The sequence below is a fragment of the Cajanus cajan genome, chromosome 5, assembly GCF_000230855.2.
Source record: "Cajanus cajan strain Asha chromosome 5, NIPB_CcT2T_4, whole genome shotgun sequence".
Classification (NCBI taxonomy): Eukaryota; Viridiplantae; Streptophyta; class Magnoliopsida; order Fabales; family Fabaceae; genus Cajanus; species Cajanus cajan.
The window spans coordinates 917,246-1,205,603 of record NC_138521.1 but is presented as its reverse complement, the minus strand read 5'-3'; the positions used below and the strand labels follow the sequence as shown (position 1 = coordinate 1,205,603).

The window sequence follows — 288,358 nt, the reverse complement described above, 5'->3', positions numbered from 1 at the left end:
ATTAATCGATAAACATTCGACTGGATAAGTAAATAATTCATCCATTCCCAATTCTAAATTGCTCCATTATTCTTGGCTACAATGTCAACATCATGTTGATATGATCGTATGCATATTATCAAGAGGATTTTAGAAGACATGGTTGTATACACTTTCAACATGGGTCGTAACTTAGCCAAAATATCTGTTCTTTCCAAATTGGAAAATGAGAGACATCATGAGTCCAACAATTTGGCCAAGTTTTCTTATGATTTTTTATATCGACGTTATATTATTATGTTTGTAAGAGCATTATTGGGGCAATGTAAGTGTTTTAAATCAAATATGGTTAGTATATAAATCAGAATAACAATAACAGAATGATGTTTTTAGGAAGGGATATATGACAATTTCATAAAGCCCTTTCGCCTTATTGGCTTGGGGCTGGTGGGCAACTATACCATCCTGAATAAATTCTAAGATCATTCTGTCGAGAGGTGTCAAGTGTCGTAACTGTCGCTCAAGCCCTTTCACCTTCTAGGCTTAGGACTGGGGGGCAAGTGTACCATCTCAAATAAATTTTGATATGGTTTTGCCAAGAGGTGTCAAGCATCGTAACTATTACTCAAGTCCTTTTGCCTTGTAGGCTTAGGATTGGGGAGCAAGTGTACCATCCTGGATAAATTTCGAGATGGTTTTATCAAGAAGCATCAGTCGAGAGCCAAACACATTGAAGGCTGAGTCGAGAGGGGATACCAAAGGATTGAGAGTAGGCTGACTTCCTAATGTAAACTACCTCCCTAAAAGGGTATCAGAATAAATTCATTATAGAGGATCGTATCTATAATAAAATTTTATCTTTAATAACCAAAGATTATAGTATTAAAACCATCTTAGAAAATCCGATATTTTTGGGACCTATTAGACCCACAAATAAGTAACTATAAAATCCAAAACCCTAGACCTAAGAAGACAGATTACACTCTTGAATGTTTTGGCTTTGGTGGCTCGCCTAGAATAAATCCTAGACATCCTCTAGACCGGAAAAGTTATGTATAAAAATTATATTTAAATAATTTTGAAAAGCAAATTACTAAGTTTGACCAAGTTGCTGAATATGTTAATTCTATAAGCAAAAGTTGAAATCACTAGTAATCGTCGGTCATCCATACAGTAGTGAATTCGTTCTTGGGCCTTGTACACACCACCTGTCACACTGTGGGAGTTGGTCATGGACGAAGTCGTTACCTTAACTGCAAAGAAGGGGATGCCGAAGGCAAGACTAGTGACTAGAGTGAAGTCATAACAAAGTAGCCATGCTAGAAGGTGCGACTAGATCACCTCCTTTTCAGGGAGAGCTAACGCTTGTTAATTAGGTTTTAATTATTAACTATGAGCATGAAAAATATTTTTAAAAAAGTTAATTTTAATAGTTTTCTTGAAAGCAAATAGTCGTTAGTTTTTTTTAAGGAAATCTCACAAAGTAACTTCTCTATGTGAAAAAATGTTTTAAAAAAATAAAATAAAATTTAATAGTTTTCTTGAAAGTAAATAGTCTTTGTTTTTTTAAGGAAATCTCAAAAAGTAACTTCTCTAAATGAAAGAAAAGTAACTCAAAACAAAAAGTATGCAGAAATAAATGAAAATAGGTTACGTTAAATCAGTGACGAATCCAAAAATTTCAAGTAGTAGGAATAATTCTTAAATATTGATCTTATAATATTAAATATATAATTTAAAATTTTATTTTTATTTTTTAATTTTCTAAAAATATTTTTTTAAATATAAATATCTATTATAATTACTCTCTAAGAAGTCTCATATTTCCAAAATATTGAATGATTTTTTCATTTTCAAAATTTCAAAAATATCTATGTAAATAATTAAACAATTAGTTAACCATTTATCTTTTGTATCAAAATTTTAATATTTTTTTTTATTTTAAAAAATAGTATAATATAAGTTTAGTTGGGTCAATCATCACTTCTTTACTTACTTAATAACTATAACTAATATTACATATATAAATATATTAGAAGAAAAAGAGATATAAAGTGTCTCTATTTTAAAATAAAAAGATAATGATTGTTATTTAAATGATAAGAGATTTAGAAATTAAATATTATTAAGGTAGAAAAAATAGAGAATAGATAAATAAAATATAATGAAAGAAAGTTATTTAAAAATTATTATAAGAATAAATTAATTCAAAATTTATATACAATAAGAAATAATATTCCTTTTATTAATAATATATACACTATACAAATACTTCAAAATATTAATTTATTGATTTTTTTTTTTTACATAATAAAGCACCAAGAGAGTAATGGAAACACTTAACTTTTTTTTTTTTAAAATAAGAAGTTAAAATATTTTATTAATATATATATATATATATATATATATATATATATATATATATGAGGAGGGTTCAAACGACACCGGTGTAACTTTAACTAAGTGTTACACCGCTCAATAACTTTATATTAAATGTGAATTTTGTAAATCCAACCGTTAGATTGAAAGGTCATATCTCTTAGATCATATATATCAAATTTTATATTAATCTAAGATGATTTGATACTTCATTCTCATAAAACAAAATTGACGTAATATATACATTTCAAAATATACTAAAATATGAACACTTTGATTACCTTCAAGTTGTTGTTCAATTTTAACAAAATTTGACATATATGATCTAAGATATATGAACTTTCCATCTAACGGTTGGATTTACAAAATTCACATTTAATATAAAGTTATTGAGCGGTGTAACACTTAGTAAAAATTACACCGGTGTCGTTTGAACCCTCCTCTATATATATATATATATATATATATGGAGGCTTATAATAATACCGATGAACTTTTACTAAGTATTACATTACTCAATAACTTTATATTAAATGTGAATTTTGTAAATCTATCCGTTAGATTTAAAGTTTTTTATTCTTATATCATATATATAAAGTTTTATATTAATTCAAAATGATTTGATACTTCATTTTTATAAAAAAAAAAAATTGACTTAATATATACATTTTAAAATATAATAAAATATGAACACTTTGATTACATTAAAGTTATTGGTCAATTTTAACAAAATTTGATATATACATCTAAAGTGATATGACTTTATAATTTAACGATTGAATTTACAAAATTCACATTTTAAAATATAACTTGTTTATATTGCATAAACATATTTTTAAAGATCTAAAGTGAAATATAAGTTGTTTATATTACATAAACTTATTTTTAAACATCTAAAGTGAAATTCATAATGCTAACTCATTTTAAAACTTATTTTGTAATAAAATATCTAAATATAATATAAATTTATAATTCAATAAACATGTATTTAATATATTTAATATATAAATTAAAAGCTAAATAAATGTATGTTTTTTTTATCAGTGATAAATATTATAATAACAACAATAAAATTTAAACTTGTAATTTTGTTTATATTTTTTCAATAGGTCAATTCTAATAGTTCAGATGTATAACTTTAATACAATATAATAAATTTTATATAATAATAATAATAAATATTTATTTGTTTTTATTAATTTATTTGAGTTCTAAAACCAGATAATAATAATAATAATTAATTTATTTATGTATATAAGCAATTTAAAACCAGATCGATCTAAAAAAATAAATCCCAAAGCAGATCTAAAAGGTTAAAATATTAAATTTTCCAAATGTAAATTGGAAAGATTCCTGTCTCTGAATCAATGGCTGCTTCCTTAATAAAATTTCATTTGTTTTTGTTTAAAAGAAAAGAAAATTATAGTTCCCTTGATTGAGAAGAATTATTAGTATTTAAATTGTTAGAAATGAAGAGAGTAAATATTACTTCAATCTCTACTGAATTTAAATTAATGAATTAATTATATAAGGTTGGTCGAAAAGGCGCGCGTGGTAGCTTTATAAAAGGCAAGGTTTGTGGCAGTCTCTCCAATCCATAAGCATCGACAACCAGAATCAATTCTTCGCTTTCCTTCTTTCTCATTCTTATTTCCTAACTAAGATGCCTGTTGACACGTCATCATTTTCCGGCCAAACCGTTTGCGTCACCGGCGCCGGCGGTTTCATAGCCTCTTGGCTCGTCAAGCTTCTACTGGAGAAAGGCTACACTGTCAGAGGAACCGTGCGAAACCCAGGCACGCACGCACGCACACGCAATACAAATTTCTTATAGCATGTGCTAATTAATTAATTTATTTATTTATTTATGTATGTTATGTTATGTTATGCATGCATGCGTGTTGCGTGTGTTTCAGATGATCCGAAGAATGTTCATTTGAAAGAGTTGGAAGGAGCGAAGGAGAGACTCACTCTGCACAAAGTCGATCTCTTCGATATTCACTCCATCAACGCTGCTCTTCACGGTTGCCACGGCGTTTTCCACACCGCGTCTCCGGTCACCGACAACCCTGTCAGTTTTCTCTTTCGCCTTTCCTTCGTTTTGCGTATCGTCGTTATGGTTTTCAAAATTAGCTGAGTTCATGGTTTTCTCAACGGTATCACTCTTTTTTAAAATCACTTGAGTTAAACTCAGCTGAAATTAAAAAAAAAATTAATTATATTTAATAAACTTTTATTTTTTCATCTAAACATATATTTTTCTAGACGTGATTTTAAATTTATATTTAAACATAATAATATTATTTAATTATTTAAATTTAATTTACTTAACATGTCTTCAAGTTTCGTTTAACAACTTTTACTTTCAAGCTGGATTTAACTTGTAACTTTCGTGAAAAGAAAAAGAAAGTGTTTCTAGAATATGCACTATTTCTACTAAAATCATCTCGTTTGACATATATAGTTAATTTTTCTTATGTTTAATATATTTTTTATCCGGTTTCTTATTTTTAATATATTAGGTGTATGAATTTTTCAAAATTTTTAATTAAGTCATTAGATTTTTTTTTTAAATTGTAACTAGGTCTTTAATTTTCTATAAATTTTATAATTAGGTCCATGAAATTATTAAATCATCACAAAATTGTTACTTTTGCGTCAACTTTAAGTTGATATAAATTATTTTAGAACTCAATTAACAAACTTATAAAAGATCCATAACTTAGTGATTACAATTTTTTTAAGTTAGAGATTTAAGTAAACAAATTCAAATCTATTAATGTATTAAACATTTTACTTATTTAAAATATTTAGATATAAAAAAAAACAGAAAACAATCAAATTAAAAAAATGTTAGTTAACATTATTGTTGGACGAAATTTATTGAAATTATATTTTTATGAGTCTTTTGATTTAACGAATCTCTCTATAGTTTGTGTTTTTTAATAAATTTAATTTAATTTTAAACTATGATAAAGTGTGTGCTACAAAGTGAAATACTATGATTCCTCTTACAAAAATTTAACTTACGGTGTAGAATTAAAGGAGAACTAAAAGTAGTTAGTCACGTTTACGCTTCTAATTTCCGGCCCGGTATAAGGTGATTTTTAATGGGGTGGTTCAGACTTGGCGAAGCCATTAGAACTGTCTGTTTCGGCAAATTTTTGTAAATCTTAGTTATGAATATGACATTAGGATTTAGGAGTGTTATACGTCCCAACCACCAATTAACATTTTTTTATCTTCTTAACAAGTGGTCACAATCACACCCGCTACGTATCTCTCCCACTCACTACACATATTTCAACCCAAAAGAATATTGCTTTCTTAATTCTTAGTAAATTTGATTATACGGTAAATTAATTGGTGATAATTGATGTAAACAGCACTTTTACTTTCTTAAGCATTTAATACCCTCTTGTGGACCGCAGGAAGAGATGGTGGAGCCAGCAGTGAACGGAACCAAGAATGTGATCATAGCAGCAGCAGAAGCCAAAGTGCGACGCGTGGTGTTTACTTCGTCAATTGGCACCGTCTATATGGACCCAAACACGAGTAGGGATGTGTTGGTTGACGAATCATTCTGGAGTGACTTGGATTATTGCAAGAACACAAAGGTCAACACGTGCTCCCTCTCTTGTTGCTTACCAGTTCAATGACTTTAACAATAGGCCAATAAATTTGTGTTACGTGACCCTTTAGGTAGAACTAAGGCTCTTACTTTCATTAAAATATAAATATAACCCTTACTTTTTAGTCTCGTATGTAGCTGTAGTGCTTGAAATGGGAATGAGAATTTAATAATATTGAGTAATAATAATTAATGCAGAATTGGTATTGCTATGGGAAGACCGTGGCTGAACAAGCAGCATGGGATGTAGCAAAAGAGAGAGGGGTGGACTTGGTTGTGATGAACCCAGTTTTGGTTATTGGACCATTATTGCAACCTACCATTAATGCCAGTACAATTCATATCCTCAAATATCTTACTGGCTCTGCTAAGACTTATGTGAATGCCACTCAGGCTTATGTACATGTCAGGGATGTGGCATTAGCACACGTTCTTGTTTATGAGACACCTTCTGCTTCTGGTCGATACATATGTGCGGAAAGTTCCCTGCATCGTGGTGAGCTAGTTGAAATTCTGGCCAAGTTTTTCCCCGAGTACCCAATTCCTACCAAGTAAGTGTTTAGTATGTTTTTCCATTAGTAGTATTTTTATTTATTTATTAGTGAACAGAATCTATCGAATGGAAGGCCTCTATAAATTAAGGAAAATGGTTAGTATACACCTCAGTTTTAGGTTTAGTTAAATTTTTCGATAAAAATTAATTATTAAGAAAGTATAAATAATATAAAAGATAAAGTAGATATGTTTTTTTCAAGAGTAAATATATTATTGACCTATTATTGGTTGGGTGTGATACGTTTTCTTGGGTCAATATGTAGAATACAAATATACTACTAAAAATGCAGACATTATGGAGACGCATACAGAAAGGTATTGGGTCGTAGCCTCGTAGGTATACCGACTTTGACTTCTTGGTGTATTCCATTTCCAAGGAGAGTCGAGTCAAATTGAAATCCAAGCCTCCGAGTCCCAACAATTCAAAGCTTTCATAAGGAAAAAACGACAAGAGATTACAACTTTAAGGTTCAACCACCAAAGACTCTGTCGTTGTATTAATTAAAAATGAATAAAAAATTGAATCAAGACTGGGTAAGTGTCCTGCTTTCATATTTTGCATAGAAGAACATATCGTATAATAGGAATTAGGAAACCTACAACCCAAGACCAATATAAACACATATTTATTATTACATTATTCAAATTGTCAATGTGATCTTTTTTTTCTCCAGTATAATTTGTTTTTTGAAAAGAGTAATGTAACGGTAAAGCATTTACTATTTGGTAGAGCGAGTAGAACCTAACACATGTTTGGCTAGTGCAGATGTTCAGATGAAAAGAACCCGAGACTAAAGCCCTACATATTTTCAAATCAAAAGCTGAAAGATATGGGAATGGAATTCACCCCAGTGAAGCAGTGTCTATACGAAACCGTTAAAAATCTGCAAGAGAATGGCCACCTTCCTGTCCCCCCAAAGCAAGAAGACTCATATTGATCCTCGTTAAATACTACCTACTACCTAGCTAGGTTGCAATATAACAGATTGATTAACTAGTTTAATTCTGATTTCTGATACAAAGAAGTAGTTGTTACATGATTTTATATCAAAATTATATAAAATCCTAAGTACTCGTACCTATTTTGAATTTGTAAGCCACACATCATGAAAATTATTGCCCTGTGTAAAACTGATAATATTAATGGATTTTTCGGCCTTTTATATTTTTGTTTACATCAAGTTGTTTTCCTTTTTCTCTAATCTTTACCTCCGAAGTCTAAGCAACTTTCCGTACAAGTTGATATTTGTAGAAATTGACATTCGATTGGTTATGTTCAATGAGATCCTGTATTTGGTAATGGAGATACATTTGCCTTCGTGAATTGGATCCGAGATATATAAAGACTGTATCCTCCAAATTAGAGGATAAATGTGTATATTAATTACAATCATTCATAACAGTGAGCCGTTGAATTTGTTATGACTTATTTAAACCAGATATATACTCATGTTATGTACGAATTATTTGATAATTCTTTTAGACAATGAAATTTAAACAAAAAATAAATTAATATTAAAAAATTAAGAAAAAACATTAAAAAAAAATGGATGTCATGTCATCGATAGATTTCTAAGGTACATTGTTATTTATGTTTTCATTATAATCAACTCAAAAATATATGAAGATGTGCAAATAACTAAAATATGAAGAATATTTATGTTTATTATAATTTTAATATCTTTTTATTATAATTAATTATAAAATTTCCTTTTAAAAGTTATTTAAATTGCTTCAAACATAGCTCACCTCAAATATAAATCCTTCAACCTTTTTTAAGAAATGTTTACTTGTTAAAGAAGAATTTTTGTATCTCTTATCTATGATTTAGATTTTATAGCATAGAAAATCATTAGAAAAATAATTCATAAAATTAATGTCATGTATATACTTAAAGCATAAAAAATTGTAGAATGAAGAAGAAGAAGAAAATAAAATATTGACTTGTACCCTTACTCATTTTCTAACTAAGTCGAAGAAGAAAAAAAATGATCAAAGAAAATTCAATTAACTTTCTCTTAAGAAATTTCTTGGGAATAGTCAATACAGTCATTTGACTCATATCTCATTGTCGATTCATCCTAATGTAAAGTTTACAACTCCAATAAAACATTAATAATGAGTAATGAAATATCATCAAACCTCCCTCATTTTGTATTTTAATACAATAAAGTCTTAATTTATGTGAGATGAAAAGAGTAATAAAAACAAATACTAAAGTGTCATTAAAACATGCTTTGCGTGTGTATATTTTAATATTACAGTAATATTTATGTTAAAAATTAATATTATTAATATTATTAATTTTATTAATACTTTTAATACTTTTAATAAATATTTCTTTATTAATTATTAATATTACTTTATAAATTTTTATGAAGAATTTTTTAATCAGTATTTTGTGAATTCAATTTTTTAATAATTTTAGTATTTTATATAAATATTTATTAATGTTACCTTATAAAAATTTCTGGAATATATATATATATATATATATATATATATATATATATATATATATTCAACTTTTTAACGTAAATTTTGCAGATTTTTTTACAATAATATTTTTATTTTTTAGTTGAAATATAATTTTTCAGAAAATATTTTTGTTTTATTTTATAGATTATATATATTTTTATGATAAATATTTTTAGAGAAAAGTAGTTTCAAAAAAGTTATCTCCTTTATATATTTATTACATCATATTTATATTTGAATTTTAAATGAATCTGTAATGAATTACATTAAAAAATATTTACGTATTTTTTTGTCCAAATTTTTATTATTAATATTACATTATATTTTTTAATTTTGCATAAAATTTTTATGTTGCCAATTTTTTAAATTTAATTTTTATTTGAATTTTAAACCAAATAGTATTAATAATTAACAATAAAATGTTAATTGGTTGTAATTAACAATAAAATGTTAATAGGTCCTCGTACTTTTAATTATCTCAACCCTCCCCACCCATCTATTAAACTAACCCTACTGATTTTAACATTCATTAATATTTAATCACATTAAAAATATTAAATATATATTTTGTTTAATTCCTTAATTATTTATCTTTTAGAATAATTTTTTTTATTTTTATATGTTTTAACGAGAAATTTTGGAGACAAAAAAAAATGTGACAAAAACGGTTCATTTTACATTTTTCTTAAAAATGATATTGAATATATATATTAAAAAAATTCGTGTAATTTTTGTGGAAATTATTTTACATTAATATTTTAATTTTAATTTGAAATATATTTTTCAAAAAATATTTTTATTTTATTTTATAGATTATATATATATATATATATATATATATATATATATATATATTATAAATCATTCAAATTAATTATCTTGGTTATAGGATTCATTTTTGTACAATAATGATATATATATATATATATATATATATATATATATATATGTGTGTGTGTGTAATCGAGTTAATATATAATAAGTTATTCATCAAACAATATTTGTATACCTATTACAGAATTTGAAAATGCTATACAGATTTTATTATAAAATTCTTATCATTTATAATTTAAATTTTGAAATAATACTAGATAAAGAAACCACACTAGAGTTAAATATATTCGTACAAAAAGTGATTTTTTTGGTACATCAAACCTATATATAACTAATATAGTACACCATAGAACCATCAATATATATATCAGAACTTGTTGATTTAGTGCAAATACAAAGGAAGATAACCTAATGTTTTGAAACGTCATTGAATTTCTAATAACATCTATCATCCAACTGGTACCAGGAAATACAGCCAAAATAACTGCGGTGAAAGACCCACGTATAACTGGTAGATCCATTTCTTTAAGATTTTGAAAGATACTTACATATGTTAAGAACAAATAAACAAGAAACAAAAAAAAAGGAGTGAGAACATTTATCAAATAAAATTAATTAATTAAGAATATATATATATATATATATATATATATATATTTGCATATCATTATTAATCACCAATTTAGATTTTTATTCTATGGAAGGATTTGAATTGCTTTTGTAGTAACTAGTGAAGATAAATGAGTTTAATCATGATACTAAATAATATAAGGATATTTCACCTTAAATATTTACTCATTTAAATCCTCAAGGTTGAACCTCCAATTAAAAATTAATTCAAACCCAATGATAATTTATTATAAAGAATTAAAATTTACATTTACTACTATTTAAAGATATATATATATATATATATATATATATATATATATATATAATCAATTAAATAATAGTAACTAGATAATAAAGTTAGAAATATATTTAAACCAAATAGATGATAATTAATATTAATAGAAATTAATTAAAAAATAAATTATAGACACGTCATTAATTAATTAAAGTTAAAATTAATACATTGAACAAGTACGATGAGCTTAGTATAACCTCACCAAATAAATATAAATAAGAATAACTTAAAGTAGACAACTAAAATAATGTAAAAGTTTAAAAGAGATAAAAGTCTCTTCCAACAACCTTATTAGAAAAGTGAAACCTGTGAGGACCTTATTTTCTTTCATTTCCCATTTTCACCCTTACATTTTTTTTTCTCTCTCAGCCTCACTCACCCTTCCCCGCACAACTCATTTTCTCTCCAAATACTCACTTCTCCTTTTCTCTCTTTTGCTGGTGGCGATTCTTGGCAGCTGAAGGTGCTTAGGGGGTGTGAACTGATTTCCTCTAGCTGATTTCTTCTCCGTTCACTTCCAAGCTTCTCTTCTCCTTCATTCTTTTCCACCCGAAGCTCGGAATCTTAGGCCGAGGTAAGGGAAGCTAGTAATTTTGTTTCTTTTTCGTTGTTCTTGACTGTGGACGAGTTCTATAAACTCGTTAGATGCTTGTTGGTGTCTGATTCATGGCTGGATTTGAAAGAAAGCTTGTCTTTTTTGGGGTTTCGGGGTTGTTGAGAAATTTTGGGGAAAATCCTTGATTTGTTGTTGCATGTTGAAAAAGGTGGTATTTTTGGACTCTTGGATGAAATTGTAGTGATTCGAACCGATTGCATGTGAAGTTTCTGGTTGTTTTGCAGATTGTTTGAAGAGTTTTTCGAAAATGGTTGGCCGCTGCTGAGCTTCGCGCTGAGCGCGGTTCTTCGCGCCTGGGCGCGTGGCCACCAGGAGACCCCATTTGGCCAAGCTCGTTGAGCGCAATGATGAGTGCGCTGAGCGCGCTTGAGAATGTGGGTCTCTGGCTAGCCCGCGCTGGGCGTGACTTGGACCGCGTTGGGCGCGATACCAGTTGTGGCAGGTTTTGGTTCTTCTTTTGGGCGCTGAGCGCGCCCCTTGTCGCGCTGGGCGTGAAACTCCTCAGGAGTCTCTGCCTTGTGGGCGCTGAGCGCAAATTTAAATTGCGCTGGGCGCGAGACCAAGGGAGGTCTCTGCCTTCCCCGCGCTGGGCGCGGGTTTTGGTGCGTCGGGCGCATGAGACTCCTTGAGTCTCTGCCCGGCCAGCGCTGGGCGCAAAGACTATTGCGCTAAGCGCGAGATAGTTTTGGGTTCTCTGGTTGAGTCCTGCTGGGCGCGGGCATACATGCGCTGGGCGCGCTGGCCCCCTGGTGCTCTCTGGTTGCGCTGCGCTGGGCGCAGCCAGGTGTGCGCCGGGCGCGGAGAAGGGATGTTCATGTATGAAATTTTGTGCTGAGTTGAATTGAAATAGAAGGTTATGAAATGATGTCTAGCAGATAAAGTTATTTTTGATATTAAATTATATCTGATGAATGTGTTGAGAAGTGAGGTTATGTTGTGGCTGAATTGTTGAACTGTGAGTTGATATGTTGAGATGTATAAGTTATGTTGTGCTGGAATATTGATGTGAGTTGTTGTAGGCCGCAAGGCTGAGTTGTTGTAGGCCGTAAGGCTGAGTTGTTGTAGGAGATCTCCGAGTTGATATGCGTGACGACGCATTGTATGCTTATTGATGATCATGTTGAAAAACCGATGGGATGTATGTTGATGAAGTGTTGATAGTTGTAATTGTTTATATTACTTAAATCTTTCTACATGCTGTTTCTTTTTATGCTAGCTTACCCTTCTGTTGTTTCCATGTGGTTGGACTGCAATGATCATACCATGTATGGGAGCAGAGCAGGGATAGGTGGTGGATAGTGGTGAGTCTGCAGCTGGTAGGCGGAGTTGACTCCTATGGATGTTTTGTTTTGTTTTGTTACGGCTACTTGATATAGTGGTTTTGGATGTATTTTGTACTCTACACTCTAACTCTAGTCGGATGTAGGACATTGTATATACTTATATTCTAGACACTATATTTATATACTCATTCTATCCTGTCTCGAGTTTCCGGTGTATTGTGATGGTGAGTGTAGTGACCTGCCGGGTCGTTACAAAACCGAGTAAAGAAATTTTCTCCCATTTTTTCTCTTATTCATTCATTCTTTCCCATAATCTAATGGTCCCCCACCCATACCTATTTATAGGCAATTTTGTAATAATTATCGTTAGTTGAATTCTAATGATATCTGTTTTAGTTACTTCATATTTACACGAGCTAGTTACTCTGCATTAAATACTTTGGATAAACATTATCTTATTCTTCTAAAATAATTTTGTAGCATAAATAGAAATTTATTATTATTATTATTATTATTGGTTTATATTTTAATAGTTATATATATGTTCTTATTTATTGATATATTTATAAAATAATATTAATGCTTCATAATGATTAATCATTATTGATATTCATTTATTTATTTATATATATTTTTACAAATAAAAATTTAAAATTATTAAAATAATATGATTAGATATTATTTAGATCCCTTTAATCTACTAAAATGTTATATAAAAATAAATTGAGAATATTTAAATTATCTAATAATATAATTAAACATTATATTGGAAATTTAGACTATTACAATATTTATTATGATAAAATAATTTTTTAAGGAAAAGTTTTTCAAAATTTATAATATTACAATATACATTAGTAATGAATTACATTAAAAAAATATTTACGTGTTTTCTGTACAAATTTTTATTATTAATATTTCATCATGTTTTATCGTTGATTTTGCATAAAGTTTTCTTATATTTCTAATTTTTTAAATTTAATTTTTATTTAAATTTTAAATCAAATAATATTAGTAATTAATAAATTTATATAATTAGTAATTAGTAATTAAACATTAATGTAGCATTTATTAATATTTAATTACATTAAAAATATTAAATATATATTTTTTATCTAATTCTTTAGTTATTTACTTTTTAGAATAAAATATTTATTTTTATATATTTTAACGGGAAGTTATGGAGAGAGAGAAAAAAAATTGAAAAAAACTTTGTTTTACATATTTTAAAAATGATATCGAATATAGTAAATATATTAATTTGTTGTATAAATTTATAATAATTTACATGTTAAAAATAGTAAATATAGTATTTTGTAATATAAATTCATAATAATTTACATATAAATATTTTTATTTACACTTTTGAAATCATATGTATTTTTAAAATAGATGTATAAAAATATAAATATTTTGGGGGATGATTTAATTAACATAAAATTCTAAAGGTAGTTTTTGAGAAAATATTTAAGGGAAGAAGTTGTTTAGTTTTAAGAAGGAAAAAATTGTTCTCTTTATATTAGAGGGAAGTTTTGAAGGAAAACAATTGCTATAACTTATTCCCTTTATATGTACCATAGATTTGTCATATATTAAATTTATCTTTTATCTTTTAAAACAAGATTAAAATATTTTTTTAATTTTTATATTTATCTTTTTCAATCTTTTTTAGTCTTTTGATAAGTGTAGATTTTACTTGAATTTCATGTTTAACTTAACACTTATTCATCATGATTTTAACAAAAAAAAAGTGAGGAATCGTTTATTAAGTTTGACTCCTTAGAATTTCTAAATTCAAGGAATTGATTTAAAATGAACTTAATGAATTCAATGGTATTGAATAACAGAATTTAGATATAAAGGAATTGTAGAAATGCATAAGAGTGAGATCGATGAAACTTAATCCCAACGATTTTATATATTGATATCTCTTTGTTTTAAGGATCTTTACTTGTTTGACTTACTTTTGTTGTATATAAAGTTTATGACTCAATTTATTGCAAATTTTACATCAACAAGTATTAGTAAGGATAAGAGAAATCATAGCTATCTTCCAAGTCCTTGAGGCTCGACAACCCGTACTTTTCCTATATTACAGAGACATGGTTCGCTTGTCTCAAAATATTAACAAGTTTCTTGGCACTATTGTCGGGGACTTGTGTCAACATAATTTGTGATTTTCATTATCCTTGTTATAGCTTGTTTGTGTATAGTTTTAGTTTTAGTTAAAATTCATTACTTACTGTACTGACTTCTCTATTTAAGTTTCTCTTTGTATGTAAGGTAAAGTTCTTGCTGAGTATTTGTTATTTAATCTTGAAAGCAAAAGAAACTTGAGTGATAAAGGTAAGAACAAAAGGGTACTTCCACTTCAGTTTCAGCTTAACACTCATCACCTGAATCCATGGTGAGGGAGGACCAGGTGTTGAAGGACCACACAACAATAATCCAAGGAGACTTCTGGGAGAATACAACCATCAAATGGGACCTCGACATTTTTCAAGCATAGTTAGGTCCACAAAAGGAGTAGAAATGAAATCAGCTCTACTTTCACTCATAACTTTCAATCAATTTGTAGGGATGGATCATGAGGACCCTTACACTCATATATCCACCTTCTATGAGCTAATTGGTACAATAGGAGTTTCTGGTGAGGATGAAGAAGTAGTGTATGTTAGATTATTTCCTTTCTCCTTGATAGGCAAAGCAAAAACATGGCTACAGTCTCACCCAAATCAAAGTTTGACTAGATGAGAGGATGTAGAAAGGAAGTTTTTGGTTAGATTGTTTCCTCTTTCCTGATATATAAGTGTCAAGTCAACTATTGCAACCTTCTCTCAAGGAGAAGATGAACCTTTATGTGAAGCTTAGGAGATATACAAGTCTTTATTGAGAAAATGTCCAAATCATAGGTTTGATGATGTTGCATAACTCAACATGTTTTGTAATGGGTTGAAACCACAAACAAAAATGTTACTAGGTGCTCCTGCGAGTGGTTCTATGATGATGAAAGATTCTAAAGAAGTTTTTACCATTATTGATGCTCTGGCAGCCAGTGATTACCAAGCTCACCATGGTAGGAGACAACCCACTAAAAAAAAGAATTCTAGAATTAGACACTTAGAATGCAATTCTAGCTCAAAATTAACTTCTTTCTCAACAAATGGAGGACTTGACGAAACAAATGTCTAAGCTTCAAGTAGGATCATTTTCATGTTCTTAACAAGTTATGGAATGTGATTTTTGTGCAAGTGATCACCCAAATGGATATTGTATAATGGCTGATCAGGAACATAAGGAAAAGGTTAACTATATGGATAATCCAAGGAGACAAGGAAATTTCTCTAGCAACTATAATCAGAATCAAGGTTAGAGAAGTAATCAAAATCAGTATTCTAGATGGAAGCAGGAAGTAGGACCATCATAGAGACAACCTCCTCAAAAATCATATTAAAATCAACAACCATATCAGGGTCAACAGTCATATCAGCCGAATAGACTAACAAAAATAGAGGAAGGACTTACTCAATTCATGCAAGTTTCCACAACTAATTAGAAGAATACTAAAGCATCCATCAGAAATCTAGAAGTGTATGTGGGTCAATTGGCAAAACAATTAACAGAACAATAAATTTTCAACTAATACATAGGTCAATCCTAAGGAACATTGTTAATCAATCACTACCAAGAGAGGTACTATGATACGAAGAGGGATAGTGATAATTTGCAAGAAAATATAATGATGTTGTGAGTGAAGAAAAAAATGAAGTTGAGCTTGAAAGTGACCAAGAGGTGGAGGTGAGTAAAGAGGGAGAAAAAAAAGTGAAAAGATTGAAGTGGGTGATGGAGATGTGAGGGAGAAAAATAAAAAGAAAGGAAAAGAACAAATAACAACAATTAAGTAAAAGCAAGATTGAATATCCTTATTCCCCTGTAAAAATAATAATAGGCTTTGAAAACAATAAGATAATTTCAACATGATGCACAAAATAGAAAAATAAAAATCAATGGACACCAAATTTTAATGTGGAAAAACTCTCAATATAAGGTAAAAAAACTACATGACTTATTCCAGAAAAATTTCACTAATAATAATCAATGAGTACACCACAAGTCTTCCTAAAATCACCGGGGATCACTAGAAATAACTCATCACCAATATTGTGAATAACAATACAAGAAAATCTCTAGATGAATATCTAACCAAACAATAGAGAAAGCCAAAATATATAGAAATTAATACTAAACACTTCTTCTCCAAGTTGCTTGTTCCTCTCCTTCTCACGGATTCTTCTTCTTTCTATTTCACAAAGAGGCACAAAGCACACAAACACACACCATTCTCATATTTCTCCATCTTTTGAAAAATTGATCTCACATACGAAGAATCATTACATCTGATGCTAATATAATTAGCATAGTAGAATTTTATTTTTATTTATTTTATTATTATTATTATTATTAATTATTATTATTATTGTTATTATTATTAAAGTTAATGTGAGTCCAAATAAAGTAGTGATCCACTTGACAATGGTTGCATATGGGTTTATTTTATTATGCATGTATCATGTAAGCAGATTCAACTCTTAAAGTGTTGGTTGTCCCTTAAATATAGCTTAGCTTGTGTTTGGTTTTGCATTTGAACCACAGAATATGATAATTTATCTGAATATTTTTTGGTTATACAACCATAACTCCTTTTTCAACATCTAGAAAAATTAATAAATTAAGTTCAATTATCTGTAAAATGAAAATTGTTGGAAATCATATTAGTCTTAGATTATGTTGTTATGACAATATGCAAAAGAAAGAGATCAAGAGAAAATAGACGACACACAAATTACGTGATCCAGTCAATGTGACCTACGTCCATGGATAGTTCAAGAGTTTCTTATTTCTTAATGAGGAGAGATATCTGATACAAATGTCTTTTAGCCTCATAACAAGGATAAAATATCACAGCCCCTTAATACCCCTATTACAACCCAAATAATAGATAAAATAGTAATAGACAATATACGAATTCAAGGCATCTCAACAATTCTCCACCTTGACTTGAATTTTCCCAAGTCACCAATAACCAAGAACAATTCTCCTGCCTATTCTTCCTGAAAGGTCTCAAGTTATGCAAACATTCACAAAGTCCAAGCTATGCTTAAACTTTTCAATTACATCTCGTATGAAATTCAATCTGACATCAACATGCTTTGATCTTTCATGATATACTAGAATTTTTGCCAAGCACAAAGCATTTTGACTATCACAATAAAGTATACGTCTTTACACATTCAAATCCAAGCTATCAATAAGACCTTGCAACCATATACCTTTTTTAACCCCTTCTGTCAAGAACATGTATTCTGCTTTAGTGATAGACAAAGTAACAATAGGTTGAAGTGTTGTTTTCCAACTAACAGCACAACTATAAAGAGTGAAGATATAACATGTCAAAGATCTTATCCTCACGAGATCTCCACCATAATCAAAATCTGCATAGCCAATAAGACCACACCCAATATCATTAGAAACATAAACCAAGCAGATATTACTAGTACCGTTCAAATATTGCATAATCCACTTCATAGTCTCCCAATGAGCCTTCCCATGATTACTCATAAATCTACTAACCACACTCATAGCATGATCTAAATCTGGTCTTGTACAAACCATGACATACATTAAGTTCCCAATAGCACTAGAGTAAGGAACCTCATTCATATACTCCTTCTCTTCATCGGTACTAGGAAGAGTGTTAGCATCAAATTTAAAATGTGCTGCCAAAGGAGTACTAACAGGCTTAGAATTCTCCATTTGAAAAGACTGCAACAACTTTTCAATGTATTTCTTTTGAGATACATAAAGTAGACCTATATTCCTATCTCTCCAAATCTTCATTCCTGAAATCTTCTTGGCCGCACCCAAATCCTTCATCCTAAACTCACTGCTCAACATAGCTTTAAAAGCATCAATATTAGTGTTGCTCTTAGCTACAATTAGCATGTCATCCATATACAACAACAAATATATATAAGAACCATCTGATAGCTTCCTACTATAAATACAATTATCAAACTCATTTCGAACAAAATTATAGGAAACCATAAAAGCACCAAACCTCTTGTACCACTACCTCGGGTTCTATTTTAAACCATACAACGATTTTTTTAGCAAACACACATGATTCTCTTTTCCAGCCTCAAGGAATCCATCTGGTTGTGACATGTAAATACGCTCTTCTAAATTTTCATGTAAGAATGAAGTTTTCACGTTAAGCTGCTCTAACTCCATATCCAAAGCACTCACCATAGCCAACAGAACACGAATAGTCTTATGTTTTACCATAGGAGAGAAAACTTCATGGTAGTCAATTCCCTCTTTTTGTGAAAAACTCTTTGCCACAAGTCTTGCCTTGAACCTTGATGGTTCAACAACAGGAATCCCTTCTTTCCTTTTTAACACCCATTTGCATCCACTAGCTTCACACCTCTAGGTAATGGTACTAACTCCTAGGTTTGATTTTTCTTAAGTGACTGCATCTCCTCATCCATGGCAATTAACCCTTTTGATGCTTTTTACTTTGAATTGCCTCCTTATAGGATTTAGGCTCATCTGAATCAAGATTTTCACCAAGTGCCAAGTCATACGCAAGTATCAATAACATTAGTAACATCTGCATATCTTGCAAGTTTTCTAATTTCCCTCCTTGTTCTCCTTGTTGCTATGCTTTGAAGCTCTTCTTGGACATTACTAGATTATTCCACAGGATTCAAATTTTCTTTATTTGAATCTTCAACCTCAAACTCCACATTCTGATGAACTCCCTTTTTGTACTTTTATTTCCTGCAAGATTTTCAACCTCCTCTTTCTAGCCAAACATAGTAGACTCATTAAAAGTAACATCTCTACTAATAACAAATTTCTTTGTTCTATTATTTTTAGTACACCATAATCTATACCTTTTGACACCCATAGGGTACCCAAGAAATACACATTTCATTGCTCTAGGCTCTAATTTACCATCATTAACATGAGCATAAGCAAGACAACCAAATATACTTAAGCCAAAAAATCAAAAGGTTTACCAGACCATGCCTCCTGAGGAGTCTTTAAATCAATTGCAGTAAATGAAGACCTGTTCACCAAATAGACAGCAGTATTAACTGCTTCAGCCTAGAATTCTTTTGAGAGACTAGCATTTAAACGCACGTACCGAGCTCGCTGAAGTAGTGTTTGATTCATCCGTTCAGCAATGCCATTCTATTGTGATGTATGTCTCACTGTGAGGTGCCTAACTATACATGCTTCTTTGCAGTAATCATCAAACAATGCATTGCAGAACTCCAGTCCATTATCTGTTCTTAGAGTCTTGACTAATTTCTCGATTCGTTTCTTAACCATAGTCTTTCACCCCTTAAAACGCCCAAACACTTCATCCTTGGACTTCAAAAAATACACCCAAACCTTTCTAGAGTAGTCATTAATAAATGTCACAAAATACTTGCTCCTTTCATAGGATTGAACTGGGGAAGGATCCCATAAATCAAATTGAACATATTACAATATTCCAGTTGAAGTGTGCTTACCATGACTGAATTTTAGCTTGCATTGTTTACCCATAACACAAGATTCACAAAACTCCAATTTCCCTGTCACCACTCCACCCAACAGTCCTTGTTTACTCAACACTACAAGTCTACACTCACTCATATGCCCCAACCTACAATGCTATAATTCTGTATTATCAACATGTTTCTCTAAGAAATGGGATATAGACACCATTCCCTAAAAAGAATTGTCAAGCATAACATGAATTCCATGTTGTAACATCCCTTTCATGACAACTAGAGAACTTTTAGAAACTGTAATATGTTCCATCATTTCCTGAAAAACTGTACCCTTATTTATCTAAGGTACCAATAGAAATCAGGTTCTTCTGCAAGCCAGGAACATACCAAGCATCAAATGTTCTGACCATGCCATCATACATTTTTATCTGCACAGCGCCACTACCTTTCACTCCAAGCTCCTCATCATCACCCAACTTTACACTACCATTTCATTCTTTAAATGAATTAAACAACTTCCTATTAAAAATCATATGATAAGAATCACTGGTATCCATGACCCATGTATTAGCAAAACCAATAGTACTGACCGTCAAAACATCTTTGCCAGCTCCTTCATCTGAACTCTCACCAAAGACAATTGCATAGCTACACTAACATTATTATTTCTGTCTTTCTTCAATTATGGACAATTCTTCCTTATGTGCCCTGCCTCTTTGCACTTGTAACATCTCACCTTCTTTGACTTTGAAAGTGAATTACTGCGTGTATGACCTTTGCTACTATTTCCTCTCTCCATGCTTCTGCCTTTGCTAACTATCAGACCTGCATCATCCCCATTAGAACTAGAGACTCTTCTCTTCAATTCTTTAGATTGCAAGTTGTCCTTCATGTTGTTGACAATAATATTATCCTACCATACAACATAGTATCAATAAAATTCTCATACGATTTTGGTAAAGAGCATAACAAAATAATAGCTAGATCCTCATCATCAACTTTAACTCCAATACTCTATAGGTCCAAGATAATTCGGTTAAAATTATCAAGATGATCTCTCACAGACATATTCTCAAAGATCTGCAAGGTATACTCCAACATTTTTCACACCCTACAGTTGTTGTCTCTTCACCCACCTCTCACAGAACCTCATCAGTCAAACTCAAAGGAATCAAATTGTGTGTTTTTTCCAACATCGCGTTCTTTACATCATCATTCATCGTCGTGGGTAATTTATCCACACCCTTCAGTGCTGCAACGCACCTCTAATGCACAAGAACCGCCTTCATCTTCAATTTTCACAAAGTGAAATCATTCGATCCATTGAATTTATCAATATCGAATTAGTACAAAGACACTGTGTTTCTCCATATCAGTTCCTAGTGTAACCTAGAGGTTTGATACCAATTGTTATGACAATATGTAAAAGAAAGAAGACCACATACAAATTACATTCGGTCAATGTGACCTACTTCCACAAATAGTTTTTATTTCTGAATGAAGAGAGATATCTAATACAAATGCTTTTTAACCTTATAACATGATAAAATATAATAATCTCTTAATACCCAATTACAATCCAAATAACAAATAAAATAGTAACAGACAAAATATGAATTCATTAGATTATGCAATAATTTTTCTTTCCTCTCTCTCTTGCATATCACCTTATTAATAAGTAGTTATAATGATTGAAAATATCTCCACTTGATATGACTTCACGTTAGATTTGCTCCATTTTCAATTATAAATGGATAATTTAGATGAATAATGTTTATTACGTTTTGCAAAATGATAACTTATCTTCAAAATTTAAACATTTTTTTAGAAGATAAAAAAAAACCTATTTTATTAAGTTATATCAAGAAATATATTAAAATAAATTAAAGAGGTGTAAGAGCAGCAAATTATTTTCACAAATTCTCCATAAACTCTTCTAAACACCGTCATAATAAACGAAGCATTACAAAGTTCCAATCACCCACATTTTCTCCCTTCTCTGATTACTGTTAGACTAACCAATAAATGGTTAAGATTTTGTAGAACAGTAATTGCAGAGAAATATGATTGGAGAGGATCCACGTGCCAAAGTTACAAGGATGATGGTACTTTTCTATTGATTATGAACAATGTGGTATAACTAGTGAGTAGTGACAAAAGCCTTCTCATATTTCGAGAGAAAGATTGTCTTAAGATAAGCATTAAATGTATAAATCAAAAGCTTTAGCAATTCTGGCCAAGTGACACCAGAAGCACTTCTCATCAATAGTCCAAAGAGATCCTTCTCTTCTACAGAATTATGTTATCCACACATAGATACACATCACCTCATAGTTGCATAGTTTTCACCATCTCATTACAATTGATCCCACCCCAATCCTATTTTCTATATTCACACACTGATTCTGTCACTTTATACATATTTGTAAGGTGATGTGCTTGGTACTTAATTTGCACCAGGCAATGTTAACTTTTACATATATTCAATTTCTATAAATTAACAAACATAAAATGGGATCTTATTTGTATCCTTGACTAGGACTCTATCTAGCTAATCTACCTTACTAAGATATTTCTCAATCAATTTCTGCAGCACTACTTTTTTCAGGCAATTGCATGCTTACTATGTCTTCTCTTGGGAGATGATACATTGATATATTGCCTTGTTCATTTTCTACATGCTGATCTTCTTGTGTACTAAATGCCAAAATGTGTGTAACCTTTTTATTTTTGCGAAACACTAGATATGCAATGCCTCCCATATATATTGCCACACCAGAAATTCCCAAAATCCCGAGAAACACCTTAGTAACAATTTTTAGGTGGACATGAAGAAGCAACTTGACAAAGCTAGTCAATAAATAGTATATGTTTATGCCCATGATGAGGGAACCAATGATCCAAGTAACAGCCGAAATCTGCAATTCAAGTATTTATAGAAAATCCTGTATGAGACAAACAGTTTTTTTGACATGCAACTTTGTAGCATGAAGCAACATGTGTCAGATGATGATTCTAAACATTTTGGCAACATTTGTGAAGTTGGTAACCAATTTAATGTGTTAACAGGTTTCAATTTTCATGTAACCAAAAAATTACCGTGATTGAGTTGACATGTTCTCCCATCTTGGTTTTGCTGCTAGTGAACTTGAGTAGCGGAATCAAAGCAAACGGAAGCTCAAATGATAAGATCATCTGATTAGCAGACATAGAAGGACTTCAGCACAAACTAAAGCATAGCCCAAAAGATAATCTCAGAAGGTCAATTGTATTATACATAAGATTTAATAATATACAATCTGACAGGAATTGCATAATGAAGTCATGTATACAAAATTGATCACAATAGCACAAGGTGGTGGATAACTGCATATGATGCACAATATGTATAAACAATACACAGTCCGACAGGAACTATTAATTGACGCCATGTATGGAAGATTGTTTTCAATAGCAAAAATGGTGCATTTCTGCACAGTAACCGTATGCAACGGCATGACTGGTCCTACAGTCCTACTTATATCCACCAATGCAGTTATGCTTAGTTGCTGACCAGAGTTGTTACATCTCTTAAATTTTGAGCATGTCCAAACACAATGTTTCCATTTTTCTACAATTGATCCATCTTGTGTATGATAGAAGTACTAGAAGTATATTTAACCCTTATACAAATATACGAGAATCTTCTAGGAACTTATGACAATTTGAACAACTTATTGATCCTAGTACCAGAAAAATTCTTGTGAAAAGCATAGATAATATATAAGATATGGTTAAAAAAGTAGAGAGAACCTAGTTGCAAGGTATTTCTTACTGATGCAATTATGATGAGCTTCCCAGCTCCAGCAGAGCCACCAATGAGTGCAACAATCAAACTAGGAACAATGGCTATACAACGAGTTAGTAGATTCCGAATCCATGACTTCAGTCGAAAATCAAGAAATCCCTGAAATAAGAATAAGATAGTAATTATAGGGAAATGCAAACTGCAGAGTAGAAATGACCTAAGATGAACAATACTGAGAGTGATCACAATCCAGGTGAATTAAAGAAATTTTTATTATTGTTTATCTCAAAGCTTGTTTGGGATATCCATCACTACCATTAAAGCTCTTAAACAATAAGATTGGTTCATAATTGAATATTAATATACAAATATGGTTGATTTCTTACTTTGCCACCATAATTTAGTTTAAAGAATCATAACTGCTCCCTCTTAAATAGAAAACTCAAATCACAAAATGTTATGCATGCAGTTATTGTGGGTTATCATATGGTTGGAATACTTCATATAAACTAAACAATGGATTCATTATAGTGAAAAAGATGGCCAAAAGTACTCCTTTTATGCAAAAAAAATATATATTAAATATTAAATAAATAAATAAGTATACCTGCATGACGTATTGCCCTGCATATGTTCCTGTTATAGTAGAACTTTGACCAGAGGCAAGTAAAGCAATTGCAAATAGTTTTGAATTCCATTTGCCCAAGACATTCTGAGTGTCACCCATATCAAATTTATCATCAATGATTTTATTAACTCACTTTCAAACAAAAATGATATTTGAAGTTCAAGAAATAGGCACATTCAATTTTGTCACATAGGAATAATAATAAGACATGGTAGTGTCACATACTCTTAATAAAAAGGAGGCTTTGTTCAAATCCAAATCCTGACAGTTATTCTGATCTTCAGCACTTAAGTTTGAAGAATTGCAAACTGCACCACTTACTGAAATAACAGAAATATTTATGAGGAAGGCCACCGCGAGAGCAAAGGCACTTTCTATCATGTAAAATCTGCAAGCTTCCTGTGAAAGCAAAAATAAAAAAAATTAAAAAGATTTAACAAGACCTTCCAAGAATAATTCAATTTCCAATAAGCTTACGCTTTCACAATACTCTCTTACCGAACAATGAAAAGGTAAAAACTATGGGTTTCACTATTCGAACAACATTTTTCCTTTAAAAACCAAATGCCATTATAAAGCTTAATGATGTATTCGTGAAGAAACTTGTTTTGAAAACAATAAAGAAAGGCTTGTGAGTAATTAACAAAATCATTATTTGAACATTTGGATTTTTGTGTCATTTTTTGTTTTGGTCACCGACTTTTATTATCTAACATGTCTTCTCTTGTTGTTTGGACTAAAGCTGCTGGGATGATGTAAGGGCATGTTATACTTTGGGCTCACATCGAAATTCTCATCAGAAGAACTCTACAACTCCAATAAAATGACAAAAATTAACCAGGCTAAAATCTCAAATTGCAAAGAGTGTTTCCCTTTTAAATGAATTTTTTTTATTCACGGATATCTTCTATATAATATTTTAAAATTGACAATTAATGATTAATTTACGATAAAATCAAGATGTGGGCTTCTATTTAGAATAGAGTCTTATATTATATTAAGAATGTAAATTTAAATTTAATTTAATATTACAAAATCAGCTTATAAGATGAAAGTTATGCCTTATTTATCTTAGAGACTTAGTTTTTTCCTTTGATTTAATATCAATATTTTAAATAGACCAACACCACTGGAATAAGATTATAACTAGAAACGAATTTTCGCACATGCATACAAGAGATAAAATGTTTACTTTGATTCCACTAGCTGATCGAGGTATTTTCCTGGAAAGCACCAATGCTGAGTGGAGGAAGAGATTGTGCCTGAAGCAAATGCATAAAGAAACATATATAGGATTAGATCACATTATTAAGGGACACAGAAAGAAATGGTTGGAGAAGACACGAGGAACCCACGGCATAACCATTGCCCCAAGGAGTGAAATTGCAAGACCAGTGGCACCATGTCCTTCAAGTTTTGGAACAAAAAGACCCGTCACAACTTCTTTGGCCACCGGTTTTGCGTATCCAAGCTCTACCATAAAGCAAGCAGCAATTGTAAATACTAGAAATGCAATGAAGAATTCGAGTTTCCTAACCTGTTTAATAACAACACAAAAAAAAAGTCATATAAATATTAACCTAATGAAACTTGCAATGTCAACCATTAATTTGTTCAGGATGTAATAATTTTTATGTATTATATTATATTATATCAAACCATAGTATGATTTCAATTAACTACTAGGAAGACAAAGACCGTCAAGTGTCCATAGTTTCAATCGATCATTATGCAGTCTAGGATCACGTAATAAACTTTCAATGAGAAGAGAGGTTGTATAGAATAAAGAAAACTACCCCATATTGTTGTAATGCTAAGAGGATCAATGTACTGAGTCCTGTCAGAAGAACACCTATCCAAACAGGTATGTTGAAGAGCATGTTCAATGCAAAGGCTGTCCCAATTACTGCATACGTACAACAGAGTCAAGATAAAAATAATTAAAAGTTAAAAAGGAACCCAAATAAAGGGAAACTTGTGGTTTGTATTTTAGAACTTATTATGTTGGGATGCAAGCAAAGTTTTATATCATTCACACAAAAAGATAAACATGAGTTTATATTCACACAGATGTCTCCATTGAAAAGAGGTATTTTAAATGATGTCCAAAAACAAAACCGTGAAGGTTTAGATCTAAAGTAGACAATATTTCTCTAATGTGAAGACATGTGTATATGTATGCGAATTCTTGGTACACAACATATGGTACATTATGTGTTGACTTTCATTGTTGTCGTCAACAGCCACTCATATTACTTATAACTTTGAACTGGTCAAATTTTTTTATTAAGTAGACTACTATATGCAGCTCGTAATGGGGGGAAAAAGAACTTGTTGAATTTATTCAATGTCATGGTTATTGTATATGTTTTCATTTGTCATGTTTGTTGTATATTCCAAAAGCATCCTTGGCAGCCAAATAAGATCAACATTAGAAACCAATGATTATGACATGTAACATTTACATGCATGTATAAATAAGTAGCAACAGTTCCAAAAAGCTAAATCCACCTCTATACCATACCTTCAGGGATGTCACAGGCTACTACGGCAATTTCAGCAATAACCCAAAGGATAAAGTTGGGCACCCGAGAATATTCATTTCTACAATGCTCTGCAAGGTGCATTCCTGAAAGCAGAAAATTGAATTTTGAAAACATTGATTGCAAAGAAGGACATAAAGTTAGCATCAAATTATTGAGTGAAGTACCTGTGACAACTCCAAGATTAGCAGCCATTGTTTGAATTAGAAGAGCAGCGCATGAGGCCACCAATATGATCCAAAGTAACTGAAAAATAGGTGTATAAGTATGATATTGCATGAAATATATATATATATATGTATACCATATTACATACCTCATATTTATATTGTGCCCCTGATTGAAGATCTGTCTCAACTGCAAGTCATTGTAAAAATACAATAAGCATATATATAATATATCTATATGTGTGTTAATGTCAGGAATTTATTTGAGAAGAAAGCGATGAATAATTGATCATACAGTTTCCTGGGTCGATATATGCAATGGAAACAAGAAATCCAGGCCCCACGTATGCAAATAAGTTTTTCCAGCTTTTACTCTGCAAAATACAAACATACATTATTTATAAATAATTAATACTAGGCAAACTTCAGTCAAATAAGCCAAAAGAAGATTTTGAGTTTTGAATAAGAAAGATATAGATCAAGTCTCTTTCTATGTACGTATGATGTCTTTTTGTCAATATATGTAATTTTTTTTACTTTATAAAAATTAAATATAAGTAACTTTTTCATTAATAAATCTAAAACATAAGTTTTAGTAGTCTTTGTCTTTAGATTTTTTCTGATAATTATTTGAGAGTTTACTAAGAGCATGTTTTCCTAACACAGTAGAGTGTTCGAAAAATTATTTGAAATGAAAATTCAAACATGTGTGTAGTTAGAACGGGTAGCTTCGAATAAGTAACCAAACATGTCTGTTGTGTTTTAAGATCCTTGGAAAGAGAAAATAAAAAAGATGGACGCTACTATATACAACACCAGGACCAAACAAAAACAGATAAATTTAAAGTACATTTTATGTCATATTATTTTATGCAAATTTTAGGGTCGCTTGGTCAGCTCATGTGTTCATTTTAATTTTAGTCCTACACGACACAATAATACAATAGTATTGTTTATTTTGGAAAAATGACCACATTCTTTTTATAGTTTTATGAGAAAATTAAAAGAAAATCATAATTAATTCTGCAAATTGACGGGTTCCTCTTAAATTAATTTTACGAAGTCAAATCAAATGCCTACTTTGTCTCTCCTTTATCTCTTTCCAATTACAATGTCATATTTTCAGCATCTTATGAGTACATGCAAATCAATAAAACTAAAAAATGAAGATTCACTTTATCATTAGCATATAAACAGAGAATAAAGCATCCCACTCCGAAATAATAAATCTTAATCTCAAACATAAAGTAAAATTCGTCCATGTCCCACACAATATTACAAATCCATAAAGCAAACAAGAACATCATGCAAAGTTAACCAATAACATTAGATTGAATATTGTAAAACCAAACTCACATCAGGTACAACAATTTGATCAGTATCTGAGTTTTCAATCAACGGCGCATTCGACAAACTCCGGTTACCGGTGCTGGCAATGAATTGAGGTTGCCCAGAAGATGAACTTGTCACAGTCATATTCTATCTGCACTCAAAACTGAGGAGAAAACAAAAAAAGAAAAATCTTGGATATGTTTTTTTAATAAGCCAAAAATTATTAAAACTAAGTGAGAGCATAAGAAATGCTCACTAGCATAAATAAGAGATGAAACTTGAAAAGGGTATTTATCAATAAAATATAATCTCAGGATGAGTCTTCAACATTAATAAAGTTTGTGAAGAAGAATATAAGACGAATGAAACATGAAGAGGTGAGAAGCAATAAGAGAATGTAGTTACTTACTTACTACGAAGTTTGGTCGGTGGAAATGGAAATTAATGGAAGAATGGGAATCACATGGAAACTGAAAGCGCAATGAATTGTATGCATAACGGAAAAGAGAGTGTGGTTAAAACGATAGAATGATTGCGTACACCGTCCACCTTTTGCAATACTAAACTCTTTCTTTATGACTAATTATCAACTTAGCAAATAGCAACAACCTCTTCTGGCTGCTACTTTGACACTGTCCACGAATGTACCAAGCATATTAGGGAATTCTAAATATTACTAATACATTAAGAATTGTGTAAAAACACTAATACTGATAAGTATTAACAACTGAAAGTCAATGCATTTGCTTGTTGCATTATTTATTTTAATTAACAATGTTATTGATGTGAAAGATTAACTAATTTTTACTTAATAAGGATTTAGTTGATTACTTTTAATATTTTTTTAATGATGTATTTTTTATCTATAAAATTTGAACTACCACTACTAGAATTTCTCTTATTACATGCGACTTTTCCTACAAATTTTTCATAAAAATTCGTAGGAAGCGTTGTTCCTGCAAATTTTTCATAAAAATTCGTAGGAAGCGTTTTTCCTGTAAAATTTTATCTGCATGTAATACCTTCGTGGATAATATTTTTTTGAGAATTTTAAAATTCGCAAGAAATTTTCTTGCGAATTTTTTTCGCAGGAAAGTTTCCTGCAAAAAAAATTTGCAGGAAATTTTCCTGCAAAAAAAAATTCGCAGGAAAGTTTCCTGCGAATTTTTCGCAAGAAATTTTGCAGGAATATTTTTTACCAAAAAAAATAAAGAAATTACTATAAATTCTATCAATAATTTTTCAACTTTCAAATGCTCACAATGAATTCATCCGAAACATTTGTTTCCATGCCTCCAACATGTGATACATAATCTTTTAAATTCTAGGATTGTAGATTATAAGCCTAACACTCAACCATATAAATCAACTTGTAAGGTAAGTGTTGTCCCAACTTATATACTCTTTAATTGCTTTATTTGCAAGAAAATCTGCAAGAAATAAAATAAAATTCTTATAATATTTTCTGCAAATTTTTATCATGGAAAAAAATTTCTATGATTATTAAAATTATAGCAAAATTTTAAGAAATATCTGTAAATTATTTTTCGCAAAAAATTTCTGCGAATATTTTTTTGCAAGAAAATTTGCAAAAAATTTCTGCGAATATTTTTTTGCAGGAAAATTTGCAAGAAAATGACACTTTTCTAGTAATGTACAAACTTATTATAAGAAAAATAATTCAATTAAGAAAAATAATTCAATTCCACATTTGAGTTGAGATGAATAATATGATTAATAAGTTATTAAGTATTGGATAAAATTTATATGCAATATCATATGTATTATTCTACGATATAATTAGAATTATAGTTTTATTTCAGTAATATATTTAATGAAATTTTTTATTATTTATATATCAAAATAAAATTTAAATTTAAATTAGAATAAAACTAATCACACTTATGATACTACATATAAGGTTTGTGCTCAAGGATCTTGTTGTCCCCTCTTTATAAATTTTACTAATAAAAAAATGTTTTATGAATTTTTTTTAAAAAAATTATACGGAAAACATACTAACCTCTAACTATCGGTGTAATTTTCACCCCAAAAAAAAACGGTTTAAAAATATTATCTGTGTGTATATATTGTCGCTATAACGTTGTTTTACTTGGATCATTAACATTGGAATGAATTAAATAATTTAAAATCATACTAGTGGCTCTTCAAGTGTGAGAAATATTGCTTGTTTATATAATTAAAGTAACAGCACCTAATAATATCTTACCTGTGCTGCTATTCTTTGTGGCGGTCTCCATCATCTCCTCTCTATTTTATTTCTTAATCTTCGCTTTTATTTATTTATTTTTTAAGTAAATTACACTTGTATTTTTTGTATTTTTTAAATTGTATTGAATATTCCCTCATAATTTAGACTTACAGTAAAACTCTTTAAAAATTGAATAGATATTATACCAATTTTTTCTAACCTCAGAAATGAGTATCATGTGACTTTTAATGAAATTCTCTTCCTAAAATGTCTTCATCTTCTCCAACTTCTCCAATTTTTGCATCATCTTCACCCACACCACCACTAATGCTAATCAACAATGAAGGATAAGAGTGTGGCAGTGTTTCTACCCAACATGGCTTGAGCAATGCGACCTCCTAGTCTCCCACACGACAAGTTCAAAGAAGTCACCACCATCCCTGAACTACTACAATACAAGAAAAACGCAAATTTTCGATGGACATAATCCGTTGATAAAAGGGAATATCTGTCAGAAAAATTCTTTATTTCCGACGAATGCAAATTCGTCGAAAAAAGAGACGTCAAAAAAAAATATATTAGAAACAATTTAATATGTTGGAAATTTCCGACGGCTACATCCGTCAAAAATTATTTGAACATCTTTATATGATTCAGACGGATAAATTCGTCGTAAAATTTTTATTTGATTTTAATAGATTTATTAATGTAACAGCTCTCATAAGTTAAGCATGCTTAACTATGAACTTCTAACGACGAGATAAGCTACCAAAAGGCAGGTGCATGTTATCACTATAGGTAGTACAAATTAATTCATTTAAGTCATTCTCAACTATACAATTTCGTACTTATATTATCTTTGGATCCTTCTCATTTTGGTGTGTCCGGACCGTTATAAAAATATAATAATATATGTAATAATTATCAATAATAATATTATATTTAATTAATCTTTATTTATATATATATACTTACTTTTATAATTAACAATCTACTTATTTCTATTTAAAATTAATATTATGATATAATTTAAATTACTTACTATAAATTTAAAAGTTTAAATAATAATTTATATATTTTAAAATGAGAAGGGTTATAATAACACCGGTGTAATTTTTACTAAGTATTACATCGATCAATAAATTTATATTAAATGTAAATTTTGTAAATTCAACAGTTAGATTGAAAGTTCATATCACTTTATATGTTTATATCAAATTTTGTTAAAATTGAACAATAACTTGAAGGTAATCAAAATATTCATATTTTAGTATATTTTGAAATGTATATATTACATCAATTTTGTTTTACATAATGAAGTATGAAATCATCTTGAATTAATATAAATTTTATATATATGATCTAAGAGTAAAAGTTACACCGGTGTTATCTTTTAAAATATTATTTTTATAAATTAAATTTTAACATTTTAAATAAACTATTAATTAACTTAATATTTTTATTCATCTTAAATCTAAGATATAAAATTTAAAAAATGTATTTATCCTTGTTTTATTTTTTAATTATCAACCATTAATAAAATACTAATTTAAAATATTATCTAATTATATCATAATATTTTCATATCAAATTTAAAACCAGATATTAGTTATACAAAAATATCAAGATCATATAGTAAATTGTCAATAAGATTCTAGTTAAATCATTTAAAATAATTAATTTTTCAACTATATTATTTACAAATAATTTATTCCAAAGCTAATCAATTTTTTTATATTAATTATTAGTAAAATTTAATAATTTTTAATTTAATAATTGGATCGATGAAATTCAACATATACCATAACTTATTGAGTGGAGTAACTTTACTAAGAGTTACTTTGTAAGTCATTTGATTCCTGTCTCTCTCTATACATATATATATATATATATATTTAAAATTTTATTGATGATCTTTTCTAATATATGATTGTTAATTTTCGTAAAAAATTCTTATATTTTCGACAAATATAAATTTGTTGGAAATATTTCATCAGTAATATAACTTTTCTTACGAATTTTATTTCCATCGAAAATATAATTTTTTCGAAAGATTTATATCTGTCAAAAATTACCGATAGATATACCCGTCAGAAAGTACCGATGGATATATCTGTCGAAAATTACTGACGGATATATACGTCAGAAATATAAATTTTTCGACAGATTTGTATCCGTAAAAAATTAACGATGGATATATTTGTCTGAAATATAAATTTTTTGACAGATTTGTATTGGTAAAAAATTATCCGTCGATAATATAACTTTCCTACAAATTTTTTTTCCATCAAAAATATAAATTTTTCAACAGATTTGTATGCATCAATAATTTACGGATTTGTATGCATCAACAAATTTTTCGACAGATTTGTATGCATCAATAAACTTTTTGCATGCATTTCTTACTTATATAAATAAACACAATTTACTTATTAATAAAAGGATTATCAATAAAGTGTTGGCGAAGGGGAAGCACATGGGGGTGAGGGTGGGGGTGAGGGTGGTGTGGTTTAGGAGGTAAAGGGTGAGAAGTTGGAGAGAAGAAAATATTTTAGGAAAAAATTTTCATTAAAAGTCATGTGAAAAGTCACAACACTTATATTTGGAGTTAAGGGAAATTAATTTAACATCTATTTAACTTTTAAGAGACCTTACGGTAGGTCTAAATTATAAAAGAATATTGAATGCAGTCTTAAAAAAAATACAGAGTGAGTGTAATTTACTTTTTTTCTTTCTATTTTCATTAAAGAAAACTAATGTTAGCGTGGGTTAAATTTAGATACTCTTTTGAGAACTTGTATTTGATTCCTAACATTAAGTGTGTGTTTGACATTTCTAATTCAAGTAACTATTCAATTTCACATTTAAAATAAAAATAAATAAATAAAAACAACGCCTATGTCAAATGATATGTTTGAATCTACATCTATGATTCACACCCAAGTAGAATCACATTGAGAAATTACTTTTATTACTTTTGTTAAATATAAAGAAAAGAATGTTCATCCACATTTTAAATTTGATTCTAAACACACACTTAACTACATTAACTTATTCACTTCCAAAAGTAATACATACACCAAACACATGGTAAAAATCATAAATTAAAAAGATAATGTTATATATAGGAATAAATTAATTGGATCATAATTATTTATAAAAATTAATTAAATGTATAACTTTATAAAATTTAACATCAATTATTAGTAGTTGATATTATTTCATGTGGACACACAAGAATACATATTTAAAGAATTTACTCGTAGAGACTCAGCGAATAAGATATTATTACTCCATACCAAATTGGCTTAGGTGAACTACCCTGCCCAGCACGTGCTTTGAAAACGTCATGTTTCATATTATCCCAAATCGGAAAACTATAAAACATATTTGTGATATGTAAAAGTACGGGTGAGCAACGGTTGGGTTTGGTTGGGTTCGGGTGAAAAATGTCCAACCCGTTGTAAACCGGCTTTGAAAAAATGTGACCCATATCCGACCGACTGAGCTTTCGATTTGAGGCGGTTCGGGTTGAAACGGATTCGGATTTAAGCGGGTGGGTATAATCGGGTTTGAATTTTTTTGTAGACCAATTTATCTTAACAAAGATGAAGCTTAAAACGATAAAAAATATTTTTAAAATAGTGTATAAAAATAGAATGAAGGTGACAATAGAAGGTGTAAATAGATTCGTAGTTGAAACATTTACAAACTAAAGAAGCAAAAATAAAAGATAACAAAATTCATAGTTGTTACATGGAAAAGAAATATAAAGTTAGATTACAAAACCATAAGAAATCACAGTCACACAAAATGTACTCAAAATGGAGATAAGAAGATGGAAAAGAAAGACAAAGAAAAAAGCAAAAAGATAACTCTAAAAATGGACTAGTGTGTTGAGAAGTTGAATGAGGAAGGAGAAGACAAAATAAATATCTAAGTTATGAGAAAAAGGAAAAAAAATAAGTTACAAATTGATGGCTATATTATACTTGAAATAAAGACTTTTAAATTTGGACCATTGTTGTTTAGTATACAAAAGTAATAAAAATTTAAACTTATCTCATTTTCGGTTGGATTCGGTTTTTAGCGGGTTTAAAAATTCAAAACCGAACCCGCCCAATATAACCCGTATAAAATCAAAATTTTAACCCGATTTACCCATAAGACCCGCCCGAACCCACCCAAAAGCAATATTTTTTTTCGGGTTTTTCGGGTTCGGTTCAGGTGTCGGTTTAATGCTCACCCCTATGTAAAAGTACCGTAAACATTATTTTATTTTATTTTAATAAAAATGTATAACGTTTTTTCAATGGATTAGTAAAGTTGTACATTCAATCCTGATTAATAATCAAAAGATTAAAATTTAATCTTTAACTAAAAGAATATAACTATTCAACTATTTGAATTCACAATTTTTTATTTAAATACTTTATTATTATATAATAATAGATGATAACAATTAAAATAAAACTTAAATAACATGTATAAGAATTAAAAGATAAAGCTATAAAACTATAAAATTTAAGGGGGGAAAAAAAAGACTTACACGACAATTTAAGAATTTTGGTTATATTTTTTAAAGAAATTTACACTATATTGTGTTAAATATATTATTATTAATATATTTTTTTACAGTAGTATATATAAGTATACGAATAATTGTCGAACTTTTGCATAACACATAAAACTAGAGTATTTAAAAATAATCTATCTCGATGAGTCAAGTTATTAATCGAGCTAAACTTTGAAAAATAATTGAAAGCGAATTCGATCAAATAGATTAAGTCAGCTTAATAATTTGGAGGGTCAATACCTACCAAATTCATTTGGTCCAATATTTTATTTTAAGAAAATAATTAAAATTGGTCATTACACTAGATCTTATCAAGAAATTAATGTGGTATTAAAAATTTGAACAAATTAAATTGTTTTACATGCATTAGTTCGTTGAGTCAAACGAGTCTAATCCATTTCACAACTCTATATAAAAGCTAAAATTCTTAATTATATAGCACAAACAACGATCTATGGCCAAGTTAAATCTACTACTAAAAACATACATACATAATGGGTCAATAATTATGAAAAATCAAATTATAATTTTTAGAGAGAGAGATTGATTTTTAAAAAAATCAAATTATAAAAATAATTTATAATTTAATTATACATGTATATTAATGAAAGAAATATTAAAAAACTTACTCGGACTACACAGATTACATAGTCTCTAGAATGAAGGCTAGCTTAATTTATTATTTACGAGTATAGATAGATCACATATTCTTTTTAAAAAATAACAAGACTAATTCCAGACTTGAGAATATTTTATTAAAATCATGTGGAATCTACTATGTAGCATGTACCAACTACCAGCTACCAAGGAAAGATAACATTAACACTGCGGCATAGTATATTAGCTTTGAATTTTGATCGCTAGCTTCATTTTTATTTTTTCTATGGCCTGCAATCAACAATTACAAATGGTTTTAGATTATTTGTTGGATTTTTATGACTTACTTCACTTTAGGCTTAAATTATGTATTATACTTAACAATAAAAAAAAATATTATACTTATTTACAAAATAAATTAAATCAAGATTATTGCAAAAATCTAATCTAGTAGTAATATCATGGATTAATTCATTAACCTATACATAAGTTTAAAGTTATTAATTTACTTGGAGTTTTTTTTTTTTATCTATTTAAGATTTCTCACTATAAATTAAACTTTTAATTTACTGAGCCTATATCCAGTTTAATCCAACCTTAATTTGGGCTCTATGTCCCTTCTGAAGCGTTCTCTAACTACAGTGCAATGCGGTAACTGATCCATCAGGTGGCCTAAAAGCAAGGCAGATGATAAACACACCTCCACTCTCGTATAAATACACCCCCTTTTTAAAAAAAAAATATATAAAATGTCTAAATTATCCTTAAAAAAGAAATTCTTAAATTTACACCTCCCTTCCCTGTACCCCGTTCCCCGCAACTCCCGTTTCCTGCACCCCCACACTCCACACCCCCTTATTTGTGGCAGTTATTTTAGCAGTTTCTGGGGGTTAAAAACTGCCACAAAGTGCATTACCTGCGTACCAAGAAAATTCAATCTCTTTGTGGCGGTTTGAAACCCCCCACAAAATGCATTTTTTTTGACATATTCTGACGGTCGGAAACCGCCACAAAATTGCTCACAACCGTCTTCTTCTCACTGTTCACGAACGACACGCCACTCTCAGCGTACTTTTCTACCTTGCTTTTCTTCTTCTTCACCTTCTTCGTCTTCTTCTTTTTCCTAATCTTGTTCGTACTCTTCTTGATCTTAATTACCGAAACGACGGGAGCCACAGCAACAGTAGGAGCAGGAGCAGCACTCGTTGAATCTCCACAGCCATAATCGGATTTCTCTTCATCTTCCTCAACCTGAACCGCCTTACTTTTACCGGCTTCAATCGGCGGCGCCACCGTGAGAATCTCCGCGATCGAGCGCTTTTTCGGCGCCTTAGGTTTGGGCTTCCAACCAGTCCTCCTCATCTGCCGCCGCTCCTCCCTAACGGCCTGCGCGAGGCAACCGTCGATGTGAGCGTTCACTGCCGTCACGGTGGCGGCGTTGAAATCTCGACAAACAGGACACACCATCTCCAGCTTCTCCTCCTCCTCAGCGGAATCTCTTCGGTCCGGTTTCGCCGACTCGCCGCCCTCGCGCGTAGATCTCAGCGCCTCGAGGTGCCGAGAGAGCCACTCGAACTTCGTAACGGTAATCGACACATCGTCCGCGTCGTCCTCGTGGAACAGCCAGTATTTCAACACGCTCTCCATTTGCGGCGACGACGACTGTAGTTGCGGTTGTGGTTGCGGCTGCGGCTGCTGCTCCTCCTCCACCTTGAAAATCTCGGCAATGGAGCGCTTCTTCGGCGCCTTGGCCTTGGACGCAGACGAGGAGGAGGAGGAGTTGAAATTGATTATCCTCATGTGGCGACGGTTCCCCCTGATGGTCTGCGCGAGGCAGGCGTTGACGTGCGCGTTGACCGCCGTGAGCGTGGCGGCGTTGAATTGGCGGGGAACGGGGTGCGGGGAACGGGGTACGGGAAAGGGAGTTGTAAGTTTAGAAATTTTTATTTAAAGGATAATTTAGATATTTTATATATATTTTTTAAAAAAGGGGGTGTATTTATACGAGAGAGTGGAGGTGTGTTAATCATCTGCCTAAAAGCAATGCTGGCAAACCAAATTTACTGAGCCCAAATCTGTGGCCCAAGTAATGATAGCAGGCGAAAATTTAGCGAGCCCAAATCCAAGTGATGAACTAGCTTAAATAGCATTATTAGTGATTTATAGGATGTGTTTTAGGTCCTTGGGATCAAGAATATTCCACATAGTTCTATGAATTTGATTTCCATTCCATACTTTCTTATTGGAAACATTGGGATAAAATATCTTTTAAATTTCTTTTTTTTTTTGGTCGAAATTAGGTATAATTCTTATATTTAAAATAGAAGAGAAATCAAATTATCCCCAAAAATAACCTTTAATAAAATTATTTCACCCAATAACTTATAATATATATTGAATTTTAATTATTCAATTGTTAAATTAAAAGTTCTTAATGTATAAATTAAGATTACAAAATTTTAATAAATTTAAAAGCAATATGATACTTTATTATAGAAATTCAAATCAAGATTTAAAACATTTATATGATTATTCGTCAATTTAAATTAATAAAATAAAATATTAAATAATTATATAATTTTTTTTAAATTACATATTTGATCATATATTAAGAACTTTAATGTAACAATTGAATAGTTGAAATTCAATACATATTATGAATTATTAAATAAAGTAACTTTATCAAAAATTACTCTTGAAGTAATTTGTCCCTCCTCTTTAAAATATTATTTTATTTTTATATTTTTTTATAATTAGTTAATTTTATCTTTCATTTTCTTTGATGGAATTTTTGTTTTCCATTTTAGTATCTTTAAGTTTTATAAAAAAAAATTATCAATTATAAAAAACACAATGATCAAAATCATTTGTTTTAAAGTATAAAAATTAAGATCAATTAATAACAATAGTGTCTAACAGAATCATAAATAATTGAGTTTCTTAAAGATGTTGACAAAAAGTTGTTTTCCTGACCATACATATAAATAAGAGTTAATCATCCATACATTGTCAGTGTAAAATTTTTTACACTAGCAACCAATCATATTTTTTAAAGTTACTTATTTTATTATTATTTTATTAAATAAGCAACTCACATGATACTATTAAAAGATATAATTGGTTGACAGTGTAAAAAAACATTACACTGACAGTGTATAAGTGATTAACTCTATAAATAAATAGACTTTATTAGAACAAACAAAACTCATTTTATGCGAGTTTTATGTCTTGAAAGGAATTGCTCCAAAATTATGTTGAGAAATATCCTTATAGTGATACTAAAAAAAATTAAAACCAATTCTTATATTTTTTAAAACAATTACAATTACTTGAATTATGGTGATGCATTTGGTAAACTACCTTGTACAAACACTTCAAAGCTATTAGAGTTTTACTTTGTATTTCTTTATTGACATTTATAATCATTTGTACTTGATCTTGCTCTTTTATCACGCATTAAATAAAATTTACACTCAACATCAACAATGAATGAATAAAATGAATGAAAATTATGGACAAATCATGTCCCGCGTGAATGAAATATGAAAATCAAGCAACCTTTAATATATATAGAGATAGAGATATTATACATATTTATAATAAATCGCATGTGAAGCAATATCATAATGATAAGGCTTCAACTTTTTAAGTGAGATATTCATAAAGACACTTTAATACTTAACGTTAAAAGTATAATAATATTGTAAGTATTAAACCATATGATATATTTTCTTTATCGTTGAGGACATTATTATATTTGTTAAAAAAAATAAGAATGAAATAATTGTAGGATAATTTCCGAGAAGGATAATATCCCAGATTTACCTTTCTATGTTTTTCACGTAACATGTTACCTTGTCTTATTATTCATTTATTTGCCGAGGTGTTCAAATTCAACCATATATAATGGACAATGGTCGAATAGTGATTTTCAACATTATCATTTACCACTCAGCAATGGCCAAAATAGCACTATATATATTCGGCTTATTTAGTACAAAATCATAATAATTAAAATGAAAATATAATATAAAATTTTAAAACTTATAGAATGACACGTCAAAAATTTATAAAATTAGACAATATAAAAATTATTATTTTTTCTTCTAAAGTTATATAGATTCTAATTTTATGTGGCTGATATATGATATCCAAAATAATATTATGAGGTTTAGCATTTAAAAATATGAACCAAACTTTACAATTTGGACACCTAATAAATACGTTTGTTGAATTTAGTTTGTTATTATATGCACCTAACTCATATCTAGTGATAGGAAAATATGGGGACAGGTGATATTATAGTCTCCTATGTATATCCCAAGTTATCTGGAGAAGTCGTGAGAGGTAGAAATGAATCAGAACAGATGCAGAAAATGTGGAAGGCTGCTAGCTACGTGGCAACATGTTGTTGTTTCAATGCTCCACCTTGCATTACAAGTTCCGGGCAATGTCAACATCTTGCATCGATCAAACGGCAATGCCTAGTTAACAGATTAAGAGAAGAAGAAGGAGGAGACAAAAATATATTTCCATCACTTTGAAAAATATATCAATTATTCATGACCATTCTAGGTTGTTTCTATTTCACATCACACCCAATTTTTTGTTTCCATCACGGCCTGCATCAAACAGTAATAATACCTTGCATATCCAATGCGTGTACGGCAACTAGAACGAGGCTATGTAGATAAAAACAATAATAATTAAATTACTTGTATAAAAATAAAACTTCTTATTAAATTAAAATTAATAAGCTAATTTAAAAAGGTTCTTTCATATTATTTTTTAAAAATATTTTTAACTTATTTACAAATTAATTTAAATTTAACCACAAACTTTTTTCCTCCTATAAATCTCACCTAATAATTTAACTTATGTAATGCATAGATTAAATATTTAGTATATAACTAGAATTTATGATAAATATATATATATAAATAAATGCCATATATTTAAATATAAAATATATTTAAAATTTATATAATTTTTTTTTAAATTATATATAATTTATATTTTAAATCTATGTTTAATAATTTATATTGTAGTATAAAGTTATTTATTTATTAATAATTTATTTTAAATATATTAAAATTTAATTTATAAATGATTATGATAAATAAAAATCGAATAAAATAAGAAGTTAAATGAATTTTTAAAAATTTACTATCAAAGAAAAACTTCATAAAATCTTAAACGATACACTTTGATCATTACACTTAAAAAATGAATCTACAATATGCAATGGGAACTTCTTTAAATATTTGAGATTAATATATTCACCTCACCAAAATATATGCACAAATATATATATATATATATATATATATATTGTGTACAATCATCCATAATTGTGAAAATAAAAATTTTAAGTAGTTAGTGTCAAGTGACATCTATACAAACCATCAAAAGTAATCATTAATTACATTGCAAACAACATGGTCCCACAATAATTTCAAAAGCTCACTCCACCTAACCCTATCCCACTCCCATAAAAATCATTATCTTCACAATCTAAACCACATGAAAAAACGTGCAAAAGTAAGTTGGATTTAAAAAACATACGAGTATAGAAAGAAAATATTTATACTACTATAACATCCACATGTAAACCATCTATCTATAAACACTACATGGTTCACAACATTCACCAATTCAACAAAATAACTAACATGCTTAAAAGTTAAACACCCAAGCAATTCAAACATTCACCACCATTATACCATACAACAAGGTATCCATCAAATGCATATGAACAACAATCAACTTGCACCACATCACATACACACACCACAACTAATGCGTTGTCACGCATTTACCTACAAAAATCTCTTAATACATATAAGTAGTTTAAATGAATTGACCTTATCGAACTAACCCGATCATTTTCACGTCTAATGCACTCACTATATCAATAGCAAAAATTAAATGGGATACAAATCCCTCATCTGACTCGTTGGATGTTGCCACTTACATTAGGAATGTCCAATTCCACCGTCAATACTAGTATAACTAGTTATAGGCATATCACAACCTTGACATGCATTACCAAGTTACTTATGAAATTAACCTACTTACTATCCTCAAGTAACCACACAGTCTTTCTAATAATTAGTTAAGAGTTGTAGTCCTTGATTTCATTCTTTACTTCACATTAACTAAAGACCTAGAGAAGAGTCAACAAAATTCACTCTAAGAGTTTCACACCTACTTAAGGAGAGTTTTCAACAACTAACCTCGTAGAGCGCCACAAAAAGATTTCGTACAATGGGATCTTCAACTTTCAAAACAACACTCTCTCTCCTAATGTTAAGCTAATCATCATCCTTTAATGCCTACAACATTCTCAAGATTAAGACCTTAACATACATCATCTATATAAATTATATACTCCAGGTCAATGTATATAGAGATCGAATTACACCATCATACACAACATACTGATGTTTAACATCTCAATCAAGTACAACATATCAATGCTTAACAACTTATTCAAGACAAGCATTCTAATGCCTACCGACAGTTCAACCATACAAGTATAATATATCAATCATACATAGCATATCAATGCTTACCATCATCTTATAACATACAATATGCAATAAACTCACATTTTGTTCATGTTCACTAATTCACCCATCAAATCACATGTTTCAACAAGATAACATGTGCCCGACACCATTGTGGCAGGGGATTCTCTGTCTCGCCCATGTCCGACGCCACTTAACCCACACCCAACATGGCTTAGGTAGGGGACCCCTAGAACCTCACGCCTAACATGACAAAATCCCTATATGTATGAACCTTGCAAACTTGAGATGATTCTCTCTTCTCACGCCTGACATCACTCCTTTGGTGCCTAGCGTTAATCTAGTAGAGGCAATTCTTTTGTCTCACATTTAGCGTCATTCAAACCATATTTAGCGTCACTTCAACTTGAGACAATTCTCTCTTCACGCTTGATGCCACCAACCCTACGCCCATTGTTTGAAGGCACACATGGTGCAACATTAGAAATCTACAACTACATATTTAAAAATTGCCTCAATCCATCTAAAAAACAACCAAACTAAAACATGCAACACCAAAATCCATCTCTACACACCACATACAATTCATTTTTTTATCCAAACAACAACATGCAACACTAAATGATTTAAATTCATCAAAATCACTTCATAGTTCAAAATGCCAAAAGCTCATTCCTTTCACCATTCAATTCGATCTCCAACCAAATAAAGACTCACATTTGATGAAAAACAACATCAAGCAATTCATCAAATTAGTCAACACAACAATCCTAGGTTCTCTTACCTCCTAAAACACCAAGAGGAAGAGAAGAGAAGCAAGGTAAAGAAAATTTGAGCTCCCCGACAAAATCTGTCTAATTCAGCAACTAGGATTCAAGGCTTTTGGAACCTGAATCATAACATACAAGTAGATCAACAATATTGGAAAAGGAAGTCTCTAATTAAGAGGTTTAGAGAAGAGAAGAAAACTTATGGACTCATAGCATCTCTTTCTAATTTATCTCTCTAAAATCTGAAAATTTTAACTTATGAGATTCAATCTTAACAAAAACTTTATATATCACTCATTCTTAGGGTCAATTAGACCTTTGGCTAGAGGACTCTTAGAACAAGTTAGACTCTTGAGAATTCTTCACTTCTCAAAATCCTCACAATACACCTCAAGTACCATTCACACAATTATTGTTAAAAGACAATATATTAAAGGTTACAGTATTACAAAAGTGCTCTCATATAAAATTTTCGTTCATATTTTATATATAGTGACTGATAGAAAAGTTTTTTTAAATAGATTTTATATAATTCATAAATTATAATATATTATTGTATTAATTAAATGAGATTTTGTCATGTCAGTTTATATTACTTATTGACTTTTTCATTATTGTTTTTATAAGCGTATTGACTTTTTCATTTAATAATTGACTATAATTAACTTTTATAATTGAATTTCTAAATTTTTCCGAAGTAAGAAAGCTCTTGGATTAAGTAATATAGGTCGCTTATTTCATCGAATGTTTGACAGATATATTAATTAAAATTTCTGAATATTTAGATTAATTAATTAATAATCTACGAAATGAATAATAAGACAAAATAATTAATAAATAATTCTCACAGCACAATTATAATTAATAATAATAAAGATAGTTTTATCTACCAGAATCTACCAGAATGTATCGACACAATTATAGTATGCATCAATCAAAATACATGATAGGTATTAATTAATCAACCACGATACTCTCGGTATATTATTATATTATATAAAGCAGATTTTGTCACGTAAGTTAATCCCACATGTCAACTATTGTTTATATCCGATGCTCCAGGCATTGCGATTGCGGTGCCCCGGGGCTGGTTTCTGGTTTATTTTGTTTTTATTCTTCTTGCTTTATGCTCTTTTTTTGCTCACTTGCAACCAAAAAAAATATATTATTAAATTGTTTCTATTGCCCTTTTTCTACTGCATAATGCAACCTTGTATTTCCTAATCTTTGATTTTACTTGATTTCTGAAATTATACTCAACTCTTCCTTCGAATTTGATACGCCCTTTGATTTTACTTCCAGCACTTCACTTTTCATGTTCTTGTTATGTACATTACACAAGAGGGGAAAGATTTCATTTTAATCCTCACATATATGTTGGTTTTGAATGTTCGTTTTTCTCTTCAACTTTGGAAGAGCATAGCGGGACAAACAATTTGTAATGATCACGATTAGGTTGGCGTGTAGGGATTGCCACACTGATTGAATTTCCCTTTTTTATATAAAAAAAATTGGTTCCTCAAACAAATTCATTCATTTGACTTAATAAATAATACATTCATCAATATACTTGATTGGCGTGTGGGATTGCCATTTGCCACACTGATTGAATTTCCAAGTTTGATGTTCTTTTCTTTGATTTTCTTTTGCCCAAAGAAATTCATTCATTTGACTTATTTGTCATTTCAATAGTATTCACCTTATTATCAGTGTGCTTACCTTCGACAGAAACCTCAAGATAAGACGTCTGTCTTATAATTTATTATATTTTTTAAACAACACAAGCTATATCAATATAGTCTTTCCATCCATTGTAGTAATCTAATTCAAAATATATAATCCAATTTTTTTCATTATTGATGGATAAAGGATTTTATACAAAAGTTATATGACGTGTTAAACATAAAGCTGGGGAAAATAATTAGTTGATATAATAATAAGTGAGCCATTCTTCCCCACGTAACCCTCTTGTGACTTGTGAGGCATGCACGTACGGATGGAAGTTCTTATTCTGTAAATAACGCAGTTAATTGACATAATTTGTAACTCAAGTATAAATTTGTGCACATTCAAGAATACAATTGTATTAGATACTTGAAAAGAAAAAAGAATTTTATTTATCTCTCACGGTGGACTTACGAATTCAAATAAAATTGTCATGAGATATTTTTTCAGCTTAAGCATGAGTTATGAAGTCACCTAACCATATGATGTGATTAAGTTGAGATAATTGATTTTTAAACTCTGTTGATGATATAATTGCAGTAGGGATTAGTTAGGTACTTAGGTGAGAGGCTTGTGTCTTGAAAAACTGCATCATAATATCTTCTTTTTTTTATGCCTATAAATAGGCAAGTTGGCAAGTTGAGTTTGAGAATGACATGAATGAATGACCTATCCAGTTGTACTATCCCTCTCGCAAAGCGCACACACACACACACAAAAAAAAAAAAAAAAAAAAAAAAGGAATCCTCTGTTGCAGAGCATTTGGAGCCTCATATGACAAAAGTGAGTATGATCCGAGTCAGCTGATGGTACGTTCTACGTTGTGGAGGGCCCATGAATCATGATTTTTTTTTTTTTCTTTCTGTGTAAGGTACAATTTAACACCATTTCTTCTCTCAAAAGGGACACTTCGCAATGCATCGTCCACTGCCACTGCCCAATACCCACTTTATTAACGAAAAAAGAAAAGATAAATAAAGTGGAAAAGGGAAGAATTTTTTCAATGTCCTTTGGGATTGGGAGGTTTTCAATTGGCACCACGGAAGATGGATAAAATAGACAGAAACTAACTACAGACAGGTTTACCCGTTCGATTATCTTTTGTTTGCTTTGGGTTAAAACCTGTACATCAGGGGACACAAATGCAAAAAGTGCACAACCAAGAGACTATGATAACAATAAGTAACAATCATGAAACCATAGAAAATTCAACTCTTCGCTGTCTTGCAATTTACTCTTTTGGTCCATCAAAATTTTCAACAAAACCCCGAATTCGGGATACACAACAGGAGACTTATATGATTCGACTAAACTAAATAGTCTTAAAGTTTGACTGCTGAAGGAATTATTTAAATTTGAATTTAGTTCAATTTAATTAAAATTTCCAAAGTCGGCTTGATTTATACATTATTTTTATTTAGTTAAAGTTTTGTTTATTAATTTAATATTTAACATATACTTCTGTGTTAAAAATAAAGTATAAGTAAAGATAACTCAAAATTGGAAATATTTATTTTATAATAAAAATAAGAGAAAGTAAGTATGACAGAAATATCATATTTTCTGACAGTTTGCAGAACTTGAAAAAAAACTACTACTTAACACGCCTAACTATTTTTTTTAGTGACCTAACTGTAATCTAATCGTAAATATGATAATAATTATTTTATAAAACATATCTGACATGACTTTTAATTGTACCAAAAAAAAACAAAAAAAAAACATTACTAGTTCATTAAATTCTAAAAATAATATCTATTAACACATTGTATTAAATTGATAAAAATCTGTTTTGTTTTAAAATTAAAATTAATAAAGTGATTATAAATTGTTATGTAGCCACTAAAATAACTATCTAAACCAAATGGCATGTCGTGCCAGTGACATGTTAAGAAAATGACTTTTGTATATCCTCCCTTGTACTGTGTCTGGCTCCCATCACCGCTCCACATTAAGGGTGTGAAAAAATCTAAATTGATCCGAACCGATCCATGACCGATCCGATCTATATTAAAAAATCTGATCTATTTTGAAAAAAAATCCGAACCGAACCATTTTATAAAATCGGTTCAGTTATCCGATCCATTTTTACAAAGTGGATCGGTTCGGTTCGGTTTGATTTTTTAAAAAAATTGATCCATATATGAGTAAAAAGTGGATAACTGCACCGCACCGAACCGATCTAATTTAAAAAAAACCAATCCATATTTTAAAAAAACCAAACCGATCCACTTTATAAAAAATGGATCGATTTTTTGAAAAAACCGATCCATGAACACCCTTACTCCACATGATAACTAATAAGCTCTTTAGTGTGCGTTTGGCATCCAATAGCGTGGCACGTTTCTTTATGTATTGTACTATCCACATAAGATATTGAGATCGAGCTCGAGCTCAGTTTCCGAATGCCGCACGACATCGACTAACACATAAGCTCATCATCTCGGAACAATCGATATACCGAACGAAAGAAGTTCATTAATCTTGCCCAGTCGTCCCCTGGACGGATCTCAAATAAAAACATGTATGAAAATGAAAGTGGTCCAAACAGCCACTTAATCGCATAAAGACTTGGATTAACGCTAACACGGTAACAGCAACACCCCAACTTTAATCTTTATGCTCCATAGGCCAATCCGGGGCCTTCCAAGTTCCAATTATCCTTTTCGAAATTAAATGGAAGCCTCCCCATCCCTACCCTCCCAAATCCACATCACCCCTTTTTCTAACATCAAGGGACCCAACCCATAGTCTCCACCAATCGATTTTCGTTTTCCTGTAACACTTGCTGCATGTTGGCACTTAAATGGAGCCAACAGAAACTCTAATGAAAACCAAAAATAATCCAAAAGTGATAGATAATTTGGGGATCATTTTTGCTCTATTAAATTCACACACCATGTCCATCAACACAAACTCCAAATTTACATGGTACCAAACCAAACTACCTAGAATCATAAGTAGAAACTGTAAATAAAATAAACAACTCTCAACTCTTGTTATTTTATGTTGCAAATGCAAGTGACACATAAACTCATACTAACTGTTGGAGTGGTGGTTGTTACTATTAGCATCCCCCTGCCAGCTCCAAACGATGTCGTTTAGCGACGGCCTCACTTGGTCCTCACAGAATTTAACATACTCCAGCGTGTCTCCGGCGGACTTGGAAAATTCCACGACGGCCACCTCCGGCGCCACCTCGAAAACCTCGACCGTCATGGCCAACCTCCCCTTGCGGCCCTCCTCCGCCCCCTGCATGGTCACCGCAAACTCCTTCTTGGCGGTGACCCTGAAGTTAATCTTGTTGGCGACGGCCTCAAGCTTGCCCAGCACGGCGGAAGCAGAAAACTTGCATATAAAGACGGAGGGCGAGCGCTTGCTGGTCTCGAACAAGCTCCTGAGATCAAAACCGTGGGAGAGCGACGAAATAATCTCAAACGCATTGTAAAACGGCCTGGGAGGTTTAGCCTCGTGGTGGTGGAAATGGAGGTTGTGGTTGAGTGCATCCTCCTTGATGGAAAACGCAATCGGGGTCATGAAAGCAATTTGAAACCAAGGATCCTTGACTATATCGGGAATGGAGAACCTCTTAGCAGGGTCGGCAAGGAGGAGGTTGGAAATGAGGGATTTGGCCTGGGGGGAAATCCAGTGAGGGAAAGCGTAATCAGCTTTGAAAGCCTTTCGGTAAATTCGCATGACGTTTTCGCCTTGGAAGGGTAAGTAGCCGGAGAGAAGGGCGTAGAGGATGACACCGCAGGACCAAATATCAGCCTTGGAGCCGTCGTAGCCTTTTTTTTTCAAGACCTCGGGTGCCACGTAAGCGGGGGTCCCACAGGGGGTCAGGAGCATGCCGTCCGCGCGCCGCTGGTCGGGGAGCGCCGAGAGTCCGAAGTCGGAGACTTTCAGGTCCTCGTTCTGGTCCAGGAGGAGATTCTCGGGCTTGAGGTCGCGGTGGGTGACGCCGCGGCTGTGGCACAAGTCAACGGCGCTTATCAGCTGCTGGAAGTACTTCCTGGCGAGGTCTTCCGAGAGCTTTCCCTTGGCCACCTTGGAGAAGAGTTCCCCGCCTTTCACGTACTCCATCACCAGGAATATTTTGCCCTTGGTGGCCATCACCTCCTTCAGCTGCACGATGTGGGGGTGGCGCACCAGCCTCATGACCGAGACCTCGCGCTTTATCTGCTTCACCAGACGCTCTTTTTTCAGCTTCTCTTTCTTTATCACCTTTATGGCCACGCTCTCGTTGGTCTCCAGGTTTCTCCCGTGGTACACTTTGGCGAAGTTTCCCTGCCCCAGGACCCGCCCCATCTCGTACTTGTTGAAGATTATGCTCCGTTCGCTTTCGCTTTGGCTTTCGCTTTGTGGATCCATGGGTTTTCTTACTGCTGTGTGTGTGTGTTTTGGATGTTGGGGTGTGCCGTGTGCCTAGTTGGGCCTAGAGAGGATGGACATTCTGAATTGGTGCAGATGGGAGGCACCCATGTGGGAAAGGTTGCTGCTTTTCACGAATATGGTGTCCCAGGGACATGCCGCTACCACGTTCCAGAGAAAGCATTCAGCGGGGTTGAAAATCTTCATGGTGCATGTATGAACAAGAGTGCAGTGGTGGATGGAGGGGATAAAGATGGTTTCTCTTATATTTTTCAAGGGAGTCAAGAGTCAAGAGTAAAGAGGATTAAGTTTAAGTTTGGTTTGTTGTCTAGAAAGGCGTAGAAGAGAAATTAGGGATTTAAGAGATGTGGTTGGTGACTGGTGTGGGTGAGCGGATAATAACAAAATATGGAGAATTTGGGTGGAGCTGACGTGGGGATAAACCACAATTTCTTTTCTTTTCAGCTTTTCTATTCTATTCACCACGCACGCAGTTTCTACTTTCTAGCGCCGTTAGCTTTTCTTCTTCCACCAATTGCATTACTTCAACATACCATATATCATATATCATATATTCATTCCCTTAATTCTATTTCTTTTATCTTTTTTAATTTCACCATTCAATTTTCAAATTTTTTTACTAGCTTAGCCCATTCTTCATTTGAGGTACTTCAAATGGTGGGATAGCTGATTCCAAGATTTAACGCGGCTGCATATACAAGACAGGATTCAAACCCCTGACCTTGTTTAAGCGTGGATCAACCCCTATCGCTGAACCACACGCTTGGGAAACGTATCAAAATATCTCACGTTAATAGCTAACATATTATTATTCATAAATAATTGAATTATCAATTATCAAATGATTAATTAACAAAATCATCAAATGTGTAACTCATAATTTAAATTTTAAAAAATTAAATAACAAAATTTAAAATGGTTTATGTACTATGCGTACTGCCATGCCGAGCTCGAGCTCGGTATCACAGCGTGGAATAACCTCGGGCACGCACTGGGAGATCTCGGCCTAAGCGAGATCCGCAATCTAATCAAATCATAACTGATCTCGGAGATCTCGCTCCAGATAAGATCCACAATCTAATCAGATCATAACTGATCTCGAAGATCTCGTTCAAGATGAGATCCGCAATCTAATCAGATCATAACTGATCTCGGGGATCTCGCTCCAGACGAGATCTACTATCTAATCAGATCATAACAGATCTCAGGCCCAAGGCCCAACACAACCCTAATTCACACAAAGGTACGTGCATTATTTATACGAGACTCATACTCCCACAAACACTAACTTTAGCATCGGAGTCTCTTTGGCAGGTACCACCCCCATCTTGGAGCACCAGCGTACCCGTGAAGGAGGCTTACCGATCTTAACTGGCAGATCAGCTCTACAGCAGATTTCCGGTAAGAACATTTGGCGCCCACCGTGGGGCCGATCAAGACAGCTCTTATCGACCACCTGTATGGTTTTCACCAGAAGCCACAGTAGACGCGCAACAGACGACCTGGATCACTCAACTACCATGGATAGTGACGCAGCAACGTTGAGGAGGCTGATCGACCAGGTCGAACAAATGCGGCAACAACACGCCGCCGACCTACAAAGCATGCGTGCCAAGCACGAAACTGATCTAGCAGCAATGCGCACCGCTAATGAAGTCGACCTAGCGGCACTACGCGCCGAGAACGAGCGCATTCGTGCCCAACTCCCTCGGCGTCCCTCAGATCAACCCCCTCTACAGAGTAACCTGAATGAGGACGAAGGGCATTCAGTTTCTAAACCCCGAACTGCGACCAGAGCACCGACTCCACAACCTGCCACGCATCGGTCTCATGCACCGACGCACAAGTCGACTCAGAATGTCAGCAGGGCCCCCACTCGTGTCACAGAGGGTCAAGAAACTTTCCGTCGTCATCCTTTTGTGGATGGCATCATGGAGACTCCACTCCCCTGCAGATGAAAGCCTCTCCACCTTGATCGCTATGATGGCACGACGGACCCCGATGAACATATTGACCTGTATACGACCCAGGTAAACCTCTACACTAACAATGATGCTATCTTGTGTAGGGTTTTCCCGACCTCGCTCAAAGGGGCCGCACTCAACTGGTATACCCAGCTACCTGCCGAGTCAATTGACAGCTTCGGCACTCTAGTCAGACGATTCACGGTGCAATATGCAACGAGTCGACCTCACCTCGTAACGTCGGCTGCTCTGGCCAGCCTCAGACAGGGCGACGATGAACCACTACGGACGTTCATGGAACGTTTTGTTGGCATCTTGGTGAAGATTCGCAACTTGAATCCCGAGGTCGCCCTACACGCCATGCTCATGGCGCTCAAGCCGGGACCTTTTGTGGACAGCCTGTGTCGCCGAGCTCCCGCTGATATGGACGAACTTCGTGCCCGAGCTACCGGGTACATACATGGAAGAGCACTCTGCTTTTCGTGACCAGGTTCGCAACAAACCACAAGGAAAGCAAGACCAAGGTCAGGCCACAAACATTTAAAGTTGGCGACCTTGTTTGGTGGGGTGAGAGAGGCAAGAATAGACCCCTCCGAAGGGAAATTCGGAACTTGGAATGTCACCCACCTTAATTTTATTTCTCTTAACTTTAAAATTCAGGTGACGTACTCTTTTTCCTCCTCAGCCTTTTTTCCCACTAAAGAAAAGGGTTTTTGGCCAAGGAAGGTTTTAACGAGGCACACCTCAAAAATAATCAACAAAACAACTCTATTCCCATACATTTTTGGTATTGGCACATTAATCGTGACGACTTGTCAAGGCCGAGTCCGAACCTCGAGATCCCATTTTAGTAACCGAGGTCGAGTCCGAACCTCGAGATCACATTTTCTTAACCAAGGTCGAGTTCGAACCTTGTTATGCCAAGGTCGAGTCCGAACCTTGAGATTACATTTTCTTAACCAAGGTCGAGTTCGAACCTTGTTATGCCGAGGTCGAGTCCGAACCTTGAGATTACATTTTCTTAACCAAGGTCGATTTCGAACCTTGTTATGCCAAGGTCGAGTCCGAACCTTGAGATTACATTTTCTTAACCAAGGTCGAATTCGAACCTTGTTATGCCGAGGTCGAGTCCGAACCTTGAGATTACGTTTTCTTAACCAAGGTCGAGTACGAACCTTGTTATGCCAAGGTCGAGTACGAACCTTGTTATGCCAAGGTCGAGTCCGAACCTTGAGATTACATTTTCTTAACCAAGGTCGAGTATGAACCTTGTTATGCCGAGGTCGAGTCCGAACCTCGAGATTGCATTTTCTTAACCAAGGTCGAGTTCGAACCTTGTTATGCCAAGGTCGAGTCCGAACCTTGAGATTACATTTTCTTAACCAAGGTCGAGTTCGAACCTTGTTATGCCGAGGTCGAGTCCGAACCTTGAGATTACATTTTCTTAACCAAGGTCGAGTTCGAACCTTGTTATGCCGAGGTCGACTCCGAACCTTGAGATTACATTTTCTTAACCAAGGTCGATTTCGAACCTTGTTATGCCAAGGTCGAGTCCGAACCTTGAGATTACATTTTCTTAACCAAGGTCGAGTACGAACCTTGTTATGCCAAGGTCGAGTCCGAACCTTGAGATTACATTTTCTTAACCAAGGTCGAGTTCAAACCTTGTTATGTCGAGGTCGAGTCCGAACATCGAGATTGCATTTTCTTAACCAAGGTCGAATTCGAACCTTGTTATGCCAAGGTCGAGTCCGAACCTTGAGATTACATTTTCTTAACCAAGATCGAGTACGAACCTTGTTATGCCGAGGTCGAGTCCGAACCTCGAGATTGTATTTTCTTAACCAAGGTCGATTTCGAACCTTGTTATGCCGAGGTCGAGTTCGAACCTTGAGATTACATTTTCTTAACCATGGTCGAGTACGAACCTTGTTATGCCGAGGTCGAGTCCGAACCTCGAGATTGCATTTTCTTAACCAAGGTCAAGTACGAACCTTGTTATGCCGAGGTCGAGTCCGAACCTTGAGATTACATTTTCTTAACCAAGGTCGAGTACGAACCTTGTTATGTCGAGGTCGATTCCGAACCTCGAGATTACATTTTCTTAACCAAGGTCGAGTACGAACCTTATTATGCCAAGGTCGAGTCCGAACCTTGAGATTGCATTTTCTTAACCAAGGTCGAATTCGAACCTTGTTATGCCAAGGTCGAGTCCGAACCTTGAGATTACATTTTCTTAACCAAGGTCGAGTACGAACCTTGTTATGCCAAGGTCGAGTCCAAACCTTGAGATTACATTTTCTTAACCAAGGTCGAGTACGAACCTTGTTATGCCGAGGTCGAGTCTGAACCTCGAGATTGCATTTTCTTAACCAAGGTCGATTTCGAACCTTGTTATGCCGAGGTCGAGTCCAAACCTTGAGATTACACTTTCTTAACCATGGTCGAGTACGAACCTTGTTATGCCGAGGTCGAGTCCGAACCTTGAGATTACATTTTCTTAACCAAGGTCGAGTATGAACCTTGTTATGCCAAGGTCGAGTCCAAACCTTGAGATTGCATTTTCTTAACCAAAGTCGAGTACGAACCTTGTTATGCCGAGGTCGAGTCCGAACCTCGAGATTGCATTTTCTTAACCAAGGTCGAATTCGAACCTTGTTATGCCGAGGTCGAGTCCAAACCTTGAGATTACATTTTCTTAACCAAGGTCGAATTCGAACCTTGTTATGCCGAGGTCGATTCCGAACCTTTAGATTACATTTGCTTAACCAAGGTCGAGTACGAACCTTATTATGCCAAGGTCGAGTCCGAACCTTGAGATTACATCTACTTAACAAGGTCGAATTTGAACCTTCAAACAACAAATTTGGAAACTCCTCAGAAGCCCCTTTGCTCTTACATCACTCGGTGCTTGGGGGGCAAGTGTACTGGAGCCGAGTTATCGACTTGTCCTTCTCCAAACTGCTGACTCGGTCAAAGGTTTACCAGCCTAACCAAGCAGTGAGCTCATTATTGCCGAGCTCCTCAGCTCGACCATGAAACATGGACATCGGAACACCACATCGGCCCAAAAAGGCCACGCCATCAAAACAAATAAAAATACAATCTTGTCGCCGCGCCACCCACGCGTTATGGGAACGAGGTGACGGCTATGACACATGGCATCTCGACAGGCAGATGTACGCGAAGGGCCACAGCCACTTGACGAGCTCGGACTTAACTCCTCGACCTACGATCTTCGGAGCTCGGGGGGCTAATGTACTATGCGTACTGCCATGCCGAGCTCGAGCTCGGTATCACAGCGTGGAATAACCTCGGGCACGCACTGGGAGATCTCGGCCTAAGCGAGATCCGCAATCTAATCAGATCATAGCTGATCTCGGAGATCTCGCTCCAGATGAGATCCGCAATCTAATCAGATCATAGCTGATCTCGAAGATCTCGTTCAAGATGAGATCCGCAATCTAATCAGATCATAACTGATCTCGGGGATCTCGCTCCAGACGAGATCTACTATCTAATCAGATCATAACAGATCTCAGGCTCAAGGCCCAACACAACCCTAATTCACACAAAGGTACGTGCATTATTTATACGAGACTCATACTCCCACAAACACTAACTTTAGCATTGGAGTCTCTTTGGCAGTTACCACCCCCATCTTGGAGCACCAGCGTACCCGTGAAGGAGGCTCACCGATCTTACCTGGCAGATCAGCTCTATAGCAGATTTCCGGTAAGAACAGTTTAAAAAAATAAATAGTAAAAAATTGTAATTAAACCTTTTTTATTTTACTCTCTTTATTATTATTATTATTATTATTATTTAAATTTTAAGAAATTAACTATTCGACACTTTTAAAACATTTGTGAAAGCATTAAATTTAAGACATACTTGTTTTCATACAAAAAAAAAAAAAAGAATTAGTATTTGTATCCCCATCGAAAGGAAATTTAGACGAATACATCAATGTTTTCAATGGCTGTTAGAGTGCTTTAAATGATTTAACAGATATCCAAACACACTTCTAGATGGTCTACCCTCTTTTCAAATAAAACTAAAGATGTGAATTAATATCAAGATATTTTCATTTTCATATCCATACATATTAAAGAAAAACATAGGTTAATGGTTTTCATTCGTATTTCTTATGAATGTCAAGATTTTCTCATATTTTAGTTAAATAAATTTTTCTTCTTCTTTACAATGTATCTTCTTAATTTTAACAATAGTAACATATTATATATATATATATATATATATATATATATATATATATATATATATATATATATATATAACTTTCTATCTTAATTATAAAATATAAAAAAATAAAAATAATTTAACTAAATTAATGAGTTGATAGCTAAGAAGATGATGTGTCTTAACCTAAAGAGATAAAAAAAATATTCATATTTTTCTCTTCGATTTTAAGAGTTATATATATTTAGTTTATTCGTAAAAATAGAATTCTCGCTGTTCACATATTTTATACAGTTCGTTATTTTATTATAGCATTATTATAAGTTTTTGGTGTATATATTAATAATTTATTTATTCGATTTTTTACATGTATAAGTTTATCAACAGAATATGTGTTATTTTAATGCGTTTTTTTTCTTCTTTTAAAAAAAAAAAGCCTGGTTAAGAATATAGATTTTAAAATCTTAATAACTTTTGAAGAAAAAAGAGAATAATAGTTCTTTGTCAAAAATCTTCTGCATGCCATCACTTATACTTTATTTGTTTAATTATTTTACCACGAAATTTAATTAAGTTGATTTAACAAAAGAGTGGGTAATTGTTATAAATTTCTCAATACTTAATCTGATTATAGTTGATAGAAAAAGGTACTTTATTTATTTTGATTAATTTAGGACAAAACTTTAATCCAAGAAAATTAAAAGAAAGAAAAATTAAGGAACACAAAACTGTATATATTGAATTGGATAGAAACACTAAAACAAAATTTATTTTTACCGACAATTATTTACCGGCAATAAATTAATTGTTTTTGTTTTATTATTTAATAAAAGTATTAGTGATTAATATATAATGGTCACTAAAAATATATTTATATCACATTAAAATTTATCATTAACAATAATTATTTATTACGAAAATTTTTAGTCCCACATCGACTAGAAATAAGATAATTAAAGAGTATATAAATGAATAATAACTTTTACCTTACAAGTTTGTTATGTAGGATTGAGTTAGACCTATAATTTATTATTCTAAATTAATATGAGATTACTCACTATTATTAAATTCAATAATCCTTAAATTTAAGGGGGTCGACTATTAATCAGAAAATGCCTGTAAAAGATTTGAAAATCTATTTTGTTTTAGTAAAATCGACGAAGGATATTATCATACCTTTTTCTTCTTCGGGAGAAGCAATATATAGACGGATAAGGGAGGAATTATTAAGAAACTGAAAACAACATTATTAATTACCGGTGAAAAAAATATTTTGCATCTATATGAATTCTGTTTAAAAATAATATAAAATAAAAATATATTAAATTGTATTTTTTTGTCTTTTATATTTTTAAAAAAATTATTTTAAATCTTATGTCAACTATCCTAAATTGGTAATATGTTAAAAACAATCTTATTTATATAATAAATTCTCATAAAAACCCTTTTTGAATAAAAAGCCGGTAAATATTGACTGTGTATGTTAATTTTTTGAACTAAAAGTTATCTATTGACATAATACATCATACTATTAACTTTTTTGGTTAAGATATCATACTGCTATATATAAACATTAAGTTTATATTAACAGTTTAATATTATTTAAATGAATTAAAGTGATACCAACTTATCAATCTAATGTCAAAATTATTAGCAAAACACATACAGATATAGTGGAAGTCGACACTTACCATTTAGTCCAACCATTATATATATCATAAAATCGCAAGTGTATATATTAAAAGAAGTCTTCTAAACAATTTGCACGAATCAATTCCTTTTTATCTTTTATTATGTCACGTATGGAATAAAACTAATGTTGATCATCTAATCTTATATGATCGCATTTAATTGGTTAGACAACCACAGAAGACATTAATGATTGATTAATGGGCGCCATAAAATGTTGATATAAATAAATCGAAAAATGATGGAAGAGAAGTGGAGGGTAGTTGGAAACGTAGGGGAAGGGAAGGAAAAAGTTAGTAAATGGTTTAAACTAACAAGTCTTTATAATCTCATTTAATGTATACATTTAAGTTTTTAATTTATGGAAAAAAAATTAACAATACTTAATTACATATTATATTAAAACTAATTAGAGATGGCATGATGATCTTTCTACGACCTCCTAATAATTTGTTTTGAAGGGAAGAGAGAAGCGTGGGATTCATGCTGACGTGCGTTTGAGTCGATTACAGCTAAGGCTTAAAGCTAAATCCAATGAGTGCTGTTTGGATTCTTGTTCAAGTTTAATTCCAATACCAATGCCCACAACATTGCAATGTTCTTTTGATATCAATACAAATGAATTAATGGCTGTGGAGAATTCGCATCAATCCTTCATCTCTGTCAACCTTGTCTTCTGTCTGCAATATCACTTTCAATTTTCAATGCTCACGCCAACAATATTATTCATATATACAAAATAGTAAAAACAAATTATATATACAAACCCATGCACCCATTAATTAACAATGATTTTGTCACTTACGTTATCACTACTTATTACTATAAATAGTTTGATTTTTCCTTTCTTCATTCCCACGATCAATGCTGCTATCATTCAGTCACCTCAACCAAACCACGCTTTCTTTGTTTTTCAATGTAAGACAAATATATCAAACATAACACCGATTACTTCATGTCCCTTTCTAGTTGCCAATTTATACCACCCATCAAAATATTTAAATTAATAAAATCTCGATTGTTAATTCAACTCATTTAAAATAAACCAACTGTGAGGATAAGAAAAAAAGTTAAACGCTAAAAATTTAATTTTTTTAATGTGTATTTGAGTTAATTTTTATAAAAGCAAATTAGTATTTTCAAGTTTCAATTATGATTTTACGTTTAAAATGAAAATCGTACTTCAATCGAGTTAACAACTTTTATGTAAAAACTTTGATAAAAAAAACATATATCCTCGGTTTTTTTTATTATTTTTGTAAATATCGTCTAAGATTTTCTGTAAGAACTAATTAAGGAATATAATATATTTTCTAGGTATTGGTAAAAACAATTATAAGTCTTTTGCATTATTATTATTTTTATTTCACCATAAATACATATTTAATATTTTTTAAAAATATTAATAATCCTATAATTTATTTTTAAAAAGTTATGATATATATAATGTATATAAATTTGTTGTATTGATATGTGCTTATAATGTCAACATTATTATAATTTTGTATGTTTCAGCGATAACAAGACGATAATGGTACACGAATATCTGGCCAATTAAAAAAATAAATAAAATAAAGAGGTAGTGATACGAACATTGACAGAGAAGAGATAACATATTTCACTTTCATGAATGATAATCCAAGAAACAAGTTGGGGAGAACAAGTCTCAAATCCTAATAACGGATTAATTTATTGAAAATGGGTTTTAAGTTTTATTAATGTAAGCTTAGCTTCAAGGTAGATTGAAGATTAGGAATTGTATTAACATTAATTAAATATTTGGGATAAGATAAGCCGAACAAAATAGTAGTAATAAAATACGATGGTTGAACCTTTGGACCGGTGGAACTGACCGTTAGAGTAGACCATTTGTTGTTTCTTTACTGTTATCTCCCAAGCCCAACTAAAAAATATGTGGTTATTCATATTTCATAAAATAATTTCTTTGTCAATAACTATGGACATTAAAAAATTGGATGAATTTAACATTTCTAAGTTTGCATTTTTATAGTTATTAGAAAAAAGTTGTATTCTTATAATTTTTTTAACTAATAATTTTTCGATAGATAGTTAGAGATCATTTTTTCATGGTGTAAAGATAAAAAAAAAGGTGATATTTAGAAAATTAGCGTGAATGGTACAAGAAACTAATATAATCTAGAAAATCATATATAAGTACTTCTATTTAAATTAGTATTTTAGCATGTGAAATATGTAATATAATTTTTTGTTAATTATTGTCTAATTTTATGTCATGGTGTTTTGGATATTTATTGTAGAAAATCTTTGAGAATTTAGAAATTTTCATGAGATTGGGTGATTTAGAAGATTTTTCTAAACAAAGATCTAGTTTGACTTTAAGGAAAGAAGTATATAGGATTTCTTTTAAGAACTGAATTTCATAAATTCAATTCTTAATAACCTTAGAGAGATAAGTTAGAAAGAAATGCGCTCTACAGTCAATGAGTTTCTCTTCATCCTAAACCTTATTTTGGGAAGGTGATTCTTTCTCCTAAGTTCTAATTTGGTTGTATTTGTTGATTTAGGTAATATAACAGTGAATCAAGATTGTTGAGTCATGCAAAATTTCTTGGTGAAGCTTGAAACCCCTCTTCTCTTTTCCTCATAGATTTCAAGGTAGGGAGAGTTAGAAACTTGATTACGTTGAGTTGTATGAGTTGCATGTTAATTGATTGTCATCAAAATGTAAATGTGTATGTTGATTTTGGATGGTATGATGAAAGGGTTGGTTTTGGGTGCATTGAACATGTGAAGATGGATTTTGATGATTTGAGATTGTTGATGGTTGCATGATGTTAATATGATGAGTAATGGATTGTATGTGATGCATACTTGTGTTTGGTGTTGTTGCATGCTTGGTTCTTTTGATTTTTAGGTGGTTTGAGTCAACTTGACAATCTACAGAGTGCAAAACTCATTGTCTTATTGGCGCACCTTCATGACATTAGACGTGGCTCGAATCAAGGGGCTTTTGTCTCGTTCATGTTCGGCATAGGATTGGTAGCGTTGAGCGTGAGGAGAGAGAATAACCTCTAACTTGGTCACGTCGAGCATGAGATGAAAGAATTGACTCTGTTTGAACTGACGTTGGGCACCAATGGAGTAGCGTAGGGAAATTGGATAAAGAATTGTTTCTACTTGGAATGGGGTTGAGCATGGGGTTTTCCATGTCAAGCATGAGAGTTTAGAGGTTTTTTTACCTTATCCACACTGACGTGGGTGAAGTAGAGTGCTTCCTCTCTCAATGGCACTAAGTGTGGTTTTCATAGTGAAAACTTGATATTTAAATGATTATATGGTGAAATTGGATAGGTTATGTTGCTAGGTGTCGTTAGGATCTAAGTACATTGATTTGAAAAAATATATGTTGATGGTTATATAGTTGAACTGTTGAGGTGCATTTGTATTGTAAATTGATTAATGTTAGATTTATATCCATAAACCTAGGGTAATGCATATAGATGAATATTAATTGTTGAGGTGTGATGTTGAGAATGCTACAAGCATTTAGGCATGTTGATTAATTAAAGACTAGAGGAGAAGTTATTTTTGAAAGTTGAATATCTCATTGTCTGGATATTGTTATGGTGCTCTACAAGCCCAAATGTTGAAAAACCCTCATTGAGTATATATGTGTTATCTCGTATAGTGGATTATTAAATCTCCTTTAGAACCCTAGTTGATATAATATGTGGGTCAGGTCAAGGTATACCGAGTACAAGTAACCAATGTTGATTTGTATGTGTACAAGGTTGGGACAATACATGTATAAAGTAACCAACTGAGTAAACTACAAGGTCGAGTACTTAGTCCCTAATTGAGTATTAGAAAGACATAGTATTTGGAGGATAATCAGTGGGCTAACTTCATATGGGGCTTAGTGCTACAAGCTAATGTTGTGGTAAACTCACACCCAAGTTGTTTTACCCTGACAAGAATACTAGACTTCCCAGTTTAAGTGACCACATTTGAGAAACCATATTATTAGGGATTGGTATCCAAATTTGGCTATTGACCTAGTAGGTGTAAAAAGGTAAAGTTGGTTCGTTATAGTCAAACCATTTAAACTATTCACTTTGTTATAAGAAATCTTCGTAGGTAAATGTGTGACGACGCATTAGTTGAGGTGTTAAACATATGACGTGGTAGTTATTAATGTTATTCATATGTTGCTTATTTTGGTTGTTCAATGGCATGGTTGTTGGTGTATTGGTGAAATTGTTGTTTGCATTTGTAAGCTATTGGATGTCATGTTGAGGTGTTTTGTTGTGTTGATATGTTGTTGGTCATGAGGTGTTCTATTGTTGGTTTACATGTTTGTGTTGGTGAGTAGTATAATTGTATTTACTTTTATACCTTTTGCATGGATATTCTTTTAAATCTATCTTATCCTTGCATATTTCTTTGTAGTTGGACTGTGATAATCATGTTTACATAAAAGCATGACAATGTTAGTTGGAGACAAGTTGGGACTTTTGTGAGGCCATGCGCTGTTGATTTTGTCAAGTTACTCTCATGTAACCAATATATAAATGTTGTTTGACCGACAACTTAATATTTTTATTTCATAGTTATGAATTACTGTACTTATATATATATATATATATATATATATATATATATATATATATATATATATATATATATATATATATATTGGTACACAGATCCAAATGATGTGACTATATTGATCCAAAGTATGTATATCTTTATTACTAATAGTCGATTTTGTTAAATATAAGAATTATGGTGAATCATTACAAAATATTCATGTTAAATATTTATTTTATATACCTAAAATTTATAATAAATTATATATATATACATATATACATATACATATATATATATATATAAATATAAATTATATTAAATTTTGTATAAGAAAATATTTTTTAATATTTAAATTATATTTTAAACTTATGATAAATAATTTATACTATGATTTAGGATTAATGATAATTTATTTTAAAATATTAAAATATAATTTAAATAAATATAAAATTAAAATTAAAATAAATAAAAGGTTAAAAAAACTGAAAAGACTTTGGCAAGAAAAGTTTATAAAAATGCTCTCTCTCACACACATACACACACAAACTGATATAATATTTTTAGTGTCAAATGTATTTTAAATTCTGAATTTAATCTAAAATTAATTATAAAATTGAATTTTTTTTTCTTCAAAATTACGTGATTGTTACCGACAATTTAAAATGAGTGACTCTCCTACAGCAATTTAATTTGAAGAAAAAAAAACGTTTATATTTATATTTTGAAAATTTATATAAAGTAATATTTCTATTTTCACATTTTGTTTTATTTTATACAAACTTTAAAAAAAATCATAAAAATAGAAAAGATAAAAATTAAAAAATTCTCAAACACGATCATTCCTTAATTTTTCAATTTTAAAGTGCAAAAATAATATAAAATGAGTGAAAGGTGTATTGGTTTTAGGAAAATTGGGACTTGCACTCAAGAGATTTCCTCTGCTTTGATTTGAAGCTTTGTGTAATCAATGAATCCAAACAAATGAAAAGTGGTCCATCCACAACCACAACTTGCCTGGGGGCCTCTTGTGTTCATGAGGTGACTTTGCTACCCAAAATCTCTTATACATAAACTTTTATATATAATATATGGTTATCTTAATATATATATATATATCCCTAAATTATATTTTTTATTTTTTATCTTATTTTTTATATTTATTTTGGTCTTATATTTTTTAAAAATTTTAAATTGATCCTTTATTTTTTAAATTTAGGTTAATTTAATCATTTCTATTTTTTTTTGGACTTATTTAAGACTTAAACCTTTTATTCATGAGGTTTATTTATTTATATAAAAACTATTAAAAAGAATTGAAATTCAAATATGTATTATAAACATGGTAAAAATATTTTTAAAAAAAATATAATTTTATATTATTTTATAGTTATTCATAAGATATATTTTTACACAATTTTCATTATATTTATAATCCCTTTGAATTCAAATGTGAATTGCATTTTATAATTTTTATAAGGTGAATCTAATATTATAAGTTTTAAGTTTTAAATTTGTAAAAAACTTGATTCAAAATTATGTTATAAAATTTAATGATCATTGTTTTAAAAGAATCAAATTGATTTAACTATAAAAGAAAAAAAAATAAACATTTTAATAGGTAAAAGACCAAAATGAATATAAAAAAATAAGATAAAGGACTAAAAGTATAATTTAGTGCATATATATAATATATTTAATTTACAGAAAAAATATTTATTTTTATATAAATATAATTTATAATAAATAAATATTTTAAATTTATAATAAATAATTTATATTGTAATAAAAATATTTTTAATTTTTGATAATTTATAACAAAAATATTGAAATATAATTTAAAGATTTATATATTTTTATGGTCCAATAAAATAAGTAAGTTTTATTTAATTTTGGTCCCTATAATTTTATTTATTTATATTTCATCTTTATAAAATTTGAACTATTTTTTAATAGTTAATATTATATAATTATTTTTAACTAAGTATTTATTTATTAAAATATTAAGTGATATTTTACGGGTTTAGCTATAATTATTACTGATATTACATCTATGTGTGACATTTTTAAATTTTTTTATTATAAATTATTAAAATAAATATTATTTTACTCATCTTAAAAGGATCATTAGAAACCAAAATGATGAGTTTATATTTTAAAGAGATAAAAATTAAATAAAAATATTTTATAATAATCAAAATTAAAAATTTTTTCATTTTACAATGATAAAAATAATGTTACAAATTTTAGAAACTAAAAACAGATATCTCTATAAATTACAACGACTTTCACATTATCACCATGTGGAACGCTGCAGTTATTTTTGAGTTAAAAAAATAAAATAAAATAATAATAATGATAATAATAAAGTGGTAAGAATATTGTAATGTTGATTAAAGGCACTCTCGTCGATTACAAAACCGGTATTTATTTAAAAAACAATTCCACTTTAGAAATATATTTAAAAAAACAGTCTTCCTTTTGTAAAAAGCGTTATTTAGGGCCCTTCTCTATAGAACTTGGGCACAATGTATTGCTTCAATCAATAACTAAATCTATAACTTAAATATCTAAAAAAAATTATATTAAAATATGAATTAATTATTTATACATTATCAGTGTAAACTTTTTATATTGACAATTAATTATATCTTTTAATTGTGTTATATTATTATAAATAATTTTTTTTAAAGTAAATTAAGGATGAACCGCGATACAATTACAAAGCACTAATCATGACCCATAAATGGTTAGAGGCAACAATTCTTAGGGATTTGTATAGAGAGATACTTTCTATGTCATATCATTTAATGAACCCCAAAATAATTAAATCAAGAACTATATAAATACCCCGAAAAAGCCTAAGGTGTCTCTTTCTCTAATTTGTTATACTCTATTCATATCTGCATATTATAATTTGTATAAGTACAACATCAACTTGTAAAAACATATAGAAATTCCTTTCGAATATCCACACATTATATATGAAAGAATTGGAAAGCTTTTCAGAAGTGCATTTTGACCAAAATTGTAATAAGATACTTGTTTTGTGTTTATATATTTCCTTGTTATATGGGAAAACTTTGCATTCACATCTCAAGTGAACTTACGTTCAACGTGCAACACCATTTCCTCATTTGATATTGCAAAGTTAAAATGCCACGTGATTCCATGAAAATAATAGATTCGGTCGAAACCTTTTTGTTTTGGGGAAGTAAAAGTTGAGTTGCAGAGAGAAAAATTAAAATTAAAATATTTATGTGTGGTGGAAGAGAAAGAAAGGGACCCAATGAATATGTTATTTTATATATTCGCGATGTGCATGTGGCCTATAAACAAAGCTAGGGGTATGTATAAAAACAAAAAAACAAATGAAAGGAATTTTTGAAACAGAAAAATTCTTATTCTGAATTATTTAATGCATTTATAATTTCAACGTTGCAAATCAGAGGCTCATTTTTAAAAAGCTTTTAATTATTTGGTGACCACAATGAAAGGAATTTGTCTTAATGAGGATGCACATACTAAGAAATTATCATTCCATGAAAATGGCAATGGTTGGCTGGGGTTAGGAACTTGTTAACAATAGGGCTTATTGTCTCCTAAAATATAAAGGGCCTGTGATACGATGGGTCCAATCAAAACTTTCTTCGGCTATGCTAACAGAAAACAAACCATATAATGCATTTTTACATGCATTCATTTATTTATAGGCTTTGGTCCTTACAAATGGACAGTGGCTTCATTGTTTTCCTCTCTATTTGTGAGTCACTCCGTTATTGTGCCTCATCAATAATTTGATTTGTTCTTCCTAACTCACAAAATAAGACTGGGGAATTCTGGTTTGGGCCTGAAGTCAACTACCTCACGCCAGGTATCCAATATCTATAATCTATAATCTATAACAATTAAAAATTTAAGAGAACACAAATGGAATGTTTTGACATGTGTCAAATAGATAACAAACTACCACAAAAAAGCTTCAAATAAAAAATTATTTCTGTTTTTTTTTTTGCCAAATTCTAAACAAAAAAGGGAAGGTCATGTCATGGTCAACAAAATTGACCCCCAAAACTGAAAGAAAAAAAAAAATGCTTCTGAGTGACAGGGTAATTTTCTTGCTTTTAGGTCTGACAAAATAAATTTCCTTATCCATGCAAAATGGAGAGGTAGGAATACAACTTCTCAGTAAACCGGCGAGAGGGTCAAGAATTTTTGGCAATTTGTTAAAGAAGACTATATGAGGGAAAATAGAAGAGAACGTGACAAACTGACCTCGGCTCTTTTGCATCATGATAATGGAAATTTTTCAGTGGAAGAAATCATCTACACTGATTGGACCATTGTAAACCTAAGCATGAATGGGTGGTGCCCAACACATGAACAATAAGGGTGAGATTTAAAATTTGAATCTCAAATTTTAAATTGATTTTAGATTGTGGCAGGGAAATCCGCTATATATAGTTTAACCATTTTAGTTTAGGTGTTTCAAAAATCTTCTTGAGTGTGTTTATGGTTTGGTGAATAAATCTCTAATATTTCTGAGGTTACTCCCAAGAAGAAGAGTTGGAAGATTATTCATATTTGGCCGATATCTCAAGTTATATTTATTTACTTTTTTTTTTCCTACTATTAATCATTCTCTTTTAAAATGATTTTGCTGAATTCATATGTAAAGAGAATGACTTTGAACCCTTTTGTTAATATCTATTTTGCAGAAAAGTTATTTGTTAGGCATGAGAAGTGAGCAACCAAATCGTGCCCATTGTTGCCAAACCAAATACGATGTTCGATTTTCACAAGATTTGGACCCCGAACACGTTGTTAGTTCTTGGCTCGGTACAATTTCTTTCTCTTTTCAAGTTCCCATGACTTCCACCAGTTTCACTACTTTTGAATTGGCTAAAAAATAGTCTCATATGCAACTAAGTCTTAAAACTCCTAATCTTTTTTGTTACTTAAATCTACATGCAAAAATTATTATTATGACTCATATTTAGTTTACCTAAATGCTTGCAAATTTCTCAGATATTTAGCTAAATCTTTGATTGTTGGTGTGGTTTTTGACTACTAAATTTCACAATTTCTTATATATACAGGTTTCACATATCTGCATGATGGAAATGTCAATCCAAGTCAAAAAACATGGAGTATGACTTTTTACTAAGAGTGTATCTAAAGCATGTTTTGTTTATCAAGTGCAGTGGAAATAACATCCAAGATATAACCGAGGCAGTTCAGATATGATAAAACCTACAAAGGGTGGTGATGGAGAGGGTTTGACTGAGGCATTTGAGAAGGTGCAGTAGCTGAACTTAGCATCAATTTTCTCAGCAGAAATTTAATTGACTTGGCCTTTTACATATAAAAATACCTTTCTTTTTCTGTCTGAAAATAATCTCTATAGTTAAGATATACTATTAAATAATAGTAGGCGAATTGAAGGAAGTATTTAACAATTTCAATTTTCTATTATGCGTAGTTGTTATATAAGCTTTTAAAAATTGAAACTATATTCCTTTTCGAGTTGTTCTAATGCACAATTTTTTGTCTTCTTTCTTGAACTGTAGTCGAGCGGAAGTGGAAATGACAATGATAAATCAATGACTTACTTCCTTATGTCTTTCAATATCAGCTCTCATCTTGCCACAGGAAATGCTTACGAATTGACTATCTAATTATCACATTACTGCACCAACACTTGAACATGAATTCTCTATATTTTATTGGAGTTTTTCTTACATGTACGAATCAAAGGTTATACATTAAAAATATGAAACACGGGAAAGGTCAATTCTTGTAATGAAAGCACAGGAAAAAAGTTATACTTAATTCTGGGATAAACAACTTACCTAATATTACTTTAATATGTAATTTGTTACAAAAAAAAATAATACTTTTATTATTATTATTATTATTATTAATGATTTTAACATATTATTTCATGTTTTTTCTTATTATATTGTAACTTAACTAATTTAATAAATATCTTCTTATATACAATCAAATTTAAGTTTTATTTTACTAATTAGTTTAGATTTAATTAAATAATCAAATATCAATTATATATATATATATATATATTAATATTCACATGATATTTGAAATTTTAAATCTTAAAATAATATAGCTAAATTAAACCATCTCTCTTTTTATTTTTAAAATAATATAGCACAAACTAAAACAAAACATTAAACTAAGAGTAAAAAGCCAAAAAAAATAGGGAGCTTATAAACTGTTATTAAATTGCTTGATGTTATTAAAAATAAAAACTTAAAAATGCTTTTGACAAAATTTCTTTTTATAAAATATAATAGTGCAAGAATGATTAAAAATTACTTTCTTTCTCTCTTCAGAAAAAAATTACTTTATATTCTTTCAAAGAATATAAATTTGTAAAATAAATTCTCTATGCTCTTTTAATAATTTAAAATTGTTAAAATCAATGAACTAATAACTTAATTTATAAAGTCCTTTATCATCTTTCAATGCCTTAAAATTATTAATAATTGAAAAATAAATATTTTTAAAAACTTATGCATATGTATTTAATTTCTAAAAACGTTTTTGGTGAGAGGAGGTATAGCTCCCTATCTATCACTACATTGAGTTCCACACTGCATCCCCGTGCGATACACGGGTAAAATCTAGAGATTTCGATTTCATCACCTATTTCATATTATAGTCATACAAATATAGGAAACAAGTCAAGTGATAACTCTTATTATTAAGAAAAACGAGAACTATAAACCGAAACCATTAAATTATATTTAAATAATTAAGATTAAAAAAATCATTCCATAACTTTTTTAAATGGTTAAGTATCAACTACTAATTATCACCATCCATATATGGTTGTATATTCCAAATTTATAATTCTCATTTTTTACATCAACTTTTATATTTCTCATTTCTCCACAAGAAGTTGTGTGTTTTCTTGCCTCTAATCTCATTCAGACCTAATAAAAATAAGGGGGGGAAAAAGAAGCGGTGAAGGATTAGATTCTAAGAAAAAGAGAAGGCAATGTTCCTCGTATCATGGAAAGGTGAAAAAAGTATGGTTAAGCTAGCCTGTCATTGACACATGTATGATGTATCCACTAAGGCTACTTTAATAAGAAACTGGAATTGGATCTGATATAATATGATGTCTTATTCTTATTTTCAATCATTTCACTGAATTTCGTACAAAGTTCTTCATCTAGACACCAAGGTCCACACACAAACCTTACTTTTCTGTTCAGTTCAAATATTCCTCATGATCCACCTCTAGTGCCCTTCATTTTAATTTCTCTTTGATTACTTTTGATTATATATCTATTTCAAGAAAAATATAAACCGAGACCCAAAAGCAGTAGCTATAAATGTTTTCATTCTTGATCAGGCAACATTAAGCAAAAGGGTTATCTTGGCATACGCAGGAGATTTGGCATTGGCACAAAAACTAGTTCAACATTTAGAAGAGTGGTGCAAGCACAAAGGGGCCATGTATGCATATATGGCAACAGATTGTACTAATGAGCCTTCAGTGAATTTGTTCACAAAAAAAATGTGGCTACTCAAAATTCAGGACTCTAACCATACTAGTTCAACCTGTGCACGCTCACTACAAGCCAATTAGCTCTAGCATTGCTGTGCTTCGACTTCCACCACACCTAGCAGGGTTCATGTATAACCATATGTTTGTAAATTCAGAATTTTACCCTAAAGACGTTGATTTGATTTTGTCCAACTAGTTGAGTTCAGGCACATTCATGGCCATTCCCAAGAAGCACATGCCCAAGTGTGATCTAAAAAGGGGCATTCTCCCTCCAGCTTTGTGATATTAAGTGTGTGGAACACCAAAGATGTGTTCAAGTTGCAAGTGAAGGGTGTTTCAGCTTTGGCACATGCATGCTGTGTAGATACAAGGTTGTTGGATGAGTGGATGCCATGGCTAAGGCTACCTTCATTTCCAGATGATTTTAGGCCATTTGGGGTTTATTTTGTGTATAGACTACACATGGAGGGAAAGTGTGGCACACAGCTCATTAAGTTCCTATGTCGATTTGTGCATCACATGGCAAGAGATGATGGGGGTTGTGGGGCCATTGTGGCTGAACTGGGCCAAATGGACCCAGTAAGGGATGCAGTCCCACATCGGAGAAAGCCTTCCTGGGCAGAGGACATGTGGTGCATTAAGAATCTTGAGAACACTAAGCAGAATATCCCTGAAAAATCTGGTTGGTTCACTTCTAGATCCTCTTCACCTATAACACTTGACCTAGTCTTTTGAATTTTTATAGAGAAAGGGATGAAAATGTTGTTAACGCCTTTTGTTCTGCCACTGTAAGATGTAAATTAAGTAACTATTTCATCAAGTGTGGATGATTAATTAAGCTAGTGCTATACTATATCAGTATATATCTCTAATCATACTACATCTTAATCTGGTTAAAATTGAAGAACTTACTAAAAGTGAGGAATCTGAGAATTAAATAGTATTGTTATTACAAGAAGAAATATACTTTTTTACCAACTGGAAACAGCAAAAAAAATGGATTGAATGACATAAAGTTGAGCTTTTACTGGTTATAAGCAGTTGATTTGACAAAATCTAAGGGCAGCAATGATTCGAAGAGCCAAAACCTAACGCAGATTCACCTAAAGTACCACAGGTTTTGGTGGAACAGATGGCCACAACTTTGACCACCGATCCTAATTTCAGAGCAGCACTTGTTGCTGCCATCTCAGGAAGACTGGTGCATAAAAATTAAATGGAAATTTGAAGTGTAAATTGTTGAGCATTTACATAAAATAGATATTATTCTAAAGAGCATATCTTTAAACCTATTGTTCATCCCAAGCCAATAGTAAAAACATGATATAATATAGGCGAAATGCAACTGATAAGCTAAACCAACAATAACTACAGGTTCTATTGAGATGTAATATACTTGACAACAACTTAAAAAAATCCATAAGATCATCATATACGATAATAACGACGATCATCTGAACACCCCGGAACTCGAAAAAAAATTGACCATCTCAATAAACAAAGAGATAAATAAATATATACTAAGCACCATTATTGATGATACAGTAAATTGTGAGCTAAACAATAGTAGATAAGTCTGACTCACCAAGAATTCAGAAAATAATATCGTCGTCTTTGTCAGCCACAGCCAACAAGTTGTGAGAGGAATTGAAGGAAACCCCTATGTTGACAGGCAACTTGGAGGAGGACTGCATCTGCAACTGCAACTGCAACTGCAACTGCTTCTCGATCTCCCTCTTCTTGTAGCCCTGAATCTTCTTGAGCCTGAAGAAATCCTCCCTCTCCAACTCATCCAATTCGCCCTTGATGTAACTAATGGTATTCTCCAACCGAGGCTTAACCACGTTCTCCAGCGCGTTAACCCTACGATTGGTGGTCTTGATGGCCTCGTCCAGAGTGAGAAACGAGGTCTGGAGAGAGGCGAGCTCCACGAGGACCTCGATGGCCTTCACGTAGGCGGCGCGGCACTGCTGGACCTGCTGGCCGCCGCGGGCGAGGCCGGTGAGGTCGCTCTTGGCGGCGTCGGCGTCGGAGGTGTAGTCGAACTTGGGGAGCTTGACGCCGGCGACGTTCTCCTGGCGGGAGCGGACGCGGAGGGAGGCCTCGCGGACGTTCTCGAGGACGACGTGCTTGATGTTGTCGCCGGCGACGTACTTGGCCTCGGTGAGCGCGAACGACGACGTTTTCATTATGTCGCCCATGGACTCCTTGGTGGAGACGATCTTCTTGAGGATCTGGCGGAACTGCACGGTGAGCGCGTCGCTCTTCTTCTTGAGGAGCGCGTGGCCGCGCGTGGCCCCCACGAGACGCGCCTTCACCACTCCCAGCATGGTGACCGTGGGGACCACGTTCAGACGCTGCGTTTGCCCCGACATCGTGTCTTTTCGCCGGAAACGAGATCTGCTCGGAGACACGGAAGTTGGCGATGGAGATCGAGAGCAGAGAGAGAATGATCACGACTCACTGTCTGTTGAATTTGGATCATATGCTTTTTCTTTTCTTTCTTTTTTTTTTTTGGTGGGATTGGGCTTTCAATTCTTTCCTTTTTCATCATCACTATTGGGCTTCACTATTGAGCTCATTCTTCGGTTTTTTTTTTTTTTTTTTTTACCTATTCTCTCTCTCTCTTTTTGTCTAATAAAAGGGAATTCTTATTTTTGTGTATACATTTGTAAGTTTTTTTTTTTTAAGAAAAAAACCATTAACAGAGGAAGAATTAAGAGATGTAAAAGAGGAAAATTGTTTCAAAAGAAAATCCTTTTCAAGTGAATTTATTTAAACATAAAGAAGCGAGTAGGTTTTTCTGTTTTTTTTTACACCATGTGGGTTATTCTATTTAATTCATGACGTATTGTGGTTTTGGAATTTTAAATAAATTAAGGGTAAATATACTCTTATTACTCTTATATGTTTTTGCACTTTTTTTTTTAACTTTGTGACATATGTTTATTGACCAAATTATCTAAAACTTAAATCTTTATATTAGGTATGAAATATAACACATTACTAGATTTAAATTTATTTTGATAAGTAGGGTGATTTGATATTTAATTGATTATATAATTAAAAATTAATGATAATAATGAATATAAAATATAATAATATTAAGAATAAGTCAATAATAATGTTAAAAAATAAATATAGACTAACTTCTTATTATAAATTATTGAAAACTTTTTTATAGACAATATTAGGATATTTATTTAAATTTTCATCTTTAGTATTAGTAATTAAAAGTTTTAATCCACTTTTCAATGCAACTCATAAAATTGTTATATATATAGTTGACTGTGACAAAATAACTTATATAACAATTGAATTTTGTAGAAATTTAATAATGATTAGTGATTATTAAAATATTTTTATCTAAATTTTACCTTTTATTTTGATATATTTGTTTTTTTTTTTATTTTCAGTAGCAATTTATTTTATAATATTGCAAAAATTTACTATTGATTAGTAATTTATTTTATAATATTTATTTTGATATATTTTATTTTTTAAATTATTTTCAATAGAAATTTATTTATAATATTGTGAAAATATAATAATGATTAGTAATTATTAAAATTTTTTTTATCAAGATTAGTCCTTTTAGTTTGATATATTTGTTTTATAAACTTAATTTGATATAATTTTTTTATGATTATTTTTATTTGCAGTTTATTTTACTTAGTCCTAAAAATAATTTTTGATATATCACTCTCCTTCATCTAATGGGTGCTTTTCCACCAATATTTTGTCTCTCTCATAAGCATACACACAACGTATGCCAACTGTAGCAACCTCGGTCGCGACGGGACGGCGAAAAATAAATTGGAAAAGAGGAGTCGCCACCTATGTTTTTTATGGAAAAACATTGGAAAAACCATAAAATAGAAAATAGTCTACGAAAACCAGATTTTTAAGTTCGGGAGTCGATTACGTGTGAGGAAGGTATCAGCACCTCACAACGTTCGTCCTAAGACGATTACCTTTAATTAATTAAACTAATTATTTATAATTTATAAAATATTTATCTCACAAAAATTATCAAATATATTTTATTTAACTAATTTAAATTATGCATTGAAAAAAAGGTTAAAATTATTATTGTTATATAAAAAGGAGGATAATATTTTTTTTATTTTTTGACTCGACAAGATTTAGTTCTTGCTCCTACGTATCTTCATGTGTAATGAAGAATCAGAGTCACGTAGTTCTTTGTAAAAAATATTTGTATGTTGATATTTTTTAATTAGATTTTATTTTTGTTAAATATAAGATTCTTGAACTGTCTCAGCTCATTCATCTTAAAAATATAAAATTAACTAAGGTGTACACCAAAGTCAATTCAATAAAATTTTAATTATAATTATTGCTAGCGATGTTATGATGTTAAAAATTCTTAGTCGGACATTTTTGTTTTTGGAGGAAAAATTTAAAGATAAGTTGTCACAACTTGTACTTTAAATTCAAAGGTTAAAAAGATGTCACATCTAATTAACCATTCCTCCAATAAAATTTTTAATACAATAATTTCATATATTTATATTAAATATTTTAAAACTATATTATGATATTTAATCAAATTTTGAATTTAAATAAGGACTAAAGATATTACTAATATAAAAATAATAAAATAAAAAAAAAGAAAAAGAAATGAGTTTAATATACTCACAATTCTTCGCTACAGAAGTGGGTCTCCTTCTCTGGGTTTCCTCTGGTCCAAGGTGGAGATGTGTGTGGTAAGGGTATCCTTTGGGAAGGCCAAGGGGGGAGAGATGTGTGTGTTGGTGCCTTTGGGAAGGGGAAGGGCGCTATTTATAGACTTTCTGGAGGGACCGGTACGGCCCGTTCCGGGGCTGCAATTTTACTCACAACGGCCAACTTCGGAACGGGCTGTTCCAATTTCGGAACGGCCCGTTCTGGACTAAAATTTTTAGGTATTTTGGTAGTTTGAGAACGGCCCGTTCTGGACTAAAAAATATAGGTCTTTTTGAAGGTTGGAACGGCCCGTTCCAGTTTGGGAACGGGCCGTTCCAATTTTTGGGAACAGCCCGTTTTGGGCAAGAAATATTAGGCTTTTTGGAAGGCTAGAACGGCCCGTTCCGGGCTAGAATTTATAGGTGTTTTTGGAAGGTTGGAACGGCCCGTTCTGAATTCAGAACGGCCCGTTCCGGGCTAGAAATTTTAGGGCTTTTTTGAAAGGTTGGAACGGCCCGTTCCAGCTTTTGGAACGGCCCGTTCTGGGATATAAATTTTAAGGCTTTTTGGAAAGTTAGAACGGCCCGTTCCAGATTGGGAACGGCCCGTTCTGGGCTAGAAATTTTATAAAAAATAGTAAATTACCCTCCATAAAAGTATAAACAATGAGGTGTTACATTTGACTTACGTATTTTTGTCTTTTTTGATCTTTTTTGAATATACCTTTTTTCTATTTTTTTTTAAACAAAAATTGACATTTCCCGGACGAAATTGGGTTACTACAGTTGTGTAGCAACCTCGGTTGCGACGGGACGGCGAAAAATAAATTGGAAAAGAGGAGTCGCCACCTATGTTTTTTATGGAAAAACATTGGAAAAACCATAAAATAGAAAATAGTCTACGAAAACCAGATTTTTAAGTTCGGGAGTCGATTACGTGTGAGGAAGGTATCAGCACCTCACAACGTTCGTCCTAAGACGATTACCTTTAATTAATTAAACTAATTATTTATAATTTATAAAATATTTATCTCACAAAAATTATCAAATATATTTTATTTAACTAATTTAAATTATGCATTGAAAAAAAGGTTAAAATTATTATTGTTATATAAAAAGGAGGATAATATTTTTTTTATTTTTTGGCTCGACAAGATTTAGTTCTTGCTCCTACGTATCTTCATGTGTAATGAAGAATCAGAGTCACGTAGTTCTTTGTAAAAAATATTTGTATGTTGATATTTTTTAATTAGATTTTATTTTTGTTAAATATAAGATTCTTGAACTGTCTCAGCTCATTCATCTTAAAAATATAAAATTAACTAAGGTGTACACCAAAGTCAATTCAATAAAATTTTAATTATAATTATTGCTAGCGATGTTATGATGTTAAAAATTCTTAGTCGGACATTTTTGTTTTTGGAGGAAAAATTTAAAGATAAGCTGTCACAACTTGTACTTTAAATTCAAAGGTTAAAAAGATGTCACATCTAATTAACCATTCCTCCAATAAAATTTTTAATACAATAATTTCATATATTTATATTAAATATTTTAAAACTATATTATGATATTTAATCAAATTTTGAATTTAAATAAGGACTAAAGATATTACTAATATAAAAATAATAAAATAAAAAAAAAGAAAAAGAAATGAGTTTAATATACTCACAATTCTTCGCTACAGAAGTGGGTCTCCTTCTCTGGGTTTCCTCTGGTCCAAGGTGGAGATGTGTGTGGTAAGGGTATCCTTTGGGAAGGCCAAGGGGGGAGAGATGTGTGTGTTGGTGCCTTTGGGAAGGGGAAGGGCGCTATTTATAGACTTTCTGGAGGGACCGGTACGGCCCGTTCTGAATCCGGAACGGCCCGTTCCGGGGCTGCAATTTTACTCACAACGGCCAACTTCGGAACGGGCTGTTCCAATTTCGGAACGGCCCGTTCTGGACTAAAATTTTTAGGTATTTTGGTAGTTTGAGAATGTAACATCCCAGTTTTCAACATGATTATTACTATTATTATTATTATTGTCATTATTACTATGTGGTATTTGGTCATAATTTGGTGGTTATATTTTACTTCAATTATAGATAATTCACACTCCATTTATGCTTAGAAAGATATGTGTGTTGTTAGATCTAATTAGATAGTTGTGAAATTTTTTTTTAAGAATCATTTCTCGCTGGGCTGACTGACTAGTCTCAGTGTCCGAGGCATAACTTGGGCTGTGATGGTCCAAATGATGCAAAATTGGTGTCAATGCAAATCTAAGAGAAAAACGCACAACTTTTGCAGAAATAGCCATTTGCAAAATCGGTCGTTTAGGAGGTCAAAATTGGAATTTTATTTATACAATTGTTTCTCGCTGGGCTGATTGGCAAGTCTCGGTTTTTGGGGTATAACTTGGTCGGTGGTTGTTCAAATGATACAAACTTGGTGGCTATGGAAAGATAAGAGAAAATCCTACAACTTTCATGAAGGAAATATTTTCAGATTCGGCTGTCTATAAGGTCCAAATCAGTAGCCAAAGTCGGTGCGGAAAAGAACATGGCACCAACTCCATTAATTCACACCAACTCCATTAATTCATCCCACCAACTTCTATAATTCATTCCACTAATTCATTCCACTTAGTTTTGTCTATCTTTTTCTCCATTATTTTACATTTTTTAATGTGTTTTGGAGGCTATAAATAGGCCTTCACTTCTCCATTGCAAACCATCCCAAGAAACACTTCTCATTCTCATCCTCTCTTCTCTCATACTCTCTTCTTTCCCTCTTCTTCTCTTTGAAGACCAAGGGAAATCTAGAGGAGAAGGTTCTGTCCTAGTTTTAGCTCCGGCCCCTATTTTAGACGGAAGGAGCCTTGGGGAGGCAGCTGTGCTATAGTCTCAGTTTCTGCCCGAGTTTCAATTCAGGTTTATCCAAGTAAGGGTGGCATTTATAAAATTAATCTAGTATGGGTAGTACTTATAAGACTTAATCTAGTATACATGAGCATGATAGGAGTAGTATAACTTTTAATATGCTATTTTGTTTGTATGAAGGTTGTTATTTATTTAAATTGATGGTTGTTATTTATTCAAGTTGGTGGTTGTTTTGGATATTTAATTTGGCATGGTTATGATTATATTTATATATATAATTATGAAGTATGTTATGTGTATGTGGTTTGGAAAAGTAAATAGGACTGAGAGGAGTAAGGTTATGGATGGGAGATCTCTTGGTGAGATCAGGGATATAATCTTTGGAGAAAATATGGAATTTCGGAATCCCATTGTGAGGATTTCCAATTTGGAATTTTTCCAAGGATTATATAGTAAACCGCTTCAGATGTTAGGTGGATTCTGAAGTACTCCTCTAAGTATCTATTTGCTACCGGTATGGGTCTGGGTCGAGTCATACCGATGGATGAGGTGACCCCACCAGGGTTACGTGACGACGTAATCCAACTGTATACTTTCCATGAGAGGTTAGGCGTGAGACATGGGTTGCTGACATGTTTCACCGTATCAACACTTGGTTTGGATAGGTGTTGAGGCCAACATTTGGTTTGGATGTGTTGGTTACATCATGGATTATACGGTGGTGTGACTTTGCTTTGGATGTGGATTATGTATATATATATGGTATGAATTGTATACTATGGTTATGGATTTCTTTAATTAATATGTATGCATTGGCATGGAGGTGTATACATTATATTGGTTTATATCTATCTTGGAAATACATGTTGGCTTGAATAAATAATTGTTAAATGATATTTATACTATGGTTGGTTTTATACGTGCTAACCCTTATGTTTCCATGTGGTGGAACTGTGATGATCTCACTATGTGGGGGAGCAGATTAGGTGTGAGGCCATGGGATAGCAAGGAGTCTTCTGGGTAGCTGCTTTGAGAAGTGGCTAGGCTTAGAGCTTGACCAGCACCTAGGGTGTTTCTGTTAATGGTTAATGTTAATATATTTTGGATGACTGTATGATTTTACTGAGAATGACTAATATACTTATGTTTGCTATTATGAAAACAATTTTTACACTCTAGCGTAGCTGGCTTTTGCTCTATTTTTTTTATTATAAATGCTTTTTTATTTTGGTTGGTTATTGATGTGATGACCTAAGGTGGGTCGTTACAGTTTTGGTATCAGAGCCTGGTCAAGTCTCTTTAGGATTTGTGGGGAATGGTCTTGTTATGTTTCCGTTGTATGGAAACGAATTTTGAAAGGAACTTCATGAGTAATTCATGAGTTTCTTAATCTTGATTAGGAATTTCTTATGAGTTTCGTGTAAACTCATAAAGTTCTTTGACCTTTTTAGGATGACTGGTAGGGGAAATCATTCTAATTCTTCTTCAAGCATGGATGGGCGGCAAATTGCTCGAGCTATGGAGCTAATTGCTGCTACTATTGGATAATAGAATACTTTATGGTGAGCTTAGGTACCAATAGTATGAATAAAGCCTTGATAATCAACTAGAAAGTATTGACACCTTAGATTTAGGTGAGACATTGATTTGGCAAGAGTTTACAATTAATGGAATTTAGGAATCTATAGTAGTAGTGATTGAATCCAAAGAGGTTGTATCTGAGAATTGAAGTTTTGATGGGAGATTGGAACGTTCCTTGAGCGTTGGTGCTTGCATGATAACTTTTATGGTTGAGGTAGTATGTGAATTTTGTTTTGTGAGCTGTTTTGGTTTAGGATTGTAATGAAAAGCTTGAATATGAGTTTAAGGTGGAAAGGAGTGAGTTTGGAATGATTAAGGTATGTTAGTACACTAATGCTGTATGATATGGGGATTATTTTTGTTGAAATTTTGTTGTGCCAGTATGAGTATCATATTGATAGAATCTGATTTTGTGGTCTTTATGAGAATTATGACTTTAGATACTATCTTTCTAATGGAACTGGAATCAGGTAAAAAGCAGGTCTAGAACTCTAGTTATGACTGCTTTGGTGATCAGAAGTCTAGTTGTTAGAGCTGAATATACTTGAAGTGATTGTTGAAATTTTAGTTAGGAAGGTGATCTTTTTGAAGTCTTAAGAGTTGTAGCTTATTCATTTAGCTTTCATTTAAGACAGGTTTGAAATCATTTGGATGAGTATAACTCTATAGATATATACTGTCATGATAGGCATAACAAGGATAAAATAGATTTGGTGATGTTTTGAGGTTTGGTCATTGAAAGGTTGATTAAAATGATATGCTTGGTTCATGGTGATCAATTCATATATGCTTAAGGATAGTATATGTGAAGGAAGTATTCTAATATGAATTGATATGCAAGTATGTGACCTTATGGATCAATTAGTGGATATTTGTGTGTTAATGAAAGGTTTTGATCTTAGGATGTGATACCATCATATTAGAGTTAAGTGTGAAGATATATCCAAGATAAACTTAGGCTAGATTATCTAAGTATGACTCTGATTGTATTAGGTGCGTGTTTTAGGCCATGTAATTTCTTGTGAAGGTTTAACATAGAGCTACCTAAGGTAGAAGTTGTAGTGAGAGATACCTAATTCAATTAGTAAAATTAAGAGTTTTCTTAGGATAATTTATAGGAGATTTATTAAGTAAATTTCTAAGATAGCAGTTCGAGGTTTAGGCTACTCTCATCTCACTCGCCTCTACTACAGGAATGGCTTTGCTTTCTTTTCCTATAGCAACTAAGATGTTTCAGTTCACTAAATTGTCTTTTGCCTACCCATGAATTCAATAGTAGTTTGAAAGGTTAACCTATATCAGGAATTTCTGGACCTATGCTTATTTTTTTTAACTACCCAAACATTTTATCGCCTACTTCTCTAGGTCATTTACTATTACCTTTGACTGGATTGAATAAGAAATAGTTGCCTTTGTATGGGATAACAAAGGAGAAGGTAGTTTTCAAACTCTTAAAGAAAAATTGGCTAGTGTTAATGCTACTAGATTTTAGTAAGACTTTTGTGGTATATAGTTATACTTCTAAAGATAGATTTGGGAAGAGTGTTGATGCATGAAGGAAAGGTAGTAGCTTATGATTCTAGGCAATTGAAAATTCATGAGAGGAATTACCTTACCCATGACCTTGAGTTAGCAATTTTAATTAAGATTTGGAGACACTACGTATATGATTCTAAGCTTGAGGTATTTAGCGATCATAAGAATTTTAAATATCTATTGACAAGAAGGATAATTGGAATTTTTAAGGACTAGGATTTTGATCTTAGTTGTCATTTGGGCAAAGCTAGTATGGTGGTTGATACTTTGAGTAGAAGACCTCTAAATATATCTTCCCTTATGGTTAAAGAGATAGATCTTTTGGCTCGGTCTAAAGATTTAAGTTTGGATTATGAGGTTACCCTAGGTATGACTCGAGTAACAAGTGGGTTATTGAAGGAAATTGGAGAAGCATAATTAGTTGATTCTGGAAACAAGACAAGAGGATATAGGACAGGGTAGTGGATAAGAGCTGCCTTCGGTATAGATGAAGTGGTAAGACTTAGAGATTGATTCTGTGTACCTAGTGAACTTATGCTTAGGCACTTGATTTTTGAAAGGGTCGTAGAAATGAAGATATTATTCTGGAAGATACCTTGAGTAGGATGATCTTTCGCCTACCACATTTGATGATTTAAGGGTTGGATTTGACTAAAGAACTTAGAGACTTAAGCGTGATGTGTGAGCTCACCCTTAGGAGCATTGAATTTAGTATGTTGAAAGTAACTAAGGAATTAACGGACGAGATTAGAGAAGCCTAGGAGTTAGATTCTTTCCTAGTGAACCAAGTGGAGAGGATTGATAGGGGTATAAATAGCCCTTTACGAGTGGAAATTGATGATGTTTTGGGGTTCAATGATAGGATCTATAGCCTAGGAAGATGATCTTAAAGGGAGGACACAAGAGTATTCTTAATATCCATTAAGGGGCTACTAAGGTGTATCAGAGTGGTGCAACGGAAGCATGGTGGCCTTAAGTGTAGAGAGGAATAGAGGATGGTGTGTACTCATATTTAGTATAGTATAAGTCTGAGACAGAACATTAGGTGCCTTTTAGGACTTTTGTAGCCTTTAGATGTTCCTATTTGGAAATGAGATAATGTGTATAAACTTTGTTGTGGGTTTTCCTAGGAGGTTTAGGAAGAATTTTGAACAAGGTACAGATGGAATTTTGAGGTACAAGAGTAGAATTTGTATTCCACAGGATGAGGAGTTGAAGAAATTGATATTTGAGGAAGCTCATAAAAGCAAATTGAGTATACATCCAGGTATGAAAAAAATGTATCAAGATTTGAAGAAAATGTTTTGGTGGAATGGAATGAAAAGGGAGATAGCTGAGTATGTTGCATCTTGCATTGTGTGTCAAAAAGCTAAAGTGGAACATCAAAAACCAGGAGGTTTGTTACAAATGATGGAGATCCCTGAATGGAAATGGGATAGTATAACCATGGATTTTGTTGTTGGATTACCAAGGTCTGCTAAGAATTGTAATTCTATTTGGGTGATCGTGGATAGATTAACTAAGTGTGCTCATTTTCTTCCGGTGAATATAAAGTGGTCCTTAGAAAGGTTAACTCAATTGTATATTAAGGAGATTGTTAGATTACATGGTGTGCCCTCTAGTATCATCTCTGATAGGGATCCTCGTTTTACATCCTGATTTTGGCAGAGTTTGCATCAGGCGTTAGGAACTAAGTTAAGACTCAGTTCTGCTTATCACCCACAAACTGATGGGCAGTCTGAGAGGACTATTCAATCTTTGGAGGACTTGTTGAGGGCTTGTATTTTGGATCATCTAGGGAGTTGGGAAGAGATGTTGCCTTTGGTTGAGTTCACTTATAATAACAGTTTTCACGCAAGTATAGAAATGGCACCATTTGAGGCTCTGTATGGGAGGAAATGTAGAACACCTTTGTGTTGGTTTAAAGAGGGAGAACATGTATTTTGAAGGTGACTCCTACCACCGGTGTGGGAAGAGCTATTAAAGCTAAGAAGTTGAATCCTAAGTTTATTGGGCCGTATCAAATTCTCAAGGGGATTGGATCAGTGGTATATCAGATTGCATTACCTCCATTCCTGTCTAATTTGCATGATGTGTTTCATGTTTCACAACTGAGAAAGTATATTCACGATCCGAGTCATGTTTTGGAATCAGAGGCAGTACAAGTTAAGGAGAATTTAACTTTTGAGAAACAGCCAGTCTCAATGATAGATAAGAAAGTTAAACATTTGCGGAGAAAATCTATCAATTTGGTAAAGATTATTTGGGATGAGGTTACTAATGAAGCCACTTGGGAGTTGGAAGATAAGATGAAGGATCAAATCTCTTTTCAAGTAAGTGAATTTTCGAGGACGAAAATTTTTGTTGTTGGGGAGAATTGTAACATCCCAGTTTTCAACATGATTATTACTATTATTATTATTATTGTCATTATTACTATGTGGTATTTGGTCATAATTTGGTGGTTATATTTTACTTCAATTATAGATAATTCACACTCCATTTATGCTTAGAAAGATATGTGTGTTGTTAGATCTAATTAGATAGTTGTGAAATTTTTTTTTAAGAATCATTTCTCGCTGGGCTGACTGACTAGTCTCAGTGTCCGAGGCATAACTTGGGCTGTGATGGTCCAAATGATGCAAAATTGGTGTCAATGCAAATCTAAGAGAAAAACGCACAACTTTTGCAGAAATAGCCATTTGCAAAATCGGTCGTTTAGGAGGTCAAAATTGGAATTTTATTTATACAATTGTTTCTCGCTGGGCTGATTGGCAAGTCTCGGTTTTTGGGGTATAACTTGGTCGGTGGTTGTTCAAATGATACAAACTTGGTGGCTATGGAAAGATAAGAGAAAATCCTACAACTTTCATGAAGGAAATATTTTCAGATTCGGCTGTCTATAAGGTCCAAATCAGTAGCCAAAGTCGGTGCGGAAAAGAACATGGCACCAACTCCATTAATTCACACCAACTCCATTAATTCATCCCACCAACTTCTATAATTCATTCCACTAATTCATTCCACTTAGTTTTGTCTATCTTTTTCTCCATTATTTTACATTTTTTAATGTGTTTTGGAGGCTATAAATAGGCCTTCACTTCTCCATTGCAAACCATCCCAAGAAACACTTCTCATTCTCATCCTCTCTTCTCTCATACTCTCTTCTTTCCCTCTTCTTCTCTTTGAAGACCAAGGGAAATCTAGAGGAGAAGGTTCTGTCCTAGTTTTAGCTCCGGCCCCTATTTTAGACGGAAGGAGCCTTGGGGAGGCAGCTGTGCTATAGTCTCAGTTTCTGCCCGAGTTTCAATTCAGGTTTATCCAAGTAAGGGTGGCATTTATAAAATTAATCTAGTATGGGTAGTACTTATAAGACTTAATCTAGTATACATGAGCATGATAGGAGTAGTATAACTTTTAATATGCTATTTTGTTTGTATGAAGGTTGTTATTTATTTAAATTGATGGTTGTTATTTATTCAAGTTGGTGGTTGTTTTGGATATTTAATTTGGCATGGTTATGATTATATTTATATATATAATTATGAAGTATGTTATGTGTATGTGGTTTGGAAAAGTAAATAGGACTGAGAGGAGTAAGGTTATGGATGGGAGATCTCTTGGTGAGATCAGGGATATAATCTTTGGAGAAAATATGGAATTTCGGAATCCCATTGTGAGGATTTCCAATTTGGAATTTTTCCAAGGATTATATAGTAAACCGCTTCAGATGTTAGGTGGATTCTGAAGTACTCCTCTAAGTATCTATTTGCTACCGGTATGGGTCTGGGTCGAGTCATACCGATGGATGAGGTGACCCCACCAGGGTTACGTGACGACGTAATCCAACTGTATACTTTCCATGAGAGGTTAGGCGTGAGACATGGGTTGCTGACATGTTTCACCGTATCAACACTTGGTTTGGATAGGTGTTGAGGCCAACATTTGGTTTGGATGTGTTGGTTACATCATGGATTATACGGTGGTGTGACTTTGCTTTGGATGTGGATTATGTATATATATATGGTATGAATTGTATACTATGGTTATGGATTTCTTTAATTAATATGTATGCATTGGCATGGAGGTGTATACATTATATTGGTTTATATCTATCTTGGAAATACATGTTGGCTTGAATAAATAATTGTTAAATGATATTTATACTATGGTTGGTTTTATACGTGCTAACCCTTATGTTTCCATGTGGTGGAACTGTGATGATCTCACTATGTGGGGGAGCAGATTAGGTGTGAGGCCATGGGATAGCAAGGAGTCTTCTGGGTAGCTGCTTTGAGAAGTGGCTAGGCTTAGAGCTTGACCAGCACCTAGGGTGTTTCTGTTAATGGTTAATGTTAATATATTTTGGATGACTGTATGATTTTACTGAGAATGACTAATATACTTATGTTTGCTATTATGAAAACAATTTTTACACTCTAGCGTAGCTGGCTTTTGCTCTATTTTTTTTATTATAAATGCTTTTTTATTTTGGTTGGTTATTGATGTGATGACCTAAGGTGGGTCGTTACAGTTTTGGTATCAGAGCCTGGTCAAGTCTCTTTAGGATTTGTGGGGAATGGTCTTGTTATGTTTCCGTTGTATGGAAACGAATTTTGAAAGGAACTTCATGAGTAATTCATGAGTTTCTTAATCTTGATTAGGAATTTCTTATGAGTTTCGTGTAAACTCATAAAGTTCTTTGACCTTTTTAGGATGACTGGTAGGGGAAATCATTCTAATTCTTCTTCAAGCATGGATGGGCGGCAAATTGCTCGAGCTATGGAGCTAATTGCTGCTACTATTGGATAATAGAATACTTTATGGTGAGCTTAGGTACCAATAGTATGAATAAAGCCTTGATAATCAACTAGAAAGTATTGACACCTTAGATTTAGGTGAGACATTGATTTGGCAAGAGTTTACAATTAATGGAATTTAGGAATCTATAGTAGTAGTGATTGAATCCAAAGAGGTTGTATCTGAGAATTGAAGTTTTGATGGGAGATTGGAACGTTCCTTGAGCGTTGGTGCTTGCATGATAACTTTTATGGTTGAGGTAGTATGTGAATTTTGTTTTGTGAGCTGTTTTGGTTTAGGATTGTAATGAAAAGCTTGAATATGAGTTTAAGGTGGAAAGGAGTGAGTTTGGAATGATTAAGGTATGTTAGTACACTAATGCTGTATGATATGGGGATTATTTTTGTTGAAATTTTGTTGTGCCAGTATGAGTATCATATTGATAGAATCTGATTTTGTGGTCTTTATGAGAATTATGACTTTAGATACTATCTTTCTAATGGAACTGGAATCAGGTAAAAAGCAGGTCTAGAACTCTAGTTATGACTGCTTTGGTGATCAGAAGTCTAGTTGTTAGAGCTGAATATACTTGAAGTGATTGTTGAAATTTTAGTTAGGAAGGTGATCTTTTTGAAGTCTTAAGAGTTGTAGCTTATTCATTTAGCTTTCATTTAAGACAGGTTTGAAATCATTTGGATGAGTATAACTCTATAGATATATACTGTCATGATAGGCATAACAAGGATAAAATAGATTTGGTGATGTTTTGAGGTTTGGTCATTGAAAGGTTGATTAAAATGATATGCTTGGTTCATGGTGATCAATTCATATATGCTTAAGGATAGTATATGTGAAGGAAGTATTCTAATATGAATTGATATGCAAGTATGTGACCTTATGGATCAATTAGTGGATATTTGTGTGTTAATGAAAGGTTTTGATCTTAGGATGTGATACCATCATATTAGAGTTAAGTGTGAAGATATATCCAAGATAAACTTAGGCTAGATTATCTAAGTATGACTCTGATTGTATTAGGTGCGTGTTTTAGGCCATGTAATTTCTTGTGAAGGTTTAACATAGAGCTACCTAAGGTAGAAGTTGTAGTGAGAGATACCTAATTCAATTAGTAAAATTAAGAGTTTTCTTAGGATAATTTATAGGAGATTTATTAAGTAAATTTCTAAGATAGCAGTTCGAGGTTTAGGCTACTCTCATCTCACTCGCCTCTACTACAGGAATGGCTTTGCTTTCTTTTCCTATAGCAACTAAGATGTTTCAGTTCACTAAATTGTCTTTTGCCTACCCATGAATTCAATAGTAGTTTGAAAGGTTAACCTATATCAGGAATTTCTGGACCTATGCTTATTTTTTTTAACTACCCAAACATTTTATCGCCTACTTCTCTAGGTCATTTACTATTACCTTTGACTGGATTGAATAAGAAATAGTTGCCTTTGTATGGGATAACAAAGGAGAAGGTAGTTTTCAAACTCTTAAAGAAAAATTGGCTAGTGTTAATGCTACTAGATTTTAGTAAGACTTTTGTGGTATATAGTTATACTTCTAAAGATAGATTTGGGAAGAGTGTTGATGCATGAAGGAAAGGTAGTAGCTTATGATTCTAGGCAATTGAAAATTCATGAGAGGAATTACCTTACCCATGACCTTGAGTTAGCAATTTTAATTAAGATTTGGAGACACTACGTATATGATTCTAAGCTTGAGGTATTTAGCGATCATAAGAATTTTAAATATCTATTGACAAGAAGGATAATTGGAATTTTTAAGGACTAGGATTTTGATCTTAGTTGTCATTTGGGCAAAGCTAGTATGGTGGTTGATACTTTGAGTAGAAGACCTCTAAATATATCTTCCCTTATGGTTAAAGAGATAGATCTTTTGGCTCGGTCTAAAGATTTAAGTTTGGATTATGAGGTTACCCTAGGTATGACTCGAGTAACAAGTGGATTATTGAAGGAAATTGGAGAAGCATAATTAGTTGATTCTGGAAACAAGACAAGAGGATATAGGACAGGGTAGTGGATAAGAGCTGCCTTCGGTATAGATGAAGTGGTAAGACTTAGAGATTGATTCTGTGTACCTAGTGAACTTATGCTTAGGCACTTGATTTTTGAAAGGGTCGTAGAAATGAAGATATTATTCTGGAAGATACCTTGAGTAGGATGATCTTTCGCCTACCACATTTGATGATTTAAGGGTTGGATTTGACTAAAGAACTTAGAGACTTAAGCGTGATGTGTGAGCTCACCCTTAGGAGCATTGAATTTAGTATGTTGAAAGTAACTAAGGAATTAACGGACGAGATTAGAGAAGCCTAGGAGTTAGATTCTTTCCTAGTGAACCAAGTGGAGAGGATTGATAGGGGTATAAATAGCCCTTTACGAGTGGAAATTGATGATGTTTTGGGGTTCAATGATAGGATCTATAGCCTAGGAAGATGATCTTAAAGGGAGGACACAAGAGTATTCTTAATATCCATTAAGGGGCTACTAAGGTGTATCAGAGTGGTGCAACGGAAGCATGGTGGCCTTAAGTGTAGAGAGGAATAGAGGATGGTGTGTACTCATATTTAGTATAGTATAAGTCTGAGACAGAACATTAGGTGCCTTTTAGGACTTTTGTAGCCTTTAGATGTTCCTATTTGGAAATGAGATAATGTGTATAAACTTTGTTGTGGGTTTTCCTAGGAGGTTTAGGAAGAATTTTGAACAAGGTACAGATGGAATTTTGAGGTACAAGAGTAGAATTTGTATTCCACAGGATGAGGAGTTGAAGAAATTGATATTTGAGGAAGCTCATAAAAGCAAATTGAGTATACATCCAGGTATGAAAAAAATGTATCAAGATTTGAAGAAAATGTTTTGGTGGAATGGAATGAAAAGGGAGATAGCTGAGTATGTTGCATCTTGCATTGTGTGTCAAAAAGCTAAAGTGGAACATCAAAAACCAGGAGGTTTGTTACAAATGATGGAGATCCCTGAATGGAAATGGGATAGTATAACCATGGATTTTGTTGTTGGATTACCAAGGTCTGCTAAGAATTGTAATTCTATTTGGGTGATCGTGGATAGATTAACTAAGTGTGCTCATTTTCTTCCGGTGAATATAAAGTGGTCCTTAGAAAGGTTAACTCAATTGTATATTAAGGAGATTGTTAGATTACATGGTGTGCCCTCTAGTATCATCTCTGATAGGGATCCTCGTTTTACATCCTGATTTTGGCAGAGTTTGCATCAGGCGTTAGGAACTAAGTTAAGACTCAGTTCTGCTTATCACCCACAAACTGATGGGCAGTCTGAGAGGACTATTCAATCTTTGGAGGACTTGTTGAGGGCTTGTATTTTGGATCATCTAGGGAGTTGGGAAGAGATGTTGCCTTTGGTTGAGTTCACTTATAATAACAGTTTTCACGCAAGTATAGAAATGGCACCATTTGAGGCTCTGTATGGGAGGAAATGTAGAACACCTTTGTGTTGGTTTAAAGAGGGAGAACATGTATTTTGAAGGTGACTCCTACCACCGGTGTGGGAAGAGCTATTAAAGCTAAGAAGTTGAATCCTAAGTTTATTGGGCCGTATCAAATTCTCAAGGGGATTGGATCAGTGGTATATCAGATTGCATTACCTCCATTCCTGTCTAATTTGCATGATGTGTTTCATGTTTCACAACTGAGAAAGTATATTCACGATCCGAGTCATGTTTTGGAATCAGAGGCAGTACAAGTTAAGGAGAATTTAACTTTTGAGAAACAGCCAGTCTCAATGATAGATAAGAAAGTTAAACATTTGCGGAGAAAATCTATCAATTTGGTAAAGATTATTTGGGATGAGGTTACTAATGAAGCCACTTGGGAGTTGGAAGATAAGATGAAGGATCAAATCTCTTTTCAAGTAAGTGAATTTTCGAGGACGAAAATTTTTGTTGTTGGGGAGAATTGTAACATCCCAGTTTTCAACATGATTATTACTATTATTATTATTATTGTCATTATTACTATGTGGTATTTGGTCATAATTTGGTGGTTATATTTTACTTCAATTATAGATAATTCACACTCCATTTATGCTTAGAAAGATATGTGTGTTGTTAGATCTAATTAGATAGTTGTGAAATTTTTTTTTAAGAATCATTTCTCGCTGGGCTGACTGACTAGTCTCAGTGTCCGAGGCATAACTTGGGCTGTGATGGTCCAAATGATGCAAAATTGGTGTCAATGCAAATCTAAGAGAAAAACGCACAACTTTTGCAGAAATAGCCATTTGCAAAATCGGTCGTTTAGGAGGTCAAAATTGGAATTTTATTTATACAATTGTTTCTCGCTGGGCTGATTGGCAAGTCTCGGTTTTTGGGGTATAACTTGGTCGGTGGTTGTTCAAATGATACAAACTTGGTGGCTATGGAAAGATAAGAGAAAATCCTACAACTTTCATGAAGGAAATATTTTCAGATTCGGCTGTCTATAAGGTCCAAATCAGTAGCCAAAGTCGGTGCGGAAAAGAACATGGCACCAACTCCATTAATTCACACCAACTCCATTAATTCATCCCACCAACTTCTATAATTCATTCCACTAATTCATTCCACTTAGTTTTGTCTATCTTTTTCTCCATTATTTTACATTTTTTAATGTGTTTTGGAGGCTATAAATAGGCCTTCACTTCTCCATTGCAAACCATCCCAAGAAACACTTCTCATTCTCATCCTCTCTTCTCTCATACTCTCTTCTTTCCCTCTTCTTCTCTTTGAAGACCAAGGGAAATCTAGAGGAGAAGGTTCTGTCCTAGTTTTAGCTCCGGCCCCTATTTTAGACGGAAGGAGCCTTGGGGAGGCAGCTGTGCTATAGTCTCAGTTTCTGCCCGAGTTTCAATTCAGGTTTATCCAAGTAAGGGTGGCATTTATAAAATTAATCTAGTATGGGTAGTACTTATAAGACTTAATCTAGTATACATGAGCATGATAGGAGTAGTATAACTTTTAATATGCTATTTTGTTTGTATGAAGGTTGTTATTTATTTAAATTGATGGTTGTTATTTATTCAAGTTGGTGGTTGTTTTGGATATTTAATTTGGCATGGTTATGATTATATTTATATATATAATTATGAAGTATGTTATGTGTATGTGGTTTGGAAAAGTAAATAGGACTGAGAGGAGTAAGGTTATGGATGGGAGATCTCTTGGTGAGATCAGGGATATAATCTTTGGAGAAAATATGGAATTTCGGAATCCCATTGTGAGGATTTCCAATTTGGAATTTTTCCAAGGATTATATAGTAAACCGCTTCAGATGTTAGGTGGATTCTGAAGTACTCCTCTAAGTATCTATTTGCTACCGGTATGGGTCTGGGTCGAGTCATACCGATGGATGAGGTGACCCCACCAGGGTTACGTGACGACGTAATCCAACTGTATACTTTCCATGAGAGGTTAGGCGTGAGACATGGGTTGCTGACATGTTTCACCGTATCAACACTTGGTTTGGATAGGTGTTGAGGCCAACATTTGGTTTGGATGTGTTGGTTACATCATGGATTATACGGTGGTGTGACTTTGCTTTGGATGTGGATTATGTATATATATATGGTATGAATTGTATACTATGGTTATGGATTTCTTTAATTAATATGTATGCATTGGCATGGAGGTGTATACATTATATTGGTTTATATCTATCTTGGAAATACATGTTGGCTTGAATAAATAATTGTTAAATGATATTTATACTATGGTTGGTTTTATACGTGCTAACCCTTATGTTTCCATGTGGTGGAACTGTGATGATCTCACTATGTGGGGGAGCAGATTAGGTGTGAGGCCATGGGATAGCAAGGAGTCTTCTGGGTAGCTGCTTTGAGAAGTGGCTAGGCTTAGAGCTTGACCAGCACCTAGGGTGTTTCTGTTAATGGTTAATGTTAATATATTTTGGATGACTGTATGATTTTACTGAGAATGACTAATATACTTATGTTTGCTATTATGAAAACAATTTTTACACTCTAGCGTAGCTGGCTTTTGCTCTATTTTTTTTATTATAAATGCTCTTTTATTTTGGTTGGTTATTGATGTGATGACCTAAGGTGGGTCGTTACAGAGAACGGCCCGTTCTGGACTAAAAAATATAGGTCTTTTTGAAGGTTGGAACGGCCCGTTCCAGTTTGGGAACGGGCCGTTCCAATTTTTGGGAACAGCCCGTTTTGGGCAAGAAATATTAGGCTTTTTGGAAGGCTAGAACGGCCCGTTCCGGGCTAGAATTTATAGGTGTTTTTGGAAGGTTGGAACGGCCCGTTCTGAATTCAGAACGGCCCGTTCCGGGCTAGAAATTTTAGGGCTTTTTTGAAAGGTTGGAACGGCCCGTTCCAGCTTTTGGAACGGCCCGTTCTGGGATATAAATTTTAAGGCTTTTTGGAAAGTTAGAACGGCCCGTTCCAGATTGGGAACGGCCCGTTCTGGGCTAGAAATTTTATAAAAAATAGTAAATTACCCTCCATAAAAGTATAAACAATGAGGTGTTACATTTGACTTACGTATTTTTGTCTTTTTTGATCTTTTTTGAATATACCTTTTTTCTATTTTTTTTTAAACAAAAATTGACATTTCCCGGACGAAATTGGGTTACTACAGTTGCCCCTCTTTACTTAATTTTACTAGATAATATAAACAACTCTTGTTTCCATATTATCATAGTAAAATATAAGTAAAGAAAACACAAATTTCGTCCTTGAGCTTGAAACATTTAGGAACATGAGCACGAGGGACACGAAACATTAAAAAACATGAGCGCGAGAGCTCGAAACATTAAAAGACATGGGTGCGGGGGCTCAAAACATTAAAAAGGTGAGCGCGAGAGCTCAAAACATTGAAAAAAGTGAGCGCGAGGGCTCGAAAGATTGATAGAGTGAGCATGAAGGCGCGAAACATTAAACAACATGGGTGCGGGGGCTCAAAACATTAAAAAGGTGAGCGCGAGAGCTCAAAACATTAAAAAAGTGAGCGCGAGGGCTCGAAAGATTGATAGAGTGAGCATAGAGGCTTGAAAATTAAAAGAATGAGCACGAGACTCAAAAGATTGATAGAGTGAGCATAGAGGTTTGAAAATTAAAAGAGTGAGCACGGGGGCTCGAAAGATTGATATGTGAGCATAGAGGCTTGAAAATTAAAAGAGTGAGCATAGAAGCTTGAAAATTAATAGAGGCATGAAACATTAAAAGAGTGAGCACGGGGACTCGAAAGATTGATAGAGGCTTGAAAATTAAAAGAGTGAGCGCGGGGGCTCGAAAGATTGATAGAGGCTTGAAGATTAAAAGAGTGAGCACGGGGCTCGAAAGATTGATAGAGGCTTGAAAATTAAAAGAGTGAGCACAGGGGCTCAAAATTAAAAGAGTGAACATAGAGGCTTGAAAATTAAAAGAGTGGACATAGAGGCTTGAAAAGTAAAAGAGTGAGCATAGAGGCTTGAAAGTTAATAGAGGCATGAAACATTAAAAGAGTGAGCACGGGGGCTCGAAAGATTGATAGAGGCTTGAAAATTAAAAGAGTGAGCGCGGCGGCTCGAAAGATTGATAGAGGCTTGAAAATTAAAAGAGTGAGCACATGGAGGCTTGAAAGATTGATAGAGGCTTGAAAATTAAAAGAGTGAGCACATGGACTCGAAAATTAAAAGAGTGGACATAGAGGCTTGAAAATTAAAAGAGTGGACATAGAGGCTTGACAATTAAAAGAGTGAACATAGAGACTTGAAAAGTAAAAGAGTGGTCATAGAGGCTTGAAAAATTAAAAGAGTGGACATAGAGGCTTGAAAATTAATAGAGGCATGAAACATTAAAAGAGTGAGCACATGGAGGCTTGAAAGATTTATAGAGGCTTGAAAATTAAAAGAGTGAGCACATGGACTCGAAAATTAAAAGAGTGGACATAGAGGCTTGAAAATTAAAAGAGTGGACATAGAGGCTTGAAAATTAAAAGAGTGAACATAGAGGCTTGAAAAGTAAAAGAGTGGTCATAGAGGCTTGAAAAATTAAAAGAGTGGACATAGAGGCTTGAAAATTAAAAGAGTGAACATAGAGGCTTGAAAAGTAAAAGAGTGAACATAGAGGCTTGAAAATTAAAAGAGTGAACGTAGAGGCTTGAAAAGTAAAAGAGTGAGCATAGAGGCTTGAAAATTAATAGAGGCATGAAACATTAAAAGAGTGAGCACGGGGGCTCGAAAGATTGATAACATGGGCGTAGGGACCCAAAATATTAAAAAAATGGGCGCGGGGACCCGAAACATAAAAGTGTGAATTTTGATGGAAACAATGTTAATACCAAGTAGATAGTAAACTTCATTGAATGTGTTATGCAAGTACATTACTTGATTACATGTGCATGATAAGTACCAAACTTTGGTACAACTATTGTGGATGCTAAGCATGTATTGTACTTGAATGCATGAGTTAGGGATGATCCAAACTTTTGGTGATGCAAATGACAAGTATGCATTGGGCTTGAATGAATGTGTTAAACAAAGTATTAGACATTAATGTGAACAATGTGGGTGTTGGACAAGTATTGGATTTGAATAGATGTACCAAACTATGATATAATGAATGTCAACCATGTGTTAAACTCAAACGTAGATGATATAGATGTCGGACAAGTGCGAGACTTTATATGCAAGTGATGAATTTGAATGCATGTATTAGGAAAATACCAAACTTTGATGCAAACAAAGTGGATGCCAAGTGATGATTGGACATGAACGAACACTTCAAACATATTAATACAAATGATGTAATGCTTGATTCGGTATTAGGATGTTTATGAGGTGTCATAGACAAATTTCATTTTGTTTTTGTTTTTTTTTTCTTTTCAAAGAAAACCATAAAATGATTATTTTCTTTAGAGAAAGCAAATTCATGCAAAGCCCTTTTTGTGTCTCAATTATTCACCCTTTTTTATCCTCTTTTCAAATCCATGAAATCCTGTTCTTTCCTTTTTTGTCAATCGTCGAAAAATGATCTCACAATTTATCTTTTCAAACTTATCCCACCTAGAATCAAGTGAGACTCATTTGGCCTAACTTATCAATTAAGTGATTATCACCATCTTGTTATTTCCTTTGAAACATCATTTAATCAACATGCATAACAATGACACATGATTTGTTTTGGAAGACTATTCAAAAAGGATATTTGAACGTGACTTTATTTTGATATAGAGAAAATAGAGCAAACTACCCCAAGATATGACAAAAATTGAGAACCTGGTGGGAATAAGAGATTGAGCAATTGCCCCAGTTTGATGTCAAATTAATGGAGTGAAAGGTGGAAGAATGTAGACTAACTTGGACTTGAACAAGTGAGGCAAATGATTTACATCACTTTAGACTCGAGTGGATAGAATCAAACAGTGACACATATGGGAAGGATAAACTGTATTTAGAATGGCGGAATATGGATGATACAGGCATTGACTTGATTAAACTTGAGACACATGATTTATATGGTTGAAATGAAAATGTGATGATAGTTGAGAACTTGTCCCGGTATAAAAGGAGTACTTTGAGTTGCCCTAGTTTATGAAGAAATAGGGAACAAAGTTGGATTAGACAATTATTCCAATTGAAAGTTAAGGTGATGAAATGACAATGAGATCATTTGCCCCAGTGTGAAGTGGTTGTCCCAATTTAGTCTTGAAAAGCAGGGGTAGAATAAGAGACAATGATGAATGTGATTGCTTTGTTTTTTGACTCAGGGAAACGACATTGATGTATGAATTGATGGAGGAATGAGACATACAACAAATGTCTCATTTAATTGGGTAAGGGGGAATCAAAGGAAGGCATGACTTGGGATTTGTTCCTAATCTATCCTTTTGAATGATTCTCATAATTATTGAACATAGTAATCAATGAACACTGATGAATAGAAGATTTTGCACCGGATGTTTGTTTCTCTCCATGATGTAATGGATGTACAAGTCTTACGAGCATTTGTATTATTTTTTTTTGGAGCAATCATTTTAACAATGATAGATGAGTTCAATTGTTTTGTCTTAAGGCTAAACTTTAAAAAGAAGCAACCAATTTTTGATTTGTATGTATTTTATTGGGTTGTAACACTGGTCGGTGAGATGGATATGAAAGAAAAGATACAAAGGCCCAAATGTGTGTTTGGAGGTTATTCGAAACAAGGATCTTTGCTATAGTGTTGGCTTCAATGCTTTTTCGGTTTCTTTTCTTCGCCCCTCTTTTTTTTTCACCACAGCTTTTGCCTAGGTTTTTCTTTTGGAGTTTGCAGCCTACCAGGTTGCTCTAACTTTTGCCTAGGCCGCCTTTTTGAGGTTTTCAGCCTAGCGAGCTCTTGTTTCTTTTATTTATTTTCATTTTTTTTAGACCTTAACTTTTTGCCTAGACTGCTCTTTTCGAGTTTTTAACCTAGCAGGTCGCTCTAAATTTTGCCTAAGTTGCCTTTTCAGGTTTTCAGCATAGCGAGCTTTTTACTTTTGTTATTATTTTGCATAGAATTTCTTGACTGCATCAAGGTTTATTGGGTTCAATAGATCTTCCCGTCCACTTCCCTTTATGATCTTTTTGAGGTGGTAAGATCTTCTTCAATACCAAATCTCTTTCTTGAAACTCTTGTGGGTGGACCTTTCTGGCAAAAGCTCCCTTGATCCTTTTTTTGATATAATTGACCATGACACAAGGCATTCAATCCCTTCTCTTCAATTAGGTTCAACTGAGCATAGCGAGCCTGAACCCATTATGCTTCCCCCAAGTTTGGTTTCGGCCAATACTCTTAGAGAAGGTATCTCAAACTCAATGGGAATGACTGCTTCCACACCATAAACCAGAGAACACAGAGTTGCCCCAGTAGAAGTGCAAACAAAAATGTGATATCCATGTAAAGCAATAAAGATCATTTCATGCTAATCCCTGTAGGCGACCACCATCTTCTGAATAATCTTCTTCATATTCTTATTTGCCGCTTCTACTGCCCCATTCATCTTAGGACAATATGGTGAGGGATTGTGATGTTGAATTTTGAACTCTTCACACAACTCTTTCATCATCTTGTTACTCAGATTGATCTTATTATCAATAACAAAATGAATTGATAGACCAGAATAACAAATTAAATCTCTTTTGATGAACTTGACCACCACATTGCTTGTCACACTAGCATAAGAAGCTACCTCAAGGATAAAACAATGGCCTTTTTGATGCCTTTGGTTCATTTCTCTTCTTTTTTCATCTTCATTATTTTGATGGTATCATAAACAAGCTGAATTAAATTGTGTTGCCCCTATTTTGAGGGTGAGTCTTGTTTGAGGTGATTGAAGAAAATTTTCACTTTTAGGCTCAAATTTGGGTGACAAGTGATGGTCATACATCATTTCAAATCTTGACTACTTATTTTTTAAAGGTTAATCCTAAGACAAAACTTAATGAACTCCATGTTAGTCTTTTTCTTTTTTCTTTTTTTCTTTTTTTGTTTGTCCTAACTTTTGCTTAGACTGCCCTTTTGAGTTTTCAGTCTAACGGGCTTTACATTTTTCACTCTTTTTTTTGCTCATAAGACTTGTCTCCATTAAATGTGGTAGTTGGTGGGCCAGATACTCATAAAAATGATAAATTTGTCCCGATAAGAAATCTTCAAATTTTGCCAAACTTGCTAATTGAGAATCATCTAATAGACTTGACTTTTTATGAGGACAAATTCTTTATTTTTGAAAGAATAATGAGGAAACTATGAGATGTAATGGGACAAAGAGAATTTATGACAATGAAGATAACAACACAACTTGTTATGCAAGTTAATGAAATAAATACTTCAAAAGGTTAACAATGGTTTTAAAATCATGTCAATTGACAAGTTAAATTGTCAAAGAACTCATCTTCTCGGTTGAGAATTAAATGTAAGTGAGACCAATAATTTCATGTTATTCTCCATTTTTCTTTGTTTCTTGTTTTTTTTTTTCTTTTGAGACATTGCATAAATTTGTTGCTTGGCATCTTCTTTAAAATAAAATAATCAAATTAGAAGAGTATATTTTTTTTGTAAATAATTAGACCTTTATTTTACTATGAAATGCATGTATAAAAGAATAATATTGGAGTGAAGAATTTGAAATGAAAAAAATATTTTTTTTGTTTTTTTGTTTTTTTTGTTTTTTTTGGTTTTTAGAGAAACAAATGCATTTGATTCGCGATGATGAAGTGAGAATTAATGCAATTATGGAGAATGATAAGAAAAGACGATGGATATGTTGATGAATATACCTAACATGATTACTTAATCTAAATAACGCTTATGCGTGAATGTCATGAGAGATTATGAAAATATTGAATGTTATGGGATGCATTTTAGACTAAATGCTCAAATGGAATAATGATCTTACTTTGAATTATGCAAGAGAGAACTTTATTTATTTTCTTTAAGAAACAAGTGTCAATGATGATGACAATTGCAATTTTTTAAAGTTATATGAATGATTTTATAGGATATTATTTTTTATGCAAAGATGTAAAATGCATATTATGAATGAATTATGAAATGTAGATGAATGCATGCATGAATAGTTTTTTTATGAGTGTTATATTGAAAGGCTTGAGATATGATAAAAGTTAAAAAAATGTATGATGTGTATTATGAAATGGAATAAATTTTTTTTTTTTGCGTCATTTGAACGTAAAGGTAGAATATTGCTCCTGTGATACTTAATAAGGGCATCCTTAAGTTGAAAACTCTATGGACTACTAACATGTGTTCCTCTCAAAAGGGTGGGACTATAGTTCTAAAATAGGTTCCTAGAGCCAATAACCCTTCTTAGGATATTAGTCACAATAATAGGTAAACTATTAGAGGTGATAATACCCTTGAAAGGATCAAACTCTAAGTGAGGCCTTCATAATAACCAAACAAGATGTTCATCAAGAAGGTTACTACTACTCAACCTCTTACTACCCTAAGTTGCACTCAAGTCCGGGCATAGGACCCCACTCATAAACGTGTGTGAAATTGTGTAAGTGAAGTGTGTGAAGGGAGCAATCCTACACTATCCAATCTACAAAACACAGCACATATGATATAGAAAATAAAATTCTTCTATCCTAAAGTTCAAATTCCACAACACATATTTATATAATTCATGCATATAAGACAAACAACAAATAAGGAACATAAACAAAAAATAAAATAAAATAAAAAGTGAGATAAACATTTAAAAAAATTATTAATTAGTTTAACTAATTATTATAGGCTTGACTCTCAAAAATAGTCCCCAGCGGAGTCGCCATCTGTAGCAACCTCGGTCGTGACGGGACGGCGAAAAATAAATTGGAAAAGAGGAGTCGCCACCTATGTTTTTTATGGAAAAACATTGGAAAAACCATAAAATAGAAAATAGTCTACGAAAACCAGATTTTTAAGTTCGGGAGTCGATTACGTGTGAGGAAGGTATCAGCACCTCACAACGTTCGTCCTAAGACGATTACCTTTAATTAATTAAACTAATTATTTATAATTTATAAAATATTTATCTCACAAAAATTATCAAATATATTTTATTTAACTAATTTAAATTATGCATTGAAAAAAAGGTTAAAATTATTATTGTTATATAAAAAGGAGGATAATATTTTTTTTATTTTTTGGCTCGACAAGATTTAGTTCTTGCTCCTACGTATCTTCATGTGTAATGAAGAATCAGAGTCACGTAGTTCTTTGTAAAAAATATTTGTATGTTGATATTTTTTAATTAGATTTTATTTTTGTTAAATATAAGATTCTTGAACTGTCTCAGCTCATTCATCTTAAAAATATAAAATTAACTAAGGTGTACACCAAAGTCAATTCAATAAAATTTTAATTATAATTATTGCTAGCGATGTTATGATGTTAAAAATTCTTAGTCGGACATTTTTGTTTTTGGAGGAAAAATTTAAAGATAAGTTGTCATAACTTGTACTTTAAATTCAAAGGTTAAAAAGATGTCACATCTAATTAACCATTCCTCCAATAAAATTTTTAATACAATAATTTCATATATTTATATTAAATATTTTAAAACTATATTATGATATTTAATCAAATTTTGAATTTAAATAAGGACTAAAGATATTACTAATATAAAAATAATAAAATAAAAAAAAGAAAAAGAAATGAGTTTAATATACTCACAATTCTTCGCTACAGAAGTGGGTCTCCTTCTCTAGGTTTCCTCTGGTCCAAGGTGGAGATGTGTGTGGGAAGGGTATCCTTTGGGAAGGCCAAGGGGGGAGAGATGTGTGTGTTGGTGCCTTTGGGAAGGGGAAGGGCGCTATTTATAGACTTTCTGGAGGGACCGGTACGGCCCGTTCTGAATCCGGAACGGCCCGTTCCGGGGCTGCAATTTTACTCACAACGGCCAACTTCGGAACGGGCTGTTCCAATTTCGGAACGGCCCGTTCTGGACTAAATTTTTTAGGTATTTTGGTAGTTTGAGAACGGCCCGTTCTGGACTAAAAAATATAGGTCTTTTTGAAGGTTGGAACGGCCCGTTCCAGTTTGGGAACGGGCCGTTCCAATTTTTGGGAACAGCCCGTTTTGGGCAAGAAATATTAGGCTTTTTGGAAGGCTAGAACGGCCCGTTCCGGGCTAGAATTTATAGGTGTTTTTGGAAGGTTGGAACGGCCCGTTCTGAATTCAGAACGGCCCGTTCCGGGCTAGAAATTTTAGGGTTTTTTTGAAAGGTTGGAACGGCCCGTTCCAGCTTTTGGAACGGCCCGTTCTGGGATATAAATTTTAAGGCTTTTTGGAAAGTTAGAACGGCCCGTTCCAGATTGGGAACGGCCCGTTCTGGGCTAGAAATTTTATAAAAAATAGTAAATTACCCTCCATAAAAGTATAAACAATGAGGTGTTACATTTGACTTACGTATTTTTGTCTTTTTTGATCTTTTTTGAATATACCTTTTTTCTATTTTTTTTTAAACAAAAATTGACATTTCCCGGACGAAATTGGGTTACTACACCAACTTCCTTTCATCTATGCATCCAAAAATTTTGAAGATTTTTCTCCATTTCACATATTCAATTGTTTAGCACATTTGGATTTGAATCCCCCTTGAACTAGAGAGGGTGACCCTTCCTGAATTCTTTAGGCCCCTCCTCTCATGTGATACCACGGGTCTAATTGCCTCAGTTGCAGTCATGTTCTCCTCCATTTGAACAAGATGATTATTTTGCTATTGTATTGTCATGGTCATCATCTTCATAACCCTAACAATCTAATCATATTGAGGTTTTACCATCCTATATTGATATCAACAAACCATTAAGTAACATTGTACAGCAACCACACATAATAACTATACCATGGAGTTAAAGACTCACAATTGAAACCTAATGGAATCACTCCCACAATGTGTCCAAAAGACTTAACCAGCTTTGATGCCATAAAAGTGTAACGATCCCATAGTAACTACATTTACAAATCACCAACTAACAATGGATAAACAACTAATGTACTTAGGATTAGTATAATCATGACTCTTGAATGCGTATACTATAACATACATACATACATACATACATATATATATATATATATATATATAATTGAACTAAACAAGTATATATAAGTATATGTATAGTAAAATAGCTATGAAAATATAAATTTTAAGTAGTTGGTCAAGTAACATCTATACATATTAGTTATATAAAAGTAACCTAACAAAACCAACCACCACCATAGCCTCACCAAAGCCACTTTTTTGCCTCCAGCTAACCCTGTCTTACTCCCATGTAAACATAATCATCGCTGTCCAACTATCAAAAAATATACAAAGGTAAGATAGATTTCAACAAACTATAAATATAGAACTATAAAAATGATACAACTAATAGCCCCATGTTTTACAACATACCAACACACAAAACATCTCAACGTGTCATTCATCACCTATACACAAATAAGTAATTCACATTATATGATACATCATATCTTACCACAACAATGTCATTCAATCATATAAACACCAAACATACAAATAATATTAGACCAAACCACATCATATGCACACACCCCAATTAATGTCTCATCACACATTCACATATAAAGATCTCCTATAACATTTGAGTAGTTTAAGTGACTTGATCCTATCAGACTAATTTGATTATTTTCACACCTTACGTGCTCGTTAGATCAACAACTAAATTAAGATATCAATCTTTATCCTCTGATTTCTCAGATGTTTCCACTTAAATTAGGAAAATCCAGTTCCATCATCAAGTATAGTATAACTTGAGTGCGAGTCTACCACAACCTTGTCATTCATAACTAAGTCACTTGTGGAATTAACCTACTAATTATCCTTGCGATACCACACACCTCTCTAGTAATTAGTTAAATGTGGTAACCCTCGATTTCACACCTTACTCCAACATTGATTAAGGACCTATAGGAGATTCAATAATCCACTCTAAGAGTTATCACCTAATCAATGAGAGTTTTCAACATATGGCCTCCCAAAGTTCCATACCAATATCCTTACTAAGGGGTATTCAACTTTCAAAAATATCATCTCCTCTAATCCTAAGTCAATCAACATGTTTTAATGCCTATAACATTCTTAGTATCAACACCTCAATAATCATCATCATATGCATTACCTTAGGTCAATGAATATAGAGATCTAACAGCAACATCATTCAATACATAGCATACCAATGTGTATCAACTTTTTCAACCATACAATTATCTATATATATCATTCTAGATTAATATATAGAGCAACATCACCAATCAACATACAACATGTGTTAGGGTGCACCAAAGGGGGTATCTCACACACATGTCTACATTGGTATGTTATTGTCCACTTTGGGTCTAAACCCTAATGGTTTTACTTTTGGTAATCTCCCAAAAGGTCTCATACCAATAGAGCATGCATGTACTTTATACTTGAGGATACGAGACTTTGTTTGTACCTTTCAACAATCCTCCCCTCAAACAAATGACCATTGCTTCCAAACTATCCTCCACTTTAACAAAGGATCATGGTCAACCTCCCCTTCAGTTGATAGACCACAAGTATTCAATGTAACCCCCCTTTTTCCACCGTAAATGATGATAATGGGACACGTTCATGACCTACGTATTATCAGGAAGACCTCCACTTTCATCTATGGACCCATCGTCATACTTGTTAAAGTTGAGTCAATTCTCCATACCATTTTCACACATCTTCATAGACGACACCACTTGTTAGGGTGCACCAAGAGGAATACCCCACACACATGTCCACATTGGTATAATCCTCATGATTTTACTTTTGCTAATCTCTCAAAAGGTCTCATACTAATGGAGCATATGCGTACTATATAAACCTATGTTTTCCCCTTTGTCTTTACGATATGGGACTTTGTTTATACCTTCCATCAACATGAGATAGATTCTTCTAACTTATTCATGTTCACCATTTAATCATAAGAAATAATAAGTATTTCAAAAAGCAACCTACGTCCAACACAAAACACCTTGCGCCATTGAGGCAAGGAACTATCTGGCTCACCCATACTCAATGTCATTTGACTCGCGCCCGACATGAATTAGGTACAGACCCCTGGGACCTTATGCTTGGCATGACAAAATCTCATGTCTGATCTCACGCCAATTTGAGATGATTTTCTCTCTTGAGGCCTAGGAGAAAAAAAAAAGTGAATGCAAATAGAAAAAAATATATATAATAAAGTGCATGAAAATATGTAAGAAATAAAATGAGTTTTAATATAGTTTGAGAGAAATAGAGAATAATTTTTTATAAAAAAAAAAAAAAGGCATGATAATCATTTTTTTGGTTTAAATTTTTTTGGCGAAATATGTTTTTGGAGGTTTTAAATTACATGATAACGGATTTTTCTTTGTTGAAAATCAATAATATATACTTGGTGATATATATTTCTAATAGTTTTAATCTCTTAGAAAACGGCAAAAACTACCGGGCAATGTTTTCAGTCGAGCAATTATTTACTGTTTTTAACCAACACAAAATATCAAATACATAGTGTTTTGTTGTTCATTTATGCACAGATTTGTGAAAAAATAAGATGTAAGAAATGTGTCTCTTTATTTTATTTTCATACCATTTCCCTCTACAAAATGCATCTTCTTTTTAATTTATTAATTTTTCACTTATTTCTTCTCCTACCTTTTGATGGGAGAAACGGACCAATATACAATAATAACTCTACAAAGAGTAATAACGCAGCGAAAATACAATCTCCCTTACTAGCGAGAATCTGTGAGGAGCAACAACTACAACAAATGGCAGCAGTAACAACAATAATCACAAGCAAACAACACCACAGATTTTAACGTGGGAAAACCCTCTCAATGTGAGAAGTAAAAACCTACGGGCACAAGCCAGTAAACAAGCTCCACTATGATCAAATAAGGATACAAGAGAGTCACAAAATACTGCACAAAACAAGTGCCTACATCCAGCAAATACAACAAAGCAACAAGGCTTTCAATTAGAGAACAAGAAGCTGAAAAGAACTTGCAAACATGAGTTACTGTTCACACACGATTTCTCCACCTACAGATATCGGATTGAAAACCTGAACGGTGAGAATGAAGATCAGTATGTCGTAAATGCTACCTCCAAATTTTGTGACGATCCAACGGTCAGATTGACGGCGATCTTGATTTGAAGTTTGCTGATCTGTGTAAGTGCGAACCAGAATTTCACTCTTCTCTCTCCCTTTCTTAGCTGTTGTCTTTCCTCTGTTTTAGACCTCTCTACTTCCTCCAATTGATCCCTACTCCACTTAGGTTTAGTGAGAAAAATGGGCTTTCCAAATTTGGGCCTTTGGTCACATAGTTGGGAGCCCAACCCAACATATCTCCTCCCTCACAACTATGTGGAGGTGACCGCCATTCCAGCGATCTCACAACAAACTTCAAACTTTCCTCTTGGCAATGCCTTGATCATCATATCAGCACCATTATCATCTGTATGAACCTTAGCTAACTCCAACATCTTAGCATCCAAAACATTTCGTATCCAATGATACCTCACATCAATATGTTTGGATTTAGAATGGAAAGTTTGATTCTTACCAAGATGAATAGCACTTTGACTGTCACAATACAATAGGTAATTGTCTTGCACAAAACCAAGTTCTTGCAAGAATTTCTTCACCCATAACAATTCCTTGCACGCTTCAGTAAGTGAAATGAACTCAGCTTCAGTAGTAGACAACAAATGGTCCACAATACTCACCACCATTGTCAGTACGAATGCGTTTCAGCTTCTTGCCTGATTGTCTCTCAACTAAGGCATGAAACTCCTTAAACTTCTCCAGCACTTGGTCTTTTGTCTTCAAAGCATAGACCCATAGTTTCCTGGAACAATCATCAATAAAGGTAACAAAGTAAAGTGCGCCACTAAAAAACTTTACCTTCAACGGACCACAGACATCAGAATGCACCAATTCAAGCAACTCTGACTTCCTGGGGGGAGGATGCTTCTTAAAGGATACTCTGGTTTTTTTACCAGCCGTGCAATGAGAACACTTCTCCAACTCTGCATTCTTCAATCCTGGAAGCATATCCTTTTTGGCTAAACAGTTCAGCCCTTTTTCATTGATGTGACCAAGTCTTCGGTGCCACAAAGATGACTCCATATACATGGCATTCACACTGTCTTTAGCAACCAAAGCTTTTGTCCAGTAAAGCTTAGAGTTTTTCTCCCCTTTAGCTACAATCAAGTTACCTTTGGTGAGCTTCCACTTTCCAGAACCAAAGTGGTTATCATATCCACCATCATCAAGTACCTGCACAGAAATCAAATTGAAGCGAACATCTGGAACATGTTTAACTCCTCTAAGCAACAATTGCATTCTCATGTTGGTTTGCAAGCAAATATCACCAACACCAATCACCTTAGACACCCCATCATTACCCATCTTCAATACTCCAAAATCACCTGGAGTATAAGATGTGAATAACTCCTTCCTGGATGTAACATGTAGTGTAGCACCACTATCAACTATCCACATGCTCTCATCGGATACAAGATTAACAATGTCATAATCACGAAGACAAACAAGGTCACCACATGTAGCAGTAGTAACACGATCACCATCATTATGATCTCTTTCTCTCTGCTTACCCTTTTTGTCTTTGCTCTCTTTCTTCCACAGAAAACAATTCTTTTGTATATGCCCTATTTTATGACAATAGTGACACTCCACATTCTTGTACCGGGATCTGGACTTGCTCCTGCTTTTATCTCTACCACTCTTCTGTTCTTTCCTCTGAGTTCTCCCCCTGTTCTCTATAACAAGCACTTCTGAATAAGACGAAGTACCATGTGTCCTCCTTCTCATCTCCTCATTAAGTGCACCACTTTTTGCCATTTGCAAAGAAATATCACCATTAGGGGTAGCACTGATCATGGAAACCCGAAATGTCTCCCACGAATCTGGTAGTGAGTTTAATAGGAATAGCCCCAATAGATCATCATCAAATTTTATACCCACTCCTGCTAGCTGATCATAGCGTCCTTGAAATTCACTTAAGTGATTTGAAATAGGAGTCCCTTCCTTGTATTTCAACTCCACAAATATTTTCAGCAGGTACAATTTATTAGTCCCCGACTTGGAAGCATACAAGGATTCAAGCTTATCCCATAGGCTTCTTGCATGTGTCTCATTGGAAATAAAATTATAAACATTATCATCAACAAACTGCCTGATAAATCCACATACCTGTTGATGTTCAAAATCCCATTCTTCATCCGACTTGGATTCCGGTTTACTGGAAGCAAAAACAGGAAGATGCAAATTTTTCACAAATAGCAAATCCTTCATCTTGCCCTTCCATAGGTGATAATTTGTTCCATTCAAAGATATCATTTTTGTATGTGCCTCCATCATTCACGCAAGCCAAACAGCCCCTTAACCTGGAGCTCTGATACCAATCTGATGGGAGAAACGGACCAATATACAATAATAACTCTACAAAGAGTAATAACGTAGCGGAAATACAATCTCCCTTACTAGCGAGAATCTGTGAGGAGCAACAACTACAACAAATGGCAGCAGTAACAACAATAATCACAAGCAAACAACACCACAGATTTTAACGTGAGAAAACCCTCTCAATGTGAGAAGTAAAAACCCACGGGCACAAGCCAGTAAACAAGCTCCACTATGATCAAATAAGGATACAAGAGAGTCACAAAATACTGCACAAAAGAAGTGCCTACAGCCAGCAAATACAACAAAGCAACAAGGCTTTCAATTAGAGAACAAGAAGCTGAAAAGAACTTGCAAACATGAGTTACTGTTCACACACGATTTCTCCACCTACAGATGTCGGATTGAAAAAATGAACGGTGAGAATGAAGATCAGTATGTCGTAAATGCTACCTCCAAATTTTGTGACGATCCAACGGTTAGATTGACGGCGATCTTGATTTGAAGTTTGTTGATCTGTGTAAGTGCGAACCAGAATTTCACTCTTCTCTCTCCCTTTCTTAGCTGTTGTCTTTCCTCTGTTTCATACCTCTTTACTTCCTCCAATTGATCCCTACTCCACTTAGGTTTAGTGAGAAAAATGGGCTTGCCAAATTTGGGCCTTTGGTCACATAGTTGGGAGCCCAACCCAACATAATCTTGTAGGGCCCGATAGTCTACCTGTTCCTCCAGGATAGTATGATATTGTCTGCTTTGGGCTAGACCCGCATGGTTTTATTTTTGGGCTCCTTCTCAAAAGGCCTCATACTATATGGAATGGTGAACACCCTTATAAACTAGCCAATATTCTTTCATTTTACAGATGTGGGATTTGGGATGAATCCCAACACCTTTCTATTTCTCCAACATTTATTTTTGACCAAACACACCTTAGTTTGGCAGTTTGCCTGTATATATAGATAATTATATATGATGAGAATAGAATTATGAACATGTAAATTAAAGTTGGGTGATTTTTGTTAAAAATACATGATTAGCTAAAAGTATAGCGTGCACAGAAGAATTAAAATTAAATGACGATAACTTAAAAAACTTGCAGTGGACATCTACATGGATCCATATTCCACAAAACACATGAACAAAACGTGAGAGAATTGTTTGAGTGTCGGATCCAAGTAAAGTGAACCAAGACAGTATGATACGACAACACCGTCTTCACGAGTAAACGAAGACTTGCTACTTGCTAGCGACAAGTCTTCGCCATGACAAAAATGAGCATGCTATGCTATTTTTCTTTATGGACTTTGACTTTTTTTTACTATAAAAGAATATTTAAATTGTATCTATTTGTTTATATATAATTAAAAGTAAATGTGAATGGGTATGTGAATATTAAATTTTAGTGAGCTATTTTTTAATATTAAATCAAATCAAAATGGATATATCGTTCGGAAACGTACAAATTCACTGTAGCTAGAGAAGCTTTATACTTTTGCTCTAAATACATATTTCATTAATTCTTAATTATTATATTTCGGTTGCTTGTATATATATGATGACCAATATTGTAGCACCAGTGAAAATAATGTACATGGTGAACTTTAAAGCCCGCCATCTAAAACACTTTTAAATTATTTCTTTAGATAGAGGTTATAAAGAAACAAAAGTTTATTTCAAATAACTAAAAAGTGGGTTAAGTAGGAATTCAAATACACATGAAAAGCAAAGAAGTGTTTGTATATAGAGACGACTTAAAAATTAATCTCATTTTTAAAATTTGTGAACAAAAAAAATCTAACACAATAAAAGAACATTCAAAGTCTTCTTGTGACCTATGTGAATCTCTCATCTATTTACAGGAGGAAAACATAAACAAAATTACTATACCTAGTATTTTTTTTTTATCTATCAAAACTACGAATATTAAAGTTTAAATTTAAAATTCTATATATTATCTCAATCTCTACATACTAAACTAAATCCCGTGGTTATTTTTCTATAATTATTGTTGTGTATTTTCTTTTATAATATTAATAAAACTAATATATGGAAGAGATAATTAAAATTCTCACATAACTTTGTTTAGCTTAATTGAAATTAAAAAAAAAATATTATTGTAGTGATTAATATATTAAAGAGTCTTCATGAGAAAAACTTTTTTTTTGTAACATTTGATTTTTTTATAAACATATTCATGAGAAGAACAGAGAAAATTGTAGTATTTTTTTATATTAAAAAGTCATATTCCATATACTACATATACCAAAAAAAATGCATTAAATTGTTATAAAAACAGTGAAGAAAAAAAATTCAATACCGTAATTAATGGTAAAAAAGTTTAAACATGTAATTTTATTGCAAATCATGTTAAGTCTCTGACTCTCACCAGTCACCAAACTAACTCAATTATTAGAAACATAGGAAATGAATACTTTGCTTTTATAAAAAACCATATATATAAAATAGTGATTCATTTGGTAATTAATTTTTTGTGAAACCCTCTTTTTAATCTTTTTCCAATTCCAGCTGAACCCTCTTCGTGTTAATGTATTTTAAAGAATAATTAATTATTTATAAATATAAAATTTTGAATATTACTTTTTTAATTTTTTTTTTCTGAACTTGATTATTAGTTTTTATTAGAAATCAGTTATATATATAATGATTAAAAGATATCATAGTTAGTAACTTGACTTTTGATGATAAGTAAATACATATCTCACACAAGTATAAATATAGATAATATCTAATTTATTAAATTGAGCATGATGATAAGAATATATATATATATATATATATATATATATATATATATATATATTTTAAATTTTTAGAAACTTAATTTATAAATAGGAAGGATTATATGGGATGAAAGCAAAAACAAAAATAATAAAAGTGTAATATTATATCCTTAAACTTGACTTTAGAGTATGAAAAACCTTTAGCCGCCCTAATTAGGATTTTGTGAAACAGGGGGCGGGTAAACAAAATGAAGGCAGATTAATTCTCTGAAGTCTGAACCACGACCATGTGCTCTTCAACTTTGAATTCCATCTCTTTTTTTACGCCTTCAATACTCTCTTCTCTTCTCACTCACTGTTACTTAACCCAATTTTCACTCTTTTCGCAGTTTGGGTTATATTATTCGTTGTATAAAATATATTAAATACTAAATACACTAATTTTTAATAATATTTTTATCCAATAAATACAAATATCCAATGCAAATTAATAATATAATATTAATATATTTTTACACATTAAATGATATAAATTTTACAATATTAAAATAGATAATATATCGGTTGTGATGTATTAAAAAAAACATATTTAAATTAAGAAGAAATGAAAGATAAAAAATAATTGTATGTTTATATTTATTGTATACAAAATGTATTAAATAATAAATTATACAATTTATTTACTAAAAATATTATTTTATTAATTAAATTCATATTTATTAATTTTAAACTAAATTTAATTTATAATAGAATTTAAAACAAATAATTTAGGAAATAATATTATATTATATATATATATATAGTATTCATCACTTCATAACACAAAAATGATTGATCTTGTGGTCAAAATAGTGATGTTTATAATGAGAGTGTATGTTTAAATCATTATTTGTAAGATAACAAATGATTATTTAAGCATTTTAATACTTAACATAGAAAGGTAAGTATATCAATAGATATTAATAGGGGTACAAGTGAGGTGAATTGGGTTGGGCTAGGCTGGATCTATTACTTAATTTGATCAAAATTTAATGGGTTGGATTGAGTTAGGTTTGTATATATTTTTTTAAATCTAATCCAACCCAATCAGATCACGAATGAATTAGATTAAGTTGAGTCAATATAATTAAATTTATTTATTCTTTTATAAAATTTAAATATTTCATAATAAATGTAAATTATTTTATATTTTATTGTAAATGTAATGTTATCAATCCATAAAATAAATAATGATACAAACTAAATGTATTGATTTGCTATATTGTTATTGACTTAAACAACTAACATGTATACAAAATAAAATTTAAAATAAATATATTATATTGTTACAATGTTATCAACTTAAAAACACAATACATGTTACTAAACAAACTTGACAAAGAGTATTATACAAAACAAATAATCATACTAATTTATAATTATTATATGACCTGATTAAGTTGGGTCATGAATAAAAAAAAATATAAAACTCTATTTGATTTATATAGTACCAAATTTTAATAAAATTAGATTAAATTTAACCCAAATATTAAAAAATATAATTAAATTCATTAAGTCAATTTCATTGGATTTAGGTTAAAACTCTTATTTGGTCTCTTATAATATTTTTTTGTTTCAATTTAGTCTCACTTTAATTTTTGGTTTCAATTTGCCACTCCAATAATTTAAATTATTGCAATTTGGGACTTCCGTCCAAATGATTTAAATGGAGTTAACTGGTAGCCACGTGGATGCCAGGTGAATGCCACATAGATGCCACGTATGTGGATCCCAAATTTCTTGAATACACCTGGAACCAGAACGGACCGTTCTGGTTCCAGAATTTCAAAAAAAAAACCACAGTACAAAGTATTTCAAACACTAAATTTGGTAATATTGTTAATGGGGATTGATAACTTCAATTGCTAAACATTTGGGCTATACAGTGTATCATTAAGGACGACGCAGTGTATCACTAAGGACAATGGTAACAGATTTTATTTCATTGTTAGTCAAACTGGAGTGAACCACTTACCACCAAATTGACATTATACAGTCAAGGATGAAACGAAACGGTGTTTCCCCTTGAAGTCATTGACGAGGTACCCCAACAATAACAACCTGTTCTTGAGGAGGTACAACCTGAATTTGTGTGGTTTAGGGTTTCCCTTCAGCGTTACCTAGATGATTTCCTTTCTTAGTAATTTCTTTAAACTTTTTTAGTATATGTTATGTTCTGAATTTTTGTTTTCTGTTTCTGAACCATGTTTCTGTCTTTGAATTTATAATATGTTATGAATTTTTATTTTTAATTTTTGAATCACATTGCGGCATTTTGGTCAAGATTTTGAACTGGATAAGTTCAAATCAAAGTAGGATTTTAGAAGGTCTTATCTTATTTGATTCTTTTTATAGTTTTGTTCATAAATGAATATTAATTTATTGTATTTTTTATTTACTGTATTTTTATTAATATATATATATATATATAATACATTAAAAAGCATGAAGTTGGCGTTCTGGAACGAGCTGTTCTGAATCTAGAACGGCCCGTTCTAACAGCAGAACGGCCCGTTCTGGTTTCAGAATAGCCCGTTCTGCTACACTCATGTTGTGTTAAATTTGCATTTGGAATGGTTCATTTCAGTTGCAAAATTAACACATAGCATATGCAAACAGAACGGGCCGTTCTGGTTTTAGAACGGGCCGTTCTGGTTCCAGGTGTATTCATGAAATTTGGCATCCATTTATACATCTACGTGACATCCACGTGGCCAACAGTTAACTCCGTTTAAATCATTTGAACGGAAGTCTCAAATTGCAATAATTTAAGTTATTGAGGATCAAATTAAAACAAAAAATTAAAATGAAACTAAATTAAAAAAAAATATTATAAGAAAGGAAATAAGAATTTTAACTTGGATTTAAGTTCGCAAGTTATCTTTATCTCCTTACAACTTTAGATTTTAATCCAACATTTTTTCGATCATATCCAGAATTATGAGTCAATGCATGTGATTTATCACATGGTCAATCTATATCAACATTAGTTATCATATCAAAATCAACATAAAATACCATTATAATTTATAAATAACAATAAATTAATAGATGAGAATAAAATTGCAGAATTTACAAATTGAGGATTAAATTTACGTAAAAAAGAAAAAAAGAAAATCAAAATCACGAACCGTAATTATAGGAAATCAAAAGTATAATTTATTATGTATTTTACTAACATTCACAAATTAATTTCAATGTTTTTCATGTTCGATGAACTACGTACTTAAAAAAAAAAAAAAAAAAAGTTTGAAGTGGTGTGGAGTGTGGACTGTGGAGTGCACGAGAATATGGAAAGAGTGACGTGCTGACGTGCGTATAAATCAATTCGGCTGAGGCAACTAATTCAGCCACCTTTGCTTTCTCTACTTACTGTTTCTTTTTCGGCTGGAGTCATTTAATTGTATCAGATTTTCCTATTTTAGTGTATATATATACATATATTTTAAAAACTATGGTTAATTCTAGTTTTTTAAAACATTTCTTTTATTATTTTTAAGATATATTTTACAAATTTAATGGTTTTAAAAATTAATTTAGATTACCACTAATTTATCATATAATATTTGTTTAGAGAAGTGTTTATATTTAATGTTGGATGATAATTTAAAAATTATAATAATAAGAATTAAATATAAATTTTCGTACTTTTATAGTAGTTTATATTGCTAAGTTGACTTTAAAGGTTAACTTTCTTTTATCTGTGAGGAAAAAGGAAAATAAAATTTATTTCTGCAGGCAAGATGCATTCATTTAACAGGTTAGACATGCGAAAGGTAAAGAATAGAATAGAAGGTACCAAAGATAAGAAATTGACAAATAAATAAAGAGAAGTCGTGACAATTGAAATATGCTTATCTCATGCATACCATCACTTTTCATGACCCTTTCATTTTTCTTCGATTCACTGTTCTTGCTTTAAAGCAATGGAAGTGTGAAAATGTAAACCAACTCAATTGCATCACAAAACAAACTTACCATAAAGACTTTAGATGCCATTCTTCTTGTCCCTACGTCTGTCATTCTTGATTAGTAAATTATTTATAAACAAGTGCTGTTATTTTATAAAAAATAAAAAATACAGTTATAAATTCTTGGTTAAAATTATTTTAATCTTTATAATTTTATTTAATTTATTAATCTTTAATAGATATGTTTAGTCTCTAAATTTATATTTTTTTAATTATTTTTATTTTTTATAATTTAAGATACATTTTTTTAATCTCTATATTTATAATCTTTTAATTTTTTAGTCTTTGTAATTAATTTTTTTTAACAATGTTTTTTTCGTATTAATGTTTTAATGAAATGTCAAATTTATTCTGCAAAAATTATTTTAAATATATCTCTCAACATTTTATGTCTCCTTTGTATTATCACTTGTAATATTTATTGTTGAGATATGTTTTTTTTTTATCATCAAAAAATTGAAAATCTGTATATATAAATACAAAATAGATAATATTATAAAAGAATTAATAATACATACTAAAAAATTAAAAACTTGTATTTATGAGACTAAAAATATTAATTTTAAACAATAGAAATTAAAAATAATTACAAAATAAATATAAAAACTAAAATATCTATTTTAAACTATAAAGATTAAAAAATAAAATGAATAAATTATAAGATTAAAAAAATCTTTGACCCTAAATTCTTTTTTTAGTAGCATGTTTTAACCTTTCAAGTTTCAAGGGGAATATCTTTGGATTCAACTTTTTTAATTATAAAAGGAAACGATGAAAACTGTTTGGACAAAATAAATAAATTATCTTAGTGTGTGTTGAATCCAGTCAGGTTTCTATCAGCGTGCATGTTTTAAAATATGTGTGCCTTTCTAGATCTATAGTATGAAAGAAAAACAGTATGATATAATATATGTGAAAACTTTTAAATATTATGGAAAATAGAAGATACAGATTATTAAATTATATTTGAATAGTCAAAATTACATGATAAATATGCATTTAAACTTTTTTAATATGTATATTTATGTGAGTTTTTGCAAAATTAATTTGAATTAAATTAATTTTACGAAATAGATTTTGCTGAAAAATAATTTTGGAATGATATTATTCATGTTTAAATGTTTTTAGTTTAAAACAAGTTATAAATAATACTCGGCATAAAAATAAAAAAGTTATCAAAAGTCGTCTCAATTAATTTTTTTTTTCTGTACCAAAAAATTGAAAAAAGAAATTTGCACCTTTTTTTTTTCAACGTACGTGTGACCTAACATTTGAATATTTATCTAAGATCATAGTACCTGGTATTTCATTCAATGTGATTTTGGACGATTCAATATCCAAACATGTACTAAATAATCATATACTCACCACCTAACTTTTAAATTTGACTACTTATTTGTGTTACCCGAGTTTATAGTTTTTTCAGTTTTTCTAGAAGTATATTTTTTTCATTCTTCAAAAGCAAATTGTTCATATCAGATTTGTCTCTCTAGATATATTGAAAATATTTTTATTTAAAATATATTTTAAAAATATAAATAATTGAAATTTAAGATAATCTTTTTAAAAGTAACTAATTTGAGAAATTTAATTTAGTTTTAAAGAAAAAAAATCAGCCCAAAAAGTTAAGTGTAATGAACAATTTAAAAATAAAAATAATAAGTGTGTTACATAATAATGAGATTACATATAGCAAGGAGAATTTTAAAAAAAAATTCGATTATAGCGTAGGAGTACAAATTAAAACGTATTTTTTTAATTAATAAATAATAAGTTTTGCTAAAATTTTAATCTTTCTAGAGATTTGTTGACACTTGTAGATGTGTCGCCTCCTCCTATACCAATATTTTCTTCATCAATGGATCAAAGTTCAAACTCCTAACAATAACGCTTAAATGGTGTAAACAAGATATTATACTTAAAATATTTGTGAAACTTCTTCAAAAATATTTTAGAAGAAAATACTAAGAAAGAAACATAAAATAAACTTTTTACAAGATAAAATTAATTTATGTATATATAATTAAGTTAATTCATTTGTAGAAACTCTTTTCGTTTTAGTTTTTAATCTTTTTTTATATATAAATTAGTTTTAACTTATAAAAAAACATACTTTTTTCTATTAAAATATTTTTAGAAAAGATTATCCAAATAGATTGTTATCCTTAATTAAAATAATTTATTAATCATGCAATGAATTAGACTTATTATGTTTAGGCTAGAGGATTATTGTAACAATGTATGCTTTTATTAAGTGTTCCTTAATTTTATTAAAATTTGTGTCGTGTTAATTTGTATTAAGTTGTTGAGAAATTCTGGAATTGGATAATTATAAGTTTTTAGACATTTAAAGAGTTTTCTAGGGAAAGGTTCAATTTGAACTTGAGAGAGATATATAAGATTATTTTTTGAGACTTGAGTCTCATAAACTCATTTTTGATAAAACTTTATAGAGAAGTTAAAGAGAGAGGGAGACTTTGAATTTTGAAACTCCTCCTCCTCCTTCTTCTTCTTCCTAGATTCCTAATACAGAGGTGCGGTTGGTTTGCTGAGTAGAAATTCAACTTGAAGGATTTTGAATCCAAGTGTGATCGTGGTGCATGAAGTTTTCAAAAATAGTTTAGAGTAGTTGTCTACTTCCTTTTGCCTCATTTCTGACTGACCTTATGGTAAAGGAAATTAGAAATTATTTAATTGTTGATTTATGAAGTTTAATGTTGTTTGATTTTATGGAATTTGTGGTTATGTGGATGATCGAGATGGATTTGCATGTTGTTGGGTTATGTCTTTCTTAAACACGTGGAAAGTGAATTTGGTGAATTTGGTTTTAGGATGGTTGCATGTTGATTTTGATGTTCAATTTGAGTTATGTAAAGTGTTTATGTATGTTATCTTGTGTTGCATGTTGGAGATTTTCTAATACTCGGGTGGTTTGAGCTAAATTCGTGAATTTATAAGTGTAGAACTCATCGTCACGTTGGACACGCCTTCATGGTGTCAGGTGTGGGTTCAACCAGGGGTACCCTATCTCACTCACGTTGAGCGCAAAATTAGTGACGTTGAACATGAAGAGAGAGAATATCCTTGGATTTAAATGGTGCCAAACATGGGTTGAATGATGTTGAACATCAGGTGAAAGAATTGACTTTGATTGAATTAGCACTGAGTGTAACAACCCAGACATACTTGAATGAGAGAGATCTAGAGATTTGTACAAGTGTGAAATTATATATTTGAGGATGAGTTAAAAAAATTAATTTGTACTACTTATACCAACAAAGATGCATCTACTTTTTGGTAGCTCACCACAAAAAAACTTCATAGTTAACTGTGTTTGGCTTGAATTAATTTGGGGACGGGTGACCTTTTGGGAAGTTTCTTATTAGAAAACGTGTAATTGAGGATAAAATACATTGAAAAGTTTTATGTTGATTTGTGAAAATAATCGTTGATCCTAAATGTGGTTAGGCATCTTAGAAAGGACTACCCACAGAAGGTTCTGACTGGTGAAGGGTTATGACCAACATGGAGTTGTGTGAAGTGTCATCGTGTGAAGTGTCATGAAGTGGATCTGTTGAGACATGAAATCTAATAATGTTACACCTGGTGCCAAAAGAGGGGCATCAAGTGTGAGAAGAGATAATCGTTTTTACCTAGTTTGGGTCGGGCGTAGGACTTTTCCACACAGGGTGTGAGAGTTTAGGGGTCTCTACCTAATCCCATCAAGTGCGAGTTGTATAACATCAGACATCGGTGAAGTAAATGGCCCCTTGCCTCAATGATGTCAGGTGTAGGGTGGATAGCGTTGGGCGCAAGTGGCCTTATTTTATCTTGTTTTCTTGGTTAATTGGTGAACATTTATAGGATAAATGAATCTATTAAATGTTGAATCTTTATACACTGATCTAGGATAGTGTATAGATGATTAAATGATTGAAAGTTGAGTAGAGTTGCATGTTGTTTAGTTGAGTAATTGTGTTGAGAATGCTTTGACATTAAAGTTGTACTGTGTTAATCAACCTAAGATTAGAGAATTTTTTTTAAAGTTGCATATCTTATTATGAGGATATTGTGTTGTAATGTTCTAAGAACTCAATTTAATTTGCGAAAAAAACCTTTTGTGAATTTGACCCTTAAAGTGAATATTTGAGTCTACTCTAGGACATTAGTTGATGAGTATATGTATCAGGTTGACGCATACTGATTGTAAGCAACCACTATTGATTCGTATGTGAGCAAGATTGAGACATGTGTTTAAAGTGACCAAATTAGAGTAAAGTACAAAGTTGGATGTTGAAATACCTAACTAAGGACTAGAAGGGCATAATATTTGGAGGGTAATCGGTGGGTTAATAGGTGGCTCACACTCAAGTTGCTTTACCTTGACAAAAATACTAGGCTTCCATATTTAAGTGGCAAAATTTGAGAAACCATATTGTGTTGTAATTTTTATTCAAATTGACTATTGATTTATTTAGATTGAAAAGATCAGGTAGTTGGTTCGATAGAGTCAAACTACTTAAGCTGCTCACCTATGTTGAAAGAGATTTTATAGTTAAAATGCGTGATGACACATATAATTTTTATGATATGCATATGATATGTTGACTAAGTTATGTTGTTCATATGCTAATTTGAATTTTGATGAGTTGCATTGAAGTGTTGTTGTATGTTGTTCAAGTTAAATTAAAGAATATGTTGTATTGTGGTGAAAAATCATTAATTGATACTATGTTGAAGCAAGTTGAGTAGCTTATGTTAATAGTATGGTTGTTTTTACATTTATATTGTTTATGTCAATTTCTTTTAAACTTTAGCTTATTCTTACATGTTTTCATATGGTTGGACTACAATGATCATACTTGGTATAGGAGTATAGTAAGGATAAATTACTGTTGGAGCTTGTTTTGAGGCTATGTTGGACAATGGCAGTGAGGATCTTTTGAGCTATCCTAGTGTGGTTGGTTGTTAGTAATCTTGCTTGACCAACAACTATGATTTCTTCCATACTTTAGTATCGAATTATTGTATAGATATGTATACATTGCATTTGATTCAGTACTTGATAAGCTTTTAATTGTACATGTATATATTATCAATCATATATCTAGATATTACTAGTATGTTGATCCTAGTTTATTGTAGTTTTAAGATTCTTCCGCTATTAATAGTTATGTCATTAAGTGCGGTGACCTGACGGATCATTACAATTATATTTTCTTAAATACAAGTACAATCAATTATCTATTGACAAAGGTGTGAGTTTCACCTATGATGAAACTTGAAAGTAATTTGATAAGTTCAACCTTGATTTTGCTAATATTAATCCAAGTAATGTATAATTTAAACATTAAAAAAAAAAACTTAAAACATACACTAATAGATTATATAGATTTTACACTAATATGTGCAACACTTTTTATGATGAATAAAAATGATTTTTTATGCCAAATTTACACCTCTAGTAGATCTTGAATTTTATGTTAATTATAAAAATAATGGTCATAAAACATTTTGGCTTTCCATGTTGAATTTGAACTATTTTTTTTCTTCATGAATGTGTATTTAAAAATATAATTATTAACTTATTTAAAATTAAATTTATTAACTTATTCAATATTATTAATATAAAATAAATTAATAAATTAGATCAAACTTTAAAAAAATTTACACCAAATTTATAAAATTTAATAGATTAAATTTTAATTTTAATTTTATAGAACAATCTAAAGTTATATATTTAAAATCTGATATAATTTATTTTCACTCTAACCTATAATAATAAGTAATGGGCAAACTTAGAAGAATTAAAAAAAAATTGATTATATGACGCAGCTACGTATGGTAATGCATTTTGATTATTTTAAGGGAAAGAATAGCCGACATAAGTTGAAAAAGTCACAGATGAATCTAGAAAGTCGTTCTGAAGTCAAATAATGTGTAATTGTTCTATGCTCGTTCCCATTGTTTTCGTACTTTGAACATCTCCCCTTGAATTCAAAACCAAAAATGTACCAATTTTTGCCTTCTATTTCTTAATGATTTAGATATAATATTTTAATTGAAATTATTATTTTTATTTTAAATAGATTGATCCAGTAAAAGAGGGAAATTTAGATATAAAATTCCAAAGAAAAATATTACTATTGAAAATCTTACATCATATATAAGAATAAGAGAATAGATATATGTATGAGTTTATCCTTAATTAGGGTATATCTCATTCTTATACAGACTCTCCCTCTCCCTGCCTAAACCAATAAAATAAAATATGCATGCATAAATAAAGTGGCTATAAAAATAATTAAAAAAAAAGAAAAGCATAAGGCAGCAAAGAGGTGTTGTTGTGACTTGTGACTTGTGAGTGTCAGGTATGTGGTGAAGCAGTAGTCTAGTCTAGCAGATGAGCACTTGATGCGACCCCACAATCACAATCACAGTCTCATGAAGACAAATAAAGAAACACCTTGTGGTTGAACTTGAACCAATCCATATATATTATTAGTAATTTCTTCTTCTCACGCATGTGTTGAGAACTAAGACCACAATCACAAACCTTTGGTTTGAATTCAAAGGACTAAATGTCCATAAGTGGGTGCTGCAATTAAATGGACGTGGACTGGACAATGGACATCCATATGAACGTGCCGCAACAATGAAATCGAATTTCTGGTTTTTGGTTTTCAGGCTTCAATTCAATGGATTGACCAATTGCCTCATGCTCACTAGCTACCTTCATAATTCATTATTAATTTGCTCATGCTCCATCATTACTCATTTTTCTCTGGAATTATATATTCTTTTAATCCACCACAAATTGTCATTTTTCTGACGGTTCCAAGTCATCAAAACTAATTTCAGAGGCTCACCTTTTCTTAATTAAAAACTGATTTAAAAGTTTCCAAATGAAAAATAGGACCTTTGAAATTTTTGTCTTTAACTGAGATGAATGTATTTATATGATTCATGTAATGGACCTCATCAAGAGTGGGACAAAGCTGTTGTTGGAGTCGTTAGAGTGTATTTATAAATTCTGCAGGAATTTTGTAACATGAAGTAAACGATTTGTTTTTATTGCATTGGAGGTTTTCGCATGAAATTCGTGCAGGAAGCCATGTTCTTTTTTTTTTTTTAACCCTAAACTGTGTGAAGGATCATTTATTATATATATAAGTTACTTAGACAGGTTTTTCTTTGGGACAACTAGTAATTCTTTTATTTATCATTATTTTGTCTTATATGTTTCCGTTAGTTAATCCATGATCAACTCATCTAAAATCGTTTTCGTTGGTAAAAACCCGAAACCAAGCACTAACAGAGGATGTAAACGATAATTTTTCCAAAGCTAATAATAAAGATGCTTAAAAAATTCATTTTCTTTACTAAAACATAAAATTGATACTATATTTGATTTAAGTTAGTTGGTGTTTAACGATAAAAGTTGCACATAGTAAAAAAAGAGAAAAATGTTATTTGTAGAACAAATTCTACAATTAAGATAAAGAAAGAGAGAAAAGAGGGAAACGTGACATAGAATAATTTAATGATGTAATGAAAAAATATATATAAACACATAATATTACATAAATTTTTATATGGATTATTGTATTTATATTATCGCATCTAAAAAAATTATTGACACTTTAAATGATTTGTACTATAGTTTAGTTATATCTATCATTTTTCAGGAGGTGTATTGAGATGAAAATTGATTAAATATTTAATATTTTTTATCTGATAAGATATATATATATATATATATATATAACACTTTTTCACCGTATTGACTCCTATAAAAATAAAATAATATCTTTAATATATCATGACTTTATGCGCCTAAAATGAGAATCAAATTATAGTCTTATTAAAGAAATATAAATATTAAATTATTTGACTTAATGATATTTAAAGTATAAAATACAAAAAATATAGTTTCAAAAATCAGAAGTGAGTGTAATATATAATATAACTACCTCGATCAAAAGAGAATGTATTATTTCAACTCAAATATATTTACTAACTTTCTTAATTCATATAATTTGGAACATATTTTCTAATATATTATTTCTAATGTAATCTAATTTGTTTGTTAAATTTTATTTAAAAATTATAAAATTAAATCAAAATAAATATTCATTAAATAAGTTGTGGAATTTAAAAAAAAAATATTTTTTAATGAATTTTAATAGATTGTGAAAGGAGTTTGGATGAAGAGAGAACTACTTATTTAGAACTTTATGTATTTCTTCATAGAGGCGCGAAGACTTGCTTAACAGTACACCCAAACTTAACTTGGTGTATGGTTGAGATTACTTGTCACGGTAAATTATTATAAAGTCATATATATCACAATTTACGTACAACATAATATATCTCAATTTTTTTCAAATAAAACAAATTGATCGACAATGACATTTAGAGGGGAAAAAAGAGAAAAAAGGAAATTCACAATCTACATTTTTTCTTTTATATATCAGAGATCATTGTCTAAATTCGTTGCACCTAATTTTTAAAAGAAATATTCATATAATCACTAATACATAGGTAAACTTGGAATTTAATTTTTTTTTAGAGGATGGAATTTAATCTATTATTGTCGGCTTAGGAGTAAAGTTTACGTAAAGTCGCAAGTTTAAAGACAAAAATATACATAAAATTTAAGTGATCAAAGTTAATGTACACATAATAATACATTGATTATATATATATATATATATATATATATATATATTATAAGATAATAAAGTACGAAAGATTCACTGTTTTTTTTTTTTTTGAGGGGACGAAAGATTCACTGTTAAAACTAATTTTGATGAAAAATCGTAAAAAGCACACATATTTATTTGATAAAAACTAAAACGGCATTTTTTTTAATGAATTTATTACTACAATTAAATTAAGTACAATAGTACATTAGGTTTTCAAAAACAGTTTTACTTGTTTTTCTTTTATTTTAGTATCGATTGTCGTATGGTACATGTGTCACTTGGATGCGGTCGTGGGTTCAAGGTCAATCCGGAGATTTTTAATGTTTTAGGCTAACTGAGAAAATGATATTTCATATTTTGAATAATCATTTTCTAGTATTTATTACCCTAAATTCATTTTAGGAATTATTATTTAACAGTAGTATTTTTAATTATATTTACTCAACTACGCTACATTTTAAAGAATTTTTCTTAACTCGTATCTCTTTTAATATATTATTGTATTTCTAAATTTTCAGTTTCAATATTTTGTTTTAAAAATAAACAGTTAAAAATGATTTTGTATCATAATCTAAATTATTTATCACAAATATAAAATATAATTTATATGATAAAATATTTTATTACTACATGTTTTAATTATAATATATTAATATACCCATATTTATTTATTTTAGTTTTTAGTTTTCTAAAAAAATAGTTTATTGTATGCATTAACATAGATTAAAATATTAATTTATTCATAAATATGCATAAATTACACTATCAATTATTCATTTTCCTAAAATTGCAGGTAAGTTTTCATTAAGAAATTAAAACATCATCCATTAGTTGAATAATGACTTTTTTTTTTATAATAAATATTTATATAATTTTAATTATATAATATTTTATTTTAATATTTATATAAACTAAACATAAAAAATAATATCCTATAAAAATGAGACCTTGAATGATTGTCTATCTTATGTCATGTTATGCTTAGGATAATCATTAGTAGACATTAACCGATCATATATTAATACTTTAATATTTAAAGTATAAACCAATATATTAGAAGTGTAAGCAGATAACGATTTACTTGCGAATTTAATCTACACAAATCAATTTAATTACATTTTTATATGTTGGGTTGATTAATTTTTTATATTAATTGATTATATTTAGATTATAACGAGTCAAGTGATTTCTACCAAATAAAATTATTAAATTAAATAAAAAATGCTACACACAATAGAATACACAATACACTTTAAATGAACTTATACCAAATTTTACTTTTAGTTAATGTAGACAAAAATGGTGACTAAAATTGAAGAAGATATAAAGCAAGAAAAATAATTTAGTTAATGTACACAAAAGTGGTGATTAAAATTGAATAAAAAAAAAATCTGAAATCCGACCTGAGCGTGATGGAGAAACATTCAAGAAGATTGTATACATGAAATGATTGAAACTTAAACTAAATTTAAATTCCTCCAACATATTATCAATGCAATCATATGGTAATTAAGAATGTAGTGAAGGACTGTGATGGTGGTTAATTATCTTTGGTCTATTGTTGAGAGAATCATGGGTAAGTAAGTGACTTATGTTACTCGAGTCTTTGAAATTGTGATGACTAGGCTTTGGCTAAGATAACCGGAAGAAAAAGAAAGTAATATGACATGTGAAATAGTATAGATTTTGTAGGACAAAAAATGTGTGGCAAAGGTGTGTATGTTACGCGTAGAGAGAGGATAGAACGTAAAGAAGCCAAGTTGGTCTTAGGAGGAAATATAAAGTCATAGTTTAATAATACATGCAACGTGGAAAATGTTTGAAATACCTAACTTTAAAACAAAGAACCATGGGGACCACATACAGAGCACCCCACTACTTGTCTATTCTATTTATTTTTAAAATAAAAAGTATTTCAAAAGAAACAAGATAAGAAAGCAAGACGACAACATCAACATGTCTTCGGTCAACACACACCTTCTACCTTATATTAATTAATTAATTCATTTTATTCTTTTCTCTTAAAAAATAATTATCAAAATTTTATTCATATAACTTTCTTTGACATTTCACAAGTTGTTTAAGTTTATAATTATTTTTAATGTTATGAAAATGGAAATATTTATATAAAATTTATTAAATTGTTTAGTTCTTTGGGAGTGAAATTACCCCTACATACTATGCAGAGGTGGTAATAATCTTGTTTGGGGGCACTGGGCCCAGTTGAATACCCAAATTAAATTATTATTATTATTTTGTATGATGAAGAGGTGTGGTTTGACTTGAAAACTTGATTTCCATCAACTTTAATGCATCAAGAATTCACCGTCGTCGTAGAAACAACAAATGGATCCACACGTTCATCTTATCTCTAGAACCCTTACTAGGCAAACAACAACAATGAATTCAACCAACTTGAAGCTTGATTTGATAATTAGTTTATTAAATTTACTTCATAAATTAAATAATCTCATATTAACTTTAAAATTAGATTTGATAAATAAATAAACTAAATTTGAGTATAGATTATTTTTTAAAATATATAAAATTCAAAAAAAAAAATTTAAATTAAGTCAAATTTGAGTATATTAAGGTGAATCAAATATTATAAAATTAAGATTTGAATTCGACTGAACTCAACTTATTTCTAATTTTAAACAATAATAATAAATAATAAATAAGATTTAATGATTAATATATCATCAAATACGTAAATTAATTATCGTTATCCGTTAATTTTAACTTAAATGATTTTGAATTAATTTAGACTTAAATCATATAAAGATATCTTACATGTTTGAAATATAATTTTTTATTTATAATAACTCAAATATCACCCATTTTAATTGATGATACAACATACAAGTGGTCTGACGGGAAAAAAAAAAAAAAAAGTTTAATGTGGGAATGTTCGTGCATGCAAGATAGTATTAAATTAAGCAAGTGGGTTATTATTTGATATTTCCCATGTGTCTCTTTCCACCGAGTTTCCTTGCTCAACTTGAGTTCGTGTAGTGCCGCTTTGGCCACCTAACTCTCTATATATATGCTTTATCTCAGTTGGTGTTTCTGAAAATTTCTGGTCTTTCTCCTTGCATAACACCAAACTTTGAAGAAAGAAAAATAGTGGGTCGGTTTAGATTTGAGCAACAACTTTTGCTACTTGTTTGAATTTTGTTGCAAGGCATGGCTTGTTCATCATGGATTAACACTTCGTTGGATCTCAACATAAATCCCCGCAGAGTTCATGAAGAGGTTCCCGTAAGTATAGAAGTAAATATCCAATAGTATATCATTCTTTGGGAGCATTTACAGAAGAAGCTCTTATGGGATTTGAGGAGTAATTCATTCATTGTTTTGTGTTGATTTCAGAAGGAGGTAGAAAGCAAGCTTTTCTCATTGGGAATGCCCAAGTTTAACGTGGAAGAAGAGGTTAGTACTAGTTCAGCTCAGCCAATTATTTATTAATAAGTTAATTAGTATTTTTGTTTTCTTCTTCAAGATTGTAGAACAGCTATTAATTCAAGAATATGAATGTGAAAGTACATATTTGTTTGATTATGAACCTTTTGGCTAAGACTCTATGAATGCTATTTCAGTCAACTAGTGACTTGGAGGAGGAACTGAAAAGGGTGACTGCAGAAAACAAGAAATTGTCTGAAATGCTCTCAGTGGTGTGTGAAAACTACAACACTTTGAGAAACCATTTGATGGAATATATGAGGAAAAATAACGAAAAGGAGGTTAGTCCAACATCAAAGAAAAGAAAGTCTGAAAGCAGCAACAACAATAGCACTTGTCTGATGGGAACAAACAATGGAAATTCAGAGAGCAGCTCCACTGATGAAGAATCTTGTAAGAAACCAAGGGAAGAAACCATCAAAGCAAAAATTTCGAGAGTTTATGTCAGAACCGAAGCATCTGATACTAGCCTTGTAAGAGTAAATCTATCACAGTCCTACTATTTATTCATTCATTCTTGTGTTATTACTAATTAGGCATAGCATAGAGATTATTTAGGGGTAACTGTTTGACATGCTTTTCATTGTGTGTGGTTTCAGATTGTGAAAGATGGATATCAATGGAGGAAATATGGACAAAAGGTGACCAGAGATAACCCTTGTCCTAGAGCATATTTCAAATGCTCTTTTGCTCCAAGCTGTCCTGTCAAAAAGAAGGTAAATTACATAGCCAAGTGCTAACTAGTGTTATTTGGTCTTTTTATAAGAAATAAGTTATAGTGTAAAATACATTATAACTTGTTTATGCAATAACACTTGTTTTTATAACAAGGACTAGAGGTAGTAACTAGGAAGTGGTTATTCAAATTTTAGTAGGGAATTGGATCTCAAGCTAAGTTGGTTTTGTTTTGGTGATTTAGGTGCAAAGAAGTGTGGATGATCAATCTGTACTTGTTGCTACTTATGAAGGGGAGCACAACCATCCTCAGGCTTCACAAATGGAGGCAACATCAGGTTCTGGCCGTAGTGTGGCCCTTGGTTCAGTGCCTTGTTCAGCATCTCTCACCTCTTCAACTCCAACACCTGTTACCCTTGACTTGACAAAATCTAAGGGCAGTAATGATTCGAAGAGCACAAAACCTAAAGCAGATTCACCTAAAGTACCACAGGTTTTGGTGGAACAGATGGCTACTTCTTTGACCACAGACCCTAATTTCAGAGCCGCACTTGTTGCTGCCATCTCAGGAAGACTGTTGCATAAAAATTAAATGGAAATTTGGTGAAGTGTAGGTGGCTAGTTTAGTGTCAATTGTTAAGTATTTCCATAAAATAGAGATCATTCTTTAGAGCAAGGATCTCTATGTAAATACAGCATGGAAGGCTCACAGATTTGATCCTTTTAATTGGATTTAAAGTTCCACTAAGGATAGCATGTTGAGCTAATTAAACAACAGAAAATCTGCCTCATCATGGTAAAGATCTAGCAAGCCTTTTTTGGTCAAAATATTCTGTATACCTCAAATTACATTTCCGAGTAGGTTATAGCACAAATTATCAGAAAAAGATCAAAACTATTTCATACAGTGCATCTCTACGGCAATTTAGTTTCTAACTTTTTTCTTCTTCCATTACTGTCTCTGGCAAGCCAACCCTATATCTCAAGTTTGATGTACAGAATCCAGGTTCCTAGTCCTAGCTTTAGATTTTTCATTTTAGAAAATATCTTTTACTTGGATCAAGTGTTGTAAGTGATGGAATGTACTCAACATGGAAGAATGAAAAAAGAGGATCAGCATGATTGGAGTTTTCGATTCAATGATTCGTATTAGTGATTCCTAATAATTGGATTTGAAATTGTGAAATTGCTCTAGTTTTATACTCTTGTCAATTGTTCATATAATTTCTACAATCCATTGTGATTAATTTTTATTAAAGTTAAATTGAAATGCAATTTTTATCTACTATGCACATCACACGAATGAGAATGGTCGTTTATTGAAAGCAAATTCTTGTCAATCTATCATATAATTGAGTTTCTCTATAATATCTCAGATGTGTACGTAAATGTTAATTAAACCGTACACTACTCAGACAACAGTCTACCAAGGAAAAACCAAGCTTTTCAGGGACCCTATTGAGGATTTCAAATGTGATTAAAATATGGTAGAAAATATTTTGGGGTAAAAGGATTTCAAACGTAATTTTGAGGCTTAAAGCCAGTTTGATCAAACATTCAGTTTTGCTCGTCGTTTTCAACAAATCCACCTGGCCTAGGCTAAATGTCTTGAACCTCCCACGGCACTATTTTAATTTAAACTCTAATTTCATGAAATTAGGTAGCGGCTGGTACCACAATCCTGAAGTATTCAAGCATTAGTTCAAACAGCTTCAGCACTAAGTTGATGACCACTAAACAAGTAGGTAATGCCGACCATAGTTGACGATAAGACGGCCAAGACTTAGAAAGCAAAGTGCCAAAGTGAATGGAAAACCTACAGGGACTTAATCTGGTCCCAACCATAGGGTAAAGGCCTATAGGGTTCTGTTCATGACCACATAAAAACAAAATAAAGGGTAGGCGAAGTGCAACTTTGGCTAATTAGTATATCATTAATACAAGAGAGCTTGAAGAATTGCCAAGGGTCATTCATTTTGCTTTTCAAATACAACTGCCAGATGGCTATTTCATTCATATCTGTATTGATTTTGTACACTCCATAATCTACTCATCTCCCTTACAACTACATGATGAACAATATGACCATTTAAACCAAAACCATCTTAGTACTACTTAGAGGTGAAGCTCAATTTGTTCACAGCCAGCAACAGATCCACCTCCTTCGAGTTGAGGGTGCTCTCTTTGACCATTGCTTCTGCATTGGAGGTACACTCCTTGAATCTGAAGCAACTAATGAGGTGGTCAAATGTTAGGCCAGCCACTTGCATGAAAGTATAGATGACTGTTGGACCAACACTCCTGAATCCTCTCCTTACAAGGTCTTTACTTATAACTTCTGCTTTTGGAGATTTGACAGGTACCTGGCGAGGGTACCTGAACTGGCTCACTATAGGCTTATTGTTCACAAAGTTCCAAATATATGCGTCAAAGGACCCAAACTCTTCAATTACCTGTATTGCAATGGAGAAAAAAAATGTTAAAAAGACAAAGTACGTGATACACTCACTGTTTGACAGTTATAAACTAAGAAAAATTCATGATATGAACCCCCATAAAACAAGGTCAACTGAGAATTTATCCTTCTTTTTTCCAAGTCTTCTTTTTGTAATATTCTTCTGTGGGTCAGGTAGCAGGTTTATTTCGTTTTGCTCAATTTTTTCCAAGGCAGGTAGCAGAAAAGTTTGAAAATTGAAAGCATGGGTTGATTGATTCACTTCAGCAAGAGCTTTAGATTGAGAAAATAATTACCAAAACGAAAATTGCAACTTTTACACATTTTATACATGAGATTGAAAAAATAAGATACCAGAATGTTTACCTTACACATCTGTCGTGCATTTTCAATTATGGATCGCAACCTGAGCTCTGATAGCAATGTGTTGGCAGGACTTCCTGGTCCAACTATCTTTTTCTCATTCATTCGTGAAACAGCACTTGGATCAAAATCCAAAAAGACTTCCCTGTAATCATTAATACGTGACAACATTTAATCCAAAGAAAAATCCTAAGCATTTTTAGTGCACACTCTACTACACAAAAGATCTTCTGAATCAATCAAAAGCCAAATGACGCATCGGAAAGGAAATATAATAAGCAAATTATTTAATGAGCAACCTTTTCTGATGTGTAATATTCAAACCACATAATTAATTCAATATATATTTCATAGAACATTATATCCGTAGTACCGAAATAACTGCCTTTTGCTAAGAATAGTAGGCCACGTAAGCTCAGCCAAGGCTCCAGAGAAGCTAAGCAACTCAAACAGTTTCCTGTACAAAAACCAAATTCCATCATTGAGATTTGAGACACATTTTCAACCTAGGAGCAGAAAAAAAAAAAAAAAAAAAAAGATTGTGCCCTCTCCAAAACAAACCCACATACCTGTCATCATGAACAGAAACTCCCCACTCTTCGTCATGAAAAGCAATATAACATGGCTCTGAAAAAAAAAGGCAAAAAGTTATAAATAAAAAACAAACAATAAATTTGCAATAATAATGTTAATGCAGTATTTTTTCCCTATTAAAAAGTCAGACTCCAAAAATTTAACATTCTATTTATCCTCCCACTCTAGGTTGGTGATATTAAAATTTCAATCAAGAAAACTAAGGCATATGCGCTCTGTGAAATTGTGAAGCACTTGACTAAAATGTCTAGCCATTTCATTTAGAAAGAAGGTTATTATATGTGAAAATTCACGTCAGATGGCCGATGTAGAAGAATGAATGAAAATTAGTGATGCTAACCAGCAGTAGAGTACATTTAGTACCCATCATTATTTACCAAATTGACAGGACAAAAGGGACAGTAAGTAACTACTCCAGTGCAATAAAAGAAAAACAATTTAAACAAGTCCACCACCTCTGGCTTTTGTGATAAGGACAAGGGGCTAAATCCCAAAACAATAAAGGGAGAAGGTAAGGCAAGGAAAGCCTTGCATACTATAAAGAACATACTGACACTGACATGCGACATGGCAAGGGGATACACCAAATGCTGGATCTGAGCTGAATAAAATACTCTTTAAATTGGAGACTTAGAAATTTATGTTAGAATTTAGATACATGTCATCAATGTGTTATATAAGTGTCCATAATGGATACATTCTGACATGCATACATAGCACCAAGATGGTGTTTTCGTGCTTTATAGCTTGCATGTAATATATGAGACATCGAAAGAATGCGTTAGGGCACCACCAGAAGTCTGGGAAGATAATCTGTAGCGTCATGAGCTGAGTCAACTATATTAACTGCCAAATGGTTGATTTCCCTACATCTAGAAAGCACAAATACAATAGGACACATACATGGACATATGACAAATTAAAAAAATTATTAAGACATATCAAGGTTATAATTCAATGTATAAAAATAGAATTAAATTAATATTAAACACAAATCTTAAATCAAAAGAGCAAGTTGATATTTTAAAAGTGAGCATATATTTTTGTAGACATAATAAAATGCTATGATTTATTTAGTGTAGTATTCTTATTGGTATTGGTATAAAAATTCATTAAAAAATGCAGTTATGACCTAGGAGTATCCGAAGTTCTTGAAGTGATGGACAAGGGAAAGACATGGATATGAATACTATTTTGAAAGTGTCCATGCTTCCTTTAATAGAGATGAATCCGCCAAGGTAGTTGTAAAAACGGTAGAGCACCATCAACCAGAGTTTTTATACAAGGCAGCAAACTACTGCTGTGCTGCAACCCTTGTTCAGCTGTCAGCAACAACCTCAAATTCTCATAAATTGAAACCTTCAACTTTTCACCACTATGGCCAGCCATGCCACATATTAAAGTGTCATTCACATGGCCAACTGTGCCAAAACATGGAATTATTCATGCATTGACTAACTGTACTTATAATCTTACAGATAATAAGTGTACTGGTACATAATGGTTCTAATTTTGTATGAATATTTGATAGGAAACAATATAAGAGAAACACATGTTTCCTTTGTAACAAAAACTCCCAGTGTAAGACTCAAACATGGTAAGATGAGATCATGAAAACTCCAATTAGTGCATATTAATGCTAAATTATCAATTGCTTTATATAAAGAAAATATGAGACATTTAGAAAGTGCTTTTAGAACACCTGTTCATAGTGTTTAACTGGCATATGAACAGCAGAACACCCACAGTACCAATCAAGAGATAACAGTTAGTGACAGATACTGAAACAATACTTAGTTGATAATAATACTGTTTCTATTAGTGCCTAAAATGCAATTCACAAAGACATGGAACAAAATCTAATATTATGTCAGGCTTCCAACCTATCAAATTAAGAATATCTCCTGACGTACAAACTGTCATTCTCTGTCTACACATGCTATAAAAGATACAAAATTCTACAATGTTTCCTAGTCAAATGATTAACTAACTTCCTAAACTGCTAAGTGACTAGGAAGCTCAAAGTCTAGTTGGATAAACTTCTCCATAAACATTTATAAGTTATAAGAGAAAAAAATTGGAAAAAGAAATGAAATAGACTTCTTTGTAAGCTAAAACTAACTTATACAAACTACAAAGTTAAAAATATTTTTTTTTTTGTAAAAACTAATACAAAAGATCTTTTACAAATTAGCCTATGAATAGCCTAATTTTAACTTGTGAGAAAAATTTATTTCATATTTTTTACTAGATGTGCTTAGGAAAAAGTTTGTCCAAAGATACCCTTACTAAGTTTAAGCACCAAAAGATTTCTCATGAACAATCTGCTTGCTTGCCTATCCTGAAATCTCTCATTTTCTACATTGCAGTTAACTAGTGTAGCTTATGTACCACCATTCTCTTCACTTTCCCTACCATTACAAAGGGCAAAACACAGCACAAGATGACACAGTAAACACCAATCCATCTCAGTTGTTTCCAAAATCACAGTGACACCTCAAAACCAATAGCACCAAAATCACAACTAACAATACATTTAACAAATAAGGAATGGAGATACCTGTATTAGGTGTAACCCAAGCACACCTTTTCTTGCCCTCCAAGCTATCACTCAAATCAACATCATCAGAACCACCCACATTGTCACCACTCACCTTCTCCGGCTTCGGACCACCGCCATACTTCTTCCTCGCCGCCACAACGACGCGCCGCGCCGCCTTCCCGCTCGACGACGCGCCGCTGCTGTGGGTGGAGGAATCCGTCGACGACGCGTCGGAGGAGCACGAGGCGTTCATCGACACGTTTTTCAGCACAGCCTGGTGCTGCTGATCCCGCCGCCGCGAAATCGCCGGCGGTGCAGAGACGCATTGCGGCGCGGAATGCGCCACCGGCTTCTTCTCCGTCTCCGGCGGCGGAGATTTCTTAGCCGGCTTCCGTCCCTCGACGGGGCGAGCTTTGTTGCCGGCGGGAACGAGTACCGGCCGCGCCTCAGCGTCGCCGGCGGCCACGTTCATGGATCGGACTCTGGGTGGGCCCAACATTGTTAACCCTGCACCCTAGAACCTTCTGAGGAAGCTCTCAGGTAAATGCCCAATACCAAAATTCAAAATTTAAACACTTCCCACACAGAATAAAAGAAAAAAAGAAAAAGAAAAGAGTATCTTTTTCTAGAGAGAAGGTTGAGGGGATTTTGAATTTTGAGTAGTGGGATTTGGATTTCAATGCAAAACCCTAGAAAGAGTGAATTTTTTTTTCAGGTGGTTTTTACTGAGAACTATGGTGTTTCTTGTTATTGCGTGGGTGAAAAGGGTTGAAGTTGAAGCTTTAGATTGCCGTGTTTGTGTGCTTCAGTCATGGAAGCTGAAATGGGAGTGTAGAGTGCTGAGAAAGTTGCGGAGAAAAGAGAGTAAGAAAGTAAAAGGGAGAATTATATTTTTTTTCTTTTGGGAGGTTGTGAATGGAAATTTCCGATGGTAAGTTGGTGGTGAAAGCAACGAATCAAAAGGAGCGTGTGAGAGAGAGACAGGGAGAGAGAGAAAAGTTTGAGGTCCAACAATGAGGGAGTGACACGTAGGAGAGAGAAACCATCGACAACAGAACATTTTTGTCGGGTTCTTAATTCCACTGTGCTGGGATGAGATAGAAGAATGTCATCCCATGCCACCGTTTTTGTCATTTTCTTAGCCTCAAAACGACAACCAATGGTGCTGTCGTTTAAGAGCAGCGGCAGAGGAACAAGATTGAATATTGATGATAATAAGGTGAACACAGAAAAAGGGGGTAGATGGGACCCACTTATCCAACGCTTTTCCACACAAACTTTGAAATATATCATCAGTTCATTCGGTGCAAGCATGGCAAAAGAGAAGCAACTTTGAAAACCTCAATGGCTGCTGCAACTTACTATATACTGCCAAGTCCAAAAACTCTCTCACCCCTCTTCAGAAACCCTCCTTCCATTATTCCTTCCAGCAATGTTTCACTGTTGGGTTCATTAGACTATTCATTCTATTGTTCCACAAGGAGAGGGAACGTTGAGGCCAATGCCAAAAAGAAAAACCCTTGGTTGGACCCTTTTGATGATGGGGAGGACCCTGACATGGAGTATGGATCATTGTTTACAGATGGGAAGCAGGAGGAGGATCTTAGGCCACCTGATGATCCTGACAACCCATATGGATTCCTGAAGTTCCCATCTGGATATTCAGTGGAGATAGCCTCTTTGGCATTGAAAGTGAGAGGGGATGTGAGGAGATGCTGCTGCGTAATCTCTGGTGGTGTTTATGAGAACCTCTTGTTCTTTCCGGCTATTCAGATGATCAAGGATAAGTATCCTGGTGTTCAGATTGACGTGGTGGCGTCAGAGAGGGGCAAGCAGACCTACGAATTGAATAAGAATGTGAGGTGGGCAAATGCCTATGACCCTGATGATGACTTTCCAGAGCCTGCTGAGTATACTGATATGGTTGGAGTGCTAAAGGTTGGCCACCTTGTGTTCTAAATATTTTGTATAAAATGACTTTTCATGTTTTATCTACAGAACTATGGGACAGCTTAATGTGGGCCTTAATTTTATCATAGCCAAAAAGGTTGATCATATTGCAAAAAATAGATGACACCTTTCTATATACAGTGATTATAGATAATATTACACTTGTTTGTTGTCCTACTGATTTCTGTCACGCGCAATTGTGAAATTTTTTTGGACATGATGTTACAGGGTTTAGATTTTAGAGGAAAAGCTTAAAGAACATACTTACTTGATGGGATTCTAATGAAATTTGCACCTGCTGGGGGTTGAGTGTACAATGTTAGGCATTACAATGTTGCAAAAAAAAAAAATCACCATTTCCTTGGATTTATTTTGCTAGCTTTCTTACTAATAAATATTTGAAGATTGTGGTATGGATTTAATACTGATGCAATGCAGGGCTTTGTGCTTACAGAATAGGTATTATGACATGGTCTTAAGCACCAAATTGGCAGGCCTAGGACATGCAGTTTTTTTGTTTATGACAACTGCCCGAGATAGAGTTAGTTATGTCTACCCAAATGTGAATGCTGCTGGAGCTGGATTGCTTCTATCCGAAACATTCGTAGCCGATAATTTAAATCTCTCAGATGGAGGATATCATATGTGAGTTTATATTAAAATAGCACTACACAACTATCTTAAACTTGGGTAGATTTTCATGCCCTCGGTTAGACAAGAAATTAAAAATTTGCTTTGATTGAACTTTTTTGGGTATATAACCGAGAAAATTTTCCAATGTGTTTGTTGGATTAGGTATCATCAGATGGTTGACTGGCTGGGAAGACCATTTAGAAACGTTCCAAGTCAGCCAGTGCCACCACTTAAGGTATCAATCTCAAGGAAGCTGAAGGAGGTTGTGGAAGCAAAATACGAAAAAGCAGGTGTAAAAAAGGGACAATTTGTTGTAATTCATGGGATAAAATCAGATTCAAAGGCTTCCATGCAGTCTAGGGGTGATCCAGATAGCTTGCTACCCATTGAAGTGTGGGCTGAAATTGCTGATGCTGTAAGGTATGTTGTGCATTTTTGTGTTCCACATCCAATCCACGTTTTAATAAAAAAAATCACGTCAAAATTGATGCAAAAGTAACTAATTATTACTTTTATTGATACACATTCAACCAAAATTAATGTGAAACCGAACATGTTCATAATGTTGCTCAAAATCAAATTTGTGTTGAACTAAAAGTATTCTTAAACGTGATAGAGTCTATTTCGTGAAACCATCTTTTGGACTTATGTTACTAATTGTTTCTTAACGTATAAGACTTTATGACAGCAAATAAAGTGATATCATTCTTAATAATGTTCAATAAGTTCTCTTGCACCATTTTTATCTTGTCTTCTATCATTATCTGGTATGAATGTTACAGAAAATATTTTGAGTGACAGGGATTTTACGCCGCTTTTTGTCATTCCACATGAAAAGGAAAGGGAAAATGTGGAGGAAATATATGATGAAGAAGCCTCTATAGTCTTCATCACCACCCCTGGCCAGGTACTCAAATATCTTCTATTTATTTTGTAACCAACAAACATACGAAGAAAGGGTAGCTAGTAAAAACATGTCAAAACATTTAACTGTGAAATAATGAATGGATATCAAATAAGATGCTGTATACTGATTTGATTTCATTCTCTGGTTGTATGCTTCAGTTGGCTGCTCTTATTAATGACTCAGCTGGAGTGATAGCTACAAATACAGCTGCCGTTCAGCTTGCAAATGCACGCGAGAAGCCTTGGTAATTTTTATCATTCAAATAAATTATAATGGTTCCCAAAGGATGTCTTTATTTAGCTTTGAAGGGAAAAAAATGTCTAAAGTTGAGCATGAAATGTTTCTTTAAAGAATCATGCAACATTCAGCCACATATGTTCAATAAAACTGTTCCTTTTATCATGCAGTATTGCACTATTTTCCTCTGAAGATAAGGGAAAGAAGTTTGTCCCGCAGGATGAAGAGAATAAATGCATTGAAATATCATCCAAGACAGGAAAGTTGATAGATATTGATGTTGAGGCAGTAAAAAAAGCGGTTCAAACATTCAATTTGTCCCCAGCTTTAGTATAGTGGAAGAGGGGAAAAAGGTAGTGTTCTGGACTTCCGGTTAAGTGATTATGTTATCTGATTTTTGTTTTTAAATTACTACAGACAAATGTATATCAACAAACTTATGGTTCAGTTCATGTTCTGAATGAGAAAAAAGGAACGAAAACGCAAAAATTGTAAAAATAAGGGTGGAGATAACAGTGAAAGACAAAAAAAAAAGTATATCCTTCTTCACCTTTGATCCACAATTCCACATAAAAAAAAAAGGTGAATCCTAATCATAAGTGGGATGTTGCATTCATTAAAGTAAATCAGTTAATGCTTTGAAGTGCTTGAAATACATATGTCATGATAAAAAAAAGAAAGAAGTTTGTAGTTCAGTAGTAATAATTTGATGGAATCAGAACATATAAATAGAAACGTTCATTCCAGAGCAGAGGAAAGAAACAGCAACATACAAAGAATTTGACATATCTCAGGTCCAAGTTGTTTCTAATCTACTAAAATTCAATCAATCGAGTGGCTTGGCACGAGTGGATGGATCTTCCTTTGATTCCACCTGAATCATAAACACATATCCTAAAACCCACAAGAGAATGTATTGAAAAGGAACCCACGACATGCATGCAAGAAGACTCATTACGCTGCCAACGTACTGAGGATCTTTGATGACTCCAAAAGGAAATTCGGTTACCCAGGGAATAGTTTTTCCAAAGCGTACACCATAGTATGTGCCAGCTTCACCAAGCAGTTGATAAACCCTGTTATTTGACATTTTTACCATTATGTACTAACAAACTTCAAAGTAAGGCACATGAGAATATTTGGCCACATCAAAACCTTTTTAACATAAAAGTGAAGGAAAAGGGATAGAAATTTCTAAAAGTGATTCATCAGAAAGATGGCTTTCCTCTCACTATTTCATCCAGGGAAAGTTAATCTGTAAACCTTCATGTCATCTATAGGGATTCACAATTTCCTGGATTGTAGATAACAATTTCTTCAGCACAGCCTCCGAGAGTAAAACAGTCTTTAATTTTTAACATTTTAAAAAACCACACGCAAGAGTTATGTGTTTTCCAGTGTTCCTGGTGAGGCTTGGCAATGAAAACATCCCTTCTGCAATAATGATATGCTCATCCACACAATATGTTTCACTCCTATTGCTACACACATCACAACTCCATACCACAACATGATATGATATATTCTTCAAAACTTTCCTATCCCACCTCTTGCATTATGAACTTGAGACATTTACTTCACAAGAAGCAATCATAGTGAGAGTAGCTTAATACAACATCTTTAAGCTGAACTAGCCGACAGAAAAATCATTGAATATCAATCAACAAATGGTAGGAACTAAATACACAACACGACCCACATGCCCAACACTAACCAAACATTCGACACCGCGGAATCAGATCCAAAGGCTTCCCTGGCAAAGTCACAACACGCAAGCTCGTACCTTTATCTCACCACCAACCAAAGTAAACTAATACCAGCAATACATGGAAAGCATCATTCTTTTCCATCCCCAACTAAAAACAAAAGTAAAACTCCTTTTTCTAATAGCCAAGAAAGATCATAAAACTAACCTGACATGACAGAGTTAAAAAAATGTCCCATTTCAGCAGCCAACAGCATAGGAAAGGAAAGGAACTAACTTAACAGAGCCGAGTGTAAGATCGAGAAAAGAAAAGAAAGAAATGGGAAAGAGAGAATACCTGAAGTTTAGGAACTGGCCAAAGGCAAAAAGGGGCCAAAAGTAGAGGGGAGGAGGCCAGTGAAATGAAGAGACGGAGAAGAGGGAAATGAACTGAAGAAGCTTGAAGAAATGAGAAACGTAAGCCATAACCTTAGAAGGGTCTCGGCCTCTGCCGCAAAAGTGGAGCCATGACTGCGGCCAATTCCAAAGATAGTAGTAAAACGGAAATGGTAACAACACTCCAATAGCCGCCGCAATTCCCATCACTCTGCAGATCCTCTTTTGCGCTTCTCACCCCACACTCTCCCTCTTCTTTTTATTATCTAATATTCTATATTAAATATAAACTTTTATTTCGAGTCAGAATAAGATTTTTTCTTTTTTCAATTTTTTATTTTTTTATTTTTTTTATATGATTATATAATTATTAGGATATCTCACTAAAAAAGGTTGCTCAAAATAACAATGTTATAAAATCATTAATTTTTCTAAGTGGTGGGATTTCACAAAGAAACCTAGAAAGAAGAAGGTTGCATTTTTATTTGACAAATAGGTATTGTATAATCTTTTGTTCAAGACTTTCCTTGATAAAGTGGGAGTCAACTTCAACATGTTTTATGCAATCATGTTTTATCAAATTTGAAATAAGAAATTAACATTTTCAAGTTAAAAATATGGATTTAGTGTGGTAAAAATTTTATGTTATCTTTATTTACTTATTTGATACGATAAAAACCTTTGAATATCTTGTAAAATTTATAAACATTCTCAATAATATTTATGATTAATCATACAAATTTTAATAATTCTTAAAAATCATGGTTATCAAGATTTATGATTTTCATGAATCATAATTCTCAAATATAAATATTCATGTGAGTTTAATTCCTTGCACGTCCTCTTCCTGTATCTATAATTATAATTAAATGTTAATCTTGTTTCTTGTGACGTCAATATGTTATGTTAGGATTTAGAAAATAAGAATTCTATTATCATTGCATGATTACCTTTACATGTTTATTATGTCTTTTTTTCCATTTCTATTGAAATAATATTGTAGAGTTTCTCATTTATATTGGAATAAACTTTGTACATTAATTTTTAATTATGTAAATATCAATGTTGTGTGTAATTTTATATGATATTATAATATAAAAAAATATGATGCGTTCTTACCAGAATCAGGTCGGTCTTTCAAGTCAGATTTATCATCTTCTCTATCTTGGTCTCTGTAGAGATCATGAGAGATTGGTCTTTGAGATTGGTCTTCGAGATTGGTCGCCGAGATTGGTCGCCCTTCTCCAAGCGTCTCGGATGTACCTGCAAAAAGGACCCCGACGATCAAGTTAGTTATCTGAGATTGTCTAATGAAATGTATATATTTTTACCTGCTATTGTCTATTTTCCTTCTCTATGTAACCGTCATTATTACCGTTAAATTAACTACTTGATATTGTGATTCAAGCTTTGACAGGCCGAGTTGGCAGGCCAAGTTGGTAGGCCGAGTTGGTAGACCGAGTTGGTTCGAACTCAGTCACCATTTGATTGAGGTTGGTACACAAGCCCCCCAAGCTCTGAGCGATATAAGAGTGATAGAGGTTAATCAGGAGATGCGTATATTGAAGTTGGCCATAAATTAAGTTTTATTTGGTGTAACATATATTAAGGGACTAATGACAACTTATTTAATATTTTGAATATCAAAAGACATAATGATAACACGTCCTTTCACCTGGTCACTTTTTGCTGCAAAATATATGAAGTTTTCAAAGGTGGCGTTTCATTTTTCATTGTAACGATGAACCGAAATTCCCTTTATATTGGCAATCTCAACCCATGAGATTTTCCACTTTAGAGGGGTTAACATTAACCCCTTCTGAGGAGGAAGACATACAAAAATTACAATTATTGCCTCGGCTTTTAGAAAGCAAAGCTATTGTAGCACTTTCTAGATCAGAAAATCCTCGAGATGAATTAGAAAGTAAGTAATGGTAAAGTTGTTTAAAGTGAGTAATGTTTTGTTTGATTGATATGATGATGTGTTACCTTGTCATTCAAAAAATCATGGGAAGAAGTAAGTGGCGTGAACTAAAAGGCAAGTTCAACACTAAGGAGATAGAAATTTTCGATGTGGATCGCCCTTCTCGTAAAGGGAAGAAACAAAAAACCAACGACTCAGTTGAGGCTGGCAAACGAGAATCTGACAAACGAGTTGTGAGGTCAATTTGCCAAGGTGATCTCGGCCAAGAAAAGGTAAGTTATAACATCTACGACTTTTGAATATTGTCTAAGTTTGCAAAAGGATATAAATTCTAACTTATTATCAAGTTTACAAGAGTCAATTGCTCAGCTCGGATTTTCATCTCCTTCAACGCAAGTAGGGCCATCTCAAGTTGAGCAATCTTCTCGACCAAGAACATTACATCAGAGGTATGACTCCAATCACCCTCTTGGCAAGTTGGATCATATAAGTATGTCTCTTGACGTTACCTCACTTTGGAACGCCAAGTTGACCGCGAAAGTCTTTTTCTTTTCTTTTTATAACAGTATTGGATTCAGCTAGGATTTGCTTTTTTGTAAGATTGGGAATGTTCCAAAACCTATTCACCAACTCCTCGTGATAATATAATGATGTTTCATTTTGTGTTTGTTTGACAAATTACAAATCTCATCAATTATTCATAAATTGAGTGATAAACCATTAAAACGACTTCACAGTGTGAAGAATGGATTTCAATTGAATAGTAGAAATCGTTTAGGAGAGATTATATGTATTTGGCTAGGGCATTTAAAAATGGTTTATAAGTTCGTATAATTTAGTCTAACTCTTTGGTCAGTTAGTAGAGAGGCACGAATTTTGTTGGTTAACAAATTAACTCAAACTTGGCCAATTTATAAATCAGATACGAAATTGACTCAAACTTGGCCAATTTATAAATCAAATACGAAATTGGCTCAAAATTGGCCAATTTATAAATCAGATACGAAATTGGCTCAAACTTGGCCAATTTATAAATGTTGAACTCGATGACGTGAAGAAGAAATTGGCTGAGACTATAAAGGCTCTTGAAATATCCATAAGATCAAATAAATCTTATTCGACCAAGGTGGAAGAATTATTGAGCAAGGTGAAGGTTATGGAAGAGAAAAAGAAGAAAATGAAAATGAAAAGGCTTGTCAAGAAGTCATAGCTGCTGATGTCGAGCGGGTTACTGAGTTAGACTCTAAGAACAAAAGTTTGAATGAAGAGCTTCAAACTACCGAGTTGCATGTAATATCAGAACTTAGAAAAAGGATTTTCCAAAGCATTTCGGCAAACCAGAGTGATTGCTCCTGAGGTTAATCTTCAAGAGCTTAATGTCAACAAGGATGTGTTCGATGGTAAATTGGTTAATAAAGATGACTTACCGGAAGATGTCAGTAGTGAAGATTAATGTTGAATATTGTCTTTGCAATAGTTGTCTAAGTTACAATTATTTTTGTTGTCGTTTCTTCGTATTTCGATATTTGAAATGTATTAAGTAAAATATTGTGATAACATTTCAGAGTTGCTTTTGATTCAAAAATCTGAATTCAAAAATATGAATTCAAAAATATGAATATTATATGGAGTTTGCATATTGAATCAACTTATAGCTGATTAGGAAGTTGGCTCAAATTTATTGTAGAGTTTCTTATTTATATTGGAATAAACTTTGTACATTAATTTTTAATTATGTAAATATCAATGTTGTATGTAATTTTATATGACATTATAATAAAAAATATATATATGATGTAAGTTTATCACTAGATAAGACATAAAATTATGTTTATCCTCTAAATAAATAAATAAATATAAGTCTATTCTTATGAAAATATGAGGTATAAAAATAAAATATGAGGTATAAGAGTAACACCTTAAACAATAATATGATACAAGTTTATCTCTCAGAAAGTAGATAAAATATATGATTTTGTCACAAAAAAAAAAAAAAGTGATTGTGCATGAACTTAAAAAAAGGCCCTCTTTGAATAGGGAAGAGTTCTAACCCTTCAAATTCTCAAAAGATGTTAGATATTCTCTGGAAAAAGAATGCTGGTGAACTTTTCAAATTCTCAAAGAATGACAAAAGATAAGTAATGAATGCTAAAGATGATTAATTATGTTAAAATGTTATGTATGTCATGATTTAATTGTTATGTTTGATATGCATATGATGTTTTATTCTAGGACACTAAATGTTTTCCGCTTAAGCAAGATTCATGGAGCAAAAAGAAAAGAAAATTTCTTTTATGTTCTTATTGTTAAATTTTTCAGTAGAATTTTTGTTTTGTAGGATTTAGTTAAGGACATGTTGTCAGAGATTTTTTTTTTTTACTCATGTATATTTAGATTTAATTAAAAATATGAGATTTATTTTTTAGTTTTTCATAATAAATGTTGATATTTATTTTAATACTCGTGAGAGTGCTACACAATTAATATTATGTATATATGTATTCCTTTTAGGTTTATATAAACAAAAAATAGTACTTAAATTTTTTTAACTCAAATATAAAGAGATTTAACCAATTCAAATTTATTTAATGTTTTTAATTTGAAAACACTCATAAAAAATGAAATTTTTATCCATAATTAGTATAATTAAGAACATTTTAATAAATATAATACTTTTTATATAAAATTGTAAAAAAATTAAAATATTTAATTATTTTTTAATATGGGTATAATTAGTTTTATTTTTATACATACATCCAAATAAGAGTGAAAAATACATTTACTTGAAATCAAACCATTGTCCGAACATTTATAAGAAAATTTAACTTCAGTAATATTAATATGGAGAAGATAGAAACCTTTAACTTGAATTATATATACCAATATGTAGGGAAACGGTAATCATGTCTATGACTAAAAGGCCTATCACTTTTTTTTCTAAAAAGGTGGATTTGATCCATCATTCCAAGTCATGTGATAAAAGATACTACTCTAATTCTAATTCATACAATAATCTTTGAGCCACGAAACATGCTTAAGACCTATTTCAATTTTTTATTTCATATTTTCATTAATAAGTATAAAATCCTCATCTCGTTCTTATTTTGTTGTTGTTTTTATTTAAACATTTTAAAAATGAGTATAATATATTGTAATTATTTATATATATATATATATATATTTTTTTTTTTTCAAATCAAACATACTCTTAAGTTAATAAACATAACATTATTATTTTGTTTATGCACGTGTTTATTAAAGCACAGCCCTTGAACATTAAGGTGGTTATTATTTGATTTTAAGAAAGTGAGGGACAGGTATGACACTAATTAATAAAGATATATAAGAGTTGTGTTATTCATATAATATCATATTTTTTGCACTTGTGCTGGTAACCTAATCTCTCATTTATTTTTCTTGCAATGAAATTGGCTTTCTCTATTTTTAAATACAAAATTAAAAAGTGGTTGGTTTCACACGAACCATAAAATCCACCTTTCACCCAAGGCATTTGCTGGCTAGTGACTCTTCACCCAAATTTCAATTTTATTTTCTTTTTAAGTTTATATATGCCTTTCTATTAAAAAACAATATATATATATATATATATATATATATATATGAATTTTATATTTGGTACTTTTTCAATTTTATTCAAATTATACTATTTCATTATCAAAAGTGGTTAGTTAAAACTGTTTGATATTTATAATTCTTAACTATGAATAAAGTTTGATCTTCGTTTTGATCATAAAGTCTTAATTGAAAATATTATTTTATTCTTATAAGAATATTTGATAAAAACGAATTATACCTCATTTAAAAAAATATTTGATATCTCATTGCTAAAAAAATGAAAAGGATTAGAACCTTAATATAGGCCCATATAATTATTTTGGATTTATTTTTGTTCATTTGCATTCTTTTCTCATTAACTGTTTTCGATACGAAAGCAAAGGCTGCATAAATTTACTCAAACCTACTTAAAAAAAAAGAAAAGTATTATTCTCATTGATCTATGATCTATGGTTAGAGTAATGATTTAGCAGTGTTTTGTAATATTTTTTAGGTGATGGACCACCTTGGTATGTGATGGCATGCGTAAGAAAAAGGCCCAAAAGCGAAGCTTTAATTAATAAACAACGTAAGCAAATTCATGCGTTTTACTAATGTGACGAAAAACAAATGAAATAGATTCATAGCTATCTCTAATTTTGGAATGTAGTTTTCAAAAGGTTTATATGAATGGCTTTCGGCAACTATATTTGTGTTTATGATTGATGGAGATTTGCGAGCAGTTAAGTAGGTCTTGGAAAGAAGAGAATAAAGACGGGGCACATTAATTGAAGTAAGACTAAACCAATTACATCTAATGCAGACAATAAACTAATATGGATTGTATTCAAAGTTTGTTGGATATATATGATTAACATATTCTTATTTCTTCCATTCACACCTAATTACGGAATTTAGCTAAGGAGGTTCATTTCTATATGATTTTCCTATTTATAAACTCTAATCTTATCCTACTTCTTAAAGTTATATTTTTACATTATTCACTTAATATAAGTCTTTTAAAGGTGTAATTTAGGATTTACTTCATCTAAAGTGTTTTATATAATTTTTTATAAATCACACACAAATATTATCCACCAAAAGTTTGAGCCAAAAAGGGTCATTATGAGTGTAAATATTTAACATAATTATATACTTAGATTATAATTTAAAACCATTAGTTATTAAGTGTGTTTCTCGGTATTTTAGACAAATAATAAACTATAATAGTAATAATTATTTATCAGAAAAATAATGACTAAGATTGTAATTAACTATATATTTGATTATATATATATATATACATACTTTTATCACTAGTATTGACAATTAATTTTATAATTAATGATTGTGAATATACTTTATTCCCTAAAATGAATATTTTCATTTTAGAAGTGTTAAATCTTATAATTTAACATTTTAAAAAGCTAACTTAATTTAAAAATGTATTTCAAAATATATTGTGTAGCAAGGTCTTTTAAATAAAAAAAATACCTTTAAATAGGCTACTAAGTAAAAACTAATATATATTAATTAGTGCACGTAATCCTAAAATTATACTGATGGATACATGATATTAAAACTTTATAGGAAAAAAAATAAATTACTATTCACATTTACTAATTATGTGATTAATAGGATTAATCTAGTAGTTGAAAGAAGGGGGAAAAAGGAGTTAAGAGTAATTAAAAGCATGAAAATTTAAGTTTGATTTTAATTGTGATCATCTTTATATTTTTTTAATCTTTATCCAAAATAAAAAAAATGCTAATTTATTAAGCTTAAAAGAAGTTCAATTAGCTTAATACATATTTTAAAAAAAATCTGTATATGTCTTATTTACTTCTTATAAGTGTTATGTAAAAGAAAAAGTCATAAAATAAAAATTATTTTGATTTTTTAATATAATATTAATTACCTTTTGTCATTTATATCCTTAACGATAATTATTTAAAAAGATGTTGTCTTGCTTCATTCCCTACAAAAAGACAAATAATAAGCTTAATTTTGTAAAAGTAGTGTAGATGGACTTGCTAACCAGGTAAGTAATTAATACAGAAAAAGTTCTTTTTATTGAAAACAAAAATAAAGTTATATAGGAGAGTGTGTAGATACACTTTTTAATATATATTTTCTACTTTTAGTTCATTAACCAGTACATTAAGGACATTGGTTAATTTTTTAAATATTATTTTCTTTTATTTATTTATTTATTTATTTTTATATGTATAAAAAAATTAAGACAATATTTATTACAGAACATATAGAAGAGTAATTGTGTGTAATTTGTCTTAAAATTTAATGTTCTTGTCCTAAGTTAAAGACAAAACGACCTATTTTTACATCTAACTCCTTCAAAAACTAGTAATTTTCCATTTTAACTTCTTTTTAAGGTGGAGAGTCACTCATGAAAATAACTCAACTTTAGATAATAATCAGTTTAGCTAAACTTAAATTATTTTCCTATTTATAGAAATCTAGGAATTTCCCGATCTTAGAAAATAATTGGTTCAAAAAAAACAAAAATGTGGTGTTATTAAAATGACTATTTTTTTTTTGTAAACTATATTTTTTTCTTTTGTAAACTACATGACTCTTCTTTGTATTTTCTTGTATTTTTAGGCACACAAATTTAAATTTATTTTCTCTACAATCAAAATTTTTAAAATTCTATCAATCTCTTCATTTTTTTTCTTCTCTTTCAAGCAAACAGGAGATAAGTCTAAGCATAAAAATGAATGCTAACAATTAATCGCTTTTGTTTTTTTAATCTATAGAAATTAAATTTAATACTTAAAAATTATAAAAATGAATTCACACTACTTAATCAATCAAGAATTATTACAATTAACTCACATTCTTTAATCAATTTAATCAACTGAATTAAACTGTTATAGAAATGAATAATTTGAGACTGCATTACAAATATTCCCCAAGTTCTATTCAAGGTGTTGTTTGCTACTACTAAACATTACTCATATGGTTAGTACTGTCTATATGCATCCCTACATAAAATTACCCAAGCGTATATTTTTTCTTCTTCTATTTGTTAGAATTTATATATATATATATTAAACTTGCTTTTAGACTAATGGGGAATATTAATTTTTATATGTGTGGTTAGTATAATGATTAGAGATAAGCAGTGTTTATTCATTGATTTATTTTAATTTTTCTGCTTTTTAGGCGATGGACCACCTTGTTCATGTGATGCCAAACGGCACAACTTAATCATTTGTTTAAACACATTGTAAATAATTAATTTCATGTGTTTTACTAATGTGAACATGTAGAAAGGACTGGATGCATACCTATCTCTAATTTGGAATTTTATTTTGTATAGTGGCACATTCTATGAACATGCACATCTCTTGTCAATCTTAATCCTTCGTTTTGCTATGGAAAGATTTGATTCATGTCATGATGGTCTATTTAACTCACCTAAGATATACTTAATTAGGCCACTCGAAACTACCGTGCCACAGATTAATTTGATCTTGCTTTAATTTTTTAATAAAGAATTTGACTAATTTATAGTGAGGAAAATTGTATTTTAAGGAATGAGAATAGTAACAATTGTTGATTAAAAGCATTATTAGTTTGTTGGTATTTTAATTTATATGTGTGTGTAAAATTTTATTATAATTTTAATCCTTTGAAATTGAATCATCAGTTAAACTCAGACAATTCCTTATCTTAATTCACGTGTTTATTGATAAACAATTCAACAATAGAAACATATATTTTGACATGCTTTTGGAAAAAAAAAAATATATAATAGAGATGTCGAAAGATATAAAAGTGGCATTAATGGTGTAAAAAATAAAGTGGCATTAATTTCGAGAAGAAATAATAATATATTTTGTGTTCAAAAAAATAAAAATAATTTATTTTGTAATATATATATATATATATATAATATTTCCTTCACTACTTTTGCACCGTAAAATAAAACCCTAATATTTAATTGCACAGAATAAAAAAAAAGTCCCCAATCTTTAAGAAAGTAATTAATTCATAAACCATGGGATTTAATAATGTAAAGTTAGTTTTTGAAGGGAATTTGCATAAATTCTTATGCATTCGCGCCCACTTAGACACTACTAATGTTATTTTTTTGTTGAATCTTTTTATATTCAGCAAATGCTAGATAGTGCCAGAATGATGGCAATTTCTATCTAATTTTTGCATTACTTTACTCAAAGAACACAAGAATATAGTCAATCTAATTCTCTCATCGATCGCATAAATCTCAATCGAATATTTATTTGCTGTTGTAATCAATTACGTGTAATTAGTGACAACCAAATCAAAAATACACTACTAATCAAAACAGAGGCTCAATAAATTACATCGAAATCTATTTTAGTAAACGAAGTGAACTTAAAATAAAATAAATAAATAATGGTGGTACTGTCGTACCCCCAAACTTTGTACTTTCATACCGTTTCCTTACAGGGTAACATTATTTTGTTTCAACTTCATTTTCATTAACAAATGCAAACCTACTCTTTTGGCACATTTATTGAGAATTAATGATTAATAAATAAAATTTAATTTTAATCTCTATTCAATTTTTTTAATTTTTATTTTCTTGGCAAATATTCAAGATTTACGGAAACAAATATTTGACATTAATATAATAACTAAAAATTCGTATATATTTACTTATCGTAATATAGAAGACAAATTTCTAATATTTTTAGTTTTTTATTCATAAAAATTATAATAAAATAATAAAATTAACATGATTTGATATTAATAATAAAATTCAAATTTTAAAACTTATACATATCTTAATCTTCTATAGGTCTTTTTAAGTGATTTGAAACTCCTTTGAGTGATTCAAGATAGAGAAGTTCATTAAAAAAAATATATATAAATATATTTGCTCACCTAATTGTCAATAATTTATGTATGAAATTACTCATGCTGGTTTTATATATCATTGTTTTTTTTAATTAAAAATTAATATTTGGTTTCAAAAAATAGTATATTTAATTATCCATTATTAAATACAATTTTATATGAGTTTGATAAAACCACTAAAAACGACAAACTTTTTCTTCTCTACTTTTATCCATAAAAACTATAAAAGAAATAACATATTCGAAACTAGGATAATGTATATACTCACCTAGAACCACTATGTCATTTACCAAAAATCACTATATCATTATGAATAATGAATAATTAATTATTAGAACTTATTTATATCTAAACCAATTTGCTTTAAAGCAACAGATTCTAACCTCCCATTTACCAACCTAGAACCACTATATAGTTATGCATAATGAATGGTTAATTATTAGAACTTATTAATATCTATAACCAATTTACTTTAAAGGAAAAAACATATATATATATATACTAAAATAAGACATTGAACCTAAGAACTAATAGAGTGTATAGAATGTCATTTGTAAATTGCAATGTATATTTTCACAATATTTGAACTATTAGAATCTAATAGTTAAGGATTGGAATGAATGTGTTCATTGTGATCATTGTATTTTTCTTTACTAATAAAAGAATTATATGCAGATGCTTCACTATCAACCTAAGTTTCTACGTACTTAAAACTAAAAGTTTTTAAAAGCTAAACCTAAGACTATAGCATGTGTTAAAAAGTTTTTTTATAATTGAATTTGACTGACTTTGTTGTGTTGTTTATTGTTTTAACGGAGTCTGTTTTATTCATTATTTATTAGTTAAATCGTTTGATGGTCTTGTGGTTCAAATTGAAAGAGAAATGTAGCGGAAAAATGAGTCGAGTAGCAAAGACATGGCAGGCACAGGTCGGTCATATGCAACATTAATGCCGTCACATCAGTTTTCCTTTGTTTTCTAGGCATCAAATTTGTGCAATAGATTTGGCCTTAAAACTTTAACATACGTGTGGCTTTTATAATTCAGATGACGACTTTCATGTTCACCATTTGACTCTATTGTTTCCAAGAGAAAAGAGACCATTAACCATACCATGCATTATGAATTACCCCAAGTTACTGACATAAGGACAAGGGACACAACTTCCTCATGTCAATGTACATGCTTTGGATAGATTATTAATATGGCAAATCAAAGTTTGCAAGTCCATCTTGACCAGCTTCTCATTTTGGTGATAGTGCATTGATCATGCATACCTTTCTTCTGTATTCAGACCTCTCTCTGTTTTTGATGTTGAAAGACTTCTTTTTTGCTTTTGTACCATTTGCATGTATCATTTGGAGCAAGTGATAGGACTCAAAGTGTCTCAAATTTCAGATTAAATTTTCCATTCCCTAAAGGGGAAGTTCTAGTACATTTGGACCACAGTGTAGCAGATATGAATGAGCAAACTTCATCCCAATTTAGAAACCAGTACACGTCAGCTAATAAGATATGAAGCTTCTAGGGACGCGCGTAGCCATTCAAGCCTTGTTCTTTTATAACACTTGGCACCATTCTTTTAAAACATAAACAAACAAGGGAATAGTACGGTTGCAATTGAAAAAAGAGCTTAATATGTGCATATGATGATGGTGAGGTGATCACCACCCCACTTTTGAGCCGCACAGTAGCATCTCACATGTTCACCAAAAACGTGGTGAAACCCTTACTTTTTATACCACTTCCTCCAATAATTGGTGAAAGCGAAGTAATAAGATAAGGGGTTTTTTTTCTCTATAGTTCAGGCTTCTAGTTATCAAACACCTGGCAGAATCTTACATAACATTTCCCATCATGATTCTTGAGAATGCTGAATGACCCACCACCCTTTCTTTCAATGACTCTAACAAAAAATTAACTAGAGAACACACATACTGTACACAGTTAAATTAGTCTTCTCATCTAAACTCATATATATAGTGTGTTTGGCAACACATTTGTTACTGCTGGTAGAAAAGAGATATAAAAGCTAGTTAGTGTCTGATTGGTAACACATCTGATGCCACTCAATGTGGATCTGCGGAAGCAACTATTTGATGTTTTTCCATCAAAATTGATATCATTCTTATTTGGATGTGAATTTCGAATGTGCTTCCAAACATACCCTTATACTAGATTCAATGTGACTTGTACCATTCTTTGTTAACAGGTAACCAAACACACCATTAGACTTATTTGTGTCATTTCTTTACTTTTTGATGTGAATTTGAAAGGTAACATGGCTGATGCAAACATACACATAATCACATAGCTTGATTTCCAAGAATAAAGAAAATTGCTCTCATTTCAAACCTAGTGAAATTTGAAACCTTGAACCTTTTAGATAGGGATGACTACTCTCGTATTAGGAAGAAAGGACAATTATTGCGTAGTTCGGCTACTACTTTGACTGCAGATAAACTTTACCTTAAACTGCTATTGCTGTCATTGTTGTTATCATTATTAAGACATCATTATCTCCATATTGTCATATCACATTGTGAATAGGAAGACTCTGTAGTGTACCTATCATTGTTATTTCTCTCCCTTCTGCACATTTAATACGAACGCTAATTAAATTTGAAATTTCAACCCTCAGCATTAATCAAAAACAATATGTGGTGTATCATCTATCACAAAAAGTGTACAGGCGCAACAGTACTTATTTATTTTCGATATGTACATGATGTATTGGATCACGCACTACAAACAAAAGAAGATATGAACATGATGTAATACTATGGAATAGAAATAACAGAATACGGGTTTAGATTTTTCCCCCCTTTTCTTTTCATTTTTGCCAAAAGAACAAGGTCCACTAAACTTTGGGGAGGTGCCACGTATGCATATTCTTGGGGGTTCTAAGATGTATATATGCACATACAGATAGAGAGATGAGCATTGAAAGCTCATAGAAACTAGCATAATCTAGAAGAAGCAAGGGATACATATTATTAGCCTTCTTTCTCTTTTGCTTATTGTTGATATTGTTCTAATCATCTACACCATGTCTCTAAAGATAGCAGCAGAAATTTATCCTAAATCAGCATCAGAGATAGTGGAAGAGCCATGTTTGGTGGTAAGAGAATATGATGAAGATAGACACAAGGTGGCAGTAGAGAAACTTGAGAGTCTTTGTGAAGTTGGACAGAGTGGAAAACCATCTCTTGTCACTGACCTCATGGGAGACCCCATATGCCGTATCCGTCACTTTCAATGGCATGTCATGCTGGTAACTAGCTACACATCTTATTAAAATCCCCATCATTTTTTAGTTTTACATTATCTTCAACTTTAGCTGTGTAACAAAAAAAATACATTTTAGTGGTGATATTGCCGAGTTTGCATAATATTAGTTTCACTATTTGGAAATTGTATGATAACTAGTACGCATTTCTTTCAAACTAGGAATGATGGTTTTAAGCTAATTAGTAATAAGTGTTATGTTTGGTCCAAATTGAAACAGGTTGCAGAATATGGAGAAGATGGAGAAGTTGTTGGGGTGATAAGGGGGTGTGTGAAAACAGTTACAAGAGGGAATTCGGTTTATGTAAAACTGGCCTATGTTTTGGGGCTCAGAGTCTCCCCTCGACACAGGTTCTATTCCACTCTGCTCATATGTTATTGGTTTGCTTGCTTCCATCTCTTTCTGCACTGCACATTGTGTAAAAGCATCAAAAAGGAATTCAGGAAAAACGTGACAGTGAGTTGAGTACTTTTGATGTGCATGATGAGTTTCAGATAAAAACCAAAAGCACAAGTCATAATCAGTTTTCCTCAAAAGCAAAAGTCAGTTCAGAAGCTGTTTTGCTTCTGTTCTGTTTGCCAATTGCCTACTCCTCTTTCCGTCCCTTTCTCCACAAGTTGTTGTGTGCTTTCTTGCCTCTAATCTCATTCAGACCTTATAAAAATATGGGGAAAAAAAAGAAGCGGTGGAGGATTAGATTCTAAGAAAAAGAGAAGGCAATGTTCCTCGTATCATGGAAAGGTGAAAAAAGTATGGTTAAGCTAGCCTGTCATTGACACATGTATGATGTATCCACTAAGGCTACTTTAATAAGAAACTGCAATTGGATATGATATGATGTCTTATTCTTATTTTCAACCATTTCACTGAATTTCGTACAAAGTTCTTCATCTAGACACCAAGGTCCACACAAACCTTACTTTGCTGTTCAGTTCAAATATTCCTCATGATCCACCTCTAGTGCCCTTCATTTTAATTTCTCTTTGATTATTTTTGATTATATATTTCTAGAAAATTATAAACCGAGACCCAAAAGCAGTAGCTATAGATGTTTTCATACTTGATCAGGCAACATTAAGTAAAAGGGTTATCTTGGCATATGCAGGAGATTTGGCATTGGCACAAAACTAGTTCAACATTTAGAAGAGTGGTGCAAGCAAAAAGGGGCTAAGTATGCATATATGGCAACAGATTGTACTAATGAGCCTTCAGTGAATTTGTTCACAAAAAAATGTGGCTACTCAAAATTCAGGACTCTAACCATACTAGTGCAACCTGTGCATGCTCACTACAAGCCAATTAGCTCTAGCATTGCTGTGCTTCGCCTTCCACCACGCCTAGCAGGGTCCATGTATAACCATATGTTTTCCAATTCTGAATTTTACCCCGAAGACATAGATTTGATTTTGTCCAACAAGTTGAATTTGGGCACATTCATGGCCATCCCCAAGAAGTACATGTCCAAGTGTGATCTAAAAAGGGGCATTCTCCCTCCAAGCTTTGCAATGTTAAGTGTGTGGAACACCAAAGATGTGTTCAAGTTGCAAGTGAAGGGTGTTTCACCTTTGGCACATGCATGCTGTGTAGGCACAAGGTTGTTGGACGAGTGGATGCCATGGCTAAGGCTACCTTCATTTCCAGATGTTTTTAGGCCATTTGGGGTTTATTTTGTGTATGGACTACACATGGAGGGAAAGTGTGGCACACAGCTCATGAAGTTCCTATGTGGATTTGTGCATAACATGGCAAGAGATGATGGGGGTTGTGGGGCCATTGTGGCTGAACTGGGCCAAAGGGACCCAGTAAGGGATGCAGTCCCACATTGGAGAAAGTTATCTTGGGCAGAGGACATGTGGTGCATTAAGAACCTTGAGGACACTAAGCAGAATATCCCTGAAAAATCTGATTGGTACGCTTCTAGATCCTCTTCACCTGTAATATTTGTTGACCCTCGAGATTTTTGACCTAGTCTTTTGAAATTTTATAGAGAAAGGGATGAAAATGTTGTTAATGCCTTTTCTTCAGCCACTGTAAGATGTAAATTAAGTAACTATTTCATCATGTGTGGATGATTAATTAAGCCATACTATATCAGTATATGTCTCTAATCATACTACATCTTAATCTGGTTAAAATTGAAGAACTTACTAAAACTGAGGAATCTGAGAATTAAATAGTTATTGTTGTTACAAGAAGAAATATACTTTTTTACCAACTGGAAACAGCAAAAAAACAAAATGGAATGACATAAAGTTGAGCTTTTAGTGGTTATAAGCAGTTGACTTGCAAGTGCGTTACAGGAGTAGCCACACACACACTTGAAGAGAATCTAGCCGTTTGAACCAAAACATGAGAGAATCTAGCCATCTCATGTTGTCGCATATCTTTTCTCATTTTAGATTTTTTGTCACTCATGTCTAAAGTGTTTTCTTAAATTCATGTAAATGTTAGGGTTTTTATTATGAGCTATGCTTAGGGCAAGGGAAGATGTTTACAAATTGTTGTCAGAAGTAAGTTATACCTTTACTAAAAACCGAAGTTCAATCTTTAACTTATAGTCTTTAATCATAATTTGAAAATTTTTACAAGTATAAATGAATTTGAAAGTTGTTGATACAAATGATTTGACATTAATTTTTATTAAAGATGAAAGTTTAGTCTCTAATTAAATATGAAGTTATTACTTTATTTCTATAATAGATTGTCGGAAAGAAATTATATCTCTTAATTATATATATATATATATATATATATATATATAAAATGAAATCACATTTTTTTATTAAATTTTCACTATCATATAAATGAAAATACTAGCTGACTTATAGTATATTTTTATTAAGATATATTTTTATCATGAACATATGAAAAAGACAATTTCATATAGAAGTGTTTATGATATGAGTTTATCAAAATGAATCCAATCATGATTGATAAGTTAAAATATGACTAAGCCAATTTTTCTTTTATAGAAAATGAATCATTAAATTAGAATAAGATAAAGTTATGTTATATTTATGTTTCTTTTAAAAATGTCAGATAAAATAATTATATTTATTTAATATTTATTAGTAGGTAAAAGACACTTTGAATACACATATATTAATGGAGATAATGAGTGATTATTAAGAAATTCAAAGAAAATAACTAATATTCAAAGATTTTTTTGACCATTATTAATTATTATTCTACAGTTTTTCAAAGGGTTAAAATAGTTTGAAATAAAATATACATAAGAATAAAAAATCACCTTTATATATAGAAGATATAAATTAAAAAGAGAAAGAACAAAACTCAAATGAATTTTTTTAGTGTCATTTGTTCGGTGAGTAATATACAGAGTTTGAATTTTTATTTATTAAAAATCACTTGTCTGATTATTTATTTTATATTGTATATTTATTATATCATTAAAATAAAGTAATGAGTAAAACTTGTTGGCTCTTCGACCCCAAAGACATTTTTTTTTAATTGCACATGGGTAGTTTTTGAATAAATTTTTGATTTGGCCAAGTCATGTTTCTTTTAGTTCACAACTTGTTTTTTTACACGATTTTAATCGGAAGTTCTTTTGTATTACACGATTTTAATTTTTACTAATAAATTATTTTTAATTAAAATCGTGAATTTAAGCATGACTTCTAAAAAACAAATCATATGTTTTGTTTTTAACAATGTTCAAACTTTTATCTTAGTTAAGAAATACAACTATCAAAATACTTGTGTTAACGACTTTTTTGAAAAAATCATATATTTAAACACAATTTTTATATTAATATTATAAAAAAAACATATTTTTTTTTATAAAGTATAAAGTTGTATACTTAAATAGAATCAATAAAATAGAGTAGACTTGTTTCATTAGCCCAAACCTATTCAATAAATTATAAGACTTGAATTCTAAATTTTAAATATGATTTTTTTAGCTTAGGCCGATAAAATTTGTGTCATAAACAAGTTGGAGTTAGGCTAGCTAGGTTGAGTCACAAATTGTCCATCTTTTTTAAAATTTTAAAATTTTATATCTTACTCAATGTTAAAAAGTAAGAGAGAAAGACTAAGAGTTTATAAGAGGGTATTGGATTTGAATTTCATAAAATTATTTTAATATGAAAAAGTCTTGTGAATTTTAAAATAATTTACAATAATGTAATGATTTTTTTAGATTTTTTTAAAGATTTTGTGGGAATGTAATGACTTTTAAGATTTTTTAAAAGAGTTTTATAATCAAGACTTTGTAATATGAGTTTTATTAAATTTATATCATAAGAATTTATAAGATTTAAAAGGATTTTATGAGATTTTAAAGAATAATATGAATTTTTAAAAAATAATAAATTAATAAAAAAAACATAAATGATAAGGTTTGAATAAAGAAAAATAAAATAATACATTTTTTTTAATCTTTTAATAAATAATTGATTTTATCTTCGTGTCCTTTTAAATAACATTTCTTTTCTTTACATATATCCTTCCATTAATATTTTCTCATTCATGCAATTGAATTTTAATGATATATTCAACTTATGATATTTATTATTCGAAAGAACTGTCAAAATTTTTCATTTTAAATTACATATAAAATTATTGAAAATAAATATTTATTTTTAATTTATATATATATATATATATATATATATATATATATATATATATATATATATATATATATATATGTGTGTGTGTGTGACCTAAAACTTTCTCTTTAGTTTTGTTTATGAAGAAATTTAAAAGTTCAGATGCTTGAAAATTTAATTACTTATAATTTAATTCAAATTTTTAAAATTTTAAATACTTAATTTTCACCACATAAAAAATATATATTTAATATATGTTTAAACATTTGATATTTTAATATTAAATTTATTAAAAATAAACATTAGTTAAATTTTAATAATTTAAAAAGTTTAATGTAGATAATATTTAATAATTTAAAAATAATTTTGATAAACTATATACTAATATTGATATTAATTAAAAAATATTCATAATAGAAGAGAAGATGAGAGAGAGAAATAAAGAAGAGAAGAGAGAGGAGAAAGAGAGAGAAAGGCAAGAAAAGTGAGAGTGAAGATTGAGAAGCGAAAGAAAAAAAGAAAGATGAGAAATAGATGAAAGAAAATTATGTATAATCTTAAAGATTTTAATGAGATTATTGGTCGAATGAATTATATGTAAATTCTCCTAAAAAGTCTCAATCAAATTCATATTTCAAAATAATTTATTGAAGTATTTCTATTTTTGAATACTTTTATGTGAAAAAAATCTTAATTGTGTATTTTCATATTTTGATGTACTCTTAATTTTTTTTATATTTTTAATTAATATAATTAGATTTTGATAAACTCTTAAAAAAGTCCTAATTGTTTTAGTTGAATATTACATGAATTTTTATATTATTTTTATTGAATACTATAATTTTTTTTATAATAAAAAAGTCTTTTAAAATTCTAAATCAATACAACTCCTTAAGAGTTTTCTTTTTTTCTTAATCTTTTCTTACTAAAGAGATAAAAGGACAAAAAAAAAGAAGAAGAAAAGAGAGAACCACAATTAAGTCCCCCTCATATAAGAAACCCCTCTACACTCATCTAACAGGATATTATCCATAAATTCAAGAAACTCGTAAAGAATCACAAGACTGTTAATTCACGATATTAACAAAAAAGTGGAAAGTTTAAGGGATTAAAATAAATTACATAATTAGGTTAAATAATCAATCTTTTAGCTTACTTGTACGGTTATACACATAACTTTCTTTTCTTTCATGGTAGTGTTGTTTTGAAATTGCATTGTGGTTGGTCAAGGCAAGCTCCAACTTGCGACTCTCACTTTGAATTATTTCTCTTCATATGGTAAAGTGATCTCACTCCAAATCATTAAATGTTTTACACTTTTAAATTTTATAACATTGATTTTGCATTTTTAACATGTGACACTCATCTACCCCTAAATATGATATCAATTAAAACTCGTAAAAAAAAATTCAAATACGTCCTCATAGAGATCATAAATAGAATACATCAGTTCATTGAAAAAATAAATGAGAAGAGTAGTAATAAACAAATTATATTTCAAAAACACAAAATAACAAAGAATAATAAAATTCCTAAACTACTCCAAATCCTCAGTCACATTGGCATCAAAGTTCCACACACATCTAGACCTCTTGATGGAGCCTTCATGAGGAAAACTCCATGAACTTGAACAAAACTCCTCCACGGATCCTTGAGAGTGACGCAAGGATGAGAAACAAAGTTGGAGAAGCAAATGTAACTCAAGATGAACCACAAATCTCGAATAGAAGTAGGAAATCCTAATTCTACAAAGAGAAAGGCTCAAGGTGATTTGGAGAAGAATTTCTCCTTAGGTGACTTCGGTGAGAGAAACTATTCAAAGGATGAATTTATCATATATGCCAAAGTGAGTCAATTACACGGACCTATGAGGGATAAGGGATATATAGGCTAAGAAGTATGTGGGACAAGTTAGGCTTAATCCAAGGTTAAGTTAACCATGGTATGGTTTAGCTTAACCTTAGGCGCCAAAATTTGAATATTTAAATTCAAATTTTGGTGCCAAAACCGTCACCCATGTGCTACTTAATTTACATGTGATTTGGTTTACATTTGGGAGTGAATTTCGATCACCCCATGTGCACTCATGCACATGGCCGAAATGCTCTCCAAATGTAATGCTAATTACATGTAAATTGAGATGCACATGACAACCTTCTTAAACCTAAATTCAAATTACAATGAAATAAAATTCCTACACTACTTGGCCAAAATACAAGGCCCAAAAACACAATACAAGCCCAATGGGCCTAAACCTAATCTACATGGGCTTGAGTCAAAGCCCAACTAAAAAGTACTATGGGTTTCTCTTGAGCACTAGCCCATTCTTCATGCATCCTTTTGGCCATAGCCCTAGTAGTTGGGCCCTTGGCCCATGGGCCTCCATCACCTCTCCTTGCTCTTCCCAAGGCTGAGGATCCTCGTCTACAAGTAGGGATGGCAAAACGGGCCAGCCCGGCCCGTTTTGGCCCGGCCCGCCATTGGCCCGCCAAAAACGGGGCGGGCCGGCCCGGCCCGCCAATGTAAAACGGGCTGGAGATGCTGGCCCGCCCCGCCTAAGGGTGGGCTGGCGGGCTGGCGGGCCAACCCGCTTACAAAAATAAAAAATAAAAAAAAATGGAAAAAAAATTTATTTTATGGTTAAATAAAATTTTTTTTGCTACAAATAAATAAATATAATCATATGAAATTAAAAATGCATACATATTGTACTTAATATATGTTCAACAAAAATAAATTACAAACTTAAAACAAAATCAAATAGAAATTAGTCCATTTACACCAAAATCAAAACTAAATTATAAACTTACAAATTATTTATACACTAAATTTTTTGATAGTCCACAAACAAGTTTAAATACAATTAATTAACTTTAAATTTTTATTTTAAAAATATTAGAAGCTCTCTTGAAAGAAGATGTCTCTACTTTTTTTCTTAATCATCTTCATCCTCATCTTCTACATCAAAATAAAATAAACATAAAAATAATTAAATTAAAAAATATATATATATGCGGGCCGGCGGGTTGTGGCGGGCCGGCCCGCTATTTGGCCCGGCGGGTTGGCAGGCTTGGCGGGGCGGGCTTGGCGGGTTAAAATGCTTGGCCCGGCCCGCCAAAAATTGGCGGGCCAACGGGCCGGCCCGCGGGCCATGGCCCACTTTGCCATCTCTATCTACAAGACATACAAAACAAAACACTAATAACAAGTACGGAATGAGAACAATCTCACTGTATAGGGAATGGGCCGCAACCATCAGCATCCCATCCCTTCATAATAAACAAATATAATAACATGAATTAATACTTCAAATATAACAACAACAATTCATACATCAACTTCACTTATAAATGTAACCCATTCCATTCACAGTCACATACACAAGAATGCAATGCGACGTGCACCTACATCTAAATGCATGGGGTACATCATCAAGAATATACAATTGGTTCCTAAGTCTTGAGTTAACCTTAGATTATCAACACAGAAGTGTTCCCACCAAAACACCAACAAGTTCCCACTAGAATCATAGAACAAGTTCCCACCAGAACCACAAAATCATGCAAGTATGATGCATGTCACAACCATGCCAATGCTCTTATATTAATACATCATAATCGTCGTCTAATTCATTGTTCACCGACATCTATATCCATCCACATCAAGATTATCCATCACGATAATAATTATCATTTTTGAAGTATACATATACATTCTTCATCATATAAACAATCAAAAACATCATAAGAACATCACTTAAAACATCATAGTAAGCCTTCTGACCATCCACGTCGAGCTTGGAAACCCACGCCTGAATTTAAGCTACCATAGAGAGCACCTGCTCTCTCTCGCGCCTGGCGTGGACATCTCTATGCCTGACATCAAGCCACAACAGAGAGCACCATAGTCTTTTCATGTCCGGAGTGGACATCTCTACGCCCAACGCTAAGCCACAACAAAGAGCCCAACATGGACATTTCCACACCCGACGTCAAGCATTTAAGCCTAGTGCTGCGTGCGTTCCAGCACCTAAACACATCAATACACAATAGGATCTTGAAACAAAATGTCACCCAAATCATCCATCCAATTTATATCAACCAATAATTCATTTTTCATCCAGGAAATTTATCAATTTAACATTTATAACTTTTACCCTTTTAATCTATCAAATTCTTCTCATTTAGTGTTCCAACTCCTTTCTATAGGGCATTTAATTAATTATTATAAAACATATGATCATTAAATTAATCACATATTCAGAATCTACTCGATAAATTGCATTAAATGCACCCATCATTTCATCAAACAAAAAACTTATGAGATTGGGAACCAATCCCTCTACCCTTCATGTATACACCTAATCCCTAGAAATGAGTGTTCTCACTCCCCCTTGCCTAGAGTGATGCGAAGTATTGGGTCTACACTTTTGGCTCCTCTCCGATGACTCCTTTTCCTTGTTCTCCAAATACGTCCTCTTTAGAACACCAAGCATCAGAGAATGTGAAATAAAAGAAATGAATAATAATCTCCCCCTTTCTCTCTTCTCTTCTAATATATAATCATATTTCTCTAAACCCCTCTTATCTTCTTTATTTCTAATAAAATAAAATTATTAATCATAATTAAAATAAAATCATTATTACTCCTCAAATTAATAATTATTAATAATTATAGAAATCACATAGTGTTACATAACGTGTCAAGGATATGAAACAAAATTAAAGTTATAAGCTTACACTTTGTGCTTATGTAGTCTATTGGCTAGTGCATGCCACATACACACACACACACACACACACACACACACACACACACACACATATATATATATATATATATATATATAAAGAGGGATCAAATGACTTCAAAAATAATTTTTGGTAAAATTATTTCACTCAATAATTAATGGTGTATGTTGAAATTTAAAGATTTAACTGTTAAATTAAAAAATTTTAATACATAAATTAAGTCAACAAATTTGTATGAATTTTGAAAAATCATATGATACTTTGTTATGTAAATTCAAATTAACGTATAAAATATTTTTAAGATTATTTTTCAATTTAAATTAACGAAATAAAATATCAAATAATTTTAAATTTTTTAAAAAATTTATACACGTAATTTATACATTAAAACTTTTAATTTAACGATTTGATCGTTAAAATTCAATATACAAAATTATTTAATTTCTTGATAAGTGTCTAGCTAATCTGATTAAATATGAATTTGAGACACTTATTTAGCACAATTTGTGTACATATTGATATTATTTCGGTCTTTATTTGCTTAGAATCAAAGAGGAACTTTTGATTTATGTTAGTACAAGGAGTGATGAAGCTTTTGATCAAATTTGGTGTTTATTTTGTAGGTTTTGAAAGTTGAAGGAAAATGGCTCAGCCACTCAAAAGCGCTGAGCGGATTCAAGCCAGAGAGCTCAACAATTGCAGCAAAGAAGAGGCGCTCAGCCACTCCAAGGCGCTTAGCGGATTTGGCCCTGGAAGAGAAGGAGTGCTCTCTGCCTCCAAGGCGCTCAGCCACTATCATCCGCTGAGTGGATTTGGTCCAGGAAAAAGGATGCTCTCTGCCTCTTAGGCACTTAGCGGATCTGAGGCGCCCAACCCTTTTGAATGCTTAGTAGTGAAGGATCTCTAAAGCGCTCAGCGGATCCAAGGGGCTCAGCCCTTTAGGTTACTTCATGGTGAAGGATTCTTCAAACCGCTCAGCCGTTCCAAGGCGCTGAGCGGATTCGTCTCTTTCCTGTTCACTCTGTTTTAATTCTATCACATATATAAGGGTAGAGGAGAGAGAAAAGAGGATCATCTGGAACTGTACGAAGAGAAAACAAAGAAAGGGGAGAAACATAGCACTTTGGAGCTCGTGGGGACGCGATTCTTCGAAGGATTCTTTTCTTCTTCTACCTTTCCTCTTGTTATTGGGTGATTTCTTGTACTATGGATAGCTAAGCTTTAGGGTTACGATTGATGTAATCGTCAAACTCCTTTGTATTCCTCTTTGATTCATATATATATATCATCTGTTACTCTATGTTAGTGATTTGTTTCTGTTCTTAATGCTTTGATAAACTGATCATTTATCTCTGATTTGGAGCTTAGAATTTGGTTGGAAAACATTTTCTAACTCTAGACTTGGAACGAATCACCTATTAGTTTTGAGAGCCAGGGATGGTCTTGAAATTAATAGTTGCAACAAGTTCTGATTCTTAATGCAGGATATTTAATTGAATGAAGTGAGGAATCATTCATTGAATTAAATATCTTAGAATTTCTTACGTCAAGGGATTGGGTTTGAATGAATTTAGAGAGCTCAATGGCAATGAGTAATGGAATCTTTAGAAAGAATCAATAGGAATGCATAGGAGGGAGATTGATGAAGTCTAATCCCAACTATTTCTCATATCTGTTTTTCCGCAAGTTAAATTATCTTTTGGTTACTTAAGTTGATCAATCATCCATAACAAAAATTGAATATATGTAATTACCTAAGTTTTACATTCATAAGCATCAATTAGTATAATAGAAATCATAGCTTATCTCATAAGTCCCTGAGGTTCGACAACCTTTTAATCATACTACAGAAACTTGGGTGCGCTTGCCTATAAAACCAACATTTCTCCTCTTATATATATATATATATATATATATATATATATATATATATATATATATATATATATATATATATATATATATATATATATATATATATATATATATATATATAAGAAGATTAAAAAAATCATAAAACGTTAAATAAAAGTACATACATTAAAATGTGTAATTTGTGACTATGTTTTTCAGCTTTGTTTTTTATTTTATATTTTCTTTTTATAAATAACTTGAAAAATACTATGCATATTTACAACTTCTATATTAATTTTCAAGTAAAATACAATTTAAATTAAATTAAGTTTTTTACTATAAATTGAACTAAGCTACATTTTAAAAAAATATTCTTTATTTCAAATTAATTTTTATTTTTAAACTTATACTAATAAACTAAATAGTATCTAACGTGATTTAATTTGAAAAAACTATTTTTTTTAAGTGATAAGTCAACTAATATCATTTACCAAAAATTACTTGCAAAAAATTAAGACAAAATAGGTTTGTACTGAACTATACTTTCATCTACTTGAACTATACTTTGTATTTAATTAAATTATTTTTGTACTCCAAATCAAGCTTTTTCTTGTGATTTGAATTGAACAAACTAATTTTTATAGTAATTTACGTTTTAAACCAAACTTAAGTTTAATTTAGTTTTTATAAAAAAAATAGTTGAATTTTTTTTATAATATAGTTCAATTTAGTTTCTAGTAGTTTAATTTAAAATAATTTGAACAGCCCTATCAACTAGTAAGGAATTTGTTTCAATTTAATCAATTCTTTCGATTTTGAATTATATATAAATAGGTAGTTGTGTTAAATATTTAGAGGTAAAAGCATATGACCCATGAAAAATATCATTATATTCCTTTATATTTAGCTAAAAAGTTATACATAGACAATATAAATTAGAAGAAAAAAAATGATTTAAAAAACATGATTTAAAATTGCCTCTCATAGAAACCTCTCTGTTAGGTTTATTAGGAGACAAACAAATCATGTTGCTCATTCCTTAGCAAGGACAACAAGATCATACGCTAGTCCCCACACTTTTGATTTCATTTCATCATGTATTACTTCTCTTATTATGAAAGAAATAAATTAGTTTTGTTCCCTTAAAAAAAAGAATTACCATAAATTTTTTTCTAAGTGTTAAATAATTTGATTTATAGTCAATATGTTTTAAAATAAAGTTTAATTTCAATACATTACTTATACAATCAAATCAATTAAAAATCATCATAAATATAATTTATCAAATAGTTATTAAATAAATAATATTTTAATTATTCATGTTATTGTATAATTGGATAACAACATTTAAAAAACTCTTTAAAATATATAATTTTACTTGTAATAAAAATCGTTAATTGTCCATGTTAAATACATCAATTATGTAAAACTCATTATAACAAGTTATTTATTTATTTATATAACTATAGTGCACTAAACTACATTTTATAGTAGTTTAGTTTTTCGAACTGAAATTAAAATATATTTTAGTCTAATTTTTATAAAAATCAATTCAATTATTTATAATTTAGTTTAATTTTTAAAAATCTAATTCAAGGTTTTATGAACACCTATTATCTCAAACCAGCAATAGCAGTTATTCCGGATCAACACAGAAAGAACAAGAAAACAGATGTGGTCTCCTCCACTAAACTGCAAAACGGGCATGAAGCATCTTCGTTAGCTAGCACAATCCTGTTTAGATTATCTCTGCTCTCTGTCCCATCCACAATTCCTTACATTTCATCTATTCAGTTAATATTCTCGTGTTTGTTCAAAAGCAGCCTCCATCCATGATTCATCATAGAAAAGCAGCACTTACAAATATAGATGAATTGTGAAAAAAAAAAGTTTTAAAAATTTAAGATAAATCTGATTATTTAATAAAACATTTTTATTAAGAATAAAGAATAAATTAAAAAATAAAAAGTTTGAAACTCATTTTTCATTTCAAAATAAGTTTAAACAATTCAATATTTTTATTAATAGCTACAATATTAGTACAAAGTCCACTATCAAAAATTGTTACTAATCTTCGTTAGAGAATACATACAAAGTAAAATATTTCATATAATATTATTTTAACAACAATTCATAAATATCACATTATATTTAATATTGGTTGAAGAAAATTGAATATTAATTAAAGAAACTAAATTTTCTTTTGATCAAATAAATAATTAAAAAGGAAAAAATAAGGATGTGACATAAAAACTCAAGAGACGTGTTATAAAGTGAGGCAGAGTCATGTGATAATGAAAATACGTGTATATATATATATATATATATTTAATCACCTATACACTGTCAGTGTAAAAAAATTTTATACTTGCAACCAATTATATATTTTAATTGTGTCATGTCACCGGTAAAAGTAAATGTGTTTACAGTGACATAGCACAATTAAAAGATATAATTGGTTGCCAGTGTAAAAAAACTTTACACTGACAGTGTATAAGTAATTAACTCATATATATATATATTATAATATTTTTAAGAATAAACATTCAAATTTATTATCTGAGTGGATTTACAATCCTATCTATGTTGATTAAATCTTATGATTAATTGTGGCTATAGGTAAACCATATTCTTGATTTGTCCTTCACATGACAAAAGGAATGGAAACATTGTACAATTCCATGGTGGTTAATTATATTCCAAAAGAGAATACAATGTCTTGCACTGAGTTCTAAGAAGTGCCACTCAAAAACTGGATTCTTCAGTTGTCGGACGCCTCAAGAAATATCTCAAGCAGTTAACAAGAACCTGCCACATGATAAATAAGAATCTAATTCACTTCAAAATCTAAAGACTCTCACTGACATGTGAAAATCTGGCACCAGATGCTCAAACATGAACAGAACCTAGGCTACTTGCATGGCCACTTCAATGTATGTTTTGATGCAGTTGATTTTAATCATTCAATATTAAAGATACCTGCTGGAGAGGCCTGATGATTGCTTTACCCTTGTAGCTGACATGAAACTTTGCCTTAGCCAAGAGCCCCTATGGTCAACAAAACCTTTTGATCAGACTGGTATATTCCTTTTTTTTTTTTTTGGGTCCAATAATTAAATTGATACCTTCATTTAGGGTTTGTCTAAATAAACTTATCCGTAAACACTTACAGAAAAAGAAAATATGAAGAAAAAATGAATTAATCTTCTTCATAAGCTAAAAATGACTTATGCAGGCTAGTTTATAAAAATTTTCTCATATTAACTATTTAAAAGTTTTTTTTTTAATTTATTTTTTATTAAACTAACTTTAGCTTATGGAAAAGATAATTTTATTTCTATTCTTATTTGTTTTTATAAGTATTTTTGGAGAAGTTTATCCAAATATGTTCCTTGAATGACAAGGTCAACAAAAATAAATTTGCATTTATAGGATAATGATATATATATACCTCAGTGTCAAACTCTCCTGATTCAACAGCAATGTCAATGTCAGTAATAATCTTTACAAGATCAACCAGTAATCCTGGCCGATCAGCTGTCTCCACATACAGCAAACTATAAAATGAAAAACAAGTCAGTAACCACATACATGTATTGCCCAGAAGTACTGTACTAAATTACTAATGCAAACATAGCACTGAGTATGCTGCTAAGGCCTCAAATATTATGCAAGTTTAATTTCAACCAGGAATTTTTTTTTCTTTCAATCATAATTTCCATTGCTGTTAATGAATAACCAAATGAATGCATCACCTTCGATCTGGGCCATCATCAGAAATGTTTATGTGGGTTGCTATGTCTACATCAACCTGACAGATATTAACAAAATATAAACAAGATTGTAGAGGACCAATATAGTGAGGTAATTACTTATCAAACGAATACAATGTGTATTTTAATATGTTTTATGCAGATGCATTATGAGTTAACATTAAAGCTTTCTCATATATTCTCTACCGTTCTGTCTCGTGTATGGTTTAATAGATGGCACTATTAGTAATCAGAAAAGAGACACCATTCCTGATACCAATTAGTAATCCAAGATAAACATATAAAACTTATTCTGTTATAAGATAAACCTCTTGCTATTATACATTTATACTTCTCACCCTTTTCTTGGCACCCTCATTAAATAGGCCAGTTATACATAATTTTGGTGAAGATCCTTCAAAATTGTCTTCTCATACCTCGATGCAGCAGTTTACAATAGACTTACATTAGTAGAACTAATAGGGAAAATGCAATCCTCCGTACTAAACTAGATAGTTATGAATTTAAATATAATTAAAGGACTAACAGAATACACCTACAACTCTAAACAAGTTTTTTCACTTTCTACCACTAGCTTCCTGTTGCACTTCTGTTTTGTAAACCCTCCTCTCTTTTGACAAAATAAATCAATTTGTTTTACTCTTGAAACCGAGCCCCTCCTCTAAGTGGTGCAGAATCTATTATTTCCACAAGTTCCCAAGCTATCTCCACTCAAACTTTATTTAGAATGTGAGTTTGGATCTAATTCAACCCCACAAACTTATAAGGTGTGAAGATTGTCCGTAAGTACTTATATAAACTATTTTGGCCTTATTACTAAACAATGCATGACATGAGGTTTTTTTCAATACATTATTTTTTTCTATGGTTATGGTAGAAGACAGACTGTTGATGAACAATATATACATTGAAATTACCATAACTTGGTGCATGTCAAACAACACAAAGCAGCAGATACCCAACATTTTTGGGTTTTCATGATTTTATCACATTCATATGTAAAGAAGAAACTTCCAGTACCGCTAAGCCTAAGATATTTTATAACTTCACAAAACTAGTCTGCACATTACAAGAAGGAATAAAAAATTCATATTCAACAATTGAAACTGAAAAGTATAGGCATTCATCACCTGCTCTTTTGGAGGCACAAGTCCAAAAGCTGCTCCCATTGCTAACCTGGAACTTGATTCCTGGATCACCAGTTTCAAAACTCTAATTAGCTGAGAGCTGCCTGTTGGCATCTAACCAAATTAAGGTCCAATGAGAATGAGGATAGTTGGTAAGCTTACTGGATGGTATTGAAGCAGATTATTTATAATTGTCAATCGAATTGCCTCTAACAATTCTGGCTCTTCCACTTTTCTGCCAGTGTCACTGCAAACAAATTTCCACAACCATATCCAATGAATTACTACAGAAGCTAGTTAAAAACCTGATCCAAGATTTTTATTGCTTGAAAGGTGAAACTGAAAACAAGTGTCATTGTTTTAGAGTGAATTTCCAAAATTTATTTGCCAGGCCAGTTCTGAAGTCTGTTTGACTGCATATGCTTGTGCCAACTTGTGATTAGACACCATGAGCCCAAGTAGAATCTTACTTAAGGAACCATTCAAATGACTTTTGCCACAAAAAAATAGTGCCTATTATGTTGACCTTTTAATAAATAAAAACCATTCATTTCCATCTAATTCTGACCATTCATTTCCTTTTTATCCTTATTTTGGTAATTGTCTCATTTTCATCTGCCTCTATACAATAATGACTCCTATGAACCAAAGAACATGACCATAGTTACCATTTAGAATACATTGGTAATAACACAAGACCAATACCGGGAACAACACATTGCACATGCATTATAACAATCACATACATAATGCATGTAACACTTACGCTTTTGTGATGGAAAACTTGTTGTGCTTGCCAGATGAATCCAGAAAGACATTTGCCTTAACAACATTGAGACCTAAGTGTTTTAATGCATTCATCTGCAACCCAAGTAGAGAGTTGGTCTCTGAAATCTTTTTTTATTATTGCATATGCTTCAATGAGATAAAACAATAATTAATAGTAATTGAATTACACAATGAGACATTGCTTACCCCCGTAAATTCTGTATTGACAATATAAAAGCATATATCCAAAAGTAAAAAAGTAAAGTATTAGATAAGCGAACACAAGCATAGGTTTTTACACAGAGAATGACTTACTGTGTCAAGAAGTGCCCCAAGCCTGTCACCAAAAGTTATCTCCACCACAGTTGCATCTGGATCAGAGTCTTGGTCAATTATAACTATGGGAACTGGAGTAGTATCAGTCTCGCCTTGGTTTCCATCCTGTTCTCCACAGATTATAAAAAAATTGAAAGCAAAAATCTTTTACTGATCAGTTATCACAACCAGCAAGTATTGGAAGAACGAAGTTTTGGCTGTTCACATGCAATTAGTGGCAATCATATAGGTTGATTAAGCTAAATACCTCCACATCAGTAACTGGTGCTGCTCGAGGGATAATTGTAGTTCCAGAAGATGACAATCTGACAAAAGTGTACATACAATTAACCCAGAGAATGGACACATCATTGTGATGCAGTCCTACTCACTTCAAGTTTTAAATGTTTACTAGTCTTGAATATTTTCATCCTACTATCTGATTAGTTAGAACATAGTCCTCCAAGTGTTCAACATACAACTCAGGCAAGACACAAGCTAACAACAGAAAAGATAAATAAATAGAATAAATTACTTGCCAGAATTGACATGTCCAAGCAAAGGAACCAACCATACACAGTGCAACTTCCATTATATCAATATTTTTCTTGTTTAATCAGAAGTTCATGTGAATCAAAAAATTGTACACTGCTTTATAACAGCAACAGAAACATAATACAAACATTAATAATCATCAATCCAAGCCAGAATTCTTATGATTCAGTATCAATCAATGTAATCAAGGATATTCAAGACTTAAAAAAAAATAGTCTTATCCATAAAGTAACCAATGATCATAGCTACCCTACCTTTTGTTACGGATGCAGAATGGCTTAGTAGCAGCAAACCCAGATGAGGCCTTCAAAAAAGGGGCACTGCAAACGGTTTTTTCCAACGCTCTCAAGCCATTATGAGCAGCACTGGAGTGAAGACCAACACTCCAAACAGCCATAGCCACAGCCATTTTGTGGTTTTGTTAACAAAAAAAAAAAAAAAAAAAAACCTCTTTTTTGGAGTAATGACCTTGAAATCTTGAGGAAAGAGATTTGAGAAAGAGGACAAGTTAGAAACTTGAAAATATGGGAAATAAGAATGTGGGTATTGAAGGCAGAAAGAGATAGTTGGTTCATTATTATTGGATATGGCATCAAAGGCAATCTGAGACGTCCATTCATGATCTGTATCGGCATCTTTTGTTTTTCGTGTGGATATTATGTTGTCCATTTGCATTTAGGACAACCAACGTATTGACAAGGTCTCGTGATTTCAGTTATTTTGTGAGATTAAATTAATGGAAGAAACTTACACGCATTTTCTGAATGATTAATTTGCTAATTGCTGGCGTCCTTTTTAACAAATCTAGAAAGTTTATTTAATGAGATTATTTTTTAAAAATTACTATATTTAAAAAAGTTTTACAATAATAATCAATTATATATTTTAATTGTAATAAATATATTTATAATAACATGATATAATTAAAAATATAATTAATTACTAATAGTGTATAAATGATTAATTCTTTATTTATAAGCTTTCATTCCTTTGCAAATTACAATTATCTCCGTGAATTGAATCCTTTGTAACCCATGGCAGGCCGCGGCCCATCTACAGGGGCCCAATGGGCAATCGAGACAAATGAGAATGAGATTATTAAAAGGACACGTCATCACTGATCCTATCCATCACAGTGAAGAGTTGGCGTAGTTAGTTAGGCGGTGGCAGAGAAGAGAGGAGAAGAGAAGAGAAACACGATGGCCATTTCATCTCCATCTTCATCTTTGAACCTCACTTTCCTTCGCCCTCGCTCGCTTCAACCTCTTTCTTTCACTTCCTCTGTTTTCGCTCAGCCTCTCAGAAGCCTCCCCCTCACTCTCAGAGTCGCTACCAAAATCCAGAGCGTTGGAATCGGAAGAGAAGGCGCCGATCCTAAGGCCGGTGTTTCCCTTTATAAACCTAAATCCTACGAAGTTCTCGTCACCGACGCTGCCAATTCACTCGCCTATGCTCTTCAAGACGGAAACCTTCGTCTCGAAATCGATTTTCCGTATATATTTTACTTTCATAATTCAATCACAATTTCCAAATACCTAACACTTTTATAACTTAACTCAAATCCTATTGTGCAATACCGATAACAAGTTCTGCTTTCTGCATTTTAGTCTTGTGATTGATTTTCCATTTCTGTAATGTGTGCCTGGTTTCAACGCTATAAGCCAATAACTAGATTTTGCTTGCGTGCTGCCATTCTTTCCTGCAGGCCTTTACCCAGCAACATATCTTCTTATAAGGTACTATTCTTTGCGGTGCTCTCGGCCCTATTCATTACCACTTTTTCTCCACCATTGAATGTATCTAGGTGTAAGCTTTTGGACAGAGTACTAACTAAGGTCTGTTTGGAATTTGGATAAATTTCTTAATAAGCATTTACGGGAGAAGAAAATAAAGTAAAATAAGATTATCCAAAGTTAATATTAATTTATTGATAAGCTAATTTGTAAAAGTTATTTCATTTAACTTCTTTAAAAACTAATTTTTAACTTATGGAGAACTAACTTTAATGAACTTTATGTTATAAGAGCTAAATTTGGTGAATTTATTTTGAATGTAGGAAAAAAAAAGAAGGCATTTTGTGCTTCTTAATTTTTTTTTATAAAATTAAAAATAAAATAAAAAAGAGATAATTGAATGGGTAGTTATTGAGAGAGGGTGTTTCTTTTTTCTTTATTCGCAATTCAGATGTGTAATGGTATAGTAAAAAGTATTGACAAAAAATAGTTACACCTATACCCCTTTTATAATAGTTTATAATTTATAATAGGTATTCGTGACATTATCTATAACTATATCTATAATAATAACTATAATAAAGGGGTTGAACTTTTTGGTGTAGGCAATTTTTGTTCAATTTTACCCTTATAATTATTATATTATAAATTATAATTTTTTTAATTCTTTTCAATAAATTTCATCCCATAACCGTCTGTATTTTTAATAACCATTCACAGAGGCATGGAGTTTGTTTTGTACGCTAGTTATTTAAATAAAAATAATAATTTATAGAAATGTTATAAACCTTGTTCATTGGCTTAATCCAAACACCTTCAATTTTGAGCTTAAGTGCTAATTTTATAAGATGAGTAAGCCCAAATAAGTTCCATCGAAGCTTTTCCAAACACCCTCAAGTTCCCAAAATTAGTAGGTTATGGGTCTGTTTGTTTAAATTTTTTTTTTCCTAAAAGTATGCCTTTTTAATAAAACAAGCATTTTTCTACTGTTTTTTTGATGTGTTTGTCTAAACTTTCTATTTTTATTTATTTTTTATTTTTATTAAATAAACAGTTTTTTTTAATAGTTTTTTTTAAGTAACAACTCTTATCTGCTCTTTAAAAAATTGTTTTTTAAAAAGTACTTTATTTTAGTTTATACAAACAGATCCTATATCCTGCATTTACAAATTATAGAGAACCTCGTTGCATGCTGTGTAGTATTGAGGACAATGCCTTGCCTTGATATGGAGCATAACAAATTTTTACATTGGCTTTTATATACCTCACTTCAGGTTTTGTTTCTTTTTCTATTAGCAGTGACTTTCAATACATCAGTCTGATTAGTTGATTTTTAGGTCTGTATTATATGCCAGGCTAATTCCGAAACTGTTCTAGTTCATAGTTACTTGACCTTTGTGTGCATGCTTATCTGAATACATTGCACATAATTTTCTCAAATTCCTAAATATTTCAAGGGATCTTCAGATGAGTTCATTGATGCCAACATTCAACTTGCCTTGGCTGTTGTAAGAAAGCTCAAGGAGAAAAAGGAAACCAGAGCTTGCATAGTAAGAAGACTTGTTCTTTTCTTCCCCTCAAAAGCAAGGAATACTTATTTTCTTGTATACATGTTACACTTTTTTTCAAAATGGTACTACATTTGTGTGCCTCTTTGTAGGTATTCCCTGATAAACCAGAAAAGCGCCGAGCCTCTCAATTGTTCAAAGCAGCTCTAGATTCAGTAATGAAAATATAACTCAGTGTGAATTTATTTCCCATCTGTTAATGAACCAATTCCCATTTAACTTGCAACATTTTTCTAAAATAATGCCAGCAAAAGATCAGATTGTTGAAAAATTATGAAGTATTTAAACTATTTACTTCCACAGTTGATTGACTTTGATTCTGAATAAAGATATTATGTTTTTTGCTTCCAGATTGATGGCATTACCATAGGTTCTTTGGATGATGTCCCTGCTGGACCTATGACTTCATTTTTCAGATCTGTCAGGAACACCCTTGATTTTGACTTTGAAGATGACAATGAAGGTTAGATCTTGGGGGAAAATGGCATTACCATAGATAGCTTTCTAAGTAATAAGGTTCTTTTAGTTACCATGTTAGCAACTTATGGATAACAATTTATCAAATTATGTTTTTCATAATGTTTTTCATAATGTTTTTCATTGTAAATCATGACAACAATAATAATGTTTTGACCATTTCTTTTCTTAAAAATGCAGGTCGTTGGCAGTCTAGTGAGCCTCCATCACTCTACATATTCGTTAACTGCAGTACACGTGAACTTGCATATATAGAGAAGTATGTGGTATGGTGTTTCTTCAATGTGCTAATTAAATTTCAGTCTTATCTTCATTTGGTTGGTTTTGGCCTTTTTAGTCAGAAATATTTAGTTTTTGTTCATCGGTGACAAATAATATGCAAAAATATATGTTGATTTGAGTTCTTTCATTTGATTTTGGGTCAGTAAGCAATATTCTGCACCGTAAAGAGTTTAACTTCGAAGTTTATCCCTTCCAGTTGCAACATCTTAGATGGTAAAACTTGATCTAGGTTCTGGTTTTTGATGGCCTTTGTTGCAAACTGTGCGACTTATTTTTTATGCAATTATCTGCAATTGAAAAGAATTTGTTTTGCACACTGGCTTCACTAGCTGCTTTAGTTTGATGTATACCTTATAAATTTACTACTTGGATTCTGCAGGAAAAATTTGCTACATCAACACCAACACTTCTATTTAATCTTGAACTAGACACACTGCGGTATATGTTGTATTCCTTTTTTGTTTTTGTTTTGATTTTCTTACATGCCTAATTGCTTAACTATTTCATATAATTATGTTTGACAGAGAATAATTATTGAATTTACAGTGCTGATTTAGGCCTTCCGGGCTTCCCAGCCAAGGATTTGCACTACCGCTTTCTTTCTCTGTTCACTCCAGTGTTCTACATCCGAATCAGAGAGTATTCGAAGGTACCACTTCTTTATTGAATTGTCTCTAGATATTGATCTTATCAAATAATAGGCATTGAATGTTTCCTTTCTGTTTTTCAGACAGTTGCAATAGCACCTTATATTGTCAATTACAGTGGAGCTGTGTTCCGCCAGTACCCAGGTGCAACTATATTTTTATGTGTATCAGTATATGCATGCACAACCCCCCCCCCCCTCTCTCTTCTCATGCCTGCACTAAACAATATACATATAAGGCTAAAAGCATGTTCAGATCTTTTTTTTTTTTCAATCTATTGATCTGTGATCACATATTATTTAAAATAAATAGAGATTAATGAAAATTAAAAATTAAAAGATAAGGCACTACAGAGAAATTTGTGGAAAAAGTATGATAAACTGATGCTTTTATACCATTTATTTGATATATATTAGCATCAGACCCGACAAGGAAGACTATTTTTCCAGTTTATGTAACAACATTAAATTTTATTTTTTTAGCTTTTGATAAAAGAAGAATGTGATTACTACTATTTGTGGCTAGGGACATTTTTTTTTTTACGAAGAAATCACATTTAGTCAGGGAAATAGGCGTGTGGCCATATTGTTCTTTTTATTTCCCATTAGTCTTTGAATATTAACACTTGATTTTTGGGGCTGACCGTGTTTGCTTGGAGAGAATCACTTAGAACGGTCCATGTAGTAGTGGCACAAACCCACAAACTGTATTTAGCCTACAGTTAATACCAGATATATTTTAATTAATATTTGCTTCCTATTGAATAACTAGCATACTTCTATTTGCTGATGATATGGATGATGCACTAAATTGTTTCTTCATAAATTATTCAGGTCCTTGGCAGGTGATGCTTAAACAAGCAGATGGTTCTTATGCTTGCATAGCAGAAAGTGCAACCCGCTTCAGCCTTGGTGAGGTAGTTTCATGATCTTAGCATCATTTGCTTATTAATTGTAAATAGTTAACCTTATTTGCTTATTAACTTGTAAGTAGTTTCATATTAATCCATTGACTGGTATAGGCTAAAGAGGAATTGTTGAGGGTCTTGGGACTTAAAGAAGAAGAGGGAAGTTCTCTAGAATTTCTTCGAAGAGGCTACAAGGTATTCTTTTAATCAGTTTCTGTTAATAATATGCGTGCTTGTGTCTCGTTTGTTAGTGTTCTTTTTTGTCCTTGGTAAATCTTGAATATTCCTGTGATCCTACTCTGCATCTATTGTGATGTCTCAGTCCTCCACAAGAACCAAAATACAGTTTCAATTCTTTGCAGTATGTTCACAAAGTTGAGGCAGCATAGGTTTCCATGTGCCTTCAGATTTTGTTCTATTCCTCCTGTTGTATTTGTTTATATGAAAATAAAATTTAGGCTAAATTATATTTTTGAACCCTCTATTTATTTTTAAAATTCAATTTGGTCTCATTGTTTTTAAATGATCCAATTTGGTCCTCTGATTTTTAAAAAATGGAAGGATAACATTGAATATCGTTTGAAAATTAGATGACCAAATTAAATCATTTAAAATGTTCAATTTGATCCCACTATTTTTAAAATGTTCAATTTAGTTCTCTAATTTTCAAAAAAATGTTAAATATTGTCCTTTTACATAATTTTATTTATTAATGTCATCGGTATCAATTTGGATGGAAGAACAATATTGAACATTTTTTAAAAATTAAAGGACCAAATTGAACTTTTTAAAAATAATAGGACTAAATTGAATCTTAAAAATAAATAAAGGGGTTAAAAATATAATTTAGCCTAAAATTTAAGGGTAGACACATTTAACAAATTATTGTGGGTTTTGTTATTCTTTATTTTATTATTCCAACGGGCTTAATTAGTGGTTTTTTATTAACTATTTATACAAATGATCAGATTCTCATTATGTTTTGTTTAGGCATTGAGTTGACTCAATTTCCTGCTACAGTGGATTAATTATGAGATCTTAAATCTTATTTGGCCTGTCTCTAGTTCAGTTATAAATCTTTTGCCTGTATTGTGTGATATTACAGACAAGCACGTGGTGGGAAGAAGATTTTGATTCAGAAGCATCTTCTGCATGGCGGAGTTGAGTAGTACACTGTTAGAAGAGACTGTGTTTTGTTGCACCCGCATGTAGGTTGTCATTGAATGAGCTCACATACATTCCAGGAAGACATTTCCTGCAGAACTGCCCCTTTTTTTTAATATTCCTTAAGGTAATATTTTCTCATTCTTCCCCTTTCAGTTTGAACCGGATGTTACACATGGCAAAGAAACGTGAGGACTTCGCAAGCTCCATCGTGGGCATCCACGTCCATGTCAATAGTTAGTGTGTACTAAAGTTTGAGATAATGCGTATCCCTGAGAGGAGAGGGCCATGCAACTATTTTGTGAAATCTAGCTGTATTCCTCGACTATGCAATCTGTATTGTGTCTGATTTACCCGTTGCATCACATGAATCACATTATCGTATTTTATTTGATGACTTAAGCTTTGTCTTGGGTTATACCGAATATGATTCGTGGTTGTGAGAAGTAATGCCCCATGCGCAGTATTTTTTTTATGGAAGAATTACAATAATGATGCTAATGACACAGGTTCAGACGCAAGACCTTCAGTATACTATAACAATTTCATTACTAGGCTGACTTTAGGAGTCAGGAAGAGTTTAATCATCTGCACTTCTTGTACACCTAATAATAATAAACATATTTTATGCTATGCAAGCCATTTTGAAATTTGTCCCAAAAAAATATTTTGAAATTTACAGACGTAACATATTTACACATTACAGTTATTACAAGCAAGCCAGCAAACGTATAAAAAAAGGGTGTGCAGATACATATTATATTTAAATTCAATATCTATAGAAATTCCAAAGACCTAGAATCATGTTCTAGGTCACCCCAACCAAAATTGTGACACCATATAAGCTAACACTGATTGTGATATGAGCTGACGAATGTGTCTTGCAAGTGCAAATAGTATTCTACTGAAGGACACACAATACATGTTGCAATTTGTCCACAGAAAGAGGAGGATCAGTCTTCATCAAGACTAAGACTGCTGAAGTCAGGTTCTGGGGGCTTTTGTAGTTTGATCATGTCCCTGGAACCTGAACCACGGAGCCTATGATGACGAAGTGCATTAGCAGCAAAGCGAGAAGCGTAGACGGTTGTACCAAGTCCAAGGCTAGAAGCAGCAAAAGAAGAATTAGAATGCTTGACCAAGGCCCTGGTTGAATCATCACCGTTTTCATTATCAGAATCATATAACTCTTCTTCCTCCTTCCGGCGCTGTTCTGCAATCTTTCTCCTGCAATGGCGCCTCCAAGCAGCTTGAATGTAGATAGCAGCCCACGTCCTCCATTGCTGCGAATAGAAACGGAATGTGTGCTGAACCTGTCTACTGTGAATGTGCCTAAACTGTGAAGCAACAAACTTCAACTCCTCTGCTTCCAAAGCAAATGACTCCACCTCATTTATAGCCTTCACTGTCCTCGTTGATGATGGCAAGTTAGCAGCAGATTTGGGGTCCAATGCCCATGTTAGTAGCTCTTCTCCACAGAAGTCAGCTTCCTTCAGAAGACCTCTGTTGAAAAATCCACTCCTTCCACCATCTGTAGTGACACTCTCTAGACGCCCACGTATGATGAAGAGCATCTCATTCACTGGGTCCCCTTCCCTCACTATGTAAGTGCCCTCTGTATATAAAGTAGGCTTCAATCGCTCACATATAGCATCCAGCAAGCGTTCATCCATGTTTGCAAAGAGAGGAACCTGAATATATGTATGTTGTGATATACACGAGAAAATGAAGATTAATAAGTGGCAATGGCATTATGGCACTCAGCACTCACCCTTCTGACTAAATTCAAACAAAGATGGCGTTTGATATCTCTCCTGAGATCTTTCGGAAGACTCTGAACTAAGCTCTCCTCATCTACTCCACGGGTGTTCAGCCACTTGTATTGGTCATAGCGTCTCACTCTTTCCCTCAGCTCTTGAGGAAGCAAGCGATGATGCATCCACTGCTCAGAGTCACGTCTTTTGATCCTCATTTCCTCAAGACGAACTGACATTGATTGAAGGTAGGTCTGTCCAATTGCATGATGACTCAAACATTTAAACTATTGTAAATATGTGTTAAAAGTATTTCTCCATTTAGTGACAAGAAACTCGTAATGTTATATCATGTTAAAGCATGGTGATTGTTTGTCTTTGACCCATCCCTTAAACATGTCAAAGCTCATAACGTTAAGTGAACCGGCCCCTAAACTACAGCTCAGGCCATTTCAAATAGAAGAGAAGCAGAGAAAGATGGTGATGATAGTTGTGTTGATGACAAAGCGGCAGAGCTGTAAAACTAGATTTTTTTTCTTCATGAGTACAGAGAACACATGAATGTGATTCAATAATGTATTTAACCATCTCTTTTTTTCAAAGCATTTATTTTAGAAGTATATACAATTTTCTTATTTATGTAAAACAAAGTTGGGAACAGAAATTTCATACAGTGACTCCCAAGTCGCAAACTAGTTGATTGATTTGAGTTGGAATTGAGTTAAGTAACACTCGCGCTTTGTCTTTGCCAAAATAACCAAAAAAACAAGTTACATAACTTGCATATTATCATCATTCAGGTCAATCATTCGTCTGGTAGTGACTCTGACTATTAAAGTTTTATATTAACCAAGACATCAATAATAACCATTGATAGATAAATACCTACAGTTAAAGCTTTTTTTTTACCTGCATGTTCCCAATCAGAAGAGCAAAAAGGATAAGCCCCATAATAGCTATTACTATGGAAAACATAACCTCTCCAGGGTAGGTACTGGTTAGAAGCCCCTGACCAAGTGTACTGTGGAACGCAAAACAGAAGGTGCTTAGGCTTGTAAAACTTTGGAACGTAAAGCAATTTCAGTTATTGAAATGCACACGTGCTAGGTGCAAACAGTAATAACTAATTAAGAAATAAAAATAGAATTCTGCACCAACTTATCAAACATGTATAACAAATGCAATAGTTGGACATGTGAGGTTTAAGTGACAACATATCACTTTAAATAACACTGAATAAAGTTCATATTTAGAATTTATAGGAACAAAGTGTATTTGTTTACATGTTAGTTGGCAAAGAAGAGAAATACATGAAGCTAGCATCAAGTAAATGTTTAGATGATACATGTTAAATTAATTTATCAGATGGTGAAGAAGTCTTCTAAATCAATTGGTCTTGAGTCTTAATGACCCTATAATCACATCAAAATCAAACACAAGATAGTAGTGTGACCTGGTACTTGTCTATTCATGAAATTCAATTTTTATTTTTTTCAATTTTGAAGGTGTTAGACATGTAATCAGAACATAGCTTGCAGAATCCCTAACGGCTTAGTTTTTGGAGCTAATGGTTGCTAAACATCTTATACAACGAAAATTTAGACGCATATATTTTTGGAGAATCAGACAAGACAAGGAATATACCTCAAGTTTTGAAGGCCCCACCATAAACAGTAACAGAATTTAGGAAAAACTTCTATGGAAGCAACAATATCAGACTGTATAGCTTGAGAGAAGATTCCATAGTTAAATTCTGAGTTGTCATCCTCAACAAAGCATTTGGTTTTCAGAACAGTCTCGCTGACATTTCTCCAACTTTCATACCCTGACATATGCTTGTTCGAATTCCCACAGTACAAGAAATGTGTATTGCACCCGTCAACTTGTTTACAAGCATTCTTCCAGCAGGTGTCATTGCGTTCAATGGCTAGTAAGTACCAGACAGAGCCGGTTATCTGTGGCATCAGGGAAGAGTCAGAAGAATGCACTTATTACTACATAACTTTGTAAATTCTCTTCATACTTGTATTGGTTAGCCTGTATGGGAAAAGAACTGCAGAGGATCTAGTTTGCTATATCTAGGACTTCAAAGTCTTGCCACTTATCTTCTTAACCTTGTAAAATTTCTATACAACAAAACTTAGTGGCGTGCAAAAAAATTGAACTGAATCCACATTGTTTTGAGAAAAAATCCAAACTAAACCACATTGTAGAAACAGTTTGGTTAACTGAGTCATTTTTATAGAGTGGTTTGGTCTGATTTAGTTTAGTTCTTTGAAAAAAACCAATTCACATGAGTATAAAGTGGATATAAGAATTGCATCGCATTGATTCATTTTAAAAAAACCAAACCATTTTTAAAAAAATCGAACAAGTCTACTTTATAAAAAATAGTTTGATTAACTGAACAATTTTTATAGAATTATCCTGTACCAAAAAACCAACTTGTTTGGTTAACCAAACCATTCCACTTTTATAAAAAAAAAATGATTTGGTTACTTGAATTATTTTTATAAAATGTTTCGCTTTCCGACTGAACTAATCTATTTTATAAAAAGGGATTTAGTTAACAAAACTAATTTGTTTTTCCAGAAGACCAAACCATGAACAACCCTAACAAAACCCCATCAATAAGGAGAACTAGAAAAAGGATTGTTTTACAAGAAGCACTTACATGACTAGCAAGCATATACCAGATCAAATAGTACATGGCACCGAGCAATGCGTTTTCAGAGAAAACACCAGCTGTCTTTTTAACTTCTGAAGCTAAAGGTATAAAGCGTAGAAATCTTGGAAAATATTGCAGGATCACAATTCTCAACAATGCCGTTTTTGTGGCCAATACCTCTACACGTCCTGTTCTGTTGAGATATTTCCACACTACAATCTGCAGCAAACATGAAGACAACTGAACCTCATTTGCATAAAAACTTTCCAAATGTAACTTGAATCATAATTATCATCATTGACATTATGGGTTAAATTTAGTAGCCATTAACAATTGTTTAGGTTTCTTTCATGAATATCAGCAATGCAGGATATATTACTCTTACTGAAAGCTTCTTTTTCAAACCTGTGGCATAGGCAGCACAGAAATGAAGTCAACGATGAAGTAACGTTGTAAATATCTCTTGGCAATCTTTGCAGGATCTATAACAAGTTCACCTCGCCCAAATACTCGAGATGAAGGTGCAATGTAAGCAGTGCGGAATTGGAAACTTATGCGGACGAGATAAATGGCATCGCATATTGTTCTCAATGTGACAGTAAAACTTGCTAGCTTGTTATCTATGGCGAGGCAAAATGATTTGTGGTTGAAATAAGGCAGATAAAAAAAGAAGGGATCACAAGCTACAGAAAAAATGCATAGAATCTCAAAAAACTTATTCCAATACAGAAGGTTCTTATCTTGAGGGTCAAATACTTTTTTTTCTGACACTTTGAGATCTTCTGGGAATACTGCCCAAGTAGTGACTCCAGTTTTGAGTGATCTTCCGAATGTCTTTAGTCCATCTGAACTCTTCTTCACTCCAAGCCTAAAGGATTTCGATGCTCTTTTTCTTCCACGGCCAGGAAGAGGAATAGGTAGAGAATCTAAATTAAATCTTAGTTTTTTCATCCCACTGGAGCTAGATGGCAATGACAAATTTGAATCCAGATCATCCAACCTACATCATCCACTGTGTGTCAGATTCAGAAACGCTTAGTTTAACAACTTAGCCTTCGCACACATCAAAGAATGATTGTTAATCAAAGTGGAATATAACATAGTAAGTTTTGTATCATATCAAGAGTGTTGGTTGAACAAGGCATGTGAATATTGTAAACTACCTATCATACCAAGTTCAATTTCCATGAATCAACAAAAAACATCATATCTGAATTCTGAAGCATTTAATTACAAATTATCTAGTCTTGCTTTGAATTCTCAACTAATAAAGAAAAAAGAGTTTGATCAGTTAAAATATATATCCTCAAGGGACATTCGAGGTACGTTAATAAAGGAAATTTACTGACATGCAACTAGCTTCGAAATTGGAACCTATAAACCTTTGCATCTCATGTCTCAAGCTATGAACTCTAACATCATATCAAACATTTTACATGCAAACAAACACAAAAGGAACAGTAAAATAATTGTGCTTATGTATTCTATACCTTACGAACTTCTCCTTCTGGCCTCCAATATACTGTGACTTGTAACCAGAGTCAAACATTTTGAAGAAATTACATAGAGACCGCCAGGAATACCAGATCTGTCCAGCAGTTTCCTGACGTATGACAAAGTTCAGTCTTCTATTTCATACAATGCAGATAATCACGGCGATTTCAGAAATTTCTTTGGTATATATAATCTCTAAAATACGAAATTCAAAGGGAGATAATCCTTAGAAAATAAATACAAACAAAGAATCCAACGCAAGGAAACTCTAATAATAATAACTTGACATGGTTTTAACTTTTAAGATAAATTGCCAAGATCAAACATGCCCCTTTCTATGATTTGAACGTAATGGATTCAACATTCTATGCTTTTAAACAATGTCAATCCAACAATGAAAATGACTCGGACACGCTTCTAGGAAATGTTTTTTCAACAATTTCAATTTCAGTTCCAAATCTAAATATACAAAGACTTAATCATCTGCAGGGTTGTCCATTTCTAGCAACCCATCTCCTTATTTCCATAATTTGAAAAAAAAAAATTTGGAGAAGAACCTGAAAGATGAAAATTTTGGACAAGAAAGAATAATGTAAATAAAATGAAAGGTATGCACTTACTGTGACAATGTTTAAGGCTTTGATTGTACAAAATTGTGGTATGTGGTATATTGGGGTGTGGAAAGGAATGAGAAGAGATGAATATTGAGGGAAAAAGAGAAGAGATTGGTAAAAGGAAAAACCTTGTTACGGTTTTCAGAGTAGATTTAGGAAGTTTAAACCGTTACGGCAGTTACAAGGGAACCCGCCACATGTATGCACTCTATTGTCTATTATTATTATTTTTTTATGTTTTTTTTAATAATAAAAATTAATATTAAAAAATAATTACTCTTACATAGATAAGACAAATTTAAAATCTTGACGTTTGAGAACTAATCACAACACCAATCCATCTAACAAATATCAATAATTTTTAAACATTTTTATTAAAAAAAATATAAAGATACAAAATACTTTAATTTCATTAATATAATTATAACATTGGTATGAAACATGGTTAATGTTAATAAAGTATGTATTATTTTTTCTCAATATAGTCTATTACATACCTAAAATTAAGATTCAAACCTTGGAATTAAACACATATCTTTAGACAATTTTATTTGAGAAAAAACTGAAAATCAATGCTGCTTTTTTATTTGTGTCTAGAAAAAAAATAGGACCAGATTTCTAAACGGGGCACTAACTTTGAATTTTAAACAATATAAATTATCCTCCATTCAAGGGAGGAAAAATCTTAATTTAAGTCTTAAATTAATAAAATTAGGTGAAGCAAACTTAACTAATATTGATTTTTTTTCATCCTTTTATCTACACCTTATTATCACCATTAATAAAGCAAAAGATACTACCAAAAGTAGGTTTGCAAACTTCAACATCTTCTGCTAGAAAAAATCAAACTGTAAAAGTAGTTCTTGTGGCATCATTATATCCACAGTATGGAAGACTACATACAAGTTTATCAGCCAAGCCATGAAGAACATCAAAAGTTCGATGATAATAAGCATAACATTAAGGCTTTGATGGAGATGTATCTATATATTAAGTTTATCTGATGTGTTGGTGACAACATCTTTCTCTACTTTTGGCTACGTTGCTCAAGGATTAGGAAATTTGAAGCCATCTTCACAAGCTAGTCAATAACAATACTCATTCTCCAATGTGTGAGCGGGAGTTCTCATCGGAGCCTTGTTATCATGTCCCTCCCAAGCATCACTGCAACCGAAAGCCCATGAAAGATCTTGTTTCTTCTTTCCCTTATTTGAGAGAGTGCAAGGATTTTTGTTTTGGTGTGAAGCTGGTTAACGTTTAGTAGTTGTATAGTTTTGGTTTTTCACCTGTGTAAATACCTTGCAAGACTTGTAATTTTTCAAATTCCTACTTGTAGTGCCTAGATGACAAATAGTGTGTAATCAGTTACTCCTGCTGCCACATAGTTTCAATACAAAACTTGGATTTATTATTATGATTTTTAATTTTGCAAAAATGTATATTAGACACACATGACAAATATAATGCATAGATTAATCTGTAACATCACTCTATGTGTGCTAGTTAATGCACGTATTATGTGCTTTCACGTACCTATTGGTTTTATTGTTGAAATATGCTGTTAATTATTTGTTGAGATGCAAACAAAGTCCAACATCGTTTAAATAAGAGGATGCACATGAGTTTATATACACAAATTGTCTTTATCGGTTGAGAGGCCTTTTAGATGATGTCTAAAAGCAAAATCATTTGGCTATATGTTTTTTTGTTTTCATCTATTAAAATTACAATCACAATGTTAAAAACTTTTTATTCAATTTTTATATTATAGTATTAAATCATTACTATGTAAACATTTATTTCCCTTTTCTCTTGTCCTAAATTTAGAGCTGTCAAAGTAAGCAAATCTGACTACTCACCATATGTTAGTGCTTTAAATGGAACAGTTTAATCTAACTCACTTTTTGGTGAATAAAAAAAAATTTCAACATGGTTCAACTCACCACGGGTTGGTAGATTAGTTGAGTTAACTCATTAGATTTTTTAAAAATTAAAAAATACTAAAAATTTAATTACATATTCCTATTTTAATAAATAAAATAAAAAATTATAATATTTTATATTAAAAAAATCTATCATTGATTCAAATACAAATACATAAGAAAATATCAATCAGAATTTTAAATAAAATTACATAAAACATAAACTCATATACAATTTTTTTTTATTGTAGTGAGTTAAACCCTAGATCCATGGTAAGTAAGATTAATCCACGAAATTTGTCTCATTTTAACACCTCAACCTAAATTTAGGAGTAGCTTTAACTATTTACTCTTTGTAAATTTTATATCCATTATCAAATAATTTATGTAATATAAAAAATATGATGACATAATTAAAATTTTGACAATATTTTTATATCTATTTTCAAAGAATTGATATAAAATATTATCTTATATCGATTAAATGATATAAAAAAATATTTTACACCAATTAATTTATAATTTTTATAAAAAAATTAATATAACATGTTAATATTATTTCTTATTGTACTATCCGTACTGTCTTACCGAGCTCGAGCTCGGCATCACAGCGCAAGACGATCTCGGATACGTGTTGGGCGACCTCGGCCAAGACGAGGTCCGCTATCCAATTAGGTCATAACTGATCTCGGGCCCAAGGCCCAGAAAAACCCTAATTCACACACAGGTACGTGCATTATTTATACGAGACTCACACTCATACAAATCCTAACTTTAGCATCGGAGTCTCTTTGGCAGGTACCACCCCCATCTTGGAGCACCAGCGTACCAGTGAAGGAGGCTCACCGATCTTACCTGGCGGATCATCTCTACCGCAGCTTTCCGGTAAGAACATTTTGTAACACCCTAGTTTTCAAAATGGTTATTATTACTATTATTATTATTATTATGTGGTATTTGGTCATAAATTGGTGGTTATATTTTACTTCAATTGTAGATAATTTACACTCCATTTATGCTTAGAAAGATATGTGTGTTATTGGACCTAATTAGATAGTTGTGAATTTTTTTAAAAAACCATTTCTCGCTGGGCTGACTGACAAGTATCGGTTTTTGAGGTATAACTTGGTCTGTGTTGGTCCAAATGATGGAAAATTGGTGTCAATGGAAAGATAAGAGAAAAACGTACAACTTTTGCAGAAATAGCCATTTGCAAATTCGGTCGTATAGAAGGTCAAAAATTGGAATTTGATTGATACAATTGTTTCTCGCTGGGCTGATTGGCAAGCCTCGGTGTTTAGGGCATAAATTGGGCTGTGGTTGTTCAAATAATGCAAACTTGGTGGCTATGGAAAGATAAAAGAAAACCCTACAACTTTCATGAAGTAACCATTCACAAATTCGGCCGTCTAGAAGGTCAAATTCGGTGGTCAAAAATCGGTGCGGAAAAGAATATGGCATCCAACTCATCCCACTAACAACACCAACTCATCCCATTTCGTTTTGTCTAAGATTTTTCCATTATTTTCCATTATTTTAATGTGTTATGGAGGCTATAAATAGGCCTTCACTTCTCCATTACAAACCATCCCTCAATTCTCATTCTCTCTTCTCTTATACTCTCTTCTTCTCCTCTTCTTCTCTTTGAAGACCTAGAGGAATCCATAGGAGATGGTTCTACCCTAGTAGAAGGAGCCTAGAGGAGGAAGCTCTTCTTTAGTTTCAGTGCCTGTTATCCAGGTAAGGGGGGAGTGAGAAACCTCGCTCTGGGTGTGGGATTGTATGCTGGGTAGTGGGATTGGCCCCCAATCCTGTGTTTGTTGTATGTTATATTGTTTGTATGTTCTAATTGCTTGGTTAATATGTGTGTATGAATAGAAATTCTGTTGAGATTATGATTGTGAAAGTTATGAATATGATATGATAATGTGAATGTGATGTTTCTAATGATATGATGTGATGATGAAATATGATGTGAAATGACCATGAGATATGATTGACCATGAGATAGATAATGTGATAATGTGACAATGAGATATGAAATGTGATAAAGAGAAATGACCATGGAAAGTGATAAAGTGATATGAGAATGCATAGAGTCTTGTTTGACATGCATCATTTGCATAAAGTGATAAGGGTACGATATGGAATACGCCGCCAGAGAAGGCCCCCTAGTGTAAAAGCTGTGGGGATCAGTCCTTGGGGATGGCTCGGTTTGGAAGTCCCAGTCTCGCCCATTGTGTGCATGGGATGTATCTTGCGCGGCTTAGCTATCCCGACGAGACTCTGGTAGTATGTCCTTCTAGTGAGAGTGCGCAGAGGTTGTGTCCCGGCATGTACTCCTAGACTACTCTTTGTGTATTGCTAGCGGCAATATACTACGTGATAAGTGACTGGCGCCACATGCATGATAAAATGTAGTCCGTGTCCATACATGTGTCTTTTGATATTATATGACAAATGGATATGCCTTGAATGAGTAAGATGTGATATTGTTAATCTATGTTATATATGTTTTGTTTGTGTTTGGCTATCTAGTATATATATTCCTACACTGTGAGCCGAGTGAGATGTTTTCTCACTCCCTTTTTCTTTGTGTTGTTTTTCTTTAACCGTTATACAGGTGATTATCAGCCTGAGGCTGAGGATGTTGGTGGTGAAGCTTAGGCTTCTTTATGGGCTATGCTCTGATAGGACATGTGACATCGGGGTATAGATAAGATTAGATTAGGTTGTTAATGTTATTTTAAATTACTTTGAAAACTTTGAGATTTATTTCTTTGTAATTTCCGCTGATTATGTTTGTTAAAAATGTGATACTCTTTAAACATGTTTGATTATTAAAGTTATATTATTTAAATTTATTGATTTATGATATGCGGGGTAGAGGGTGTCACACATTTGGCGCCCACCGTGGGGCCGATCAAGACGGCTCTTATCGACCACCCGTATGGTTTTCACCAGAAGTCATAGCAGACGAGCAACAGACAACGCTAATCACGCGACAAGCATGGGTGACGCAGCATCATTGAGAAGACTGATAGAACAGGTCGAGCAGATGCGGCAACAACACGACGCCGATCTGCGAAACATGCGTGCCAAGCACGAAATTGACCTAGCGGCGCTGCGTACCGCTAACGAAGCTGACCTAGCAGCGCTGCGCACCGAGAATGAACGTATTCGCGCCCAGCTTCCTCGGCGCCCTTCTAATCAACCCCCTCCATCGAATAACCAACACGAGGAAGAGGGGCACTCAGTCTCTCAGCCCCCAACCGCGCCTAGGGCACCCACTCCCCGACCTGTCACACATCGGTCTCACGCACCGACGAACAGGTCGGCTCACGAGGTCAGCAATGCTCCTGCCCACGTCACGGGAAATCAAGCGACCTTCCTCCGTCATCCTTTTGTAGATGGCATCATGGAAACGCCTCTCCCTTTTGGATGGAAGCCTCTCCACATCGACCGTTACGACGGCACGACAGACCCAGACGAGCACGTCGATCTGTACATTACACAGGTAAACCTATACACTAATAAAGATGTTATTCTGTGTAGGGTTTTCCCGACCTCGCTCAAGGGGGCAGCGCTCAACTGGTACACTCAACTGCCGGTGGAGTCAATAAACAACTTCGACACTCTGGTAAGGCGATTCACAGCGCAGTATGCCACGAGTCGACCTCACCATGTCACATCAGCCGCCTTGGCCAGTCTCAGACAGGACGACGACGAATCACTAAGGGCGTTCATGGAACGCTTTGCCAGTATCTCGGTCAAGATTCGAAAATTGAGCCCCGAGGTCGCCCTACACGCCATGCTCATGGCGCTCAAGCCTGGACCTTTCGTGAACGATCTCCTCTTGATATGGACGAACTCCGTGCCCGAGCTGCAGGGTACATTCAGATGGAAGAGCACTCTGCTTTTCGTGACCAGGTTCGCAACAAACCATAAGGAAAGCAAGACCAAGGTCAAGCCACAAACATTTAAAGTTGGCAACCTTGTTTGGTGGGGTGAGAGATGCAAGAACAGACCCCTCCAAAGGAAAATTTGGAACCTGGAATTCTACCCACCTCAAATTTTATTTCTCTTAACTTGTAAATTCAGGTGATGTACTCTTTTTCCTCCTCATCCTTTTTTCCCACTAAAGAAAAGGGTTTTTGGCCAAAGAAGGTTTTAACGAGGCACACCTCAGAAATAAATCAATAAAGCAACTCCATTCCCATATATTTTCGGTATTGGCACATTAACCGTGACGACTTGCCAAGGTCGAGTCCGAACCTTGAGACTACATTTCCTTAACTAAGGTCGAGTTCGAACCTTGTTATGCCAAGGTCGAGCCCGAACCTTGAGATTACATTTTCTTAAACAACGTCGAGTTCGAACCTTGTTATGCCAAGGTCGAGTCCGAACCTTGAGACTACATTTTCTTAACCAAGGTCGAGTTCGAACCTTGTTATGCCAAGGTCGAGTCCGAACCTTGAGACTACATTTTCTTAACCAAGGTCGAGTTCGAACCTTGTTATGCCAAGGTCGAGTCCGAACCTTGAGACTACATTTCCTTAACCAAGGTCGAGTTTGAACCTTGTTATGCCAAGGTCGAGTCCGAACCTTGAGACTACATTTTCTTAATCAAGGTTGAGTTCGAACCTTATTATGCCAAGGTCGAGTCCGAACCTTGAGATTACATTTTCTTAACCAAGGTCGAGTTCCGAACCTTGTTATGCCAAGGTCGAGTCCAAACCTTGAGACTACATTTTCTTAACCAAGGTCGAGTTCGAACCTTGTTATGCCAAGGTCGAGTCCGAACCTTGAGACTACATTTTCTTAACCAAGGTCGAGTTCGAACCTTGTTATGCCGAGGTCGACTCCGAACCTTAAGATCACATTTTCTTAACCAAGGTCGAGTTCGAACCTTGTTATGCCAAGGTCGAGTTTGAACCTTGAGACTACATTTCCTTAACCAAGGTCGAGTTCGAACTTTGTTATGCCAAGGTCGAGTCCGAACCTTGAGACTACATTTTCTTAACCAAGGTCGAGTTCGAACCTTGTTATGCCAAGGTCGAGTCCGAACCTTGAGATCACATTTTCTTAACCAAGGTTGAGCTCGACCCTTGAAGATCACATCTACTTAACAAGGTCAAATTTGAACCTTCAAACAACAAATTTGGGAGCTCCTCAAAAGCCCCTTCGCTCTTACATCACGGTGCTTGGGGGGCAAGTGTACTGGCCAGCCGAGTTGCCGACTTGTCCCTCACCAATCGATTGACTCGGCCAAAGGTTTACCAGTTTGATCAAGTAGTAAACTCACTATTGTCGATTTCCTCAACTCGATCATGAAACATGGACATCGGAATACCACATCGGCCAAAGAGGCCACGTCATCAAACAACTAAAAATACAATCTTGTCACCGCGTCGCAATCACAAGGCAGGCGTACACGAAAGGTCACGGCCCCTTGACGAGCTCGGTCTTAACTCCTCGACCTACGGTCTTCGGAGCTCGGGGGGCTAGTGTACTATCTGTACCGTCTTACCGAGCTCAAGCTCGGCATCACAGCACAAGACGATCTCGGATACGCGTTGGGCGACCTCGGCCAAGACGAGATCCGCTATCCAATTAGGTCATAACTGATCTCGGGCCCAAGGCCTAGAAAAATCCTAATTCACACACAGGTACGTGCATTATTTATACGAGACTCACACTCATACAAACCCTAACTTTAACATCGGAGTCTCTTTGGCAGGTACCACCCCCATCTTGGAGCACCAGCGTACCAGTGAAGGAGGCTCACCAATCTTACCTGGCGGATCATCTCTACCGCAGATTTCCGGTAAGAACACTTATGTTTTCTTGATTGTGTATTTTATACTTTATTTTTTGACTAACTAAAAAAATCATCTATAAATTATGTCAAAATATATTTCTTTTATCTTTATATATATGTAGACTAAAAATTTTATTTATCTAACTCTTTAGTGTATTGTATTTTATCTTTTATCTTTTATTTTAATTAATTTATAATATTTTTGTTTTAAAAAATTATCAATTAATTTTTTTAAAATGTTAATTGTATTAAAAATAAAATTTTATTATTATAATGTGTAACTATATATATATATATTAATCAGCACTGTACCCTCAACTTAAAATTTTTACAATTGCCAGTGATATTAATTATACTTTTTAAAACCCGTGTGTTAGAATTATCAATGACATTAATTCCAATGATAAAATATATGTATTAAAATTCTATTATTAAAATAATTAAAGAGTACATATGAATCAACTACTATCTTTAATCTTTATTATATAACACTTATAAGTAATTATGTTAATTAATTTTAATTTATAAAATAAGATTATAATATATTAATTTTACCTTTTTTTACTTGTTATTAAATGTTTATTGGAAAGATGAAGATATTAATCTATACTAAAATTTATACACCAATACTAATAAAATTAGTAAATGACAATTGAAGAGTTTAAAAGGTGAAAGTCAACATTTATTTATCAAATTTCTTCTCATGTTATTTCACAACAAGAAATATACATTTTCACAATCTAAAAAAAAATAAAAATAAAATAATATTTTATAGAGATTGTAAAGTGTCTAATAAAAATAATTTTTACTTCTTTCTAAATTGTAACTTATAATAAAAACTAGAGGGAGAATATACACAATACGAGACGATGTATTTTGTGCAAAAATCTTTGAGTTCAGTTGTTTCATGAGTAAAATTAGTCTAACTTTGGTAAATATACGTGACAAGACCAAGACCTAAATATTTTAATTTTATCTTCTGTATAAAAAACATTAGAATAACTATAGTGAGAGCATTTGTAACGATGATTGTTTAATATTTTTAAAAAAATTTCTTCAACAAAAACATATTTAAGATTTTCTTAACCTTTTATTTATTTTAATTTATCTTTAAATTTATTTTTAATATTTAAAGAAAAACAAAAGCATAAAAAGCTTATATTGTCCTATAAAATAAATCTTATATCATATTTATTATAAATATAAAATATAATTTACATATTAAAAATATTTATTTATTATGATTTTAATTATAATTAGATTTATTATTAAAATTATTATTTATTATATGTTATAAATTGCATTAAATAATACTAATTTAATTATTTAAAAAAGGATTAAATATTTTTTTAGTAAACAATTTTTGTGTGTGTGTGAATTAAGTATCTATCGGTAAAACCAGCCTCTCCTATCACAATTTTTCATCTTAAAAATTTGAATTCATGTCTTTACTTAAAATAATTAAAGAATACATGTAAGTTAACTGATATATTAGACTGCAATACACTAAAAATGTCAATTTCATATAACTAAAATTTATAATAAAATAAATAATTAACTATAATTAAGGGCATTAATTAAGAATATTTTTTAACATAAATAATAATTTTAAATTTATAAAATAATTTTTTAAAAATAAGATAAAATTATCAAATTAAAAGAATGTAAAAAGTATTGAAGAAGCTTAACTATTTCCTTTTCTCTCATTATTATGATTAACATGTGGTTTTAATTGAATCAGTCAACCTGCTGGAGGGTTTACATATATTTAGTGAAACCATTATATATATATATATATATATAACAAAAAAATGCTGCGATTTTAATTTTCAATATTTTATATTAAAAATCACATTTTTTTAATTTCATAATCAACTTTTTGGTCAACTTATTATTATCATTATTATTATTAAAATTTTTACTTAAATGATTTTAAATTGTGTTTCAAAAAACTTAAATAAGATTATTAAAATGTTTTTGTGTGAATAAAAATATTATAGTATTAATAGTCTCATTGAATTCCTCTATGTTACGTTATAAAATTAAAGTAAAAAATATATATTAAGTGCGAATAAAAATATTAGAGCAGTATTAATAGCTTTACCTTTTAAATTTTTCTCTGTTAACATTATATTAAAAGAATTATTAATGGCATTAAGAAGGGACTCTGTTGAAATAATTAATGTAAGGTCATTAAGGGATAATCATAACTCGGATTTGTGAACTCTTGTTAAACTAAATCATGAACTTACTTTTGCTTTCTCTCATTATTCTTAGATTCAGGCATTTTTTACAATTTTAAAGGGTTTGATTACTTTCATTAATAAAGTTATATGCCACAATGGAACTGAAGTCCATGAGTCGTAGAATGTTCCTTGTTATGTTATTCTTAGCTCATGTGGTTGTTATAATTACTTTGGCGTACCGAAACTTTAGTTTCAGACTTTTGGAGGGGGTTTTGGGAGGCAAAGTACAAGGAGGAACAACTCAGAATATTATTGCTGTGTCGAGAGGAACAATCCAAATTATTGCAAATGAAAGCTTAGGAGGGAACGAAGGTAGTTATAATCAATATTTATGTGTGTAACACCTTCATATTGTATGCATGAGTTTTCTAACTGTTTCCCTTCAACATCATATCTGTTCACTTTGCTTGTTTTTTAAGGACCCAAAGTCACTTTAATTACTGCTTTAATGAATTCTAGGTGGAGTTCAGGATCCGCAAGGGACATCTCAAAATGAACCAAGAACTACAAAAGCAGATGTTGGTGCGTGATATTGCTATTTTTGTTGCCAAGATTTATTTAACGGTTCCATACTTGTTGTCCTTATAATGTTTTTATTCATGATACTCATGATTTTCAATCATTAAAAATTGCTTTCTACAAAACATTATTTTGAGTATACCCTATGTTAGTCAAAATTTGTGTGGTTTACACAGGAAACACATACATTTTAGTAAATTCATTTTAAAATAATTATTTAATTTAATATTTTATAGTTTAAATTAATTTTTTTAAGATTTGGCATAAGTTTTGACACATGATTTTGGAGGATGTAGAATTTTTCTTTATTCTTGTTATTAACCGGATAAAACGTTGTATCGTAGATAAGTGAATTACAACTTCTTATTTTTGTTTTGTCTTTCATTGTTTGTTTTGTTGAGTCTCATAACTAATTTTAAAATCAAACAATGGAATAAATAATTGTGTGTTGTCCGTCCCTTTACATTTAGCAAATCAAATGCACCCTACAGAACACATTTGCCCGTGCTAACACCTTTTGGTGCATTCCTTCATTTCCTTGTTTATAAATGGAAATGTTGCAATGACACCCATTCGAAAATAAATAGATTTTTTTTTCTCATGTTGTACTCCTCCCAAATCTCAATGTACCATATTTATTATTCTAATTGTTGTTTATAAAATGTATTTTAATGTATAAAAAAAAAAATAACTTGCACAAAGGTAGAAATATTAATATAATATTTCATATTGTTAATAAAATATTCTAAAGATTTATAAATAATTTTTAAAAAAATAATATTATTTATTGTATTTACTAAATATAATATAGTACTTATAAAATATAAAAGAAATTGAATAAAAAAAGGTACTTTCTGTTATGTTAGAAAATAAATTAAAAAAAAACGATGAGTTTTGAACAGAAATATTACAGTATTAATTGCCTCACCTTTTAAATTCCGTCAACGTTATGTTGAAAGAATTCACAATGGAATTAATTACGATGATAAAATATATTAAATATTTTTATTTTTCTTTTTAATCTTACTAGGTGTATATTATCATATTGGATGTCTAAGAAACATTTTCTTAATAAAATGTTTAGAATTATATAGGCTATAATGTTCGCATATTGATCGCTGGTGTACCTCTTTAAATTATGCATTTATTCCTCTACAATTGCTATCTAATGTACGATATTATGAACTAAATTTGCAGGCTTGAAAACCGCTTCATTGAGAAGTTCACATGCTGTTAATTTTGATGAAAAATTGCTTGGTGGATTGTTAACCTCTGGATTTGATGGAGCATCATGCAAAAGTAGGATGCAGTCCCACTTATACCGCAAAGTTTCTCCTCACAAACCTTCTCCTTATTTGATATCTAAACTACGTAACTACGAAGAGATTCATGCAAGGTGTGGACCTAATAGTAGAGCTTATGATAGAAGCATGAGAGAGATTGAACACTCCAAGAACAATGGTGTCGCTACAATGTGTAAGTACCTTATATGGATTCCTATCAATGGTTTGGGGAACCAAATGATTGGCTTGGCTTCAACGTTTCTTTATGCCATTCTCACTGATCGAGTGCTACTTGTAAAACTTGGGAAAGACAAGCATAGACTATTTTGTGAGCCATTTCTCAACTCAACTTGGATATTGCCCGAGAAGTATCCTTTTTGGAATAGAAAACAAAGCCAAACATATCAAATAATGCTAGAGAAGGAAAAAACTAGCAATTCAACGATGGATTTACCATCAACTCTATTTGTTGATCTACGACGCTATTCCCTTTCTGACCCTGAGAAATTTTTTTACTGTGACCATACTCAAGATCTTCTCCACAAGGTCCCTTTGTTGATTTTGCAATCTGATCAATTCTACGCACCTTCTCTATTCATGACCTCATTTTTCAACGTGGAGATCACCAAAATGTTCCCAAAAAAAGACACCATTTTCCACCATTTGGGTCGCTACCTTTTTCACCCTTCTAATGAGGCATGGGAAAATATCATTGGTTACTATGAGACACACCTGGCCAATGCAAATGAAAGGATAGGCATCCAGATAAGAGTATTTAACCCTGATTCCACACCGCAAGAAGCAATTATGAATCTAGTTTTAAGTTGCACATTAAAGCAAAAGCTACTACCAAAAATAGGTTTGTCAAATCCAATTTCTTCCACGGGGAGAAATCATAGTTTAAAGGCAGTTCTTGTGGTATCTCTATATCCAGAGTATGGAGATAATTTACGGACTATGTATCATAAGAAACCAACAGTTAGTGGGGAATTTATACAAGTTTATCAGCCAAGTCATGAAGGGGAGCAAAAGATAAATGATGATAAGCATAATATGAAAGCCTGGACAGAGATTTATCTACTAAGTATCTGACGTGTTGGTGACTTCTCCTTACTCTACTTTTGGCTACGCTGCTCAAGGGTTGGGAAATTTGAAGCCTTGGATTCTTTCCAAAGTAATGGAAAATGATACTCATTTTTCACCCTGTCAACGAGATTTTTCATCAGAGCCTTGTTTTCATATTCGTCCCAAGCATTACTGCAATGGAAAGCTCATGAAAAATTTCATTTCTTCTTTTCCTTATTGGAGGAAGTGCAAGGATTATGGTCCTGGTGTGAAGCTAGTTAACAATTTTATATAGTTGCAAATTTTTTTATGGTTAAGCTACTGAATGTTTAACCCTTCAATAAAATTGAGGATAAATTATATTTTTAATATTCCATCTTATTGGAAAAATTTGTGCTAGTTCTTTATCATAAAAAAAATTATTTGTGAATTAAGTTTTCTTATATAATTTATTATATATGTGTTATTATATAGGATTACCGATTGATATATATTTTTTAGAATAATTATATTGAGAGTATTCTTAGGGACAATTATCTAACAAGAACATCTTTAAAAACCTTTTTTCAAAATAAAACTTTTATGTATTTTTAAACCTCTTATATGTTTAGTTTATTGTTTCATTTTGTTTTAAATTAAATTTTAGTAATTTTCTTAAAACAAATATCAATGTATAAAAATAATCTTGCATCACATATAAATTATCTATCATAAATTTAAAATATAATTTAAATATTGAAAATATTTATTTATTATATGATTTTAATTATAATTAAATTTATATATTAAATTTTTATTTATTATGAATTTTAATTATATAAAATAAGTATTTATCTTTTACATTGTAAATGCTAAAATAAATAAATAAATAAATAAATATTAATAACTTCATCTTTGTAAATTTTAATTATATTAAATTAATATTTATCATAGGAAATGTTAAAATATTAATTTATATAAAGAAATAATTAAATATATTTTTAGTTAACTATTGGTGAAGCTAATCTTCCCATCATATTTTTTTAGGGAACTGTTATGGTACCCATGATAATTGAAAGGTTTTGGTACCTCAAATTATGTGAACAAATAAATTTAAAAGAAATAAATTCAAAATAACATAAATTTTAGATTAAAAATTTATAGAAGATGAATCTATCAAAAAGACTAATTCAAAAAAAATAATTAAAAGGTCAATTTTTATAATAAATTTTATTTATATGTGATACAATTAAAAAATTAAAAACAAAAAGTATAATAACATTATAAAATTATTAAAATAAGAAAGAAAAATAATAAATAATACAAGTAAAAAATTAATTTATATTATAAATTTAAAAAATTAACACCAAAGAAAAAATAAAATATTTTAACAAAATATTAATATTAAATTATTTAATTATAATAGATGCTATATTAAGATAAAAATTTAAAAAAAATATAAAAATAATATAAAGATATAAAAAAATTTATAAGGATAAATTATTAAAAATATTAAATAAAAATAAAAATAAAACAAATAATTACAATAAAAAATAAATAAATTAAACGGTTGTACCGGTACCCCCACTATTATAGTGGGTACCGTAGAATTTTCCATTTTTTTATCCACTTACAGGATTTAAACTCTAGATTTTACTTAAAGATTTGAACTTAGATCCATTTGAATCATTAACATGTTGATGAAAGCATTAAATAATTAACTATAAGTTTGTTAATTAAGGATATCGATTGAAATATAAATGATAATTGTAAATTTATAAAATAAAATATTCTTAAATAAGATAAAATTATTAAATTGAAAATGATAAAAATGTAAAAAGAAAAAAAAAGGTATAAAAAATCTTAATTATCTAGTTTCTCTCGTTAATATGTTAATGTGTGATTTTAATTGAATCATTAAGATCGACCTAACTAGAAGTAGGATTGAATTAAAATAAATGAGATGATAAAATTTAACCTTAGTGCAACCATTTTACATATATAAAAAATACTAATTTTAATTTTCAATATGTTTTATTAAAAATTACATTTTATTTAAAAGAAAAATTTTATAATCAACTTTTTGGTTAACTTTCCTAGTAGGATATTCGTGTCAACTAGATAAATGTTCCATAATCCAATTTGAACTTTGGGCCACCGTCTCCTTTAATATAGAGGCATTGGCAGCAAAATTTTGCTAGAAACCGACTCTTTTATGGCAGTAAAGTTAATTCTTGAAGGGTGTCCTACAGCACATCCAATAAATTATCTCCCTTTCAGGTCATGCGATGTTCATTTCGATCTCTCATATATTTTCATAGAAGCAAATACTGTGGTTGATTGTTTAGCTAAATATAAAGGGCCTACGGATGAAGAGTGTTTTCTTTTTAGTTCCCCTCCTGATTTTCTTTTTAGTTATTTAGATGCAAATAAGTTTGTTAACTTATCTTTGAGTTGTTTGTAGTTGGGCTTTAAGCCCCTTTTGTTCAGAGAAAAAAAATTATTTACTAAAATATGGAGAATTAAAATGGTTAGTGCAAATAAAAATATTAGAGTATTGACTATAGCGTCATTAAATTTCTCTATGTTATGTTAGAAAATAAAATTAAAATAAAATATTAATTGTGAACAAAAATATTAGATATATTATCAAAAGTTTAAATTTTATGTATAAAAAAATATAATTAAAAGAATTTTTTTTATTAAAGGTGATTAAATAAATTTTTTGACAAAAATTAATTATTAATAAAGTTGATGGATACTTCATACTATTAACATAATGATTACTCAAAATTTTCCTAAAGATAATTAGAGTGTTAATAGCTTCACCTTTTAAATTTCTCACTCTCTGTTAACATTATATTAAAAGAATTACTAATGACATTAATTATGATGGTCAAATATTTTTACCAATTTTTTATTAAAATAATTGTAGACTACTTATAAATTAATTAAATATTTAAATGTGAGCCCATTAAATAAGGATATTTTTTAAATAATTGATATTTTAAAACTTTTTCATGATATTTTTTTAAAATAAGATAAAATTCTCAAATTGACAGATCATAAAAATGAGTGTTGATTTTATTTTTCTCAAAAATATTCAACTTATAAACTAATCACTTGAAAATCTGATTAAAAGATTAGCACGTTCTTTCATACACATGTATATGAAGGAAATAATGGTTTCTAGGATTTGTAATAATCATTAATTGTTTAAAAAATAAAAATAAAAATTATTATGTAAATAATGAAAATGTATAATACTTACATGTTAATTAATCCTTATATATTAAATATAAATTCTTACCTTGTATAAGAGTGTTTTTAAAGGCTTTTCTTTAATAAGAGAGTTTGTATGTAATTTAATTTTTATTTATTATAATTATTTATGAATTAAATATTAATATTTTTTTAAAAATAAATTATCAATAAATAAAAATAATTTTGTACTACATATAAATTATTTATCATTAATCTAAAATACAATTTATATATTTAAAAATATTTATTTGTATAATTTTTAAATATAATTTATATATTTAAATATAATATTTATATAGATATAATTTATTATAAATTTTATTTATATATAATAAATATGCATCTACATTACATAAGTTAAAATACTAATGTGTCCAAATAATGCTTCCTAGGGTTCTTGTCAATGACTACAACTACTCATTAATTGTTTTAAAAAATAAAAATATACATTGACAAGAAAAAAATAATTTTGTAATGTAATTAATGGTTCCTAAGTTTTGTATAATATATTATTCAAAAATAAAAAGAAACTATAGTACTTAATTTAAACAAATGGTCAAAGAAAAATATGAGAATAAGAAACTGAACAAAAATAGTGAAGATGCATTTTTTATCTGGATCAGGGGGAGTGGGCTTGATTGTTTATGGGCCGGTTTCTTTGCTTTATTAAGAATTTTAGATGAACATGCTTCTTGACTTTGTTCTTGATGGAAGAAATTGTCCTTTCCTTTGCTTTCTCTCATTGTTCTTAGACAAGGGCATTCTTCAATTCGCAATTTTAAAGGGTTTGGTTACTTTCATCAAGCCACAATGGGACCCAATTCTATGAGTCTCAGAATGTTCCTTGTTATGTTTTTCTTAGTTTCTGTCGTTGTCATAGGTACTTTGACGTACCAAAACTCTACTTTCAGAATTTTCGAGGGGTTTTTGAGAAGCAATGTACAAGGAGGAACAAGTCAGAATGTTACAACTCATGGCTTTGGATTGAGAGGAACAATCCAAAATATAAAAAATGAAAGCTTAGGAAAAGAAGGTAATAATGATAATTGTGTTTGTAACACCCTTGTATTGTATGCATGAGTTATTTTACTATTTCCCTTCAACATCGTGTCCATTTATTCTGCTTGTTTCGTAAGGACCAAAACTCACCTTAATTACTTCCTTATAATGAACAAGGTGGAGTTCAGAACCCACAAGGGACATCTCAAAATGAAGGAAGAACTAAGAATATTACAAAAGCAGATGATGGTAAGTGACTGCTATATTTTCTTAATTATTTTTGCTGCCAAAATATATTTGTTCCATATCTTTTATCCCTACAGCACTTTCATTGATGGTCGTCATTTTTTCAGAAATAAAAATTTGTATTTTACAAACATTATTTTTTAGTCAAAACTTACGTGGGTCACACAATTATTATTTTTTATATATTACGGTAATCATTTTAAGGGAGATAATCTTATTCTAGCTATAGAACACACACATGTTGTTTAATTAGATGATTTATAATTTCATAAGCTTCTTTTATATATAAATTTTAACTAATAATCTATATCTATACTAATATATAAAGGGGATATCACTTTCAATAATTACTTTTGGTTTCCATTTTTACTTGGACCATTTTATCATTTATTTATTTTTCAATAACTACATTTTTTTATGAGTAGTTTCTCATTCTTTTCCTTTTTTTTATTTATTTTTCTTTTAATATAATGTAGGCACGTAGTGCCTTTTTCCTGCTAGTTAATATATAAAGGGAATACCCTTTTCAGTAACCACCTTGGTCTTTATATTTTTTTTTATCATTATACATTTTTATTTTAAAAAATTAGAAAAAAGATTTTTTAATCTATACTAATACTAACATATAAAGAGGATACACTTTTCAATAACCACCTTGGTCTCCACATTTTTTTGACCATTATACCCTTCTATTTTAAAAAATTTAAAAATATTTTTTAATCAAATTTTAAGAACTTAAAACTAATGAATTAATTATAACACCAATTAGATCAATATATTTTTATTTTATTTTTTTTATTTTATTTTTAATAGAGGTACAAAGTTTCTCAATCCCACTAATAATAAATAAATATTTTTAGAAGAAATGACACAAAAAGGAGAAATATTAAGTGATTTGTGATTGCCATGATCTTAATAAATCTCTACATGACACATATATAGTATATCTATTAATTATTATGGCACATGTATATATGTATTAATTATTTTGTCATAGATTGAAAATTTTAATTAAATATTAAATGAAAATTGACAATAGATAATCAGAGGTTATCTTTCTTGACAAATAATAAAAAGAAAATTAATAATTAATAAATATTTATGTATTAAAATATTGAGTCACTCATTATATTCAATGGGAATATTTTATTTATGTATCATTATTTATTATATTTATTAGTTTTTATATATTTTTAAACAAAAAATAAATGAATTTCACTACTAGAGTTTCTCTTATTACATGTAACTTTTCCTGTAAATTTTTATGAAAATTTTGCAGGAAATATTATTTTTACAAATTTTTCTGCAAAATTTTATTTGCAAGTAATACTTTTGTAGATAATATGTTTTTGCGAATTTTAAAAATCGCAAGAAATTTTCCTGCGAATTTTCCTACAAAAAAATATTTGCAGAAATTTTTTGCGAATTTTCTTGCAATTATAATTTCACAAAAAATTTATGAATTTATTTGCAAAAAATAATTTACAGATATTTCTTACAATTTTTTTATGAAAAATAATTTACAAGAAATTTTTGCAAATTTTGCTACAATTTTAATGATCATAGAAATTTTTTTCCATGATAAAAATTTGCAGAAAATATTGTAAATTTTTTTTTGTTTCTTACATATTTTCTTACAAAAATAAATTCGCAAGTAATGTTTATTAAATGGTAGAAAAATTTTGCAGGTAACTTTTCCTGCAAATTTTCCTGCCAATTTTAATCCGCAAGAAAAATCAAAAAAAATGTTTAAATTTATAATTTTAATATTTAAAAAAAAACTTCAAGTCCTACATCGATTGAAAATAAAATAATTAAAGAGTATATAAGTTGGGACAACACTTATCTTACACGTTGATTTGTATGGTTGACTGTTAGACTTATAATCTGTAATCTTAGAATTTAAAAGATTATGTACCACATGATGGAGGCGTAGAAACATCATTGTGATCATTTGAAAGTTGAAGAATTATTGATAGAATTTATAGTAATTTCTTTAATTTTTTCGTAAAAAATATTCCTGCAGAATTCTTGCGAAAAAAATTTGCAGGAAAGTTTCTTGCAAAATTTTTTTGCAGATTATGTATCACATGTTGGAGGCGTGGAAACATCATTGTGAGCATTTGAAAGTTGAAAAATTATTGATAGAATTTATAGTAATTTTTTTAATTTTTTTCATAAAAAATATTCCTGTAGAATTTCTTGCGAAAAAAATTCGTAGGAAAGTTTCCTACGAATTTTTTCGCAAGAAATTCTGCAGGAATATTTTTTACGAAAAAAAAATTAAAGAAATTTCTATAAATTCTATCAATAATTCTTCAACTTTCAAATGTTCACAATGAAGCATTTGTTTCCACGCCTCTAACATGTGATAGATAATCTTTTAAATTTTAAGCTTGTAGATTATAAGCCTAACACTCAACCATACAAATCAACTTGTAAGGTAAGTGTTGTCCCAACTTATATACTCTTTAATTATTTTATTTTCAATCAATGTGGGACTTGAAGTTTTTTTAAAATATTAAACCTATAAATTTAAACATTTTTTTTATTTTTCTTGAGGATTAAAATTGGCAGGAAAATTCGCATGAAAAGTTACCTGCAAAATTTTTCTACTATTTAGTAAACATTACTTACGAATTTATTTTTGTAAGAAAATTTGTAAGAAACAAAATAAAATTCTTACAATATTTTCTGCAAATTTTTACCATGGAAAAAAATTTCTATGATCATTAAAATTGTAGCAAAATTTGCAAAAATTTCTTGTAAATTATTTTTCATAAAAAAAATTGTAAGAAATATCTATAAATTATTTTTCACAAATAAATTTGTAAAATTTTTTTGTAAAATTATTATTACAAGAAAATTCGCAAAAAAATTTTACGAATATTTTTTTTAGAAAAATGACACTTTTCTAGTATGTTTCTTCCTTTTCATGTTTTAACTATAATAAAGGATATTAAACATGTACACAATTTTTGTCTAATTTTATTTCTTAATTACATTTTTATAAACTAATTTTATTTTTTTTAAAAAAATTCAATTGATAACTACCTATATCTTCAATTAACCATTTACGGTTATATTATTTTTATTGTTTTAATTTCTTTTTAAAACTACCGAAGCATAGATTACCTTTCTTACATTATTGTAAAAAAAATTATTTATAAGTATTGCTTATAGATCTATTAAACTTATATACAACTAGAGGGGTCTAGGCACTCCATGCCTCTAATAGTTATACATAGATAGAATATTAAAAGATTGTGTGCAATTATTTAGAAAAGATATATAAGATTTTTTTTAAGTTTGAGGGGTATAATGGTCTATTAAAAAGTGGAGACCAAAAGTAGTACACATCTAAGTATTCACTTTATATATTAGTATAGATATTAACAAATAGATATCAATTAAATAATGTAGTAAATGAGTAGATATGTTGCATATTATTAGATAACAAGTGATAAGGTATTGAAACTATGACACTCTTCATCCCACATACTATAAATATTTGAATAATTAAAGTTAAATAAAAAAATATTTTATAAATAAAATTCAGTTTGTTAATTAAACATAAAAGATAGACTAAAACCCTAATTTTATCTCTTATAATATTAAAAAAGTTTAATTTGGTCTCACTTTAATTTTTTGTTTCAATTTAGTCCTAGTTTATTTTAAAATACTTCAATGTGGGACTTCTGTCCAAATTTCACAAACAGTGTTAAAGGTCCGTGAGAATCATGCTCGTGATTCCAAATCATGACTGTGATTCTCATGCCTAGTGTTAAATCTTGATGGGAGAGGGCTTTTTTCATTCTCCAATCACCACTTCCGCTCCCGCCGCCGCCTTTTCCTCTCCTAACTCCCCTCCGAAGACGTCGACCTGGCGAACGACGTCGTCGTGGACCATCACGGCAACGCCTTCGTGACGAACTCCAGCGAAAGCTTCACTTGGAAGGTATTCGTCGACGGATCCGCATCGATCTTCTCCCCATCTCTGATGTACACGAAGGCGATGAAGAATTCTTCTGACAGCTATGCACCTTATGGTTCCGTAGGGCTGAACAAAATCGCCTACGTGAGCAAGGGATACCTCCTGGTGGTGCAGTTGAGGACGTGGTGGACGGCACAGCGAGGAAGGTGTAGTTGAACGAGGATCTGGTGGGTGCGGACAACATCGCGATGAGGAAGGACTGCATGGCGGTGGCGGTTTCATCGATGAAGGTGTTATGGTTGATGAAGAGCGATGATAATTGGGCGGAGGGAGCGGTGTATGACAAGGTGGAGGTGAACGTGAGATGGTTTCCGACGTTGGTGGTGATTAGAGAACGAAGAATGAGAACACAAGAACGAAGAATGCCCTCTCCCACCAAGATTTAACACCAGGCTTGAGAATCATGGTCGTGATTTGGAATCGCGGGTGTGATTCTCACAGACCTTTAACACCGTTTGTGAAATTTTGACGGAAGTCCCACATTGAAATATTTTAAAATAAAATGGGACTAAATTAAAACCAAAAATTAAACAAATTGAAATTTTTTAATATTATAAGGGACCAAATTAGGGTTTGAGCATAAAAGATATTATATTTTAACAAAACAAAACCAAATAAAATTTATTACAAGAAAATTAATCATTCTCAGAATATGACAAAAAAAGAAAATTCCTAACTAAGTCTCGATATCACAATCTATTAGAACATAACTCATCTATGAGGACTAAGTCTCATCACCAACATCCTCAACGTCATGTTGAAGATCATCTGCAACAACATACAACAAGTAAAACAACACAAAACAAGGAGAGTAAGAAATATCTCACTTTGACTCACGATGTAGAATATAGTCGAATAGTCAAACATAATAAGGCATACATATCACGATGTAGAATATAGTCGAATAGCCAAACATAAATAAGGCATACATATATACATAGCATGAGCAGATTGGTAAAATAACACATTTCACTCATTCATGATAAATAATTAAACAACACATAACAATAAAATGCATATGCAATAGGCACAAACTACATATTATTGTGCATGTGGCATTAGTAAAAATATCACATGGTGTATTATCACTTGCAACACATAGAGTAACTTAGGAATACATGTTGGGTCACACCCTCAATACACTCTCACTAGGAGAATATACTACCAAGATATGATGGGCATAGTTGAGTCGTACAAGATACATCTCATGCACACAAAGGATAAGATTGAGACTTCCAAATCAAGTTATCCCCAAGGATTAATCCCCAAAATTTTACACAATGAGGCCTTTTCTGGCAGTGTATTTCATATTGCATCCTTCAAAAATTATTTATGCATATGATGCATGTCAAACAAGACTCTACACATTATCACATCACAGTAATTCACACCCACAATTGTATATCAATTATCTTTTCAATTCACAATCACATTATGGTTAAGCCTCGCTTAGACTTCTCATATAAACCTCATAGCATTCATACACGACAATTGTATCAAACCAAAGACATCAATTAATTCATACATACCTCACAATAGTGCCAATAACATACTCGCATACCAAAATTAGTTATCAACATTAATTATTACAATGATTACACATGTGCATAACTCAACACAATAATTACACAATATCATCCAATACACCTCAAGATAGGATTATTATGAAATCATCTAATCATATACTAATACATCAACCATATTCACTAAGAGATCAATGTCAAACTAAGCATTTAAATTAATAACTTAATTAGTCTAACAACCTTATTAATATCTTGCATTAAGTCCTTAGGTATCACTATCACCAAAACATCTCAAGTTGTTAACAATTAATTCATATCATAACTTATTCCCAATTGCACCTTCTCATAATTTCTCTTTGTTAAACACTAATATAGGTATCTTAAATCATTCATAAGATCAAGCACCTAAAGGGCAAAACTATTCAATACTAACACTATGAATTATAATCTCAAGTCACGCTGTTAAAACACCTCAATTATATTATAGGAGCATTCAACACCACTATATCTTTTGAACACTAACTTAATTACTCCCTTATCATTACTAGATTGTATCATCAAGCTAACCATCCTCAAGTTATCTTAAACTCATAAATATAACTCATCTTAAGCAATGGAGGTGATAAAAGAGAGAAAAACATGCCAAGAAAAAAGGTAACAACATAAGTCATAATGGTGACTCTAATCACGCCTATGACTCTCTAGTCACGCTTGTAACTCATTGCTCACACTTGTGATGAAATCTGACATATGTGAACTTTGATAATGTGGACCTCATAACACATCTCATCATCAAAATTAACCATCAATCAATAGAATCATAGATTAAAAAGCCAAAATCACTCTATTAAGTCATCAATTACATAAATTCATATGCTTATATCATCTCGTCATATAAACACCAAAATGCATTTCCTTAAGGTTCCTACAAAAACTCATAAACAATTCAAGATTCACAATTATCAAATCAAATACCAAATTGAATACATATACATATCAATAACATCAAATATAATACTAAAGAATCACAAAGAAGACAAAGACACATTTTTAGAAAAACCTCTTACATACAAAACAGATAATAAAGATAGGATTGTGGATCAATTTCATTACCCAACATACATCTTACACCTAGAGTGAGACTACTCACTCTTCCTTACCTCCATGAAGGCTAGACGAAGGGTGTAGATCTCAGGAATGATCTCTAGTTCTTTTGAGCACCAAGTGTAAAGAGGAATTGAGAAGCATAAAACATAAACTAACTCTCCACTCTTAAAACTTCTCTTTTAAAAATTTATCAACCCACGTTTAACCCTTAGTAAAACACTTTAACTATAGTCACACTTCCCTTCCCTCAAATATTAAAACTTATAACTAATTAATATATAAAATAAATATATCTTTCCAACAAAATTATAATTAAAATAAAATGCATAAAACAATTATAATAAAAACACATATTTTTCTCCAAATACTTATTATAACAAAGTACCCTAAAAATATATATTTCTCTAATAAGTATTATACAAAATAATTTTGCAAATATTTATTAAAAAAATTCATAATTATTAAAAGCCACTAAACTATTTTTTTTAAAAAAATCATTTAATTAATTAAAATATTTTTTTTAATAATTTTAAAAATTTTGGGATGTTACATATATAAACAAGTTAATTAACTATAATATAAACCAAAGAAAGAACAAAATAAATATTGGTAGACACCTCTATAATTTAGTTGATATCCGGATAGATAAGTTGAAAGAAGAGAAAAAAGTATAACGTGAGAAGTAATATAATGTGATAAAAAAAAATAAAAAAGATATATGATAAGAATTAATAAAAGAGTAATGATATATGTCCATTTATAAATAGTTTAAATCCCACAATGACACCTCACATCTCTTTCTATCCTCCTATTACATCATGCATATACCTATTATAATAATTCTATTTTTTTGTTCTCTAATTAGTATATATTATAGCGTGTGTCTAAGAAATATTTCCTTAATAAAATGTTTAGAATTGTATAGGCTATAATGGTTGCATATTGATCGCTACTCCCCATGTATAACAAACTGAAACTCTGGACTATAGAGTACTTCTTTAGAGCTTGCATTTTTTCCTCTAGTTTTCTAATGTACGTATATTCTATATTAATTCTACAGGTTCTAAAACTGCTTCATTGACAAGTTCACATGCTGCTAATCTTGATGACAAACTACTCGGTGGACTGTTAACCTCTGGATTTGATGGAGCATCATGCATAAGTAGGATGCAGTCTTACTTATACCGCAAAGTTTCTCCTCATAAACCTTCTCCATATTTGATATCTAAACTACGTAACTACGAAGAAATTCATGCAAGTTGCGGACCTAATAGTAGAGCTTATGATAGAAGCATGAGAGAGATTGAACACTCCAAGAACAATGGTGTCGCTACAATGTGTAAGTACCTTATCTGGAATCCTGTCAATGGATTGGGGAACCAAATGATTAGTTTGGCTTCAACATTTCTTTATGCCATCCTCACTGAACGAGTGCTACTTGTAAAACTTGAGAAAGACAAGCATGGCCTATTTTGCGAACCATTTCTCAACTCAACTTGGATATTACCCGAGAACTCGACTTTTTGGAATCAAAATCATATTGAAACATATCAGGTCATGCTAGATAAGGATAGGGCTAGCAATTCAACGGAGGATTTACCATTAGCTCTGTTTGTTAACCTACAACACCCCTTTTTTAACCCTGAGAAAATTTTTCACTGTGAACATACTCAAGATCTTCTCCGAAAGGTCCCTTTATTGATTTTGCAGTCTGATCAATTCTATGTGCCCTCTCTGTTCATGACCTCATATTTCGACACGGAAATCACCAAAATGTTCCCGGAAAAAGACACGATTTTCCACCATTTGGGTCGCTACCTTTTTCATCCTTCCAATGAGGCATGGGAACTTATCATTGGTTACTATGAGACACACCTGGCCAATGCAAATGAAAGGATAGGCATCCAGATAAGAGTATTTAATCCTGAGTCCACTCCAAAACAAGAATATATGGATCTAGTTTTAAGCTGCACCTTAAACCATAAGTTACTGCCAGAAATAGGTTTGCCAAATCCAATGTCTTCTACGGGGAAAAATCATACTGCAAGTGTAAAGGCAGTTCTTGTGGTATCTTTATATCCAGAGTTTGGGGATAATTTGCGAACTTTATATCTGAAAAAAACAACAGTTAGTGGGGAAGTGATACAAGTTTATCAGCCAAGTCATGAAGGGAATCAAAAGTTTAATGATAAAATGCATAATATGAAAGCTTGGATGGACATTTATCTACTAAGTTTATCTGACGTGTTGGTGACTTCCCCTTTCTCTACTTTTGGCTATGCTGCTCAAGGGTTGGGAAATTTGAAGCCATGGCTTCTTTCCCATGTAAAGAAAAATGATACCCATTCTTCAACATGTGAACGGGATTTTTCATCGGAGCCTTGTTATCATATGCCTCCCAAGCACTATTGCAACGGAAAACTCATGAAAGATTTCGTTTCTTCTTTTCCTTATTCGAGGAGGTGCAAGGATTTTTATCCAGGCATGAAGTTAGGTAACAATTTTGTGTAGTTACATATTTTTCGTGGTTAATCCTTCAATAAAATAAAGTATAGATTTTTTTCTTCATCTTATTATTAGAAAAAGTTTATCTAGAAACTTCTATTATTTCTATTTTTTTAATTTCTATTTTGTATTTTATTTTTATTTTTTAGATTTTCATTTTTATTTTAAATCTTTATATATGGAGTTTCTTCTAGATTAATTTTGGATTTCTAGATAAAATTATTTCTCTTATAATGCCCGAAAATATTTCTTATTCAAATCTATTTCTTCTGAAATGTTCATTGTACAATTTTATTTTTTTCAATGATGATTTAACACATAGAGACTTCATATTTCTATAATTGTTTGTGTTGTATATGGTTTGAACAAATTCCGCCTAGTATTTGGTACAAAGGACTTGAACCTAAAGCTCAGATTTATTGTAGGGATCATCGAAGCTCCAAGTTAAAGTCCTCTGAGCCAAATATTAATAAAAGTTTGTTCAAACCATGTTGGAGGATAAAGGTTCTTTTGTCTTGGCTTCTTTAAAGAAGAAAAAAACCTTTGGAGAATTACACTCGAGAATTTAGTTGCAGGAAGGGAATGGAGAGTGCAGCTTTTGGTTTGTTCGATGGTTTGATGAATCTTAAATTTTCCTTAAGGTTCCCTTCGTCTAGATTCATGATATTCTCCTCAAGGTGAAAGACATTTGGAGTGATGGGAGTTGGGATTTGTCTAAAGTACAAACTCGTATCCCCAAGCGGTAGTCAATAAGCTTTGTAGGTTGAATGTCTAGTTGCATAAGGAACTAGAAGATCTAGTTGTTTGGTGTGTGGTGATTTGGTTGGATGCTACAATGCTAAGTCTGAGTACTAGTGGTTGAGGATGGATCAAGAAGAGAGGGGGCAGGTTTCCTAGAGACAGTGTGGAAGTTAACTCTAGTGGAGAACATACTTTTCTTCGCCTGATTAACAAAAACTAATTATGTAAAAAGAGATGTTTTAAAATTATTTATATCTTTAGTATTATTTATTATAATGTCGTTATGAATCATAACATCAATATCATGTTATGGACCATTTTTTTTAGGTATATTTTTTTAATTTAGATAAATATAAATAAATTTACATAATTGTATAAGAAAATTATATTATTATAAAAAAAATAAATTAATCAACAATAATTAATTAATTGATATATGACATTTCTATTAGTCAATAAAAATCTATTTGTATTTCAGAAAAGTAAATTGATGCTATTAAATATAAAAAGAAAAATGTGATATATAATATAATATATTATTGATTTATTTTTTTAATTTTTTTATTTATACTTCTCTTATTGTTAATAAATAAGGACCTCTTAGAATATCTAATCCTTTAACTCACTCTATATTATCTTAATTGTGATCTTTTATGTTTTACTATAATCTTAAAATTAAATTAAAAACTTATATTTGTTAGTTACTATAAGTTTCTTAGTGACATACGAACCATCATTATTAATTTTTTTCTTTTATTATAACAAATTGAAAGTTCAAGGTAAATGTTTAAAAATAAGCAATTAGATACTATCATTTCATCTCATTGTCATTTACTTATTAAATGATTATAATTTGAATCATAGATTATAATTTAGGTTTTTTTGTCTATACTTGTCTATTATTTGGGTTTGAACATGTTGCATAAAAAATAATCTTTTTAGTCATCTAAAATGAAAAAGAAAAAAAATATAAATAAATTGTAATTGATATTGATTTACATAAGGGTGCTCGATCTTGATAAAAAAAATTAAACATCTTATAACTTTCTTCGAAATGATGCAAATTTAGATAATCTAGACTTCAAGACTAATTTTTTCATAATGAAAATTATATAAGAATAATGAAGAACTTGATATTTTAGTTAAAAAAATTGAAAATTAATGAAGATGAATATCTAATGAAATTGAATGCTTTGATGATAAAATTTAACATATCCATATCGAACAACCTAATCAGTATGATTCATTAGACATTTATGATATAATAATATAAAATAAACTTAAAAGTGATTTACAAGATTGATGAATTACTAAAATATTATACTAGATAAAATATGTCTATTATAAATTATCCTAAAAATATTTTTTGATATTCAAATAATTTTACAATAAAAAAAAACACAAGCACAATACTTAAATAATTGACAACATTATGTTTTTTTCATCCATGACCTTAAAAACTCTAGATAATTAATCCTAGTGTGAAGCGAGTTAATGATTTTAATATAGTTGCATATTTTTCGTGGTTAATAAAATTAGGATGAAATATATTTTGGGTAGTCTAACTAGAAAAAAAGTCATTTGTCTTTTATTTTTCAAAAAATATTTCAATTCTTTAACTTCTAAATTTGATTTAATAGTGTCCATATAAAATATTGATTATTTTTATTTTGGGAGAATTTTTTTTAAAAAAAATTGAGTATTCAAAAAATGAAACTTATCTCACATTATATTCACTACTTGAAAACTATAAATTTCAGATGATGTTCATGAGATTTTTATCATATTTATGACTCTCTTTTTTAGTTTGAACACTAGTTAGGTTCCATAGCTTTTATATAGGTAATTCTAATGAGATATATGTTTTACGTTTTGAATTAGTTAAAAAATATTTAAAATCATATTCCAAAATTAAAAATATTTTTTTCAAAATGACAACGATAGCTTAAAATTAAAAAATAAAATATTAAAATAAATAATCAAAACAAAATTCTATTAAGATAAAGGATAAAATAATATTCTCACCTAACTATCTAATTTTTTTGTGATATAATATAGTAGTATGATGTAAATATTTCTTAAATTTCAGTAACTTCTGCCTATATGTTTTATTAACTTTCTCTACTAGAATTTCTCTTATTACATGCGACATTTCTTGCGAATTTTTCATAAAAATTTGCAGGAAACGTTGTTCCTGCAAATATTCCTACGAAATTTTATTTGCAAGTAATACCTTAGTGGATAATATTTTTTTGCGAATTTTAAAATTCGCAGGAAAGTTTCCTGCAAAAAAAAAATCGCAACAAGGTTTCCTGCGATTTTTTGAAATTTTGCAGGAATATTTTTTATGAAAAAAATTAAAGAAATTACTATAAATTCTATCGATAATTTTTCAACTTTCAAATGTTCACAATGAATTCATCCGAAACATTTGTTTCCATGCCTCTAACATGTGATACATAATCTTTTAAATTCTAAGATGGTAGACTATAAGCCTAACACTCAACCATATAAATCAACTTGTAAGGTAGGTGTTGCCCCAACTTATATACTCTTTAATTGTTTTATTTTCAATCGATGTGGGACTTGAAGTTTTTTTAAAATATTAAACTTATAAATTTAAATATATATTTTTTTATTTTTCCTGCAAATTAAAATTTGCAGGAAAATCCGCAGGAAAAGTTACCTGGAAAATTTTTATACCATTTAGTAAACATTACTTGCAAATTTATTTTTGCAAGAAAATCTGCAAGAAACAAAATAAAATTTTTACAATATTTTCTGCAAATTTTTACCATGAAAAAAAATTTCTATGATTATTAAAATTGTAGCAAAATTTGTAAGAAATATCTGTAAATTATTTTTCGCAAAAAAATTCTGTAAATATTTTTTTACAGGAAAATTTGCAAAAAATTTCTGCGAATATTTTTTTATAAGAAAATTCGTAAAAAATTTCTGCAAATATTTTTTTCAGAAAAATTTGTAAGAAAATGATATTTTTCTAATACTGTCACTAAAACTTCGATTCTATGTTTGGGTTCTGAGCAATTCACACATTGTTGCTGAAAGATAATTCTTTTTGCGTTTCATCTACATGAGAATATCCGGCATTAGTGCTTCAAATTCTACTTATATGCTTGGACAAGACGTACCAATGCCGATGTACACTAGCTTCGGGTCATAGTTAAATTGAAGTAATAAATAATCAACGTTGTTTTAAGTTACACACTAATCATATAATGTGTACGTAACATCTTGATTGCGACATGTCACATGCTATAATTACACCGTATTGTAATGCAATTTAACCGTAGGGTAACTAGCATTAATACTTGTTTCAACTTGTCAAGGCTTGTGGGGTTATTGCATTTATTATGAACATGTCTTGAAGTTTCTAACAAGATAAGGATGTCCCCTCGGATTGAATATTTATGGGAGTTTGACTTTTCAATTGAGAAACTTGAAATTAAAAAAAAAAAAAAAATTGTTATAACCCGCATGGATGGCATAAAAAAATTATGAGATAGTTCGGTATGTGTATATAGTTATAGTCAATCACAATACGAAATGCGTTTAACTTTTTTAATTTATGAAAAGAAATTAATAATTTTTTGATTACATATATACCTTACACTTTTGAGGTTATCGCTGTCAATTTGTCTACTTATATTTTATTGGTTTTAATCATTGTTATTTTATTTTATTTTATTGGGTCATTGTTATTTTATTTTAGTCACTATAATATTTTGTCCATTAAGTTGGTTTCTTTGGGAAAAAAAATTAATAAAGACTAAAAGAAAAGCATTCATGTATTACAAGAATAAAAATGAAGAAAATAAATACATTACATGAATTAAAACCAAATAATAAGAATCAAATTTAAAAAGAAAAATTTTACAAGAATCATTTAAAAATATTACAAAGACTAAAATAAAAAAATGATATATTAAAATATTTAAGCTTATATTTTAAGAGATTAATGATTATGTAAGGACAATATATATAAAATAGTTTAACACATGATCGATTAATTAAATGTCATTGTTATAATTACTTTTTACATATTTATTATTAAAATTAACAACTAATTATAAGTGATGGTTTGTGATAGGAGGTTACATTATTGGAATATCACGTATTTTTTCATATTTTAATACTATTGTCTTAATTGTACTATACTAAACATTTAAAGTTAAGGTTATCTAACTCTATTTTAACTTGAGTTCAGTTTGGCAACCCCATTAAATCAACGTATATACCATTAGAGCGCACGTCAAGTTTTGATTTGTGTGGGAAGAAGATCGTTGACATTTACAGAAAGATTTTTTCTATGGTGTCCTCGTAAGAAATGCATAAGAAATTTATTCCAGATGAACATTTAAGGAAAGAAAGCAATGCCAGCTTAGTAAACGTAGGTAATTTGATATGCTAAATATAAAAGTGGCCCCAAGTATATAATGTCATGTAAGCTACCAAAACAAAATGTCAATTATAAAAAGTTGATTCAAGATGGTTGCACGGGATTGTTGGTGGGTTCATTGACAAAAGCATAATCTTTTCCGCTTCTAGGTAATCATTTTCTTTCATCCTCTCTATTCGATTTGTAATTGTGTGTTCCCACCCTCAATTTGTTTTAAATTTCACACTCACACTCGATGAAAACGAGTAGTAGATACGTTTTCACTAACCTGCATGTAGATAAGAGTTTCATTCCTTGTTTCAATCAATCTGCAATAAGCATTTTATGGTGGTAATAAGATCTGACTGCTTATCCATCTTTTCTTGGATTGTAAAGCTCGTCTTGATTTTTAATCCAGAATGTCTACATATTGGCTTGTTAATTATGAATTTGGTCTGTAATTAATATAAGGTAAAAATTAACATGAAAGTAATCAAGAAACTAAACAAAAAAGTAAAGAGTGTGTGTATTTTTTATTTGGATCTGGTTGTTTGGTTTATGGGTCGATTCTTTGTTTTATTAAGAATTCTTTCAAGAACTATGCTTCTTGACTTAGTTCTTGGTTGGAAGAAATTGTTCTTACACTTGCTTTATCTCAATCTTCTTGGAGCTTAATTTCAGGCATTGTTGGCAATTTTGAAGGGTTTTTGTTACTTTTGTTAAAGCTCTGCGCCACATACGCAATGGACCAGATTATGGGACAGAATTGCATGAGCCTCAGAATGTTCTTGGTTATAGCTTTCCCTGTCGTTGTAATTGTAACAGTAACCCTAATGTATCAAAACTCTGGTTTCGGACTTTTTGAGGGATTTTCCGGAGGCATAATACAAGGAGGAACAACTCAGAACGTTACTGCTGAGTTGTTGACTGGTGGGCCAAATGTTACAACTCATGGCTTTGAATTGGGAGGAAGAGTCCAAAATATAACACATGACAGCTTAGGAGAATCAGAAGGTAATAATAACTGTGTCAGTATTAAGTAATAGTGTAATTAACACCCATGTATGGTATGCATGAGATTTTGTAATTATTCCCCTTCAACATCGTATCACTTATTCTACCTGTTTCTTAGGACCAAAACTCACGTTACTTCCTTAATAAACTAGGTGGAGTTAAAGAACTTCAAGGGAGATCTCAAAATGATGCCACTACTGAAGGAAGAACTAAGAATATTACAGCAGCAGATGGTGGTGCGTGATACTGCCATTTTCTCCTTATTTTTGCTGCCAAAGTTTATTTATATATTTCGATCAAAAAATTTCAAGTATTTTTTTCTTATATATACATTCAGAGAAAATATAACTAACGACTCTTTTAAATTTTAACATCATTTAAAAGCATTCAATTAGTTACTTACACATATTCCTTTTATTGCTATAAATTTCCTCACAATTTAATTATTAACTCTTTAGAGCCTACACTAACTCTTTAGAGCATTTCTCTTTATATTTGCTAATTAATGTATGAAATTTGTATATTAAATTTTTAGGCCCGAAAAATGTTTCATTGACAAGTTCAACAAATGAGTCAACTCAACATGCAGTTAATCATGATGACAAACTGCTTGGTGGACTATTAGCCTCTGGATTTGATGAAACATCATGCAAAAGTAGAATGCAATCTCACTTATATCGCAAAGCTTCTCCACATAAGCCTTCTCCATATTTGATATCTAAACTACGTGGCTATGAAGAAATCCATAGAAGGTGTGGACCTAGTAGTAAAACTTACGACAAAAGCATGAGAAAGATTGAACACTCCAAGAACAATGGTGTTGCTACAACGTGTAAGTACCTTATCTTTACACCAGCTAATGGTTTGGGGAACCAAATGATTAGCCTGGCTGCAACATTTCTTTATGCCGTCCTCACTGATCGAGTGCTACTTGTAAAATTTGGGAGCGATAAGCATGGCCTATTTTGCGAGCCATTTCTCAATTCAACTTGGATATTACCGAAGAAGTTGTTAGGTACAGCTGCGTACAGCTGCCACCACCTTTCGGTGGTTTTCTAATTTTATATTAGAAGCGGGTCCCACATAATAATAAAATAATATTAAAAATTTAGGAGAAATTACGAAAATGTCATTGGGACTTTCCTATAAATAGGGAAGCTGAAAACCATAATTTTTATCCCAAACCTTCTTCTCTTCTCTCTTCCTCTCTTATACACCTTGAGATCTGTTCTCGGTAGTAGTAGTCTCCTAATTCAAAGGAGTAAGTTATAGAGAGAGAAGTGTTGTAATTTCCTCCCTTTCAGTAAATAATATTTTTACTGTGGTTATTTTCTCCCTTGTCTCTTTTTTACTCATCTCTTATTTTAGCTGTGAGTAACTATTAAGCCTACTCTGGACCTAACAGTGGTATCAGAGCCACTAGGTTGTTTATTATTCCGCTGTGGTGTACATTGGTATAGTGTCGGAGAAAATTTCTTAGTATGCTCTGTGGCTGCAGTATTGTCTGATCAGTCACATCAGAAAAGAATTATTCTTGTTACTGGATTTTATCATTGTTCCAGTAGGCGGTACTATTCTAGTGGAAGTTACTTAAGTCGGTTTAATAGAAGAAATTATGGCAGCAAAGTTTGAGATAGAGAAGTTCAACGGGAACAATTTTTCCCTGTGGAAATTGAAGATAAGAGCAATTTTGAGAAAAGACAACTGTCTTAAAGCAATTGAAGGCAGGCCATCAGATATTACTGATGAAAAGTGGAGAGAAATGGATGACAATGCTGTTGCCAATTTGCACTTAGCAATGGCTGATTCAGTTTTGTCGAGCATAGCAGAGAAGACAACTGCAAAGGAGATTTGGGACACGCTCGTAAAATTATACGAGGTCAAGTCACTTCACACCAGAATATTCTTAAAGAGGAAACTCTACACTCTTCGAATGAGTGAGTCCACAGCAGTGACGGACCACATCAACAATCTGAATACGCTATTTGCTCAGCTTTCAACAGCTGATTTCAACATAGTGGAAAATGAACGTGCGGAGCTTCTACTTCAGAGTTTACCAGATTCATATGATCAACTCATCATCAACATAACAAACAATAATGTTGTTGGTCGTCTATCCTTTGAGGATGTTGCCGGAGCTATTCTTGAAGAAGAGTCCAGGCGAAAGAATAAGGAAGACAGACTGGAAAGTTCAAAGCAAGCAGAAGCTTTGACGATGATGAGAGGAAGATCAATGGAACGTGGCTCCAGTGGGAGTCAAAATCATGGTAGATCAAAATCTCGAGGAAGGAAGAACCTCAAATGCTATAATTGTGGCATGAGAGGGCACATGAAGAAAGATTGTTGGCACAAGAAGAGTGGAGGAGGGAAGAATTCTGAAGCGTCAACCTCTCAAGGTTGTGTTGCTAGTACCCAAGAAGATGGAGAAATCTTGTACAATGAAGCAATAAGTTCCAGAGGCGAAAAACAACTCCATGAATGTTGGATATTGGATTCAGGTGCAACCTGGCACATGACTCCAAATAGAGATTGGTTTTGCACTTATGAATCAATCTCAGGAGGATCCGTATTTATGGGAAATGATCATGCTTTGGAAATTGCTGGAGTTGGTACTATCAAATTAAAAATGTATGATGGTACTATTCGTACAATTCAAGGGGTACGACATGTGAAGGGCTTGAAAAAGAATCTATTGTCCATTGGGCAACTAGATGATCTCAAGTGCAAGATCCACGTTGAAGGTGGAATCTTAAAGGTAGTTAAAGGCAATTTGGTGGTGATGAAAGCTGAGAAGATCACATCAAATCTATACTTGCTTTTGGGAGAAACGTTGCAAGAAGCAGATGCATCAGTTGCAGCAATAAGTCAAGAAGAGGCAACGATGATGTGGCATCGTAGACTAGGACATATGTCAGAGCGAGGCCTGAAAATTCTTGCGGAACGTAATCTCTTGTCAGGGCTTAAAATGGTAACCTTACCATTTTGTGAGCACTGTGTGACAAGCAAGCAACATAGATTACAATTTGCCAAAGTAACTACAAGGAGCAAACACATACTTGACTTGATCCATTCTGATGTTTGGGAATCACCAGAAATTTCCATGGGAGGAGCAAAATATTTTGTATCATTTATTGATGATTATTCCCGGAGATTGTGGGTGTACCCAATCAAGAAGAAGTCAGATGTGTTCCCAGTATTCAAGGAATTTAAAGCACAAGTAGAACTTGATACTGGAAAAAGGATTAAGTGCTTAAGGACAGACAATGGAGGAGAATATATAGATGGTGATTTTCTGGCATTCTGCAAGCAAGAGGGTATCAAGAGGCAATTTACAGTTGCTCATACACCTCAGCAGAATGGGGTAGCAGAGCGGATGAATCGAACTCTTCTAGAAAGGACAAGAGCTATGTTGAGAACTGCAGGATTAGCCAAGTCTTTCTGGGCAGAAGCAGTCAAAACTGCTTGTTATTTGATCAATCGCTCACCATCAACAGCAATTGGTTTGAAGACACCAATGGAGATGTGGAATGGAAAACCATCAAATTATTCTTCATTACATGTGTTTGGATGTCCGGTGTACGTGATGTACAACTCCCAAGAAAGAACAAAGCTGGACCCAAAATCCAGGAAATGTATATTCTTGGGTTATGCTGACAATGTTAAGGGGTATCGCTTGTGGGATCCCACTGCCCGCAAGGTTGTTGTCAGCAGGGATGTAGTCTTTGCAGAAACTGAACTGCAAAAGGAGCAGGAGAATGACAGCACTATCAAAGACACCAGTATAGTGGAGATAGGAGGAAAGTCTAAAAAGGATGACACCTCTGAAGCAGAACAAGAGCATGAGGAACAAGAACCAGATGAAGCCAATGATGAAGAAGTTCAACAAATAAGACGTGAGAGAAGGAGACCATCTTGGCATTCAGACTATGTTATGGCAAGTCATGATGCGTACTGTCTCTTAACTGAAGAAGGAGAACCATCAACCTTTCAAGAGGCGTTGAGGAGTTCTGATGTTTCTCAGTGGATGGCAGCAATGCATGAAGAAATAGAGGCCTTACATAGAAATAAAACATGGGAACTTGTTGATCTTCCAAAAGGTCGAAAAGCCATTGGTTGCAAATGGATCTATAAGATCAAACGTGATGGCAATGATCAAGTGGAGAGATATCGTGCAAGATTGGTGGTTAAGGGATATGCTCAGAAAGCGGGCATTGATTTTAACGAGATATTCTCGCCAGTTGTCCGATTAACCACAATCAGAGTTGTTCTGGCTATGTGTGCTGCATTTAATTTACATCTTGAGCAACTTGATGTAAAGACTGCTTTTCTTCATGGGGAACTCCAAGAAGAAATATATATGCTCCAACCAGAAGGCTTTAAAGATCAAGGAACATAAAACTTGGTTTGTAGGTTGACCAAATCTCTGTACGGTTTAAAGCAGGCGCCAAGGTGTTGGTATAAGAGATTTGATTCCTTCATTATTAGCCTTGGTTACAACAGACTGAGTTCAGACCATTGTACGTACTACAATAGGTTTGATGACAATGATTTCATCATCTTGCTGTTGTATGTGGATGACATGTTGGTGGTAGGCCCCAACAAAGATCAGATCCAAGAATTAAAGGCACAATTGGCTAGGGAGTTTGATATGAAGGACTTGGGACCGGCAAACAAGATTTTAGGGATGCAAATTCACCGAGATAAAAAGGATAGGAAGATTTGGCTTTCTCAGAAGAATTATTTATTGAAAGTCTTGCGGCGCTTCAACATGCAAGACTGTAAGCCAATTTCGACCCCACTTCCTGTCAATTACAAATTATCCTCAAGTATGAGTCCTAGCAACGAAGCAGAGAGGATGGAAATGTCTCGAGTGCCGTATGCATCAGCGGTGGGAAGCCTTATGTATGCCATGATTTGTACGAGACCAGACATTGCACAAGCAGTGGGAGCGGTCAGTAGGTTTATGGCAGATCCTGGTAGAGAGCACTGGAGTATTGTAAAGAGGATCCTTAGATATATCAAAGGAACCTCAGATGTTGCATTATGTTTTGAAGGATCGGAGTTTGTTGTCAGAGGCTATGTTGATTCAGATTTTGCAGGAGATCTGGATAAACGAAAATCTACTACTGGTTATGTGTTTACACTTGCTGGAGGAGCAGTGAGCTGGTTGTCTAAGTTACAGACTGTTGTAGCTCTATCTACTACAGAAGCTGAATACATGGCAGCTACGCAAGCATGCAAGGAAGCAATTTGGATTCAAAGGTTACTGGAAGAACTCGGGCACAAGTAGGAGAAAATTACTGTGTATTGTGACAGTCAGAGTGCCTTGCACATTGCAAGGAATCCAGCCTTTCATTCCAGGACAAAGCACATAGGAATTCAATATCACTTTGTTCGTGAAGTAGTAGAAGAAGGAAAAGTGGATATGCAGAAGATCCATACAAAAGACAACATAGCAGACGTAATGACAAAGCCTGTCAACACTGACAAGTTTACATGGTGTCGATCCTTATTTGGCCTATTGGAAACATAAGCAACACGAAGTATCAATAAAGAAGAAATGGTGTGAAGATATGATTAACTTAATCATAATCTTCAAGTGGGAGAAATGTTAGGTACAGCTGCGTACAGCTGCCACCACCTTTCGGTGGTTTTCTAATTTTATATTAGAAGCGGGTCCCACATAATAATAAAATAATATTAAAAGTTTAGGAGAAATTACGAAAATGCCATTGGGACTTTCCTATAAATAGGGAAGCTGAAAACCATAATTTTTATCCCAAACCTTCTTCTCTTCTCTCTTCCTCTCTTATACACCTTGAGATCTGTTCTCGGTAGTAGTAGTCTCCTAATTCAAAGGAGTAAGTTATAGAGAGAGAAGTGTTGTAATTTCCTCCCTTTCAGTAAATAATATTTTTACTGTGGTTATTTTCTCCCTTGTCTCTTTTTTACTCATCTCTTATTTTAGCTGTGAGTAACTATTAAGCCTACTCTGGACCTAACAGAAGTCTCCGTTTTGGAATGAAAAACATATCGAAACATATCAGTTCCTGCTAGAGAAGGATAGGGTTAGCAACTCAACGGAGGATTTACCACCAGTTTTGTTTATGAATCTACAACACTCCCTCAATGACCCTGAGAAACTTTTTCACTGTGGCCATAGTCAAGATCTTCTCCGAAAAATCCCTATGTTGATTTTGCAGTCTGATCAATACTTTGTGCCCTCTATGTTCATGAACCCGTTTTATAGCATGGAGATTACCAAAATGTTTCTAGAAAAGGATGTAGTTTTCCACCATTTGGGTCGCTACCTTTTTCACCCTTCAAATGAAGCATGGGAATTTATCAGAAGTTATTATAAGGCACATTTGGCCAAAGCAGCTGAGAGAATAGGCTTACAAATAAGAGTATTTAAGCCTGAAACCACACCAACACAAGCAATCATGGATCTAGTTTTAAGCTGCACATTAAAGCATAAGATACTACCAGAAGTGGGTTTAGAAACTTCAGTGTCTTATGCTAAAAAAAAACAGACTACAAAAGCAGTTCTCGTGGCATCTTTATCTCCAGAATATGGAGATAATTTACGGACTATGTATCATAACAAACCAACCATTAGTGGGGAAGTGATACAAGTTTATCAGCCAAGTCATGAAGGGCATCAAAAGTCTAATGATAATAAGCATAATCTGAAGGCTTGGATGGACATGTATCTACTAAGTTTATCTGATGTGTTGGTGACAACATCTCTCTCTACTTTTGGCTACGTTGCTCAGGGGTTGGGAAATTTGAAGCCTTGGCTTCTATACAGGATTTTAAAAAACGAGAGCCATTTTCCAGCGTGTGAACGAGATTTCTCATTGGAGCCTTGTTATCATGTTCCTCCTAAGCATTACTGCAATGGAATGCCCATGCCCACCAAGGAATTATTTTCTTCTTTTCCCTATTTGAGGGAGTGCAAGGATTTTTATTTAGGTGTGAAGATGGTTAATGATTCTATGTAATTTCATATTTTCATGGTTTAGCCTTTTTTTCTCTCTTAAATTTATAGTTTAACTGGGCAATGATTTTTATTTGGGTGTGAACTCGTAAACAAAATTAAATACCTTCAACCAACATTGGAGTTACTTTTTCTCCCTTCACACACAACCACATAAGTGTTACACACGACTATTAGGAATATCAATATGTGATATTTCTAAAATTTTGTATAGATCATTGAAATAATTATTATTTATTTATTTTAAAATAATTATTAGAGATAAAAAATAATAATTTTAAATTTTAAAAAATGAAAATTAAAGATAAATATCATACAAGGATTAAACTAAAATTTATTTATTTTACGAGGACAGAAATAATGTTTACAAATTTTAGAATGATGAAAAATAAAAAAAAATTATAGGATTAAAATAACAATTCTCTAATTTTATAGAAATTAAAAATATATTTAAGTCAAATAAAATTATAAAAAAAAATAACTAAATAAATTTTAAAAATGGCATTATACATCACAATAATATTAAAAATAATAATAATAAATTACTAGTCGTCATTCACCTGATTTTAGTTTATAAAAAATAAAAAATAAAATATTAATTAAATATGAAAATAAATTATATATAACCATGATTAAAAGTTAAAATCATAAATTTTGAAAATTAAAAATCAATTCTATATATTTTATAAAATCATGATTAAAAAAGTTATTGTATAAATATTATCAACAAAATTATTTTAAATGTGCTATTTTAGTGGAAAAAAAGTTACAATTTTATTATAATGGGGAATTTGAATTTTGGAGGGAAGAAATAAAAAAAATATATAATAAAAAAAAGAGGAACAACAACTTTTAAAAGAAAAAATGAAAATCCTTAGAGAAAGTAATTAATATATATATATATATATATATATATATAAATAAGACTGATTTTTAGTGAAAATGTAAAAATTAAAAATTATATATGTTGATGACAAAATTTAAACTTAAGTATTTTTTATTAAGTTTTTGTATAAGTTAAATAATAAGTTGTATTAGACAACATTGTCAAATAAATTCAAAACATCTTATAAGTTATTCATAAGATATTTTATAAATTTATTTAAACACTCTTAAAGTATATTTTTTATTTAAAACATATTACATTTTTGCTATCTTAAAGTGTTTTTGATTTTTTTTTATATATAAATATGTTTTACAGTAAATGTGCAACCTTGATATTTTAATATTTAAATGTTTTAGTTTAAATGTGTAAAGTTTTATAAGTTAAAATTTTTACTTTTAAATGTATTTCTCTCATTTTTTTTTCTTAGCATAAAAAAGGGAAGAAATTTTTCTTTAAAAAAACTATTGGACCCACAAAATTACCATTTAACCGTAGATTTCACGAAGTGGATATAGATTAAGAAAAAAAATTATTTATTTTACGAGTCAAATTTATTTAATCTGTTAAAAATGTAGATTTTGCAGGTCAAATTAATTTATATATCCACTCCTAAAAAATGATGTGTTTGACATAAAAGATTTTAGTGAACATTAAAAGAAAGTAATATTTTTCATTCCAAATAAATATTATCTAATCTCATAAAAAAAATATTATCTAATTTAATATTTTAATGGAATAGATAATATAATATATTGTGAAACTTTTCAAGCATCTTTTATTCATTTTACTAAATACTAATATACAACTTTGGAAAAAGAAAATTTTTATTTTTCTTAAAAACCCTTCACTTATAACAGACTCTTAAGATTATGGGGCAAAAAAAAAAAACTGACCCTTATGATAAAGCCATAAAAAATATTTTTATGAATAATTTTTAAGTATGAATAAAATAATTAAGGTGAAAAAAATTGACTTAGAGATTTTTTGATTGCAATCATTTAAAAATATAAAAAGAATCATAGTTTTTTTATAGTAACAATATATTAGTATAAAATATATATTTTTTAAGTAGTGACTAATCTCTGTTGAGAGTTGTGAACGCATATAAGATGGATATGACTTTTCTAACGTAGTTGATTTTGTTAACACTTAATGTTGGTAAAACAATCATAATTTAATTAGCATCTCGTAATTTTTAAAAAATTATTAAAAAAGTTAAATAAGCACTTAAGTTATTTTCTTGCATCCATCCTTACATCAGAGACCTCAGAAAAAGGCCCAAATGCGAGACCCAGCCCAAAAGGCACCTGATGAAGCCCAGCTAGCTGAAAGAAAAAGAATGAATCTCGAGAAACTACTAATCTCCGTCAATTTTTCTTTTGGGGAATCCATTCCTTCTCTCAAATACAAATACCCAATTCTTTTATTCCTTCAAACCAATTTTCTTTCGTTTCCGCAACTCGTGAAATCAGATCAACTTTCACTGCCTCCCTCGATTCGGTACGATGTTTCATTCCCTGTTTCTAATACACCTATGCAATGGGACTTGTTAATTTCTTAGTCTATGCATGATTTGCGCCATCTTATTTCCATGTGTTTGCGTTCCCAATTTTCTTTGAATCTTGTTATTTTGGGAATAAAATGAAGTGAAAACACTGTCTGAGATTGAACTATAATTTTCTCTATCCAATCATACAAATGAAATTGTTTGGGAAGCTGAAACTGAAACCTGATAACAATTCCACGTGTGAATGAAATTGATCTAGCTTTCATTTCCTGCATTTCTTCATTTGAATTCAATGAATAATTTAATGTTTATAAAAAAGGGATTTTACCTTGAGAAGATGGAATGGAACTACATAAAGAAATGATTTTGGTTTGTTTATGATTTGCCTCTTTCTGACTGTGATTCTTGCAATACCAGATATTTGACTGCAAGCAAGCGTAATGGGTATATTCAGGAGTTGCTTCACCTTCATTGCAGGGACGGTCTTTGGGATTTACGTGGCTCAGAGCTATCAAGTTCCTGATGTCAAGAAGGAAGCTGACACTGCCTTGTTACAAGCAAAACAGGTTGAGGAAAAATATCGAAAGTCTAAGGAAGAAGGGCGATGATCAATGATGGTTATTATGATTACAACTTCTATAAATTCTCACACTGAAATCAGGTTCTTGTTTTTGTACTTTTGCTTTTCTGGGTGCATCCTATAGGTATAGGATCAGATACCTCTATTGGAAATTAAACAATAATTAGTGGAAAATCTTTACACAAGTGTAACGTGAGTAATACTCTGATACTTAAATCTTCGATAATGTTAGCACCAAGCCAGAAATTTGTTTAGTGGTGTTATGCCGGAAAAGACATTCTTTTTTATATCATCCTTTAACTGTTGCTCTTGGTGATGATATCTGATTCTTTCAAAATGTTGTATTGTTTGTTTAACGAAATATATATGTAATGTGGTGTGGAGAAGTTGCTTGTTGTCCTTCATATTGAGGAGAAACCAGTGAGAGGTTTTTTATCATACAGACATGCACTCACTTTTATCCCATTTTTACTTTCTTATTTCATTCTTTATTTCTCATCACGACACATTATTCACTCTACTTTTACTTTTTTTCCCCACTGTCTCCCTCTTCCCTCCGCTTATAGGACTGTTTAAAAAATATTAGTGAACAAGTTAAATCGAGAGTTTAAAAAATCAGACCATTAATTGAATGCATCAAGCCTAAGAAACAGTTTGATTTAGGTGAATTATATTTTTGGTTCAGGAAAAATTGTTTTCCAGTTTGGTTCGTCTTTTTTTACGAGGAACCAAAATATGAACAAGCCTAGAAATTTGTTGTCTTTTGTGCTGTTATGCCCGGAAAGACATTTTTTTATATCATCCTTCAACTGTTGTTCTTGGTGATGATATATGATTATATCTGATTGGGATTTGTTCATTCAAGATGTTATATTGTTTGCTTAACATGTATGTGTATTGTGGTGTGGAAAAGTGAAGTTGATTACTGGTTTAACATTATAACCGGGATTAAGAAAAGCTAAAAGGTTTGTAATACCTCCATCAAATCAGTATCTCCATGTTGAGGAGAAACAGGAAAGAGGATTATTATCATACACTCGCTCACTTTTTCTTGCACATTTCTATCCTACATTTTTTCTTTATTTCTCATCGCTGTCACCTATATTTCTCTCATCTTTTTCCCCCCTCTATCTTCCTCTTCCTTCTGCTTATGCACCTAAAATATTAGGACTGTTTAAAAAGTTTTTGTGATTGAAATTGAATCCAGAGTTCAAAACCAAACCATTTTTAACAGTGCATCGAGCCTAAGAAACAATTCGATTTAGGTGAACTGTTTTTCTGGTTCAGGAAAAACTGTTTTCGGGTTTGGTTCGTCTTTTTTTTTTTTTACATGGAACCGAACTAAGAGCAACCCTCACTTTCACCGTTTGGTTCCGTTCAGAGCAAGGAATATTTTGGTTCAGTAGTCCTAAACTAATTTGGTTCAAATTTTGGAATATAGTGAACTAAATCAAATAAACAGTTCAGTTCTCCAGTTCGATTTTGTTCGACTTTCTATGCTAAACTAAACCATAAACAGGCCTGCCAAAATGAGGTGTAAGTTCATCTTTTTTTAAGGGGTAATAATGTTTCACATAAAAATACTAACATCATGATGTGAATCATTAGCAAAAATAAGCACTGCACGAACATGAGATACTAAAACAAAATTAGTTTATTTTTGAATTTGGAATTTATTTTAAATTTACAATGAACAAAATGAGTTGAGGTTATTTTTTATTTATTAATAATTAAGATTACAATGAGGGTAACAAAGTTCAAATTTGTAATATTGTATATTATTTCAACTTTTATCATTAGACTAACTCCGGTTGTTTTAAGTTGAGACTATAGAATCTAATAACAATTTGTTAATATAACACGTGTTGATTAGAAATACCGAGGAAAAAGGTAAGTTTTTTATTCCAAGTAAATATAAAATATTTTTTTTAAAATGAAATAAATAAAGTAATATATTTTTATGAACTTTTCAACCATATTTTATTTCATTTAGTAAACAATATATAATTTTTAATTTAAAAATAAAAATTTTACATTATTTTTTTTTAGACTCTTTATCTTAAAATGTCAACGAACATATGGGTTAAGTAAAAAGTTATTTCAACTTAATTAATAGTTGCAATTATTTTAAATACTCATGAAGATAGTTTTATTGTCTATAATGATTTTACTTTACTTAAATAGGATTGACATAATTGAAAAATACACGTAATTTCTATACTAAAAAACATACTCTTATGATTATGGACAAAAATTCTTAAAAACAAGTCAATATTTCTTGAATATGAAGAATCTAGTTTTTAAAATTATCATTTTTTTAGCCATTTTGAGCTATTGAAAATTTCCTACAAGAACCTAGGTCCATTTGGTCGAAAGAGAGGAGAGGAAATGAGAGATTTTAACAAAGGAAAGGAGAGGAATTATAAATTTTGTTTAATTAAGAATAAAGGAGGGTAGGAAATATAAAAAATAAATAAATAAATAATTCTTGTTTGAATTACAAGGGAAAGGAAGAAATTTTAAAAATTAATTTACTTTTACATTATTATAGTTTTAAATTAAATAATATAAGTAAGAATATTTTTTACATAACACTAAAAATATTTTAAAATTTTTCATCTCCCCTCTACCCCTCCCACTATTGAAGGGGATTTAAAATTAGATGAAGAGAAGTCTTCCTTCTTTCTCTCCTAAAATATGAATCAAACAAGAAATTTTTAAATAATTCATCTCCTCTATTTTTTTCTGACCAAATACTATGTAATTGTAAAACATTAAATATCAAATATTTAATTATAATTTATTTTTAATTTTATTATCATATTATTATGACAAAATATTTATTAATGATGGGATTACTTTGCTTAAAATTATAAGATATGGATCGAATGTCACTCGAAAGAATGTTTCTCCCAACATATCATCTAGTAAATTGTTTATATCACTCAGCAAAGAAAAACACTTCATAAATGCTTAGGCAAATGAGATATTAGTCATGTGCATTAATTATAATGTCTCTACACAAATCAAATGGTCAAATGGTACGCGAATCTACAAAACACCGGTGACAAAGGAGGAGTGGAGGAGGAGGTCAATTATTGGTTTGTTTTGGTTTTCTTTTATCATTCCTTGTATCTCAACCCAATTTAAATACGATTTAACTTTTTATGTTTTTTTTTATATAATAATTTCATAAATGGGTTACATTTTCCTTTAAATATTTTTAAACTATTATTAATTCAAAGTTTTATGAATTAATGGATGACGACTTTTTGTTGGGTATCAGAAAGAATGAGCGGAATGCGGAAGCACCGGATCAAGTTAATTAGAGATAGAGAGAAGTAAGTAGAGAGACAAGAAAAATAAATACACACCAAGTTTACGTGGAAACTCCAAAGACGGAGAAAAAACCACGGGCGATCAAGAGCAAGATAATTCTACTATGTAGAAATAGGAGAGTACAAGAAGTTCTCTAATATCATGAGAACAAAGAGATAATCTCTCAAATATAGACTAAAAATACTCTCTTGAATCTTTCCTCTCTATGTATGATTTTTCTCAAGTGTGTAGATTGCTGAATCAATTGCAATTTGCTCCAAATGCTTGATGCCTTATATAGGCATTGAGAAGAAGCGTATGCACCCAAAATAAGGAAACCTGGAACAAAACAAGGAGCAAAAAAGAGGAAACCATGCATGGAATCATGGCCTAAAATCAAGGAAACGTGTTTTCCTTAAAACAAGAAATATGGAAGAAATTTGTGCCATAACTTTACAATCTCCACCTTGGCTCAAATTTAATAAGTTGCTCATCGCCAGATAAAGCCCCAGAGGGGCAATCATTTGTTGTAGAGACCAACCAAGCCCAAACAATGTTGAAACTTGGCATTCGGAAGTGGCTTAGTAAGCATATCTGCTGGATTCTCAGATGTATGTACCTTTTGTAGTAGAACTTCACCAATAGTAACAATATCTCGGATAAAGTGATGTTTAACATCTATGTGTTTGGTCTTGTCGTGGTAACGACTATTCTTAGTCAAATGAATGGCACTCTGACTATCACAAAATACAGTAAGAACATCTTGTGTGAGACCAAGTTCTTTGACCAAACCTCGGATCCAGAGAGCCTCTTTCACACCCTCTGTTGCTGAAACATATTCTGCTTCTGTTGTAGATAATGCTGCAATAGATTGAAGTGAAGCTTTCCAACTGATAGCAGAATTACAGAGAGTAAAAATGTAGCCAGAAAGAGATCTTCTTCTATCAAGATCACCACCATAATCCGAATCAACAAAACCTGCAACATTATTAGTTGTAGCTTTGTTTCTGTCAAACACCAAGCCAATATTACTAGTACCTTTAAGATACCGAAAAATCCATTTTACAGCACTCCAGTGATCCTTTCCAGGATTATGCATGTATCGGCTCACCATGCTAACAGCATATGCTAAATCAGGTCTAGTGCACACCATAGCATACATTAAACTGCCAACTGCACTAGCATATGGAACGTGTGACATACGCTCCATCTCTTCTTTTGTTTGTGGGCAAAGGTCTGAAGATAACTTGAAATGTGCAGCAAGTGGAGTAGAAACAGGTTTACAATTATTCATATTAAATCTGTCAAGTAATCTCTCAATATATTTTTGTTGAGATAAGAATAATTTACCAACTTGTCGATCTCTATGAATCTCCATGCCAAGAATTTTCTTAGCTGCACCTAATTCCTTCATCTCAAACTCATTATTGAGTTGAGCTTTCAATTTGCTTATCAAAGACTTGTCACGTGATGCAATCAACATATCATCAACATAAAGTAACAAGTATATGAAAGTTCCATCAGGAAATTGTTGAAAATAAATACAATCATCATATTTACTCCTGGAATAACATTGCCCAATCATAAAGGAATCAAATTTTTTATACCATTGTCTGGGTGCTTGCTTGAGGCCATATAAAGATTTCTTTAATTGACAAACAAGATGCTCCTTACTAGGAACAACAAATCCCTCAGGCTGATCCATATAAATTTCTTCTTCCAGCTCTCCATGTAGAAAAGCTGTCTTTACATCAAGTTGCTCTAATTCTAAATCAAACAGAGCAACAAAAGCAAGCAAAATACGAATGGAAGTATGACGAACAACAGGTGAGAAAATCTCATTAAAGTCAATACCTTCCTTTTGATAAAAGCCTTTAACGACTAATCGCGCCTTGCATCTAGGATCTTCAACCCCTGGAATGCCATCTAGGATCTTCAACCCCTGGAATGCCATCTTTCTTCTTATAGATCCATTTACACCTTAGAGGTCGTTTTCCTTTGGGGAGCTTTGTCAAATTCCAAGTGTTGTTCTTGTGAAGACTTTCAATTTCTTCATTCATAGCCACTAGCCACTTAGCAGAATCAACACAAGAAACAGCTTCACTATAGCTGGCAGGTTCAACATCATCATTTACCTCTTGTGCAATTGACAATGCATAAGCAGTCAAATTGTCATCAGTGTATCTAGCTGGCAATTTTATCTGTCTTCTTGTCCTATCTCGTGCAATGTTATATTCTTCCTGTTGCTGAATAGGATGATCATCACCATGATCATCAATGCTAGACTCAGTGGTAGAGGAAGATGGAACATCAACATTAGGAGCTACAAATTTTAACTCTAACTCCACCTTCTCGCTAGTACCTTGCAGATTATTAGTACTGGAAGAAGACACAGATGATTGTTTTCCAGAAGATAATAATGCATCCTCATTAAAAGTCACATCTCTACTAAGAATTAATCTTCGTGACTTAGACTCAGAACACCATAAACGATAACCTTTAGATTCAGATGCATAACCAAGAAATATGCACTTAATAGCTCTAGGAGCTAATTTTCCATCATTAACATGTGCATATGCAGGACATCCAAAAATTCTTAAATTAGAATAATCAATAGGATTACCTGACCAAATTTCTTCTGGAATCTTGAAATTAAGTGAAGAGTGTGGAGATCGGTTGATCAAGTAGCAAGCTGTAGATGCTGCCTCGACCCACAACTCACGTTGATGCCATAACCCAGCATTTGAGAGCATACAACGAGCTCTCTCAAGGATAGTTCTGTTTAAACGTTCTGCAACACCATTCTGTTGGGGTTTACCTGGAATGGTTTTGTGTCTAGCAATACCATGATTTGCGCAGAACTCATTAAAGTCACCTTCACAGAACTCCAATCCATTATCCGTTCTGAGCTTCTTGACTTTCTTTCCTGTCTGAGTTTCAACAAGAGTTTTCCACTTCTTAAAAGTGAGGAATGTTTCATTTTTGTGCCTTAGAAAATAGACCCAGACTTTACGAGAAAAATCATCAATAATAGTCATCATATAACGGCATCCTCCATAAGATGGAACTTTAGAAGGACCCCAAAGATCAGAATGAATGTAATCAAGGGTACCTTTTGTGCGGTGAGTTGCAGTGGAGAAGCTAACTCTTTTCTGCTTCCCAAAGACACAATGTTCACAAAACTCCAACTTACCGATGCCTTGATTACCAAGGAGACCTTGCTTGCTCAGAAGGTGCATGCCTTTTTCACTCATATGGCCCAGGCGCATGTGCCATAATTTGGTGGCATCTTTATCAGACATAGAAGATGAGACAGCTGCTGATCCTGTCACTATCCTTGCAAGATATACAAACTACCAATACGGTTAGCTTTTAATAAAACAATAGCACCTTTTGATACCTTTAGAACTCCACCTTCAGCTGAATACTTGCACCCAAGAGACTCTAGGGTGCCAAGAGAAATTAGATTTCGCTTCAAGTCAGGAATAAAGCGAACATTGGAAAGAGTCTTGATAGTGCCATCATGAGTCTTGATCTGAATAGTACCTATTCCTGCAATCTTGCATTGGGTGTCATTACCCATCAAGACAACACCACTATCAACAGGTTCAAGAGTGGTGAATAAGTCCTTATAAGGACACATATGAAATGTACATCCAGAATCAAGAATCCATTCAGTTTTGCTCCTCTTATCAGAAGAGACAGATATCATAACATCACCATCAGAATCAGTTTCAACATTAGCAGCTTCAGCAGGATTTTTACCTTTTTCTTGCCTTTCTTGTTTCTTTTTCAAGATAAAGCAGTCGGAGATATCATGCCCAAATTTCTTGCAATAACGACAGGTTTTGTTGGATTTACGCCCTCTGGATTTGGATCTACTTTTCTTGTTACTGGTACTCCCTTTTTCTTGAGTTCTACCCCTGACACTTAAACCCTCACCCTTGTCCTCAGAGTGGATATCAAGATCAAACTTTTCTTTGGACAACAAATTAGATTTAACATCTTCAAAGGATAAGGTATCATTGTTGCTATACAACATAATTTCTTTAAAGTGTTTATAGGTAGAAGGTAATGAGACAATCAACAAAACAGCTTTATCTTCATCATCAATTTTAATTTCAATATTTTCCAAATCCATGATAATAGAATTAAACTCATTAAGATGAGATTGAATAGGAGTACCTTCGACCATACGAATCGTATATAGTCTTTCTTTGAGACGAAGCTTGTTTGCGAGACTTTTGGTCATATAAAGAGATTCCAATTTCAGCCACAAAGCAGCAGCGGTTGTTTCATTTGCTACTTCACGAAGAACCTCCTTGGACAAGCATAGTTGGATTGCTGAAAGCGCCTTTTCATCCAACTCGTCCCATTGCTCATCAGTCATGTTGACCGGCTTTTTGGCTTTTCCATCTAAAGCTTTCTTCAATCCATTCTGTGTAAGAACAGCTTTCATTTGGACTTTCCAAATAGAAAAACAAATCTTGCCATCAAACTTCTCAATGTCAAATTTAGTGACGGTAGACATATTGAATCTCTAATTAAACAAGTAGCTCTGATACCACTTGTTGGGTATCAGAAAGAATGAGCGGAATGCGGAAGCACCGGATCAAGTTAATTAGAGATAGAGAGAAGTAAGTAGAGAGACAAGAAAAATAAATACACACCAAGTTTACGTGGAAACTCCAAAGACGGAGAAAAAACTACGGGCGATCAAGAGCAAGATAATTCCACTATGTAGAAATAGGAGAGTACAAGAAGTTCTCTAATATCATGAGAACAAAGAGATAATCTCTCAAATATAGACTAAAAATACTCTCTTGAATCTTTCCTCTCTATGTATGATTTTTCTCAAGTGTGTAGATTGCTGAATCAATTGCAATTTGCTCCAAATGCTTGATGCCTTATATAGGCATTGAGAAGAAGCGTATGCACCCAGAATAAGAAAACCTGGAACAAAACAAGGAGCAAAAAAGAGGAAACCATGCATGGAATCATGGCCTAAAATCAAGGAAACGTGTTTTCCTTAAAACAGGAAATATGGAAGAAATTTGTGCCATAACTTGACACTTTTAATGAGATAGAATAAGATACATTGAAAAAATGTCAAAAATAAATAAATGTTGGTATTTATTACAATTAATATTGAGGAGAGATCCACTTATTTCTATAGTAAGTCTACTTAGACTTACTTCATTCAATAACTCGTGTTCTAAATTAAATTTTTTAATGATTCAATCGTTAAATTAATTTTTTTTATGTATGAATAAACTTTGCAAATTTTTTAAAAATTTAAAAATCATTTAATAATTCATTTTATTAATTTAAAATGACAAATAATCATAAAAATATTTCATACATGATTTAAATTAATGAAACGTAATATCAAATAGTTTTCAATTTAAAAAAAAATTGGTAGACTTGATTTATATATTAAAAAATTTTAATTCAACATTTAGATCGTTAAAAATTTATATAGAATGTGAGTTATTATAAGGAGTAAATCTAAGTAGATTTACTCTTGAAATAAGTACATCCTCCTTATTAATATTATATTATTTTTGTTTATTTACTAACTTTTTTAGCCATATTCTTTTATTTATTTACATATCAATATCCATGTGAAAAGAATAAAGATAAATTAATTAATATTATGTTGATTCACCAATTGCGTGGATGATTTATTTGTACTAATTAAGTGTATGGATGGTCTTGAATTCAAGTTTTAAATATACATTTTTTTTATATATCACAATCGGTACCAATTAAGAAATTCGTAACAACTCACATTTGGTTAAACCAATTAAGTTAGACCCATTTAAAATTTAAAATTTGATCTTTTAACCTTTAACTCGAACAATAACTCTTAATGTGATTATATAAAATACAAGTGATTTTTATAAAATAATTTTCTTAACCATCTCTTTTAATTTACCACATCTTATTTTTATTTCAAAATTTAATTTAATTTTTAAAAATAATAATTAAAAATAAATTTATATTAAAATTCTATTTTAAAATTTGAATATAAATTATATATTTGAAAATATTTTTATTATGAATTTTAATTATATAAAAATAAATATTTATCTTAATATAAAATTAAAATCTTATCTTGTGCGATGCATATGCTAACTAGTTTTATTTTAGTTAAGAATTGTTTGGTGCTTTAAAATAGAATTAGAATTTTAATTAGAATTTTTTTCAGAATTAATATTTTAGTATGTGCCTTGTATAAGATAAAAAAATAGTTTTTATATAATTCTAATTTATAATTAATAAATATATTTAAATATATAAACTATATTTTATACTAATAACAAATAATTTTAATTGTGAGATTAAGTTAACTATTAACAATTTAAAATATTAAAATTTAATTTTAATATTAATTTTCTTAATTTATTATCCTTTTTATTATATATATATATATATATATATATATATATATATATATATATATATATATATATATATATATATATATATGTATGATAGCTTGGGATTTCTAAGAAAAATAATTTGTGTTAATTGCAACGAATGTCTAATTGAGAAAATGAGATGAGCAAGAGTAACACTTTCGATTTTTATGTTGTAATCTATAATATGAGAGTTTTTTTTCTTGGTTCGTCCAAGGAGTACCCGATAGGGGTGACTAATCTCCTCAAAGGGTGGGATAGCTGCCCCCAAGATTTAACACGGCTGCATACACAAGGCAGGATTCGAACCCCTGACCTTGCTTAAACGTGGATCAACCCCTACCGCTGAACCATATGCTTGGAGTTCTATAATATGAGAATTTATTAGAACTAGTGTATTAACTTGTGCATGATACAAGATAAATATTTATTATAAGATAATTAAAATTTATATTAAATTATATAAATAAAATGTTATATTTAAATATATAAAACATATTATATTTAAATTTTGTATGAATAAATTTTTTTAATATATTTTTTTTTTGAAGCAAATGAACTTAACTCATTTCATTAATGATAAGAGATGCAATACATGGAGGAATAAAATCGAAAAAGTGGTGACTAGCGGAAGATCTAGCCACCCTTGCTAAAGTGTGGGCGACCCGATTGGCTTGTCTCCTAATAAACCTAACCTGAAGGTTTTGATGGGAACGTAACAGGGATCTACATTGATTTATAATGATCCCATATTCTGAGTGAAGAACCTGCGTGCTGTTGAGATGATCCGCTACTTGCTTGCAGTCCGTTTCCACACAGACGTTATCGTATGGAGAATGGATGAGATATTGGATTGTTTCCAACATAGCTGCTGCTTCTGCCTCATGGGGTGGTGGTAGGCCATGCTTCCATCCGGATATGGCAGTCTGGAATAATCCTCTTGTATCGCGGACACAAATACCGAACCCAAAGGTAATATATAAACTATATTTTTAAATTTATTATAATAATTTATATTGTGACATGAAAATATTTTTAAATTTTGAAATTTTATTTTTAAATATAAATTTAATTAGAGATAAATATGATAATTTTAAATTAAAATAGATGAAAAGTTAAAAAATAAACTCTCTTAAAAATTTTAAAAACACTCGCGTGATATAATTATTTTCATATATATATATATATATATATATATATATATTAATTTGGAATTGTAATTTTTATTTGAGTTGTTTAAAATATTATAATATATAATTATAGTTAATATTTCAGCATCTACAACATACAAAATAAATACTCAATTAAAATTTTAATAAATAAATATATAAAATATAATTCTACATTGTGATAAATGATTTATATTGTGATATAATATTATTTTTAATTATTAATTTTTTTATAAAAATTAAATGCAACTTAAAAATAAACATGATCATTGATTTTAAAATTTATTTTTTCCTAATCATAAGCAACAATTATTGATTTTTAAAATTACTCAAGAGTAAATTTCTTTTATCATCTTTATTAATTATTAACTTTATTTCTCATGTATTCACTCCTAACTAATATTAAATATAATAACCACTTCAAATAAAGAGTATCTTAAAAATAAAATTAGAATTTATAACAAAATTAATTAAAAACAATCAATTTAATTACTCTTCTTAATTTTAATAATTTATAGTATTGTGATTTTAAAATTGACAAAAAAAAATAAACACCCCATATCAAACAAAATAGCACCAAGGCATTAATTGTTTTTTTTTTATATTTTCTTTAATTTGCCTCTAAATAGATAAGACTCGTGGAAACAATAGCTTGAATTGGAATGGAGAACCTACACCACAGGAGAAACAATTCAGAACTAACAAGTTTGCATGTCACTTAGAAATATGAATCCATTCATGACGAGAATCCGAAGTAAACATGGAAGATACACGAACAAATTGAGATGGAAGGAAAAAGAAAAGAGAAAAGAATAAGCCATTATGCTCCACAGTTGCTAAATCCAAACACATCCAAACCAAGCTAACACAAAAGACAGCATTAGTGAGTGAAAACTCCTTTTGAAGAGCACAGGAGATGCAGACTTTGGAGTTGAATGTTCAGCAGAGGTAGGAGGTGAAGGAAGAGGATGGACAATAACTGAGACCTTCATCCCATTGAAGCACTGGCCATTGCCACAAATGAAGTAGTATCTCTTGGCCTTGTTAAGGGGTATGAAATCCTTGCCACTACTCCAATTCCCCACTGCCCCTTCTGTGGTGCAGTTGTCATACCCTGTTTGGTTCACCTCAAACACATTGTATTGGTTCTTTTGGTACCTGAATGCTGTGAAAAATCAGGGGCAAAAATGTCAAGAAATAGTAGTTGATGAATAATACTTGGAATAAATTATCATTCTATTCCCTAAAATAATTTCTACACTAAATTAACATTACTCTAGCCTAAAGTGAAACAAATAATTTGATATATTTTTAGGAATCAAAATTTAGAAATTTAGCCGCATACACTTATTTAACATTTTCTCAATTTCAATATCTATTACCAGTTTCAGTATGAAGGTATAGTCAAATACTTATAGTTATCTAACAGAAGTGAGAAAAAAAAAAAAGAAAAGAATGAATCTTTTAGCAAAAATAAAGGCAGAATCTTGAAGAACAACATTTGAGGTTTTGTAGAGGTTTAAGAAAAAGAAAGTATGTATAGATCTGCAAGTTTTAGTGAAGGAGAGAAAGACTAACAGATAAGGTCGCCGACATAGAAAGTGTGGTTGTTGGCCCAAAGAGTGTAGTTAATGCCAGGGTTCCACCCACGATTGGCTCCCACAATGTGGTCGGTGGCGGTGGCAACGGCGCAGAGGAGCAGAAGGAGGGCACATGTCAGTTCCCATGAGCATGCCCTTGCCATATCTTCTCTCTCTCTTCCCTTTGCTTTCTAGTTTCTAGAGTTGAGTATTTCAAAGCAAAGGAACATTAACGGTAAGTAGAAGTAAGTAGAGGACAACAATTATTGCATTTGGGGACACACCATTTCTGTCTCACACAAATACAGCCTGTCACATACATTCTAACATAAAATTTTCATCTAGCCTGGCCCAACACATACTCAACTTACCCTTCTCTCTAATTTTTTAATTTAGGCCCATTAATTAAATCATACGACTCTGTCATGACCATTTTGATCCTGTCCATTTTTCTTTTTCGGCCTATCCCACACAGACTAGGACCGACTGCAATTAACAATTCCTATACCTTAGTCGAGGTTCAATTTTAGTCTAAACACTAATATGTAGAAAATGCAATAAACAATTAATTCATGGTATTAAATCCATGACCTGATAGTGTAGATAAGTGATAGAATAAATAATATTAAAATTAAATTTAATGTACTTTAACATTATTTAAATTTTGTTTATTAATTTTGAAACATTATTAAGGAAAACTTGTCTTTAACTAATATTGTCTTTTGAAATATATTATATTTTTTTAACTTCTAAAGTATATTATAATTATATCTATAGAAACATATAGTTAGGAGTACCAATGATTCAAGAAGAAGTCTGCATTGTTGATTTTAATTAGGTGTTAAATCATGTTAATGTTCGTTTAGCATCTTGAAAGGGTAAGTTTTTTAATAAGATTGGCTGTTTGTGCGTTGTTAACTTTGCGATTTCTTCTATTCTTGTATATTACATGTAGTCACTTTGGCTACCACAAAAAGTGTGTAACAAGATTAATCAAGCCTACCAAAGTTCGTTATGGGCCAAGGATGGTGCAATTCGACTCTAGTCTTTGGTGAACTGGAGTACCATCTCAAATCCAAAGGAGGAGGAGTGTTTGAGTTTCCATGATGCTCGGCAGGTGAATATTTTTTTACTTAGAAAATTGGTGTGGGACCTTTTACATTCGGATTAGAAGTCGTGGGTGAGTCTTTTACGTGAGAAATACTTGCATGGAGAGTTGGTGTTGCATGCTAAGAAATAGACTGGAGCGTCTTAAATATGGAATAACATTGTTAGAGGTCTTCCTTTTATCCAAGAAGGATTTGAACCTAAGTTGGGTGATGACAACTCCTCATTTTGGTATAAAGACTGGTTTAGTATGGGCATACTAGGGGTACGAGTATCGTTTGTTCATATTCATGATGTGGAAGAGACAGTGGCCCAATGCTATAAGAATGGAGCTTAGGATTTTAGGTTCTTATACACTCAGCTTCTTAATGAGTGGGCCCTATGATTTCAGCAAGTTAGCATTCCCTTTATTAAAGGTAGTGGGGAAAGGTGATGTATCAAACTGTTACACTACAGCTCCAAGTTTTCATTTTCTTCAAACCAAGGCACCTTGTTTGCAACAACACATATGGAAGAGTTTATGGAAACTGCATAATCCAGAGAAGGTTAAATTCTTTCTTTAGCAAGGATTAGATAAGGATTTACCTACAAACTAGCTAAGGTTCTCTCGACATCTTGCATCTAGTAACACATGCCCTGGATGTTAATGCTCGATAGAGACTTTGTTACATGCCTTAAGGGATTGTCCTCATTTGAAGGAAATATGGCTACAAATTGGTCATGGGCTTGCTTGGGTGTTTATGGTGCATGATATCGACACTTGGTTCTTAGTTATCATTGAACATCAGGATGGAATGAGGTTGAGTATGGTCCTCTAGTGAGTATGAAGGTTTTGGAGCAATATGATTTTCTAGGAAAAAGGATGGAGTATTTAGTATGTGTTGTATCAGATTGAGACAACTATTGAGGATAATCTTTTATATTTGAAGTGGAGTTAGGGGAGAATGTGTATTGGTCCCCTCTTAAATACTTGTGACTAGAGTTGAATGTAGATGGTAATTGGTTGAGTGACAAAAGAGTTATGAGATTTGGAGGTGTTGTGAGGGATGTAGTGGGAGGTTGGAAGTTGCAAGCTCAACAAGTAATGGTGATCTACTTCATATATAATTGTTGGCAATAATGGAAGGTTTGGAGTTGTGATGACACTTAAGTTGGGAGCACATAATTTGTGAATCAGATTATGTTGGGGCAATGTCGATGATTTAATGGTCGGATCATGAGATATTATCAACAATATCAAAAGGATGGTGACTCAAAATTATAAGGTTGTTTTTGTGAGTATCTCTTGCAATATAAACAAAGTGACTCAAACTCTTGCAAGTTGGGGTGGAGGACTAGGAATTCAAGTATTTATATTGTATGGAAGTGTTCTTCAGGTTTTAGTTCCTAGTTGGTGAGAGAAGATCTTTCTTTATTATAATTCTTTTTTGTTTGTTTGTTTATTTTTCTGAATACACAAAAAAAAACATGTTATATTTTATAAACATATTTACTTTAAATCGACTTTGTTTTTATGAAGAATAATGATATTTGTCCACCTAAAATTGAGTGCATTAAAATGATAAAGAAAGAAAACAATAGATGTAATGAATAATAAAATAAAAGAAAGAGAGAGTGAGAGAGATTGAAAAAAAAAAAGGATGATTTAAACTTTATGTGTGTTTGATAATACATTTTTTTTATCTATAAAAAATATAATAACTAAATAAGATGGTTTAAACTTAAATTATCTACGTACAACACATTATCAAAATTTTAAGATTATTTTTTATAAGGACCGTGCATATGGTTTTTAAAGAAACTAATCCCAAGAGTTGTAAAAAAATCCTACTCGAGCAATTATTTTCCTATAAAACTTGTGTCATTCTACAATTGCATTATATCATCATTTCATTTTATTTGTTATAAAAAAATCAACTGAATTAAAAATAAAAAAAAAATAAAAGAACTTATTTAAATTTATAATAGTATTTGATGATATTTTTATGCTTATTTTAGTGAAACAAATATTTAGTTAAAGAGAAAGGCGTAGTTGTTATGAATAAAAAGAAATTAGGGCAGGGGAGAGGGGAAAGTGCAAATTGCAAAGAGAAGATGAACAGCGACACAAAAGCGAAAAGCGGTGGCAACGTTGGAGGGGGGTTTAGGTCGAAGTTGAATCACTACCTCTATAGCGGTGAAAAGAAACATGTTTTCATTGGTTTAACTCTCATCACAGGTGTCTTTGCCATCCCATGGATCCTTATGAACAGAGGTACAACTTATATCTTTTTTTTTTATCAATTTTAATTTCACTAAGTTGCTTTGCCAGCACTGTTATGCGTAAAGCTCCAATCTTTGGAAACATTTTTTGCAGAGTATAATGTTAAAGTCTTCTAAGATAGCATTTGCAGAGTGCATTTTTTTCTTCTTGTTCTTAACGGAAAGTGGTCGGGTTTGTTGGGTTGTTGGATTAAGTTTCCTTGTCTGATTAGGGATAAGTAAATCTTAGAGTGATGGGTCAAAATTGAAAATTTGAAAATGCGTTATGTTTCTGATCCGATTAAACCTCATGAGGCTAGTGGTATTTGATGTGATACTCACATATAAGCTGCTTACTTAGGGGGAATGTGTGTTGAGTGTCTCGGATCTCTTACTTTACCAAAGTGGTTGCATATTTGTTCATGCTAGAAGACTAAATGTAGCCTTTTGCTACTTAATTTAGACTCAAAACTCTGAAATTAATTAGACTTTGTTTAAGAATGGACTTTGACCTTGTTTGCCTAAACTTGTTCATAAACATTAATAGGAGAAGAAAATAACAAGGAAAAAATAAAATAATTTGTTTTTTCATAAACAAAAATTAGCTTATGTATAAGATAATTTTTAGAAGCATTTTCGATTAGCTTCTCCAAAAGTTGGTTTTTATTTATGTATAAGCTAGTTTTAGTTTATGTTAAAAGGTTTTTTTTTTCTCTTTCTTATAATGTCTATGGAGAAGTTTATCGATACTGGGTCTTTGTGCAACACTTGATGGAATCAATTATAACTCTGAAAATTTATGCTGGATGGATACTGTTAGCACCCTGTCTAGGATTCACGAGTGCATAAAGTTCTGTCATGCCAGTTTGGCTCCTCATACATGGATACTTTCACCAGTTTTCAAGTTAAGGTTTTGACGGGATTGCTCAACTTCTTTCTTCCGCTTCCTCTACAATAGAAAGAAAGTTTTAGATCTTTCAGAGGAGATAGGCAAAGTGGAGGGAAATGCCAAAAAAGTTGTATTTCGTGTAATTTAGCTCTTCTGTCTCTTTCTCCCATGCCCTTTTTTGTTGCCAATAATAATTTGTCTATTGAACAAGAATTGGATGTAGTGATAAGCAAACTGCACTCCCAGGAGGAGAACCAGAGTTCAAATCTTGGCAAAGGCAATTGTTAGAAGGTCCTTTCTAATCGCACCATTGTCTAAGCCTTAGTGATCGTTTCACATCAATGTATGCGGAGATACCCTGGCCTAAAAAAAAAATGTATTGGATATATTCCGTTCACCCGCATTCCATGGCATGATCATAAAACTCAACTATCCTCACCAAAATGCATTTCACCTATGTTATTTATTGTATGTTTTATTGTTTGAAATCCAGAAACAATATTAGACTTGGTAGATAATCACTGCAGTACCTTTCAATGATGTTTTCTTTTGGATTGGTCTCATTTGGTTATCACATGTAGATCGTTCAAAAGGGTTTTAGATTTAGATTTTTCTTGTGTATCTCCATTTCAGTGCATCCTTTCAAATACTTAATATATTTAGCTTCTTGTTTCTTTGCAGGGAGCAAACACCAGTCTCATCAAGATTACTTAGAGAAAGCCGATAAAGCAAGGAGCCAAAGACTCTCATCCAGTTCTCCTTCTGTCAAATGATCTTCATCAGCAGTCTGTTAGAGAGACACTTTGCCGGTAATACTAAATTAAAAGGCGTCAAATATGTTTGTTAGATGTCCTTTTCTCTCCAGTTTTATCCTGTGGAGTGGAGACCCATTTTCCTTTTTCCATTGTCCTGTTACCGCTAAATTGGTCTTATTGTTGGGGGGAAAAAATAATTATGTATAAGAAATTTTCCTTATGTAATAAAATTAGTTTGGAATGATTTGCCTGTTTGAAGCATAGTAACTGGATAGGGAGACTTCTCATTATTTGTGTGCACACGCAGAATATGTTTCTCGTTTGCTTATGCATTGGTAATAATTTCAGTTCCATGTTTGTAGTAATATACCTTTCAGTCCTTTCTTATGTCGTGCTTGTTGAAGATCATTCGTGAGTTCCATGTCGAGCGAGTTGTGCTTGAGCAGTAAACAGGTTATATAAAATTTATCTAGTCTTTTATACGATGATATGTTCTTGTTTGTTTGTAGAGCATTCAAGATTTCTAGTAAATCTAGAAGGAGGTTCCCCTTTCTAATTGTGCAATGTAGGTCATTATTAAAAGTAGAAACACGACAAACCCCAAGTGCCATGTTGACAGACGCTTAAATATCTAACCAGGCTTTAGTGTTTTTTGATGGCTGATATGGATGAGAGTAGAATAGGATAAGACGAGGATAAACTTTAATCTTGTTCAATGTTTGGTGGACATCATGATAACAAACATTATTATATATTTTCTGTATTTAATATATACTAATAAGATATAATATAAATTATATTGAATTAACAAAATTTATGTTTTTATTAAAATTACATATATTTTTTTTATAAAAAAATTAAGTATTAATTAAAAAAACTTTAAATTAAAAATGATTTTAATTATATAATATAAAGTTGGTTTTTTATTTATGTAGTTATATTTCTTAAAATTATAATTATTTTCAAATATCTTTCTAAAAACTACTTAAATAATATTTTTTTATTTGATATTCTAGTTAATAATATGTACATTATAATGCGTATTATATATATTATTATAGTAATTAATGTTTGATATTATGTGTTATATTTATTATATTTTTTATTATATATATTATTATTAATAATATATGACATAATGTATACAGAGGGAGGAGGAGAGCTTATTTCCTAACCCATCTCTCTTAAGATTAAAAAAAATACACTAAACTAATAGGGTAGTATTAGAAATAAGGTTTTTTAAAAAAAAATAGAGATAATATAAAACTATTATATTCTGTTATCGTAATAAATAATAACATGATAAGATAATTATTTTATTCAATTGTGGTCACTAAATGATCCTAAGTTTCAAATGGTATAGACTTGGGGAGCTTCTACTTAAGGGGTTTTAAAAATCTAACCCCTACTTTTTTATTTAAAAATAATAATGTTCTTAAGAGAAACATGCTTTCTATTAATTTTTTTTTAAAAAAAAAAACTTTAATAAAAAGGGAACAATTTTTTTTTTGTTGTTGATTTTTTTGGGGTAAAAAAGTTAAGGCAACATAAACAAATTTTAATATGATGATAATTTTTTTTATAAAAAATAAAACTATTTTTTTGTCAAATCGTTGAGAAGAAAAAAAAAAGCAAAACGAAACAAAACGGTGCAATAGAATAATGAAAATTAGTGAGAAATATAATAGACTTTAGGAGTGTTTATTTCAGGAAAAATAGAGAATATATAGGAAAGGGAAATAAGAAAATAATAATAATATTAGAATCGTAGAAGGCTGATTTTTTTTTCCCCGTCTCTCCATTAGAATTTCACTAAACAGTAGAAATTAAATCATTTTGAGTATTAAAAGATTAATATTATGATTTCATTAATTTATATTGTTAACAACAAATACAAAAAATTTCACACGTACAATTTTTATGTCAAATCAAATCAATAAATACATAATATACGGTTTATTACTGAAAGTGAATAATGAATACATTAATCAATATCCTACAATGCATCAAAAGTGATAACAATCTTGTAAGTATGATTTGACTCATGATAATATACTTGTAAGTTATAGCACTTTCCTATATCATCCAAAGCTAAATTTAATAATAAAATGAAATTAAAACCACTCATCCCGATTCAAACATTACTCTCCTTCATATATTGAAAAAATAACAGACCCTCCTTCCACACCACCACCAAAGATGAGGGTGATGCCATGACTTTGTTTATTCCATCACCGAATCTACCATGAAAGAAAACTCCTTCCATGGTGTACTTACTGAGAATTGTTGGTAGAAAATCTTCGGTCTAAGGTTTTTGATTCTCGATTCTCAATCTTTGAGATTGTAAACAACGGTTGCACCTACAAAAGCGACTCATTTATGGTGTACTTGCTAAGAATTGTTGGTAGAAAATCTTCGGTCCAAAGTCTTAACTCTTAACATCAAAGTTAGCGAGTAGTCCGAGCATTCATGTGTTATGTGTAAAGTTATGTATCTTGGATCTTGGTGGTAGAATGCAAGTATATATAGGTAAAAAAAAAATATTATTATTAAAGATTCAATTATTTAAGTACATTCAAGACTTTTAATTATCATGTAACGGTGGAATGCCACATTCAATAATATCGACACCGAAGCCTATTTGATACACATGATTTTTTCATTTGCAAAGATGAAGAGGATGTTCATGTTTATGATATCTTCTTATTTCATAATCAAATCCACCATGGAGTTTTTTGTTAAAGACACTTGTGGCTAAAGCATAACCATTATTTCTTTTTCGTCTTGACCATTCAATACAATCCACTCAAGAAAATCCATTATTTCACTTATCTAAGATCCGACTAAATTGAAAAATTAATTGGTTAGTTGCAGTTTATGTATTTGGTCAACAAGTATGAGTTGATGGAGCTTTTTAGATTCGAATCTGTTGGTATTCGATTGTCGATCATTCCAACATATATTTATAGAGGAGGGATCCTTTTACTCCAGGAGTAAGTCTACATAAACTTATTCCGTTTAATAATTTATGTTCTACATCAAATTTTAACAATCCAACTGTTCAATTTAAAGTTCTTAATGCATAGATCAAATCTGCAAATTTTTAGAAAATTTGAAAATCATTTGATACTTCGTTTCATTAATTCGAATCAATGTATAAAATAATTTTATGATTATCCGTCAATTTAAATTAATAAAATGAAGTATCAAATAATTTTTAAATTTTTTAAAAATTTGCAGATTTGATCTATACATTAAGAACTTTAAATTGAACGTCTAGATTGTTGAAAGTTGATGTAGAATATGAGTTATTGAACGAAGTAAATATAACTGAAGTAAAAGGATCCCTCCTCTATATAAGATAATCTTGTTAATCTTATTTGAGTTAAATAATATTATTATAAGAAGAAAAAAAAATTCAAATATTTATATGTACTCAAGACTTAAATTTGGTATCACTAATAAATTATAACAACTAGTTGAAATAAAGCATTTTCCTTTTTATGATTTACGTTTTACTTGTTTATGTGCACTAAAAACATAAATTTAATTTCTTAAAAAGTTCAAGAACACTATCTAAAGAATTTATCCATAACATTCCACTAAATTCATCCGGGATATAGAAGAAATTTCTCAGTTGGTAATCCAATATCAAAGAAACAAAACTCACAAACCTTATCCCTAGAAGAATAGAGAGAGGAGGAAATTTTTGTCAATTTTTTTTATTGTCTAAAGCTGTTCAATATACATCTTTTTCCAGCTTAGGAATCCATACCGAAATACATAATAAAGTTAATTAAATCATAATAATTAAAATATATTTAATAAAATGAAACTTAAGCAATTAATATGATAATTGTTTGTCAACTAACATCAATTATTTCATGATAGACGAGGTGGATCAAATCAAAATTAAAATATATAACGTTTAGATTGTTATGATTTTTTTTTATCAGCTAAAAGAAATGTATTAAGGAGACACTAGGGGTACCAAACCTAAATACAAGAATGTTGAGAAATAAGAAAGAAGTTACAAATAGTCTTATACTACTCCAAAATTATATGTTCCTATCATGAGTAATACAAATTCCTATTGCGATGTACTGTAAAACATGTCTCCCACATGACCCATTGCATGTTGATAATGACATTTGATGTGTTATACTGCAATCATTGAGTGATCAATTACACTGAAGCCCATAGAGTCTGTCATCCATGTGTCCACTTTCTATTATCCTGAATATGCTGCAACTCAAACCGCAAGGCAATATAACCCCTTACTTCCCACAAAAGATTACCAAAAAAATTTCAACCTGTTTACAAATTACAGTGCTAGGATACACACTTGATACAAGAAATAGGATCCATAAGCCAATTAACATACAATAATTGATCTCTCTTCAAATTCACATTCAACCATTTCCAAGATCGATATTTAATGGCCTCAAAAATTTCCATTATATCCAGCATCCCATTATTAAAAACAATACGGTTTCTATGAAGCCATAAACTCCATATATCAGAAATCTAAATAGTTGTGAATATCCTTCCCTGCTTCTTTCAAAGTGCAAATCCACCCATACTTACCAATAATTTATCCAAAGCATTAGGTAAGCACGCTGAAAATCCAAGCCAATGAAGGACCAAATACTAGATTTTACATGAAATTTTGCAGTGTAAAAAAAGATGACATACATTCTCTGCCTCAATATTACATAAAGCGCAAAAATCATTAATAACAGGAATATCACGCCTTGCTAAACTTGCTCGAACTGGTAGCGAATTCAACAATAATTGCCATGCAAAAACAATTGCTTGCTTTGGAGCTTTTGCCTCCCAAATGCATCGAAAACTTTGTTTTAAAACCGTCTCCAAAACATTCCCCGTAGAAAAAAAGGAATGCAGCCAAATATATGCTGATTTAACAGTAAAAGTCTTTGATGGATCACATTTCCATAGCCACATATCGGGTATATTTAACCGCAACTCCACCCCACCAACTAATTCTCCTAATTCATTTTCCAAATCTCTTTCCCATTGAAGTATCAATCGTCTCCGCCACTGAAATTCCCACTGCCACCGTCCTTCCACAAACAATCCATTTTCACCTACTATTGATTGTTTGTTTGCCGCCAAAGAATACAAACGAGGAAAAGTCTCACTCAAAATAACCCCGCTCACCCATCTATCATGCCAAAAAAGCACCGAACCTCCATTTCCAACGACTCTCAAAAGGTTATTATCCAATCATAGCTTTTAGATTGCTATGATTGAATAAAAAGAGTTACGTCATAATTATTAACTATAATTTCTGATTTGGTAAGCGTTTGATCCAATAATAATTAAAATGCAGTGTTATATAATTAATACTTTTCAATTTTTAAAATTATTAAAATTGAAAACAATAATACGAAAATAAATATTTTCAGGTAATCTTTTAAATTTAAAATAATCTCATGCAGAAATTAATAAGCATAAAAGATAATAAAAGTTTAAAGAAATTAATTTATTCAAGGAATAGCTTCGCACTTGGAAAATTACGAGTGTGCATTGTTTTTTTTTTTAAAAAAAAATATGTCAAATTATACCGCACTTTTTTAACATGTGAATCATTTAAATTATATTAATAAATCAGTTCAAAATCAAACTATTGTTATAAGCTTATTTCAAAACTAAACCAATTTCAACTTAGTCTTAAAAAAAATTAAGAATTCTTTTTAAAAAAATTGTGAACAGAGTCAACGCATTCTTTATAAAAATTAAAAACCGTATATAAGTTAGCTGGACATCTAATTTGTAACCAAGACAAACACAGTAAAAAAAACTAAACAAATACATAAAACACAATAAAAAAATTGATTATTTTATTAAAAATATTCCCTAAATAAAATTAAATAAACGAATCCATAAAATTAACTAAAAATATCTACTTTAACATTCTAAAAACAATAAAAAAAATAAAAGAAAATAAAATATAAAAACTGTATACAATACTTAAAATATTTTATGCTAAAATATATATTATTAAACTGTAGGAGATCGGTAAATTATTTTTATTTTATTTTATTATTTAAAACAATACTATTTAATTTTGAAAATTTCTAAATTAATTACCTTTTTTTTTTTTTAAATAATGCTATTCAATTTTAAATTTGAACCGATTGATTTGGATTTATTGTGCAATAGAGAAAATAGAAAAATACAGTTTACCATTTGGGATAAGATATAAATTTATTGCGTGACGTGTTGGCAGCCATTTCCATTTGCGATTCGGAATTGGATAGAGATAAACATGCGGAGAGCAGATTCACCAATCACCACACTGCACACTGTTCATCCCTTCAACCATTTCGTCAGGGAAACATTTTTCAACACACATTTTAAATTCAAGACAGTAAAGTCTGCCTTTAATTTAAAGTATTTAAATGTTGAGATGAATAAAAAAAAACACTCGGTAAGTAAAGGATAGCATCAATTATATATGACTACGACACATTTGTATTTATTTTAATGTTCAAATAATGATTGTTTACATTAATATTATTATGAGATGGAAGCCTTTCATTTGTCTTTAACTTGAAGGATTAAAGAGACATTTCCTCTTCTTCAATTATGCATAGAGGACTTTACATTCAATTATTTAATATAATATAATATATACAAAGTACACCAACCAGCACCTTTGGTGGGACAAGTAGGTCAAGAAGAGACCCACTTTAACTAATGCACAATCATGATATGATTGAATAATTACATTTACAATTTCAAATGTAAGGATTAATATGAGAGGTATAGTCACGAATTCCTGCTCCTTCCCACCCCATCCACTCCTCCCACATGTCCCAATCTGGATCGTTCATTCCCCTCAGTGGCTCATCAATTCCACCATCATCATAATATGCCTCATAACTTTGTGCCTCATTTGATTCCCCTCTCAAGTTCGCCATCACAATCTGCGTTCAAACAACCAACAATGAAATCTCAATTACGAAACTGTCGTGTTGGCCATAAATAAACAAAAAAGGCTCATGATATAATGTTGCTTTTGTTGCACTTTAACATATTCTCATTGGGAGATTATCATGTTAAGAAATTTCAACTATTTGGTCACACTTTAAACAGTTATAAAAAATCAAGCACTTTTATGTTCCATTATGCTTCCAATATCATTTTGAGTACTCTTAGGAACTGAAATTTAGAAAAGGGTTGGTGTAGGATAACTCACATCATAAGCCTCGTTGATTTCGTGAAACTGTACCCCACAATTGTTACCTCTGCACACATCTGGATGGTACTGAAGCAAACACAATAACACCAAATAATTAATATAAAAAATCAAAATTGAAAAACCAAATATGAATTCAATAAATTGGGGGAAAAAATATTATGGGAATGAAATTCAAACCTGCAAAGCAAGCTGTCTGAAAGCCTTCCTAACCTCAGATTCAGAAGCCCCCTTTTGTATTCTCAAGGTCTTATAAGGATCCATAACAGAAGAAGAAGAAGAATAATAAGAACAACAAACCCTTGATTTGTTGTTCTTCCTTTCCCTTCGTTTGAATTTCATCCAAGAAGCAGATGAACCGTTACCAGCAACAACCCCAGAAGTTGCAGCAGCAGCAGCAGCCATTGCAGAAATGGTCTTAAATCTCACAAATAAAAAAAATATCAAAGGCAGAAACTCAAAAGGACCCAGAAAGCCTCTGGCTATAAATAACGAAACTTTGATCTTTTGATGAATGTTTTGGTTTGGAATGGATCAATGGGCACGGCAGGTTGATTTGATTGGGAATCTGTCGGAACCCTAAAATATTGGGTTGATTTTCCCTTTGTTTGAATAATAATAATAAAATAATAATTGTAGAATAGAGCAGAGGATAGGCAAATAAAGTAGTAGAGGGTAAGCGTGGAACGAAAGGGATTTATATAGAAAAGAAATTAATGGTGAAAATGGGAGAATCTGATGTGGGAGGGTTCATAGTTCTTATCCATTGAGTCAAGGGTGACGTGGCTACACAAATTTAATGGAAAGAGACAGAAAAAGTGAGAGGGAAAACAACTGCTGACACGGATGCTTGTTGCCCTTATCTTATCTCTTCTTTACTTTTTATTTCCTCTCAATTCAAGCCTCTCCTTTTATTTCTCCCCAATTTTAGCTACCAACATTTTTCTTTCAATACATTATGACTTTAAATTTATTATAAGGGATGAAAAATGTGTTTTTGCAGACTTTTTTAACTCTTGTTTTGGGAGAAATTGTTGCTAAATATGACATTAAAATGACTTGGTAAAACCCTAACATTTGTCACTATAAAAAAAATATGAGAATATACTCTTTTAAATATATTAATCGATTAAATTTTATTTGAAAACCTAAATTTTGTTAGTTTCATATTATATTTAATTTTAATTTTAATTGTATAATTTTTAATAAATTTTAACGAATATTGATAGATGCATTAGAAAGAAAGAGTGTATTATAAAATGTTACCAGCATTCTTCTTAATATCAATAATCATCTATTACACATCTTGCATTATCTAATTAGTGAAATTTCAACTATCATTATAATTTAAGATTTTTACTCAAACTAAGGAAATAATAAATATATCATATTTTTATTTTATTTTACTATAATAACTCATCTTTTCGATAAATACATTATTTTAAATTGTGATAATTCAATAATTTATGAAAGAATTAATTAAAATAAAATAATTAATATTATATTAAAAAGTGAATATATCATTTATATTACAAAGACGAAAGAAAGAAATACAATAGATATAATTAATTTTTTCACTAAATACTCTTTAAGTAAAAAGACTCATTTTTATTAGTACGCAACTATTTCTCATTTTTTCGAACACTTAATATTGATATTATGTTCAATCCTTTTACTTTAAAAACAAGGACAAGAGATAGTATTAACTTTGACATTAAAATCTTTATATATGTAATTATTGAATTTGTTATCATTACTGCAAGGATTATCGTGAAACTCATCTAAAAGATAACTCTCACTTAACATCACAACAAATAGTATAAATATTAATTTCTTCCAAATAAGGAATATAATTTCTATTAAATTTGTTCGAAAGCATATGAGAGTGGGATATTCTTATTCTCATCCACCACATGAGAGTGAGATATTCCTATTCCCTTCCATCACTTTTAGAATTTGTTCGTGAGCCCTTCGTCTTTCTTAAATTCTTTACCGTTGGAACAAATTTTAGTATTTCAAGTTTGCCCATTTTAGTTTTGTGCCATGTCACTCTTATCCTTCAAAAAGTGTAATCACAATATTTTTTAAACAATGGTTAGGAAAGAGATTAGATTAGATGATTGAGAACTAAAGATAGATTTTCATTTCTCTCTATGAATAAAACATTAAAAATAAAATTGGAAATAATATATAAATATGTAAAAAACCTAAATGGATTAATTTGTTTAAGATTCCAAATTTATCCTCATGAAAATATAGGAATTGAAAATGGAATCATATTCCCTACCTTTTAAATATTGAAAAAGATAATTATTCTTAATTTTTCTACATATATAAATGATACTTCTATATACTAATTAGAGAAAGAGACACTTTGTATATTTGTATATCTATTTTTTAGAAATATTTAAAAGAAAATGATTGTCAAAGTATGTAATATTATGGAGAAAAGAAAAATACTAAAAAGAAGAGTTGAAGAGTATCAATAAAAAAATTTAATATTATTTCAAAACAGTTAAATAATATAAAAACTCTTTAAAAATGCAGTCAAACAGTCAAAAGTAAAAAATTCATACTATTTTTATGCTAGTTTATTTTAATTATTGAGACTACATCTACTTTTAATTAACTTGGTCAATTTTTATCATCTTTTACAAATATATAAATATTTTTAGGGTTTAGTTTCACATGTCACTTCTCACTCAACTCAAGTATTATTGAATTACCTCTTTAAGTAACTATCCAAAAAAAATTTAACAACGAAGTCTTCTTAGGCTTCAACAACCAACAACTAAGCCTTTCTAAGCTTCAACAACCAATTATTTTTTACAATATAGTTTGCTCAAACTTCAAGTAATAACACAAATTTAAAGTTAGAAAATCATTTATTTTATCTTATTGTCAAGAGGTAATACAACAAAATTAAGGTCAATATTTTTTATAAAGAGAATGAATATGTTTTTACAATAATTGTTCTTTTTTCTAAGTCTTAAAGTTTCTTTATATAGGTGTTTCATGAAGATAACCATTGCAAATCTTTAAGCATCTCTTATAGGGTTGTTTTGTGGAGAAAAAAGTGTCCTTTGGTGTATTAAATGTGTTTCCACCAAATTATCACTTATTATTTGATTAAAAAGGCTATTTGTCACTTTTAAGACACCAAAAATGAACTATTGCACACGTCAATCTAAAATAACTTTTTTTTAGACTTCACATGCTTCAAGAGATTTACTTGTCCTTTTTTTTACAAAAAATATGTCTCCTTTCCTTTTTGAGGTTTAAGTATCGAATAAGTTTTCTATTTCTTTTGATATGTTAAACAATAATATAGATAAATATGATTTGGTTATCATAAATCATAAATGATATATATTAAATGTATTCGTTTTTTAGACAAAGTAAGTTTTTTGAAAAACTATACATTATCATAATCAATCGTCTTATTGTATGATCTATAAAAAATTATTCGAAAAATATTTAAGTTTATTAGCATTAAAATTGATATCTTAAGAATTTAAGATTGTCTTTTGATCTAACAAGTGTGAATTTAGAAGTAATAGTATCTAATGTGAAAAATAAAACTAAAATTTATAAAAAAACTATCCCCTTTATAATAGATAGTAAAATATAAAATATATTTGTAGTCTTTTATTTATTTTTTTGTTCATTTAAAATTTTAAACATGTGAAAAGTGATTTAAATTTGTCGAATGATTTATTTATTTTTAATAATATTATTAATATTAATATTAAGAATTATGGCATAGAAGACAAAATTATGTTAAAATAGAGAACATTAAAAAAGGTTAATGAATGATACCTTTGATAAAAAAAACAAAAAAAAAACGTAAAGACACTCAAGTGGTTCCCATCTTAAGTGATGTGAATGAGATCCCTATTTTGAATTGTAACTAAATGTCTATACCACCCAGAAAAAAAAAATCTAAAAGAGCTAAGGAATCTTCAACTATTACCATAGAATTTTAAAAGTAATAGTATATATATATATATATATATATATATATATATCACACAAATATTTAAAAATGGGATTTTCTTTTAATTTAATCCATTAAAAATATAGTTGATAGTTAAAATAATTTTATGTTACACTTTAATTTTTTTATCATAATATAAAACACAAATTATAAATTTAGGGATGTTTGTTTATTATAAATTATAACTATAACATGTTTATATGTTTAAAATATTTTTACTATATAAAATAAATATTTAGTAATAAAGTCAATATATTTTGTGTGTGTGTGTGAATGGCAAAGAAACACAATTTGTTTTTATAATTTTTAAGTGGATTAGTTGAAAGGCAAATTGTAAATTTTGCAATAACGAATTTTAAGAAAAAATCTTTTGGTTGAATTGGACCAAACAAAAGTATGAATTTGAGAAAAGTAGGGCCGAAGAAGGGGAAAACAAACGAAATAAATGAACATTGACTAGTGACATAAATAATGAAACTTCCACGTGGCGAATTTGATGTGGCGTTTGTGAAGAAAACGTGATCTTAAAATATATGTTAAAAATATAAAATAAAAAAATAGTAAAAGATACGCGGAAGAAATAATCAAACACAATTTTTAATTTGATGGCACGTTGTTCAAGTCTCTGACTCTCTGTTTATCTTCTCACTATTGGACAAATATTTTAAGTTTTTTTTAAACATTCTTTAAAGTATCTAATTTACATGAATCATAGGTATAAAAAAATTAATTATCAATCAATTAAAATTGTTAAAAATGATTTTTAAACTCATTGTTATATACTAATAAAAAAAACTCATTGTTATATAATTTAATAGATTTATTATACATTCTATTGTAATAATAATTTATAATTTAAGTGTATCATAATTAAATTCTCGTTTAAATTAAAAAATTATTTCTACTTTGAAGGAAGCATCATTTCATTTTTCAAAAAAAGATTTCCATAAAAATTAAACAACGTGATGAAATAATACTGGAAAAAGGCATTGGATAAGAAGAGTTCCTCTCAGAAAGTGAAGAAACCGACAAAGAGTCTTAATGAATGGACACGCGGCACACATGCGACCATGATAGCATCTAAATCAGAGTTCTGCTCCAAAGATCAGAATTCAGATGGTCCACGTTGCTTGTCTGTTCACTTTGTTCTGGCTCTTCATATCTCTTTTTCTTTAAATATATTATATCTTTATATAATATTTTAATTTTCATACACTATTGCGATAAATATTTTTAAACGTTTTATTTTACTGAATTTTTAAAGGGTTGATTAATTAAAATTTATATTTAAAAATTTATTAATAAAATTAACAGTTGATTTTGATCTTTATAATTTTTTTTTTATCTTATAAAATAAAAATTATTGTCTTTAATCTTATCTTTTACATAATTATTTTTAATTATTAAAAAATGAAATAATCATCTCAAATTATTTATAATTATTAATAATATTATATCGATATTTGGTACTTTTCAAAATTTTTTGTAAATTTTTAAAATAAATATTACTTTTCTATTTTAAAATAATCGTTATAAACTAAAAATAGTGACTTTAGAATTTAAAAGATTAAAAATAAAAAAAGAAATATTTTATAAGAATTAAATTAAAATTTATTTCTTTTATAAAAAATAAAATAAATATTTAAAAGTTTTAAAAGATAAAAAATTAAATTTTTTTGCTGAAATTAAAATCAAATCTTGCTTATTTTATATAATTAAAAATATATTTAAATCTAAAATTTATGTGATATATAAAATTTGAAGTAATATGTTTATATATCACCAAGTAGTAGAATACATAATATAGAGTGAAATTTTCAGTTTTCCTCGCTCACTCAATTATCTATTTTTTATATTTTATTTATTTTCACATGTACATATAACTTTCAGACATTATCCATTTTAAATATAATAAAACTTATATATTTAAAATATTTATTTTTATTATAAATTTTAATTATATAAAAATAAACATAAACATTTAACATATATAATGCATAAATGAAAATGCTAATTTATAATATAAAGGCGTGAAACGCTAAATTGTCATTAACCTTCCTTTTTTGAAGTCATCAGAAAGCAAAAAAAGACGGACAAAACAAGAATCAGCTCCATCTGACAAAAGAGATGCCTATTTCTTCAGCAAACAATTTATCACGAAATCAACCCACGACAATCAGACAAATGGGTGTCATCTTAGAGCTCTTTTCTCTGCTAACTAATACCCTCCATGAATGTATGTTGAAAGTTTAAAGACCACTAACAACAGCATAAGACCTCATCATATCAACCAAATTAACATTAGTTCATTTTGAAATTTTATTTTCTACTTTTACCAGTTTTTTTTAGAACAATTTACGATTGAAAACCATTATATAATTTCTGAAAATTTAGTGCTTTTTGCCAAACTATCAGTGGATAAATAGATATAAAAGCATGTTGAGTATTAATATTGGTATATGGAAGTATCACATGTATTATACGTATTCTGTTAAATATAGATAAAACATTCAAATATATAAAATTTGATTTAAACAATAGTTTTTTATATTGAAAATATAAAATACATGTATTAGAACTTTTAATTTTAAAATTTCTGTAAATTTGTTTTAGCCTATAAAAAATTAGTTTACAGATTAGTTGTAAAGGAGGAAAACTGTCATGAAATAACTAATAAGGAAAACATGGTTGCACGAAAAGCAGAATACATAAAGAGCATTTTATTCTAAAAAACGACTTTTGGCCAAATATATAAATTAATTGAACCAAGTTATATTAACATTTTTATCGGGTATCAAGATCCTCAGCGTTTCCAAAATGACTTTGGAACCAGTAATTTAAATTTGCATATAAATAAACGTAGATATAACAAAACCAAACAAAAAATCACGGAGGAAGTATACTTTCCAAAAAAGAAATATAGCAATAATGTCAAGAGCATCACGGGTGCATCAACCCACGGAGGGGTCTTTGACTCTTTGTAGTGCAGAAACAAAAGGATTACCTGTATATAAGTCCGTACATTGCACCAAATCCTTAAGAAACTTGTACTGATCATGGATAATGAACCCAGACACGATCGTTTACGCACTCTTCCGGTGGGCGCTCATATTGGCATTGGCAAGTTTTCAAAAAGGTGATTTTAGCCATCCAATGTGTATCAGTATGCTTGTTGAATCTTTTTTTGGGTAGACATAGACACCCACGCTTATGTACAAAGCCAATATTAGCCCCATTAATTAGTAGTTTGTCACAAATTTACAATCCCCTATTGACAATTAACATCCTTAAATCTGGATATAAACTAGTACCCAGGAACCTTTGCTCACCAATGTATGTAGTAAGAAATTGATGGCTATCAAGTCAGGTCCCAAATTCTCTCACTTTGATTCTCTTTTCTCTGAACTTCTATCAGCTTCAGATGATTGGGGCTGCGCAGAAGATTGGGCAGATGATTGGGCAGACGATTGGGGCTGGTTCGCAACTGAAGCATCTGGGCTGGAAGGTTTTTTGAACTGAATCAATATCATGGTCATGTTATCACAACCTTCACCTCCAGCTGTCGGTGCCAAGCACCTATCAAATACTTTCTCACAAACCGCAGAAAGTTTATTCTCCTGCATATTCAACATTTTTTTTTCATAAATGATAAGAGTTTTCAATTACAACAATGTGAATGCGTATTCAATTTTTTTTTTCTGTAAATAAAATGTAACCGTACAACACTTACCGTCTCTAATTGATGATGTATAAAGTCCACAAGCTGTTGGCTAGACATACAATCCCTATATACAAAAGAGGTTATATAAACCTAGATTAATTATGGTGAGAATTACAAAATAAAAATAGGAATATTTGCCTTCTATATATATTTCATAATAACAATGAAGTTTCTAGAGGAAAGTTGAGTAGCCACGTAACCTACCATATTCCATCACAAGCTATTACAAGAAACTCATCATCATCACAAAGCTCAACCTGATCCAAAGAAAATACACATAAATTTAAATTGGAGCAAAGAAAATAGAAAATAGCACTATAAAGGAAGATTTCACTTTAACTGATACCAAAAGATGTATAAGGAATTCATATTGTATCATATTGTACTTTTTTCCAAAAAGATTTGCAAGTTAAACAAAAAAAGGAGGCCCCCAAAAAAAGTCATTCCATAAATATTAACTTCTTTATAAAATAAAATAATGTATAATAGTGCAATACTTACTGAAGTTATGTCCGGTTCAGCTGTCACAATCTGCTTTTCGGCAGGCAAATACTTATTCTGCTTGAATTCCATATCTCCTGGAATAGACAGAAATTTATATCACGAACACTAGGAACTGGTCAAGGAAATAAAAAAAATCTCATGACAGCAACTATAAAACATTCGGGAGAAAAATAAACCCCTCATATATTTCTGTACATTAAAAATTTCTGACAAAAGAATTTCTACTACCAATTGCTCTAGCCAAGTTCAAACTTCCATTGACCCGTCCAACTTGGATGAAACCACCAGCTTTTAGAATCCTGTCTTTCTCAGCCTCCAGATCAGGCTTGTGATCTTTAGACAAATTGTGTGCCTGCAAATAAAAATTCATTAAATAACTCTTGAGTATGAATATAGTCGAACAATAGCGGTCCCATGCACCCAAGGCATTATTGGGAAAAATCAAGTCCCACATCGACTAGAGATTAGACAATTGAATAATATATAAGTGGAAAACAACCCTCACTTTACAAGCCGGTTTTGTAGGGTTGAGTTAGGCTTAATCCACTATTCTAAGATGGTATCAGAGCTATCCTAGATTCTTAAAAATAGGTCACCCACCATTGATACATGCACCATAAACATAAGAGGGTGTATTGAGAAAAACTCAAGTCTCGCTAATCCTAAATCATTAAAAAGGGCCACCCACCATTTATCCACGTACCAAACCTAATAGTGCTGGACGTGAGGGGGTGTATGGGAAAAATTCAAGTCCCACATCGTCTAGAGATTAGACAATTGAATAATATATAAGTGGACAGCAACCCTCACCTTTCAAGCCGGTTTTATAGGGTTGAGTTAGGCTTAATCCACTATTTTAAGAGGCATCAACTCAGACACTAAATCGAGCAATCTAATAATTTTGGACAATGAGTCAGAAGCATTGAGTGTGATAACAGGAGCAAGGAAATCTTAGACTCTGGAAGGATGCATCTATAGATGTCAAGTTACTTTTAATTATTATAAAAACCTTTTTATACAAATTTTTTTTTTCATTTATCCAAACAAATGGGAAAAAAAAATTGCTTCCCATTTTATTTCTATCTATCCAAACAACACATTTTCTACTCTTTATATTTTAGTTAATCCTTCCTATTTCTTTTCACTCTTTCACTTCTGATCTAAACACACCTTTAATGTTAAAGATAAAGTATGGTGCATCAAAATGCGTCTACCAAAATATTTATCTCAATTAAAAAATGTAGCCTGAATTAACACCCTTTATCATCATATATTCATATATCTGCGCATCATTAACTTTTACCCAATAATTTTATATCGCATGCCTACTAGAATTAAAGAAGATAAACAAACTGCAAAAGAAGGTGAGAGAATACCTGGCCTTTCCTTGATAAGACACATCTAGAATCTCCAGCATTAGCAACAACAAGTTTTTTTCCTCGGATGACAGCCACACAAGCTGTGCTTCCAGAGTTTGGTCCACCAAAATCGGAATGGGGTCCCTAATTTACAACATAACATTTTCTCAGTTCAGAATAAAACTTACTATAGTAGGATTCAGAAGCTGTATGCCCCACTTTCAGACCTTATAAATTTATAATTTGTAGTAGTTTCTTATTGAAAAACAAAGAACTATTAGGAAAACTACCTCACCTCCCCCAAGATATTCTCAAATGACGCTCACACCAACTGATGGAAAATGGAAATAGGCTAAGTTGAGCTTTGCTAAGTCTGAGCCTAGCCTTAGTAAAAAAGGACTTTTTGAAGGGATTGGGTTAGCCTACAAACTAGTTTAAGGATCCATTTTATAATAAGTTAATACCAAGATAGAGGTGAAAATACATATATTAGGCTATATAAGAATCAGAGTCTAATCTGTGTATATGATACAAGTATATTTTCAAGGTTTACTTTGACATTTATGATAACTTATTTAGAAACATACTTTGCAATAAAACCTCTAAATAGGACATAAATTTATCATTTAATAGATTTATAAGTTTGACTCTTTACGGAGGTTAATGCTTGACATTTAGAAAGATAAATAAATATGTAATTTTAATACATTATAACCGATCTAATATAATAATAACAAATATTTATCTATGTTTATTTAAATAGGTCAGCCTTTTAGGCCCAAAGACTTTTTAAATGGCCTAGTTTATTTTCTAAAGAAGCTGGCCTGAACTAAGCATGATGTCGACCAGATCATAGGCTCTTATTGAGCGACCTGGCATGTTTTCACCCTACTCATACCCTCTTTTGTTTTTAAACAAACACCCACCCCTTGTGTGTTTAATCAAGTGACACCCTACAAAATAACAGACAATACTCTGTTGACAGGAGACACCCACAAGGCTTCTTTCACAATGATGCACACCACAGTTCTTAAGAAGGCAAATGCAATTGTATGCTGTAGAGACAAATTTATGATGTGCACCTCCAATTTATCAACAATTTTGCTATGTATAACTAGTAAATGCTTGCTCTTTGTCTCACTTTTCTTTTCATTGTCTAATTTTTCTCATAAAAAATTGATATTCAGGCCATGAATAGATGGAGAATACCAAAATTTTAATGGGCTATTCTTTGATGCTATCTCAGGGGAGGTGAGTGCCTTTTACAAATTAAAAGGGGTGTGAGTATCATTTAAAAAGACCTCAAGGGAAGTCATTGTAATTCTTCCAATTTATTGAGAAAGGATGGAAGATACAAAGCTATAGGATAAGGCACCTCAAAAAATAAACCTTATATTTTGTAGTTGTAATCATTTAATCAGAAAGGGCCCTCTGTCATTGTCAAATGGTTACCTAGATCTTAACATCTTACAAGAGTGGATTTTTAAGGTTTAAGGGGATTCATACACAAGTCTATCACAGTGAAATTGCATTCTATGCATGAGGTAGACAATTTACACAACACATGAAACAACGCTGAAGTATTGAATTCTAATATTCACAAGCAAAGTATCACCATCAGGTTTAAGAAAGTGGTAATTCATAATTTACAAATGCTGCTCAGTTTGTAAGCGGTTTAAGCAAAGAGAGTTGTGCAAATAACTCATCAACACCAATACATATACTAACCAGTATATTCAAATTACATTAAAGTGGTTTTTTAATATTAGATTTACATTTGATAAAAAAAGTTAATCAAAAAGAAAAAAAAACTAAGCTTAATTAAGAGCTTATGACATACTGACTATAAGCTTAAATTCCATACATTTGAACATTTGCAACATGCATTTGGAACAATGGAATAATTTAGAAAAGAAAGCAGTGGTGGTGCAAGAAAAACAAAATGTTGTCTTTATTTGTTACCTCCTCAAAAGCCCAATCATCGATGCGGTCATTGGCTTCACCACTCTTGGGAGACCATATAAAACCCTCTAGCATACCAGACAACTTTTCTATTTTATCTCCCAAGACTGCTAATTCTCTCCAACCTCTTTGTCCACGCATCATCTCATCCATTCTGCCTCAATATGAAGCAAAATATAAATAAAGAGGACAAAATTTTGACAGTAGTACTTCCATCTAAACTCTATATCTCCATTTCCACTATTGAGCATGAAACTTACAGATCTATAATGCCCCAAATGTGGAAATGATTTTAAACATGAAGAAAAAGAAATACAAGTAAAAATAAACACCATATTCTGAAAATCACTCTCAGCTAAGGAGTGTCCTTTTATGATTTCTAATCTTTTAACAAGCATAAAGCTTCCACATATTGACATGAGAGTCCTTTTAAAGCTTCTTTATTTAATTTTTTTTATTCATTATTATTTTGAGATGTGGTATTTGAAAAAAAATGAAGCTATATAAGAATGAAGCATGGTATTTAAAACTTTATTAACTCACAGGAAAAGATGAAAAGAAAATTGTTTTAAAATTATTTGTAAGTGCCTATAACTTGGTTTCCAGCTATACTTGTATCTTGAAAGAGACCATTATGCTAAATTTCCCATGGGGGCATATAAAGTAGACAGATAAGGTAAATCATTTGGTGCAAAAGTTGAACATATTATACCACATGATAGAGACTAAGCCAAATTAGCTTTTACAGATGAAGGGCGCCTACCCTATTATGAGTATTATCCCAACCCCTAACTTTTATTGCCATATTAATGAAAAATATTAAAAAAATAATATATATATATATATATATATACACATATATATACACACACACACACAAAATTACCTGAGGAAAGATTTGTGTAAAGATGTGCCTATATCACCAGCTTGGTAAGATTCACTCTTAAGCACCTGCTGGTGTAGATACTTGGAACAGAATTTTGAAACAGCTTTGCCTACAAACCAGTGAGACCATGTTGAGGATTATAAACTACATGTTTGCCAATAAGTTATATATGTCAGCCTGATTAGGCCATAACCTTAATTTAGAAATGATTTAATTAAGTCTTATAAACATCTTAAAGTCCTCAACTAAACTATAATCAATATTAATCAACTTTGGAATGGCTAATAGTCTAATATAAATAAATAAAGTGCACACACACGCACCCCATAAAAGGAGGATATTCCCCCTCCTCTTTTTTACCTTATCACAGCCAACAGAACAAAGTCTCAGATTAATAAATAATTTTTTTTGCGGGGTGGGGGGCAGGGACATTCTAGATGTGAAGTAGATTGGAAGGGCATTCCTGTCCAAACTCAAATATGATATCAGATGAATCTAATTCAATAAAATATGCCAAAAATCTTTAAGCTATACGGATTTTGTTTGTCAATAATGAAAAATATTAAACTTGTGAACTACATATAACATAATGAAGCAATGCTATTACAAAGCAATTATTTGAAAAGGAAAAATAATGCAATTATTTAATTATGTCCTATGACAAGTTTGAAAACAGAAAATGTCACATTAAGGGAAAACAGAAAGCAGATAAGGAAAAAAAAAATGAAAAGCTGATCAGTGACCCAAAAAGAAAACACTAAGTTTACTGGTAGGTGGATTCCAAAGGAAATTTCAAAATGAAAGGACCAAGCTTCAAGCAATATCAAACATTTGAAACCCCTTCTGCACTGCACAGATTCCTAAGGAAATAAATTCCCATATATAATATCTTACAGGGACATTTCCAATAGTAAGATACAGATCAAAATTAATTTCAATTTAAATGATAAAGGAATCAATATAAAAAAAAAATCATTCCCTCACTGCTTTTGAAAAGGAGAATGGACACATTAAATAAATATCATTGAAAACATAAAGAGCTGATACCAACCTCCATGACCATCATAAACACCAAAGTAAGATGTAGACTCGTCTAAATATGGATGAGCTGCATGCTGGCAAGTAATGTATAAGAAATCAAAACTTGTATACACCATTGAATAGATTGTAATATAATAATGTGCTACTGAAGACTGAAGTACAAAAGCATCAAGGCACAAGCATCTGCATCATATATATGCAATTCACTTCCAAAGAGAAGCAATTTCTCACGAGTAAAACTATACTAGAGGAGAGAAATGAATCCCTCTGAAAAATTGAAAAATCATGCTACCTTTACACATTGACAATTCGACATCAATAGCTGACAGAAACAACTTTAATTGAGGTGCCACAAATAATTGATACTTTTGCTCTCTAGTCTGTTCATGACAGCAGATTAACAATGAAAAAGCGTAATCTATAAGCTTCTTTGAACAAGAAAACTACTCCTTTCAGAACTTTCTCAGTCAATTGCGCAAATATCAAAATTAGTTTGTCAATCACTACACTACCACTATTATGTCAATATGTCATACTATCAATAAGATTAGGATCTTCCTTACACTTGGTTGCCTAATAGTACTGGCAATAAACTCGCACTACTCTCACAATAACTTCCCATGTGTACAACCAAAGCATCCAATGACATATTGCATAAAAAAAAAAAAAACAAACGAAATAAGATAAACCAAACGAAGAAGATAGTGACATACAGCATCTTCCATGGAAGCACGCCAGCCCTGCATGGAAGACAAACCGAAGCGAAGCCTGTCGTTCTCCCCATCTTCAGAGGCCTTGTCTGTTTTGGGAGTGCTGAGGTATATCCCCATCTCAAACTACAATCACACAAAACAAAAAACCAGCATTGAATTTGAATCACAGGAACACTACCACGAATCGTCATGACATCGTCACATTCAATTTCGAATAGCGCATTCCGAAAAGGCAAATCTAACAGCAAGCGATGCAAATTGAAAATAAAATAAATATAAAAAAAATGCAATGTAAGCGGAGAGAGATCGAAAGCGGATGCGTGGGAATGGAAAGTAGTGCATGCAAAATAGAAAGAAATGGAAATCTAAAAAACCATAATGAAGAATCGGAAATCGGAATGAGTAGCGGCGAGAAGAAGCGCGAGCGATAGATGGAAAGGAAAAAAGCGAAATAGAAGAATAAGGGTTTGATGGAAGACTCACTGCGCAGTGGAATCGGGAAAGGAGAGAGCGTGCGTGTGTGTGTGTGTGTGTGTGAGTGTGAGAGACCAATGATCGATCTATAATCTATTTCTGTGTCCAACAAATGCTCACAATCCTTTTTCCGTTGCCCCAACTGTAGGAATGCTTAAACCACCGCTTGCCACGCGCCTTTTTTTTCTTCTTCTTAAATCTAAATCACATATATTTTCTTTTTTTAATTACTTGCTTTATATTATATTATATATATTTCCCTAAGTCCTTTATCCTCATCGCTACGAAGCTTCTTTTCTCCATTCAATAATGTAACTTCACACCCCATTACTACTATTATAATGCAACTTTCAAAGCTGTGTTTGGTTTATCTTCTAAGATAAGACTGCATTATTATGAGCTTCGTCTTTACTATATTTTTATTTCTACAATACCATGGGAATCACTAATAAACTAATCTGACATCCCATGGGCGTTTTTAAAAAACATTAGGTTTAGGGTTGCTTTAAAAATCAATTAACTTTATCGCTTCAATTAGAAGATTGAGTTTCAATTTTGATTTATCTCATCTTCTTAATTTGCATAAAGGTATGATCTTAAAGGTAGTAATGGTGACTTAAAATGTGTAAAACTGCAAAACACAATAAATTTTATGTAACTAAGGGTTAAAGATGGTACGTAGATATAATTTATTTGCTTATTCCGTACTTATTGAGTTGCTTTTTTTTTAAAGGGATAATCATGTGATTAGCACCTAGGTTATGTTATTTTATTCTCAAATCTTTTTCGAGAATTTATATTACCATCTCATTATTTTTATTTTTCTTTAAATCTTTTGATTCTTATTAGCAACTCCAACAGCAATTTATTTATGACACAACCAATATTAAAATTTTCAAAAATAAAATTTGCTCATCGGAGATAAACTCTTAGTCCCATTTTTAATTAAAACCGAGATACCAGAAGAGAACCATTTCTCTTAATAATTGCGTGTTCATATTATAATATATTATTAAAATATGAATGTTTCAAACTTTCTCGCAAGTTTTTCTCGTATTTCTTCTACTCTTTTGATCCATAAAAAAATAATAGATAGGAGGTAATATCTTTTATATATTTCATGTATTTTAATTTTGTAAAGTTAAATTTTATTTAATTAAAATGTATTTTCTTTTATTTTTATTATAAAACATTTTTAATTTATCAAATAGATCAATATAAGTAATTATACTAATTAATTTTATTAGATTTATAAAATAAGATCATGATTTACCAATTTTATACTACTCATTTTTATTAAATTTTCATGATAGAGGTATGATAAATGATTAATTGAGAATTTTAAAAGTGAGAGAGAAACACATATTTTCACAATCTTTAATAGAAACAACAAATAAAAATAAAATTAATGTTTTGTAAAAATTGTAAAGTGTTTTGTAAAAGAGACTATCAATTATCTTATAATAAGTATCAAAGGAGTATTATATATTTATTTATTATTTAACAATTGTCATTGAAACATGTTAACTTAAAATTAACATGAATAATATATATATATATATATATATATTGTGTATTTGATAAATTTTAGTGAGTATAGATTATGAGGTAGTGAAATATTACGAAAGAAGAGTAAAATGTTAAATATTACATTTATATAATTATAAATGATATTTATTCGTATAATTATTAGTAATTATTAATAAATAACATAAATTTTACATTTAAACAGAAATTTTTTATACTTGTTTGTTTTAATTATTACAAATATCTATTTTGATAAAATAATATATATATATATATATATATATATATGTAATATTTATTTCTTTATTTTATTTTATTATATTTAGAGGGATTTTTGAAAAAATATTATTTGATATATATATATATATATATTTATTTATTTATTTTCAGTAGTAATTTATTTTTTACTATTGTGAAAATCCAATAATGAATACTAATTATTATAATATTTTAATCCAAATTTTTCTTTAATTCTTATATATTTCTTTTATATAATATATGCAAAATGTAGTAGTTATTAGTATTGATTTATATTTTTTTGGATAAATAAATTAATTTTTGTATTAGTTTATTTTTTTATAAAAAAATATTTATATAATTATATTTATATTTGGTTTTGTTGGAGAAAGTTTTTGAGGGAAAGGAGTTGAGAGTTTTGGAGAGAAAGAAGTTGTTCCAGAATTTTTTTCCTTTATATTATTAATAAATTAATAAATATATGTATTATCTCTTTAAAAAAAAAAAAAAAAAAAACTAAATCTACAACAAAGCTCTTATCTAGTTGAGTGAAAAAAGAGGATCTGAAACATTTTTCGAGGGTATTCACAGTCATGTTTAGAAATTATTTTGCTTTTGAGTGATACAATATTTGGGCCCAAGGATTGTGTTCGTCTACGATCTACGTCAGCCCTTTTCCATTGGGCCTGTGTTGATCCATCGAGGCCTGTCATGGAGGACTTAATAATTAATAGTCGGCCTCCTTGGACTTCTTTGGGCTTGGACTCATGGATACAAGAATTTTTTATTTGTTTTTAACATTATTTTTTTAATTTTAATTTACTTATGTTTTCTTTTTTATATTCCTTTCCATGCAAACGTTTGTTAAAAATTGTTACATTGTTGCGATTACTAATTTAGCGATCATAAATCGTTAAAAAATCATATAGTAAATCATCTAAATTATAAATTTTAAGGTATTTAGATCATTTTACAGTTTTTTCCTTTACTTAAAATCCCACTTAATATTCACCAAAAACCCACTTAAATTTGATAGATTTATGCTTCTTCAATGGCTTAAACCAATCATTTGCACTTGTATTATGTGTATATAATATGTTTATAATATATATTTTAGTTTCAACGTAGGGTCCTCCATTTTAGAAAGTCTTTTGTTTCTTTTTCCTCTAAATAATGCTTAGGAAGAAACATTCAAAGGTTAGTATAGATAAAAATTGTATATTATAATGTTACTTTTCTGAAGAAGTCTTCTAGAAAGACAAGTGGGTTGGCTGTTGCGACTTTAGAGAGACAAATATCAAGTAAATTTGACTAGTAAAATGTTACAAGTATGATATTTATAGAAGGTACTGAAGTGTGTCAAAAGTTACTAGATATTGATATTGTTTTTAAATGTTTTTTTTAGTTAAGTTTAGCTTTAAAAGTTATAAAATTCGCATAATTAATATATTTTATATAAAATGTTAATACCGTGCATAGTAATAAAATTAAATTTTAGCCAGCAAATAATATCTAAATTCCATTAATTTGCTTTCAAACTCTAAGGCTGGAGAGCATGTCATCAACACCTAATTTATCTTGGTTGGGTTCACTTTTCAAATATATCAATCACTTCCTTTGTTAAAAAATGGTACAATGAATTTTTTTTTTAAAAAAATGTGTTTGTTAAAACATGATATAAATAAAAGTAAAAGATATATAGAATAATAAATGAGAGAAAAATAAAAGACAATATAGAGAAGAAAAAGTATAAAAAAAGTCTCATTTTTCATTCATGTTAAGGGGGTGTTTAGTAAGTGAGAAATTTTTTGATATGTAAGAATCATGATTCCTTAGAATTATACATATTGAGAATCATCATTCTTATGAATAATTATAATATGTTTAGTTACTCATAAAGATTTTTGAGAATATTCATATAAAATTTGTGTAAATTAAAAATTTTCTTGTTTGGTTACACTATTATATTCTTAGGAATATAAATTTTTTTTACAAAAATATTATTTATTAAAATAAATTTATTAGATATTTATTTACTTAAATCTTATTACAAATATGACATTAAATTATTTTTAAAATGTTAAAAACTTATATTTAAAATTATTTAAATACCAAATTCAACCAAAAAAAAGTAAGAAAAATGTTACATAGTATTCAAGGATGATAAAATATATATTTTATTTCATCCAAATAAATAAATAAATAATTTAACAAATACTATTAAACTATAAAAATAAAACACTTTAATAATATTATTAAAATTAATAGGGTCAATAAATAATAAAATGTAAGAAAAAAAGAGAAATAAATATATGGGAGGGAGAGAGAGAGAGGAGGGGGGAGTGAAAGTGTGAGTGTGAGCGAAAAATGGAGAGGGAGAGAGGAAGATTGAGAGAGTAAGAGTGAGAGAGAAATAGTAAAGAAAGAAAGAGAGAAATTTTTATTTTAAAAAAGGATATTATGATTTTTTTTATACATTAAGCTTTTTTTCTTAACTCAAAAAAGTTAGATTCTCGTCCACATGAAAATATTTTTATAAGAAAATAAGATAAAAAATATTTCCAAAAAATCACATTCTTAGGAATATTTTTTTAAATAACTACCAAATATAAGAAATTAAAAATTTCATAAATATAAAAACATTTTGCATATAAACACTCCCTAAAATTATTTATATAGATAAATTAAAAATAGCAAAAGAAATTAAGAAAGCATGAAGGTCATATATATTCATCAAAGAGAGAAACAAGACTAATTATAAGAAGCATTAGATCAAATCCAATAAAAAAAAACACCCAAAAAAAAAATGGTATTTGTAACAATTTGGTCTTTGGTTTACTTCTTTACTTAAGAACATGTTTAATTAAAATCCTACTAGAAAAATTCACACACACACAAAAAAAAAAAGTCCTACCAGAAAAATATCGAGAGACAAAAATGAAAAAGAATCTTGTACTACTCAACATGTTATAAAATAGTCGCCTCATTAATTACTAGAATCCAAAAAAAATAATCACGATTAAGGGGAGCAAAATAGTAAAGTACCCACCAATATGTTATCTGGGAAATTTGAGTTAGTAAACTCAAATATCATATTCATAGAGAACCAAAGAATAGAGTCTACGAATTTTATTTTTTTTCTTATCAAGAGAAAATAAGATATGTATTTTCACTATATTTTTTTTTCTGCATTGAAGTTGAATAAAATATAACCATGCACATCAAATTAGTTATTGTTCTTACCGAAAATCTGCTGTAGAGCTGATCCGCCAGGTAAGATCGGTGAGCCTCCTTCGCTGGTACGCTTGATGCTCCAAGATGGGGGTGGTACCTGCAAAAGAGACTTCGATGCTAAAGTTAGTGTTTGTGGGAGTATGAATATCGTATAAATAATGCACGTACCTTAGTGTGAATTAGGGTTGCTTTGGGCCTTGGGCCTGAGATAAGATATGATAAGATTAGATAGTGGATCTCGTCTGAAGCGAGATCCCTCGAGATCAGTTATGATCTGCCTAAATGCCGAGCTGACGTCGCATAGCGCGTGCCCGACCTCATCTTGTGTTGTGATGCCGAGCTCAGAGCTTGGCTTCGCGGTACGGACAGTACATTAGCCCCCCGAGCTCCAAAGACCGTAGGTCGAGGAGTTAAGACCGAGCTCGCTGGGGGGAAGTGACCTTTCGCGTACTTCGGCCTGTTGAGATGCCATGTGTCGTAACTGTTCATTTTCCCAAAACGTGCAAGTGGCGCGTTAAGGGAAATGACGGTTGTGCAATGATGGTCTTGCAATTAATGTGTTGTCAGCGTGCCCTTAGGTTGACACGTGGCATGGCCGTTTTGAATTTTGGGAGAAAACTTTCTTTTCTCTCACTCGCGCCTCTTCACCTCTCACTTTACTCACTTTTCGCTCTTTCAGCTTCTTGCGCACGCTGTTTCTCTCGCTTTTCTGCTCATCTTTCATCTCCACTTTTTCCGTTTCCACCGTCGTTTCCGGTAACCCAGTCGTTGTTAGGGTTGTTTTCTGAGGGAGAGTACCAGGTACTTCCTTTCTACAGTCTTCTTTTTCCTTATTCCCCAATCTTCTTCAAGTCTTTCTTGCTTTTTCCATGGCTGGGGGGAGTAGTGCCGGTTCTTCTGTGCCTTCTCGGGGCAAGGCGCGTGGTAAGGCGGTGGCTACCGGGAGGGCCGTTGCCGAGAAGAGGGACCTGCCTCCGCCCTGGGGCCCGGAGCCAGGCGTCCCTGGCTACGACTAGGTCAAGCGTGAAATGGCGGAGGCCTAGAGCGTTTTCTGGTCCTTTCTCGAGGTTAACGGGATCCCGCGGTCGTGCCGGGTTTGTGACCCTTCTATTTCCCGGAGGATCCGGCTTGAACCTTGTCAGGCTGGTGAGGGTGTGTACATGGGGAAGTCTATCGACCCTCCCCATTTCTATATGTATCATTGTTTTTTTAGAGATCTAGGTGTCTGTATTCCCTTCACTCAGTTTAAGTGTGATATTTTAAACTTTGTCAACTCGGCTTCTTGCCAGTTGCACCCCAATAGTTGGGGTTTTTTTGAGGGTTTTTCAGGTCCTGTGTACAGTTTTGGGGATAGAGGTGTCTCTTCCCGTCTTCCTTCATTTTTATCAGTTGAAGGTGGGCGTTCCGCCATACGGCATATTGTCTCTAAGTGGGAGTAGGGATGGGGGTTTGTTTACTCTCTACTCCCAGTCGTACAAAAATTTTAAACAAGAGTTTTTCCGAGTCGCTCTTGTGAACGTTGACCCCTTGGAAGATGGGGCGTTTTATTTCGAGGGGCTGCCAAGATTTCCCTTCTATTGGTGCCCCCGACCTTCTAGGTTTCACGGGGTGGGCCAATTGAAGCTGACTGCTTCGGAGGCGGCTGCCATCGAGAATCTCGCCGCGCTTCCTCGTCCGCTGGATTGCAAGCTCGTTCTGTCGCTTGCGAACTTGGCGTTCAGGGAGAGGGGTTTGGAGAGTGAGTATTTGATTTTTTGGTGGTTTGGGATTTGTGTAAATTCCACTTGCTGATGTGTTTTATCTCGTGAATGTAGGCATTATGGGGAAAAACTTGTGGCGTGAGCTGAAGCACCGCTACAATGTTACTGAGCTCGAGGTCCCCGAGTCTCGAGAGGAAGATGCCTCCCCTATAAAGGTTAATCGGAAGAGAAAGAGGGGAGCAAAGGAGGTCGGGGGAACCTCTGCCCCTCCAGAAGCCGAGGAGGTGACCTCCAAGGCTACTGATGTTGGCGCGGTGGACCTTACCGAGAGTCCACCGCCCAAGGGGGCTCCTCAGGTGGCCTTTGAGGAGGTGGCTCAGGCTACCGAGGTGGCGGTTCCGGCCGCTGAGCAGGCTGCTCAGACTGCTAAGGTAAGTAGTGTTCCCTGACTTTCGTGGTTTCCCGTATGCTATCCTTTTCCTTTTTTTGACATGGTGCTGGTTTTTACAGGCGAGGTCGGAGATTCCTGTCGCCGACCCTCCAGTTGCCGAGCAGGGGACGCCGGCTTCTACCTTTGCCGAGGTTCGTGGCAAGGGGCCGAGTTCTAAGGTCCCCACGCCCACACCTGCAGCTTCAGAGCCGCCATCTGGTTCATCGCAGGAGGCTTCCCGGAGCCGGTATATAGCTCACCGCTTCGGGAAAGGCCTCTACAAGGTGTGATTGGACCACGTGAGCACCTCGGCCGACATGGACTCATTGTGGAGCGCGGAGGTGACCGCTGAGAAATTCTTCCCTCAAGGCTCGCTGAGCTCCAAAGACCATGGGCTGATAGATGAGGCCGGCCCCGAGGATGGTTTTGACGCTGCCCAGGTCCTTCTGCAGAGGGCTATGGCTATTGTGGGTCATTGGAAGCCTAGGTGGGCCAAGCAGCAAGAGGATTTGGCCAAGTTGAGGAGCCGACTTCAACCCTGGAAGGACGCGAATAAGATCCTGAGGGAGGAGAACAAGGTTCTCAGCGCTGCCCTTGGTGAGGCCAAGCGGCAGGAGGCCGAGCTTCGATCTGCGAGGGGCGACTTTGCAAGGGTGCAGAAGTCTCTTGAGATCGCCCTGCGATCTAATGAGGCATATGCCTCCCAGGTAGGGGAGCTGCAGGAGCTCGTCGCCTTCTCTCGGGGTCGCGCCCGCTCTTTGGAGGATGAGGTGACGTCTTCTCGTGGCCAAGTGCGGGCTTTGGAGGATGTTGTGACCTCTCTTAAAGGAGAATTGACGGTGGCAGCTGAGGAGCGCCTCCGTAGTGAGGTCATTCTTGGTGGCCGGGAGGACGAGATTGCCACCTTGAGGGCGGAGCTGGCGGCTGGGAAGGCGGCCGTGGAAGGGAGGCTTGCGAAGGTCGAACGCTCTGTTGTGATGGAGCACAAGAGGGGCTTCCAGAAGGCTGCTCGTCAGGCACGACTCCTTGCTCCCGGGTTCGACTTTTCCTCCATGCATGTGGAGAAGGTTGTCCGCTTTGGGAGGCTGGTCAAGGAGGACGATGTCGATGACAGTTCTAGTGAGAATGTCTCAGCCTAGGCCGCCTTTGTAATAGCTTAGTTTATTTCTCCCTTTTTCATTTCCTTGTTTAGTATTTTCCTTTGAACTCAAGTGTCAAACTCTGCAAGTGTTTTGTATATACATTGTTCTTCGAGATTCGATTTTCCTTACTTTGGTTGTTTTTCTGTCTTATCGGGCTCAATCTTGTTTCTAGAGTAGGATATACTGTAATAAGGGTTCGGATTCGACCTCAGATGGACGTCCTAAGGTTCGAGCTTGACCTCGGGTTTGCGTAAGATGAATTGTATCGAGGTTCGTACTCGACCTCGGTTTTTGTGTAAAATGAATATCATCGAGGTTCGTACTCGACCTCGGGTGAGCGTATTGAGGTTCGTACTCGACCTCGATTTGGAGTAAAATGAATGTTGCCGAGTTTCGTACTCGACCTCGGGTGAGCGTATTGAGGTTCGTACTCGACCCCGATTTGGAGTAAAATGAATGTTGCCGAGGTTCGTACTCGACCTCGAGTGAGCGTATTGAGGTTCGTACTCAACCTCGATTTGGAGTAAAACGAATGTTGTCGAGGTTCGTACTCGACCTCGGGTGAGCGTATTGAGGTTCGTACTCGACCTCGATTTGGAGTAGAACGAATGTTGCCGAGGTTCGTACTCGACCTCGGACTAAAGTAGAGTGAATTGCGCTAAGGTTCGGATTCGACCTTGTATGTTTGTTACGTAGCACGTTGTAAAGGTTCGAACTCGACCTCGGATAAGAGTGTTAAGGTTCGTACTCGACCTCATAATTTTAATGAGGTTTGGACTCGACCTCGGATCAGAGTGAAAGAGGTTGGTTCGATTTCGTCCTTTATAAAACCAATAAATAAGAATGTGGATTGAGCAAAATGAGTGATTTTATTGATCATTTTTGTGTGCCTCGTTAAAAACCCTCTCAGTGAAGGACTGAGGCGGGAAAAGAGTGCACAACTTCGTTCATACAGAAAAGAGAAATGGAACTTAAGGAGCTACGGTGGGGGGACCCCCTTGCTTTGCTTGCCGGACGAGGAGATCTTCAGACTCTCGGCGTAACACTGCCGAGCTGTCTTCTAATTTGCTCTGACGGAGATGATCTTACCGTCATTCCCTGGGAACTTCATGGTGAGGTGCGGAGTAGATACCACCGCTCCGAGCTGATTCAAGGTTGGCATCCCGATAATGATGTTATAGGAGGTGTTGGCCTCCACGAGGAGGTATCGAACCATGATTCTTCTTGTATCCGGAGGTACCCCGAAAGTTGTTAGTAGGTCTACGTACCCGCGAGTGTGAACTCGCTTTTCTGCGAAGCCGACTAGGGGCTCCGTGTGAGGTTGGATGAGAGAATGGGGGATGTCTAGCCTGAGGAACGTCGGCCAGTACAGGACGTCGGCCGAACTTCCTTGGTCAATGAGTGTCTTCTGTACCTCCTAGTTGGCGACTTCCACCATGATAACCATGGGATCATCCTAGTTGGGGCTGATGCCCCCGTAGTCCTCGTCAGAGAAGGAGATTGGCGGTGAGCTTTGGTGCGAGGTCAAGGTGGTAAAGTGGATGCAGTTGACATTCCGTAGGTGCCTCTTTCGGGCCGAGCTGCTGGCACCGCCCCCAGCGAAACCACCTGCAATTATGTTAATCACTCCCCGTAAGGGGGCTGTCCCTGTCTCCTGGCTTATCTCGGCCTGCACTGCGCCGCTGGCATTTTGTTGGGAGCCAGAGGGTTGGTCCGTGCGAGCTCCCGAACCTCGGCCTCTGCCACGCCTTCGACCGCCATAGCCTCCTCGGTGACCTTGCTGTCGCTGGATGTATTAGCCGAGGTGACCTGCCTAGACGAGCTCTTCGATACAGTCTTGGAGCGTGCAACACTCCTCTGTGGTGTGACCGTAGTTCCTGTGGTACCGACAGTGCTTGGACTTGTCGGCGGTGTTGGGGGTGTGACCTGGTGGTAGAAGGGCTAGTAGGTTGTTGTTGCTGGCTTCTTCCAGGATATGGACTCTGGGTGTGTTCAGGGGAGTGTAGAAGTCATACCCACCCCCTCTGTTTGCCCTAGCCGACTTCTTGAACTAGCTGTCATTGTTGACTTTGACCTTATCGTTGTGCCCCTGCTCTGGCTTCGCTGGTCCTTTTCCGCGAACCTGGTCACGGAAGGCGGAGTGTTCCTCCATTTGAATGTAACCTATAGCGCGGGCGCGGAGCTCGTCCATGTCGCGGGGAGACTCACGACACAAGCTATCGACGAAAGGCCCGGGCTTGAGTGCCATGAGCATGGCATGTAGGGTGACCTCGGGATTCAGGCTTCTGATCTTGATCGAGGTGGCAGCGAACCGTTCCATGAATGTCCGGAGCGGTTCGTCGTCATTTTGCCTGAGACTGGCCAGGGCGGCTGAAGTGACACGGTGAGGTCAGCTCATCGCATATTGCGCAGTGAACCTCCGGACTAGGGTGCCGAAGCTGTCGATGGATTCGGGAGGCAGTTGGGTGTACCAGTTGAGAGCGGCCCCCTTAAGTGAGGTCGGAAACACCCTGCACAAGATAGCATCGTTGTTGGTGTAGAGATTTACCTGTGTTGTGTATAGGTCGATGTGTTCGTCTGGGTCCGTCGTGCCATCGTAGCGGTCGAGGTGGAGAGGCTTCCACCCATGAGGGAGTGGTGTCTCCATAATGCCATCCACAAAAAGGTGGCGGCGGAAGGTTGCCTGATCCCCCGCGGCATGAGTAGGAGCCTTGCTGACTTCATGGGTCGGCTTGTGCGTCGATGCATGAGACCGGTGTGAAGCAGGTCTGGGGGTTGGGACCCTAGTTACAGTCCGGGATTGGGAGACTGAGTGCTCCTCCTCTCCATTATGGTTGCTCGTGTGAGGAGGATGATCGGAGTGGTGTCGAGGGAGTTGAGCGTGGATTCGCTCGTTCTCGGTGCGTAGCGCCGCCAGGTCGGCCTCATTAGCGGTACGCATTGCCGCTAGGTCAGTGTCGTGCTTGGCACGCATGTTTTGTAGGTCGGTGGCATGTTTCTGCCGCATTTGTTCGACCTGATCAATTAGTCTCCTCAACGCTGCTTGTTATCCATGGTGGTTGAGTGGTTTGCGTCGTCTGTTGTGCGTCTACTATAGCTTCTGGTGAAAACCATAAGCGTGGCCGATAAGAGCTGTCTTGATCGGCCCCACGGTGGGCGCCAAATGTTCTTACCGGAAATCTGCTGTAGAGCTGATCCGCCAGGTAAGATCGGTGAGTCTCCTTCGCTGGTACGCTTGATGCTCCAATATGGGGGTGGTACCTGCAAAAGACACTCCGATGCTAAAGTTAGTGTTTGTGAGAGTATGAATCTCGTATAAATAATGCACGTACCTTAGTTTGAATTAGGGTTGCTTTGGGCCTTGGGCCTGAGATAAGATATGATAAGATTAGATAGTGGATCTTGTCTGAAGCGAGATCTCTCGAGATCAGTTATGATCTGCCTAAATGTCGAGCTGACGTCGCATAGCGCGTGCCCGACCTCATCTTGTGTTGTGATGCCGAGCTCGGAGCTCGACTTCGCGGTACGTACAGTACAGTTATTAAAAATTATTTAAATTTAAATACTTTTTAAAAAATAACAATATCTTTATTTATTTATTTATTTTACCTTCCTCCATTCCACTCTTCCATTTCAAAATTTCCACCCTTATTTTTTCGAGGCACCTTCCTCCCCCTTACATCCACATCTAAAAATCCAAATTCTTATTTTCTAATTAAATTATATTTTTAATCCATCTATTTTTAATAATTCATAATTTTAAACCTTTATTTTAGAATAAGAATATTTAATCTCTCTAATCTTAAAAAAATATAATTTTAGTCATTCTATTAAATTAATATTTATTAATTATTATATTTTAATATTTATTTATATTTAAATGATATAATATTTAAAAACATATTATTTAAAATAAAATAAAAACTAAAAAATATAAATAAAATTTATTAATAAAATAAATATTAATTATTCATAAAATTATATATATATATATATAAGCGAGTTTTTTTTTATATTACTCTTTAATTTTTATTATCTATATTACATCATTAAATATTACAGTAGTATAAATATATTAAATAATAATAAAATTTAACGATCAATAAATATTAAATTAATGAGTAAAATTTTTTATTTTTAAAAATAGAAGAATTAAATATTTATATTTTAAAATAGGATGATTAAAATTATAAATAAAAAAAATAAAAATATAATATCACATTTTTAGATGACTCCATTTCCTCATCTAAAAATTTTATTCCTTTTTTTTTCCAACCATCATTTTCCACCCCACTCCTCCATCTCAAAACTCAAATCTCCTACTTATTTTAGTCACCGCTTCTGTCCTACCTCACCATCTCATATTCTAAATCTTCATATTTTTCAGCTATTCTTCTAAGCTTCACTCTCCAATCTCCATCTCAATATTTATTTTCTTTATTCAATCCCCCTTCTTTAATCCATCATGTCCCAAAACTTACTCCTATTTTTTTAGTCAACCTCATCTGTCCCCACTCTCCCATGTCAAAATCCAACTCTGCCTCCCATATTTTTTAGTGTTCCATTTTTATTTATAATATAATTAAAACAATATGTTATCATGTGACAAAATATAAAACTTTAGTTGGATACCAGTATACACATATTATATATAAGGACTAAATTCTTTTATCAATTACAGTATTTTTTTTATAATATAGGGAATAATAAAAATGTACATAAATATAATAATTTCTAACAATAGTTGTTAAATTATTTAATCTCATAATGACTCATGTAATAAGAGAATGACTTTTAATGAAAAAATGTCTAATATGATAATTGTTAAGCTTAAAATATATTAAGAGTCATTAAAAATTATTTTTAAAGTTATTAAAATTAATTTTTTTCTCTTCTCACTTCATTAAAACAAATTTTGGATTAAAAGAAAAAGAATTTAAAAAAGGAGGTCATGGAAGTTAAAGTTAGTTATTTATAAAAGTATAACCTCTTTCTTTCTCAAAAGTTTCTTCTTCTTTTTACATATCTTAAAAAAAACTTGTTTTTCGTGTAAGTGATCATCAATAACTTATTAAAAGGATTTCAACACTATCATAAAAACTAAGTAAAGAAAATAAGAGAAAGGAGAACTATTTATTAGAAAATTCTTAATTGCATTCTAGTTTCGAGAATGTTTTCTAAATTTTTTCATGGAAATTACAAAATATGATAATATTGAGAAACATGTTATTTAAGATTGCTAAAATATAATTTTCTTGAACGATGAAATTACATGTAGTAACTTCATTATGGATGACATGCTTTTATTCAAGAATTGAAAAATAAAAATTAAGTAACTGACTAGGGATCAACTCAAGTTTAGAGAATATCACCTATGAAATTAAATGTAATAACTTCATTGTGGATGACATGCTCTTATGGGAGTTGCTACGGTACCCTCAAAGATCGAAGGGTTTCAATACATTTTTCTATGTAAACTCATAATTTTTTTAAAAAAAAAATTAATTTAATTATAAAATGAATAATCTAAATTATACTTATAAAATAAAAAGTAAGATAAAATTATAAAAATTAAAATTATAAGATTTCAATAATATTATAAAATATTAAAAAAAGAAAAAAAATTAATAAATAGTAGAAATAAAAAATTATTAAAATTAAAATATAGAAATTCAAAAATTTAAGACAAAAAGATAAAAAAAATATACTTAAAAAATTATTAAAACTAAAATATAGAAATTCAAAAATTTTAAGTGAAAAGATAAAATTATACTTAAAAATCATTAAAATTAAACTATTTAAATATATAATAATATTATTACAAATAAATTAGAATATATAAAATAAAAATAAAATGACTAAATAATTTAAAAATTAAAAGAATAAAATATCATAAATATTATTTAAATAAATTATTAAAAATATAAAATATAAAAAACTATACCGATACCCTCTTAAATAAGATGGGTACCATAAAATTTATCTTGTTTCAAACTAACTCTTCAAAACTATTTTCTAACCACTACACCCCATAAAAAGGATAATTATTTCAAACCAGCTCTTCAAAACTATTTTCTAAGCACTACATCCCATTTATAGAGTGTCGCCACCCGCCGAAACGGACATTGGCATTCGCGACGATGGTTGGACTCTTTTTAAGGTTTGAAAAAATGATGGATTGTTAGAACGACTTATTCTCAAACTGAGACCTCATCGAGCTAACAATTTTGTTTAAATGACTCTCACCAATCCATGTTAATCCCAAGCGGGACCCTCCATGGATTAGTGGTTTTCGCAAAAAGAAGGGGTTCTTGGAGTCGCCACCAATGTTTTACTCAAAACATTGGAAAAAGATATAAGGCAATTGATTTTCGCAAATCAACTTCGGCCATTACAACCAGAGTTGGGTAAGGGAGTCGGTTACGTGTGAGGAAGGTGTTAGCACCCCACAACGCCCCTTTCGGGTTCCCTATGACAGATTATTTCATAAATAATAGCGTAAAGTTACTAAATTACCCCCATTTATTAGAAACGATTATAAGTAAAATATTTACATGATGAAAGCTCTAAACATGCAATGCAACAATCAAAAAGCAATAAAAGCGGTAAAAGAAGGAATTTGGAAAGAAACCTTTGAAGCGGGCTTTTATATATTCAAAACGAAGTTTAGGAGGCTTTTTGGCGCTCCTTCCCACTACACGTCCGTTCGCTCCTTTCCCTAAAGATAATTTTTACTATGGAAATCAAAGAGATTTCCCTTCGACTTGTTCGAGTCTCAAGCTAATGGCTCATGACTCAAGAACTTCGTCGGATTGGCTCTCGGAGAGACTTCTAGGGCAGAGAATAGCTCAAAAACCCAAGAATACTCAGCACAAGGGTCCAGAAGTCTGGAAAAAGTGTGGAAGGACGTGCCAATGACGTCCTATTTATAGGATTGAGGCGCAATACGGCCTGGGAGGTCAATACGGCCCGTACTGGGTTTTTGAACTACAGTACGGCCGTATTGAATTTGGTACGGCCGTACTGAAGTTCAAAAACTTCAGTACGGCCGTATTGATTTCACTACGGCCCGTACTGAGTTTTTGAACTACAGTACGGCCGTATTGAATTTGGTACGGCCGTACTGAAGTTCAAAAACTTCAGTACGGTCGTATTGATTTCACTACGGCCGTATTGTAGTTCAAATGGCTCAGTACGGCCGTACTGAACCTCTAGGAGGGTGTATTGAGCTCCAATCCTCGCACACCCTTATTCTAAGCTACTCTAAGACTTCTAGACCTACAAAGAATCATCCTAGGGTCTTCCATGAGTCCTTCCGGCTGACTTTCCTTCGGTCTTCGAGAGTCTTTGAGTCTGATTTCTGACCCGGACAATTTTAGGGGTCTACAGCTGCCCCCCCTTTACTTAGTCGAACGGCTTTTTTGGTGTACCGGTTGACAAGTAAAGGAGTTGACCCAATTGTCCGGGGAGTAAGCCATCCTTCCGACTTGTAGTGTCTTCAGGTGGGAAAATTGTTGAGTAGCCTCTCCAGGGTGAGTATTAGTCGTCGCCTCTCCAGGCTCATGCATACCTCGGTGTTTCTGACGACCTTGGTAGCGTGAGTTTGCCCTCTCCAGGGTCTGCATGCCTCCGTGTTTCTGACGACGTTGGCAGCTGCATACCTTCGTGTTTCTAACGACGTCGGTAGCTGAGTATTAGTCGTCGCCTCTCCAGGCTCGTGCATACCTCGGTGTTTCTGACAACCTCGGTAGCTGCATACCTCCGTGTTTCTGACGACGGGGTAGCTGAGTATTAGTCGTCGCCTCTCCAGGCTCGTGCATACCTCGGTGTTTCTGACGACCTCGGTAGCGTGAGTTTGCCCTCTCCAGGGTCTGCATGCCTCCGTGTTTCTGACGACGTTGGCAGCTGCATACCTCCGTGTTTCTGACGACGTCGGTAGCTGAGTATTAGTCGTCGCCTCTCCAGGCTCGTGCATACCTCGGTGTTTCTGACAACCTTGGTAGCGTGAGTTTGCCCTCTCCAGGGTCTGCATGCCTCCGTGTTTCTGACGACGTTGGCAGCTGCATACCTCCGTGTTTCTGACGACGTCGGTAGCTGAGTATTAGTCGTCGCCTCTCCAGGCTCGTGCATACCTCGGTGTTTCTGACAACCTTGGTAGCGTGAGTTTGCCCTCTCCAGGGTCTGCATGCCTCCGTGTTTCTGACGACGTTGGCAGCTGCATACCTCCGTGTTTCTGACGACGTCGGTAGCTTAGTATTAGTCGTCGCCTCTCCAGGCTCGTGCATACCTCGGTGTTTCTGACGACCTCGGTAGCGTGAGTTTGCCCTCTCCAGGGTCTGCATGCCTCCGTGTTTCTGACAACGTTGGCAGCTGCATACCTCCGTGTTTCTGACGACGTCGGTAGCTGAGTATTAGTCGTCGCCTCTCCAGGCTCGTGCATACCTCGGTGTTTCTGACAACCTCGGTAGCTGCATACCTCCGTGTTTCTGACGACGGGGTAGCTGAGTATTAGTCGTCGCCTCTCCAGGCTCGTTGCATACCTCGGTGTTTCTGACAACCTCGGTAGCTGCATACCTCCGTGTTTCTGACGACGGGGTAGCTGAGTATTAGTCGTCGCCTCTCCAGGCTCGTGCATACCTCGGTGTTTCTGACGACCTCGGTAGCGTGAGTTTGCCCTCTCCAGGGTCTGCGGTTTGCCCTCCCCAGGGTTGCATACCTCCGTGCTTCTGGTCACTTTAGTAGCGTGAGTTTGCCCTCTCCAGGGATGCATACCTCCGTGCTTCTGGTCACTTTGGTAGCGTGAGTTTGCCCTCTCCAGGGATTTGTGAGGATTTTGTCTCCACAGTCCACGATGCTGCTTCGACGGTTGTTTTTGATTTTGGTGCCGCTGAGGGCTGGATAGCGCATGGATCCGTCTAGGGGATGTGCATTTACTCATAGGTTCTTGTGTCCCAACTTTCCATTGCGTAGTTGGTGCCCACTGGGGAAATTCTGGTTCCTTGGGGATGCAGACACAAAGATGCTCTTTCTGAGGTGAGCGATGCCTTATGATTGGCTGACGTCCTTTCGACGTTGGTGGAGTATCCCGGTTATCCTTACTCGGGTGACTCTTTTAATTTTCTGGTTTTGTTGCCTCTGCGTAGGCTGTTATCCGCTGGGGGATTCTGTTGTGATGATTTTGTCTCCACAGTCCACGATGCTGCTTCGACGGTTGTTTTTGATTTTGGTGCCCTGAGGGCTGGATAACGCAGGGATCCATCTAGGGGATGTGCAGTTACTCATAGGTTCTTGTGTCCCAACTTTCCATTGCGTAGTTGGTGCCCACTGGGGAAATTCTGATTCCTTGGGGATGCAGACACAAAGATGCTCTTTCTGAGGTGAGCGATGCCTTATGATTGGCTGACGTCCTTTCGACGTTGGTGGAGTATCCCGGTTATCCTTATTCGGGTGACTTTTTGATTTTTGGTTTTGTTGCCTCTGCGTAGGCTGTTATCCGCTGGGGGATTCTGTTGTGATGATTTTGTCTCCACAGTCCACGATGTTGCTTCGACGGTTGTTTTTGATTTTGGTGCCGCTGAGGGCTGGATAACGCAGGGATCCATCTAGGGGATGTGCAGTTACTCATAGGTTCTTGTGTCCCAACTTTCCATTGCGTAGTTGGTGCCCACTGGGAAATTCTGATTCCTTGGGGATGCAGACACAAAGATGTTCTTCCTGAGGTGAGCGATGCCTTATGATTGGCTGACGTCCTTTCGACGGTGGTGGAGTATCCCGGTTATCCTTATTCGGGTGACTTTTTTGATTTTCTGGTTTTGTTGCCTCTGCGTAGGCTGTTATCCGCTGGGGGATTCTGTCGTATTGATCTTGATTGGCCTCTTCTGTTAGGCGGATTATCTTGACGTTCGGTGTTTGGATGAATACCGAATTCCGCTTGGGGAATGGGTATCGATCTTTTTGGATTTTCCTTTTTTGAAGGAGTGCCTCTGAGTAGGCGAATGGGGATTGAGGATCTTATGTATCCCAGAGTATTATTTAGAAAGCCTCTTCAGGCTTAGCTTTACTCGTCGCTCGAGTTGGAAAGCTATCTTCCACTGAGGAAGTCTGAGTCCTTTGACTTGGATATTTTGTTTGGACGATCATGCTTCCATTGGGGAATCTTGCTGATCTTGCTCTGATAGCTTTCACTGGGAATTCGGCCCAAGAGTGCAAGCTGAGATGTCTCTAGGGAGTATTGTTTCGGCAAGCCTCTCCAGGCTCAGTTATTCTGTACGATTTGTTGGATTTTCTGAATTTTTTGCCTTTTTTGTCGATTTTCGGCTTTTTCTGTACGGAGGGATCTCAAACACACTCACAGATAAAGTATGCAGAGGAATGAAGATGTTGTTGATGTACAAAAGAATGGGCCAATACGGGCCGTATTGAATTCAATACGCCCGTATTGGTGTGGACGTTATGGCCAATGCTGCCGTATTCATTTCAGTACGCCCGTATTTGAGTTGAAAATTTGTTCATAACCCTAATTTTAGTACGGGTGTACTGAACATGGTACGGGCGCCTTGTTTTTTCTGAAGTTTATATATTTTTTTTTTGTTTTTTGTTTTTTTGTTTTTTGTTTGTTTTTTCAATAAACAGAGAATAAGTGATCTTCCAGTACACCTATCATCTGTATGCATGTATGCGGTATGATGCACCTAATTCTATTTGATTTATTTTTCAAAAGAATTAACCGATGCGTTTCTTTGCTTGGATTTTGCCATTCCTCTTAGACGGGTTGTGCGCTGCCGATTTCTGTAACCGAGGAATGATGCGTGTTATATCGAGATTGGTGTCATCAACCCAGTGATCGTTCCCTTCCTTTAGAAGATGTATCAACCTTCCTATTGACCACTATATCTCCATGTTTCCACTAGATTATTCTAAAATCGTTTGGGACAAGAGAAAAGAAAGGAAAGATATTTTTGTTCAAAAGTTTGTGTTTTAGAGGGGATTATTATTGTTTTGAAAACGGTTTTTGTAAGAATGGCTGACCAAGGTAGGCTCATGTGTTTAGGCTTGTTTGATTAAACACTTATGAAGTTAATAAAGTCTTGTTATTGACGTTGTGATTCGACAACTTAGATAGTTTCCCTTGAACCTTTCTTTTTGAATTCAGCTCATGGTACCATCATGGATTTCTTTTGTTTTTTGATTGTCCTTATTTTTGCCTAAAACACCCCTTTGTGGCGTCTCAGCGGACCTTTGTTTTTGTTCATTTTTGCAACCCTAATTTTTGCCTAGGTCACCCTTTCGTGGGATTCCTAGCGGGTTCTTTGCTCTTATTTTTGCGCAGCCCCCTTTCTGGGTTTCCTGCCGAGCTTTTTTTGTTTTTATGATTTTTGTTTTTAAAGGATTTCTTTTTTATCCATGATGGCACTTGTCGAGGCCAAGGAATGGTGCTCCAAGTTGTCATACACACTTCCACATAAAAATGATGCGGGTTTATTGTTATTAAGACAATTTTAACCTCATTCATGCTTATTCAAACAGGGTTAAAATAATGTGGTCTAGAAATTTATTGCAAGCAAGAAAAGAAGCAATAAGAAATAATAAAGAATGATTTTATTATAATTCTAGCGGAAACATGTGCCCTATCGAGGCTCGGGGGTCGGGCTGTCCCCGAGGAGTAATCTCTAACAGTCATCAGGTCTATACATCCCTATCGGAAGGAGAAGAGCACTTGATGACGACGACCGGCCTTGATGCTTGTGAACCGGCCTTCCTAAAGATCTGGCTTAAAGAACGTCGAGAAGGATCTTGATTCCTCTTCGTCCTTTGATCTTTATTAGGGTTGTATCCTAACCCTTGTTTCCCCGGATTATCCTTAATAATGGGTAGCTCCGGAATTCCTTGGGAATCCTTGCCAAGTCCTTGTCCAGGCAAGTATCCGTTCTTGGTGAGCATGTAGGCTACCTTCTTCATTTCTCGGGGAAACGTTTCGACATTGGCGATCTCCAATGCTTGGAAGGCGGTCTCTAGAGCTTCCTCTGCTGCATCCACGTAAGGTATGGCAGATGGCTTGCTGATGTGTATGTCATCTTCAGCTTGTACGGTCACCAGCTTGTCACCCACTATGAATTTGACTTTCTGGTGGAGCGTAGAGGGAACAACTTTCGCATCATGAATCCAAGGTCGGCCGAGGAGACAGCTGTATGCAGGAGTAATGTCCATCACTTGAAATTCGACATTAAAGATGGTGGGTCCAATTTGGATTGGAAGATTAATTTCTCCCACCACTTCTCTTTTAGAACCGTCGAAAGCTCGGACGATCATGTTGCTCGGGCGCATTTGGATTCCCTTGATTGCCACTTGATCAAACGTTCTTTTTGGCATCACATTCAAGGAAGATCCATTATCCACCAAGACTTTAGCGATGTGATATTCCTTGCACTTTACAGAGATGTGCAAGGGCTTGTTGTGGTTCGGTCCCTCAGCGGGGATTTCTTCATCGGTGAAAGTGAGGTGATCATTAGCCGTGATGTGACTAACAATCCCCTCAAATTTGTCTTAGGAGATAGTGTGCGACACGTATGCCTCGTTCAAGACTTTCAACAGAGCTTGCCGATGCGGTTCGGAGCATAGGATCAACGACAACAGAGTAATCTTTGCTGGCGTCCTATGAAGTTGATCCACGATGGAGTACTCGCTCTGTCGGATATATTTTAACAGCTCGTCAGTCTCCTCCTCGGATTCTTTATTTTCCTCGTTTTTTTTTCTTTTTCTTTTTCTTTTCCTTTATTCTTGGGAGCTTTATCATGAAGATCTTCGGAAGTGTAGATCCTGCCACTCCTAGTCATGCCCCCAAGTCCAGCGATGTTAGAGATATCGCTGTCGGCAGAAGAATGGATGTCGTATATCCATGGCACAACCTTATTCGATTCGTAGGGAAAAGGTCTTGGAGCAGTGATCCTTAACGGTGTCGGACCTTCCCCTTTATTCGTCTTAATTACCAACAACGGAGTTGATGTGCGTTCGCTTGGCGCGGTTGTTGGTTTACACTTAATAACAAACGGCGTGCGATCCATTCTGAACATACGCATCGATTAATCCTTTCTTTTTATTAATGTTATTAATGAATTACTAGGAGAGATGTATGCAATGCACTCCCCTAGATCCCTCCATGATCTTCGATAAGAATGCATGATATGAGATGATGGCGTTGAATATGCATGCATTGTGTTTATTCAACTAAGCATTATCATGTTTTCGGGATGCTCCTAAGATGATGCATGATATTGCTTGGTTTGGATAAATAATTTTTCTTTCTTTTTTTTTTGGGTATTTTGTTTTTTGTATTTTTTTGGGTGAAAAGGGAAACTACCTATATGAATGTGATGAGGGTAGATGTTAACACCATGTAATGGAAGATTCTTATTCCTATTTATTCTTATTTTAAAAGGGAATGTTGTATGTTTAAAGAATGCAATGTATGCTCAAACAATGTCACATAAACAATGCACAAACAATTCACTCATCCACGAACAGTCACGAGCGAATCACGAGGTAGGGGTATCCTGCAGAAAAGTGCATATTCAAGGAGGTTCTAACTGTTCTCACCGGTCCAAGGCCCCCAAGGTGCCCCCATTATAGGGACCCAATTCCTCTCGTCGTAAGTCGATGGAAAGCTCCAACGCACTGTCGGACTCGAGTTCATGGTTTTCACCTTGAGTGATGTTTTCCGACAACGGTCTACGGGCACCTATAGACCCATTCGACAACCGGCCGTACTAACATCCACTCCCTATGGCTTTCCACTCATGCCCCCGGGTATAGAGGGAACTGTTGTGTGCAAAGGTTCGTGTGCAGTTTATATTTCAAACGATTGCGGAAATTTAAACATCCAACAGTTATTATAGCCAACTAGGTAAAACATATTATCATACAAGCGAGGGGTAATAAAGTAATTTTAAACTATCATTTTAGAAATAATCCATCACTAAATGGGACTGACTCTCGAGGTTTCCCCAGTGGAGTCGCCATCTGTCGCCACCCGCCGAAACGGACATTGGCATTCGCGACGATGGTCGGACTCTTTTTAAGTTTTGAAAAAATGATGGATTGTTAGAACGACTTATTCTCAAACTGAGACCTCATTGAGCTAACAATTTTGTTTAAATGACTCTCACCAATCCATGTTAATCCCAAGCGGGACCCTCCATGGATTAGTGGTTTTCGCAAAAAGAAGGGGTTCTTGGAGTCGCCACCAATGTTTTACTCAAAACATTGGAAAAAGATATAAGGCAATTGATTTTCGCAAATCAACTTCGGCCATTACAACCAGAGTTGGGTAAGGGAGTCGGTTACGTGTGAGGAAGGTGTTAGCACCCCACAACGCCCCTTTCGGGTTCCCTATGACAGATTATTTCATAAATAATAGCGTAAAGTTACTAAATTACCCCCATTTATTAGAAACGATTATAAGTAAAATATTTACATGATGAAAGCTCTAAACATGCAATGCAACAATCAAAAAGCAATAAAAGCGGTAAAAGAAGGAATTTGGAAAGAAACCTTCGAAGCGGGCTTTTATATATTCAAAACGAAGTTTAGGAGGCTTTTTGGCGCTCCTTCCCACTACACGTCCGTTCGCTCCTTTCCCTAAAGATAATTTTTACTATGGAAATCAAAGAGATTTCCCTTCGACTTGTTCGAGTCTCAAGCTAATGGCTCATGACTCAAGAACTTCGTCGGATTGGCTCTCGGAGAGACTTCTAGGGCAGAGAATAGCTCAAAAACCCAAGAATACTCAGCACGAGGGTCCAGAAGTCTGGAAAAAGTGTGGAAGGATGTGCCAATGACGTCCTATTTATAGGATTGAGGCGCAATACGGCCTGGGAGGTCAATACGGCCCGTACTGGGTTTTTGAACTACAGTACGGCCGTATTGAATTTGGTACGGTCGTACTGAAGTTCAAAAACTTCAGTACGGCCGTATTGATTTCACTATGGCCCGTACTGAGTTTTTGAACTACAGTACGGCCGTATTGAATTTGGTACGGCCGTACTGAAGTTCAAAAACTTCAGTACGGCCGTATTGATTTCACTACGGCCGTATTGTAGTTCAAATGGCTCAGTATGGCCGTACTGAACCTCTAGGAGGGTGTATTGAGCTCCAATCCTCGCACACCCTTATTCTAAGCTACTCTAAGACTTCTAGACCTACAAAGAATCATCCTAGGGTCTTCCAGGAGTCCTTCCGGCTGACTTTCCTTCGGTCTTCGAGAGTTTTTGAGTCTTATTTCCGACCCGGACAATTTTAGGGGTCTACATAGAGTGGTTAAACGTAATTACATGACCAACATGGTGATTATTATTGTAATGTTTGAAAATTGAAAAAGGTTTTATGTCGCACGTTTTTTAGTTTATAACCTACCTACAAGTGTATATTCCAACATATTTTAAGAGTATTAAAATAAGCTAGAAATATAAAGTAGGCTTGCGCGAATGAAATTAGACCAGATGTTAGCATGATGTAGAACAAATTAATTGTCTTTAGAACCATCAATCATAATTAAAGGTAGTCTATCCCATTACATTATTAGAATGAACTCCACCCATTTTATAATGATTCAATGCATATAAATAGCAAATAACCAACCCATTTATAATGACTTTGTTTAAACTCTCATTAACTTTAGTATTGGAATATTTCCTTTCAGAAACACCATCGCCTCTATTATTATAGATAAACAAAACATTCTTTTTCATAAACTGCTTTTAATAATTGCTTAAATTTGATTAAAAAGAACCCATCAACGCATACTCAACAATATCCAAATAAAAATCTTTCTTACATAATCACTTTTAACCACGATCAATATTCGGGAACACAAAAACAGCAGGTATTACTACATACGAGTAGGTGGAACCGATGGGAAAAGCATTAAAACGAGGTTTTTCCAAATGGTTTTGTTTGATGTGTCATGGTCGCGATTCCCCAACGTCAGAACTCAATGCATATTATGAAACCCCTCCATCACCCTAGTCACACTTTGTCAACCCTACCCCACTTGAGTTGCACGCACATTTACCCGGACCCACCAAACAAACCCAATTCGGTTTCTAGAGGATAAGAGTTGGTGAGTGAATAGCACCGCCAACTATAAATATTTGCTTTCCTTTTTTTTATTTATTAATAAATCCGTTTTCCTGCATTTTTAAGATTGTCTTTTGAG

At 32.1% G+C, this 288,358-nt stretch overlaps 18 protein-coding genes, 3 long non-coding RNA genes and 3 pseudogenes across 34 annotated transcripts; 14 read left to right on the top strand and 10 right to left on the bottom strand.

Annotated features, from left to right (window-relative positions):
* The first annotated feature begins 3,944 nt into the window (after window positions 1-3,944).
* Window positions 3,945-7,719, top strand: LOC109812977 (cinnamoyl-CoA reductase 2). Its single transcript, XM_020377065.3, has 5 exons — window positions 3,945-4,154; window positions 4,275-4,429; window positions 5,790-5,975; window positions 6,188-6,540; window positions 7,311-7,719. Exons 1-5 carry the CDS (start codon window positions 4,022-4,024, stop codon window positions 7,480-7,482), a joined length of 999 nt encoding a protein of 332 aa, XP_020232654.1. The 5' UTR covers window positions 3,945-4,021; the 3' UTR covers window positions 7,483-7,719.
* Window positions 7,720-11,188: 3,469 nt separating this feature from the next.
* LOC145957707 (uncharacterized) lies at window positions 11,189-12,858 on the top strand. Its single transcript, XR_014433718.1, has 2 exons — window positions 11,189-11,337; window positions 12,657-12,858. It is a non-coding gene; the product is annotated as an uncharacterized LOC145957707 (long non-coding RNA).
* Window positions 12,859-22,436: 9,578 nt separating this feature from the next.
* LOC109812967 (metal transporter Nramp1) lies at window positions 22,437-29,353 on the bottom strand. 3 transcript variants are annotated; one of them, XM_029274303.2, is made up of 14 exons: window positions 29,101-29,353; window positions 28,712-28,850; window positions 27,651-27,729; window positions 27,505-27,545; window positions 27,356-27,434; window positions 27,170-27,274; window positions 26,442-26,551; window positions 26,001-26,182; window positions 25,838-25,907; window positions 24,871-25,044; window positions 24,625-24,729; window positions 24,045-24,176; window positions 23,330-23,425; window positions 22,437-23,148 (listed from the first exon to the last, which is right to left on the bottom strand). In XM_029274303.2, exons 2-14 carry the CDS (start codon window positions 28,829-28,831, stop codon window positions 22,807-22,809), a joined length of 1,635 nt encoding a protein of 544 aa, XP_029130136.2. In that variant the 5' UTR covers window positions 28,832-28,850; window positions 29,101-29,353; the 3' UTR covers window positions 22,437-22,806. The 3 variants fall into 3 exon arrangements, with proteins under 3 accessions (XP_029130136.2, XP_020232646.2, XP_020232645.2); XM_020377057.3 differs by having other exon boundaries at window positions 29,097-29,352; XM_020377056.3 differs by lacking the exon at window positions 29,101-29,353 and adding an exon at window positions 28,944-29,085.
* An 18,596-nt stretch (window positions 29,354-47,949) lies between these two features.
* On the bottom strand, window positions 47,950-49,873 carry LOC109812984 (CBL-interacting serine/threonine-protein kinase 5 pseudogene; annotated as a pseudogene).
* Window positions 49,874-66,094: 16,221 nt separating this feature from the next.
* On the top strand, window positions 66,095-67,750 carry LOC145958174 (uncharacterized). Its single transcript, XR_014433809.1, has 3 exons — window positions 66,095-66,309; window positions 66,636-66,756; window positions 67,017-67,750. It is a non-coding gene; the product is annotated as an uncharacterized LOC145958174 (long non-coding RNA).
* A 1,251-nt stretch (window positions 67,751-69,001) lies between these two features.
* LOC109812975 (putative N-acetyltransferase HLS1-like pseudogene) lies at window positions 69,002-70,192 on the top strand (annotated as a pseudogene).
* Window positions 70,193-70,811: 619 nt separating this feature from the next.
* Window positions 70,812-71,934, bottom strand: LOC109812980 (V-type proton ATPase subunit D). The gene has a single exon (XM_020377069.3). The coding sequence runs from the start codon at window positions 71,830-71,832 to the stop codon at window positions 71,050-71,052; it is 783 nt and encodes a 260-aa protein (XP_020232658.1). The 5' UTR covers window positions 71,833-71,934; the 3' UTR covers window positions 70,812-71,049.
* A 4,210-nt stretch (window positions 71,935-76,144) lies between these two features.
* LOC145958173 (uncharacterized) lies at window positions 76,145-90,946 on the top strand. The gene is made up of 4 exons (XR_014433808.1): window positions 76,145-77,067; window positions 77,988-83,448; window positions 84,369-89,829; window positions 90,750-90,946. It is a non-coding gene; the product is annotated as an uncharacterized LOC145958173 (long non-coding RNA).
* Window positions 90,947-124,411: 33,465 nt separating this feature from the next.
* Window positions 124,412-126,630, top strand: LOC109809061 (putative WRKY transcription factor 40). Of its 2 annotated transcripts, none has more exons than XM_020372283.3 (5): window positions 124,412-124,626; window positions 124,726-124,785; window positions 124,953-125,288; window positions 125,415-125,531; window positions 125,735-126,630. In XM_020372283.3, exons 1-5 carry the CDS (start codon window positions 124,540-124,542, stop codon window positions 126,080-126,082), a joined length of 948 nt encoding a protein of 315 aa, XP_020227872.1. In that variant the 5' UTR covers window positions 124,412-124,539; the 3' UTR covers window positions 126,083-126,630. The 2 variants fall into 2 exon arrangements, with proteins under 2 accessions (XP_020227872.1, XP_020227873.1); XM_020372284.3 differs by having other exon boundaries at window positions 124,413-124,614.
* A 770-nt stretch (window positions 126,631-127,400) lies between these two features.
* On the bottom strand, window positions 127,401-132,459 carry LOC109809060 (uncharacterized). The gene is made up of 5 exons (XM_020372282.3): window positions 131,463-132,459; window positions 128,878-128,935; window positions 128,682-128,765; window positions 128,312-128,453; window positions 127,401-127,943 (listed from the first exon to the last, which is right to left on the bottom strand). The coding sequence occupies exons 1-5, from the start codon at window positions 131,941-131,943 to the stop codon at window positions 127,602-127,604; spliced, it is 1,107 nt and encodes a 368-aa protein (XP_020227871.1). The 5' UTR covers window positions 131,944-132,459; the 3' UTR covers window positions 127,401-127,601.
* A 212-nt stretch (window positions 132,460-132,671) lies between these two features.
* Window positions 132,672-135,672, top strand: PNSB1 (NDH-dependent cyclic electron flow 1). The gene is made up of 6 exons (XM_020371973.3): window positions 132,672-133,382; window positions 133,849-134,039; window positions 134,190-134,447; window positions 134,829-134,934; window positions 135,093-135,178; window positions 135,342-135,672. Exons 1-6 carry the CDS (start codon window positions 132,687-132,689, stop codon window positions 135,505-135,507), a joined length of 1,503 nt encoding a protein of 500 aa, XP_020227562.1. The 5' UTR covers window positions 132,672-132,686; the 3' UTR covers window positions 135,508-135,672.
* Window positions 135,673-135,783: 111 nt separating this feature from the next.
* Window positions 135,784-137,513, bottom strand: PLMT (phospholipid N-methyltransferase). Its single transcript, XM_020371974.3, has 2 exons — window positions 137,214-137,513; window positions 135,784-136,247 (listed from the first exon to the last, which is right to left on the bottom strand). Exons 1-2 carry the CDS (start codon window positions 137,456-137,458, stop codon window positions 135,998-136,000), a joined length of 495 nt encoding a protein of 164 aa, XP_020227563.1. The 5' UTR covers window positions 137,459-137,513; the 3' UTR covers window positions 135,784-135,997.
* Window positions 137,514-149,821: 12,308 nt separating this feature from the next.
* On the top strand, window positions 149,822-161,516 carry LOC109807522 (putative N-acetyltransferase HLS1). 2 transcript variants are annotated; one of them, XM_083074691.1, is made up of 4 exons: window positions 149,822-150,873; window positions 151,108-151,238; window positions 151,994-152,797; window positions 160,840-161,516. In XM_083074691.1, the coding sequence occupies exons 1-4, from the start codon at window positions 150,649-150,651 to the stop codon at window positions 160,844-160,846; spliced, it is 1,167 nt and encodes a 388-aa protein (XP_082930817.1). In that variant the 5' UTR covers window positions 149,822-150,648; the 3' UTR covers window positions 160,847-161,516. The 2 variants fall into 2 exon arrangements, with proteins under 2 accessions (XP_082930817.1, XP_020225651.1); XM_020370062.3 differs by lacking the exon at window positions 160,840-161,516 and having other exon boundaries at window positions 150,399-150,873; window positions 151,994-152,985.
* A 3,168-nt stretch (window positions 161,517-164,684) lies between these two features.
* On the bottom strand, window positions 164,685-169,123 carry LOC109806819 (ACT domain-containing protein ACR11). Its single transcript, XM_020369330.3, has 10 exons — window positions 168,863-169,123; window positions 168,322-168,379; window positions 168,054-168,179; window positions 167,737-167,831; window positions 167,133-167,217; window positions 166,974-167,033; window positions 165,826-165,881; window positions 165,522-165,627; window positions 165,050-165,118; window positions 164,685-164,878 (listed from the first exon to the last, which is right to left on the bottom strand). Exons 1-10 carry the CDS (start codon window positions 169,015-169,017, stop codon window positions 164,816-164,818), a joined length of 873 nt encoding a protein of 290 aa, XP_020224919.1. The 5' UTR covers window positions 169,018-169,123; the 3' UTR covers window positions 164,685-164,815.
* Window positions 169,124-169,724: 601 nt separating this feature from the next.
* Window positions 169,725-177,844, top strand: LPA3 (Low PSII Accumulation 3). Of its 4 annotated transcripts, none has more exons than XR_002240498.3 (13): window positions 169,725-170,100; window positions 170,314-170,344; window positions 171,799-171,891; window positions 172,002-172,064; window positions 172,261-172,372; window positions 172,567-172,652; window positions 173,048-173,106; window positions 173,215-173,317; window positions 173,399-173,459; window positions 174,149-174,231; window positions 174,337-174,417; window positions 175,328-175,513; window positions 176,329-177,844. XR_002240498.3 is itself a non-coding variant. In XM_020370390.3 (13 exons), the coding sequence occupies exons 1-12, from the start codon at window positions 169,808-169,810 to the stop codon at window positions 175,385-175,387; spliced, it is 1,125 nt and encodes a 374-aa protein (XP_020225979.2). In that variant the 5' UTR covers window positions 169,725-169,807; the 3' UTR covers window positions 175,388-175,430; window positions 175,543-175,832. The 4 variants fall into 4 exon arrangements, 3 of the variants coding, with proteins under 3 accessions (XP_020225979.2, XP_020225980.2, XP_082930816.1); XM_020370390.3 differs by lacking the exon at window positions 176,329-177,844 and adding an exon at window positions 175,543-175,832 and having other exon boundaries at window positions 175,328-175,430; XM_020370391.3 differs by lacking the exon at window positions 176,329-177,844 and adding an exon at window positions 175,543-175,832 and having other exon boundaries at window positions 175,328-175,434.
* Window positions 175,996-182,048, bottom strand: LOC109807770 (putative cyclic nucleotide-gated ion channel 7). Of its 2 annotated transcripts, XM_083074689.1 has the most exons (8): window positions 181,923-182,048; window positions 181,299-181,411; window positions 180,214-180,808; window positions 179,815-180,027; window positions 178,785-179,095; window positions 178,050-178,161; window positions 177,158-177,394; window positions 175,996-177,077 (listed from the first exon to the last, which is right to left on the bottom strand). In XM_083074689.1, the coding sequence occupies exons 2-8, from the start codon at window positions 181,355-181,357 to the stop codon at window positions 176,340-176,342; spliced, it is 2,265 nt and encodes a 754-aa protein (XP_082930815.1). In that variant the 5' UTR covers window positions 181,358-181,411; window positions 181,923-182,048; the 3' UTR covers window positions 175,996-176,339. The 2 variants fall into 2 exon arrangements, with proteins under 2 accessions (XP_082930815.1, XP_029129203.2); XM_029273370.2 differs by lacking the exon at window positions 181,923-182,048 and having other exon boundaries at window positions 180,214-180,820.
* A 3,051-nt stretch (window positions 182,049-185,099) lies between these two features.
* On the top strand, window positions 185,100-188,059 carry LOC145958172 (uncharacterized). Its single transcript, XM_083074688.1, has 2 exons — window positions 185,100-185,578; window positions 186,462-188,059. Exon 2 carries the CDS (start codon window positions 186,789-186,791, stop codon window positions 187,941-187,943), a length of 1,155 nt encoding a protein of 384 aa, XP_082930814.1. The 5' UTR covers window positions 185,100-185,578; window positions 186,462-186,788; the 3' UTR covers window positions 187,944-188,059.
* A 628-nt stretch (window positions 188,060-188,687) lies between these two features.
* On the top strand, window positions 188,688-195,082 carry LOC109808282 (putative fucosyltransferase 8; annotated as a pseudogene). The gene is made up of 5 exons (XR_014433715.1): window positions 188,688-188,695; window positions 189,618-189,665; window positions 192,096-192,217; window positions 192,365-192,427; window positions 193,622-195,082. The product of XR_014433715.1 is annotated as a putative fucosyltransferase 8 (transcript).
* A 2,604-nt stretch (window positions 195,083-197,686) lies between these two features.
* On the top strand, window positions 197,687-209,080 carry LOC109807772 (fucosyltransferase 2). The gene is made up of 3 exons (XM_020370389.3): window positions 197,687-199,048; window positions 199,192-199,263; window positions 206,945-209,080. The coding sequence occupies exons 1-3, from the start codon at window positions 198,826-198,828 to the stop codon at window positions 208,393-208,395; spliced, it is 1,746 nt and encodes a 581-aa protein (XP_020225978.1). The 5' UTR covers window positions 197,687-198,825; the 3' UTR covers window positions 208,396-209,080.
* Window positions 209,081-213,378: 4,298 nt separating this feature from the next.
* Window positions 213,379-224,956, top strand: LOC109807771 (uncharacterized). 4 transcript variants are annotated; one of them, XM_020370387.3, is made up of 5 exons: window positions 213,379-213,699; window positions 214,232-214,543; window positions 214,696-214,779; window positions 215,079-215,375; window positions 223,691-223,928. In XM_020370387.3, coding segments are annotated over exons 2-5 (654 nt in total). In that variant the 5' UTR covers window positions 213,379-213,699; window positions 214,232-214,272; the 3' UTR covers window positions 223,693-223,928. The 4 variants fall into 4 exon arrangements, with proteins under 4 accessions (XP_020225976.2, XP_020225975.2, XP_082930813.1 ...); XM_020370386.3 differs by having other exon boundaries at window positions 213,382-213,699; window positions 214,211-214,543; XM_083074687.1 differs by lacking the exon at window positions 223,691-223,928 and adding an exon at window positions 224,354-224,956 and having other exon boundaries at window positions 213,553-213,699; window positions 214,211-214,543.
* An 11,183-nt stretch (window positions 224,957-236,139) lies between these two features.
* On the bottom strand, window positions 236,140-237,262 carry LOC109788572 (early nodulin-like protein 17). Its single transcript, XM_020347329.3, has 2 exons — window positions 237,004-237,262; window positions 236,140-236,590 (listed from the first exon to the last, which is right to left on the bottom strand). Exons 1-2 carry the CDS (start codon window positions 237,167-237,169, stop codon window positions 236,262-236,264), a joined length of 495 nt encoding a protein of 164 aa, XP_020202918.1. The 5' UTR covers window positions 237,170-237,262; the 3' UTR covers window positions 236,140-236,261.
* Window positions 237,263-240,148: 2,886 nt separating this feature from the next.
* LOC109788570 (GAG1At protein) lies at window positions 240,149-242,348 on the top strand. The gene is made up of 2 exons (XM_020347326.3): window positions 240,149-240,366; window positions 241,924-242,348. The coding sequence occupies exons 1-2, from the start codon at window positions 240,150-240,152 to the stop codon at window positions 242,013-242,015; spliced, it is 309 nt and encodes a 102-aa protein (XP_020202915.1). The 5' UTR covers window position 240,149; the 3' UTR covers window positions 242,016-242,348.
* A 6,244-nt stretch (window positions 242,349-248,592) lies between these two features.
* On the bottom strand, window positions 248,593-249,901 carry J8 (Chaperone DnaJ-domain superfamily protein). Its single transcript, XM_020347313.3, has 3 exons — window positions 249,403-249,901; window positions 249,223-249,291; window positions 248,593-248,950 (listed from the first exon to the last, which is right to left on the bottom strand). The coding sequence occupies exons 1-3, from the start codon at window positions 249,625-249,627 to the stop codon at window positions 248,762-248,764; spliced, it is 483 nt and encodes a 160-aa protein (XP_020202902.1). The 5' UTR covers window positions 249,628-249,901; the 3' UTR covers window positions 248,593-248,761.
* Window positions 249,902-256,105: 6,204 nt separating this feature from the next.
* On the bottom strand, window positions 256,106-264,054 carry LOC109788561 (putative protein phosphatase 2C 60). Of its 2 annotated transcripts, none has more exons than XM_020347311.3 (11): window positions 263,779-264,054; window positions 263,405-263,527; window positions 262,702-262,765; window positions 261,651-261,759; window positions 260,765-260,918; window positions 258,821-258,946; window positions 257,673-257,796; window positions 257,442-257,518; window positions 257,145-257,197; window positions 256,950-257,004; window positions 256,106-256,836 (listed from the first exon to the last, which is right to left on the bottom strand). In XM_020347311.3, exons 1-11 carry the CDS (start codon window positions 263,779-263,781, stop codon window positions 256,600-256,602), a joined length of 1,125 nt encoding a protein of 374 aa, XP_020202900.1. In that variant the 5' UTR covers window positions 263,782-264,054; the 3' UTR covers window positions 256,106-256,599. The 2 variants fall into 2 exon arrangements, with proteins under 2 accessions (XP_020202900.1, XP_020202901.1); XM_020347312.3 differs by having other exon boundaries at window positions 263,888-264,053.
* Window positions 264,055-288,358: the final 24,304 nt, after the last annotated feature.

What these genes read in the sequence shown, in the direction of transcription:
- LOC109812977 (XM_020377065.3), top strand. Translation starts at nt 4,022, where the DNA reads ATGCCTGTTGACACGTCATCATTTTCCGGCCAAACCGTTTGCGTCACC. An exon ending in AGGAACCGTGCGAAACCCAG is followed by an intron (nt 4,155 to 4,274) that starts GCACGCACGCAC and finishes CGTGTGTTTCAG; the next exon opens with ATGATCCGAAGAATGTTCAT. An exon ending in CTCCGGTCACCGACAACCCT is followed by an intron (nt 4,430 to 5,789) that starts GTCAGTTTTCTC and finishes TGTGGACCGCAG; the next exon opens with GAAGAGATGGTGGAGCCAGC.
- LOC109788572 (XM_020347329.3), bottom strand. Translation starts at nt 237,169, where the DNA reads ATGGCAAGGGCATGCTCATGGGAACTGACATGTGCCCTCCTTCTGCTC. An exon ending in CTATGTCGGCGACCTTATCT is followed by an intron (nt 236,591 to 237,003) that starts GTTAGTCTTTCT and finishes GATTTTTCACAG; the next exon opens with CATTCAGGTACCAAAAGAAC.
- PNSB1 (XM_020371973.3), top strand. Translation starts at nt 132,687, where the DNA reads ATGGGACCCACTTATCCAACGCTTTTCCACACAAACTTTGAAATATAT. An exon ending in ATATGGTTGGAGTGCTAAAG is followed by an intron (nt 133,383 to 133,848) that starts GTTGGCCACCTT and finishes TTGTGCTTACAG; the next exon opens with AATAGGTATTATGACATGGT. An exon ending in GAAATTGCTGATGCTGTAAG is followed by an intron (nt 134,448 to 134,828) that starts GTATGTTGTGCA and finishes TTTGAGTGACAG; the next exon opens with GGATTTTACGCCGCTTTTTG.
- LOC109788561 (XM_020347311.3), bottom strand. An exon ending in TGTTTATGATGGTCATGGAG is followed by an intron (nt 261,760 to 262,701) that starts GTTGGTATCAGC and finishes ACTGGTTTGTAG; the next exon opens with GCAAAGCTGTTTCAAAATTC. An exon ending in GAACTTGGCTAGAGCAATTG is followed by an intron (nt 257,519 to 257,672) that starts GTAGTAGAAATT and finishes TGTCTATTCCAG; the next exon opens with GAGATATGGAATTCAAGCAG.
- J8 (XM_020347313.3), bottom strand. Translation starts at nt 249,627, where the DNA reads ATGGCTGCTGCTGCTGCTGCAACTTCTGGGGTTGTTGCTGGTAACGGT. An exon ending in TCAGACAGCTTGCTTTGCAG is followed by an intron (nt 249,292 to 249,402) that starts GTTTGAATTTCA and finishes TGTTTGCTTCAG; the next exon opens with TACCATCCAGATGTGTGCAG. An exon ending in AAATCAACGAGGCTTATGAT is followed by an intron (nt 248,951 to 249,222) that starts GTGAGTTATCCT and finishes GTTTGAACGCAG; the next exon opens with ATTGTGATGGCGAACTTGAG.
- LOC109807770 (XM_083074689.1), bottom strand. Translation starts at nt 181,357, where the DNA reads ATGTTTGACTCTGGTTACAAGTCACAGTATATTGGAGGCCAGAAGGAG. An exon ending in CAGAAGGAGAAGTTCGTAAG is followed by an intron (nt 180,809 to 181,298) that starts GTATAGAATACA and finishes TGGATGATGTAG; the next exon opens with GTTGGATGATCTGGATTCAA. An exon ending in GGTATATGCTTGCTAGTCAT is followed by an intron (nt 179,096 to 179,814) that starts GTAAGTGCTTCT and finishes CTGATGCCACAG; the next exon opens with ATAACCGGCTCTGTCTGGTA.
- LPA3 (XM_020370390.3), top strand. Translation starts at nt 169,808, where the DNA reads ATGGCCATTTCATCTCCATCTTCATCTTTGAACCTCACTTTCCTTCGC. An exon ending in GAATCAGAGAGTATTCGAAG is followed by an intron (nt 173,318 to 173,398) that starts GTACCACTTCTT and finishes TCTGTTTTTCAG; the next exon opens with ACAGTTGCAATAGCACCTTA. An exon ending in TGTGTTCCGCCAGTACCCAG is followed by an intron (nt 173,460 to 174,148) that starts GTGCAACTATAT and finishes TAAATTATTCAG; the next exon opens with GTCCTTGGCAGGTGATGCTT.
- LOC109812967 (XM_029274303.2), bottom strand. Translation starts at nt 28,831, where the DNA reads ATGACTGTGACAAGTTCATCTTCTGGGCAACCTCAATTCATTGCCAGC. An exon ending in ATCAAATTGTTGTACCTGAT is followed by an intron (nt 27,730 to 28,711) that starts GTGAGTTTGGTT and finishes TGTATTTTGCAG; the next exon opens with AGTAAAAGCTGGAAAAACTT. An exon ending in AAGCCTCCTTTTTATTAAGA is followed by an intron (nt 24,730 to 24,870) that starts GTATGTGACACT and finishes GGTGACACTCAG; the next exon opens with AATGTCTTGGGCAAATGGAA.
- LOC109812980 (XM_020377069.3), bottom strand. Translation starts at nt 71,832, where the DNA reads ATGTCGGGGCAAACGCAGCGTCTGAACGTGGTCCCCACGGTCACCATG.
- LOC109807772 (XM_020370389.3), top strand. Translation starts at nt 198,826, where the DNA reads ATGGGACCCAATTCTATGAGTCTCAGAATGTTCCTTGTTATGTTTTTC. An exon ending in TGAAAGCTTAGGAAAAGAAG is followed by an intron (nt 199,049 to 199,191) that starts GTAATAATGATA and finishes ATAATGAACAAG; the next exon opens with GTGGAGTTCAGAACCCACAA. An exon ending in TATTACAAAAGCAGATGATG is followed by an intron (nt 199,264 to 206,944) that starts GTAAGTGACTGC and finishes TTAATTCTACAG; the next exon opens with GTTCTAAAACTGCTTCATTG.
- LOC109809060 (XM_020372282.3), bottom strand. Translation starts at nt 131,943, where the DNA reads ATGTTGGGCCCACCCAGAGTCCGATCCATGAACGTGGCCGCCGGCGAC. An exon ending in AGCAAAAGGCAGTTATTTCG is followed by an intron (nt 128,454 to 128,681) that starts GTACTACGGATA and finishes TAATGATTACAG; the next exon opens with GGAAGTCTTTTTGGATTTTG. An exon ending in ATGCACGACAGATGTGTAAG is followed by an intron (nt 127,944 to 128,311) that starts GTAAACATTCTG and finishes ATTGCAATACAG; the next exon opens with GTAATTGAAGAGTTTGGGTC.
- PLMT (XM_020371974.3), bottom strand. Translation starts at nt 137,458, where the DNA reads ATGGGAATTGCGGCGGCTATTGGAGTGTTGTTACCATTTCCGTTTTAC. An exon ending in GGCCAGTTCCTAAACTTCAG is followed by an intron (nt 136,248 to 137,213) that starts GTATTCTCTCTT and finishes GTCAAATAACAG; the next exon opens with GGTTTATCAACTGCTTGGTG.
- LOC109806819 (XM_020369330.3), bottom strand. Translation starts at nt 169,017, where the DNA reads ATGGCTGTGGCTATGGCTGTTTGGAGTGTTGGTCTTCACTCCAGTGCT. An exon ending in TTGTGCCTCCAAAAGAGCAG is followed by an intron (nt 165,882 to 166,973) that starts GTGATGAATGCC and finishes AATATCTGTCAG; the next exon opens with GTTGATGTAGACATAGCAAC. An exon ending in GATGATGGCCCAGATCGAAG is followed by an intron (nt 165,628 to 165,825) that starts GTGATGCATTCA and finishes TTCATTTTATAG; the next exon opens with TTTGCTGTATGTGGAGACAG.
- LOC145958172 (XM_083074688.1), top strand. Translation starts at nt 186,789, where the DNA reads ATGGTTTTCACCAGAAGTCATAGCAGACGAGCAACAGACAACGCTAAT.
- LOC109788570 (XM_020347326.3), top strand. Translation starts at nt 240,150, where the DNA reads ATGAATAAAAAGAAATTAGGGCAGGGGAGAGGGGAAAGTGCAAATTGC. An exon ending in ATGGATCCTTATGAACAGAG is followed by an intron (nt 240,367 to 241,923) that starts GTACAACTTATA and finishes GTTTCTTTGCAG; the next exon opens with GGAGCAAACACCAGTCTCAT.
- LOC109809061 (XM_020372283.3), top strand. Translation starts at nt 124,540, where the DNA reads ATGGCTTGTTCATCATGGATTAACACTTCGTTGGATCTCAACATAAAT. An exon ending in AGTTTAACGTGGAAGAAGAG is followed by an intron (nt 124,786 to 124,952) that starts GTTAGTACTAGT and finishes ATGCTATTTCAG; the next exon opens with TCAACTAGTGACTTGGAGGA. An exon ending in GCTGTCCTGTCAAAAAGAAG is followed by an intron (nt 125,532 to 125,734) that starts GTAAATTACATA and finishes TTGGTGATTTAG; the next exon opens with GTGCAAAGAAGTGTGGATGA.
- LOC109807522 (XM_020370062.3), top strand. Translation starts at nt 150,649, where the DNA reads ATGTCTCTAAAGATAGCAGCAGAAATTTATCCTAAATCAGCATCAGAG. An exon ending in TTCAATGGCATGTCATGCTG is followed by an intron (nt 150,874 to 151,107) that starts GTAACTAGCTAC and finishes AAATTGAAACAG; the next exon opens with GTTGCAGAATATGGAGAAGA. An exon ending in AGAGTCTCCCCTCGACACAG is followed by an intron (nt 151,239 to 151,993) that starts GTTCTATTCCAC and finishes TGGCATATGCAG; the next exon opens with GAGATTTGGCATTGGCACAA.
- LOC109807771 (XM_020370387.3), top strand. Translation starts at nt 214,273, where the DNA reads ATGGACCAGATTATGGGACAGAATTGCATGAGCCTCAGAATGTTCTTG. An exon ending in CAGCTTAGGAGAATCAGAAG is followed by an intron (nt 214,544 to 214,695) that starts GTAATAATAACT and finishes TTAATAAACTAG; the next exon opens with GTGGAGTTAAAGAACTTCAA. An exon ending in TATTACAGCAGCAGATGGTG is followed by an intron (nt 214,780 to 215,078) that starts GTGCGTGATACT and finishes TTAAATTTTTAG; the next exon opens with GCCCGAAAAATGTTTCATTG.